General features: G+C 42.4%; 6 protein-coding genes across 9 annotated transcripts; 2 read left to right on the forward strand and 4 right to left on the reverse strand.

The window, feature by feature from the left end:
• The first annotated feature begins 22305 nt into the window (after positions 1 to 22305).
• CMSS1 (cms1 ribosomal small subunit homolog) lies at positions 22306 to 43980 on the forward strand. Of its 3 annotated transcripts, XM_068118967.2 has the most exons (11): positions 22306 to 22497; positions 30705 to 30784; positions 31597 to 31659; positions 31766 to 31831; positions 34850 to 34964; positions 35152 to 35208; positions 38508 to 38610; positions 39696 to 39756; positions 39881 to 39968; positions 43271 to 43359; positions 43630 to 43980. In XM_068118967.2, the coding sequence occupies exons 1-11, from the start codon at positions 22452 to 22454 to the stop codon at positions 43711 to 43713; spliced, it is 852 nt and encodes a 283-aa protein (XP_067975068.2). In that variant the 5' UTR covers positions 22306 to 22451; the 3' UTR covers positions 43714 to 43980. The 3 variants fall into 3 exon arrangements, with proteins under 3 accessions (XP_067975068.2, XP_078637048.1, XP_067975071.1); XM_078780922.1 differs by lacking the exon at positions 30705 to 30784 and having other exon boundaries at positions 22323 to 22497; XM_068118970.2 differs by lacking the exons at positions 31597 to 31659; positions 31766 to 31831 and having other exon boundaries at positions 22335 to 22497.
• Positions 43771 to 56527, reverse strand: LOC137429005 (glutamyl-tRNA(Gln) amidotransferase subunit C, mitochondrial-like). 2 transcript variants are annotated; one of them, XM_078780923.1, is made up of 5 exons: positions 56423 to 56527; positions 53692 to 53742; positions 53411 to 53580; positions 50820 to 50920; positions 43771 to 43893 (listed from the first exon to the last, which is right to left on the reverse strand). In XM_078780923.1, the coding sequence occupies exons 1-5, from the start codon at positions 56483 to 56485 to the stop codon at positions 43835 to 43837; spliced, it is 444 nt and encodes a 147-aa protein (XP_078637049.1). In that variant the 5' UTR covers positions 56486 to 56527; the 3' UTR covers positions 43771 to 43834. The 2 variants fall into 2 exon arrangements, with proteins under 2 accessions (XP_078637049.1, XP_078637050.1); XM_078780924.1 differs by having other exon boundaries at positions 56172 to 56464.
• A 2626-nt stretch (positions 56528 to 59153) lies between these two features.
• LOC137429007 (glutamyl-tRNA(Gln) amidotransferase subunit C, mitochondrial-like) lies at positions 59154 to 81058 on the reverse strand. Its single transcript, XM_068118976.2, has 6 exons — positions 80876 to 81058; positions 77128 to 77178; positions 76847 to 77016; positions 72623 to 72723; positions 59998 to 60162; positions 59154 to 59890 (listed from the first exon to the last, which is right to left on the reverse strand). The coding sequence occupies exons 1-6, from the start codon at positions 80936 to 80938 to the stop codon at positions 59805 to 59807; spliced, it is 636 nt and encodes a 211-aa protein (XP_067975077.2). The 5' UTR covers positions 80939 to 81058; the 3' UTR covers positions 59154 to 59804.
• Positions 81059 to 84718: 3660 nt separating this feature from the next.
• On the reverse strand, positions 84719 to 160240 carry LOC137429008 (uncharacterized). Its single transcript, XM_068118979.2, has 6 exons — positions 160196 to 160240; positions 155668 to 155811; positions 125370 to 125426; positions 99356 to 99796; positions 86064 to 86228; positions 84719 to 85456 (listed from the first exon to the last, which is right to left on the reverse strand). The coding sequence occupies exons 2-6, from the start codon at positions 155804 to 155806 to the stop codon at positions 84798 to 84800; spliced, it is 1461 nt and encodes a 486-aa protein (XP_067975080.1). The 5' UTR covers positions 155807 to 155811; positions 160196 to 160240; the 3' UTR covers positions 84719 to 84797.
• Positions 107956 to 111150, forward strand: LOC144892539 (uncharacterized). Its single transcript, XM_078779499.1, has 2 exons — positions 107956 to 108007; positions 108757 to 111150. The coding sequence occupies exon 2, from the start codon at positions 110126 to 110128 to the stop codon at positions 110912 to 110914; it is 789 nt and encodes a 262-aa protein (XP_078635625.1). The 5' UTR covers positions 107956 to 108007; positions 108757 to 110125; the 3' UTR covers positions 110915 to 111150.
• A 33104-nt stretch (positions 160241 to 193344) lies between the features above and the next one.
• On the reverse strand, positions 193345 to 219020 carry PARL (presenilin associated rhomboid like). The gene is made up of 10 exons (XM_068118980.2): positions 218470 to 219020; positions 214437 to 214581; positions 206491 to 206610; positions 204223 to 204271; positions 203792 to 203887; positions 202833 to 202982; positions 198867 to 198937; positions 198601 to 198702; positions 193870 to 193967; positions 193345 to 193723 (listed from the first exon to the last, which is right to left on the reverse strand). Exons 1-10 carry the CDS (start codon positions 219018 to 219020, stop codon positions 193615 to 193617), a joined length of 1491 nt encoding a protein of 496 aa, XP_067975081.2. The 3' UTR covers positions 193345 to 193614.
• Between the last annotated feature and the right edge of the window lie 10064 nt (positions 219021 to 229084).

Below are 229084 nucleotides of genomic sequence, written 5' to 3' on the forward strand. Positions count from 1 at the left end.
GTCTGATCACAGATTTGTCATTCTGCTTTGAATTGTCTGCTCACAGATTTGTTATTCCGTTTTGAATTGTCTGCTCACAGATTTGTTATTCCGCTCTGAATTGTCTGCTCACCGATTTGTCCTTCCGCTCTGAATTGTCTGCTCACAGATTTGTTATTCCGTTCGGAATTGTCTGCTCACAGATTTGTTCTTCCTCTCTGAATTGTCTGATCACAAATGTGTCATTCCGCTCTGAATTGTCTGCTCACAGATTTGTTATTCCACTCTGAATTGTCTGCTCACCGATTTGTTCTTCTACTCTGAATTGTCTGCTCACAGATTTGTTCTTCCACTCTGAAATGTCTGCTCACAGATTTGTCCTTCCACTCTGAATTGTCTGCTCAGATTTGTTCTTCCGTTCTGAATTGTCTGATCACAGATTTGTTCCTCCACTCTGAATTGTCTGCTCACAGATTTGTTCTTCCGTTCTGAATTGTCTGATCACAGATTTGTTCCTCCGCTCTGGCTTGTCTGCTCACAGATTTGTAATTCCGCTCTGAATTGTCTGCTCAGATTTGTCCTCCCGCTCTGAATTGTCTGCTCACCGATTTGTTCTTCCGTTCTGAATTGTCTGCTCACAGATTTGGTCTTCCATTCTGAATTGTCTGATCACAGATTTGTTCCACCGATCTGAATTGTCTGCTCACAGATTTGTTCTTCCACTCCGAATTGTCGGCTCACAGATTTGGTCTTCCATTCTGAATTGTCTGATCACAGATTTGTTCTTCCGTTCTGAATTGTCTGCTCACAGATGTGTTCCTCCGCTCTGAATTGTCTGCTCACAGATTTGTTCTTCCATTCTGAATCGTCTGCTCACAGATGTGTTCCTCCGCTCTGAATTGTCTGCTCAGATTTGTGCTTCCATTCTGAATTGTCTGCTCACAGATTTGTTGTTCCACTCTTAATTACCTGCTCAGAGATTTGTCCTTCCGCTTTGAATTATCTGCTCACAGATTTGTTATTCTGTTTTGAATTGTCTGCTCATAGATTTGTTCTTCCACTCTGAATTGTCTGCTCACAGATTTTTCCTTCCACTCTGAATTGTCTGCTCACAGATTTGTCCTTCCGCTCTTTTTTTCGTTCCGTTCTGAATTGTATGCTCACAGATTTGTTGTTCCACTCTGAATTGTCTGATCACAGATTTGTTCCTCTGCTCTGAATTGTCTGCTCACAGATTTGGTCTTCCACTCCGAATTGTCTGCTCACAGATTTGTTCGTCCGTTCTGAATTGTCTGATCACAGATTTGTCCTTCCGCTCTGAATTGTCTGCTCACAGATTTGTTATTCCACTCTGAATTGTCTGCTCACCGATTTGTTCTTCTACTCTGAATTGTCTGCTCACAGATTTGTTCTTCCACTCTGAATTGTCTGCTCACAGATTTGGCCTTCCACTCTGAAATGTCTGCTCAGATTTGTTCTTCCGTTCTGAATTGTCTGCTCACAGATTTGTTCTTCCGTTCTGAATTGTCTGATCACAGATATGTTCCTCCGCTCTGAATTGTCTGCTTACAGATTTGTTCTTCTGTTCTGAATTGTCTGCTCACAGATTTGTTCTTCCGTTCTGAATTGTCTGCTCACAGGTTTGTTCTTACACTCTGAATTGTCTGCTCACAGGTTTGTTCCTCCACTCTGAATTGACTGCTCACAGATTTGTTCCTCCATTCTGAATTGTCTGCTCACAGATTTGTTCCTCTGCTCTGAATTGTCTGCTCACAGATATGTTCTTCTGTTCTGAATTGTCTGCTCACAGATTTGTTCTTCCGTTCTGAATTGTCTGCTCACAGGTTTGTTCTTACACTCTGAATTGTCTGCTCACAGATTTGTTCTTCCACTCTGAATTGTCTGCTCACAGATTTGTTCCTCCACTCTGAATTGTCTGATCACAGCTTTATTCCTTGCGAAAATCGAAGCGTTTTTAAGTGTCCTTCTCTCCTGACAATGTGGAGAAGTTTTTGTCAAACCTCGACTCTAATTCTGCAACTGGACCAGATGGCATCAGCCCGCGGGTCCCAAAATCCTGCTCTGCCGCTCTATCTCACCCTCTCTCTGTTCTTTTCACCCTCTCTTTTGCTCAAGGTCATCTGCCAGCATCTTGGAAATCAGCAAACATTACCGCTTTACACAAAAAGGTGCAAAAACAGATCCTTGCAACTACAGACCAATCAGCCTGCTTCCAATTATCAGCAAAGTAATGGAATCCATCATTGCTTCGGATATCAAATCCTTCCTCTTCTCCAATGGCTTGATCTCTGATCATCAATTTGGATTCAGACCAGGTCATTCTACTCTGGACATGTTGCTTCTGCTGTCTCAACAATGGATGGAGGTCCTCAATGCCAAACAGGAAATCAAAGCTGTCTCACTTGACATATCACGTGCCTTCGATACGGTCTGGCACCCAGCTCTGCTCACCAAACTCTCCTCCAATGGTATCCATGGAAATCTCCACTCATGGCTTGCGGACTTCCTCTCTGGTCGTAGGCAACGTGTGGCCCTGAATGGATTTCTCTCATCTTCCCTCTTGTTCTGGCTGGAGTTCCCCAAGGTAGTGTTCTGGACCCTGTGCTATTTCTGGTCTTCATCAATGAGCTCTCCGACTCTCTGGAAAATCCTCTCTATCTCTTTGCTGATGACTCCACTATCTGCCGCTCCATTCCTCATCCCTCAGATCGGCAGTCTGCAGCCTCCTCACTCTCTGCAGACCTGGCCAAAATCACAGACTGGTCAAACAAGTGGAACATGTCTTTCAATCCTGACAAATCTCACACTCTTACAATGTCTCTCCGAAAGGACCGACTGGAAAACCCTCCCATCTACTTTCTCAACAATCCTCTCCAAGAAGTTCTGTCGCTCAAGCTTTTGGGTCTCACTATCTGCCATGATCTTTCTTGGGAAAACCACATTTCAAATCTGGCCTCCAAAGCCAGTCGCCGACTGGGCATTCTCCGTCGTGCGAAGTCCTTCCTTGGCACACCTGAGCTCCTCACCACATACAAGGCTTTCATCCGCAGCTCAATGGAATAATGTTCTTACCCCTGGGCTGATGCTCCTGCCTCACACCTAGCTCGGCTACACGATGTTGAAACCAAAGCTTTCAGAATCATTGGAATCTCCTGCGATGAAGCTAACTCCGAGGGCCTTTCACTCACTCACCGCAGGCAGGTTGGTGGTCTTTCTGTCTTCTACCGACTCCTCTCCGGCCTTGCTCCCCCAGCTCTCTCTGTGCTCTGTCCCCCCAATATTCCTTCAGGTCGCACAAGATCTGACTGCAACCCTCTTATGGTTAAACTGCCAAAATCTAGGCTCTCTGCTCACCGTCACTCTTTCATTCCCCTTTTCTCCCACCTCTGGAACAAACTCCCTCACTCTCTTCAATCCCACTCCTCCCTCCAGGTCTTTAAGGGTGTAGTACTGGTGAACAGGTGATTTTTTTTTTAGTTTTTTTTTTTTTTAGCTGAACAGTTTCCTTATAGTCTTATAAACAAGAATCATGCTATTAGAGGTCATAGAAGTAGGGGAAGGCGGGGCAAGTTGAGCCAGTTTTTGTTCTTGGAATGTTAGGACTGAACTTACTGATGATCTTGCACAAATGAGTATCTTGCCTTCTAATTTAATCCTTGGGAAACATTTTGTAGCTAGTTCTTACTTTCTATCCCCATACTGAAAGTCACTGTGACCTTTGAGAAAACGGAGGCCAAATGGCTCAACTTGCCCCGCCTGAGGGGTAAGTTGATCCAACCTCTGGGGTAAGTTGTACCACATAGGGGTAAGTTGATCATTGCCCCAAATAAAGATAACTAAAGTAGAAAACCATTGTTTTGCCAGAACAATATTTAATGTTGTAAAGTTCTACAACACTGAACGAAATGATTACCTTGTGTTCATGGTTATAGTAATCAGTTACGAACAAATTGAGTCACTCTCATAGAAAAACAAGATTGTCAACTGTGGTAAGAAAAGTCAACTCAATCCACCTGTCACAGTTTCAAGTCACAATTAAACAAAAAGTATCCCAAATAGTTGATCATTGCCCCAAATAAAGATAACTGAAGTACAAAAATTGGTCTGCCTGAAAAATATTTAATGTACTTGTTACAACACTGAACGAAATATTTACATGTACCTTGTGTTCATGGTTATAATTCAATGTGGCAGCTGGATTGAGTTGAAAACAGCTGCCACAGTTTTAAGTCACAATAAAACAAAAGTGTCCCAAATACACCCAGAAAGGCCAACAGTCAGACTGTGGCAATTAAGGCACAATATCTTGCTCATCAATGCCAGCTTCATCATTTGGATCTGGAACTAAAACTAAAACATGTCAGAAATCAAGTCAATTAAGCTGCCAAACTGACAAGTCACAATTGAACACAAGCTGTCCAGAACAACGGGCAGAACTGCCAACGCACTTAGGCTGTGGCAGCTTACGCACGATGTCTTCCAGTTCAAATCCTGCTTCATCCTTTGGGTTTGGAACAAACACTGGGTTGTCAGATCCAACTTTTCCAGCAACCTTCTGCAGGAAGACACCTTCAAACTGAAATTCCTCTCCATTCAGTACATCAACCCGAGCAATGTAATGCACAAATCTTGACTTGCCAGCACATTTGCCCGAGCTTTGCTCGGAGCGCTTGAAATGGCAGCACGGCAAGGAATGCTCCCCGGGGAGTGGAGATGGTACACCCAGTGTGGTGCAGGCTCGCAATGTATCCAATGACCGGGGTAATAATATGGTATTCTGTAAGCGCTTTGAGCCTTTGGGGAAAAGCGCATTATAAATGCTAATTATTATTATCTCCACCAACATGAGTTGGCAAGTTGAGCCAGACCCTATGGGGCAAGTTGAGCCATGGCTCAACTTGCCCCGTAGGGTCTGGCTCAACTTACCCCAGTCTGAACTTTCTGAGATGTCTCCACATACACACATATTTTATGCATCCATCGTATTAAAGTCTATGACAAGAATGGAGACACATACCTGGACTAACAATCGTCATCTGATATCCATATTATATCTATGCTGCATATGGAAGAAACGTGAACTTACCTGTTTTACACCTTTTTACTTTTATGGCTGAAAATTGGATTTTTCCCTCTGCAACACTGGTTTCTGTTTCAATTTAGAAAACAATATGGCAGAATTTGGTGTTATGCAATGGGGCATCTATAGATGGCGCCACCACAAAGTCTGACTCATTCATAACTGGCTGGGAGGTGGTGGCTCAACTTACCCCTATGCTCAACTTGCCCCGCCTTCCCCTACCCCTAATTATTGAAAAATTCAAATTTCAATTCAATTCAATATAATATTTTGCATGAAATTTGTTATAACTTGGGAAATGCATCATTCTTTTGGGCTGAAATTTGGACAGGATATTCAGAATATCACTTCCTTTAAAATGATGAAGGCTTTTGTTTATAGGAGTAGCCATTGTGGATTTATTGAAGGACATCCAAGTTTTATCTGGTAATTGGCATAATTAGCTAATTAGTGAACATTTGACATAATTTCACAAAATCCTCTCATCAGGTAGTAGAGTAACACATGTATAATACATGTACCAAGTTTTGTGTGAAAAGAATGATAGGTGACATAGAAGATAGAAGTAGAAATGTGTTCTTTGTTTTTCCTTGTTTTTTATTGACGGTCTAATTTATGCAAATTATATGCATGTAATATGACAAAGAAGCGTTGAAACTGGTCTGAGTTAAAGCCAAGATTATATCTTTCAAGAAAAACTGAAAATTAGATATTAACTTGACTTTGTTTTTGTGTAAAGGCCTCTCAAAGGTACCTATGTAGTTTTCTCAATTTTTCACCAGTACTACACCCTTAAAACAGCTGTTCACCACCATCTCTTATCTTCCCCCATCCAAACCTTCATCTTTTCTACCCCTGCTAATTCACCCCAAAAGATATCCACGATACGCGCTCGCTGCCTGCCAGGGTTTTCCCGCCATGATGCGAGTCCACTCCTGGAGCCGGACCTCGATGCCGACCATCTGCCTGGACCCTTCTCCTCCTTCCAGCCATTCCTTACTGCCATTCCCTGTCGTGTAAGTCTGTTTGTTTGTCCGGGGTTGTAATATAAGACTGTTTTAAGGCTTGCCCTGTGTCCTTTTGCTCTTCTTCTTCTGTATATTACTTTCGTTTCCTCCTCTTTGGGTTTTTGTATAGAATTAATCAACCCACTCTTTGTTCTTCTTATTTTCTGGGTTTTCTCTTATTCGATCGTTTGCGTCCTTTCTTTCGATTGAGTACCTGTGGCACGATTCAGCCAACGCTATAATCAGGTTTAGTCTCTTGTTAACGGCCCGAGTCGCAGCTCACTTCGCTCGGCGCATCCAATCACGCTGCGGCCCGGGTGGGAGTATCTCCTCGCTTACGGATTGGTGGTGGTAATTAGGTAGTAGGACGGATTGGGCTTTCAACCCTACTCACCACTGACCGGAAGTGACGTCATACCCCCAGGACCAGTCGAACGGCCAGCTTAACAGGACAAGGGGATTAACCCCCCCCCCCCCCCATTGCTAACGGGAGTGCCGTCCCCCGGATCCGTAACAATTGGTGTCAGGAGTGGGATTTGGACCCGAACCAAATTTTTAACATCTGAGAAATTTGGTCAAAATTTGGAGCGGCCATCATAAATAAATAATGATGACGTCATCGCTCACGTGGTTCGGTCGCCATATTTGTTTTAACACAAAAGCCTTTAAAACCACTGAAACACACATCCTGGCGAGGGTCTGCAATCTATGATTGCTCTTTCTTGTTAATAATAACAATAATAATACATTTATTTTATATAGCGCTTTTCAAGAAGCCCATAGACGCTTTGACAGAGTACAAAAAAACAAGTGCAAAAAGACAAAAATCAACAGGTAAATAATTAATCAAAGCAAAAGGAAGGAGAAGGAGATGAGATAGTCAGGGGTTAAATGCTGTGGGTTAAATGTTGAATGCAGTGTTGAACAGGTGGGTCTTGAGTGATGTTTTGAATGTGGTGAGTGAGGAGGAGTCTCTGATGGTGTGAGGTAGTGAGTTCCAGAGGGTGGGAGCAGTGATGGAGAAGGCCCTGTCCCCCCAGGATCTGAATTTGGTCCGCATGGAGGGGGGGGGGGGTCAGGAGGTTGGTACCAGCAGAGCGGAGGTTGCGGGTGGGAGTGTGTCTGGAGAGGAGGTCAGTCAGGTAGGATGGGGCCAGGTTATGGAGGGCTTTGTAGGTCAAGAGGAGGATTTTGCACTGGATTCTCTGGGGGATGGGGAGCCAGTGAAGCTTGTAAAGGACGGGGGTGATGTGGTCACGGGTCCGGGAATGGGTGAGTAGACGGGCAGCGGAGTTCTGAATGTATTGGAGTTTATTGATGATTATTGAGGGTGAACCAAAGAGGAGGCTGTTGCAGTATTCCAGACGGGAGGTGATGAAGGCGTGGATGAGGGTTTCTGCAGCCGTGGAGGAGAGGGATGGACGGAGACGGGCGATGTTTTTCAGGTGAAAGAAGGCTGTCTTTGTGATGTGTTTAGTGTATTTGTCGAAGGAGAGGGTTTGATCAAAGATGATGCCAAGATTCCGGATGTGAGGGGAGGTGGATACTGGGAAACCGTCGATGTTGAGGGCAAAGTTATTTGTGCATTTGGTGAACGTTTTTGGGCCAATGATGATTATTTCAGATTTATCATAGTTAAGTTTGAGGAAGTTGATTTGAAGCCAGGATTTTATTTCAGTGATGCAGTTTGTCAGGATAGAGTGGGTGGTGGTGGAAATGGACTTGGTGGAGATGAAAAGCTGGATGTCATCGGTGAAGCAGTGGAATTGGAGACCATGATGGCGGATTAAGTGACCAAGGGGGGACAGATACAGGATGAAGAGGAGGGGGCCAAGAACTGAACCTTGGGGGACACCTTGGGGGAGGAGAGCAGTGGGGGATTTGCAGTTATTGATGGAGATGAACTGGCGTCTGTCGGAGAGGTATGATTTGATCCAAGAGAGGGCAGTGCCGGTAATGTTAAAGGTGGTTTCAAGTCGGGTGAGGAGGATGGTGTGATTGATGGTGTCAAAGGCGGCACTGAGGTCGAGGAGGATGAGAATGTTGAGGTTGCCAGAGTCAGAGGTGAGGAGAAGGTCGTTGGTGATTTTAAGGAGAGCAGTTTCAGTACTGTGGTTGGAGCGGAATCCGCATTGGAATGTTTCATACAGGTTATTGGCAGAGAGGTGATGTTTAAGTTGAGTGGCTACAGCGCGTTCCAAAACTTTTGACAGAAAGGGTAGGTTGGAGATGGGTCTGAAGTTGTTTAGGGTGTCAGGGTTGAGTCCAGGTTTTTTCAGAATGGGGGTAACAGCAGCAATTTTGAGGGGTGGTGGGACGATGCCTGTAGACAGGGAGGAGTTTATTGTTGCAGTGATAAGTGGAGAGAGAGCAGGAAGGGAGGCCTTGACAAAGCTGGAGGGAATGGGGTCAAGAGTGCAGGTGGCAGTTTTCATTCCTATGAGGAGTTCAGAGAGGTCAGTAGGGGAGACCGGGGAGAACTGAGACAGGGGTTGACAGGATAAGGGGGGGCAGGTGGTTTGAGGGGGAGCAGGTGCAGTAGTGGTTAAGCTGCTGTAGATGTTGTCAATTTTGCTTTGGAAGAATGAAAGGAAGGAGATGCAGTTGTCTACTGTGAATGACTGGGTGGTGGTGTCCAGGGGGCTGAGGAGTTTGTTTATTGTAGAGAAGAGTGCTTTTGGGTTTCCAGAGCCAGAGTGGATAATTTGAGAGTAGTAGGCGGAGCTGGCGTGGGAGAGGGCATCTTTGTAGTGTTGTAGGTGGTCCTTGTAGGCTTGGGAGTGAATTGTGAGACCTGTTTTATTGCGGAGTCTTTCAAGTTGGTGAGCACGAGTTTTCATCAGGCGGAGTTCAGGGGTAAACCAGGGAGCAGAATGGGTGAAAGAAACTGTTTTGGTTTTTATAGGCACAAGCTGGTCAAGGCAGGAGGAGAGAGTGTGGTTGTAGTAGTCAGTGAGGTCAGAAGGGGTGTGGAGGTCAACGAAGGGAGAAGTGGACATTCTTTCAGAGAGGGTGGATGAGAATGAGGTAGGTAAAAGAGCGTTTAGCTTACGGAAGTTGATAGTGCGATAATGCCTTGGTGCTGGGGTGGGGATGTTGATGGTCATAGTGATGGCTAAGTGGTCAGAGAGGGTGAGGTCGGAGCCAGAGAGATGGTGCAAAATTAATCCAGTAGAGCAGACAAGGTCCAGAATGTGCCCACGGTTATGGGTAGGAAAGTTGACATGTTGAGTGAGGTTAAAGCAGGTGAGTAAATCAGTGAAGTCAGTGGTTATTGTGGAGTCAGTGGAGTCCATGTGGATATTGAAATCACCGAGGAGGAGGATTGAGGGGGAGAGGGAACAGAGCTGGGTCAGAAAGTAGGAGAAGTCAGACAGGAATGATGGGTGTGGTTTGGGAGGGCGGTAGACGACAGCCATGACTGACTGTGTGTGACCAGAGAGTTTAAAAGCCAAGTGTTCAAATGATGGAGCAGATGAGATGGAGATGAGGCTGGTCTTGATGTCCTGTCGGTGAATTACGGCAATTCCACCACCTCGGCCCTCCGAGCGTGGTTTATTGATGTAAGAATATCCATTGGGTGTCGTGAGGTTGAGTGAGAAGTAGTCCAGAGGTTGTTGCCAGGTTTCAGTGAGACAGAGAACTTGTTTTATGTTTCTGTAAAGGAAGATAGTTGGTTTTGTCCATCACAAAGCACCAAGGGACCATGTCTTATATGCAGGGTAGATAAAGGTACCAGAGACCCAGCACAGAGTTGTCCAAGCAAGATCTTGATCATTTCAATGTTAGGGCTAGTCATCCAAGACACCAACTGGAATTATACAGGTGGATAACATCATCTCTTATGCTGCAAGCGTTCCGGGTAAGTGATGAAGAAGTAAATATTCTTGCATGTTTAATTGTTCAATGCAGTGTCATATGTTGTAGTTGTTGTTGTTGTTGTTGTTGTTACCTCCACCACCAAAGGTGGATGGAGGTTATGATTTCACCCCTGTCTGTCTGTTTGTCCATTTGTCTGTCCGTTTGTCCATTTGTCTGTCCGTTTGTGAAACAAAATATCTCAAAGTTGTGGGCGGATTCGGACGAAACTTCTTGGACCGGTTTGGTGTCTGACAAGGACGATTCGATTCGATGTTGGTGAAGATCTGAAAATGGATTCGGATATGAGAATTTATTAAGTGATTCTTCACCATTGAGTGATATGGCCAACCAGGCAGAGGTTTGCTCTCCACTGAGTGCCGTTCTAGTTGCTGCTGTTGTTATTGTTGTATAGCCCCAAACAGTTCTCTTGAACAAGGCACGGAGACAGCCGATCAATCTCGCAGGAGCACATCCAGGATGGTGTACTCCTGCCTTCATGAAGTCAGAGCCACAATAGAGCAAGAGAGCGAGAGAGCGAGAGAGAGAGAGAGAGGGAAAGGGGCGGTCCATGGGCATGCTCCAGGAAGCACACATAAGGCTAAAGTGATGGTCCACACATATCAAGCAGCATGCTGCAGGAAGCACGTCCAAGGCCAAAGTGATGGTCCCCGCATATCAAGCAGCATGCTGCAGGAAGCACAAACAAGGCTAAAGTGATGCTCCCTGCATATCAAGCAGCATGCTGCAGGAAGCACACATAAGGGGTTCAAACCTTGTAACAAGGGGTTCAATCTCAACACCCTGAGGCCTAAGATCTCTGAGAAGGCGCCTTAACCATTAAACCAACACGAGGCTTCCCAGTCAATATTTGATCTATTAATGTCTCACATAATCATCACTCTGGGTTCGCTTATGGTATTTAGCATATTCATCAATTACATATCATCATCATCATCATCATTTATTTCCACATTTCAAATAATTTAACTCAAATTACAGAGAAAACAAGAAAGAGCAATCAGATTGCAAACCCTCGCCAGGATGTGTTTTCTGTGGTTTTTAAGGCTTTTGTGTTAAAACAAATAAGGCGGCCGAACCACGTGACCGATGACGTCATCTTTTTTTTCTTCACCAATTTATCCCAAGATTACGCTCAACAAATTTCATCTTTATCGGATGAAGTTTTGTACTTGTCGAATTATGACGTCATAAAGGAGGCACCTATGACATCATCATTAACAGATGTTATTCCACATGGAGAGCTCTTTACAATGAGCCAAGTCTCAATTTTTTCTATTCAGCGCTTTCGGAGATATAGAGGTGCAAAGTTTTTCGGTTTTTCCAAGATTGCGGCCGAACCATGTGACCTATGACGTCATCGTTTTTTTTTTCTCCACCAATTTATCCCTGGATTAGGCTCAAGAAATTTCATCTTGATCGGATGAAGTTTTGTACTTGTCGAATTATGATGTCATAATGGAGGCACCTATGATATCATTAACATATTTTATTCCCCATGGAGAGTTCTTTACAATGAGTGTGGTCTAATTTTTTTCTATTCAGCACTTTCAGAGATATAGAGGTGGAAACTTTTTCCGTTTTTCGAAGATAGCGGCCGAACCACGTGACCTATGACGTCATAATTATCATTAAAAATTATACAGGTGGAGTTGCACCTATTGTGGAAATTTCCTGTCAATCGGACCAACGGTTGCAGAGAAAATCATATTTATTCTGTGCGGACAAACAAACAGACAGACAAACAGACAAGCAGACAGACAAACAGACTCAAAATGCAATACCCTCTCCTCAGGCAAGGGTAACTAGAACGACACTATTCGACATCACAACATCGACCGATATGCCTCCGCCCACATTATTATTATTATTATTTTTTGTATACAAAGTCGAGAATCGTGAAAGGGCTAACACATAAAATACAAAAACATAAACAGACACATAAAACATATAATAAAGGAAACGATAGACAAGATGGGGAGAGAGAGGAGCACACAAGTACAAAAACAGTAGAGAACAGTGACGACGGTACATCTGAGGAAGGGAGAGGGCTGGGGGTGTGGCGGGGGGGGGGGGGGGGAGGGGGGGGTTGCATAGGATAAAACAAGTGGACAACTAGGAATTTCAGGAATGAAGTCGGAGATTGAAAAAGTGGATCTGGGTTGTATTAAAGGGGGTAGAAAAGTTCAAGGTTTTGGATGGGGGAAAATAAGAGATGGTGGTGAACAGCTGTTTTAAAGACCTGGAGAGAGGAGTGAGATTGAAGAGAGTGAGGGAGTTTGTTCCAGAAGCGGGAGAAAAGAGAAATGAAGGAGTGAAGGTGAGCAGAAAGTCTTGATTTTGGCAGTTTCACCAGAAGAGGGTTGTTGGTAGATCTTGTGCGACCTGCAGGAATATTTGGGGGACAGAGCACAGAGAGAGGAGGGGGGGGGGCTAGGCCGGAGAGGAGGTGGTAGAAGACAGAAAGACCACCAACCTGCGTGCGGTGAAAGAGAGAAAGGCCCTCAGAATCGCCTTCATCGGGGGAGATTCCAATGATCCTGAAGGCTTTGGCTTCTACAACGTGAAGCCGAGCTCGGTGTGAGGCAGGAGCACCAGCCCAGAGGGGAGAGCAGTATTCCATTGAGCTGCGGATGAATGCTTTGTATGTGGTGAGGAGCTCAGAAGTGCCCAGAAATGACTTCGCACGACGGAGAATGCCCAGTCGGCGACTGGCTTTGAGGGCCAGCTTGGAAATGTGGTTTTCCCAGGAAAGATCATGGCAGGTAGTGAGACCCAAAAGCTTGAGTGACAGAACTTCTTTGAGAGGAATGTTGAGAAAGTAGATGGGAGGGTTGTCCAGGCGGTCTTTTCGGAGAGACAAAGTGAGAGTGTCAGATTTGTCAGGATTGAAAGACATGTTCCACTTGTTTGACCAGTTTGTGATTTTGTCCAGGTCTGCAGAGAGAGAAGAGGCTGCTGCCTGCCGATCTGAGGGTTGAGATATGGAGCTGCAGAGAGTGGAGTCACAAGCAAAAAGATCGGGAGGATTTTCCAGAGTCGGAGAGATCATTAATGAAGACCAAAAAAACAGCACAGGGCCCAGAACACTGCCCTGAGGAACTCCAGCCTGGACAGGAAGAGGAGATGGGAGAATTCCATTCAGGGCCACACGTTGACTGCGACCAGAGAGGAAGTCCGCAAGCCATGCGTAGAGATTTCCATGGATACCATCGGAGGATAGTGTTACGTGCTCCTCCCCGACCCCCTGGTCACGGTGTACCTCCGAGCCCCGAGAGGAGTCACGGTAGAAAAATGTGTTATTCTGTGTGTCAACGATTAATGGAGAAGCCACCCCAATTGTTACTCACCAACAAATATTGTATTAAGATCACACAAGAATAACAGTACAACAACAATAGTATTCAATAGTACAATCAATATGTCCTATGATGGTACCATCAGTTTCGTAATATATATAACTCACTCTGCTCCAAGTGAGTGAACCAAGAACATTCCCCCCAATGTCTCTTATTCCCAGCTTCAAGCCACAACACACACACGCCCCAGATCGACGTCTGAATGCGGTGACAATGGTCGAAAAGAAACGAAACCGCGAGCGAAGCACAAGTCCTGTGCGAGTCAAAATGGCCGATGACCCGCTCTTGAGATGTACCGGCCCAGAGCTAATTCTCCTCGGAATGCAATGCCCAAAACCTGACACGCAGGTTGATCAATCACAGCAATGACAACTCTGTCACAGGAATTTCCTATCCCGGAAACCCGAAAGTTCGCCAGTGACTCTAGCTCACCAACGTTCGTTTCAGAACTCGGAGCAACTCGGCTTTCTTGTCCGACTCGACTCGCTCCGCCCTCTTTCTTTTCTCTTCCTCTTCGTCGCCGTCCTGTTCTTGTTTCATTTAAAACAATACCCTTTTACCCTTTTGACAATAATAATTGCTATTTCCCTCAAACAACAATACTAATAATAATACATGGAACCAGAAATGTTTCAAGTGGATGAAAACCACCACAACGGAAGTGACGAATCCGTAACAATAGTTTGGTGAGCAGAGCGGGGTGCCAGACCGTATCGAAGGCACGAGATAAGTCAAGGGAGACAGCTCTCATTTCCTGTTTGGCATTGAGGACCTCCATCCATTGTTGAGACAGCAGCAGCAGCATCTCCAGAGTAAAGTGACCTGGTCTGATCCGAGATCAAGCCATTGGAGAAGAGGACGGATTTGATAGCAGAAGCGATTGTCAATTCCATGACTTTGCTGATTATTAGGAGCAGGATGATTGGTCTGTAGTTGCAAGGATCTGTTTTTGCACCTTTTTGTGTAAAGCGGAAATGTTTGCTGATTTCCAAGCAGATGGCAGATGAGCTTGAGCAAAAGAGAGGGTGAAAGAATAGAGAGAGGGTGTGAAAGAGCGGCAGAGCAGGATTTTAGGATCCGTGGGCTGATGTCGTCTGGTCCAGTTGTAGAATCAGAGTCGAGGTTTGACAGAAACCTCTCCACCTTGTCAGGAGAGAAGGACACAGAGTCCATGAGCAGATGGGTTCGACTGGGTAAGGTGGGTACAGAGAGCGATGGGTTAGGGACACAAGATTTTGAGGCAAACACAGAGTTGCGGCATTCGGCTTTGTCACGTGCAGTGTCAACTGTGTAGCCTTTGAGGTAAGGGAGGGGATGGAGAGGGAACAAACACCAGAAACAGATTCGACCAGATGCCACCAGGATTTGGAGGAGGGAGATCGGTTTGAGAGTTCAATCTTGAGAGTGGAGAGATATTGTTTCCTGGTTCTCCTGTGGGAAGACACACACTTGTTCCGAGCTTTGTGAAAGGAACTGAGATTGCCTTCAGTTGTATTAGCCTTCCATAAGGTGAAGGCAAGTTTCAGGGCAACTACCTCACCACAAGATTCAGTGTACCATGGATGGGAGGAAGCGTATGACAACTGAAGACGAGATTGGATAAATCTGTGCATGAGAGAGAGCAGTTTACTTTGGAAGAATTCCCAGGAAGAGTTGATGTCAGAGGCGGTAGAGATGGGAGACCAGTCCAGATGATTGATGGCTGCTTGAAGACCGTGCCAGTTGGCCTGAGTGAAATGCCAGACTCGTCGACGCTGAGGACGCTCTCTGAGAATGGCCAGAGAGATGTCCACTTTAACAAGCAAATGATCAGATGAGCCGATTGGAGCAGAAGAAGAGCAGCAGACATTTGCAGGGAAGTTAGTCATAACCAAGTCTAGAAGAGAAGATGCTCTGTTGAATGAGATCCGGGTCGGGAAATTGACAGATTGTGTCAGTCCCAATGAGTCGCAGAAGTCCTTTGCTGAGATGCCATGGCTGGTGAGAGAGGAGCCCACATCCAGCCAGCTGGCATGATGACAGTTGACGTCGCCACAAATGAGGAAGAGAGAGTTGGGATGGGTGGATGGAAGTTGGACCATGTTGTCAGACAGCGAGATGTAAATGGAGTCATCACTGTTTGGTGGATGGTACAACACACATATGAACAAAAGGAGGGAGTGGAGAGGAAGCCGTAGCCAGAGGTACTCCTGGGGGTGAGGTGGAGAGAAGGCAGTGCAGGGCAAGTGAGGAAGAGAGTTTTTGATAAAGATAGCAACCCCACCACCAGGACTAGGCTCAGGTCTATCATACCGGAGGGAGGAGGGAGTAACCAGGTATTCAAGCAGCATGTAACCCCATACACATTGTCACATTGTTTTACATATTTGTATCAACTTTGATTTAAATCCATTCAGCTGGTGTCAAGCATCACATTTTTACCTGATATTATTTCTGCCCTCATCAAAATCACTAAATCAACCTCAATCCTTACCTTTGATGCCAAAATCTAATTAGTTAATCTTTACCTCATTATACAGATACCTGCACCAAGTTTGACTTGGATCCCTTCAGCCGTTCTTAAGTTATTGTGGTAACGAAATAAATGTAACTTAACATGATCTCTGATCTTTGAACTCTTCACCCCAAAATAGAATTAGTTTGTCTTTACATCATAATATATAATTATGCCAAGTTTGGTGAAAATCCCATGGCTGGTTCACAAGTTATCTCGGTAACAGAATTTTTACCTGACAGGACATCTGACATTTGACCTTTGACCTCTTGACTCCAAAATCTAATCAGTTAATCTTTACATCATTATACATACCTGTACAAAGTTTGAATTATATCACTTCAGCCGTTCTCAAGATATAGACCTATTGTATACTTTCACCTTTGACCTTTGACCTCTTGACCCAAAAATCAAATATGTCCATAATTTCATCCTTATACATACTTATACCAAATTTTGTCAGAATCCCATCACTGGTTCACAAGATATCGTGGTAACAGGATTTTAAAAATCTAATATGACCTCTGACCTTTGACCTCGTGACCCCACCATCTAATGAGTTCATCTTTCCCTCATTATACATATCTGCACCAAGATTAACTAAGATCCCTTGAGCCGTTCTCAGGTTATCGCAGTAACGAAAACCTATCATGGACAGAGGGACTGCCAGCCAGACTTGAGAATGCCTGAAGTGATCTTATTCAAACTTGGTACAGGTATGTATAATGATGTAAAGATTAACCGATTACATTTTGGAGTCAAGAGGTCAAAGGTCAAAGGCTGTTACAGGTCTATTAATAACTTGAGAATGGCTGAAGTGATCTTATTCAAACTTGGTACAGGTATGTATAATGATGTAAAGATTAACCGATTACATTTTGGAGTCAAGAGGTCAAAGGTCAAAGGCTGTTACAGGTCTATTAATAACTTGAGAATGGCTGAAGTGATCGAATTCAAACTTTTTGCAGGTATGTATAATGATGTAAAGGATAACTGATTAGAATTTGGGTCAAGAGGTCAAAGGTCAAAGTCTGTAATAGGTCTATAACTTGAGAACAGATAAAGTGATCTAATTCAAATTTGGTACAAGTATGTATAATGATGTAAAGATTAACCGATTACATTTTGGAGTCAAGAGGTCAAAGGTCAAAGGCTGTTACAGGTCTATTAATAACTTGAGAATGGCTGAAGTGATCGAATTCAAACTTTTTGCAGGTATGTATAATGATGTAAAGGATAACTGATTAGAATTTGGGTCAAGAGGTCAAAGGTCAAAGTCTGTAATAGGTCTATAACTTGAGAACAGATAAAGTGATCTAATTCAAATTTGGTACAAGTATGTATAATGATGTAAAGATTAACCGATTACATTTTGGAGTCAAGAGGTCAAAGGTCAAAGGCTGTTACAGGTCTATTAATAACTTGAGAATGGCTGAAGTGATCAAATTCAAACTTTTTGCAGGTATGTATAATGATGTAAAGGATAACTGATTAGAATTTGGGTCAAGAGGTCAAAGGTCAAAGTCTGTAATAGGTCTATAACTTGAGAACAGATAAAGTGATCTAATTCAAATTTGGTACAAGTATGTATAATGATGTAAAGATTTACTGCTTAGAATTTGGGGTCAAAGGTCAAATGCCAGAGGTCATGTTAGATTTAAAAAATCCTGTTACCACGATAACTTGTGAACCAGTGATGGGATTCTGACCAAATTTGATACAATTATGTATAATGATGGAAAGATGAATTGAATAGATTTTGGGGTCAAGAGGTCAAAGGTCAAAGTCTGTAATAGGTATATATCTTGAGAACAGCTGAAGTGATCCAATTCAAACTTGGTACAAATATGTTCAATGCTGCAAACATGAACTGATTAAATTTTGGGGTAATTTGGTCAAAGGTCAGAGGTCATGTCAGGTGAAAATGTGATAACTTGAGAACAGCTGAATGGATTTAAATCAAACTTGATACAGGTATTATAATGATGTAATGATGTGGGCGGAGGCATATCGGTCGAGGTCATGATGACGAAGAGTGTTGTTCTCGTTATTGTAAATAATTGTGTGAGTGCATTTGGTCGGTCGTCTCTGTCTAAATGATACACAAAGGAGCAAAGGTTATACTAATAAATTCCTCTATCTTGAGAATATTATTTTCGTAAAATGATATATTAGTGAGTTCCCCCATAACCTTTACTGCAAACATTTCTCATGGTTCTTTTTTTTAATAATAAGATTTTATTCACGAATAATTTGGAGGAATTTCCCCAGGCAAGTAAGTAATAAGTTAACCGAGACCAAATAAAAGTGGAATATAACAGATTTAGGAAAGGCGGAATCTTAAATCTATTGATGCTACCCATGACGGGATATTCTTACACACCTCATTTACGTGGGATCTCCAGGACAGGTGGTCATCAATGAACACTCAGTGTTCTGCAAAGTTCTGCAAACTTTGTTTGTTTATGGGAATAGGTTCGGGGAGCACAGAAAGTGAATTACTAAAGAGGATGACGTTTGTATTATCCAGATTTAATGATGGTCTATTTGTCCTTATCCAGTCCAATACATGGGCTAGCTCAAGGTTTATAGTCCTAGTTAGAAGGTTGGGATCAGGATGAGAGAAAAATAGATGAGAAACATCAGCAAACAATATAGAAGACAAAACTTCAGATGATCTGTAAAAATCAATAATATAAATTACTAGTACCCGACTGCAAAGCCGCAATGAGCCGGCGAAGCCAAAGCCTCTTGCCACTATTTTACCCATCACTATGGCATCAGTAGGTTAGGTAGTTGGTAGTAGGTAGGTGTAGTAGGTACCGTACCTAGTTCAAAATGACACCATTTGCATTCTGGATGAGATTAAAATTTATAAAATTTCCTTCTTGATTAATTTGGTGAATTCCGTCTCAACTTTGGATATTTCCGGCCGTGAAAAACTATCCCCGACGGCCGCGAGATTTCTAAAAAAATAATTATTCGTCAATTTTAGAATATTTGACGTCGTTTTCAGCGTCCGAAATGTGGTAAAAAGCTTTTTTGAAATATTTTTTCAAATGCTCGAATCTCATTGGTTCCGGTAATTGGTGACGATTTTCGTTGAAGATAACCAGGGCCCAGGGAAAGAGGTTGGTCTTAAAGTATTTTAATTACAAATTAGAGGTGCATAGGATTGTGAATCAAAAAAAGACGAGTGAAACAAACTCCTATTGAACTTTTTTCAATTTGTTATGCAAACTTCCGCATCCGGTCGATGGCGGCCTCCATTGCGTGATTTGGTTTTTGAAATATTTTTTCAAATGCTCGAATCTCATTGGTTCCGGTGTTTGGTGACGATTTTCGTTCGTTGAAGTTCGTTGATTTTCGTTCGTCGTTTCGAACGATTTTCGTTCGTTCGTTCGTTGAAGATAACCAGGCCCGTGCGGGCCGAGGTTGGTCTTAAAGTATTTTAATTACAAATTAGAGGTGCATAAGATTGTGAATCAAACAAAGACGGGTGACACAAACTCCTATTGAACTTTTTTCAATTTGTTATGCATACTTCCGCATCCCCAAGATGGCGGCCTCCATTGAGCGATTTGGTGCGTCAAAGCTTCAAAATTCTCAAGGGATCCAGCAAAATCTGGCTTTTCAACATAATACGTACGCGTTCATTCACAACACCGGCTTCGCCGGCTATTATAGCGATCCTAAAATGGAACCCTGTGCTGCTCCACACGTCACTATAGTGGGGGGCCGTGCATGGGTAATTTTTTCTTTTCATTTCAAATTGATGCAAAAGTTTCGTTTTCAGTACCAATTTGAAGGTAAAGGCCTATAGAACAATTTTGGTTCGAGTGTCAAGCACTCAGATCAAAAATGGGTCTTCTGGGGACGTGGGGGGTTCCGGACCCCCCATCGGCCTATGCGAAATATGGAAACTGTTATAACTTTTGATTGGATGATCCGATCTGAACATATGAGTTATGTATGGATTCAGGATCAGGAGTATCAACTTGTATTTCAAGCATATTGCCCATAGAAGCAATAATTTTGCCGGTATCCGCGCATATCCACAAAAAAAGACCAAGGGTCATAGGCCCGGTAAGTTGAAACATGTTTAAAAAAAATAAACTGGACAATTATAGTCGGACCCAATGATATAGTGACATTTTTATTTATCTTTTAACTGTGCTACAATATGGTGGTGAGTAATTGCTTAGACAATTGCTTGAATAACTCCTTGAACAATAGTTTTAATAAGAAAGTGGCTAACAAATCGACCATATATACATGTCAGTATTGGAACTTGTTCTGTTCCAGCTACTTCTCGCATTTGCATTTGCACAGACGTGTGCACTTCAACTTTGCCCTCATGCACTTGCACAGAGCGCAGGTACTTGTGCAAGTGCACTTCACATCCAGGTGGAATACATCCTTGGTGAGGGGCAGCGAGGTCCAAATGGGAAGCAGCTTGCCGTCCTCTTCCTTCCACCCATGATTAGTGGGGTTGTTGACGGGCATCATGGACCTTTGCGCTGTTGTCCAGATGCTCGCTTGGAAGACACTCCTTTTGAGATGTTGATCCAAAGCATCACTCGTTGGGGGAATTCTCTCCACGTCCCTAGTCTTCTGTGAGAAAACCCTCTTTCGGACGAGGTCAACGCCATTGTGCTCGTTTGACTCATTGGAGTACAACCTACAGACAAAGTTCGTTGCCACTTCTTTCAGCCTTGGCGATGTTTGGAATGGAGTGTCGACGATAGTTGCAAATTCCTCCATGAGGGATGACACTTCGTGCATCAACTTGCAGCAGTATCGCTTACCCTTAAACTTGAAGGAAGACGTGCTGCCTGATCCAGTGAATGCGTGGAAGAGGGCCATGGCTTTGCAGTTTGCACGTTGTCGTGCCCAGGTTTGTGGCGATAGTGTTCAGCGAGATCATTCTGGTTGTCTTTCCCGCTTTGAAGGAGATCCAGATTTCTGCGGCCGGATTCAGAGCCTTGATGTGATGGACATTACTCAGAAGGATTACGACAACATCTGTGTCTCCAGTATGAACCATCCCAAGTGACGATGTTTGGAGGGCATGGACGAGATGTACTAGGACACGAGTGTCAGCTTCGTCATGGTTGTATTGATCCATTGGTGGACTGTTTCCAACATGGTGGACTGTTTCCAACATGGTGGACTGTTTCCAACATGGTGGACTGTTTCCAACATGGTGGACTGTTTCCAACATGGTGGACTTGATCACCTGCAGTGATGTAGACATCCTTGTCATCTGGGAACTATCCTTCTGTTATCTTTTTTGACAGGAATGAGAACAGTTCCTTCTGGTTATCAACGTTCGCCAGAAACCTCTGCCAATTTTCTGGGATTATGGCAGTACCAGATACGCGTTGTCGGGTGCCTGTTCCTCGTTTCTCCCTTGTGCCTCCTTTGATTGTCAGTGCACGATACTGGTCCCAGACAATGTCTACTCTTGTCGATCTTTTCAAGTCGTGGCGAACTCTTGGGCAGAATACCTTGTCGAAATATGAATCAAAGATGTTTCCTTGGACAGTACCAGGAAGTGAGTGTATCAGTACTCCACCGTCAATAACAATGAAGTCGTAAACATCTGGCGCAACTAGCTCCTCGTCGACAGAAATAGCGCTACTCGTACTGGCTTCCACGATGCATACCAACAAATCTGACTTGGTACTAAGGTTGAGGGACCCTTCGGATGACAACGCAAGTGGGTATGGGGAAGATTCGTGACGAAAAAAAAGAAGAGTTTATATGAGTATATAAACTTGCAAAAATGTTATTTTCTGTCCGAACATATATGAGTAAAAAAAAAAAAAACGAAAAAAAATAATTATATGCGTGATTGACACTCGAACTAAAATTGTTCTATAGGCCCTTACCTTCAAATTGGTACTGAAAACGAAACTTTTGCATCAATTTGAAATGAATGAGTGTCCGGGCACCCCGCTACTACTTTTGGACTAGATTGGGAGTCTGAGAGCAACTTAAGTAATTTCCGAACCATTCCAACGCTTTTCCCCTAATTCCATCGTATTATAGAATTCATTGTTCGATAATAATGAATATTCTATAATACCTAATTCTGTAATATCATAATATCAGAGATTAAAGTGATTTATGCAAAATAATTTCATGGTATATTGTGTCAAAAGCCTTGGAAAAGTCCAGGAAAATGCCAACTGTGTTTGAATTCTTGTCGATGGCCTTTGCTACCTTTTCAATAAATGCTCGGAAAGCATGGGTTGTGTTACAAGTACAATGTATAACAAGGATTGGGGTGAATGACTCCAACACGAATGTGTTTGTCTTACATGACGGTATAGTTAGCATGAGAATCACAGCGTACAAATCAAATTGAGCTTTCCTTCTACCCACGTTATAATAACGGCTCACCAAATGTGTAATTTGGAGAAGGATCATAAAGGATATCCAGTTGTTTGTCATCGAGCTCTCCCATGAGGATTGTGAGTTGTGACCCCGGAAGTGTAACCCTTCAAAACGTTGTGTGAGTGAGACACGTGGGAGCGACTTTGTTTCCTCTGGCGCGGAGTCGTTTTATTAATAAACGGTCAAGGCGATCTTTCCCACATCGTGTTGGGAAGTGGAAACACCAGGCCATGGATGATCTCGGAGACACCTGGTGGGAGGAAGCTGGAGACGAGAGTGAGAGCTTCTGGATAATGGATTTAACGTCAAGGTTCACCGTTTTTAATGTACCGGTACAGTATGTACAGTATGTACAGTACCTCAAACATCAAAAAAACAAAAACAATGCCGATTGGTTGATCTGCAGTTCGATTTATTTTATTTTCATTTTTAGGTTAAAAAGAGGTGATTGTTTGTTGGTCGTTAGTTTGAAGGTTTTACGTGGGATTTGCAAGGAAATTATGAAAATGGATGAAGTTGGATTTGGTTTCATAATAAAAACAAATAAATGGAGAAGTTTTCAATTTGCGGGGGATTGGTAAATTGTTGGGAGTTTTCATTTTGCGGGGGATTGGTAAATTGTTGGGAGTTTTCACTTTGTCGAGGGATTGGTAAATTGTTGGGAGTTTTCATTTTGTGGAGGAATGGTAAATTGTTGGGAGTTTTCACTTTGTCGAGGGATTGGTAAATTGTTGGGAGTTTTCAATTTGCGGGGGATTGGTAAATTGTTGGGAGTTTTCACTTTGTCGAGGATTAGTAAATTGTTGGGAGTTTTCACTTTGTCGAGGATTAGTAAATTGTTGGGAGTTTTCACTTTGTCGAGGGATTGGTAAATTGTTGGGAGTTTTCATTTTGTCGAGGGATTGGTAAATTGTTGGGAGTTTTCACTTTGTCGAGGGATTGGTAAATTGTTGGGAGTTTTCACTTTGTCGAGGATTGGTAAATTGTTGGGAGTTTTCACTTTGTCGAGGGATTGGTAAATTGTTGGGAGTTTTCACTTTGTCAAGGGATTAGTAAATTGTTGGGAGTTTTCACTTTGTCGAGGGATTGGTAAATTGTTGGGAGTTTTCACTTTGTCGAGGGAATGGTAAATTGTTGGGAGTTTTCACTTTGTCGAGGATTAGTAAATTGTTGGGAGTTTTCACTTTGTCGAGGGATTGGTTAAATTGTTGGGAGTTTTCACTTTGTCGAGGGATTGGTAAATTGTTGGGAGTTTTCACTTTGTCGAGGGATTGGTAAATTGTTGGGAGTTTTCACTTTGTCGAGGGATTGGTAAATTGTTGGGAGTTTTCACTTTGTTGAGGATTGGTAAATTGTTGGGAGTTTTCACTTTGTCGAGGATTGGTAAATTGTTGGGAGTTTTCACTTTGTCAAGGGATTGGTAAATTGTTGGGAGTTTTCACTTTGTCGAGGGAATGGTAAATTGTTGGGAGTTTTCACTTTGTCGAGGATTAGTAAATTGTTGGGAGTTTTCACTTTGTCGAGGGATTGCTAAATTGTTGGGAGTTTTCACTTTGTCGAGGATTGGTAAATTGTTGGGAGTTTTCACTTTGTTGAGGATTGGTAAATTGTTGGGAGTTTTCAATTTGTGGAGGATTGGTAAATTGTTGGGAGTTTTCACTGTTGAGAATTGATAAATTGTTGGGAGTTTTCACTGTTGAGGATTGGTAAATTTTTGGGAGTTTTCAATTTGTGGAGGATTGGTAAATTGTTGGGAGTTTTCACTTTGTCGAGGGATTGGTAAATTGTTGGGACTTTTCATTTTGTGGAGGAATGGTAAATTGTTGGGAGTTTTCAATTTGCGGGGGATTGGTAAATTGTTGGGAGTTTTCACTTTGTCGAGGATTAGTAAATTGTTGGGAGTTTTCACTTTGTCGAGGGATTGGTAAATTGTTGGGAGTTTTCACTTTGTTGAGGATTGGTAAATTGTTGGGAGTTTTCAATTTGTGGAGGATTGGTAAATTGTTGGGAGTTTTCACTGTTGAGAATTGATAAATTGTTGGGAGTTTTCACTGTTGAGGATTGGTAAATTTTTGGGAGTTTTCAATTTGTGGAGGATTGGTAAATTGTTGGGAGTTTTCACTTTGTCGAGGGATTGGTAAATTGTTGGGACTTTTCATTTTGTGGAGGAATGGTAAATTGTTGGGAGTTTTCAATTTGCGGGGGATTGGTAAATTGTTGGGAGTTTTCACTTTGTCGAGGATTAGTAAATTGTTGGGAGTTTTCACTTTGTCGAGGGATTGGTAAATTGTTGGGAGTTTTCATTTTGTCGAGGGATTGGTAAATTGTTGGGAGTTTTCACTTTGTCGAGGGATTGGTAAATTGTTGGGAGTTTTCACTTTGTCGAGGATTGGTAAATTGTTGGGAGTTTTCACTTTGTCGAGGGATTGGTAAATTGTTGGGAGTTTTCACTTTGTCGAGGGATTAGTAAATTGTTGGGAGTTTTCACTTTGTCGAGGGATTGGTAAATTGTTGGGAGTTTTCACTTTGTCGAGGGAATGGTAAATTGTTGGGAGTTTTCACTTTGTCGAGGATTAGTAAATTGTTGGGAGTTTTCACTTTGTCGAGGGATTGGTAAATTGTTGGGAGTTTTCACTTTGTCGAGGGATTGGTAAATTGTTGGGAGTTTTCACTTTGTTGAGGGATTGCTAAATTGTTGGGAGTTTTCACTTTGTCGAGGGATTGGTAAATTGTTGGGAGTTTTCACTTTGTTGAGGATTGGTAAATTGTTGGGAGTTTTCACTTTGTCGAGGATTGGTAAATTGTTGGGAGTTTTCACTTTGTCGAGGGATTGGTAAATTGTTGGGAGTTTTCACTTTGTCGAGGGAATGGTAAATTGTTGGGACTTTTCACTTTGTCGAGGATTAGTAAATTGTTGGGAGTTTTCACTTTGTCGAGGGATTGGTAAATTGTTGGGAGTTTTCACTTTGTCGAGGGATTGCTAAATTGTTGGGAGTTTTCACTTTGTCGAGGGATTGGTAAATTGTTGGGAGTTTTCACTTTGTTGAGGATTGGTAAATTGTTGGGAGTTTTCACTTTGTCGAGGATTGGTAAATTGTTGGGAGTTTTCACTTTGTCGAGGGATTAGTAAATTGTTGGGAGTTTTCACTTTGTCGAAGGATTGGTAAATTGTTGGGAGTTTTCACTTTGTCGAAGGATTGGTAAATTGTTGGGAGTTTTCAATTTGTAGAGGAATGGTAAATTGTTGGGAGTTTTCACTTTGTCGAGGGATTAGTAAATTGTTGGGAGTTTTCACTTTGTCGAAGGATTGGTAAATTGTTGGGAGTTTTCACTTTGTCGAAGGATTGGTAAATTGTTGGGAGTTTTCAATTTGTAGAGGAATGGTAAATTGTTGGGAGTTTTCGATTTGTGGAGGAATGGTAAATTGTTGGGAGTTTTCAATTTGTGGAGGAATGGTAAATTGTTGGGACTTTTCACTTTGTCGAGGATTAGTAAATTGTTGGGAGTTTTCACTTTGTCGAGGGATTGGTAAATTGTTGGGAGTTTTCACTTTGTCGAGGGATTGCTAAATTGTTGGGAGTTTTCACTTTGTCGAGGGATTGGTAAATTGTTGGGAGTTTTCATTTTGTGGAGGAATGGTAAATTGTTGGGAGTTTTCACTTTGTCGAGGGATTGGTAAATTGTTGGGAGTTTTCAATTTGCGGGGGATTGGTAAATTGTTGGGAGTTTTCACTTTGTCGAGGATTAGTAAATTGTTGGGAGTTTTCACTTTGTCGAGGATTAGTAAATTGTTGGGAGTTTTCACTTTGTCGAGGGATTGGTAAATTGTTGGGAGTTTTCATTTTGTCGAGGGATTGGTAAATTGTTGGGAGTTTTCACTTTGTCGAGGGATTGGTAAATTGTTGGGAGTTTTCACTTTGTCGAGGATTGGTAAATTGTTGGGAGTTTTCACTTTGTCGAGGGATTGGTAAATTGTTGGGAGTTTTCACTTTGTCAAGGGATTAGTAAATTGTTGGGAGTTTTCACTTTGTCGAGGGATTGGTAAATTGTTGGGAGTTTTCACTTTGTCGAGGGAATGGTAAATTGTTGGGAGTTTTCACTTTGTCGAGGATTAGTAAATTGTTGGGAGTTTTCACTTTGTCGAGGGATTGGTTAAATTGTTGGGAGTTTTCACTTTGTCGAGGGATTGGTTAAATTGTTGGGAGTTTTCACTTTGTCGAGGGATTGGTAAATTGTTGGGAGTTTTCACTTTGTCGAGGGATTGGTAAATTGTTGGGAGTTTTCACTTTGTCGAGGGATTGGTAAATTGTTGGGAGTTTTCACTTTGTTGAGGATTGGTAAATTGTTGGGAGTTTTCACTTTGTCGAGGATTGGTAAATTGTTGGGAGTTTTCACTTTGTCAAGGGATTGGTAAATTGTTGGGAGTTTTCACTTTGTCGAGGGAATGGTAAATTGTTGGGAGTTTTCACTTTGTCGAGGATTAGTAAATTGTTGGGAGTTTTCACTTTGTCGAGGGATTGCTAAATTGTTGGGAGTTTTCACTTTGTCGAGGATTGGTAAATTGTTGGGAGTTTTCACTTTGTTGAGGATTGGTAAATTGTTGGGAGTTTTCAATTTGTGGAGGATTGGTAAATTGTTGGGAGTTTTCACTGTTGAGAATTGATAAATTGTTGGGAGTTTTCACTGTTGAGGATTGGTAAATTTTTGGGAGTTTTCAATTTGTGGAGGATTGGTAAATTGTTGGGAGTTTTCACTTTGTCGAGGGATTGGTAAATTGTTGGGACTTTTCATTTTGTGGAGGAATGGTAAATTGTTGGGAGTTTTCAATTTGCGGGGGATTGGTAAATTGTTGGGAGTTTTCACTTTGTCAAGGATTAGTAAATTGTTGGGAGTTTTCACTTTGTCGAGGGATTGGTAAATTGTTGGGAGTTTTCACTTTGTTGAGGATTGGTAAATTGTTGGGAGTTTTCAATTTGTGGAGGATTGGTAAATTGTTGGGAGTTTTCACTGTTGAGAATTGATAAATTGTTGGGAGTTTTCACTGTTGAGGATTGGTAAATTTTTGGGAGTTTTCAATTTGTGGAGGATTGGTAAATTGTTGGGAGTTTTCACTTTGTCGAGGGATTGGTAAATTGTTGGGACTTTTCATTTTGTGGAGGAATGGTAAATTGTTGGGAGTTTTCAATTTGCGGGGGATTGGTAAATTGTTGGGAGTTTTCACTTTGTCGAGGATTAGTAAATTGTTGGGAGTTTTCACTTTGTCGAGGGATTGGTAAATTGTTGGGAGTTTTCATTTTGTCGAGGGATTGGTAAATTGTTGGGAGTTTTCACTTTGTCGAGGGATTGGTAAATTGTTGGGAGTTTTCACTTTGTCGAGGATTGGTAAATTGTTGGGAGTTTTCACTTTGTCGAGGGATTGGTAAATTGTTGGGAGTTTTCACTTTGTCGAGGGATTAGTAAATTGTTGGGAGTTTTCACTTTGTCGAGGGATTGGTAAATTGTTGGGAGTTTTCACTTTGTCGAGGGAATGGTAAATTGTTGGGAGTTTTCACTTTGTCGAGGATTAGTAAATTGTTGGGAGTTTTCACTTTGTCGAGGGATTGGTAAATTGTTGGGAGTTTTCACTTTGTCGAGGGATTGGTAAATTGTTGGGAGTTTTCACTTTGTTGAGGGATTGCTAAATTGTTGGGAGTTTTCACTTTGTCGAGGGATTGGTAAATTGTTGGGAGTTTTCACTTTGTTGAGGATTGGTAAATTGTTGGGAGTTTTCACTTTGTCGAGGATTGGTAAATTGTTGGGAGTTTTCACTTTGTCGAGGGATTGGTAAATTGTTGGGAGTTTTCACTTTGTCGAGGGAATGGTAAATTGTTGGGACTTTTCACTTTGTCGAGGATTAGTAAATTGTTGGGAGTTTTCACTTTGTCGAGGGATTGGTAAATTGTTGGGAGTTTTCACTTTGTCGAGGGATTGCTAAATTGTTGGGAGTTTTCACTTTGTCGAGGGATTGGTAAATTGTTGGGAGTTTTCACTTTGTTGAGGATTGGTAAATTGTTGGGAGTTTTCACTTTGTCGAGGATTGGTAAATTGTTGGGAGTTTTCACTTTGTCGAGGGATTAGTAAATTGTTGGGAGTTTTCACTTTGTCGAAGGATTGGTAAATTGTTGGGAGTTTTCACTTTGTCGAAGGATTGGTAAATTGTTGGGAGTTTTCAATTTGTAGAGGAATGGTAAATTGTTGGGAGTTTTCACTTTGTCGAGGGATTAGTAAATTGTTGGGAGTTTTCACTTTGTCGAAGGATTGGTAAATTGTTGGGAGTTTTCACTTTGTCGAAGGATTGGTAAATTGTTGGGAGTTTTCAATTTGTAGAGGAATGGTAAATTGTTGGGAGTTTTCGATTTGTGGAGGAATGGTAAATTGTTGGGAGTTTTCAATTTGTGGAGGAATGGTAAATTGTTGGGACTTTTCACTTTGTCGAGGATTAGTAAATTGTTGGGAGTTTTCACTTTGTCGAGGGATTGGTAAATTGTTGGGAGTTTTCACTTTGTCGAGGGATTGCTAAATTGTTGGGAGTTTTCACTTTGTCGAGGGATTGGTAAATTGTTGGGAGTTTTCACTTTGTCGAGGGATTGGTAAATTGTTGGGAGTTTTCACTTTGTCGAGGGAATGGTAAATTGTTGGGACTTTTCACTTTGTCGAGGATTAGTAAATTGTTGGGAGTTTTCACTTTGTCGAGGGATTGGTAAATTGTTGGGAGTTTTCACTTTGTCGAGGGATTGCTAAATTGTTGGGAGTTTTCACTTTGTCGAGGGATTGGTAAATTGTTGGGAGTTTTCACTTTGTTGAGGATTGGTAAATTGTTGGGAGTTTTCACTTTGTCGAGGATTGGTAAATTGTTGGGAGTTTTCACTTTGTCGAGGGATTAGTAAATTGTTGGGAGTTTTCACTTTGTCGAAGGATTGGTAAATTGTTGGGAGTTTTCACTTTGTCGAAGGATTGGTAAATTGTTGGGAGTTTTCAATTTGTAGAGGAATGGTAAATTGTTGGGAGTTTTCGATTTGTGGAGGAATGGTAAATTGTTGGGAGTTTTCAATTTGTGGAGGAATGGTAAATTGTTGGGAGTTTTCGATTTGTGGAGGAATGGTAAATTGTTGGGAGTTTTCACTGTCGAGAGATTGGTAAATTGTTGGGAGTTTTCAATTTGTAGAGGAATGGTAAATTGTTGGGAGTTTTCACTTTGTCGAAGGATTGGTAAATTGTTGGGAGTTTTCACTGTCGAGGGATTGGTAAATTGTTGGGAGTTTTCAATTTGTAGAGGAATGGTAAATTGTTGGGAGTTTTCAATTTGTGGAGGAATGGTAAATTGTTGGGAGTTTTCAATTTGTGGAGGAATGGTAAATTGTTGGGAGTTTTCGATTTGTGGAGGAATGGTAAATTTTTGGGAGTTTTCAATTTGCAGAGGATTGGTAAATTGTTGGGAGTTTTCAATTTGCAGAGGATTGGTAAATTGTTGGGAGTTTTAAGTTTGTGGAGGAATGGTAAATTGTTGGGAGTTTTAAGTTTGTAGAGGAATGGTAAATTGTTGGGAGTTGGTAAATTGTTGGGAGTTTTCAGTTTGTCGAGGATTAGTAAATTGTTGGGAGTTTTAAGTTTGTGGAGGAATGGTAAATTGTTGGGAGTTTTCACTGTTGAGGATTGGTAAATTGTTTGCGGAGGATTGGTAAATTGTTGGGAGTTTTCAATTTGCGGAGGATTGGTAAATTGTTGGGAGTTTTCAATATGTGGAGGATTGGTAAATTGTTGGGAGTTTTCACTGTTGAGAATTGATAAATTGTTGGGAGTTTTCACTGTTGAGGATTGGTAAATTTTTGGGAGTTTTCAATTTGTGGAGGATTGGTAAATTGTTGGGAGTTTTCAATTTGCAGAGGATTGGTAAATTGTTGGGAGTTGGTAAATTGTTGGGAGTTTTCAGTTTGTCGAGGATTAGTAAATTGTTGGGAGTTTTAAGTTTGTCGAGGATTGGTAAATTGTTGGGAGTTTTTAATTTGTGGAGGATTGGAAATTGTTTGGAGTTTTCAGTTTGTCGAGGATTGGTAAATTGTTGGGAGTTTTCCCTTTGTCGAGGATTGGTAAATTGTTGGGAGTTTTCCCTTTGTTGAGGATTGGTAAATTGTTGGGAGTTTTCCCTTTGTCGAGGATTGGTAAATTGTTGGGAGTTTTCCCTTTGTCGAGGATTGGTAAATTGTTGGGAGTTTTCCCTTTGTCGAGGATTGGTAAATTGTTGGGAGTTTTCCCTTTGTCGAGGATTGGTAAATTGTTGGGAGTTTTCCCTTTGTCGAGGATTGGTAAATTGTTGGGAGTTTTCCCTTTGTCGAGGATTGGTAAATTGTTGGGAGTATTGTACCTACTCATGTGGTGCAAGCAGGATAGACCACTGTTGTGCATGCAAGTTATTTGTGCTGTTTTCTGTTTTTTGTTTTGCTTAGAGCCTTTGGGAGATCCCAAAACAAGAGCCAAGTTTTGTGGGACGGTCTCTAATAAGCCTTCACACACCAAGCCAAATGAGGTCTGCTCTAATGTACTGCATTGTAGTTCTCAAATTTATCTCCATTCTCATCCCCCAACCCTCTTTCTTCATATATTTAGGAGTTTTTACATTTACCAGCTATTGCATAAAGATAGGTGACAAATGAACATTGGACATACTGTTTATGGGATTTGAACCTGTGAGCTATATATATTCAGGTGAGAATGCTGTAAAATTGTATTGGTGAAATGCAGTCACAAGAGGTGTTTTTACCTACGCCACTGCCACTGAAGGTGGACGGAGATAGTTTTCACCCTTGTTCGTTTGTCAGCTGTCTGACTGTGAACAAGATCTCTCAAAGTTATGGACGGATTTGGACGAAACTTGGTGGACAGGTTGGGTGTGCGATAAAGACAAATTGATTAAATTTTGGTGAAGATCTGGATCTGGATCTGGATATGAGATTTTAAATTTTTTAAAGTGATTCTTCACCATTCAGAGATGAGGCAAAAAAACGATATTACAGCACGATATTTCAAAACATTATGGACGAATTATGACAAAACCTGAGGGACGAGTTAGTTATGTTACAAAAACAAGCCAATTATATTTTGGTTACGGTTTGGATGCAGATTTGGCCAATCAGTGGGATCCAAAACATAAACTGTTCAGCCTGGATGTTTTTGTTGTTTGATTGTCCAAATAAGTTTGTTTCTGTAAACATTGGAATTGGACGTTGCTCGTAGATTGTTCCAACAACATGGTGCCGGTTCATTTCTGGCAATGCATACGTATGTTAATGTTTTATCAATCTTCATCTAACATGGATCTTTTAATGTCGCACTGCCTAGAAGCGTGTGGAAACAAAAGGAGATGTGAAGGGCATGTCGTCCACAAAGAGAAAGATGAAGAAGGTGGAACTTGGCTTGTGCTCAATTAATTTGATTTTTACAAATGGATACTGTGGTTGAACCACAACCACATGACTGCTAATGGTTCTTGTTAACTGTGTGTACACAGAAAGACTTGGAGATGAACATAGCAAAGGAAGAGAAGTTGCCAAATAAGAAGCGGAAGATTAAACAGGTTTTTCTGTTTTATTTTTAGGTGTTTAATAGAAGAAGCTAAATAATAATTGAAAATCATTGGAAATATCCATCAATATGCCAAGAGACGTCAAAGCTTCTGCCATATTTATTTGGGAATAATGGATAATCCCTTACCCCAGGGGTGTTGTTGTTTGTTTGGGTCAGACGAAAAGGTCTCAATATTTATATGAACTGAGTTGTTATTGTATAGCCCCGGACAGTTCTCTCGAACAAGCCCGCGGCACGGAGACAGTCGATTGATCTCCCAGGAGCGACCCAGAGATCCCCCACCTCTAGGATTGTGTACCCCTGCCTTCACGAAGTCAGGGCCACGACAGAGTTAAAAATAGAGAAAAGAGACAGAGACAAGAGGGAATGGGCCGGTCCATGGGGACCGAACGGCCCTCCGGGCGTGACCATGCTGCCCTGACGAGTCATGGCAGCAGGGAAGAATGGGGAGGTTTTGGCCCCAGACTTGTGTTGGGTGGGGTTTAGTCGCTCTAAACTGAGAAGTGAAGCAAGCTGCACCTGGAATAGTTGGGCCAGTCTTTGGAACTACGTCAATCACACACAGAAGGGTAACGCTATGTGCACCTTTACTTTAACTCTGTCTGTACAAAGTAATCATGCAAGTAACAACTGGAAAATAGAACTTCATGTGAATGTGTTGATGGACATGCCTCCACCCGTGTCTGATGTAAACCCTCCATTTTACATTTGTTCTCGATTAAAGGTCATGTGAAAAACGAGAACGGCACGATAGAGCGCAAGCATTCTTCCGCCAGGCTGAACAGTTTAGTTTGGATCACACTGACGATCCGGATCTTCACCAAAATCTAAACAATTCATCGTTGTCACACACCCAACCTATCGAGCAGGTTTGTCCAAATCCGTCCATAACTTTGTGAGATATCCTGCTCAGACAGACAAACAGGGGTGAAAACATAACCCCAGTCCACCTTTGGTAGTGGATGTAATTAAAGGTCACATGAGAGAGAAACAGAGAGAAGAGAGAAAGCATCAGATTCTTCGAACTCGATTTGTGATCTGCAAAATTATTTTCATTATGCACATGACCTTTGACCTGTTGAACCCAAAAATCGAATCCGTTCATCTTTACCTCCTTGGTAGTGAAAATCTGATACGCATACTCACACCCATGGATAGACGGACAACCCCAAAACACAATGCCTCTGGTGACTTCGGCTGTGCATAAAAACACGCACGTTGTCAGAGACAGAGATATGGTTCGTAGTTGGGAATAGTCAACCATGCCAAACCTTGTTTTGAATCCAAATTGTCACAGCCATGGATGTGGTGGAGAATATCTGTTTAATGGGGCCCAAGCTTTAGCAATTCTGGTTGGCAAGTCAAATGTGAGGACTTCTCTTTTCTAATAATGAAAGGGGGTTGTCGGTGTTGAGAACAAGCTTTACAAGTTTTCCTCTTGCTACAAGAATACAATGTGCTACCTGACAACTTGTCTTGACCTCTCCCCTCTCCCTCCAACCTACACCTCCTATAGCACTAATGGCTACCAGTTAACATTAACAAACAGTTAACTTTTAGTACCCACAACAAATGAAAAAGAAGAGAACAACAACAAAAGAAAAGAAAAATGCATGATGGATTATTCATATATGTATGGTCCCCATTTCCTTTTGGAAGTTGCATGTAATATCCCCTCCATCCTCTGTTTTTGTCTTCCACAAAGTTTGCATGTGGTACAAAGAAAGAAGAATAAAGAACCATTATTTTAGCATCTTCAGATACAAAGGGTTGCCGAGATAGTTTTTCCTTGGCTATTGGGCACAATCCTGGACGGGACACCACTCCGACGCAGGATTACTGGAATTGGCTAATTCTTCCTTGTAAGCTGGTACTCATTTTACCAACCTCGGAAGGATGACCGGCTGAGTCGACTCGCCAGTGTAAATTCGATGGTTGGACAGAGGTCAAACTCAGGACCCAAAGATCAAGACCAGCCATCTTAACCGTTAATCCAACACCAGTCTTCCTGAAAAGAAGTGTATTCATAAATGTATGTTGGGAATGAATAGGACATTAAACCGAGTGAGGGGAGGAACAAAAATATTGCAGATTACGGCAAACAACGTGAGATTAGTATGTGCAGGAACCTTGCATTGAAGGGAATGACTCCATATAATGGACACATAGGAAGTTGTACATGCGGCATAAGGAGGGTTGAAGTTATGGAGGTAGGCAGAAAGACTTGATTTTTGGAGGATACCATGGAGGAGGTTGATGAATGAGGTTAATGTGGGGTTGTGGAGGGGTGAATCACCAAAAGGAGAAGGTATAAAGCTGTATTAGTGGGGTTGTAAGACAGAAATCATGCTTTATTTAAATATTTGTTTGCATATTTGGACAAAAGCACTTGTTTGGGCAAAGTCATTGGTTCTATTTTCTGCAAGACACACAATTTGGATAATTAAGGAATTTTTATTAGACCATTCCTGGCGCAGCAGGAGACGGTGTTTTGCAACCACTTTTGTGTGTTCGTCTGTTCGGGCCGTAACGGTTTTTTTTTTTTTTTACCATTCGAGCTTTTGTCATCAAATTTTCAACAAATCTTTATTATGAGAATATGGAGAAGACAAATTAATAATTTGGTCAAAATCCCATAAAAGACGTTTTTCATTGAATTGGCCTGAAATTAAGAATTTGCAGATTAGAGCATTGGATTGGTTGACCAATAAAATGGTTGAAGCCAATTTTTTGAGGTCAAGGTCACAAAATCGTCAATTTTCATCTGATTGATTTGAAATTTAAGCAGGGTTTGCATATTGGGTGAATGAAGCTTATTGCCTTTGAGGTCAAAAGGTCAAGGTCATGTAAAATCGTTTATTTTTGTATTTTTAACCTTTTTATCATGTTTAGCATGTGGAAGAAGTCCGAATACAAAGCGGACGTGGACGGGCTTTGCATTTTCAGATGCTTTCTAGTTTTATTGCTATTACAATTTATTTGCACTTTCTCCATATTCCTTTGACAGCATCACACCGTGTCCGCAATCAAAAGGGGAAAAGCAGAAGATTTTGTGAATTCTTTGAATAACCATTACAAGGGCAAACTTTCTTCTGTGGAAATGGACGAAATACACTTGCCAGGTAACCACTGTATTGTATTGAAGAAATCCACGCTTAAATAGTCTTTTGTTTCTCGGTGCTGACATTCCATTTGAACGTGAACAAACGGTTCTGCCACTGTGTCATAAAACCATCTCAATTTAAAGGTGTTTGTTTCAATCCGAAGGTATTTCATTTGTTGTACCTACTGTTTTTATCAACATTGCAGAGTCAGCCTTTGCCCCGTACAAGTCGACAACCTCTCTCCCTTGCTACCTGAGCAAAGGTACCTGATGATGTAACACGTATCCAATTTTACTTATCATGTACAACAGCCCAGTTCTTTTTTGGAGTTTCCGGTTTGGTGTAGTCAATGCATTAATGAGTGAGTTAGAGTTGCATCTGCCGGGCAATCTCTAATGATGTCCCTATTTTAAAATATATCAATACGACTACAGCTATTAATCTGCATGGCCAGCTAATGGGGGTAGTGACTACCTTGGGGGGTTGACACATTTGCATTTGTCTCCTGTGGACAGGGGAGCGGGGAATGTAGAATTACCACGTTGTTAATCTTACTATAATTCACCAAATGTCCGTCCGTCTGTTCGAAGGTACCGCAAAAACGGCTGAACCAATCGCCACGATATTTTGGGTGGATAATCCTAGGACCCCCTGGAGTAAAATAGGCTATATTGTTTTTCCAAGTTTTCCAAACAGGATGGAATAATATTTACCGATATGAACAGTGATGTGGCTTTTGTTGAAATTCTACGTACCAGGAGAGAGTAGATCGACTCCTGACGAACTCTTCCTATATAAACGTGCGGCTCCGAAGTAACACGGCAGCGTGTGCAAAGCGACGAAGAAACAGGTGTAGCGGCCGCTTCCGTGTTACAGATTCGGCGCGCACTCTTCACACATAAACGTGTGACTGAGAAAGACGTGTAGCGGCCGCTTCCGTTTTGCAGAATTCAATCTTTTTTCAAAATGGGCGCCATGTACCTTTTAGATTTTGATGATTTGCGTGTGATATGATTCAACGGATGTTTATATGAATCGTTTAAAATAAAAAAGCCTTCAATTTCTAATATTTTGCCTTTTCATTTGGGCCTCCCAATTGAAGACCCGCCAATAGGGCTGGTACCATAGCTCGTATAAATAATACATTAAAAAAATTTTTTGTTGTTGAAAGGCCATTTATTGCCATTCTAATTTGAACATCACATTTCAACATGAGCTCCTGTGTTCTGAGTACATTTTCTCAATCGTTCAGAAACATTTTCCACTGAACGTCGAAGAAACTCCCCCTGCGAATTGGCAAAAACATTGCGGATAGAACTGTATAATTTGTCCAAATTAACAGGTTTGCTGGCATCCACTTTTTCCTGAGCCCATCCCCACAAAATAATCACGAGGGTAAATCATGACATATCGATGGTCACTATCTGCGGTCTTCATGGGCCGATCCATCTGTGTGGAAAGTGGGAATCCAACCAATTACGAAGTTCAATCGAGCAGTGTGGAGCAGCACCATCTTGCATGAAAAAATTGTTTCATGTGTGTCTCCCATTGCTGAATTTGCCGAATAAAAAAGTTTTGAAGAATTCCCAAATATCTCTGTCCGTTCATTGTATTGCAGAAGACGTACGGTTCAATGAGTTGGGTTGAAGCCATTCCACACCAAACAAGACTGACTTTGGCCGTGTTCAACAATTGTTTCCAGATTATTTCCTGACCAGTAATGGCAGTTAGTCATCGCCAAAAAATATTGGCATCTTTGCACTTTTTTCAAATAATTCACCATTTCTTCCAGAAAATTGTTGAAATTAAAAAATATTTTGGTATCCACATTTGTATTTCTTTGGTCTTCAGTGGAACAAAACAAAAAAAGCTGAAAAAATTACGAAATCTTAGCTTATTCCACACAGAAATCCTAAAATGACCCGGACAATATTATTGGCACCTTTTAGAAGTTGTTAGAAATAATTAGATTTCAAGCAGGTGATTCTCCTTTACTTTGAAATTGAACTCACCTGTGGTGAGCTGCAGGTGCCTGCAATATAAAAATCATTCATTCAACCAGTTTGAATAGAGAAAAGGAGTCATTCTGCTGTTTTGTGTCACTGTGTACTGCAATGAGCATGGAGAAAAGAAAGAAAACCAGAGAATTGTCTGAGGATGTCAAACACAAGATTGTAGCCAAGCATGGACGATCTCAAGGGTACACGTCCAACCCAGAGACCTTGATGTTCCAGGGTCCACCGTACGAAATGTTATCAGGAAGTTTAAGGCCCATGGTACTGTAACCAACCTCCCTGGACGTGGCCACCAGAGAAAACTAGATCAAAGATTGCAGCAAAGAATTGTTCGAATGGTGGAGAAAGCACCTCGATCAACTGCCAAATTGATTCAAGCTGACCTTCAGACACAAGGTACGACAGTTTCAACTCGCACCATCTGTCGCCAACTCAATGAAAGGGGGTTCTATGGTAGGAGACCCAGGAGGACCCCACTGCTGAGAAAGACCGACTTGAGTTTTACCAAAACGCACCTGAACAAGCCAAAATCCTTCTGGGAGAATGTCCTGTGGACAGATGAGACCAAATTAGAGCTTTTTGGTAAAGAACATCATCTCTATGTTTACAGAAAACAAAATGAAGCCTTCAAGGAAAAGAACACCTTCCCTACATTCAAACATGGAGAACGTTCAGCCATGTTTTGGGGTTGCTGTGCTGCCTCTGGCACTGGGTGCCTTGAATGTGTGGATGACATCATGAAATCAGGAGATTACCAAGGCATTTTGGAGCGCAACGTTCAACCCAGTGTCAGAAAGCTGGGTCTCCATCGAAGGTCATGGGTCTTGCAGCAGGACAATGTCCCCAAACACATTTCAAAAAGCACCCAGGAATGGTTCAAAACAAAACGCTGAACTGTTCTGAAGTGGCCAACAATGAGTTCAGATCTAAATCCCATTGAACACCTGTGGGAAGATCTGAAAACAGCAGTTGGGAGAAGGTACCCTTCAAATCTGGGAGAACTGGAGCAGTTTGTGCAAGAAGAGTGGGCCAAACTGCCAGAAGAGAGGTGTAGGAAGCTCATTCATGGCTATAGGAAGTGCTTGACTGCAGTTATTTTGTCCAAAGACTGTGCTACCAAATATTAAGTCTGGGGTGTCGTTAATTTTGTCAATGCCATTTATTTTTATTTTCTGAATTAAAAGGATAGATTACGTTCTGAATCAAAAACAAAGGTTCTGTAATATTAACAGTGAAGTAAAGAATTGTGGAGACCAAATATTTTTGTCAATTTCAACATATTATTTGAGAAAATTGTGAGTTATTTGAAAAAGGTGCAAGGGTGCCAATATTTTTGGCCACGACTGTACACCTGTTAACAAAACAACCAACATGGATCAATGGCAACAAACTAGAAAATGAACGCTCTACATATAATACCAACAGAGAATTTCAATGTTGAAAATAGACTGAATTATGGATGATCCTGTGGAAGTGAAAAACATTGAACTCATGACAGATTTTTCCACTCATCAAAGTGCAAATTGTTTTGTGATTGCATTTGCAGTTTGTCCCAAATTGATGGACACGTGTCGAGATCATACGATAAAATCGGAACCACTCGTGTTGATCGTGTGCAGTTCAGCTCTTCGCTGCCTCGACGTAATCAGGTGCTGCGTCTGCGCGGTTGTTTTGGTATTTAGTTTTTGACCAATTTGACAGCTCTTCATCACCATCTCAGATCATCCCTAATCCAAAACCATGATCCTTTCTACCCTTGATAACCCTCACCACAAACCCATGTTTCCAAGTTTGCAGTTTTACCTTCTTTGAGAATTTGCAGCTGTCCACCTGTGTCCTCCCTTAACCCTCATTATTCACCACATCCCTTATTTCTCCACGTCTCCCTCAACCCTGCTGTTTGTACGTTTTACCCCCCTCCATTCCACCGTTCCTTTTGTTGTGTTGCATCCTGATCCTTTCGAGGTTTGAGCTCCTCTAGTTCTATGAGCCTCGACTATGTACAAAAAATTGTCTTGTCCCAAAATCTTCCTCTTTAACTGTCATTTACCTGCAAGATTGTGTGTATCACATGTATCATTTAAAATATGTAACATGTTTAGATTTTACAATTTTTCATAGATAAATGGTCAGGGTATGTCCAACAAATTATATGAACTGTCAAAAACCTTTCATACACAGGTGAAAAGAGGGATGAATGAATAAAGGTGGATAGGTAATGTAGACATAAATAAGTGAACAAGTCTAATGTCAAAAGAGCACACATGGCCCAGCATCGATGGAGAAAAGTGGGAAAGAAAACCGGTAGCGCAAGACCATTGTGAGAGCACAAAACGATAGACGACCAACCTCCCTGCAGTGTGAGAGCAGCAGGTCTTGTGCTGTGGTGTCTTACCACATGCCAGGAGCCATGGAGCTCCAGCCAATAATTGGTAGCAATATTCCACAGGCTTGCACACAAAAGCCTTGAATGTTGTGAAAAAGTAGAGTTTGATTTATCCCTGCCAGGATGTCCAGATAGTGCCAGTTTTGAAACAAGTTATCCTCACCTCAAACAAAGGTGAAGTTTAACTCAAGAAACACTGGGCTCGTTGTGGAAGTAGACTGCAGACTTTGCCAAATGGTCCTGTTCCTTGTGCGAGATTGGCAGGATGTTGCACGTTTCATGAAGCCCCGTCTGTAACATGGCCGTACCGGCAAGCGTTCACAAGTGGCCTTGTTTTGCCTTTTTAAGGAACTTGGGAGCGTTCAAGGAACGATGCAAGATCACAAAGTTATTTGCAAAGCATATAAAGGTATTTTGTGACATTAATTGGTGTTTTTTGTTACCCAAGGCAGTTTCTGCATTTGCAGTGCAAAAACAGCTGCTCTTGTTTTTCCTTCTTCCATCCAATTGATCCTTTTCAAAACATTTTCCAGATGGAAGAACAACAAAAATTTCTCTCTTCACACACAGTCCATGTTGGTGTTGGAACTCCAGCAAGAATTACTGCTCTCATGGTAAAAGGTACGTGCTTTATCAGTGCTGCATAATAATTTGATACTATACAGCACCTTCAGAAAGTATTCACACCCCTTGACTTTTTTCACTTTGTTGTGTTAAAGCCTGAATTCACAATGGATTAAATGGAGTTTTTTTAAATGGCATTATGTTTTCAACTTGTCTGTCCGTGATCGGTTTTCATTACCGCGATAACTTGAACGGCTGAAGGGATCTCAGTCAAATTTGGTACAGGTATGTATAATTAGGTAAGGATTAATCTATTAGATTTTGGGGTCACAAGGTCAAAGGTCAGAGCTCATGTTAAATAAAATTTATGTTGCCATACCGACTTGTGAACTCGTGATGGGATTTTGAGCAAATTTGGTACAAGTGTATGTATGTATGTATGTATGTACATATATCTATCTATAATTCCAGTAATCTCTGTGTGTTTGTTTGTACGTTTGTACGTTTGTTTGTTTGTCTGTGACCGCTGTTTCTCGACAACCACGGGTCCGATATACTTTAAACTTGCCAGGTATATTGCTGGGGACCCGAGGATGTGCCTTTTCAAGGTTTGAAATTAATCGGACAAGTACTTACCGAGCTATGGCGATTTAGCCGTTCGCCGTTCGCTTTGGCGTTGCGAATGGACCAAACCATTGCATGTAAATAGAGGGGGGGGTTCTGTGGTCGTTGCGAATGGACCAAACCATTCATGTAAATAGAGGGGGGGGGGTTCTGTGGTCGTTACTGCCACGTGGTTTCAAAGTTTTTTTTTGTTGTTGTTTGCACGCATGTTTTTTTGCACCCACGTACGGGCACGCCCTAGGATGTTTACACACACACACCCCTACACAATTTTTTTTTTTTTTTTTTGGCAAGGAACGGGCACCCACGTACGGGCACGTCCTAGCTTATATATAGTACGGGCATGCCCTAGTATATATAATGGAAAGATGAACTGATTGTATTATCGCATCGAGGTTAAAGGTCAGAGGTCATGTCAGATAAACATAGGGGCAATACCCCTGGTGCTCATCTGGTAGAATAAAAGGTGTAATGCACTGACTAAAGGTATTTTAAACCAATTTCAAGCATGTCGAATCATGACTTTAAATAAACAAAAAAAATACCTATTGGGGGGGGGGGGGGTGGCAACCCCATATACCTCAGACACCAATTAATCTAATGCCTTGAACAAACATTGGTACATCATGGGTGATGAAGGTTGTGGTCAAGTTCCATGGAAATTGCCTGTGTAGTTTCTGAGAAAAAAGCAAATACCTATTTTAAGGGCAAATTAATCAAACTTGGTACAAGTATTATAATTTAATAATATGGGCGGAGGCATATCGGTCGACGTCGTGACGAGGAAGACTATCGTTCTCGTTTCTCAATGATCTACACATAATACCCGATGTCAAAGTGGATTTTTTTTTTTTGGGTTTTTTAGAAATTTTTACAAAATAATTAAAAATGAAATGCTGAAATTTTCTTGAGTCCATAAGTTTTCAACCCCTTTACTACAACACTCCATATTGAGCTCAGGTGCATCCGAATTCCTTTGATCATCCTCGAGATCTCTACAACTTGGCTGGAGTCCACCTATGGCCAATTCAATTGATTGGACATGATTTGGAAAGAAACTCCTTTCTGTAAACCACAGTTGACAGTGCATGTCAGAGCAGAAACTCGACCATGACGTCCAAGCAACTGTCCATAGAATTCCGAGATGGAATTGTGAGGAGGAATAGATCTGGGGAAGGGTATAAAACAATGTGTTAAAAATTTCGAAGAGCACATTAAGAAAAGCTCCATTAAGAAATGGAAATAATATGAGAATACCCAGACTCTTCCTCGAGCTGGCCGTCCGACCAAACTGAGCAACCGGGCAAGAAGGACCTTGGCGAGGGAGGTGACCAATAACCCAATGACCACTGATAGAACTGCAGAGCTCCTTGGCTGAGATGGGAGAATCTTCCAGAAGGACAACAGTCTATGCAGCTCTTCACAATTATAGATTTTATGGGAGAGTGGCCAGATGGAAGCCACTCCTGAGGAAAAAGGCACATGACACCATGCCTGGAGTTTGCAAAAAGGGATGTGAAAGACTCAGAGCATGAGGCAAAATATTCTGTGGTCTGATGAGACGAAAATGGAACTATTTGGCCTAAATGCAAAGCACATTGTGCCATAGGGATGCTTTTCAGCGGCAGGGACTGGGAGACTTGCAAGGATAGAGGGAACAATGAATGGAGCCAAATACAGGCAAATCCTTGAGGAGAACCTGCTTCAGAGTGCAAACAACCTTGAACTGCGGTGAAGATTTACGTTCCAAAGGGACAATGACCCCAATCATACAACAGAAGCAACAATGGAGCGGCTTCAGAACAAGAATGTGAGAGTCCGTGAGTGGTTGTCAAAGCCCAGACTTGAATCCCATTGAGAATCTGTGGAAAGAATTGAAGATTGATGTTCACTGACGCTCCCTATAAAAATTGACAGAGCTTGAGCAAATCTGCAAGGAAGAATGGGAGAAACTCCCCAAATCCCGATGTGCAAAGCTGATACAGACATGCCCAAGAAGACTCGAAGCTGTAGTAATCACTGCCAAAGGCACTTCAACTAAGTATTAACTTATGGGGTTTCATGCTTATGTAAATTAGATATTTCTGTATTTAATTTTTTAATTATTTTGTAAAAACGTTGAAGAAAAAGATTCCACTTTGACATTATGGGGTATTATGTGAAGATTGATGAAAAAAATAAAAAATCTCAATCTAACCCATTTTTAATTCAGGTTGTAACACAACAAAATGTGAAAAAAGTCAAGGGGTGTGAATACTTTCTGAAGGCACTTTAGATGGATAGTACCAAACAGTTCCTAATTTGGTAGGAGTGATGGATTCTGTGTTTTTAAAACTCAGTTTGTTGTGAAGCTGCCACACACATATGGACATGCAGACAAATATGAGACAACACAGGACTGTTAGACAAGACAAACACAGCCACTGAGCTTGAGGGGGAGTGCCGCCACTTCCCGGGGCATTCTGGGTACCAGTGACGTCACAACAATGGTGTCCTTTTTCTCACCGCACTCAGCGGGGCATGTCCGAAGGAGGAAATTCCTCCTACCTATTGAGATTGTCCGTGCTCTATCCTTTTTAATGCCGAATGTCCAGAAAGTAAGCAACCCATACCATGTTTAGTTTTTGGTATGACTGGTCGGGGTTTGAATCACAGCACCGACCTCCCAGACTCGGAGCAGACGCTCTAACCATTACACCACCGAGCTTTTGATGATTTTACTGTTCTATCCATAGGATTTCTAAAAACATCCTCGCTGCAATACGTGGTGATCGACTGGAATTGGCAGGATCAGAAGCTACGGCGACTGGTGGACATCCCGGAGGTAGAGCACCTCGCACCTTTATTTATTTATTTGAAACAATGGGCCACGGACTTATTTCCTAATTTGATGACCTTTAACGAGGTCGTGCCGCATGTGCTGCAACCCTTTATTCGGGCAATTTCAAGTTTGATCAAGAACTAAACCTTAGCATTGATCTCTCATTAAATACTCATATCATTTTCTGAGAATAGGCCACTGTGCGCTGGCACAAACTGCATGCAAGATGTGATAACCAACCAGACACAAACTTTATTCTTCTCTTCCCCACAGCTGAAGGTGGAACTGTTTGAGCTCTTCCGAAGCTTCGTGATACCCCTTGTGCATACGAATTCTACTTGCATAGCACTGTTCTGATTGCTTATCATTTATACTTGTACATAGTCATTTTCTACAAAGACAAATGTTCGAGTCTGTGAACAACCTTGGATACTTTATTAATATCGTATTACATACAAGACATTGTATTTTATGAGTGTCAGCGAGAGCTTTTATATTTCGTCTCATCCAGATTCCCACATGAGAGCGGTACGTTGCCTGCAGACACGTTCAGACAAATGGGAGAGAATCTGATGTACAAAATATCGTAATTGTTATGCTCAAATAAACTAGAAAGTTCATCAATTTAATCTTCACCATGAATCTATAATAAGAAATGTGTGTGTGCATATGTTAGTGTGTCCCTCTCCTCCATAACTCCAAAACCATGAAACCAAGCGGCACGGAACTTTGCATGCGTATGAAGGGAGCACCAAGGAGTGCATGGATGAAAACTCGGTGTTTGGGTAAATTTAAACTACTCCTTTTGAAGATAAAATTAAAGGCCTAAATTTAAACATAAAGAGGCCTTATCCTTGGTTAGCCCGCTCTCCCTCGTAGGGTTCTTAATCACCATTGTTTTGGCCTGCTCAAAAATGCTTTTCCGAGGAGCAGGCTCCACAGGCCTCTGGTGTCTATTTGAAGACGTGTTTCTTTCATTAAATTAAGGTACCGTTTTGAGGAAATAAAGGTACATTTTGATTACAACCCACGAAGAGGAAATGAGATAATGCACGTTTTGGTTGTGTTGATCGCAGCAGTGGTGAAGGTACGCTCTCATAATGCAGAGGAAATAAAATAGTAAAATCTTTAATTTAAAAAAAATTTTTTTTGGGTTTTCACCCTACTTTTCAAGGTTTATAAACAAACTGATGGACATGCAATTCACACATGAAGTAAAAAAAACGGCGACGAAAATCGCCTTTATCAGCTTTAGAAAAGTTGGCATTGGAAGAAATCAAAAACCCTGCATACGTAATTAGTCAGGAGGCCATGAAGGAAATTCCTGTAAAAGAAATTTCATATATATTAACTTTTTTCAGAAGTTATGGACACATACACTTTAATAAACACCCTGCAAAAAATCCTTTATGGGAGGAGGGTGGAGAAGGGGAGAGGAGGGAGGGAAAGGGTGGAGTGGAGTCCCAAAATATAGACACGACAACTTGCAATTGGAAGCCATTTTGTTTCCATCGAGCACGACATACCGAACCTGCTTCCGTTGTGTGTTGAGCATAATGGAAATAAATCATATATATATATATATTACCAACATTACCGCTCAAACCTTAAATTACCAACATAAATCAGCCAACATTACCGCTTTACACAAAAAAGGTGCAAAAACAGATCCTTGCAACTACAGACCAATCAGCCTGCTCCCAGTTATCAGGGTTATGGAATCCATCATTGCTTTTGATATCAAATCCTCCTTCTCCAATGGCTTGATCTCTGATTATCAATTTGGATTCAGACCAGGTCATTCCACTCTGGACATGCTGCTCCTGCTTTCTCAACAATGGATGGAGGTCCTCAATGTCAAACAGGAAATCAGAGCCGTCTCCCTTGACATATCACGTGCCTTCGATACGGTCTGGCACCCCACTCTGCTCACCCAACTTTCCTCCTACGGTATCCATGGAAATCTCCACACATGGCTTGCGGACGTCCTTGCTGGTCGTAGTCAACGTGTGGCCCTGAATGGATTTCTCATCTCCCCTTCCTGTTCTGGCTGGAGTTCCCCAAGGCAGTGTGCTGGGCCCTGTGCTTTTTCTGGTCTTCATCAATGATCTCTCCGACTCTCTGGAAAATCCTCTCCATCTCTTTGCTGATGACTCCACTATCTGCCACTCCATTCCTCATCCCTCAGATCGGCAGTCTGCAGCTTCCTCACTCTCTGCAGACCTGGAAAAAATCAGACTGGTCAAACTGGAACATGTCTTTCAATCTTGACAAATCTCACACTCTTATGATGTCTCTCCAAAAAGACCGACTGGACAACCCTCCCATCTACTTTCTCAACAAACCTCTCCTAGAAGTTCTGTCACTCAAGCTTTTGGGTCTCACGATCCACCATGATCTTTCCTGGGAAAACCACATTTCCAAGCTGGCCTCCAAAGCCAATCGCCGACTGGGCATTCTCCATCGTGCGAAGTCCTTCCTCGGCACACCTGAGCTCCTCACCACATACAAGGCTTTCATCCGCAGCTCAATGGAATACTGTTCTCCCCTCTGGGCTGATGCTCCTTTCGCACCGAGCTCGGCTTCACACTGTTGAAACCAAAGCATTCAGAATCATTGGAATCTCCCACGATGAAGCTGATTCTAAGGGCCTTTCACTCACTCACCGCAGGCGGGTTGGTGGTCTTTCTGTCTTCTACCGCCTCCTCTCCGGCCTTGCTCCCACAGCTCTATCTGTGCTCTGTCCCCCAAATATTCCTGCAGGTCGCACAAGATCTGCCAGCCACCCTCTGATGGTTAAACTGCCAAAATCAAGACTCTCTATTCACCTTCACTCTTCCATTCCTCTTTTCTCCCACTTCTGGAACAAACTCCCTCACTCTCTTCAATCCCACTCCTCCCTCCAGGTGTTTAAAACAGCTGTTCACCACCATCTATCTTCCCCCATCCAAAACCTTGATCTTTTCTACCCCAGTTAATTCACCTCAGATCCACTTTTTTGAAATACCTACTTCCTTCCTGGAAGTCCTAGCAATGTCCATGTGTTTTACACCTCTGCCTCTGCCTCTGCCTCTGCCTCCCCTCCCCCCCCCCCCCCCCCCCAAAGCCCTCACCCTCCCGATGTCCCTGTTCTCTGCTGTTGTCGTTGTGTGCTTCCCTCTCTCTCCCCATCTTGTCTCCCTCTCCCTTTATTGTATGTTTTGTGTGTCCGTTTGTTTGTTTTTCTTGTGATTAATGTTAGCTCTCACATGAGCCTCGATCTTTTGTCCAAAAAAAAAATGTGCCTGTTTTCCCGGGAGGGGAAGTTGGATGGGAGTCCGGAGGGAGGTGGATGGTAGATGGGGTGGGAGGTGGAGAAGGATGAGGAATTGTCCGGCATTGCCTGTCAGCGCCGGGTACTTTTGCGAGTAAAATATAAAGGCATGTTCCGATAGTATGCAAGTAATGGACGTAATTAATAGACGTAGTCATGGTCCACTAATGCGTAATTAATCGACACTCAGTTCCAATGAAACGTAGTTATTAGATGTATGTACTTGCATTGCATTTTTTTTTTTTTTTTCTTTTTTTTGTATACTGAATCGAGGCTCGTGAAAGAGCTAACATTTACTTCACAAACAAATCAACCAGACAAACAAAATATATAAAAAGCGGGAGCGGAAAACAAGATGGGGAGAGAAGGTGAAGCACACAAACACAACATTTGAGAGCAGGGAGATGTGTGGAGTGCAGGGGGGGGGGGGGGGGTGTGGAGGGAGAAGTATAAAACACAAGGACACCAATGACTTCCAGGACAGAAGTTGGTATTTCAAAAAAGTGGAATTGGGGTGAAATTAGCGGGGGTAGAAAAGATCAAGGTTTTGGATGGGGGAAGATAAGAGATGGTGGTGAACAGCTGTTTTAAAGACCTGGAGGGTGGAGTGGGATTGAAGAGAGTGAGGGAGTTTGTTCCAGAGGCGGGAGAAAAGAGGAATGAAGGAGTGAAGGTGAGCAGAGAGTCTTGATTTTGGCAGTTTAACCATAAGAGGGTTGCAGGCTGATCTTGTGCGACCTGTAGGAATATTTGCGGGACAGAGCCCAGAGAGAGCTGGGGGGGCAAGGCCAGAGAGGAGTCGGTAGAAGATGGAAAGACCACCAACCTGCCTGCGGTGAGTGAGTGAGAGGCCCTTGGAGTTGGCTTCATCGCGGGAGATTCCAATGATTCTGAATGCTTTGGTTTCAACAGCGTGAAGACGAGCTAGGTGTGAGGCAGGAGCACCAGCCCAGAGGGGAGAGCAGTATTCCATTGAGCTGCGGATGAAAGCCTTGTATGTGGTGAGGAGCTCAGGTGTGCCAAGGAAGGACTTCGCACGACGGAGGATGCCCAGTCGGCGACTGGCTTTGGAGGCCAGATTTGAAATGTAGTTTTCCCAGGAAAGATCATGGCAGATAGTGAGACCCAAAAGCTTGAGTGACAGAACTTCTTGGAGAGGATTATTCAGAAAGTGGATGGGAGGGTTGTCCAGTCGGTCTTTTCGGAGAGACATCGTAAGAGTGTGAGATTTGTCAGGATTGAAAGACATGTTCCATTTGTTTGCCCAGTCTGTGATTTTGTCCAGGTCTGCAGAGAGTGAGGAGGCAGCAGACTGCCGATCTGAGGGATGAAGAATGGAGCGACAGAGAGTAGAGTCATCAGCAAAGAGATACAGAGGATTTTCAAGAGAGTCAGAGAGATCATTGATGAAGACCAGAAAAAGGACAGGGCCTAGAACACTGCCTTGTGGAACTCCAGCCTGAACAGGAAGAGGAGATGAGAGAAACCCATTCAGGGCCACACGTTGACTACGACTAGAGAGGAAGTCCGCCAGCCATGCGTGGAGATTTCCATGGATACCAAAAGAGGAGAGTTTGGTGAGCAGAGCGGGTTGCCAGACCGTATCGAAGGCACGTGATATGTCAAGGGAGACTGCTCTAATTTCCTGTTTGGCATTGAGGACCTCCATCCATTGTTGAGAAAGCAGAAGCAGCATGTCCAGAGTAGAGTGTCCAGGTCTGAAACCAAATTGATGATCAGAGATCAAGCCATTGGAGAAGAGGAAAGATTTCATATCTGAAGCAATGATGGATTCCATGACTTTGCTGATAATTGGGAGAAGGCTGATTGGTCTGTAGTTGCTAGGATCTGTTTTTGCACCTTTTTTGTGCAAAGCGGTGATGTTGGCAGATTTTCAAGCAGATGGAAGATGACCTTGAGCAAAAGAGAGGGTGAAGAGAACAGAGGGAGGAAGTGAAAGAGCGGAAGAACAGGATTTTAGGACCCGTGGGCTGATGCCGTCAGGTCCAGTTGCAGAATCCGAGTCGAGGGTTGACAGAAACTTTTCCACCTATATTCCATTAGTGTGTAAATAATGAAAACATAGTTAATTAATATAGTGCATAATTAATTAGTAATTAATGTAGTGCGTAATTAATTAGTAATTTATGTAGTGTAATTAATGTAGTGCGTAATGAATTCGTAATTTATGTAGTGCGTAATTAATTAATTCCGTAATTAATGTGGTGCGTAATTAATGAAACGAAGTTATTAGATGTATGTACTTGCATTGCATTAGTGCTTAATTAATGGATATCCTCACGTTCCAATAGTCCATAATTAATTATATATCAAGATTTCGATATTATCATATTTCAACATAATTAATTATCAAGATTTCGATATTATCATATTTAGACATAATTAATTATCAAGATTTCGATATTGTCATATTTCAACATAATTAATTATCAAGATTTCGATATCATATTTCGACATAATTAATTATCAAGATTTCGATATTATCATATTTCAACATAATTAATTATCAAGATTTCGATATCATATTTCGACATAATTATCAAGATTTCGATATCATATTTCAACAATTAATTATCAAGATTTCGATATCATATTTCAACATAATTAATTATCAAGATTTCGATATTATCATATTTCGACATAATTAATTATCAAGATTTCAATATCATATTTCAACATAATTAATTATCAAGATTTCGATATTATCATATTTCGACATAATTAATCAAGATTTCGATATCATATTTCGACATAATTAATTATCAAGATTTCGATATTATCATATTTCGACATAATTAATTATCAAGATTTCGATATTATCATATTTCGACATAATTAATTATCAAGATTTCGATATTATCATATTTCGACATAATTAATTATCAAGATTTCGATATCATATTTCGACAATTATCAAGATTTCGATATTATCATATTTCGACATAATTATCAAGATTTCGATATCATATTTCGACATAATTAATTATCAAGATTTCGATATCATATTTCGACATAATTAATTATCAAGATTTCGATATTATCATATTTCGACATAATTAATTATCAAGATCGATATTATCATATTTCGACATAATTATCAAGATTTCGATATCATATTTCGACATAATTAATTATCAAGATTTCGATATCATATTTCGACATAATTAATTATCAAGATTTCGATATTATCATATTTCAACATAATTAATTACCAAGATTTCGATATTATCATATTTCGACAATTAATTATCAAGATTTCGATATCATATTTCGACATAATTAATCCTCAAGATTTCGATATTATCATATTTCGACATAATTAATTATCAAGATTTCGATATCATATTTCGACATAATTAATTATCAAGATTTCGATATTATCATATTTCGACATAATTAATTATCAAGATTTCGATATCATATTTCGACAATTAATTATCAAGATTTCGATATTATCATATTTCGACATAATTAATTATCAAGATTTCGATATTATCATATTTCGACATAATTAATTATCAAGATTTCGATATCATATTTCGACATAATTAATTATCAAGATTTTGATATCACATTTCGACATAATTATCAAGATTTCGATATCATATTTCGACATAATTAATTATCAAGATTTCGATATTATCATATTTCGACATAATTAATTATCAAGATTTCGATATCATATTTCGACATAATTAATTATCAAGATTTTGATATCACATTTCGACATAATTAATTATCAAGATTTCGATATCATATTCCGACATAATTATCAAGATTTCGATATCATATTTCGACATAATTAATCATCAAGATTTCGATATTATCATATTTCGACATAATTAATTATCAAGATTTCGATATTATCATATTTCGACATAATTAATTATCAAGATTTCGATATCATATTTCGACATAGTCGCGCTGGAGGATATTTAATTATTTGGCATGGGGGCGGTGTACTTTGAATGTATCTGTACTTGTTTATGTTATGATTGGGCAATCCTGGGGAAACAAGTGGTTTCAGGAATGTGGAAAAAGTTGAAAATGTAGCGCAGGTGCACTGTCTGCACACCAAGCATACATGCAACGTTTGGAAACGGATATTCTTATCAAAATAACAACTCACCAGGAGGAGCCACAAAATATTCCTCCTTCGATTTAGAAGCATTGGCCAGTATCTTTTCAGTGCTTGCTTGTGTCACATGGTCATCGCGGAGAGGCGCGAACCTGTTGAGATTTCCCACGTCAATTGGAATAAACAAATACCTGCTTTTGAGCATCAGTGGCCGCTTGTTTGGAATGCACAGCACAATCAAGCCGGTTACCAAAACGTCGTTCAAATGCAGGACAATAATAAACAAATGCAAGCAATTCACAATTCTGATTTGGTAATCCCTGTATAAATGTTAAGGAAAGGTCTGCCAAAAATGATGTTTAACTGCACAACGTGACATTGACAATTCACCATTCTGAGATGCTGTATCCGCATCAAAATTGCCCATCAAGATCTGCACTCGACCATCTTCAGCGTTTTAAATCGCTGTAAATTAGCCACTGTAAATCTTGTATTTATGCAAATTAGCCACGTGATACAAACAATACATCGATTATGCGACCTTAAACTTGCCCATCATATTAGTGAAATATACAATATTTAGCAACCTCACAATACTTAGACTGTTGTTCACCACTACTTTCCTATTCCATCTCCAGGCGCTACATGACATCGCCAGACACCCAAGGGGGCCCGGCAATGACGTGCGCTGAAAGGGAGTACTGTTTTCACCCCAATTTCATGTTTGTCCGGGCGATACCTCAGCCATCCTTTGAGCTAGGAAGCTGAAATTTCGGCACAATGGTGAGCAAGTACTTTGGCAGAAACGGTATTTTTTGTTATTTGATTAATCAATTAAATGATTAATTATTATAGACTTATTAATCACTTATTTGTTTTCTTTCTCACCTGGGCAATATCTCAGGTACCTTTTGAGTTAGGAAGCTGATATTTGGACACGACCATGAACAAGTGATGTGGCTATAAAGGGCATTTTTGATTTATTAATTAATCAATTAAATAGTTAATTATTTAATTTTTTCCGATTAATGACGATTAATTTTCAAAAAGTTACAGCTTCAGATGAAACACTCTGGTGGTTTAAATATGCTAAAAGCCAATTGATTAAGAAATTATTTTTGGATTATTATTGATTTTAATTATGCAATTAATCAATAAATAATATCGTACACCTCTCCCTCCCAATTCAGTCTCTCTTGTATGTGCTGCACGGCGGTATCGCCAGGCGCCCCAGCAATGCCATGCACTGGAGGATGTTATTTATTTATTTGGCATGGGGTGGTGTCCTTTGAATTTTCTCCGTACGCGTTTTGATATTTGTTCAGGCATAAATTTGATATTTTGGCGGCTGTTTTGTTTTAAGCTAATTATCTCAAATGACCCAATGCTGACAGTCCAGTAAAATTATTTTTCAAATTGGTGGTCTTGGGAAGCAAATTCCACCAAAAATAACCCCCAAAAAACGTAGATGCCAAAATGAGGTTGAGCCGAGCAGCTGCCGGATTACAACAAGCCTGACAGTTAATATCGCAATATGACCAAATGGTGTTCATGGTTTGAAAGGGTGTTTTCTCGTCATGTGCATTTATATTTCACCCAATCTTTAGCAACCATTTGTGGGACGCATTAATCTCGTTTATGACAATATCCCATTTCCCAGTCCTAAAAGTGTTGACAAATTCAGCAAATGAAGGGGTTTTTTTTGTACCATAACCTTAAAACATTCATCACTGGTTGCAGTTCACATTTATGAGAAGCGTTACAATGTTGGAATCATTCAAGTCAGCAACCACATGTACATTTGAAGTTTCATGGATAAACTGATCACTTCCAACATCAACATGCCACGAGGTGACCATAAAACTCCGAAAACCTTCAAACGTAAACCCGGATTGATTTGTCTCTACCTAGACGCCTTGAGGGTGGGCAGGATGGCCTTCCCGAGAGGGAAGCACACTCGCCTCTTAGCTGTCTGGCCGGTTTTGAATCCCGATGCAGCTATAAACGCATCCCGGTGTTTTCCAGACAGGGTGATCCATTAATGTGTGTGCCGTCCCTCGGATGGACGGGTGTTAAACTGGACATCCCATCTCCAGCATTAATCAGTGCACGTTAAAGATCTCACGGTGTCCTTCGCGAAGAGGTGAACCATCGCCGGCACCTTGAATAAATTCAAAATTCGGACTCCAACTACTGCTGACAAGGCAATGGCAAACCACCTAGCATGATAGAGTATGGTACATCAGAATCAGAACTACCAGAAAACTAAATGTCCACGGTACCTTGCACAATATTTGGAGAAATATCAAGAGTACAACGTGGTGATTCACCGTGAATAAAGAAAAAAACAGGATGACACAATGACAGGCTGATCGGGGGTCAAAGGTAGGTAAGCATGGGACATTCAAAAGGTAAAACAAATGAGACACTCATAATAGTTCAAGACACCACCAACGTTTTTGATTTCTCGACACAATTATTTAATAAGACGATCTAAATGTATATCTTTATATAGGCACCCCATACTATTTTAGGGTGTATCTTGGGGACCAAATGTGAATACATTTTGTTCAAAGAACTATTTAAAAGCACCACAGCTCGAAGACAACCGGGTAAGAAAGGGTCATGACGTTTATACGTACCCCTCTTCAAACAAAGACTCCAGCGGTTCTACACCTGTTGTATCAACTGACTGAAGCAGTTCAGCAAATTTCACTGCTTGCTTCAACCGTTCTACCCCTTCCGCAGTCGCAAAAGCCACCAAAGACAGACGTTCCAAATGTTCCACCATCGCAGGTTCAATCGAAGGCTCCTGCGGAACCATAGCAAGCGGTTAGGTGATGTCAAAAGCTCCTGAATGTTTGTGCTGACCGAGTACTCAAATACGGAGAAACAAACAGGCTGGGATGGTTATGGAGTTTACCTCGCACGTGTGAGAAAGTGAATCCATACTCCATGTTGGTTTTTGTGGAACCTGAAAGTAAAAGTTGGAAACTACATATGTTGCATGCAAATTTTGTCAAAAACAAGCTGATCAACCTCTCGTACTATACAACCTTTCCCCAAACCACTCCTTTCCTTGGTTTTGTTTCACCATAGTTTGAGACGATGGATGCACCACGACACTGGATTAAGCCTCCCCCTAGAGGCCTATAGGACAGGCTATCTGTAATTGGTTTGTTTCTCCAATTAGAGCCTCAATTTGGTAACCCAGAGTTTCTTCCACCCCTTGGACGACTAAACCACCATTTAGGAATTTTAGGGTTTTTTTGTTCTTCCTGCACTCCCAATTTCATAACTGTATAAATTTCCGAACTGGATCTCGGAACCAGCTGGGACTTTTGGAATGAAATTTGGCATCAATAAATACGATTGGAAAGTACTTAGGGTTGACATTGACCTAATTTTCACGGTCATGACCTAATTATACATTTTCACCATAATTCGACTAAGGTTTGTCCAATCAGAACGAAATTGCCTTTTCGAGATAGCCCAGAGTAAGACGCATTTATGCCTCATTTACATCATACCCCTCAAGGTTAAAAGTGAAGGTCAAATAGCGCTCTCAAAAAATACCACTTTTTTTGGCATCGCTCAATTTTGCCATTGTGGAATCTCAAAGACCTCTTCGCCTTCCATACCTCTTCTATCATACTAGCATACCTGCACGAAAGTTGTGAATCTGATATTTGTTTTGCATCCTTGACATACCTTTTTCGGAGTGACCTAATTAATAAAAAACTAGAACAATGCGACTGTTGCCAATATGTCTCCGCATAGTTCCACAATGGGTAGATGCCATCACTCTGCATATGTATGGGTAGGGGATCACGTTTGTGAAGTTTTGTGTTGATCGGATAAGGTTCATTTTTCTATCCAAAATGGCTGCCAAACCACGTGATCTATGACATCATCATTTTCAAACTATATGCAACAGTGCTGTTAGATGATATTTGTAAAATTTTACATCAATAGGGTGAGCGGTTTCAGAGATACAATTATTTAATATTTTCCTTCAATCCAACATGGCTGCCAAACCAATGTGACTTGTCATAAATTTAACATTTCAATACAAATGGGTCATAGATCATGTGCATGGAATTTCAGATTTTTAGGATCAGGAATTCAATTAAAACATTTTTGGCTGGCATACCACTTTACCTATGATGTCATCATCATGCTTTTGTTCCCCAATGGGAGAACTTGACAATGGGCCAAGTTTAAAATTTTTCCATTCAGCGGTTTCCGAGAAATATTTTTTTAATTATTTGCTTTTAATCCAAGATGGCTGCCATACCACGTGACCTATGACGTCACAATTATCACGTAAACATTCTGCATGGGTGTCACCCCTTCCCTGCAAGTTTAATCTCAATCAGACATATGGTTGCTGAGAAAAACGAGGTTCAGCCCGGACAGACGGATGGACAACCCGAAAACGTAATGCCTCCAGCATTACTAGGGGGTGGGGATGTGGAATTGAGGACTGGGGCAGCAGGAGATGGGGATGTGGAATGAGGGCCGGGGCAGCAGGAAATGGGGATGTGGAATGAGGGCCGGGGCAGCAGGAAATGGGGATGTGGAATGAGGGCCGGGGCAGCAGGAAATGGGGATGTGGAATGAGGGTGAGGGTAGCAGGAGATGGGGATGTGGAATAAGGATCTGGGTAGCAGGAGATGGGGATGTGGAATGAGGGCCGGGGCAGCAGGAAATGGGGATGTGGAATGAGGGCCGGGGCAGCAGGAAATGGGGATGTGGAATGAGGGCCGGGGCAGCAGGAGATGAGGATGTGGAATAAGGATCTGGGTAGCAGGAGATGGGGATGTGGAATGAGGGTCGGGGTAGCAGATGATGAGGTGGAATGAGGGTCGGGGGAAACAGGAGATGGGGAGGTGGAATGAGGGCCGGGGCAGCAGGGGATGAGGAGGTGGAATGAGGGTCGCGGTAGCAGGAGATGGTTAACAGAAAGGAAAAGTTGAAGGTATTTTATATGAATGCCAAAATGATGAATGGAAACATGGAAGAGGTGGAAGATGAGGGGCACGACCTCGTTTCTGGAAGTGAATGGTGGATTAAGGAGCAATACAATTTGAGGGCTGGAATTAAACTGGAGGAGGGAGGGATTTATCGGCTCCTGGTGTGGGGGAAGAGCACTAAAGAGGGGATGTGTAATATCAAGTGATGAGTGTTGGCTGTGGGAGGGGAAGGGTTCATTTGCCAGAAATCGATTGGGTCCAGAAACAGGGAACAGGGAACGACAGTGAGGAGGATTTTCGAACTCTCCTCTTATTTAGTCCCAGGCTGTGTCACGTGGTCCCATCACTGTCAATTCTGCTGAAACTTTGCGCTTATTCTTTATAATAACCGAGACCTTCATTATTTCAAACATCTCAATAAAATCACCTCGTTTAGCATGTGCTGTCCAAAGTCCCGTCTCCTTCAGTCATTCCTCATCGCTTCGTCTAACTAGGCCCAGAACCAGTCATCGGATGTGGCCACAAACTGTACACACCAAATATTCTCGACGAGACCTCAATAACTTCCTGTCCTGATCCACCGACCTCCTTTGATTTACTATTTATACCCGAGAAACCCCATTAGTTTTACCGAAAGCAACTTGTTCCAAATGCAGCGTTTGCTGGTACGCCCATTACCTTGGTACTGAGGCCCCGACCCAAGGTACGCCCAAGTATCACGTGCATGTTCCGCATCAGCATGGCGTCACTCAATATCCCTCGTGCTGGCCCCGCCCTCTCAATGAGCTCACAGTCACGTGACACTCTGCTCCGCCCCACACAACAAGCACGCCACGCGGTTGACCGCACACCTCCGCCAGGTTGGACAGTTTACGTTTTGTATCCACTGATTGGTCGCATCTGGATTTGGACCTGAACCAAAATCGAATCGGCTTGTTCTGGTCACCAAACCAACTCATCCACCAAGTTTTGTTGCACTTACAGCTCGTCCACAACTTTTTATGACACAATCATTCCCAATCAAGGACAACCTTGCCACCTCCACTTTAAACATAAACTAAAACGCCACTGACGTCACGACGTCGACCGATATGTCTCCGCCCACATTATTACATCATTGTACATACCTGTGCCAAGTTTGATTTAAATCCATTCAGCTGTTCTCAAGTATCACAGTTTTACCTGACATGACCTTTGACCTCAGCACCCCAAAATCTATAATCAGTTAATCTTTACATGATTATAAATACCTGTACCAAGTTTGAATGAGATCACTTCAGCCGTTTTCAAGTTATATACCTATTACACACTTTGTCCTTTTGACCCCAAAATCTAATCAGTTAATCTTTACATCGTTATACATACCTGTACCAAGTTCGATTTAAATCCATTCAGCTGTTCTCAAGTTATCACATTTTCACCTGATATGGCCTCTGACCTTTGAGCAAATCACCCCAAAATTTAATCAGTTCATCTTTGCAGCATTATACATATTTGTCCCAACTTTGAATGAGATCACTTCAGCTGTTCTCAAGTTATGGACCTATTACAGACTGGCATTTGACCTTTGACCTCTTAACCCAAAATTATAAGCAGTAGATATTTACATCATTATACATACCCTTACCAACTTTGAATAAAAACCACCTTTAGAGGCCATTTTTCCCCGCAAAGCGGGGGTTGGCCTTTTTCGGGAACCGTGGTTGTTGTTGTTTTTCGGTCCCCTTTTTGAAGCAAAGTTTTACGGCCGGATGCCCTTCCTGACGCCAACCCTTTTTGCCGCCTTTAATGACAAACAGGGAATTACCAGTGAACTGGTACTCAATTAGCCGACCTCGGAAGGATGACAGGCTGAGTCAACCCCCCTGGTGTTAATTCAGCGATTAGACCGGGATTCGAACCCAGGATCCTAGGATCCTAAGCCGGCACCCTAGCCGCTAGCCCAACACCAGGGTAACACCTTACCAACACCTTACCAACTTTGAATGAGATCACTTTATCTGTTCTCAAGTTATAGACCTATTACAGACTTTGACATTTGACCCCAAAACCGAATCAGTTAATCTTTACATCATTATACATATCTCTACCAAGTTTGAATTAGGTCACTTCAGCCATTCTTCAGTCATAGACATATTACAGACTTTGACCTTTAACCTGTTGATCCCAAAATCTAATCAGTTCATCTTTACATCATTATACATAAGTGGACCAAATTTGGTCAGAATCCCATCACTGGTTCACAAGTTATCGCGGTAACAGTATTTTTACCGAACAGTCATGGACTGTGCATCGCTCTGACCTTTGACCTCATGACCCCAAAATCGAATCAGTTCATCTTTACCCAATTATACATACATGCACCAACTTTGACTAAGATCCCTTCAGCCGTTATAAAGTCATCGCGGTAACGAAAACCTGTCATGGACGGACGGATGGACGGAAAGCAGGACGGACAACCTGAAAACATAATGCCTCCGTCGACGGAGGCAAAAAATTATGTCAAATGGTCTTAGTTTAACTGGACATCAAATATTTTCATCAATGGATTGTTGTCCATCAAAGGACACTGACCCTCAATTTTGATAAAAATTCCTTGCACAGATCATTTTAAAATCCTTTTTGCAGGACTTTTCAGCATAACTTGGGAAGGACGAACAGCTCAGATCCATTCGCAGCAAACTGGATAAATCATCCATCATATCAAACTGCAGGTTTCACTGCACCAGATGTTTTTTTTTGGATACAAAGTCAAGGCTCATGGAAGAGTGAAAACACAGAATGGATAAGGATGCACCAGAACAAAAGGAACAGCAGAAAGAGGGGTTACCAACAGCAGGACCAAGGGACAAAATAGAGAGAGATGGATAAACAAGGGATGAGCATAGGAATGAATGGCAGGGAAGGATGCATTGGGTGGACAAGGTCGATGCAGAAGCAAACTCTCAGGAAGGAAAAAGTGGAAATTTGGAAAAGTAGAAGGGGGTAGGGAGAGGGTGGGTTTCATGGGTAAAAGAGATCATGGTCTTGGATTGGCGACGATTTGAGATAATGATGAACAGCTGTCTTGAACACCTGGAGTGAATAATGAGATTGAAGAGAATGTAGAAGTTTGTTCCACATGTGGGAAAAGGGAGAGAAACAAATGGAGTGGAGGTGAAAAGTGATCCTGGGTTTAAATAGTTTCACTGAAATGGGGTTGATGGTGGACCATGTGTGTCCTGCAGATACCTGGTGGAACACAGACCGGGCAGAGGGTGCAAGACCAGAAAGAAGGCAGAAGACAACAGAAACCTTCCTGCGATGGCAAAGTGATGGACCCATAAACTCAGTTTCAGAGGGACATTCAAATGATCTTGGAGGCCTTAATTTCCATGGGGTCAACCTGAGCAAGATATGATCCAGTTGGTTCAATAAAACACAAAAAAAAACTTTTATTCAAAACATGATGAAAACAACAGCAGAAGCACAAAAATTAAAACAACAAACTACTGCTTGGTCTTATAATGGGACTTCACGATGCGTGCTCGACCTCTTGACCGATTTCTGCCTCCTCGGCATCGCATACTCCTTCGTGAATGCGTGCCTCTCTCCTCAGACGGTGCATTGCGCCCAAAAGCCTGCCAGTCCTGCTCATACACCGCCGCTAGTTGGAGAGGGTGTTGCAACGAGTGCAGGGAAGCCGCCATCCCCTGCATGAGATCATTAGATCGAATCAGCCTGTGATCTACGACTTCATGGAAAGAGCGCCATTCCTTGAGCATGTTAGCACGGTGGCGTTCGTTTCTCTCGTGCTCCATGCGCACGTGTCGTAGCCATTCTCCGGCGATCTGTGCAAGACCCGAAAGGTTGCCCTTGCTGTCAGCGCCGCTATATTGGTGTTGGCCTTGTTGTGTCGAAGGCGTATCTTCAAATACCAAGGGAGAGGACCTCGGAGAGACCTCTTCGGCGGTACATGCTGTACTCGGCAAAAACTCTGTGGCCTCGGCAGAGGTCGAAGGGTTTGCGTTGAAGTTAATGCCGTTCACTTCCTTTCGATCTACTGGAGTCATCTGTCTGGTCATGCCAGAGAAATTGGACAAACCGTAATCCATAGCGTTACTTCCCCCTGACCGTTTGGTCGGTATGGTGGAGGTGCAAACGATCCTGGAAAGAAGAAACAAGGGTTTGTGTTAATTTCCTGGTTTGTGTTAACTTCAATTTCCTGTCAGCACCACAATTTCTCAAACACAGGTAGTGGGAAAAGTACTTACCTTGTTGTGATTTTCGTAGATTGAAGGAATGGTCACTGGAACCAAAAAATTTTAATGGTGCTGGCGGTGAAAAATCCACCAAGGGTCGTTTGTTGGAATCCCGTGTTTTGGATGGTCCCACAGGCAGTGAGGTCGCGTCCCAATGCCCTTGCTTGTTGATCATATCTGGACATCATGGGGTCGGGGAGAGATGAGAAAAGTCAGGAAGCAAGAATCTACGACTTAATCACCATTCATAATCATCATCATCATCCTGTGCAACACTATGCAGAGCGTTGGTGCCGCGAAGGCATAATCCTGCTCGGGTCGCCACTCAACTGAGGAAGTCAGGGCAAGAATTTGGAATTTGTTCATGGTGCCGGCAATAGCTCGCCTACTCTTCGTGAAGGACACTGTGGGATCTTTAATGTCTAACTAACTAATGCTGGCAGATGGGACACCCAGTTTAACGTCCATCCAACTTTGATTCATAATTAGTCAGAAGACGTTAAACTTGCTGTCTTTGAAACCCAGGATTTGACAAATTTAAAGCAACATCTGGCAGCAGGTGGTTTACATACTGCCGAACAGTGAGTGCACTGGTAATTATTTCTGCAGAGTTTTTGTTTGGAAAAATTAACTGATCATCAAAAAAAACTCATCACTTTCATTTTTTGAAATGTGCAGCTTCACAAACATGTTTCTTCAATTGTAATGGCTGATTATGTAACGGGAACTTCACTTCAATCACCTGGTTGATCAACAATAGCATGCTTGAGTGGTTCTGGATAGGGATCTTTCCCTTTAAATAATGACCCTCATAATGAAATCCTTCAGTTCTCGTGGTTAGACATTCATTTACTGCTGTCGAAAGTCACTCCAGAGGCTTCTGACAGGGAAAACAAGAAGAAAATTCAGATGCCACGCCTGACATCTGAACAACGTTTAAGGGCAATTGGGATGCTTGAGGCTGGTGTAAGCCAGCAAACAATTGCCCAACGTCTTGGTTGGTCACAGCCTGCAATTTCCAACCTGGCCAGGCGTTACGGTAAAACTGGAACTGTGAATGATGGTCCACGAAGAGGAAGACCACAGGTAACCACCCCAAACCACTGGATTGTGCTGCAGCATCTTCGTGATAGTTTCAGCCCTGCGACGCAAACAGCTGCAGTGACAAAAGGTCGCCACAACAACCGCATCAGTGTCTCTACTGTGCGGAGGCGCTTGAGAAGTCGGGGCCTGGTGGCAAGACGTGTTTGCAGAGGTCCAGTGTTGAACGCAGTGTATCGGCAGAGCAGACTAAGATGGTGTCTGCAGCAACGCTGCTGGACACAGCAACAGTGGAGTGCAGTCTTGTTCAGCGATGAGTCCAGATTTTGCCTCCATGCTGCTGATGGGTGTCAACAGGTATGGCGCAGGGGTGGGGAAAGGTAGGCATCATGCTGTATTCGCCAGATCAATCGTTGGGGAGGACCCAGTGTGATGGTATGGGCCGGTATTTCGACCCGTTTCAGGACACCTCTGGTCGTCATCAAAGGCAATCTCACTAATCAGCGTTATGTCAATGAAGTTTTGAGACATCATCTGGTGCCATTTCTCCAGGCTCATCCTGACATCGCAGTTTTCCAGCGCATAACAATGCTCGACCCCATGCTGCTCGCCTGACCACCAACTTCCTCCAGGAACAGGGTGTTGAAGTGATGCCTTGGATGCCTTATTCCCCTGACCTCAATCCCATTGAGCATTTATGGGATGAGCTTGGTCGACGTCTTGCATCGAGATCAACGGCTGTCAATCGGCAAATGCCATTCAAGGCTTGCAGGAGGAGTGGGGCAGACTTCCCAAGGACCACATCAGACGCCTGGTACAGAGCATGCGTCGGAGGTGTACAGCCTGCAGCACAGCTCAGAGAGGACACACACGATATTGAGGACTGCTGTCATTCTGTCCTTGACTGTTCGGAGTGTTGTGTCCATTCCTGTCATTTTGTTTTCAGTGTATTCAGGTGCGTGCCTTTGTGTTGCAGTGCTGTGACTTTTGTTGCACCACCCCTTGTGATGTTCATGCTTTTTGTTTTTTGTGATTGAGGCAACCTCTTGTTTATCGACGTGTTTTGTAAAGATAGCTGAACTTTACCTCTGTGTTCAAATATTTCTCATTTTTGCGATAAGTTTCTTTTGATGTTGAGTATATTTCGATGAACTGAGGATCAGGTTCATATAAAGTTCTTTTTTTGTTAAAACTATCTCCAGTCAAGCCTATTATTTGCATTTTGCGTTTTGTGATATGACTATGCACAGCATAAAAACTATTTGCCGATGGGACAAAAGTCGTGAATCAGACTGCCGAGCTCTGTCCTTTCGCATTGCGGCTACCATTTTAACGGGCCCAATTTAGTTTAAAAAACTGTTCTTTACTTTAGTTTAAAACATGCATTGTTTGCAGGTGTGGTCGGTTTTGCTGATGCTGTCGCAATAACATGAAGTGAATCAGACAAAATCATTCAGTATCTTTCTCACAAAAATAATTAATAATCGTTATTACAAGAGGATGATAATTAATTTGAAGGTTGGCCTCCACTTTGGCTTATTTACCATCTAGCGATACCATTTATGAATAAAATAGCTCCAAGTAGGCTAACGGTCAGCATCCTCTTACACGAGCTTACAGCATCCTCTTAGCTCTTACACGAGCCTCGATCTTGCATACAAAAAACAAACAAAAAAAAAAACGCTCATCTCTTGAGATTGTAGTTCAGACCACTGCTGCTTTGGGGGGGGACAACAACCCTGGTGGCCCCCCCTGAACCGAAATTGAAACATCTAAAAGTGGACGATCCTGCGGACCATTGAGTAGAAGGGCTGTATTGCGTTCCAGAGTAATTGGTTGGTAAATATGGGATATGTCGGAATCCAAAGTTTCAGGGGTATCTTTACTCTCCTCCCCCCTTTTGGGGGCCCCCATGATCCAAAATCAGAAAATTTCATCCTGGGAGATTGTGCAGCCTTGTATTCATTCATGTGTCAAGTTTCAGAGCAATCAGCCGGGTGACAAAGGAGGAGTCGCAAAAATCGCAAAAAGTTAACAGACGGACATCGCAACTCATTTTATAAGTTAATCTCTTCGAGAATCGACATGAGATGACCTAAAAATTGCAAATTACGAGCCTCAGTGCAAAATGTATTCGTCATACAACAAGCATTCTGAGTATTGCGCTGCAATACATGTCCCCTACCAAAGTTCAAAGTGCCATAACTTTGTCAAAAATTATCGAATATGCAAATTTATGCACGGTTGATGCTGGTTTTCAAACTTGATCTGAGTTATGCTGAGACACGTGTGTACAAAATTTTGTTGAAATCAGCCAATGTTTGGTGGAGTTATCGCACGAAACCAGTGTGACAGACGAACCTCATTAAATATGCAAATTTATGCACAGTTGAATGTGGGCGCGGATGATGTGAGACCGGGTTATCCTGACCGGGTTTTCCTGAACGGGTTATCCTGACCAGGTTATCCGCGGACCTTGGAAGCTAGGTTACTTCTGACGCATACTGTGTATACTGCTAAGAGGGCAGAGTGTCAGATACATATTTAAGATCTCGCGAGATCACGGCGAGGTCACGTCTTTTCGAAGCTGCTCCATGCGCTCACGCTTTCGAAGCTTTTTTTTTTTTTTTTTTTTGTATACAAGATCGAGGCTCGTGAAAGAGCTAACATTAATCACACAAAAAGACAAACCGACACACAAAACACAAAAAACAAGGGGAGCGGCAGACAAGATGGGGAGAGGGGGAAGGACACAAAAGAGAGGGGGAAGAGGGGGAAGGACACAAACACAACATTTGAGAGCAGGGACATCGGGAGGACTTGGGGGGAGGTGGGAGAGGATTAAAACATATGAACACTGCAAGGACTCTGGGGTGAATTACCGGGGGTAGAAAAGATCAAGGTTTTCGATGGGGGACGATAAGAGATGGTGGTGAACAGCTGTTTTAAAGACCTGGAGGGAGGAGTGGGATTGAAGGGAGTGGGGGAGTTTGTTCCAGAGGTGGGAGAAAAGGGGAATGAAAGAGTGAAGGTGAGCAGAGAGCCTAGACTTTGGCAGTTTAACCATAAGAGGGTTGCAGGCAGATCTTGTGCGACCTGAAGGAATATTGGGAGGACAGAGCACAGAGAGAGCTGGGGGAGCAAGGCCGGAGAGGAGTCGGTAGAAGACAGAAAGACCACCAACCTGCCTGCGGTGACCGCCAACCCTTTTTTTTTTTTTTGATATAAAGGTCAAAGCTGCATAAAATCATCAATTTTCATTTTGTATTTATAAAAAATGTTTTTCATTATTTTGAGCGTACAGTAGAATAAGAAGACTACGGAATACAAACGGACGTGGACGGGCTTTGCATTTTCACATGCTTTCTGGCTTTTAAAATTATATTTACAGCCATTAGATCAGAAGGAGATCTCGCGAGATCACGGCGAGGTCACGTCTTTTCGAAGCTGCTCCATGCGCTCACGCTTTCGAAGCTAAGTGATATTTCTCAATTGTGTTTTTGTCGAGACTGTATCTATCTTTCGGTGTATGTACCTATAGCGTATCTTTTGGAAAATTTTCGGTGCTAATTTTTCGTACATGTATACACAATCGTCGGTTAATGGTATCGAGTATTCTGCGGCCTAGTACTCGTAGGCTTAGACTACCGTACCGTCTCCGACCTTGTGGTTTGTTTTTCTCTCAGCGATTCGTCGAATGCGCTGAAATTTTCGTTCTCTGTTTCGTACCAGTCGTTCACCCCGTACCTCCTTGTTTAATATCTGTACTCACAAAAAACAAAAAAAAAAACCCCAAAAAAAATATTTCCTTCCCAGGTCTTATTCGTTTATTTGTTGTCCTTTTTGTTCGTTCGTTCTTCGTTCGCGATCACGCGGTTAGAAATGTATAATCTCTCCCCTGAACAACTATTTTCTCTCATATATTATAACACCCTTTTCTTCTTTTCCTACAAAAGGATGCTTTCGTCTTGCTCACCAAATCTATTCATTCCAAAAAATATATATAATACCATCTCTTACAGTTCCTCCTTTCTACATTCCATGAACTATCCAGAACTCCATCCCTCCTCCAGTGTCCTCAAACGTATTTTTGACTCGAAGGTCTCAAACTCATTTTGCAAAAAATGTTCGTTTCCCATGAATCGTACACTTTTCAAAATCCAATCTCACCCCTCCCCTCCAAATCCTCCCCATCACCCATCCATTTCAAATCTCCCCCCTTGCCCCTTCCCTCCCCTCCCTCCTAAACTCCTCCCACACCCCTCCCCTCCGAGACTCTCCCTCGCTCCTCCCCTCCTAGACTCCCCTCTCACCCCTCCTCCTCAAAGCATCCTCCCTGCTTCTTCCTCCTTCCAACTTTCACCTTCATCTCCCCAAACCTTCTGCCTTGCTCTTCCCCCTCCTCAAATAACACCTCACTGTGCCTCACCCAATCTCCATCAAACCTTTTGTCCGCCCCATTCTTCCCTTTCTCCAAGCTATTCTGAAATCTCTGACACACCTTCAACAGCTCTCCCTACCTCTTCCTCCTCTTCCACATCTTACCCTACCCCTCCCCCCCCCTGTTCTGGACCCGATGCTCCCCCTTCCTCTTCATTAACGGTATGGACCTCAAACATCCGGGGCCTTCGCTCAAACTTGACTGACCTCTCCATACAGGTTGCTTCTGACAAACCAGATGTGATCTGCTTAACAGAGACTTTCCTCCTTCATGATGTCTCTGATGCCCTGGTATCTCTCCCAGGTTACTCCCTCCTCCGGTATGATAGACCTGAGCCTCGTCCTGGAGGTGGGGTTGCTATCTTTATAAAAAACTCTTCCTCACTCGCCCTCCACTGCCCTCTCTCCACCTCACCCCCAGGAATACCTTTGGCTACGGCTTCCCCTTCGCTCCCACCTTTTGTTCATATGTGTGTTGTACCGTCCACCAATCAGCGATGACTCCATCTACATCTCACTGTCTGATAATATGGACCAACTTCTATCTACCCATCCCAACTCTCTCTTCCTCATATGTGGTGATTTCAATTGTCACCATGCCAGTTGGCTGGGTGTGGGTACCTCTCTCACCAGCCATGGCTCTTCAGCAAAGGACTTCTGCGACTCACTGGGACTGACACAATCTGTCAATTTCCCGACCCGGATCTCAGTCAACGGAGCATCTTCTCTTCTGGATTTGGTTATGACAAACTTCCCTGAAAATGTCTGCTGCTCTTCTTCTGCTCCAATCGGCTCATCTGATCATGTGCTTGTCAAAGTGGACATCTCTCTGACCATTCTCAGAGAGCCTCCTCAGCGTCGACGAGTCTGGCATTTCACTCAGGCCAACTGGCACGGTCTTCAAGCAGCCATCAATCATCTGGACTGGTCTCCCATCTCTACCGCCTCTGACATCAACTCATCCTGGGAATTCTTTCAAAGTAAATTGCTCTCTCTCATGCACAGATTTATAACATCTCGTCTTCAGTTGTCATACCCTTCCTCCCGTCCATGGTACACGGAATCTTGTGGTGAGGCTGTTGCCCTGAAACAACTTGCTTTCGTCTCCTGGAAAGCAAATCCAACGGAAGGAAATCTCATTTCCTTTCACAAAGCCCGAAACAAGTGTGTGTCCACCCTCAGGAGAGCCAGGAAACAATATCTCACCATTCTCAAGACCGAACTCTCTTATCTGTCTCCCTCTTCCAAATCCTGGTGGCGTCTGGTCAAATCTGTTTCTGGTGTTTGTTCCCCCTCCATCCCCTCCCTCACCTCAAACGGCTTAACGGCTGACTCCGCACGTGAAAAAGCTGAATGCCTCAACTCTGTGTTTGCCTCTAAATCTTGTGTCCCAAACCCATCCCTCTCTGTACCCACCGTACCCAGTCGTACCCAGTTGCTCCTGGACTCTGTCCTTTCCTCCTGACAAGGTGGAAAAGTTTCTGTCAACCCTCGACTCTGATTCTGCAACTGGACCTGACGGCATCAGCCCACGGGTCCTAAAATCATGTTCTTCTGCTCTTTCACTCCCTCTTTCTGTTCTCTTCACCCTCTCTTTTGCTCAAGGTCATCTGCCATCTGCTTGGAAATCAGCCAACATCACCGCTTTGCACAAAAAAGGTGCAAAAACAGATCCCAGCAACTACAGACCAATCAGCCTTCTCCCAATTATCAGCAAAGTCATGGAATCCATCATTGCTTCAGATATTAAATCTTTCCTCTTCTCCAATGGCTTGATCTCTGATCATCAATTTGGTTTCAGACCTGGTCACTCTACTCTGGACATGCTGCTTCTGCTTTCTCAACAATGGATGGAGGTCCTCAACGCCAAACAGGAAATTAGAGCTGTCTCCCTTGACATTTCACGTGCCTTCGATACGGTCTGGCACCCTGCTCTGCTCTCCAAACTCTCCTCCTTTGGTATCCATGGAAATCTCCACGCATGGCTGGCGGACTTCCTCTCTGGTCAGAGTCAACGTGTGGCCCTGAATGGGTTTCTCTCATCTCCTCTTCCTGTTCAGGCTGGAGTTCCCCAAGGTAGTGTTCTGGGCCCTGTGCTTTTTCTGGTCTTCATCAATGATCTCTCTGACTCTCTTGAAAATCCTCTCTATCTCTTTGCTGACGACTCTACTCTCTGTCGCTCCATTCCTCATCCCTCAGATCGGCAGTCTGCAGCCTCCTCACTCTCTGCAGACCTGGACAAAATCACAGACTGGTCAAACAAGTGGAACATGTCTTTCAATCCTGACAAATCTCACACTCTTACAATGTCTCTCCGAAAGGACCGACTGGACAACCCTCCCATCTACTTTCTCAACAATCCTCTCCAAGAAGTTCTGTCGCTCAAGCTTTTGGGTCTCACTATCTGCCATGATCTTTCTTGGGAAAACCACATTTCCAAGCTGGCCTCCAAAGCCAGTCGCCGACTGGGCATCCTCCGTCGTGCGAAGTCCTTCCTTGGCACACCTGAGCTCCTCACCACATACAAGGCTTTCATCCGCAGCTCAATGGAATACTGTTCCCCCCTCTGGGCTGGTGCTCCTGCCTCACACCTTGCTCGGCTTCACGCTGTTGAGGCCAAAGCTTTCAGAATCATTGGAATCTCCTGCGATGTAGTCAACGCCGAGGGCCTTTCACTCACTCACCGCAGGCAGGTTGGTGGTCTTTCTGTCTTCTACCGACTCCTCTCCGGCCTTGCTCCCCCAGCTCTCTCTGTGCTCTGTCCCCCCAATATTCCTTCAGGTCGCACAAGATCTGCCTGCAACCCTCTTATGGTTAAACTGCCAAAGTCTAGGCTCTCTGCTCACCTTCACTCTTTCATTCCCCTTTTCTCCCGCCTCTGGAACAAACTCCCCCACTCCCTTCAATCCCACTCCCCCCTCCAGGTCTTTAAAACAGCTGTTCACCACCATCTCTTATCGTCCCCCATCGAAAACCTTGATCTTTTCTACCCCCGGTAATTCACCCCAGAGTCCTTGCAGTGTTCATATGTTTTAATCCTCTCCCACCTCCCCCCCAAGTCCTCCCGATGTCCCTGCTCTCAAATGTTGTGTTTGTGTCCTTCCCCCTCTTCCCCCTCTCTTTTGTGTCCTTCCCCCTCTCTCCCCATCTTGTCTGCCGCTCCCCTTGTTTTTTGTGTTTTGTGTGTCGGTTTGTCTTTTTGTGTGATTAATGTTAGCTCTTTCACGAGCCTCGATCTTGTATACAAAAAAAAAAAAAGAAAAAAAAAAAGAAGTATTCACACAGATTATACGCACAGAAGCATATGGTAAAGTGACACTCCAACCTCCCTAGATGTATTGTTGATTTATTGGTAAACTATGTGAATTCAATGTATTCTTGCCTCATATGAAGAATTGTGTCAATGGAAACAAAATTCAGTGAAAACGTTTTTGACTTGATGCTTATTCTAGGAAAGCATTTTAAAGAACAGTCCACGATTACAGCATATTGTACACAAGGAATATTAACAGCTTTGACTTACCGCACTCCAAATTATAGTCCGGAAAACTCTTGGGGAAATTACCAAGGGTTATTTACCTACAGGTTCTGAATCGTTCCCAATCACTAATTACCTCAGGACGGGCTCACCTGCGATTCGCACTCGGGACTTCGATTTATACAACTCGCAGACAGGTCAGCAGAAGCACGAGAAAATAAGTTGTTTTTCAAGATCAATGATCGATGTGTGTGTATATATATATATATATATATATATATATATATATATATATATATATATATATATATATATATATATATATATATATATATGTTGCTCGGCTTGGCTCCGCCCCTCCTGAAAGAGCGCGCTGTGTCGCACTTTTGACGTTCTCGAGACGAGGCTGAGGGCGCATGTTACGGCTTGAGGAGAACTCTAGAATAAACAAAGTGCCATAACTTTGTCAAAAATGATCGAATATGCAAATTTATGCACGGTTGATGCTGGTTTTCAAACTTGATCTGAGGTATGCTGAGACACGTGTGTCACGCCTCGCCTCGTTGATAAGCCCGCAAGGTCGCTCCGTGCAGCAGCCTGCACGTGTTGCACTGTGTGAATTATATAATTACCAACTCAAGGTTTGAGGTACTGCCGATTCAAGAGATATCCATTTCCCCCCCCCCCCCCCCCCCCGTTTAATTAACGATATCTGCCAAACCACGTGCCCTATCGCAAATTCCAAAAGGACATTTTAGTAGACTGACATGCCGAACAGATCTGTGAAGTTTCCCCTTGATTGGATCAAAAATGAGGGAGGAGGTCGGTTTTAAAGGTTCATGCTTAAAAACGTCATAACTCTGAAACCATGTGACACATGACGTCATGCTCCCTGACTTTTTTGTTCGTCATGGGTATGCGATTCTGCCTGCAAAGTTTGGCCTCGATCTTTTCAGCCGTTGCAGAGAAAAAGGGGTTTTCATATTTTCACGAAAAACAATATGGCGGCCGAACCACGTGACCGTTGACGTCATAATTACTATTAAAATATTCTACAGACCGAGTCCCTCCTACGGTGAAAATTTGATCTCAATCGGTCCAATTATGGCAGAGAAACTGGTTTTTAAAGGAAATTAAAACTTAAAATGGCACTGAGTTAAGGATCATCAGAATTATCAGAATTCCCAAAGTTCAAAGTGCCATAACTTTGTCAACAATGATCGAAACGTTGTGAAGTTCGAACTTGACCTGTAACTTATCATGAGGAAACCATGTGCCAAGCTTGAAATCATTAGCATTAAGCGTTTAGAAAAAAAGTCCGGAAAACTGTTCTTTGCGTGACGGACTGACAGACTGACGGACGGACGGACGGCGTGCAAACCTATAGTCCCCTCCGGTGTACACCGGTAGGGGACTAATAACCAGTGATGCACTTAATGCTGATCTAATCCTCCTTTATTCTCGATTATTGGATTTTAAGCGATGCAAGTTATAATTTTTTTAAGTACACGGACAAAATTTCAATCACTTGTTAAATTTAACATTTCTAGTGCATGAGCTCCGGGTATACATAAGATTTGCATTTCTGCTATTAATACTAACAGCAATGGGCCCGCCTGATTGGAAGAGGAAGCAGGCCTCGGATTAGGTGTTTACTATAGCGCCTCTAAAATACACAAACTACAACGGCACATACCAACGGCGTACAGCGCATACCTCAGCCAGGCTGAACAGTATTAATTGTATCCGATTGATAGGCCAGATTCGTATCTTCACCAAAATCGAACCAATTCTTCCTCGTCAGACACCTGAACCGTCCACCAAGTTTCGTCCAAATCCGTTTATATCTTATTGAGATATTGTGCTATATATCGTTTTTGGCAATGTCAATGGTGAAGAATAACTTTAATAATTCTCAGATCCGGATGCAAGTCTTCAACAAAAATCTAATCAATTCGTCCTTGTCGCACGCTCAACCTCCACCAAATTTCGTCCGAATCCATACGTAACTTTGAAATATCCTGCTCATTAACTGGCACACAGACAAATGGGGGTGAAAACACAACTTCCTCCATCGACCATCGGTGGCAGAGGCAACAACAGCTTCTCTCTCAGGGATAGCGTGGAATAATTGGCTTACTTTGCGATTTTCCTGCCCTTTTTAACCGCTAACCATTCACAACGTTTGAATCATTGGAATCTCCTGCGATGAAGCTGATTGCAAGGGACTTTCACTCACTCACCGCAGGCAGGTTGGCCGTCTTTCTGTCTTCCACCGACTCCTTTCCGGCCTAGCTCCCCTCAGCTCTATCTGTGTTCTGTCCCCCAAATATTCCTGCAGGTTGCACAAGGTCTGCCAGCAACCCTCTTATGGTGAAATTGCCAAAACCAATACTCTCTGCTCACCTTCACTCTTTCATTCCTCTTTACTCCCGCCTCTGGAACAAACTCTCTCACTCTCTTCAATGCCACTCCTCCCTCCAGGTGTTTAAAACAGCTGTTCACCACCATCTCTTATCTTCCCCCATCCAAAACCTTGATCTTTTCTAACCCAGTTAATTCACTCCAGATCCACTTTTTTGAAATACCTACTTCCTTCCTGGAAGTCCTAGCAATGTCCATGTGTTTTACACCTCTGCTTCCTCCCCCCCCCACCCCCCAAGCCCTCACCCTCCCAATGTCCCTGTTCTCTGCTGTTGTCCTTGTGTGCTTCCCTCTCTCTCCCCATCTTGTCTCCCTCTCCCTTTATTGTATGTTTTGTGTGTCCGTTTGTTTGTTTTTCTTCTGATTAATGTTAGCTCTCACACGAGCCTCGATCTTTTGTCCAAAAAAAAAAATGTGCCTGCTTTCTCGGGAGGGGAAAGGGTTGGATGGGAGTCCGGAGGGAGGTGGATGGTAGATGGGGTGGGAGGTGGAGAGGGATGAGGAATTGTCCGGCATTGCCCGTCAGCGCCGGGTACTTTTGCGAGTAAAATATAAAGGTATGTTCCGATAGTATGCAAGTAATGGACGTAATTAATAGACATAGTCATGGTCCACTAATGCGTAATTAATCGACACTCAGTTCCAATGAAACGTAGTTATTAGATGTATGTACTTGCATTGCATTAGTGCGTAAATAATGAAAACGTAGTTCATTAATTAGTGCGTAACTAATTAGTAATTAATGTAGTGCGTAATTAATTAATTATTAATTAATTCCGTAATTAATGTAGTGCTTAATTAATGAAACGTAGTTATTAGATGTATGTACTTGCATTGCATTAGTGCGTAATTAATGGATATCCTCACGTTCCAATAGTCCATAATTAATTATCAAGATTACGATATCATCATATTTCAACATAATTAATTATTAAGATTTCGATATTATCATATTTCAACATAATGAATTATGAAGATTTCGATATCATATTTAGACGTAATTAATTATCTAGATTTCGATATCATATTTCGACATAATGCCGCGCTAGAGGATATTTAATTATTTGGCATGGGGGCGGTGTACTTTGAATGTATCTGTACTTGTTTATGTTATGATTGGGCAATCCTGGGGAAACAAGTGGTTTCAGGAATGTGGGAAAAGTTGAAAATGTAGCGCAGGTGCACTGTCTGCACACCAAGCATACATGCAACGTTTGGAAATGGATATTCTCATCAAAATAACAAACAACTCACCAGGAGGAGCCACAAAATATTCCTCCTTCGATTTAGAAGCATTGGCCAGTATCTTTTCAGTGCTTGCTTGTGTCACATGGTCATCACGGAGAGGCGCGAACCTGTTGAGATTTTGCACGTCAATTGGAATAAACAAATACCTGCTTTTGAGCATCAGTGGCTGCTTGTTTGAAATTGTGGAAGTGTAAATTTATGAAGCAAGTAATTTCTATGAGCCACAACCTGCTTTCCTAGTCTGCAAGTTTTTTTGTAGTTTCCATGCAGAATTTGGGATCTCCTACAGTAGGCGAATTATCTCCGACACTCTGACCAAGTGACACTCTGACCAAGTTCGTTTGCTCGAGAAAAGTAAAACTCTTAGTATAGGCAATGATAGATCGCATATTGTCATGGCAAAATCATTTATGACTGAGGGTAATATGTAATACAGATGGGATGTTTTTGGAAATAATGTAATGTTAGATCGAGTCTGTCTTATGGAGGCATATAAGCAAATTGGAGAAAAGATATTGTTTTCTTGGTAAATAATTAAATTATATAACTGACGCAACAATGTCTGACCAGCTGCCTGGAATAATTGGCATCTACTGAATTGCTTGACAAATCCCATTGTGATTCTAAACTAGTGAATAAAACTACCATTGTTTTAATAAATTAGATGTAAATATTTGTAAGGTGTGTACCCTCCCACTTTTGCCTACGTGACTTCTGGGGGATGGCAATTCACGTATCAATCATCAATTTTAATGTTACAACTAGGCTTTGAGAAAAATTGTGTATGGAACTATAAAAAAAATTGCATGCAGTATTGAGTTTTAAAATAAAACTAAACTGAACAATGGTTCGGAGATAATATACCTGTAATTCATACAATTGCATGTAGGTTTACTCCGTCTGGGTAACTATAAGAAATCCATGTCGGCCGGCTCTCTCTGGCTCTCTGATATGGGTTCATACCTCTTACTTATGCGGAAAAGATGAGTTTGCAGATTGGAAAAGGATGTGATTGTCATAGCGACTGAGTGACCTTTTTGATTAAATAAGGACTTTCTTATTGTATGCGTTTGTATATTTTCTAAATATTAAATCATAAATGTCCCTGCAATGGCATTATAAAACGTTGCTGCAGTTATAATAACGTTAACGCAACGTTATGATTGATAGGGTCTTGGTGCCGAAGAGTCTGGACCAGACATATTCTTCTCATTAAAGAATTTGAAAATGCAGATCTGCTCTCAGCGGGGAGCACTCCCATCTCAGGATTTCACTTGACCAATCACATTGTATCCCCCATCCTTGCTCCCTCCCACCCAAACTTTGCCCAACCAATCCTATTGGTCTCCTCCCCTCTCTTCACTCCTCCCCCCTCCACTTGCTCCTCCCACTTGAAATTGTATAAGAATCAGAACAGATGTCCAGTTAGCAGGATTAGCACCGGAATTGTAAGATGTTGTAATGCTGTACTTAGGATGTTTACTTGGCTGGTCGATTCTGTATGTTTACACTGTATGTTAACTGTATTCTATGCATGCTGGTGTTTGGTATGACATTTCTTTGTGCATCTCTACTGTACCAGGATTTCACTTGGGACCTTCTATGATGTTGACTGTATACTGTGCATGCTACTGTATCCTTATGATGTTTTCTTTGTGCATCCCTACTGTACCAGGATTTCAATTGGGACCTTCTGTGAATCTTGCAATGTAATTTGTGAATTGTGATATGGTTTGATAAATGTTATTGTTTCTTGCTGTGTATTTCCTTGTAGACAGAAAGTGTTGTCCTCCTCGGGAATTAAAATTTGTGACTCTTCTGACATTGAATTTTTGGTTCATCTATTACATACTACTGGAGGAAAATATCCCTGACAATGCACAGCACAATCAAGCCGGTTACCAAAACGTCGTTCAAATGCAGGACAATAATAAACAAATGCAAGCAATTCACAATTCTGATTTGGTAATCCCTGTATAAATGTGAAGGAAAGGTCTGCCAAAAATGATGATTAACTGCACAACGTGACATTGACAATTCACCATTCTGAGATGCTGTATCCGTATCAAAATTGTCCATCAAGATCTGCACTCGACCATCTTCAGCGTTTTAAATCGCTGTAAATTAACCACTGTAAATCTTGTATTTATGCAAATTAGCCACGTGATACAAACAATACATCGATTATGCGACCTCAAACTTGTCCATCGTGACAGCCTGATATTAGTGAAATATACAATATAGAGCAACCTCACAATACTTAGACTGTTGTTCACCACTACTTTCCTATGCCATCTCCAGGCGCTACATGACGTCATCGCCAGACACCCAAGGGGGCCCGGCAATGACGTGCGCTGAAAGGGAGTACTGTTTTCACCCCAATTTCATGTTTGTCCGGGCGATACCTCAGCCATCCTTTGAGCGAAAGCTGAAATTGGGAAAACTAAATAGCCTATTTTACTCCTTGAGATCCCAGGATTACCAACCCGAAATATCGTTTCGGTCGGTTCAGCAGTTTTTACGGCACCTTCGAACAGACGGACGGACATTTGGTGAATTATAGTGAGATTGATTTATCAATTAAATAGTTAATTATTTAATTTTTTCGATGAATGACTTATTTATTTAATTTTCAAAAAATTACAGCTTCAGATGAAACACTCACTGGTGGCTTAAGTATGCTATAAGCCAATTGATTAAGAAATTATTTTAGGATTATTATTGATTTTAATTATGCAATTAATCAATAAATAATCGTACACCTCTCCCTCCCAATTCAGTCTCTCTTGTATGTGCTGCACGGCGGTATCGCCAGGCGCCCCAGCAATGCCACGCACTGGAGGACGTTATTTATTTATTTGGCATGGGGTGGTGTACTTTGAATGTATCTGTACTTGTTTGGATATTTGTTCAGGAATAAATTTGATATTTTGGCGGCTGTTTTGTTTTAAGCTAATTATCTCAAATGACCCAATGCTGACAGTCCAGTAAAATTATTTTTCAAATTGGTTGTCTTGGGAAGCAAATTCCACCAAAAATAACCCCCAAAAAACGTAGATGCCAAAATGAGGTTGAGCCGAGCAGCTGCCGGATTACAACAAGCCTGACAGTTGTCGCAATATGACCAAATGGTGTTCATGGTTTGAAAGGGTGTTTTCTCGTCATGTGCATTTATATTTCACCCAATCTTTAGCAACCATTTGTGGGACGCATTAATCTCGTTTATGACAATATCCCATTTCCCAGTCCTAAAAGTGTTGACAAATTCAGCAAATGAAGGGGTTTTTTTTGTACCATAACCTTAAAACATTCATCACTGGTTGCAGTTCACATTTATGAGAAGCGTTACAATGTTGGAATCATTCAAGTCAGCAACCACATGTACATTTGAAGTTTCATGGATAAACTGATCACTTCCAACATCAACATGCCACGAGGTGACCATAAAACTCCGAAAACCTTCAAGCGTAAACCCGGATTGATTTGTCTCTACCTAGACGCCTTGAGGGTGGGCAGGATGGCCTTCCCGAGAGGGAAGCACACTCGCTTCTTAGCTGTCTGGCCCGTTTTGAATCCCGATGCAGCTATAAACAGGCATCCCGGTGTTTTCCAGACAGGGTGATCCATTAATGTGTGTGCCGTCCCTCGGATGGACGGGTGTTAAATTGGACATCCCATCTCCAGCATTAATCAGTGCACGTTAAAGATCTCACGGTGTCCTTCGCGAAGAGGTGAACCATCGCCGGCACCTTGAATAAATTCAAAATTCGTACTCCAACTACTGCTGACAAGGCAATGGCAAACCACCTAGCATGATAGAGTATGGTACATTAGAATCAGAACTACCAGAAAACTAAATTTCCACGGTACCTTGCACAATATTTGGAGAAATATCAAGAGTACAACGTGGTGATTCACCGTGAATAAAGAAAAAAACAGGATGACACAATGACAGGCTGATCGGGGGTCAAAGGTAGGTAAGCATGGGACATTCAAAAGGTAAAACAAATGAGACACTCATAATAGTTCAAGACACCACCAACGTTTTTGATTTCTCGACACAATTATTTAATAAGACGATCTAAATGTATATCTTTATATAGGCACCCCATACTATTTTAGGGTGTATCTTGGGGACCAAATGTGAATACATTTTGTTCAAAGAACTATTTAAAAGCACCACAGCTCGAAGACAACCGGGTAAGAAAGGGTCATGACGTTTATACGTACCCCTCTTCAAACAAAGACTCCAGCGGTTCTACACCTGTTGTATCAACTGACTGAAGCAGTTCAGAAAATTTCACTGCTTGCTTCAACCGTTCTACCCCTTCCGCAGTCGCAAAAGCCACCAAAGACAGACGTTCCAAATGTTCCACCATCGCAGGTTCAATCGAAGACTCCTGCGGAACCATAGCAAGCGGTTAGGTGATGTCAAAAGCTCCTGAATGTTTGTGCTGACCGAGTACTCAAATACGGAGAAACAAACAGGCTGGGATGGTTATGGAGTTTACCTCGCACGTGTGAGAAAGTGAATCCATACTCCATGTTGGTTTTTGTGGAACCTGAAAGTAAAAGTTGGAAACTACATATGTTGCATGCAAATTTTGTCAAAAACAAGCTGATCAACCTCTCATACTATACAACCTTTCCCCAAACCACTCCTTTCCTTGGTTTTGTTTCACCATAGTTTGAGACGATGGATGCACCACGACACTGGATTAAGCCTCTCCCTAGAGGCCTATAGGACAGGCTATCTGTAATTGGTTTGTTTCTCCAATTAGAGCCTCAATTTGGTAACCCAGAGTTTCTTCCACCCCTTGGACGACTAAACCACCATTTAGGAATTTTAGGGTTTTTTTGTTCTTCCTGCACTCCCAATTTCATAACTGTATAAATTTCCGAACTGGATCTCGGAACCAGCTGGGACTTTTGGAATGAAATTTGGCATCAATAAATACGATTGGAAAGTACTTAGGGTTGACATTGACCTAATTTTCACGGTCATGACCTAATTATACATTTTCACCATAATTCGACTAAGGTTTGTCCAATCAGAACGAAATTGCCTTTTCGAGATAGCCCAGAGTAAGACGCATTTATGCCTCATTTACATCATACCCCTCAAGGTTAAAAGTGAAGGTCAAATAGCGCTCTGAAAAAATACCACTTTTTTTGGCATCGCTCAATTTTGCCATTGTGGAATCTCAAAGACCTCTTCGCCTTCCATACCTCTTCTATCATACTAGCATACCTGCACGAAAGTTGTGAATCTGATATTTGTTTTGCATCCTTGACATACCTTTTTCGGAGTGACCCAATTAATAAAAAACTAGAACAATGCGACTGTTGCCAATATGTCTCCGCATAGTTCCACAATGGGTAGATGCCATCACTCTGCATATGTATGGGTAGGGGATCACGTTTGTGAAGTTTTGTGTTGATCGGATAAGGTTCATTTTTCTATCCAAAATGGCTGCCAAACCACGTTATCTATGACATCATCATTTTCAAACTATATGCAACAGTGCTGTTAGATGATATTTGTAAAATTTTACATCAATAGGGTGAGCGGTTTCAGAGATACAATTATTTAATATTTTCCTTCAATCCAACATGGCTGCCAAACCAATGTGACTTGTGTCATAAATTTAACATTTCAATACAAATGGGTCATAGATCATGTGCATGGAATTTCAGATTTTTAGGATCAGGAATTCAATTAAAACATTTTTGGCTGGCATACCACTTTACCTATGATGTCATCATCATGCTTTTGTTCCCCAATGGGAGAACTTGACAATGGGCCAAGTTTAAAATTTTTCCATTCAGCGGTTTCCGAGAAATATTTTTTTAATTATTTGCTTTTAATCCAAGATGGCTGCCATACCACATGACCTATGACGTCACAATTATCACGTAAACATTCTGCATGGGTGTCACCCCTTCCCTGCAAGTTTCGTCTCAATCAGACATATGGTTGCTGAGAAAAACGAGGTTCAGCCCGGACAGACGGATGGACAACCCGAAAACGTAATGCCTCCAGCATTACTAGGGGGTGGGGATGTGGAATTGAGGACTGGGGCAGCAGGAGATGGGGATGTGGAATGAGGGCCGGGCAGCAGGAAATGGGGATGTGGAATGAGGGCCGGGGCAGCAGGAAATGGGGATGTGGAATGAGGGTGAGGGTAGCAGGAGATGAGGATGTGGAATGAGGGTGAGGGTAGCAGGAGATGATGAGGTGAAATGAGGGTCGGGGGAAACAGGAGATGGGGATGTGGAATGAGGGCCGGGGCAGCAGGAAATGGGGATGTGGAATGAGGACCGGGGCAGCAGGAAATGGGGATGTGGAATGAGGGTTGGGGTAGCAGGAGATGATGAGGTGAAATGAGGGTCGGGGGAAACAGGAGATGGGGATGTGGAATGAGGGCCGGGGCAGCAGGAAATGGGGATGTGGAATGAGGACCGGGGCAGCAGGAAATGGGGATGTGGAATGAGGGTGAGGGTAGCAGGAGATGAGGATGTGGAATAAGGATTGGGGTAGTAGGAGATGGGGATGTGGAATGAGGGTCAGGGTAGCAGGAGATGAGGATGTGGAATGAGGGTTGGGGTAGCAGGAGATGGGGATGTGGAATGAGGATTGGGGTAGCAGGAGATGGGGATGTGGAATGAGGGTCGGGGAAACAGGAGATGGGGATGTGGAATGAGGGCCGGGGCAGCAGGAAATGGGGATGTGGGATGAGGGCCAGGGCAGCAGGAAATGGGGATGTGGAATGAGGGTTGGGGTAGCATGAGATGAGAATTTGGAATGAGGGCCGGGGTAGCAGGAGATGGGGATGTGGAATGAGGATTGGGGTAGCAGGAGATGGGGATGTGGAATGAGGGTCAGGGTAGCAGGAGATGAGGATGTGGAATGAGGGTTGGGGTAGCAGGAGATGGGGATGTGGAATGAGGATTTGGGTAGCAGGAGATGGGGATGTGGAATGAGGGTCAGGGCAGTAGGAGATGGAGATGTGGAATGAGGGCCGGGGTAGCAGATGGGGATGTGGAATGAGGGTTGGGGTAGCAGGAGATGATGAGGTGGAATGAGGGTCGGGGTAGGAGATGGGGATGTGGAATGAGGATTGGGGTAGCAGGAGATGGGGATGTGGAATGAGGCTTGGGGTAGCAGGAGATGGGGATGTGGAATGAGGGTCAGGGTAGCAGATGAGGATGTGGAATGAGTGTCGAGGTAGCAGGAGATGAGGATGTGGAATAAGGATCTGGGTAGCAGGAGATGGGGATGTGGAATGAGGGTCGGGGTAGCAGGAGATGATGAGGTGGAATGAGGGTCTGGGTAGCAGGAGATGATGAGGTGGAATGAGGGTCGGGGTGGCAGGAGATGATGAGGTGGAATGAGGGTCGGGGTAGCAGGAGATGAGGTGGAATGAGGGTCGGGGTAGCAGGAGATGGGGCTGTGGAATGAGGGTCAGGATAGCAGGAGATGGAGGTGGAACGTGGGTCGGGGTAGCAGGAGATGAGGAGGTGGAATGAGGGTCGGGGTAGCAGGAGATGGTTAACAGAAAGGAAAAGTTGAAGGTATTTTATATGAATGCCAAAATGATGAATGGAAACATGGAAGAGGTGGAAGATGAGGGGCACGACCTCGTTTCTGGAAGTGAATGGTGGATTAAGGAGCAATACAATTTGAGGGCTGGAATTAAACTGGAGGAGGGAGGGATTTATCGGCTCCTGGTGTGGGGGAAGAGCACTAAAGAGGGGATGTGTAATATCAAGTGATGAGTGTTGGCTGTGGGAGGGGAAGGGTTCATTTGCCAGAAATCGATTGGGTCCAGAAACAGGGAACAGGGAACGACAGTGAGGAGGATTTTCGAACTCTCCTCTTATTTAGTCTCAGGCTGTGTCACGTGGTCCCATCACTGCCAATTCTGCTGAAACTTTGCGCTTATTCTTTATAATAACCGAGACCTTCATTATTTCAAACATCTCAATAAAATCACCTCGTTTAGCATGTGCTGTCCAAAGTCCCGTCTCCTTCAGTCATTCCTCATCGCTTCGTCTAACTAGGCCCAGAACCAGTCATCGGATGTGGCCACAAACTGTACACACCAAATATTCTCGACGAGACCTCAATAACTTCCTGTCCTGTTCCACCGACCTCCTTTGATTTACTATTTATACCCGAGAAACCCCATTAGTTTTACCGAAAGCAACTTGTTCCAAATGCAGCGTTTGCAAATCGTAAAGTAACATCACCATTACCTTGGTACTGAGGCCCCGACCCAAGGTACGCCCAAGTATCACGTGCATGTTCCGCATCAGCATGGCGTCACTCTGTATCCCTCGTGCTGGCCCCGCCCTCTCAATGAGCTCACAGTCACGTGACACTCTGCTCCGCCCCACACAACAAGCACGCCACGCGGTTGACCGCACACCTCCGCCAGGTTGGACAGTTTACGTTTTGTATCCACTGATTGGTCGCATCTGGATTTGGACCTGAACCAAAATCGAATCGGCTTGTTCTGGTCACCAAACCAACTCATCCACCAAGTTTTGTTGCACTTACAGCTCGTCCACAACTTTTTATGACACAATCATTCCCAATCAAGGACAACCTTGCCACCTCCACTTTAAACATAAACTAAAACGCCACTGACGTCACGACGTCGACCGATATGTCTCCGCCCACATTATTACATCATTGTACATACCTGTACCAAGTTTGAATTCGATCACTTCAGCCGTTCTCAAGTTATAGACCTTCAAGTGGGGTCACCCGTGGGAATCCCACGGGCATGGACGTGTGTGACATTTGGACATATTGAGTTTGATGCTGCACAGTCAGTTTTACAAAATGGTTACTGGCAATTTATCAGATCCACAAATGATGTAATCTACACAATTTATTTACTTCTCATAACATGTGAATGCATGTGCGTGCACATGGGAAATACAGTTTGACATCACATGTAAAATGTGACGAGCTCAAATCCTCTCCCTCCCCCCCCCCCCCCCCCCTCATCAGGGAGTGGATCACGCACACACATGGGGGAGTGGGTCACACACACACAGAAGCTGGTCACACACACGGAGCGGTTGGGGGAGGGGGACACACACAGGGAGTGGGAGAGGATCACGACGTTCATTGGTGTCTCGTTCTGTTCCCTCATTATTTTATTCATTTTTAAAATGGCTGTTACAAATAACCCTCATGCAACTCATTGAGACACCACCGACATAAAGAAGCAGGAATGACCACCCACATTACGTAACCTTTAGCTAAAGACAGCTCAGATGCACACGGCGCATATGGAGAATATTTTGACGTCGAGAGCAACTCTCACCAAGAACCTGACAAAAAAAAAAACGCAATGAAAAAACGTGAAATGGTTTCTTTATTAATCCGGAATGTGTACATGATCGATTCAGGCTAGAAAACTCGTGCAAAAACCCCCAAAAAAATTATTAAAGATTTCTCGATTTTATTTCCTCGAGTAATAAAAATCTTCTTTGGGTGGTGTATATCGCTTCAAATTAAACAGACCGCCTGGTGAGTGAGTCGTTATCAAAATGTTGTAATTGTTGTTGTAATTAATATATCTCGGCAATTATGTGCGTGCATTTTCTCAATTATTGCTGAAATCGAGACTAAAACCATCGATAAAAATGAAATCAGATCGTGAATTGCAGTCAAGATAAAGGCTTATGTTATAGGCCTTTGAAAATGCATTTTGTTCTATAAACGGAAACTTTCATGGGATTTTATTCCTGTTTTTTTTCAACCGAGTCGAAAACCATGTTAACGACTATGCAAAATGAAATGACATATCGAATTAGAGTTGAAATAAAACTGTGAGAGAGAGCAAGACACCAAGGGCCTACAAAACAGGCCTCAAAGCTATACGAGTTAATATAATGGCGGATATTTGTTTTTGAAGCCTCGCCCAGAATGGGTGGAGTTACTCTCTCAATGGAGTAAGCCACACCGCCGGAAAGACAGACAGACAATCACCTACGGCTAATATAATATAGATAACAGACTTTGACCCGAAAATATAATCAGTTAATCTTTACATGATTATAAATACCTGCAGCAAGTTTGAATGAGATCACTTCAGCCGTTTTCAAGTTATATACCTATTACACACTTTGTCCTTTTGACCCCAAAATCTAATCAGTTAATCTTTACATCGTTATACATACCTGTACCAAGTTCGATTTAAATCCATTCAGCTGTTCTCAAGTTATCACATTTTCACCTGATATGGCCTCTGACCTTTGAGCAAATCACCCAAAAATTTAATCAGTTCATCTTTGCAGCATTATACATATTTGTCCCAAGTTTGAATTAGATCACTTCAGCTGTTCTCAAGTTATGGACCTATTACAGACTGGCATTTGACCTTTGACCTCTTAACCCCAAATTATAAGCAGTAGATATTTACATCATTATACATACCCTTACCAACTTTGAATGAGATCACTTTATCTGTTCTCAAGTTATAGACCTATTACAGACTTTGACATTTGACCCCAAAATCGAATCAGTTAATCTTTACATTATTATACATATCTCTACCAAGTTTGAATTAGATCACTTCAGCCATTATCAAGTTATAGACCTATTACAGACTTTGACCCCAAAACCGAATCAGTTAATCTTTACATTATTATACATATCTCTACCAAGTTTGAATTAGATCACTTCAGACATTATCAAGTTATAGACCTATTACAGACTTTGACCCCAAAACCGAATCAGTTAATCTTTACATCATTATACATACCTGCACCAAGTTTGAATTAGGTCACTTCAGCCATTCTTCAGTCATAGACATATTACAGACTTTGACCTTTAACCTGTTGATCCCAAAATCTAATCAGTTCATCTTTACATCATTGTACATAAGTGGACCAAATTTGGTCAGAATCCCATCACTGGTTCACAAGTTATCGCGGTAACAGTATTTTTACCGAAGTCATGGACTGTGCATCGCTCTGACCTTTGACCTCATGACCCCAAAATCGAATCAGTTCATCTTTACCCAATTATACATACATGCACCAACTTTGACTAAGATCCCTTCAGCCGTTATAAAGTCATCGCGGTAACGAAAACCTGTCATGGACGGACGGATGGACGGAAAGCAGGACGGACAACCTGAAAACATAATGCCTCCGTCGACGGAGGCAAAAAATTATGTCAAATGGTCTTAGTTTAACTGGACATCAAATATTTTCATCAATGGATTGTTGTCCATCAAAGGACACTGACCCTCAATTTTGATAAAAATTCCTTGCACAGATCATTTTAAAATCCTTTTTGCAGGACTTTTCAGCATAACTTGGGAAGGACGAACAGCTCAGATCCATTCGCAGCAAACTGGATAAATCATCCATCATATCAAACTGCAGGTTTCACTGCACCAGATGTTTTTTTTGGATACAAAGTCAAGGCTCATGGAAGAGTGAAAACACAGAATGGATAAGGATGCACCAGAACAAAAGGAACAGCAGAAAGAGGGGTTACCAACAGCAGGACCAAGGGACAAAATAGAGAGAGATGGATAAACAAGGGATGAGCATAGGAATGAATGGCAGGGAAGGATGCATTGGGTGGACAAGGTCGATGCAGAAGCAAACTCTCAGGAAGGAAAAAGTGTAAATTTGGAAAAGTAGAAGGGGGTAGGGAGAGGGTGGGTTTCACGGGTAAAAGAGATCATGGTCTTGGATTGGCGACGATTTGAGATAATGATGAACAGCTGTCTTGAACACCTGGAGTGAATAATGAGATTGAAGAGAATGTAGAAGTTTGTTCCACATGTGGGAAAAGGGAGAGAAACAAATGGAGTGGAGGTGAAAAGTGATCCTGGGTTAAATAGTTTCACTGAAATGGGGTTGATGGTGGACCATGTGTGTCCTGCAACCTGGTGGAACACAGACCGGGCAGAGGGTGCAAGACCAGAAAGAAGGCAGAAGACAACAGAAACCTGCCTGCGATGGCAAAGTGATGGACCCATAAACTCAGTTTCAGAGGGACATTCAAATGATCTTGGAGGCCTTAATTTCCATGGGGTCAACCTGAGCAAGATATGATCCAGTTGGTTCAATAAAACACAAAAAAAAACTTTTATTCAAAACATGATGAAAACAACAGCAGAAGCACAAAAATTAAAACAACAAACTACTGCTTGGTCTTATAATGGGACTTCACGATGCGTGCTCGACCTCTTGCCCGATTTCTGCCTCCTCGGCATCGCATACTCCTTCGTGAATGCGTGCCTCTCTCCTCAGACGGTGCATTGCGCCCAAAAGCCTGCCAGTCCTGCTCATACTCCGCCGCTAGTTGGAGAGGGCGTTGCAACGAGTGCAGGGAAGCCGCCATCCCCTGCATGAGATCATTAGATCGAATCAGCCTGTGATCTACGACTTCACGGAAAGAGCGCCATTCCTTGAGCATGTTAGCACGGTGGCGTTCGTTTCTCTCATGCTCCATGCGCACGTGTCGTAGCCATTCTCCAGCGATCTGTGCAAGACCCGAAAGGTTGCCCTTGCTGTCAGCGCCGCTATATTGGTGTTGGCCTTGTTGTGTCGAAGGCATATCTTCAAATACCAAGGGAGAGGACCTCGGAGAGACCTCTTCGGCGGCACATGCTGAACTCGGCAAAAATTCTGTGGCCTCGGCAGAGGTCGAAGGGTTTGCGTTGAAGTTAATGCCGTTCACTTCCTTTCGATCTACTGGAGTCATCTGTCTGGTCACGCCAGAGAAACTGGACAAACCGTAATCCATGGCGTTACTTCCCCCCTGACTGTTTGGTCGGTATGGTAGAGGTGCAAACGATCCTGGAAAGAAGAAACAAGGGTTGGGTTTGTGTTAATTTCCTGGTTTGTGTTCAGGGGGCATTATACCATTGAAGGCAAAAAAAAACCATTTTTTTACAAATATACAAATGCATCAATTAAAATGTTTGTTTCCTAGTATTGTATATATGTACCAAGTTTGAACGTAAATGGACTTGTCATAGAGAAGATATAAGCTCCCCATTACACTGAACACAGTAAAAACAACACTGAATCAGAGTAATGCACTTTTTGATAAAATGTCTTGATTGAAAATATGCAAAACTATATATGTACATGTTGCTTGATATATGAACATTACATTGGTATACATTACATAGCATTATATTATGCATGGTTACCATGGTAACCAGATGCATACAAATGATGAATTACCACTTTACAGCTTATATCTTCTCTATGACAAGTCCATTTACGTTCAAACTTGGTACATATATACAATACTAGGAAACAAACATTTTAATTGATGCATTTGTATATTTGTAAAAAAATGGTTTTTTTTTGCCTTCAATGGTATAATGCCCCCTTAATTTCAATTTCCTGTCACAACCACCATTTCTCAAACACAGGTAGTGGGAAAAGTACTTACCTTGTTGTGATTTTCGTAGATTGAAGGAATGGTCACTAGAACAAAAATATTTTAATGGTGCTGGCGGTGAAAAATCCACCAAGGGTCGTTTGTTGGAATCCCGTGTTTTGGATGGTTCCACAGGCAGTGAGGTCGCGTCCCAATGCCCTTGCTTGTTGATCATATCTGGACATCATGGGGTCGGGGAGAGATGAGAAAAGTCAGGAAGCAAGAATCTACGACTTAAGCACCATTCATAATCATCATCATCATCCTGTGCAACACCATGCAGAGCGTTGGTGCCGCTAAGGCATAATCCTGCTCGGGTCGCCACTCAACTGAGGAAGTCAGGGCAAGAATTTGGAATTTGTTCATGGTGCCGGCGATAGCTCGCCTACTCTTCGTGATGGACACTGTGTGATCTTTAATGTCTAACTAACTAATGCTGGCAGATGGGACACCCAGTTTAACGTCCATCCACCTTTGATTCATAATTAGTCAGAAGACGTTAAACTTGCTGTCGTTGAAACCCAGGATTTGACAAATTTAAAGCAACATCTGGCAGCAGGTGGTTTACATACTGCTGAACAGCGAGTGCACTGGTAATTATTTCTGCAGTTTTTGTTTGGCAAAATTAACTGATCATCAAAAAAAACTCATCACTTTCATTTTTTGAAATGTGCAGCTTCACAAACACGTTTATTCAATTGTAATGGCTGATTATGTAACGGGAACTTCACTTCAATCACCTGGTTGATCAACACAAGCATGCTTGAGTGGTTCTGCATAGGGATCTTTCCCTTTAAATAATGACCCTCATAATGAAATCCTTCAGTTCTCATGGTTAGACATTCGTTTGCTGCTGTCTATAGTCACTCTAGAGTCTTGAGGCTGTCTGACAGGGAAAACAAGAAGAAAATTCAGATGCCACGCCTGACATCTGATCAACGTTTCAGGGCAATTGGGATGCTTGAGGCTGATGTAAATCAGCAAACAATTGCCCAACGTCTTGGTTGGTCACAGCCTGCAATTTCCCACCTGGCCAGGCGTTATGGTGAAACTGGAACTGTGAATGATGGTCCACGAAGAGGAAGACCACGGGTAACCACCCCAAACCACTGGATTGTGCTGCAGCATCTTCGTGATAGTTTCCGCCCTGCGACGCAAACAGCTGCAGTGACAAAACGTCGCCACAACAATCGCATCAGTGTCTCTACTGTGCGGACGCGCTAGAGAAGTCGGGGCCTGGTGGCAAGACGTCCTTGCAGAGGTCCAGTGTTGAACGCAGTGCATCGGCAGAACAGACTAAGATGGTGTCAACAGCAACGACGATGGACACAGCAACAGTGAAGTGCAGTCTTGTTCAGCAATGAGTCCAGATTTTGCCTCCATGCTGCTGATGGGTGTCAACGGGTATGGCGCAGGGGTGGGGAAAGGTATGCATCATGCTGTATTCGCCAGATCAATCGTTGGGGAGGACCCAGTGTGATGGTATGGGCCGGTATTTCGACCCGTTTCAGGACACCTCTGGTCGTCATCAAAGGCAATCTCACTAATCAGCGTTATGTCAATGAAGTTTTGAGACATCATCTGGTGCCATTTCTCCAGGCTCATCCTGACATCGCAGTTTTCCAGCGCAGGACAACGCTCGACCCCATGCTGCTCGCCTGACCACCAACTTCCTCCAGGAACAGGGTGTTGAAGTGATGCCTTAGATGCCTTATTCCCCTGACTTCAATCCCATTGAGCATTTATGGGATGAGCTTGGTCGACGTCTTGCATCGAGATCAACGGCTGTCAATCGGCAAATGCGCATTCAAGGCTTGCAGGAGGAGTGGGACAGACTTCCCAAGGACCGCATCAGACGCCTGGTACAGAGCATACGTCGGAGGTGTCCAGCCTGCATCACAGCTCAGAGAGGACACACACGATATTGAGGACTGCTGTCATTCTGTCCTTGACTGTTAGGAGTGTTGTGTCCATTCCTGTGTCATTTTGTTTTCACTGTATTCAGGTGCGTGCCTTTGTATTGCAGTGCTGTGACTTTTGTTGCACCACCCCTTGTGATGTTCATGCTTTTTGTTTTTTGTGTTTGAGGCAACCTCTCGTTTATCGACGTGTTTTGTAAAGATAGCTGAACTTTACCTCTGTGTTCAAATATTTTTCATTTTTGTGATAAGTTTCTTTTGATGTTGAGTATATTTCGATGAACTGAGGATGAGGTTCGTATAAAGTTCTTTTTTTGTTAAAACTATCTCCAGTCAAGCCTATTATTTGCATTTCGCGTTTTGTGATATGACTATGCACAGCATCCTTGCCAGTGCATAAAAACTATTTGCCGATGGGACAAAAGTCGTGAATCAGACTGCCGAGCTCTGTCCTTTCGCATTGCGGCTACCATTTTAACAGGCCCAATTTTCGTTTAAAAAACTGTTCTTTACTTTAGTTCAAAACATGCATTGTTTGCAGGTGTGGTCGGTTTTGCTGATGCTGTAGCAATAACATGAAGTGAATCAGACAAAATCATTCAGAATCTTTCTCACAAAAATAATTAATAATCGTTATTACAATAGGATAATTAATTTGAAGGTTGGCCTCCACTTTGGCTTATTTACCATCTCGCGATACCATTTATGAATAAAATAGCTCCAAGTAGGCTAACGGTCAGCATCCTCTTCCACGAGCTTACAGCATCCTCTCAGCTCTTTCGTGAGCCTCGATCTTTCATACAAAAAAACAAACAAAAAAAAAACGCTCATCTCTTGAGGTTGTAGTTCAGACCACTGCTGCTTTGGGGGGGGGGGTAGCCCTGGGAGCCCCCCCTGAACCGAAATCGAAACATCGAAAAGTGGGCGATCCTGCGGACCATTGAGTAGAAGGGCTGTATTGCGTTTCAGAGTAATTGGTTGGTAAATAAGGGATATGTCGGAATCCAAAGTTTCAGGGGTATCTTTACTCTCCTCCCCCCTTTTGGGAGCCCCCATGATCCAAAATCAGAAAATTTAATCCTGGGAGATTGTGCAGCCTTGTATTCATTCATGTGTCAAGTTTCAGAGCAATCAGCCGGGTGACAAGGGAGGAGTCGCAAAAATCGCAAAAAGTTAACAGACGGACATCGCGACTCATTTTATAAGTTAATCTCTTCGAGAATCGACATGAGATGACCTATAAATTGCAAAGTACGAGCCTCAGTGCAAAATGTATTCGTCATACAATAACCAGTGATGCACTTAATGCTGATCTAATCCTCCTTTATTCTCGATTATTGGATTTTAAGCGATGCAAGTTATAATTTTTTAAAGTACACGGACAAAATTTCAATCACTTGTTAAATTTAACATTTCTAGTGCATGAGCTCCGGGTATACATAAGATTTGCATTTCTGCTATTAATACTAACAGCAATGAGCCCGCCTGATTGGAAGAGGAAGCAGGCCTCGGATTAGGTGTTTACTATAGCGCCTCGAAAATACACAAACTACAACGGCACTCGGTACAGCGCATACCTTAGCCAGGCTGAACAGTATTAATTGTATCCGATTGATAGGCCGGATTCGTGTCTTCACCAAAATCGAACCAATTCTTCGTCAGACACCCGAACCGTCCCCCAAGTTTCATCCAAATCCGTTTATAGCTTATTGAGATATTGTGCTCTATATCGTTTTTGGCAGTCAATGGTGAAGAATAACTTTAATAATTCTCGGATCCAGATTCAAGTCTTCAACAAAAATCTAATCAATTCGTCCTTGTCGCACGCTCAACCTCCACCAAATTTCGTCCGAATCCATACGTAACTTTGAAATATCCTGCTCATCAACTGGCACACAGACAAATGGGGGTGAAAACACAACTTCCTCCATCGACCATCGGTGGCAGAGGCAACAACAGCTTCTCTCTCAGGGATAGCGTGGAATAATTGGCTTACTTTGCGATTTTCCTGCCCTTTTTAACCGCTAACCATTCACAACGTTTGAATCATTGGAATCTCCTGCGATGAAGCTGATTGCAAGGGACTTTCACTCACTCACCGCAGGCAGGTTTGGTGGTCTTTCTGTCTTCTACCGACTCCTTTCCGGCCTTGCTCCCCCAGCTCTATCTGTGTTCTGTCCCCCAAATATTCCTGCAGGTCGCACAAGATCTGCCAGCAACCCTCTTATGGTGAAATTGCCAAAACCAATACTCTCTGCTCACCTTCACTCTTTCATTCCTCTTTACTCCCGCCTCTGGAACAAACTCCCTCACTCTCTTCAATGCCACTCCTCCCTCCAGGTGTTTAAAACAGCTGTTCACCACCATCTCTTATCTTCCCCCATCCAAAACCTTGATCCCTTTTACCCCCGTTAATTCACCCCAGATCCACTTTTTTGAAATACCAACTTCTTTCCTGGAAGTCCTTGCAGTGTCCATGTGTTTTATACTTCTCCCTCCCCCACCCCCCTTCCCATGCCTCCTCCCTCCAAGCCCTCTCCCTCCCACAGATCTCCCGATGTCCCTGCTCTCAAATGTTGTGTTTCTGTGCTTCCCCCTCTCTCCCCATCTTGTCTACCGCTCCCCTTATATGTTTTATGTGTCCATTTGTTTTTTTTTTGTGTTTAATGTTAGCTCTTTCACGAGCCTCGATCTTGAATCCCCCCCCCTACCCCCCCCCCCCCCCCCCCAAAAAAAAGAAGAAAAAAAAGTCTGGTTGAGGGAAACGTAAAAGAAACCGTTTTATAGAAATCACTGGGGATGATCGAACTTGTACGAGCTGGTATTTTTAGTATAACGCATTTTGTACCGTGAGGGACATCATGTGCAATCCAGGCTGGGGAAACATCGAAAAGAAATCTAAGACATGAGACTTTCGATCACAATGTACAACGAAGCGAACCAGCCAGAAATGAAGGATCTTTTATGAAATACGAGCTGAAGTACCCAGCGTTACGAGGGGAAAATTAATGCAATATAGTAGGGTTCCCACGATAGGGTCCCGTGACCGTTTTGTCCGACCCATGGTTTGAAGGCTGATTTTACATAATTTGAGGTTGCTTAATAAAATGAGCTAGGGGTGAACCTCGCAAAAATGTGGGCTAACTCAGTTAGACGTCAAAATTGAAGATGATCAAAAAATTAAATTTAAAAAAACCACACGACTTCCGGTAAATTAAATTACGACATATCTGAGCTTCTACATTGACCGAGTTCACGATCCTTGTGGTAGTTATCAACATCTTCACATTCCGCAGAACTCTTCCCAGTTCTTGGTCCTCACAGCATGGATGTTCATCATCAGAATCTCTACCATGCACAACATTGCTTTGTTGGTTCCAAATCGATCAAGGCCACACCACCGCTGGGCTAAAGACTTCAAATTGTTGCATATCCGAAGAAGTTTTCATGTTTAGCATTCTCTATATGGCTGCAGTCGTCCTGGAATATACTTTATAACATTGATGTTTATGAAAACATATTCCAATATAATTATTCCATAACAAATGAAATGCAATGTTGATCAGATATCATAAATTTAGACTCATCATTTACTATAATATATGAGACTGAGAAATAATAATATGCCATTTTAGGATTTTTCTGCAAGTTACCTGGTGGCCATCTTTGATTTTGCCTCCAAAAAGTGTCATTATATATTTTTATGACTAACCAAATACAGATCACGACTTGCAATGTTATTAAATTAAATCCTTGACCTCAAAAACATGTATTTAGTCAAAAGATTGTGAAAATCTGATATGTAGAAGCAAAGCTATGGCGTTTTTTAATTGACCGGAAGTCACCTGGTGGCCATCTTCAATTTTGACATCTAACCGAGTTAGCCCACATTTTTGCGAGGTTCATCCTAGCTCATTTTATTCAGCACCCTCAAATTATGTAAAATCAACCTTCAAACCTTGGGTCGGGCAAAACGGTCACGGGACCCTATTGGAGGAACTCTACTAATATATATTGAAATATTTACTGCATGATAAATTGAAGAATGTTGGCCTTATGCTTTTGTATGAATTACCAATCTTGGGTGTTGCACTTTCTTTGCATGATGCGCTTGGACTTTCCCTTCTTTTAACTTATTTTTATTCATTGTAGTGAGTATCCAAAAACATACTGACTCGAGGCCTGAACACCGAAATGTTAAAAGCTCAATACCCGATCGAGGCCAAAAGGCCAATTATCTGGTTTTATCCAATTCTTTATCCAAACATAGCCCTCGACCTTCTTCTGGACGATAGAGGAAGCCATGCAAAGTTTGGTTGCACTGGTTCCTACGGGATCCGAATGCATAATGAACAAACAAAAAGTTTCTTTATATTGTTGCGGTTCTGCGAACCAGCTCCCTCCGAAGCAGCGGCACCCAAACATAGTCCCGAGTTAGTTATTACCTCCGCCACCAAAGGTGGATGGAGTTTATGTTTTCACCCCTGTCTGTTTGTGAACAAAATATCTCAAAACGTTGTGGACGGATTCGGACGAAATTTGGCAGAGATGTAGCGTATTTCACAAGGACGAAATGATTCGATTTTGGTGAAGATCCGGATTCGGATGCGGCTACTGGAATTTTTAAGTGATTCTTCACCATTGGGAGATCGGGACAAAAACGATACATAGCAGGATATCTCAAAAAGTAGCGGACGGATTTGGACGAAACTTGGTGGACCGGTTGGGTGTCTGACGAGGACAAATGGATTCGATTTTGGTGAAGATCTGAATATGGATTCAGATATGGGAATTATTCAATTTTTTCAAGTGATTCTTCACCATTGGGAGATAGGGCCAAAAATGATACATAGCAGGATATCTCAAAAGGTTATGGATGGATTTGGACGAAACTTGTTAGACAGGTTGTGTGTGAGACAAGGAAGAATCAATTCGATTTTGGTGAAGATCTGATTATGGATTCGGATATGAGAATCATTGAATTTTTAAGTGATTCTTCACCATTGAGTGATATGACCAACCAGGCGGAGGCATGCTTTCTACTGAGTTCCATTTTAGTTTTTTCTTTAGTAACCACTCAGATAGTCATCCCGTCTGTGGAGTGGGTTTCACGAGTCAATATGCATTGCGTGGGATTAGCGAGGGACTTCCCCCCCCCCCCCCCTTCTTCTTTATTTCGCTGTAACACAAAGCGCAGTCGCTAAACTAACTAAGAAGTGCAGCTCATTTGCATATTCGCGCCAAAACAGGATTACATCACGCACAAATTTCCAACAGTCCCCACCACTATAAGCAACAGCATCAACCACCAGAAACCACTGTTAACCTCCCAGCCATCTCCACATCACCATACATACCACAACTACCTTCCTTCAAAATAAGAAACAGCAACCCACCTCACACTTTTATTAAGCACCACGCTCAAAACCACCCCCGCTGGACCCCGATTGCTTAACCACCATCCTACAGATTCAGACCTTCACCACACAACCACTGTAAATGCCCACAACCTTGCCTTTACCTTCAAAACTGTCAACAACAGCCGCACGGTGCGATGGCGGTAGTCGGCTTGACACCATTCGTACCTCCCTCCTCAAAACCACACTAAAAGGAAAAACAAAAGTGCACTAATCTCTCCATTACTTTTGATGGATAGCCCTAACTCTCCGCTTGCCTGCCACAGCATTTGGGTTTCCAGTGCACATTCCACATCATTACGGTGCGAGTCGTCCTTTTCAACAAATCTCTTCCCTTCGTTGGCGTGCTCACTAAGCATTGTGCATTGTGCATTGTGTGATGGCTTTGTAGTCCATCGCGGGACCCACAGCATCTACCACAAACATCGCAGGTATAGACTGATCCTTGCGGAGATGGACATTGGCAGGTTTTCCTTTCTTGCCTCCGCCGTCTCTCGATAGCAAGTCTCCCACATTCGACGTGGTCCAGGCCTTTGCGGCAAATGTTACACCGAGCTGATCTGTTTGTAGCCTGATGTTCCCAGGTGACAATTGGGATGGCACAAGACTTGTGTAGACTCAAGGACGTCTTTATAGCGCTTTCTTTGTCCACCTCGTCACTGTTTACCAAATTTAAGTTGTCCATAGAAAAGCACTGTTGCTCTTCCATGCATGTAAGGTACTTCGTCATCAATCATTGCATTCTGAGAGAGAGGACACCTCCAAGGCAGCAAAACCTATCTACATCTATAATTTTGAGTGGCACGTCATCGATGGTAATGGATGGGACAGTATATGCACATTCTGGTCTCGGCAGAAGCATAGCCTCAGTCTTCTTGAGGCTAATCATAAGGCCATAGCGACGAGCAGATGGCGCAAAGTAGTTGACAATAAATTCGAGATTATGGCTGAAGAGTGCACGGTCATCGGCGAAAAATAGATCACGGTCTAGGATTGAGGTAAGATACAACAACGATCTAGGATTGAGGTGTTAAGTATTCTGAAAGGCAATTGAGGACACCCTGAAAGTGTTCAGTGTAGCGCTCCAAATCTTGTTTGGATCTGTAATCAGGTTCTGGCCCTCTGACCGAAGGACTGCGGCGATACCACGAGAAAATTTGGACAAAACCAGCATAGAACTTCTCTCTTCATAGAACCTTCAACATCACCTCTCTGCCAATAACCTGTATGAAACATTCCAATCCGGATTCCGCTCCAACCACAGTACTGAAACTGCTCTCCTCAAAATCACCAACGACCTTCTCCTCTCCTCTGACGCCGGCAACCTCAACATTCTCATCCTCCTTGACCTCAGCGCCGCCTTTGACACCATCAATCACACCATCCTCCTCACCCAACTTGAAACCACCTTTAACATTACCGGCACTGCCCTCTCTTGGATCAAATCATACCTCTCTGACAGATGCCAGTTCATCTCCATCAATAACTGCAAATCCCCCACTGCTCCCCTCCCCTAAGGTGTCCCCCAAGGTTCAGTTCTTGGCCCCCTCCTCTTCATCCTGTACCTGTCCCCCCTTGGTCACTTAATCCGCCGTCATGGTCTCCAATTCCACTGCTTCGCCGATGACATCCAGCTTTTCATCTCCACCAAGTCCATCTCCACCGCCACCCACTCTATCCTGACAAACTGCATCACTGAAATAAAATCCTGGCTTCAAATCAACTTCCTCAAACTAAACTATGATAAATCTGAAATAATCATCATTGGCCCAAAAACGCTCACCAAATCCACCCATAACTTTGCCCTCAACATCGACGGTTTCCCAGTATCCACCTCCCCTCACATCCGGAATCTTGGCATCATCTTTGACCAAACCCTCTCCTTCGACAAATACACTAAACACATCACAAAGACAGCCTTCTTTCACCTGAAAAACATCGCCCGTCTCCGTCCATCCCTCTCCTCCACGGCTGCAGAAACCCTCATCCACGCCTTCATCACCTCCCGTCTGGACTACTGCAACAGCCTCCTCTATGGTTCACCCTCAATAATCACCAATAAACTCCAATACATTCAGAACTCCGCTGCCCGTCTACTCACCCATTCCCGGACCCGTGACCACATCACCCCCGTCCTTTGCAAGCTTCACTGGCTCCCCATCCCCCAGAGAATCCAGTACAAAATCCTCCTCTTGACCTACAAAGCCCTCCATAACCTGGCCCCATCCTACCTGGCTGACCTCCTCTCCAGACACACTCCCACCCACAACCTCCGCTCTGCTGGTACCAACCTCCTGACCCCCCCCCCCCCCCCATCCGGACCAAATTCAGATCCTGGGGGGACAGAGCCTTCTCCATCGCTGGGCCCACCCTCTGGAACTCACTACCTCACACCATCAGAGACTCCTCCTCACTCACCACATTCAAAACATCACTCAAGACCCACCTGTTCAACACTGCATTCAACTTTAACCCACAGCATTTAACCCCTGACTATCTCTTCTCCTTCTCCTTCCTTTTGCTTTGATTATTTACCTATTGATTTTTGTCTTTTTGGACTTGTTTTTTGTACTCTGTCAAAGCGTCTTTGGGCTTCTTGAAAAGTGCTATATAAAATAAATGTATTATTATTATTATTATTATTATAGAAGCACCTGAAATTTTGTATCAGCTGCCTCCTGAATTTATTCCGCTCTTGCTGCCCACCAACTGTCTTTCATGGAACATAGTGAGCTTCTTTGATTCTTTGCAAAGCAAACATTTGGACTTCCAGTTTCCTGTCCTTGAGCTTGGTTTTTGTTTTTGGACTCTGCCGATTTTCCTCAAAGGTAAGTACTCCCAGTAGTTTTGTCGAGTTTTTGTTGTTGTTTTTGCCCCTGTTTACTGTATGCTTCTAGCTCGGTTTTTGTTTTAAAACTTGTGCCATCTGTTATAGCGTTTCTCTCCCCCACCCGCCCCCCCACCCCCAACCCTCTCCCTTCCACAGAACTCTGCTGTTGGTGCTTCCCTCTCCTCCCGCTCTCATTATGTTACGGTTTATGTGTTTTCTGTTTGTCTTTGAATTTTATGTGTTGCTCTGACACGAGCCTCGACTTTGCATAAAAAAAATTTAAAAAAAAAAAAATAGTCTTGATCATGCAAGTCTCTTAAGTTGCAGGTAAAATGAGTGTTTGCTCGCTGAGCCTCTGTCATCAATCCAGCAAAGATGAGCCGCATGTAATAAACGATTACTCTTCAAAATACGGTATTATTACGCAAGTTAAGTAAACTGTTGATTTGGGAGGCATTCTCATCGAATCAGTCTTTGTGACTACGATTCAGGAAACCGAGCAAGTCAGAAGCTGCCCTGAAGGTGATGTCTTGTAAAATGGCCCATCCCACTTCAGTATTGGCACGAGGTAGGATCCAATTGTTCCAAGGTGGCATTGAGATGAGGTTGAAGCTGTGATTGCACGGCACTGCATTTAAGCTGTTGAGTGTTGAGCTTTGTAGCAGCCTTGAGACGTTGCCTTCCCACGCGAGGCATGATCTTGAGTGACATTTTACTCCTGACAAGCCTGTGGTCGGACAAAAATTCAAACCCTCTCATGACATGTGTGTGCTTGACATCATGCCAGTCACGTTTGCTGACGATGGCAAAAATCAAGCCAATGATTGGTACTTTCATTGTGCAAAATGGTCCAAGGTACCAATATGAACCAAGGATCGGTACCTTCACTGTGTAAAATGCACCAAGGTAAAATGAACCTTCACTCTCTGCAGACCTGGACAAAAATCACAAACTGGTCAAAGAAGTGGAACATGTCTTTCACTCCTGACAAATCTCACACACTCACTATGTCTCTCCAAAAAGACCATCTGGACAACCCTCCCATCCACTTTCTCAACAATTCTCTCAAAGAAGTTCTGTCACTCAAGCTTTTGGATCTCACTGTCTGCCCTGATCTTTCCTGGGAAAACCACATTTCCAAGCTGGCTTCCACAGCCAGTCGACAACTAGGCATCCTCCATCGTGCGAAGTCCTTTCTGGGCACTTCTGAGCTCCTCACCACATACAAAGCTTTCATGCGCAGCTCAATTGAATACTGCTCGCCCCTCTGGGCTAGTGCTCCTGCCTCGCACCTAGATCAGCTTCACACGGTTGAAACCAACGCATTCAGAATCATTGGAATCTCCCGCGATGAAGCCGATTCCGAGGGCCTTTCTCTCGCTCACTGCAGGCAGGTTGGTGGTCTTCCAGTCTTCCACCGACTCCTCTCCGGCTTGGCTCCACCAGCGCTGTCTGTGCTCTGTCCCCCAAATATTCCTGCAGGATGCACAAGAACTGCCAGCAACCATCTTCTGGTGAAACTGCCATAATCCAAACTCTCTGCTCACCTTCACTCTTTTATTCCTCTTTTTTTCCCACCTCTGGAACAAACTCCCACACTCTCTTCAATCCCTCTCCTCCCTCCAGGTATTTAAAACAGCTGCTCATCACCATATCTTATCGTCCCCAAACCAAAACCTTGGTCTTTTCCACCCCTGTTAAAACACCTCAAATCCACCTCTTTCAATCCCCAACTACTTTCCTGAAATTCCTAGTGGTGTTCATTTGCTTTATAATGTGTACCCCACATCCTTCCCAGCCCTCTCCCTTCCACAGATCGACCGACATCCCTGTTCTCTACTGTTATGCTTGTGTGCTTCCCTCTCCCCCCCCCCCCCCCCCCTCTTGTCTCTCGCTCCCTTGATTGTATGTTTTGTGTGTCCGTGCATGTTTTCATGTTTAATGTGTTAGCTCTTACACGAGCCTAGATTCTGTATACAAAAAAAAGAAAGAATAAAAAAGATTTTAAAAAGGTACCAAAATTAACTGTGGACGTGCTGCAATAACTTTGCTGTTAAGAAATGTATTTTTTTGACCTCTTTCAATCAAGGCAAGAATAAAAAGCGTCCTTATTTTCTTTTTATATTGTGGTATTTTACCATGGGCTTTCAGCAGGTGTTCCAAAAATTAAAATGATTTATTTAAAAGAAGTACGACATGGGGAGTCGAGACAACAAAACTTGGAAGAACACAACACACAAGACAATGGATAAAGAGAAGGAAAGACACAAACTTAATGTAAAAATTAACTAACACCCCTATGGCGCCAATCATACAAACACCCATACTGTAAAATGGGGACAGGCGAGGACTCGGGCAAATGAACGGGCAATGAACTAGTATCTTTGCGCCACTCAGGGATGATGAGTCAACGATGGCCGCTGGCGGCGAATGGAGACTCTGTTGGCATCCCTCGCACCAAAGAGCAGAGTGCCGGGCAGAGTTCAATGTTTGCAGGATCTAGCTGGGCCAAGCAGCGAGAAGACAGAAGATATCTGCTCCGCATGCGCACACGGCATTTATATCCTTGGGCCTGTCTTCGAGCATGTGGCTAGCCATGCAATTGGCTGTCCTGCTGTCCGAGGGTGGCAGCTTCACAAAAGCAACCCGCCTCCATCCAGGACTCTCTTCAGCTCACTATAACCACGAGGTGTGTAGTCCTCCGTAAATAGGTCAGCAGGGGGTATTCCCTAAGCCAATCCCGTAAGCACTTTAAGTGCCAATTTCCACTCACCTCAAGTCTTCCACCTGGCTTCACCTGTAGACAGAAGGTTTTACACATGACATCCTCAGTTATCCTACGCTGCTTTATGGTGCACGCTCACTGCCTGCTCAGTGCACATATTACATAAAACTTACCTCTTAAGTTTCCTCAGTACAGGTGTAAATCTAACAGACTCAAGTACACGGTCCATACTATTCTTAACACAATCTATTTTTGGATTCTACCCCATCTTCTCTTCCCCCCAACGTAACGATTTTTTTTTTAACAGGGGGGAAGGGGAGGGGAAACCACGGGTTAGGTTTGGAACGCAACTCATAATGTTTACTTTCTCAGCCAATAACATCAACATGAAACCTTTCATTGACAAAACTCACCCGACGTAGCTTTTCGATCCTTCACTCTCCCTTCATTTGAGCTTTGGGCTAGAGATGAAGCCACAAGCTTCTCAATCCTCGAAACAGTGACATTTTCACCCAAGCAGACTCCAGTGGCCTCCATTGCAGCCTTGTTATTGATCACTCTCTTCTTTATAACCTTCTGGAGTTCTTGCCACTTGTGTTTCAGGTCCTCAATAGATCGCGTAGAAATACCTAGACTGTTTACACTCTTCTGGATAAGTTCCCAAGCCTCTAAACTCCTGGTTGAACTCTTCTTAGATGCCTCTGCACCAAAAAGTAGCTGGTAATGTTGAGTGACACCACAGATTAACGAATCCGTCTCAGTGTGGTGAAAATCGATTTTGCACTTCATAGCGGGGACTGGTGGCAAGGCAGAGACTGGCTCAATAAAAGATGGGCCTGGATCCACAGAAGACCCTGTCAAAGAGGTGAACAGGGAAACGAATGGAAAACTCCATAAGCAGTCGATCAAGCTCTTGTATTAGCAGCAGCAGTACCATTATTAAGTAGATTTTTAAAAAAAAACCAATAATAAAAATGTATTATGCCATGGGGTGACTTTGGACCCAAGACGTTTTCAATTTATTATGTACTGTGGAAAAAACAATCAAACATTGCATTTACTTTTGGAACTTGTTTTGGACCATGCGGCTGGTAGCACTGGGTTACATGTTACCAGTGGCAGTCCCAAAAGACTGACCTGACCAATAAAAAGATTTTAACCCAATATGCAAACCCTGCTCAAATTTCTAGCCAATCGGATGAGAATTGACGAGTTTATGCGACCTTCACCTTTGACCTGTTGATATAAATAACAATCGGCTTCTAGATTAGATTGGTGAACAAATTCAGCGAAACAATATTTATGCAAATTCTTAAAATTTTAGGTCAACCGGATGAAAATTGTCGATTTTATGTGACATTGACCCTGGAGCTTTTGACCAAATTATTAATTTATCTTCTCCATATTCTCATAATAAAGCTATATTGACAATTTGACAAAAACACAAATGGTAAAAAAAAAGTTACGGCCCAGACAGATACAGATACTGCCAGGCACGGGCACACACACGCGCGCGCGCGCACGCACGCACGCACACACACACACACACACACACACACACACACACACACACACACACACACACACACACACACACACACACACACACACACACACACACACACACACACACACACACACACACACACACACACACACACACACACACACCAATGTCTCTCGTTGCGTAGGGGATGGGCTAACAACAGTGTTCATAGAATACCTTATAGTTGGGGATCCAGAGCCAGGAATTTGCTTTTTTCCCAAAAACCAAAATATGAATTTGCTTTTTTCTCTGAAACTACACAAACTATTTCAATGAAACCTGACCACAACCTTAATCACCCGTGATGTACCGAAGTTTGTTCATGGCACAAAGAAAATTACGTTTTAAGGTGTCTATGGGGGTCAAAGTGGGTCCAGGTTTGACCCCCCCAAAATAGATATTTACTTTCTTCTCTGAAACTACACACACAATTTCAATGAAACTTGACTACAACCTTCATCACCTGTGATGTACCAAAATTTGTTCGCTGTATTAAACAAAAAAGAATTCGGGCTGTGAGGGGTCTACTGGGGGTTAGCACCCATGATGTACCAATGTTTGTTCAAGGCATGAAAAAAATTGGAGGGAGTGGAATCGGGGGTTGCCCCCCAAAATAGCCATTTTTTTGTTTAAAGTCTTATGATTATGTTAGTATGATTCTGCATGCTGTCCTGTCTTCTAGCAACCATTCAAATTGGTTTAAAATACCTTCAGTCAGTGTGGTATACTGTTTATTCTACCAGGTGAGTGTCAGGGGTATTGCCCCTATGTTTTTTCGTTAGATTGGTGCATTTAGATGAATAATCACGGGGGCTGCTCTGCCATATCTCTTGCAAAACATCCGAAACTTTTATTTTAAGAAGCGTACCCGAAATTGACAACTTCCGCGACTTGCGTCTGGGAACGTATCGACTATTGCACACATTTTTATTCCATAGAAATCTCTGTATACAATATATTTAGCCAAATTAAATGAAAGCTAAATATCTACTGTACCTGTTGACAAGTGGTTTGTTACTATATATTGAGACCTTGAGAAATAAGAGCTCTATTATGACAATGACCCGATTGTTACACCGAGACTCCAAAAATGAGTCACAGAAAACACTAATTTTGTAGAGGCTGCCAAAAATATTTTGGTGGCAGCATTATAATTACTAGGGCATGCCCGTACTATATATATATATCTAAAATTATATCCCCCCCCCCTCTATTTACATGAAATGGTTTGGTCCATTCACAAAGCCAAAGCGAACGGCTTGCGAGTACGGTGACAATCCCCCCCTCTATTTACATGAAATGGTTTGGTCCATTCGCAAAGCCAAAGCGAACGGCTTGCGAGTACGGTGACAAACCCCCCCCCCCCCCCTCTATTTACATGAAATGGTTTGGTCCATTCGCAAAGCCAAAGCGAACGGCTTGCGGAGTTTGGTAAATAAATCGCCATAGCTCGGTAACTACTTGTCCGATTAATATGAAACCTTGAAAAGGCACATCCTCAGGTCCCCAGCAATATACCTGGCAAGTTTCAAGTATATCGGACCCGTGGTTGTCGAGAAACAGCGGTCACAGACACACAGACATACACACACACATACACACAGAGATTACTGGAATTATAGATAGATATCTAAAATTATATCCCCCCCCTCTATTTACATGAAATGGTTTGGTCCATTCGCAAAGCCAAAGCGAACGGCTTGCGAGTACAGTGACAATCCCCCCCCCTCTATTTACATGAAATGGTTTGGTCCATTCGCAAAGCCAAAGCGAACGGCTTGCGAGTACGGTGACAATCCCCCCCCTCTATTTACATGAAATGGTTTGGTCCAAAGCGAACGGCTTGCGGAGTTTGGTAAAGAAATCGCCATAGCTCGGTAACTACTTCTCCGATTAATATGAAACCTTGAAAAGGCACATCCTCAGGTCCCCAGCAATATACCTGGCAAGTTTCAAGTATATCGGACCCGTGGTTGTCGAGAAACAGCGGTCACAGACAAACAAACACACAGACACACAGACACACACACACACACAGAGATTACTGGAATTATAGATAGATTACCTATTTTGATGTGGAACAGATGTTTATGAGCTACAGTTTGATACCAAATTTATGTCCATATATTGTAGACAAATGTAGTTATAGTGTTGGCAACATGACAACCCAAACAGCCAAAATTCAACTGGTAATTTGCATGATTAAACAGACGTGAAAAAACTCTCTAAAGTACAATTTCATGCTACATTTTGGACCCAAATAAGTAGCTATATATTTTAAAACTTACTCTACTCATCATCATCACTTTCAGAATCATTATACAGGCAACCCCCACTTAACGTCGTATCGCATTACATCGTTTCATTATTAAGTCGCAGATTAATTAACGCACGTTTTCGTTTAACATCGTGCTATTATTCGTTATAACGGAGTCCATCCATACATATTACAGTACTGCATCGTAAAGTGTCGGGAACTTACTTTTCCACGCATGCATCGTAAAGTGTCGGGAAATCTACTTTGACATGCATCGTAAAGTGTCGGGAACAGTAGCTACTGTACTTTGCTACGCAGCGTTCTTATGTTGTGAAGTTGGCATCTACGAACTTTATTACGCTAAATAACTAGTGTGATGGGTCCAGAGCATGCAGCAAGTGAGTGTCGGGCTAAGAAAAGCAGAAAAAGAAAAAAGCATTAGCATTAGCCGTTCATTGTAAATCCAATAAGAAGGCATGGATTACAGGAGCATTGTTTACTGAATAGCTAAATATCCATGCAGTCACTGAATGGAAGGATTATTGTGCAAAGGAAAACATTGTTTTCAAGATTTTGTTAGTGATCGACAACGCACCTACCATCCAATCAACCTTGATGACATGTGTGATAATGTCAAAGTTGTCTTCCATCCTCCGAACACAACGGCACTTTTGAAACCGATGGATCAAGGTGCGATTGCAGCTTTTAAAGCTCATTACTGTGGAAGTCTTTCAGGACTTCAGTATGATTGACTATCTGAATATGTCCATCTAAGTGAGTTTTCACTTACATCCAAATTGCTTGGGTCTAAAACTCTGACAATAGCAAGATATTATAATTATTAATGTGCTAATGCTAATAATAATGAAGATGAGCTTTGGGAAAATTATATAATCGTTAGAAATATGAAATGAAGCGGTGCTGGAGCTTAGAGCAGAGAGAAGCTCGTGTGGTGACCTTTTTTGACCTGCTCTAAGCAGTTTGCTGGCGAAAGTGCAAACTCTGTCCTCTTATCTTAGACTCGCACATTATTTAAGCTACAAACTGTGAAATGTCTGGACAGCGGCATCTACTTGTCTGGGATACAATGAACTATGATGACCTTTTAAGACTTATCTGCTCTTTCTGAAAAAAGCTCAAAGAACCCACACAACCATATCGTCGACAGAACTCTCGGAGTGAAGAGAGAACCTGTGTGGACGTCCACAGTGTGTTGTTGTTAATGAAGTGTATGTGACTGTAATCTGTTTTCGCAAGTATTAAATAAATTGCCCTCAATAACGTGGTATTCTCTGTCTCAGTCATCTTATTGAGTAGAGAAAATAGCTACAACATTACCTATGCCACACATTTAACCAACTGATTAGCGAAACTGTTGGAGAGAAGCCGAGCATTGTGAATATTGCCTTGGCTACGACATCCTGAAGTGCATCGATAACATCGGTGAGTCCTGGGCTGAAGTTACCGAGTCTTGTATGAATGGCATATGGTCAAAGTTGTGGCCTGAATACGTGAATAACTTTAAAGGATTTGATGCTGTCCCTACAGTGAAGAAGGATATCCTAAGCTGGAGATATAAGCTCCCACACCACTGGAGAAGTGTGGGAGAAGGGAGACAGACATGGGCGGCTGTGCACATGCGGGCATGCTTTGCCACGAGACATACATGCAAGCAACATGTGTAGTTGATGTTGTGTACCTATTGTTTATGTTTTGGAGGTGGAGGTTGGTCTGGCATCATTTGTTGATTGGATATGCAGTGGCGGTGCTGTGTTGGGGGAGCTCGTGCGGTGCATGGGGGGGGGGGGGGGGGGAGGGGTGCCCGCGGCTCGGGCCGTTTGTGGCTTGGTGGAATCTGGGGTGTCATAAGCTGGCTAACGAAGTAGATGGGTTGCTGACCTTGGAGGAGCTGCAACTAGGTGTTGGGTCGAGACTCGATTACATACAGATCTGTGAAATGGATGTTTTAGTGGTCTGAGAGCTTAATTGTTGAAAAGGTTGTGCATATAGCCCGGGTTTGAATCCCGAGTCCCAACCATCAGTGAGTGTATTAATGGAGATGCATATTTGAATGTTCCAATTATTGCGCAGAGGGATGTCAATGTCTGAGAGATATTTAGGGATCGCATGGCTGGAGAAGATAGTACAATAGAGTTTCTTCTTCTTCAAACAAGGGTGTATTGAAACTGCTGTTTGTAATATTTGCTTAACATTAATTTTGTACCAAAATATGTTTGTCCTTTTTAAGAATGTTCCAGTTTGTTGTTTTTGACAACTCATTAAGGAATGAAGCAACAACCTCTTTCGAAGAATGTAAATACCATTAAATTCTTAACATCTGCAAGAACCCATCCAGGAATTGTTAGCAACTATAGTGCTCCTCTTGGAGGTTGCAGTAATGGAGTGCCGCGTGCACTAAGTGGGGGAAATGCGCCAGGGGTTTATCACCTGGGGTAATAAGGTTGGATCTGAAACGCATAGATCAAACAAGTTGGATGTATTGTTGTTGCACATATGGGACCACACAGAATAGTGAGTGGATCATGAATGCAATTGTGCTACTGCAGCGTAGGTGCTGCAGCTAAAGAGGTCGCGATGTCAAATTTAGAAGGGTCAAGTTTGCGTCATTCGAGTACAGACAGGTGCTTTTTGTGTCCTACGTTGAATGAAATGAATGAATGATCGTTTTAAGGCCATTTTCCCCGCTAGAGCGGGGTTTAGCCTTGGGGGCCCCATGACAATCATGGTTCCCTGTTTGAGGCAATGTTTTTATGGCCGGATGCCCTTCCTGACACCAACCCTTAGTCGCCTCTTACGATGCGCAGGGATACGGTGTACCTATTCTAAACCGGGGTACACACCGGGATCATTCATCCCAGCAAGCTGGTACTCAATTTGCCGACCTTGGAAGGATGACAGGCTGAGTCAACCCTCCTGGTGTTAATTTAGCGATGGACCAGGATTCGAACCCAGGATCCTAAGATCCCAATCCGGCACCCGAACCGCTAAGCCAACACCAGGCTAAGCCAACACCGACGTTGTACGATTAAAATTCTGTTCGTATTTGGTGAATTCTGTTAACTAGCTCCGCTCCGCGCTATTGAGCGTGCCTCACCACATGTCGTTTCAGAGGGATAGGCATCTTTGAGCATCGTGGTGTGTTTTGGATCTTCGGGGTATAAAGGGTCGTCAAAGGTCTGAGGGCTCTCAGCAGTCTATACGTAATTAAGAGGGTGTTAATTTTATTTGAAGAAGAAGAAGAAGACGTTTTGGTCCCATATAAACATACATAACAACATAACATATCCATATACGTTTGCTCTGTTATAATAAGATAGATGAACGATCAAAGACTATTGATCCATCGGTCGCATTGACGAGTCTGGTTTGGGCTGGTTCAGCGAGCGGTCGAGGTAAGGACATGCACTGGTTAACTACACGTCCGGATATGAGGACCGTCGCATCAAGGTTGGCCGTAGGTCGGGTTATGTTGTGAATTAATCTCACGCGCAATGTGAAGATTGTAGTGAGCATTAGATAATACAGTATGATTGGCAGACAAGGACTGTATCGATGGGAGAACCATGCGTAATACAGTGTACGTTACAAATGTGCTGTTAACGTAGCGATCGCTGGAGTTGGTCATGCTGAATGCGAGTCAAATAAAGTTACGATCGGCTTTCGGGGTTTCACTTTGAATGCAAATAGGAACGTGGCATGTCGGAGAACTAAACAGCTGCCGGTACTTTAATTAATACAGGAAACGGCGGAGTGTTTAGAAAGACGTGAAGGGCGAGGGGGTGTAAACGTCGAGTCGCCCTCGGAGCTGTCGTACGCCGGCGAGCGTATGTAATATGTAGGTGGGCTGCAGGAACGTACGCACCAAAGTACTTGGTGAGATATCGCTTTGAAGCACGGCATCTTCCGTTTCAGACTACATGGGACAGAGCTGGCATAGAGTTTCGAGGGGACGAGTATGACGTCATCGTATGAAGTTAAATAAATTTATGTAGATTAGGTTTGAGTCCCGCGACAAACGGGATGTGGACACCTGTGGATCATGAGGGGCACGTTTGCGGTGTGAGTCCTGCAGCGCGAACGTGCGTGGCGACCTGAGACAGGTTTGTGGGAGATCGAAGCAGTGCACTCTGTGCCGACCGGCACAGGTAAGCGCGAGTGCACCGGTGAGTGCGAAGGAGAGAGTGGACAGCGAGGAGGTTGAAGGAACGAGACTGGGAGAGCCGTTTTGTAGAGACGGGCAGTGCTGTCAAGCGTCGGATCATCGCTGTTCCGGTGCTCTCTCTCTCTACTTGCTGAGTTGAGCTGAGCAGTGCCTTTTGCGGGTTTGCACAGAAATTTGCAATTTATACCATGGGCGCCGTCTATAGTTCACCTACTCTTTGCCAGGGACACCGTGGGCTCTTTGATGGACACCAATGAAAACGAGTGCTGGAAGATGGGATGCTCGTTTCATGTCCATCGGAGAGACGGCTCACACATTGTTAAATCACCCTGCCTGTGAAACATCGGATGACAGTTTATAATGGGGTCAGGATTCAAACCCAAGCTAGACCCCTGTCTGTCTGTTTGTTTGTCTGTCTGTGAGCAGGACATCTCAAAAAGTGGTGGACAGATTCAGACGAAAGCTGGTTGACAGGTTGGGTTTGTCTTATGAATGACAAGATGCGGACATTTCGTGGATGTGGACAAACAAATGTGGTGTAGACTTCGGATGTGGACAAAGGATTGATGACAAGGATGAATTAATTTGAATTGTGGTGAGGATGCCGATCCAGATATAAAATTTAGTTAAATTCTGTAGTCTACTATCAGTGGAGTATAAAATGTGGACTGTTCGGCCTGGCAGAGGTCTTTATATTCTAGGTCTGGAGGCCTGGCGGATTGGATGAACGTGGGGTCTTGAATATTTGATGAGTTGTGGTCGAGTAGCTAAGTGGTGCGCCGTCGGTTGAAGCATGGCATTATTGCACTGTTTGAAAATGGCAGGCTTTGGTGGGCCTGTATGGAAAGCATGTACACTACATATGCAGGCAGCAGGATGGATCGAATTCTGAGGCTGTTCCATTTTGAGGCTATTGTATTAAAATGCTGGAATGTTTTGTGCGAGCATTTTTATTCGCAGGCTCATGGAGGTACAAGTACGGTACTCGGGGAAAATGAGCCCACTTCAGCTGTCAAGTGTGAAGGTGAAAGAAGCTCTGCCAGAACCAGCATCATGACCGTGCCACCCTTTCAAGCCAGGTGAGCGAGTGCTAATCAAGAACTTCAAGAGAAAACACAGCCTCCAACCAAGGTGGACCGGACCACACCACATGCTGTTGGTCACACACACTGTCGTAAGGTGTGAAGATAAAACCTCCTGGGTACACACATTTCACTGTCGAAGGTGGATATCCCCAAAGGCCCAAACCCAGGAGGACACTCAAGGAACACTAGCACTCATAGTCCAGCGGAATTGTGAAAAAGCATGTTGTAGCATCATTATGAAGTTTCTTTGTTGATTCATTATCTCTGAGCTATCCTGAATCAGAATCAGGCGGGTGCCAGAGTGGCACCCTTGAGGAATGTTTTTTTAGAGGCAAAAAACAAAATGGCCACCACTGATTTCCGATGAATTTTGTTTTGTGCAATATCTTCACTTCTAATGAACTTAGAAACACAATTTTGGTAACTATTATTATGTTTTCAAGGTCAAAGATTCCGATAATGATATAATTAAAGTTGTATATATAACACATGTATCATACTTTGAAGATGGCATCCACCGATAACGATAAAATTCAGATAAAGTCATCGATTTTGCCTTTTTATATGTTTTTGTATTATGAGTTTTGGGTCCCAAGGTCCCCCAGAACTCTACCAGCCTCAACCTTAGATGCCTGATCAATTTCTTTCCTTTTTGTTTCAGGTTGCTGTCATTAACTTTGTAAATAATCATTTCAATAGTGATTGCATATACATAAAGTATCTATTCTTTCTTTTCTTTTTAGGTGATGTGACAACAGTGGACCATGGCTTCTTCTGAAGAGAGTACATCCTGTTTCTTTAACTGCTCTAATGCTTCTAAGACATTACTAACTGCTGGTAGAACTAGAATAGAAAAAATCATTAAAAGTAGTATACGTAGAGGCGATTTGCTTCATGAAAAACTAACCGATTCTCAGTCTATTCTGTGTCACAAAAGCTGTGTATCCACATATACATCCGAACAGCATATAAAGAGGCATGAAAAATTAGACAAGTGTTACGGATTCGGCACTTATTATTATTGTTGTTATTATTATTATTGTTGGTTCTAAGTATTATGGTTATTGTTGTTTAAGGGAAATGGTTATTGTGGTTAAAAGGTTAAAAGCGCTCATGGAAAAAAGACAGGAAGCCGGAAGACGACGACAGAGAGGAGGAAGAAGAAGGCGTGAGGAAGAAGTAAAAAGGCGTGTCTTGAAGCTCCGTACCAAGCGTGGTCGAGCGAACGTCGCGAGTGAACTTCGAGTCCGTGAAAGGAATTTCGTGCGATTGGTGTTATCGCGGGAGTATTGAAAAACCTGCGTAGTCAGGTATAGGCATTGAGGTTCCGGAGAATCCTCGCCTAGAGGCTTCGGCTCGAGTAAGAGCCGTCCGCCATTTTGACCCTCACGCGTCGTTCACTGAAAAAGGTTTTGGCCGCGTCAGCTTGTCTCACCCTCCGGTGGTCTGCCGGGGATGGGTGTGCACCAAAGCGGCGGGTGAAGATTACACTGCGGTTCGCGGATTGAATGGTGAATGTGCACGTCTGGATAGAGTCTTTGGGATTTCCCTTTCCACCGCCAGTTTGCTGTTGGTTTGGACCACATGACGGTCCACGCCTTGCCGACACCTCCTTACTCGCCTCTTCGCCTCTTCGCCGGGATCCCCTCTGAGTTATAGAGACATTGAGGAGTGTTCTGTTCAGTTCACTGGGAGCGCAGTGAGTTTGAGTTAGGTTACTTGAGAAGATGGTACCATCTTAAGATATTGATTGTATGGTTGATTGCTATCGTTGTTGTATTGTTCTTCCTGTGTGCTTTTTAATATATTCTTTGTTTGTGGATAACCATTGGTGTTGTTTCAATATTGATTTTGACACGGAATAACATATTTTTCTGTCGTGGCTCTTCTCGGGGTTCGGAGGTATACCGAGACCAGGTGGTCGGGGAGGAACACGTAACACAAGCAAGAAGCTCCTCCACCAAAGAAAACACGACGTTCTCATACATGTGAATTTGATTTCAAAAAGCACTGTATCTTCTGTGGCAATCAATGTGAACAGCTTGATCCTCGAAAATCCACAGCGATGGAGAAAAGTGATAAAATGTAGAAGTCGATCGAGGAAAGAATCAGATGCCATTTAAGCTAAGGATTCTGACTGTTTGTGACCAACGCAATGACATACAAGCTGATGATGTACGCCTCCGAGTCCAGAGGGAATTCTCTGACTTGCATGCTGCTGATGCCCAATATCATCTTGATTGCAATAATTCCTTCATGTCACCAAGAGCTATACAAACTGCCACTAAAAAGAAAAGCACCTCTACAGATGTTGACACAGCCTTCTTGCACGTCGTCGAGGAAATGGAAAAAGATAAGTGTAAACTTTGGAATTCTGTGGAGCTTCAAGACATATACAATTCATTTGGTGGTGATAAGCAGTCATGGCGTCATCTTGTCAAATGTGTAACAGCACATTTTGGATCAGAACTCATGAAGTTGTCAGGAAATGGGTACGCTAGTCTACGAGTCTTCAAGGGACATGCACCAAACATCTTGAGAGCAGTGGAGGACACAGACGAAGGAACTCCAGATGTGAAACACACTGTGAAGTGTATCATTCAGGAAACCAAAAATTTGAAGAAGTCTGACAATACATACTCAACCCGTATTTCGAATGAGATTGCAGCAGAAGTGGTAAGCCCAACCCTAGCAAATCTCTTAGCAGCATTATCACCAAAATTAGTTGACAGCAACCAAGCCCTTCTCATTGGAAACATTGTTACAAGTTGTGTCACCAATGAGGCAACAAGTCTTCAGATCGCTCTTGGAGTGTTGCTCAGAGAAAAACAGCTGATCGATGAATGCCACGCCTTTGGCATTTGTGCTTCATATGACGAAATACTCCACTTCAAGGCATAAGCTGCACATGCTTCATCAAACAAAGAAGAGCTGAGAGGATTGTTTAACAGCAAAAGTGGCTTAATCCAAACAGTAGCAGACAATTATGATGCTAATGTGTCTTCCCCGAATGGACTTCGTTCCACTCATGCTCTTGCCCTCCTTTTGACCCAAATGACTGAAAATGATTGCAGTTGCAGTGGTGAATCATACTGCTGTAATGAACAGACAAGGGCAGTAGCTGCTTATCAGGATTAAGATGATGAGGATTGAACATTGTGTAAAACATTAATAAGGATGCATGTTGCTCCAAACAAAGTTATTATTTGTCAGTCTGAAAATAAAAGTAAATTTCAAAATCATATACTTGTTTTGTCCATTTTTTTTTTTTGTTTGTTTGTTTTTTTTTTTTTTTTTTGTATACAAAATCGAGGCTCGTGAAAGAGCGAACATTAATCACACAGAAAGACAAACCGACACATAAAACATATAACATCGGGAGCGGTAGACAATATGGGGAGAGAGGGGGAAAGACACAAACACAACATTTGAGAGCAGGGACCGAGAGACATGACATCGAGAGATCTGAGAGAGGGCGAGGGCTTTGGGGGGGGGGGGGGCATGGGACGGGGGCGGTGGGAGAGGTATAAAACATATGGACACTGCCAGGACTTCCAGGAAAGAAGTTGGAATTTCAAACAAGGTGGATCTGGGGTGAATTAGCGGGGGTAGAAAAGATCAAGGTTTTGGATGGGGGAAGATAAGAGATGGTGGTGAACAGCTGTTTTAAAGACCTGGAGGGAGGAGTGGGATTGAAGGGAGTGAGGGAGTTTGTTCCAGAGGCGGGAGAAAAGAGGAATGAAAGAGTGAAGGTGAGCGGCGAGCCGAGATTTCGGCAGTTTAACCATCAGAGGGTTGCAGGCAGATCTTGTGCGACCTGTAGGAATATTTGGGGGACAGAGCACAGAGAGAGCTGGGGGTGCAAGGCCGGAGAGGAGTCGGTAGAAGACAGAAAGACCACCTACCTGCCTGCGGTGAGTGAGTGAAAGGCCCTCAGAGATAGCTTCATCGCGGGAGATTCCAATAATTCTGAAAGCTTTGGTTTCAACAGCGTGAAGCCGAGCTAGGTGTGAGGCAGGAGCACCGGCCCATAGGGGAGAACAGTATTCCATTGAGCTGCGGATGAAAGCCTTGTATGTGGTGAGGAGCTCAGGTGTGCCGAGGAAGGACTTCACACGACGGAGGATGCCCAGTCGGCGACTGGCTTTGGAGGCCAGCTTGGAAATGTGGTTTTCCCAAGAAAGATCATGGCAGATAGTGAGACCCAAAATCTTGAGCGACAGAACTTCTTGGAGAGGATTGTTGAGAAAGGAGATGGGAGGGTTGTCCAGTCGATCTTTTCGGAGAGACATAGTAAGAGTGTGAGATTTGTCAGGATTGAAAGACATGTTCCACTTGTTTGACCAGTCTGTGATTTTGTCCAGGTCTTCAGAGAGTGAGGAGGCAGCAGACTGCCGATCTGAGGGAAGAGGAATGGTCATTGTCAACTGTCCACATGTATCCAAATATATTTGTGTAAAAAGCACATTTAATGGCATTGGCATTTAATGGCATTTAATATGGAATATTTTTTTTGTGGGGGTGAACTTACTCTTCAAGATGACTTAGAACCAAAAGTTCATTGGAATTATGTTGAAATTATTCTAGATTTTGTTAATGTGACCTTTAAAAGAAACAAAAACCACATTTGACATTTCGAAGCAAATAAATTGATCCTTGAAAGTGATGTAAACTGATATCGAACTCAATTCACGGACAGTACTGTGTTAAACTTCTGTACGTTTTCCAGAAGTATCTCTATTTTGCACATTAGCCAAATTTTTTATCAACAAAAACAAAAGCTAAATTATGACTGGGATTACGGACAGTAAAATTACAGTTCAGTACTTCGTGTAACCCCCACGAGCATTCAGCAGAGCACGTACACGTCAAGGCATGCTGTTCACGAGATTTGCCAAGGTTTGGACAGGAATCGCTTGCCATGCAGTGACAATAGTCTGCTGCAATTCACGCACAGAGGTAGGCTGCTGGTCCAAGTTGTCGATTCGACATGTTAATTCTGCCCACAAGTTCTCGATCGGATTCATATCCGGGGACATGGCAGGCCACTCCATATGCTCTACACCACGGTCAGCAAGAAAGTGTTGGATCATGCGAGCATGATGAGGCCGTGCATTGTCATCTTGGAAGACAAAGTTTCCTCGAAAGGCTGCACGAGCAAATGGAAGCAATGTTTCTTCCAGAATGGCCCTGTACTTGAACTGGTTCAGGTTTCCATTCAGAACAACCAGGTCAGTTTTGCCCCCTGCATGAAAAGCAGCCCAAACGGTCACCCCACCACCTCCAGCTTGGACTCTTGGCACTATACAATCTTCGTTGTGGGCTTCATGCACTTGTCTGCGCACTCAGACGCGGCCATCTTGACGATAGACCAGAAATCTAGACTCGTCACTGAAGGTCACATGATTCCAGTGTCCTGGCTGCCATTGACGGTGTTCTCTGGCCCACTGCAATCGGCGCTGGCTGTGTTGTCTGGTCAGACGTGGCTTTCTCAGGGGATGCCTGGCACGATAGCCTGCTTGAACCAGTCGTTGGTTGACTAGCCTTCTGGATACAGCCACATTTGTCAGTTGCTGCCACTCAGCCCTAAGCCGATTAGCTGACTTGGTACGGCCATTGCAGACTAACCGGTGCAGCTGGCGATCATCTCTCCTTGTGGTTCTGCGTGGACGTCCTGGCCTCGGTATTGGAATAGGGACACCCCTCTGAGCATTTCGTTTCAGGATCTTTGACACCTGACCTCGAGTGATGCCATACTGCCGAGCAATAGCACGCTGTTTCATGCCAGAATTTCGTAAAGCCACCACTCCATGACAAACAGCATTGTCAAGTTGACGGCCCATCTCCAGAGGAAGCGGCAATAACTTTTGTAGACGTGCAGCAGTTGTTTTCCACTAATACAGAACGCAACAACCCTTATATACCCGATTGTGAAGCCAATCGTCAAATGTACCTGTCCTTACATTTTGTCACGCCACCTGTGATATAATCCTGTTGTTGATTTCTTGCTGCGAAAGACAATCAGTGACATGGTTCTTTCAACAAAGACATCACCGAAGGGTAAAATAAACTCACCAGATTGATATACCGAGTTCAGAAAGTAAACCCAAGTCAAGAAAAAAAAATATTCCCTATTAAATGCCAAGTCTGTATGTGTGAATCTCCTATTAAACGGCTTATATTTTAGTACGGTGTATTTAGTGTCTCATCAGACATCGGACTTCAACATTACAAACAATGAAGTGATTCAGCTTGAAATGCAGAGAGCAAAAGAGAAGGATTTACCCGAAGAAGATGAACCTCCTCGCCAATTAACGACGAAGCAGATGTCGGAAGCCTTCAAACTTATTGAAAGTGGCATTGAAATCTCCAGTGACGACGATCCTTAAAAGGAGCGTGTCTCAAAAGTGGCCAGAGCAATTGAAGACGATAGAATTATAACCAGGCTAAGTCACATTTTAGTCATTTCGAGAAAAACGTGAAAAATATTTTGAAAAACGTGAAGAACGGGGGAAAAAAAAAAAAGTGACTTCACCTGGTTATAATTCTATGGTCTTCAATTGGTGATGCAATTAAGTGCTATAAAGAGATGTATCAAGAGAAAAAGAGAAAATCAGTGCAACAGAGTCTGGATGTATTTTTTCGAAGACAGGTTCCCCAAGAAAAAGATCTGAAGGAATCATCCAAGGGAGAGGTGGACGATTCTGCCTCTTCATCATCTCAGTGACTCCACCACCTCAAACAAGCTTCATTTTAATCATTGGTGAGTACAGTACATAGTTAACTTATTGTAGTAAACTTATTAAAACTTCAAATGCCTTATGTCTGGTGAAAAAACAAAAAGTATTGGGAACCTAACCCCAATTATTTACATTAATTCTTATGGGGGAAATTAGGTTCGCTGAAAGTCGTTTCAGTTAAAGTCGCACTTTTCAAGAATGTAACTACAATGTTAAGTGAGGACTGCCTGTTCCTCACAAATGAACTCAAATTTGGTGATCGGCAATGCAAAAATCACTGGCTAGCACTTGCGAATTTGACGTTGCTAATCAACAAATTTTCGTTCATTCACGAGTCATAATCATGCTGGGTCCATATATGACAGGTAATCATCCTCTCAGAGTGAGAACATTCCAGGCACCCACCCAAAGGGACCACCTCAGGTGGACAACACCTCAGCACCACACCGACACACACCACCCTAACCCAACCCAAGAAGGTTACCCCGTGCTTTTCCTCCTATCATCCTAGAATGGGGTTCATAACGGCTTTGGCCACAATCCCGTCATCTGGCGAGCTTCCCTGTGAAGGCCAGCTGCACTAGGAGGTAAGGAGTGGGTTTTTAGTTTTACAAGCGTGGATCAGCTCACTATGCTCGCCTCAATACGCACGCTATAGAGGCACGGGCTTCTTTTAGCTAATGACAATGACCTGACTGAATTTGAGTAGCTGTGTTGTCATAATTTACACCAATCATAATACAAACATTTTTTTGCACAAATTTATTTGTAATATTGGTGGATATTATTTATTTGTAATTTATTTGTAATCTAAAAAGGTCCAAGTGGTCTAAAGTTCTAAATGGGCAAGAGTCTAAAATGGTCGAATGGATCGAAGAGTCTATTGGCAGAATCGCAAAAAGTGGTCTAGAAATGAGTTTAGGGAGTACCACATGTTAGAAGCTGCCAACAGGTATTTTTTGGAAAGACAACATCCTGAATTTCATGAAAATGCTCATTGGCAGTTTTGAAAATGTTCTATCGGGAAGATATCTGGTTGCCATGGTAACCACCTCAAATTACTCGAAGACCATTAATTATTCCTAATTATTTTGAGCACCAAATGACAGATTCAAATGCTCAAATATATGTTTTCTGATAGCATATACCAGCTGGTTTCAGGGAAAAAAATTGTGGGCAAGGTCAAAGGTCATGACATTTCGTTTTTTTTTAAATGAACAAAAATAACATCAAAAATTGTTTTGATCTGGAGAAGTTTGTATAGCTTCACCAAATTTTGTGCTATACATTCACTTTCATTTTCAGAATGAACCTTAGGTCTCTACTGATCAAATGCTGATCAGCAAAAAACAATTGAATGTTTCCATGGCAACCATTAGAACAAAGTAAGGAGGTAAGAGAGTCCTCACATATGCACGTATGGCGATGTAAAATACATACATGAACATGTACAGTTCGGACTATGCTCTTCATTTTTGCGATGAGCGTTGGACTTCGCATTGCATATGATGCATCTAATGATTGGAAACTTTACTTGGTATCATTATTCAGACTGCATTGTGTAAATGGTTGCTCTGGAAACCGCGTTAATAAATTAATGTAAATTGTCAACACGATTCAGTTTTAACAGAAATTTCAGTCAATGGAAGAAGTTTAATAGCTTCAGCAAATTGTGTGCAATGGATTAAATTTTACTTTGGGAATAGGCCTTAAAGTCTACTGATCATTAACTGATCAACATAAATAATGGTTTCCATGGCAACTATTATAACTAAGAAATGAGGCCAGATTCACTGAAAAAAAAGCACATTTAAAACAAATAAAATGCATACATGTACAGCAAAGTAGAAGGTTGGATGAGGTGGCTCAGGTATGATATGGAAGGGAAAGGAAGTGGGGAGGAGCTTTGAGGAGGAGGGGAGGGGGGAGAATTGGAGAAAGATGGTAGGGGGGGGGAGATTAGAAGAGGAAGGGTGGGGGTTGGGGGGGGGCTTGAAGGGAAGGGGTGAGTTTTGAAGAGGAGGGTGAGGAGGAAGATTTGAAGTGGAGGGGGAGGGGTGATTAGAAGGGGAGGGCCGAGGAGCTGTTTAGGTGGGGAGGAGCGAGGGGGAGTTTAAGAGGGGAGGGGCGAGGAGGTAGTTTAAGAGGGGAGGAGCGAGGGGGGAGTTTAGGAAGAGAGGAGCGAGGGGGGAGAATTGAAAGGGAGGGGTGAGGGGAAGTTTTGGAGTGAAGAGGTGAGGGGGGAGTTCAGGAGGGGAGGGGTGCGGAGAGAGTTTAGAAAGTGGACGATTTATGACAAACGAACATTTATTACAAACTGGGTTTATTGTGATTTTCAAGTCAGAGATCCATTTGAAAACGATATAGGAGGGGTGGAATGAAGGTGAGTTTAGAGAATGTCGAATGGAAGGACTGCAAGAGATTGATTTTTTTTTGAAATGAAATGAATGGAAGATTAAATTTAAATTTAAATTTAAATTTAAATAGGAAGAAAAACAGCATGTTGAAATAAACCACTGAATAAAACACTGAAGGGGAAAGTTTAAACATATTTAAATAATATTTTTTTTAAACCGTGAAAAAACAATCTGGGAAAAATCCCTGAAGTGAGAGCGTGGATCTGAGAAAGAAGGAGAAAGGGTTGAATGAGTCTGGTGGAAACCAGAATTGGAAAGGTATCAGCTGGAGATGGAAGAAAGCAGTGGAATAAAAGGAGATAAAGGGGGCGGGGCGAGAGGCACGTGGTCGTGGGCTGGGCCCACAAGGAGAGAAGGAAATAATGCATTTTTGTTTTGTATTTAAAACGTGAGACAAAGGGTAAGTTGTTCGGGGGAGGTAGGGGGAGAAAAGAAAATCGAAGAAAAAAAACAATACAGCGAAGGAAAGAAGTTATATTCACAAAATACCAACGGGGGGATGACGGGGGGGTCGGGAAGCCTAGAGGGACCAGGCCATTTTTTTTATTGTGACTTGCACTTGCAAATTATAATTGTGCTTGCACTTGCTTTCTTTTTGACCCTTGTAAATTGCTGGGTAAATGGGTTCCTTTATTCTTGCTTGAAAATACTCAGGTGAATTTTTTTGGTGCACAGTGGTTTCCAACCTGCCTGTATCGTCTCTTTTCCTAATGACTCGGCTATGGTGCAATAGTGATAGCAGGGACGTTTTTCCCCAACCAAATGGCTCCACAACATTAGCCGGTCCGTACTCGGCAGTTCACTCAAATACCCCTGATCAGATAAGATAAGTAGAGTACGAACTGAGGGCACAATCTCCGGTTAGGTTAGCCATGTGAAATAAAATGAAGTGAAAATAAAATAAAGTGAAAATAAAATAAAGTGAAAATAAAATAAAAAGGTTTTAAGGGCTGCAGAAAAAAAAAAAGCGAAAAACTTTCCTCTGAAGTTTACCGCCATTGATGCACCGTATTTTACACTACCTTATTTAAAACGTTAAATTAGTTATCTGTGCCTCTTGTTTGTGTCCATGATGAAGTCCCTAAATGGAATGATTTTTATTTTGTTTGACTGCCAGACAGGCAGATAGAGTAAGAAGATTACCTTACTCCTCTCTGCACATGTGCACTAGGGATGAGATTCCATGCAATTTGCTGAACCCTGGGCCAAAGTATTGCTAAACTGCAAGTTTGTGTTCTGATTCATGTTCTAGTGTTCAAAATATAAAATTCAATCAAATTAAGTAGTTCCTCGATCATAGACCGAAGCCTGGCGTTGGCTTAGCGGTTAGGGTGCCGGCTTGGGATCCGAGGATCCTGGGTTTGAATCCCTGTCGATCGCTGAATTAACGCCAGGGGGGGTTGACTCAGCCTGTCATCCTTCCGAGGTCGGCAAATTGAGTACCAGCTTGCTGGGATGAATGATCACGGTGTGTACCCCGGTTTAGAATAGGTACACCGTATCCCTGCGCATCGTAAGAGCGTGACCAAGGGTTGGCGTCAGGAAGGGCATCCAGCCATAAAAACATTGCCTCAAACAGGGAACCATGATTGTCATGGGGCCCGCAAGGCTAACCCCCGCTCTAGCGGGGAAAAATGGCCTTAAAACGATCATTCATTCATTTCATTCTCGATCATAGACCGAAGTGACCTGTAGACCAACACACAAAGTGAAGCGATTGCTTACCCCCACATTATGCTTCGCACATGTGGGTTAACTATGCATTTACATGCATAAAAAGCATAAACATAACATGGAGTCACATGTGAACCCATTTCTGACAATGAAACGGAATGTATTTCCATCATCTGAAAGTTGAATGAAAATGCATTTCAATCAGCTTTCTTCAAATAAAAACCTCATTGTTTCGGTGATTCACTTGTTATCATAAGTTTTTGCTTGTAGAGCAAGCCACAGAAAATACAATGCCAGGTAGTTCCACAGAAGGTCCATATATTGACAAAGGTAGGACATACCACCTGGCTACTCACATCAACAAAAGTAGCACAACCCAAAGTGGCTTCAAAATAATAAATAAAGCCACAATGAGATTTCAGCATTTTGCTCGTATAATCCCAACTACCAAAAGCAGATCGTTGTTTGCACATACATACCAATTCAGATTAAAACCAGAACAATGCGACTGTGATGCCAATATGGCTCCACATAATCCCACAACGGGATGATGCCATATGTATGGGTAGCGGATCACGTTTGTGATGTTTTGTGTTGATCAGATAAGGTTCGTTTTTCTATCCAAGATGGCTGCCAAACCACGTGACCTATGACATCATCATTTTCAAACTATAGGCAACAGTGCTGTTCGATGATATTTGTAAAATTTCGCATCGATAGGGCGAGCGGTTTCACAGATATAATTATTTAATATTTTCCTTCAATCCAAAATGGCTGCCAAACCATGCGACCTGTGATGTTATAAGTTTAATATTTCAATGCAAATGGGTCATAGATCATGTGCATGCAATTTCAGATTTTTAGGATAAGGAATTTGATTAAAACATTTTTGGCTGGTACACCACCACCTCACCCATGATGTCATCATTATCATGCTTTTGTTCCCCATTGTGAGTATTTGACAATGTGCCAATTTTCAAATTTTTCCATTCAGCAGTTTCCGAGAAATAATTATTTAATTATTTGCTTTTAATCCAAGATGGCTGCCATACAACGTGACATATGACATCACAATTATCATAAAAAACATTCTGCATGGGTGTCACTTCTACCCTGAAAGTTTCGTCTCAATCGAATATATGGTTGCTGAGAAAAACAAGGTTTAGCCCGTATGAATGGACAGACGGACGTACAGGCGGAAGGACAACCCAAAAACATAATGCCTCCGGTGTTAGGATGAGCACTCTTGAGATAATGAAGATGACTTTAGGAAAAAAAAGGCAGCGTGTGCAAAGCAATGAGAAACAGGTGTCGCGGCCGCTTCCGTGTTACAGATTGGGCGCGCACTCTTCACACATAAACGTGCGACTGAGAAAGACGTGTAGCGGCCGCTTCCGTTTTGCAGATTCGTCGCGTGCTCTTCCGCATCTCAACGGTTCTGTTGTCATCATCGTCGTTCATGGCAAAATACAACTGAATGCAAGTTCAGAGTGCAAGTGCACGAAAAAAAACGAAATACAGTTTACCTCAAGAGATATGTTTTTAACACGCACTAAAGCAATATGACGTCAATGACTGCCATGAAAATCCGCGGCGAAGTATTTTACGGTATTACAACTGAGCCCCTCTTTACATACTTAGGGCCAAATAAAAAAACACCAGTTGATCGTCCATATTTAAAACAATAAAATAAAATAAAATAAAGGAGGATGAGGCCCTTTTCATTCAATCTTTTTTTCAAAATGGGCACCATGTACTGTTTAGATTTTGATGATTTGCGTGTGATATGATGGAATGGATGTTTATATAAATCGTTTAAAATAAAAAAGCCTTCAATTTCCGATATTTTGCCTTTTCATTTGGACCCCCCAATTGAAGCCCCGCCCGTAGGGCGGGTACCGTTGCTCGTAGAAGGGAATGCGGCGAATGTTTCTTGCCATAGCACGTTGCAGAACATTATAGATTTGTAGGAATTGGCATGATAGAAAGGATACTTCACCACGTCAACCAGATCGGCACCCTCACTGCTGCTCGCTTCGAAAATTATAGCCTCAATCCGAGACACTTTATGGTGACAGTATCCTCCAAGCTCCATTTTGGTAACTAGTGGGCCCCTTTGGACCAGATTTTCATAGATCTTCACGGCCTTGTATCATACCTGCCTGCTGTACTGCTTGAGCATTAGCTTGCCTTTCACCAAGCCCAGATGTGCTTGGGCCAGGGCAGAGGGGAAAGGGGAAAGGAGGGAAGGTGGGATGGAGGGGAGGAAGGCAATGATACATTCGTTATTATAGTCAAATGATGAGGAGTAATTCATTGGTGAAACACCAGCGCAGTCATCTTCAGAGCCTTCCAATCACCCCTTTTAGGATGAGCACTCGTGAAATAATGAAGATGACTTTAGGAAAAAATCTTCACCTATTGCAGAATCTCTGTCTGGAACAATAATCTGAAACTACACTATACTCAAAACGATACTCTGAGGTTTCTGGATTTCAGACCAGACTTTGGTGGATTAAACTGGTTTTATGAGCGCCCAACCGTCCCTCTTCCCTCAGAGCATATTTCTGGTATAAAAAAACCACCTTTAGAGGCCATTTTTCCCCGCAAGCGGGGGTTGGCCTTTTTCGGGGACCGTGGTTGTTGTTGTTGTTTTTCGGTCCCCTTTTTGAAGCAATGTTTTACGGCCGGATGCCCTTCCTGACGCCAACCCTTTTTGCCGCCTTTAACGACAAGCAGGGAATTACCAGTGAACTGGTACTCAATTTGCCGACCTCGGAAGGATGACAGGCTGAGTCAACCCCCCTGGCGTTAATTCAGCGATTGACCTTAAATTCAGCGAATTTCTGGTATGTGGGCAGTAATTATATTTGTCCAAAGGCCTTTGAGGGTCTGCATAGCTGGATGACATAGCTCTCTCTAAGGGCCGTTTTGGATGCAATGTCCATAATGATCTCCCTCTTTCCTTTTGGAATGCCTAAAAGGGCAAGGCATTTGCTGAAAGATGTATTGTAAAATCCTCTACTACCTATTTCTCCTGGAAAGTCGTTTACAGACCATCCTCGATGTTCACAATCAGCTACCAGGTCTTCATATTTGCCTTTCTTTCTGGCATATGTATTGGACAGGTTCTCCTCCATCGGGACTGTCGATTCAATAATGATGTAATTCTTCGTTACTGCCGAATAGATGGTGATATCAGGCCGTTTGGCAGTTTCCATAATTTATGGAGGGAACACTATTGGCTTATGGTCTTCATCCAATCATTAGCCTTCTGTAGGATGTCCTGTGTTTCTCCCTGTGGAAGTGGCAGGGTTGGGTTCCTGGAAGGATGTACCATCAGCTGTACGGAATGCAATGGTGGAAATGGAGTTTGGCTTCAATACAATAATGGTCTTCGAATTTGCATCTTTGATACAAGGGCTGATGCAATCGCTCTTAGGGTTTGGTCATGGTGCCAGTTGTATCTTCCATTTTGGAGTGAGTAACTGCACCCATGAAAGATGTGGAGCAGTGTGCAATGATGATGATGGCACAGTTGACAGTCCAAGGTTGGTTTTGCCCCACAATCTTAGGTTGGCTGGGGAAGGGAGTTGGCCGTGGATAGCGTTGATGTGGAATGACAGTAGTTCCGGTGTCCATACATAGAGGAGTTTTCCCATGATATATCGGTATGCATGGCAGAATCCCATCTCAACCACTGTCCTTGTTTAGCACATCCATACAGGTAGACCAACATGTCTTCCTCCTCGATATCCTTTACCAAGTAGCAAGGCATTTCCTGTGTTCTCTTCTGGTCATGTCTTATCAGCTTTTGATTTTTCCTGTAGCCGAAGCCTGCTCAGTCAGTTTGACCTCTGCACATCTCATTCAGGATAAGGTGTCGCTCCTTCCATTCTAACTCTTTCACACCATTCCACCTAGCCTTGTTTTTCTTTGTTTCCAAGTACTCTCTGTACAGTGTTTGGTTCTTTCCATCCCTGGAGTGTTTGTTAAAGTGGTACTTGGTGACCTACATACATTTAACAGAGGTGGGAAGGTACAGTTGTAGACCGTACCTTTTTCTGGTTCTGTCCAGGGCACTGTTGGAAGTATATCTGCTTACCACTGCCCATCTTTTCAGGTACTTGGTGCAGGTTGCCTCTTGACTCTCAATGTAAGATATTGGGAAGTTATAGATGATGAACTCCCAGGTCATTTTAGGCACAATTGCATTGTTCTATATCCATATCTTCATGATTCCAGACAGATTGCTTTTCTCGGTTGTTTGTAGCATTGCTACCAGCTTCATCTTGAACATTTCTCTGATGTTATCATCTTTCATTATTATTGTTGTTATAATATTATTTGTATTAATTAATATAGGTTTGTTACAATGTTATCATTGTTTGTGTTATTTATTTTGTAATTAGATTGCCATGCCAATGAAGGACCTATTAACTGCTCCATACATCTTAACATGGCGAGCATTTAGAAACATGGGAATTCTTCCGGATTATTACTTCCGCCGCCAAAAGCGGCTGGAATGACAGCAGTTCCGGTTATGTTTTCACCCCTGTCTGTCCGTTTGTCTGTCCGTTTGTGAACAAGACATCTCAAAAGGTTGTGATGCGAAATTTGCCAGAGAGGTAGCGTATGTGATAAGGATGAAATTATTCGGTTTTGGTGAAGATCCGAAATCGGCGACTAGAATTTTTAAAGTGATTCTTCACCATTGGGACATAGGGCCAAAAACGATGTATAGCAGGATATCTCAAAATATTGTGGACGGATTTGGACGGAACTTGGTGGAGAGGTTGTGCATGTGATAAGGACGATTCAGTTCGATTTTGGTGAAGATCTGAATATGGATTCAGATGTGAGAATTATTTTAAATTTTAAGCGATTCTTCACCATTGAGAGATCGGGTGAAAAGTGATATAAAACATGATATTTTAAAAAGTTATGGATGGATTTGGACAAAACTAGGTGGACAGGTTGTGTGTGTGTGACAAGGAAGAATAAATTCAATTTTGGTGAAGATCCGGATCCAGATCCAGCTAGTACAATTTATTTTTTTTGTAACTGGAATGCCATGCCATGGAAGGACCTATTAAACCTTCACATGGCACGCATTTAGAAACATGGGAATAGTTCCGGATTATTTGAACTTAATTAGCCTAATAATTCACCAAATGTCTGTCCGTCTGTCTTTTTGTCTCTGTTCCCAGGTACCGCAAAAACGGCTGAACCGATCGCAACGAAATTTTGGGTGGGCAATCCTGGGACCCCCTGGAGTAAAATAGGCTAGATAGTTTTCCCAATTTTCCCAAACACGATGGAATAATATTTACCGATATGAACAGTGATGTGGCTTTTATTGAAATTCTACAAATACTGTTTAGATTTTGATGATTTGCGTGTGATATGATTTAACGGATGTTTATATAAATCGTTTAAAATAAAAAGAGCCTTCAATTTCTGATATTTTGCCTTTTCATTTGGGCCTCCCAATTGAAGCCCCGCCCTGTACCATTGCTAGTTAGCCTAATCAATGAAGGAGGTCATGATGATCATTTTGGTGAATCACATTCCACATCAGAAAGCTCCACCAGCATTCCACAAAAACCTGACTGACACTGACTGTCAGAGGGACTGACGCTCTGACTGTCTGACTGACTGACTGTCACACACACACACACACACACACACACACACACACACACACACACACACACACACACACACACACACACACACACACACACACACACACACACACACACACACACACACACACACACACACACACACACACACACACACACACAATTTATAGTAGAGAACAATGAACGTCCACATCAAGCAAGCATAATCACTGCTCGTCTTGAACACATATCAAACAAAGAATTGGCCAGGCAGATCTCCTTAACTGAATACTAATATACATGTGAGGGGCAAGAAACAAAATAATGAAAGTGCTTCACACAGTGCGAAACAGGTTGTATGAGTGATCTATTACTTATCACACACACGCTCTGGCAGCAAATTGTTGAAAGGCTTATTTAAAACTTGTCAATCTTCACAAAACTTTGGGGCAGAATTAGCAATACAAGTCGTCATCAGCTTAATAAACCATTTTGTGACCCTTGTATTTTGTTGTTTTGCACTGTTTTCCACAGGATTAACTATATATTAAGCATGATCATCATTCAGACATCTTGATCCCAAGTAAAATTTGAGTAAATTGATGTACATGGGAAAATTACATGCCCAGACCAGGAATCGAACGAACCCAGGTCCTCTGGTGAACTGTACCAGTTCAGAGCACTGGTACGGTTCACCAGAGGACCTGGGTTCGATTCCTGGTCTGGGCATGTAATTTTCCCACATATATCAATTTAATTATTTATGATCCTGTTCATTGATAAAAAAAAGTTGAGTGGTGTTACATTGTACTTTGGATTCTTCTTTTGTGGATTAAACTTTTACGAGTCACCATTTAATAGTCACCATGACAAATAAAAGTACTGTGTTATTACTAACCTTGGGTACCAGACAACCCCCAATCTTCAGATTCTACTTTCACAATCTTCAAAGTGCCTGTCAGTAAATACACACACAAACATAAAAAAAAACACACACATGCTCCTCGCACAGACGTACAAACAAAAGTGTGGGAGAAATTATAAGCAGAACAATTATTCTTAAGCTATCTAACTATAGTCGGGCTATCGCCGACATCCTCTTTTAATTTATGTCTCACCTAATCATTTCTCAGGATGGGGAAAAATGTAACTGACAGAGGCAATGTCAAACCACCTCTGGCTTAATTTCTTACAAACCAAGGCAATGATAAACCATTTGGTGTAATCTTTTGTTATATAATTATATTTATTTATGAACAGAGTCATCTAGTTGGATATATTGCACTTTAAAATTTTGAACCAAATCTTCCCAATGGTGAATTCATCTGTACAATGTTACATACCACGATTCATCTGTATCCACATACGACAATGTTACATACATGACGAATTATGATTTAGGAAATCTTGTAAACATATCTTTTAAACATGCGTATATATATACATATTGAATGAATGATTTAATCGAGTTAGTTTGAAGGACATTGGTGTAGAAGCTTTTTCTGAATGTCACCGAGATGTCTGGCCTGTTTTCCATCACCATTGTAATCTGCATGGGTCTAACGTGCATTATGACAATACCCTGACTTGCAAATGTTTGCTAGCCCTCTGTTTCATTTCAACTCCTCCGATGGTCAAATGGACTCGGTGGGAGAAATTGGGCAGAACATTGTTAAATCTTCAGCAGTAATTGTCTCATTCATATACATATCTCTTCCACAATAGAGGATGGAATGTAACTAGAAAAGATCGTTTGTAAATTCCAAACTGAGGGGGTTGGGCTTACATGTTCTCTTTGCCCCACCCGTGGAATCGTGGCTGGATAAAAGGCTGTGTTCGAAGACCAGAAATCAGAGCGGACTATGATCGATGCTCGACATGGCATCATGATCCTTCTCTCCTATATGCACACAGCTAGAAAAATCTTGGTACCAAACTCTGTAAATAAATATTTTGAACCTTTGTGAAGTAGTCTAATTTGACTAACATCTTTGAGTTTTCCCTCAAACAGTTTGGTGTCAGAAGTGGGATTGCAACACCCTGAAGGAGCAGGAGATTTTGGTGGTTGGCAGCTGTGGTGGCAAACACAGGTGGCCACAACAAATTGAGGTGAAGGGTGCCTTTTTGAAAAACTCTGTTAGGCATCTGTCCCCACTGCAGCTGGTAAGTTAAACATAAGAGTTGAGATAAACATAAGAGTTAAGATATACATGTGTTAAGATATTTAAAAGACAAGTATAAGTGTTAAAATGCCTCTCATAACAGGCATCAAGATGCATGTTAAGTGTTAAGATGCCACTTTGCCTCTTATCTCTTGTCCTGCAGGTGATGCAATCGGCAGTAAAGGTATTGAATCGTTTATTAAATATTTATTTAAAAGGGCAAAACCTGGATGGGTGAAAGGGGCTCGATGGCCTGTTGATCTGATAGACCATTGCTCCAATGATCTATTTAGCCACCTCACAGGGAAGCGCTGGTAACACCATGGTCAGGATGGCTGGGATCAAGGCCAGAGGCCATGCCCAGGGTGGCCCAAAATAGCAGGCTTGAAAGAACAGCTTGGACACCCTAGAGTTGCTGAGCCAGGGGTAAGGTATCCCAGGGGGACAAGGAACTAAGAGTTCCACTGATTGGTTATGCGTCCAAACTAATCACTTCCAAATAAAGTTTTAATGAGGATCCTCTGAAACTTGAGTAGGGTGGTGTGCTTGTAAAACATAACGAGTGAGTTAGAGAGGGTGGAGGTCAAAAAGGTAGATGGCCTCCTCATATTTTTACCTGCAGCCCTAAGCTGTCCCAAGGGGTGTGCGTCATATAGTCGATATCCTGGGTGGGCTACTCCCAGTGGAGATCCTAGATGGATGTGTGTGCTTGGTAGACACAGGGTCCAAGAGGTAACAGAGATAATGTTTAATGTCGGTTTGTGATTCGTGGTTTGGATGATCTATGATCGGTGTACAATCATGTGTGAATGAATGTTTTGCTCGGGTTTTAATTGATGTTCAGTCATTTTAGACGTTGTGTAATTTGGACTCGCTTCGTGTAGTGGTTGGTGTTGTGAAATACTTGGATTATTCGATACGTATATTCAAAAGAAGAAGAAAGTACCCAGCTAACAACAACGTTAGGTCAACGTTGGCATTTGGCCAAATTGGTCGCGAGTGAATTATTGACGTTGTTTATTGGTTGTTTAATGATTATGCCCACCTCCGCATCCCTCGAGGATGATATGGGCCCTGTTGTCCGAGGGGGTGTCGGAAGTGACTAATCAGGTCGAGGTGGATTAGAAATGACCACAGCCGAATGCAAAGGTCGGAGTAAGTTTCTATAATTTGTGCTAAAATTAAAATTGTCCTGCATGGCATTTTTTATTTAAAACATTCTTCAAAATAAACGATCTCTACTTATTTTAATTCAGATGGGATAAAAATCTGGATTTGTATCGGAGAATTATTCTGATTTTTCATCGTTGGATGGTCGGGCTAAGACTCACATGTAGCACAATATCTAAAAAGTTGTGGATGTATTTTGATGAAGTGCAGTGGACAGGTTGGGTGTGTAATCAAGATGAATCGATTCAATTTTGGTGAAAGTCTGGGTGTGGGATGTGGATTCGAGAATAATTTCGTTTTGAAGCGATTCTTCACCATTGAACGATCGGGTGACATGATGGGTTGGGCGGTTGTGGTTGTATTATTGTGAGAAGAAACTTGGATAAGTTGGTTATTTTCCTTTCAGCTCGATGTAAATCCAGCCAGTCAGTCTAATTCGGAACGTGGGCTATTTAGTCTGGCCGAGGTGTGTGCCCTGAGGGACCTGTGTTTTGTGTGCGATGCCTCACGTGGTTCAGGTCATACGTGCTTGCTTTCAGTGGCCGTCCTGGTGAGTGGGAATGTCGTAGTGGCGAGCCCTGTGGACAGGTGTCTGCATGTGCGGACGGCGATGGATTTGCTCCGAGGTTGACTCGAGTGTTCATGGGCGCATGGAGTATGTGCACGCTCGGTGGGTTGGACTCACGGAGCGGGCTACGTGCCAATCACAGTAATCTGTTGGGCCACATGTTTCTTGTGGCAACAACACCTGGTCGTACGCGCTGACGTCACGTGTTGACTAAGAAGCAAGCTGAGATTTTTTTGCTTTTACGAAAGCTCGCAGTGTAACAGCTTCAGCACACTGTCGCGCGAGAGAGAATTTTTTACATGTTTAGCAAACCGGATCAAGAGCGGTGAACTCATAGCTATGTGTTGCATATAAATACATAGTGAAGATGAGTGTGCACATGCGCAGAAACATGAGTGGTATGCATGTGCAAAGAAGAAAAAGACACAAACCAAAGCGATGCGATGCTTTGAAGCACCGGGTGGTACGATCTGCCGATCTGCGGCCCAAAGTAATAACAACGGTGTGCTTCGCTGCGTGTCTTTTGGAACGCCGCCATTGTATTCACGCATGCGCACACAGAGGTGCAATCGTAATGTTAAGGGGATGCGTTTCCTCACTGTCGTTTCTATAGCAACGACATGGATGATGACATTGTAAACAATGCTTTGCAGGAAGTCGCGTATACTCGCGATATAAAATCACTTCGTATATTCCACATTGAATGGGAGAAGAGAGTATAGTAAGGGTTCTTCTTCTTCACACAATGATGTTGAAACTGTTGGGCACGAATAAATTAAGTTTGGATATTGAGTAACAGGAAATTCAGTCGGGTTAGGTAATAAAATTAACGTGATATAGATTTTGGAGATCTCTGTGCAGGAGATATGGTCATCGGGTCATATGACAGATGATGTCAAAGTTAGAATTTTACAGGTGGAGGTGCACATATGGTGAAACTTTCTTCTTAATTGGACGAACAGTTGCAGAGAAAAGCATACTTATTCTGTGTAAACAAACAGACAGACAAACAGCAAATTTGAAACAGTCATGCAAAGGTGGCCACTGAGGCAAGTTTTTCCAAATTGATGTGGGTAGATTTCTAGTGACCTATATGCACACACAATTGGTTTGGAAAGGGAGGTGCAGGAGGCATCACAGGTGGACTGACTATAGGTGACTACAGATTACTACAGATTACAGGTAAGCACACTGCTATGTGTAGTACCCGATCATGGAAATCTTGTTACATGGTGTTGACGTATGTGACAAGGACGAAATGATTAGATTTTGGTGAAGATCCGAATTTGGCTAGTAGAATTTTTAAGATGATTCTTCACCATTGGGAGATAGGGCCAAAAACAATACATAGCAGGATATCTCAAAAAGTTGTGGACAGATTTGGACGAAACTTGGTGGACACGTTGGTTGTCTGACAAGGAAAAATCGATTCAATTTTGGTGAAGATCCGGATTCGGATCTGGCTGGTAGAATTTTATAAGTGATTGTTCACCATTGGGAGATAGGGCCAAAACAATAAAATAAAATAAAAACCACCTTAAGAGGCCATTTTTCCCCGCAAGGCGGGGGTTGGCCTTTTTCACTTTCACAAAGGGCCAAAACAACACAGCAGGATATCTCAAAAAGGTGTGGACAGATGATTTTGCTTGAATGTCATTCTGTATTGTGATTTTCTGGTCTACTCTCGTTTGTTATGTAATGATATTTCTTTATGAATGGTCATCAAGTTAGATATACGTATTGCACTTTAACATTTTGAACTGTCTTTCCAATGGTGAATTCTTCTGTGCAATGTTACATACCACGATTCATCTGTACGAAGTTACATACATGATGAATTATGATTTAGGAAATCTTGTCAACATATGATATTTTAAACATGTGTATATATATTGAATGAATGATTTAATCGAGTTAGTTTGAAGGACATTGGTGTAGAAGCTTTTTCTGAATGTCGCCAAGATGTCTGGCCTGTTTTCCATCCCCATTGTAATCTGCATGGTCTAACGTGCATTATGACAATACCCTGAGGACAATACCCTGACTTGCAAATGTTTTCTCGCCCTCCGTTTCATTTGCATTAAGACAATATCCTGACTTGCAAATGTTTGCTCGCCCTCTGTTTCAGTGCAACTCCTCCGAAAGTCAAATTGACTCAGTGAGTGAAATTGAGCAGAGCATTGTTAAATCTTCAGAAGTAATTGACTCAGTCATCTACATATCTCTGACAATAGAGGATGGAATGTAACTTGAAAAGACTGTTTGTAAATTTCAAACTGAGGGGGGTGGGCTTAAGTGTTCTCTTTCAACCCACCCGTGGAATCATGGCTGGATAAAAGGCTGTGCTCGAAGACCAGAAAATCAGAGCGGACTATGATGGATGCTCGACATGGCATCATGATTCATCTCTCCTATGTGCACATAGACACAAAAATCTTGGGACCAAACTCTGTAAATAAATGTGATGAAAAAGGTTGTATTGGTTCAAGCACTATCCACTGGAAAGAAATGACCTTGAGGGAGCTTATAAATCTTGAGGGATGCCGTTCGAGCAAAGCCAAGAGATGCGGTGTGCCATAATTGTCGCCGGAAAGGCCATTATGCCAAAGTCTGCCGTTCGAGCAAAGCCAAGCAGGTGACTCTGGTGGGGGTATTCATGTCAAGAACCGAACCGCTCACCACGACTGCTCCGCGCGGGCTCGCCAAAGCTGTAAATCCGGTGGAGATTAACAGTCAGGATGCTGATGCATTTATTGACACGGGAAGCAGTGACAGTTTCGTCAGCCGAGCTCTGGTTCTAAGTCACGGATGGCCTATCATGCCGACACGGTGGCCTACCCGGGTCTATATGGCGTCCGCGTCCCTGTGTCAGAACACCAAAGGAATCTGTGCTCTGATGTCCTGTTGGGTCATGATTTTCTGAATCGATATGGTAGACTGGAAATGCAATTTGAGGGAGCAAGTGCCAAGACCTTTACGGTATGCAGTTTTACAGAAATGGTGATCAACCCTCCGCCGTTGTTTCTGAGTTTAACTCCCGACTGCCATCCGGTCATGGTAAAGTCCAGAAGATATTCACGGGCGGACGCTCAATTTATTCGCAAACGAGACGAAGCGATTGTTACGAGAGGGGATTATCGAGACCAGTAATTCGCCGTGGAGAGCTCAAGTACTCGTGGTCGTGAGTCCTAACCACCAAAAACTTGTAGAAATTGACTACTCGCCAGCGATTAATCGATTTACTCAGACGCACACCCCCCTCTCAAAGATGGACGATATGGTCTGAGAGGTGGCTCCCTTCAGGGTGTTCAGTACCTTAGATCTTCGCAGCTCGGAGCAGGGTTTTATCGCTCCGCCCCGGCCTTACTCGAATGTTCCAAGCCCCACCTCTCGTCGCCGTGGCTAGCCACTCCCCTCGAGCCCTGATTGGTGTCTCGTGCTTACCGGCCACTCCCTCTGCAGCGCCTCCCTTCGGCCTTGCCAGACTTGTTGAAGGCCCACCACATGGCATTTCCAGCCCAAAAGACCGCCCTACTCACGGGCCTGCTCAATGCAAAACTAACACAGGAAAGGACTACGCTTACATTCACGAAGAAATAACTGAACTATCGCGAGGCTTCATGTTGTGGTGCATCTACCTACGAGGGGGATTATCCTTTATTCCAAAACCACAACAATATATATTGTGATAAATCATTTAATCTAAGTCATTGGCATCTGTGGGGCTTGGATAATTGATTAATTTATAAGTATTTTTCATATTCATATTTTTTGTTGTATTATATTTTTGTCGTTCAGCCTGTGCCTTTGTATAATAATTTGATAAATCAATATCCAACTCTTGGGATACTCCAAAGATAGAACCATCTTTTCCAACATGTCATTTATATTAGATTAAAAATGACATCATAAAAATTTTCATTATTGTTGCATTTAAATAATACATGAAAACATAATTGACCACAACATTTAGAATTAATGTCTTGGACTTGAAATGTTTGATAAACTGCATTCTGTAAAAATGTTATTACTTCAAGAGGTGGTGGAAGACCTTAATTATCAAAATAATTTTTTTCCTGGCTATTATAAATACAACCCAATGAGAACCATTCCCATTATTATCTTCTGAATTCATAATAATATTCTTTGTATTTTTTGACAACTTTGTTAATTCATCTCTCATACAAATAACCACATTATCAGTTTTTTTATTTTTTACAATATTTAGGAAGTTCTATATTTGATGTTTTATTCTTTCCAAATTGTTTAAACCATTTATCCATTCATTTATGAGAAAGATATAATCCATTACCCCTTTGAGTTAGTTTTCACCTACCTGTGCGATAGAAGAAAGCATATCTCCAACTAACAATCTCGCTTTATCAGGTAGGCTTTCAAGCTTTTCAGCAAAATCGACAATTACATCACTTCCACTAATTTGTTTCTCCAACTCCTTGTTATGTCTTTCCAATTCTTTTTGAGCCTGTTATTTGAGGCTTCCTTTCATTAGCAGTTTTTACCGCTGCTGAAATACCACTTGTCAATGCTCCCGCCGCACTTAAACCAGCAAATAAAGGAATTAGAAATGGAAGAAATACTCTACTCTTTAACATAGGTTTTGTCATTTTAATTTTAAGTGAGCCAGTATCATTTAGTGTTTTCACCTGCTCTCTTAGGAGCAAAACATCAATTCTTACTGCTTCTTTTCTTTGATTTGTATTAACATAAATAATAATACAAGGCTTTTGATTTTGAATACAAGATACGTTTTTCCAGATTGATTTGATTAATATATACCCCAGTTGTTTCTTTACTACTCATTTATTTATTAGAAAAATCTATGTTATATTAAGCATAACACCATTATCTGTATTAATCTGCAATTCTGTTTCCTTCCAAAAGCAAACGATATGTATTAACTTCTTCACGCTCCCCTCTTTCAATGCATAGGGAAGTATCCACTCTATTTGACTTCATAGTTTCCTTTTGAGAACTCAAGTCAATTGCATAGATTGTATCAAGTTCTTGAAACAGAACCATATCCAAAATGGGTTCTTGATAACCGTTGCTTTCACACACCTTTTGGTAAGACTTGTAGGCTTCCGCATAATCATTTTTTCCCCAATCAATTTCCAATCTATCTCGCGGGTAAAATGTACCATCCAGAGAAACCCGAAGTTGTTTCACCTTGACATTATCACTCAGCGCATTATTCTTATCAGTACCTTCATCGCCATCTGGTTTCTTTAAAATGAGCCATAGGTATCTTGGCTTTCCTTCGAGAACACCCAAATTCCAAGTGTAAGTAGTTTGATTCAGTTTAATGGTTGGCATCTTCTTGTAAGGTATGATATATTTAGTGGTTTCTTCGAGTTAAATCTTCTATTCAACATCTCTTCTGTTTTAAGATTAGGAGTATATTTGCTGATATACCAACACATTTCATCAATGACAAATTTATTATAATCACCGAAAGCATTTTCAGCCCCAAAAAGCAATCTATTTTCATTATCATTTCTTTGCAGTTGAAATGTAATTTTACGTCCACATAAAATTTTATCATAATCACAAAATCCGAAGGTACCCTTAAGGGGAACTGCTGCAGTAAAATTATTTTCTGTTTTTGTGTAATCGTTATACATTGACTTTCTTTAACTATAACCAGGGTCTGTGTTTGTTCCTGTTGACATATCAGGAATATAACCTTCAGCAGCTCCCTTACCCATTCTATCATGAAACGAATATAGTGTAAATTTCATCATTTCAGATGTAGCAGAGACAAAATCAACCGCTTCAACCTCTTGTATTCCAATATACAAACGGACACTGTCAAACATTTTCCAGAAGAAATCATTTACAAATGCAGCATTAGTGTTATTCGCAGCCTTAGTGAACTTAAATTAACATAGCAAGAAACTATCAGCTAGATTCAAGTTGGTTTGTTGATTTTTTTAATTTAAAAACTTTTTGTTCTGTTTGAATTCCAGTCTGTTCCTGTTGTAGCATTTACCTTGAAATAGTCTTCCTTTTTAGTAGAGTTTGAGATGATAATCATATCATCGAAATCATAGATACTATCAATTGCTTCCATACTTGTATTTATTTCGTAAAAAAAGTTGTTAAAACTATTGAAACCCTGACCCAAGTATTTGAATGATTTTTTGTCCTTCTTGTGGAGATAGTTGAGTTTTGCCTTTCTTAATTTCTTTGATTGCTTGTAATTTATGAGACTCCTTTTGAGCGTCTTTTACACTCTTTATGGCACCCGCTACATTTCCCACGGTAGAAGCAGTTGAACCAATTGAACCAATTAGGTCTTTATCTTTAAGAATTGTAGAACCAATACCCATTGGAGTTTCAATTATCCCATCTCCTTTATTTCTAAATTGATGTCCTACACCACACATTGTCTCTTTGGTTTATAGTATCCTCTACCAAGAAACATACCTTCACCCTTATAGTATGGTGAAAGGAACATCCCATCCTCTGTAATTATTTTATATTTTCCCAACTCGTGTTTCCTCACAATAAACATTTATTTATTGGAAAATTTCACGTCGGTGAATCCTCATAGAAATAATTTCTTCATTAAAGGAAATCTTATGATTATCTTGGTTGGTTATCCTAAAATTCACTCTATAAATGTTTTTTCCTGACACGGGTAGATAAACCAGATTTATTTATTTTTGGTTCCATATTGAATTTATAACCAATCGGGGTAACTTCTCATTCTTCCTTCTTTTACCAGAAACATAAACTCCATAATCAAGCGAGTTTAGTAAATCAATATATACGTTATCATTTTCATTTTCTGCATTCAACGGTTTATTAAAATACCTCGATTCACCCCTCGTAGTGAGCTTGTATTCCATCTCTTGTTGGAAGAAACATTAATCTCGGGGTTAATTTAACAGGGGGTTGAACAGAACTCAAGAACCTCAATTCATCATTGTATATCAATACCTTTTCTTTCACAAGATAAAATATTGCCGATTCTTCTGTTGGTATAAGTCTTGCCTTGGTTTTTGTATCCGTTGAATATTCATAGTTTTGAAGAGCCTTCTCAACATAATCAGGAGGTTGATTTGTCTTTTCTAGTTGTTGGAATAATTCTTCATCATATTCTAATTCTCCTATATCCCCTAATTCTTCCTCTGTCATTTGACTAAAATCTTCAAGCATTTGAAGTTTTTTTTCAGAGTATATTCTATCGCGGGAATTGGAGAGGGTTGAGAAGTTTTTTAAAGTTGTTAAAAAAAATTCTCTTGTTTTCTTTCAAATGCTTCTTCATCCATTAGTTTCTGTCTCCGTTTCTTCTTTATCTCTTCCTGTTGCTTTACAACTTTTGAAACCAACTCTTGATGTTCCTTAAACCTTCTTACTCTTTCTTGTACATTCATTTCTAACATGTATTGTTATGTCTGGGGGTAGAGCAAAATGTAGAGCAGAGTAGATCTGAGTAGGTAACATGCTTCGAGATGTCGCGATAAGGAACACTTCCTGTAATAAGTCCATGTTTAGGCGTTTTGTCTGTTAAGGTGTATAATTGTGAATCTACCAGGAGATTCGAGTGTTAAGTAGTTAGGGATTTAAGATAACGCCCCTGTGAGTCCAACCTGGTCATCAAACCTCTGTCCATTATGGCACTGCAGAACACATAAACATTAGTTAGGACCTTTAGTACAACACTAAATGACGCCTTTTCCCCCTGACATGACTGAGGAAGAAATCAGGCTGGAACACCGCCACAATTGGCCACCACCATTTACACCTCTGAGAGGCCGATCCGCCTCGCATAGCAGGTGCTATGACCGAGGAGCAGGAGTGGGGAGAGTTGGAGTGACGCAGAGGGCGTGACCTGGACAAGCCGGCGAGTCGTGGGAGGCTCCGATTGGCAGAGCAGTGCGCCAATGTGACGTCATCGGCCGGAGATATTACCGAGGGTCGGACGCCATTTTAGTGGGGAGATAAGACGAGAGTTGAGATGAGAGCAGAGCCCCGACCTGAGTGGAGAGTTCACTTCAGTTGAGCCGGAGGAGTTGAGTTGAGTGGAGTCCGGAGTGAGAGTTGATACGAGTGCAGTTCGTACGAGCAGTTGCCGAGCGCCAGAGTCAGCAGTTCGTGTGCACAGGCAGTTCGGAACGGAGCAGTTGGAAGTTGGGTGACGAGCACCATTACCAAGTTCAGGCAGTTCAGATCAGAGATCCTGAAGACGAATTCAGAGCGCGAGGGGAGCTTGCGCCTTTGCGTTGCTGTGGTGCTCGGAGGCGGTCGGAGAAGGCCTGGTGGCGGCCGAGCAGGGCCGTGTTACAAGAAGAAGACGACATAGACAGATAAGCCTGAGCTCCGCGTACATTTTGCACCAAAAGACGTGTTTCTTTCGTAATTCATAATCCCCCGTTTTGTATTTGAGGTCTGGAGTGCGGGATCCCGATTTAGAATAGTTCATTACCGGCGCGTATTTTCCTGTCCTTGCTTTTTATTTGAATAAATCGTTGTATTATTTTCCTTTCCCATTCAAACCTGTGCCGCTTTTTATTTCCTCTCACAGGACCGGAGCTACGCCGGCGTGCTGCAGTTAAGTGCTTTCACCGCAGCCTCCATTTCCCTTCTTCCTCCCGCGCGGCCATAGCCGAATCCGTGTTTGGATAGTTGCCTCCGAATAAGACCGTTTAGGCGATCTGCAACTCTGATGTTAATTGGAGTTGCACGACAGTATTTATTGAAAAATATCATTTACTGAATTGTAAAGGTCAATGGGGAAATTTTCCTTTTCTTTATCATTGAAGTAGATGTGTTCAAATAAATCATTTTCTTCAAATATTTTATCAAATCCTTTATTATCATTAATACGAGTTGTAATTTCTTCTTCACTAATACTAGTATCTCTGCTTTTCATACATTGGCGTTGAGTTTCTTCATCAACATCAAAACCAAATGATAAAATCTTAACTTCATTACCACTCAGTGTTTCATAATTTGTTTCATTCCTTCTGGATTAGTTTCTAAAATCCCAAGACCATCAGATTTTAGTTTCTTTAACTCACTCTTACAATGTGAATATGTTGTCGTGCCAAGAGAGACCTCCTCAAATATTTGACCTTCGTTCCTCAATCGCATATGTTGCTCCATTGAAATGTACTAATAATCTTCACCTTCTACTTCTGGTCGCATTGCTTTGGTTGTTGTGGATACAATATGAATCATAGGGTGTTAAAAAAAAACAAAAAAAACTTACAATCTTTTCATTTTTACTATTCAAGAGCATAGCTTTATGAAAGTTTTTTGCTGAAGCAGATTTACCCACAAGCTTAATAATAAAGTTGTCATTGATGTATGTAATTATTTATAAAATAAAAAATATATCAGTTAGTATCTCATCTTGTTTCACAACAATATATTTATATTTTCCAGTTGTGTGTTTCATATAATCCTCAAATTCCTTTTTACTACATAATGTAGAACAATTGTCTCTCCAAAAATTATTTACATCTGTTGAATTTAACTTGAATAAAATAAAAGTATTGGCATTGTTTCTTATTGAGCGACGAGGGAGTTGAAAGTATAATTGACTGAGATAAATACAATTACAAGAAGAATGTCTCCCTCTTGTGTAGTAGCTATCCATAACCGTTTGGTTTCTCTCATTAACGCAATCATCAAAGATGATGAGGTTCTTTTTTGATTTATCTATATCTTGGAGTGAAGGTATATCATTCTTATTATCACTGAGAATACAAGTTTGGGTTATGTTTTGATTTCTTTTTTGTATCACAAAATAGTTGAATTATATCTTCAATGTTATAATCATTTAGTTTGTTTTGAAGTTTAAATAAACCTATTATATCTTCTTTTTGAAGAGCTGCATTAAAACCTTGTGATAGTAGTTGATACTCGGATTGAAAACTTGACTTTGTGAAAATTATTAAATTATTATAATCTTAAAAAGTTGGGAGTAAGGAGCATCATTAAAAGCAAACAGGTGTTTCCACATCTGCTTGAACCAACTGTTAGACATCTTAATGAATTTGGAAGATTTTTATGGTCGTTAAATTTTATCTTGTTTTCCCAAACGGGTAAAAAATCATTCATTTATATATATTTGGAAAACAAGTCATTTAATTTTTTACATGCTTTTTTAGAAAGTCCATGTGTTATCCTGAGTTCAGGTTTAATTTCAAGATTTAGCAGGCGAGGGCAACGGAAATACTTTACATTCCACTAGCGGTCTGATTTTCTCTGAGTACCGTGGGAGCCATTTTGAGTAATGGGCAAATAAACCGAGTGCTCGGCGAAGCGCAGCCTGATCAGGGGGAGGGGCCATCTCAAGCAAAGGTTGCAGCCGAGTTGCATCGGGTCAAATCTCCCCGTCTGTCACCGTGTACCCTAACAATTCGATAGTCCTGGCTGAGTATCTACACTTAGCTTTGTGGAGAATCAAATTGTACTTTCGCACCATGGCCAAGAATCTTTGCAAATTTGCGTCATGGTCGGCTTCATCCCGGCCACAGATCGTTGCATTGTCAACGTACACAAACACATCCTTTAATTGCTCTTTTGCTACGATATCATCGAGCGCACATTGGAAGCGGGAACCCTGTTCGTGACTCCAAAAGGAATTCTTCGAAATTGGTACAACCGCTGCCCTGATTCAAAGGCGGTATAAGGTCGATCAGCTTCTCTAATCAGTATCTGAGTGATGATACGCGCTGCGAAGATCTAAGGTACTGAACACCCTGAAGGGAGCCACGTCTCGGACCATATCGTCCATCTTTAAGAGGGGGTGTGCGTCTAACTGAGTAAATCGATTAATCGTTTGTGAGTAGTCGATTTCCATAAGTTTTTGGTGGTTAGGACTCGCGACCACGAGTACTTGAGCTCTCCACGGCGAATTACTGGTCTCGATAATCCCCTCTCGTAACAATCGATTGGTCTCGCTTGCGATAAATTGAGCAGCCGCCCGTGAATAACTTATGGAATTTACCATGACCGGATGGCAGTCGGGAGTTAAACTCAGAAACAACGGCGAAGGGTTGATCACCATTTCTGTAAAACTGCATACCGTGAAGATCTTGGCACTCGCTCCCTCAAATTGCATTTCCAGTCTCCCATGTCGATTCAGAAAATCATGACCCAACAGGACATCAGAGCACAGATTCCTTTGGTTTTCTGACACAGGGACGCGGACACCATATAGACCCGGGTAGGCCACCGTGTCGGCATGATGGGCCATCCGTGACTTAAAACCAGAGCTTGGCTGACGAAACTGTCACTGCTTCCCATGTCAATAAATGCATCAGCAACCTGACCGTTAATCTCCACCGGATTTACAGCTTTGGCGAGCCCGCGCGGAGCAGTCGTGGTGAGCGGTTCGGTTCTCGACATGAATACCCCCACCAGAGTCACCCGCTTGGCTTTGCTCGAACGGCAGACTTTGGCATAATGGCCTTTCCAGCCACAATTAGGGCACACCGCATCTCTTGGCTTTGCTCGAACGGCATCCCTCAAGATGTATAAGCTCCCTCAAGGTCATTTCTTTCCAGCGGATAGTGCTTGAAACAATACAACCTTTTTCATCACATCTATTTACAGAGCTTGGTTCCAAGATTTTTGTATCTATGTGCACATAGGAGAGATGAATCATGATGCCATGTCGAGCATCCATCATAGTCCGCTCTGATTTTCTGGTCTTCGAGCACAGCCTTTTATCCAGCCATGATTCCACGGGTGGGGGAAAGAGAACACTTAAGCCCACCCCCCTCAGTTTGAAATTTAAAAACAGTCTTTTCAAGTTACATTCCATCCTCTATTGTGGAAGAGATATGTAGATGACCGAGTCAATTACTTCTGAAGATTTAACAATGCTCTGCTCAATTTCGCTCACTGAGTCAATTTGACTTTCGGAGGAGTTGCAATGAAACAGAGGGCGAGCAAACATTTCCAAGTCAGGATATTGTCTTAATGCAAATGAAACGGAGGGCGAGAAAACATTTGCAAGTCAGGATATTGTCTTAATGCAAATGAAACAGAGGGCGAGCAAACATTTGCAAGTCAGGATATTGTCTTAATGCAAATGAAACAGAGGGCGAGAAAACATTTGCAAGTCAGGGTATTGTCCTCAGGGTATTGTCATAATGCACGTTAGACCATGCAGATTACAATGGGGATGGAAAACAGGCAAGACATCTTGGCGACATTCAGAAAAAGCTTCTACACCAATGTCCTTCAAACTAACTCGATTAAATCATTCATTCAATATATATACATGTTTAAAATATCATATGTTGACAAGATTTCTTAAATCATAATTCGTCATGTATGTAACTTCGTACAGATGAATCGGGCTATGTAACATTGTCCAGATGAATTCACCATTGGGAAGACTTAGTTCAAAATGTTAAAGTACAATATATCTAACTTGATGACCATTCATAAAGAAATATCATTATATAACAAACGAGAGTAGACCAGAAAATCACAATACAGAATGACATTTAAGCAAAATCATCCGTCCACACCTTTTTGAGATATCCTGCTATGTATCGTTTTTGGCCCTATCTCCCAATGGTGAAGAATCATCTTTAAAATTCTACTAGCCAAATTCGGATCTTCACCAAAATCTAATCATTTCGTTCTTGTCACATACGTCGACACCATGTAACAAGATTTCCATGATCGGGTACTACACATACCAGTGTGCTTACCTGTAATCTGTAGTAATCTGTAGTAATCTGTAGTCACCTATATTCAGTCCACCTGTGATGCCTCTGGCACCTCCCTTTCCAAACCAATTGTGTGTGCCTATAGGTCACTAGAAATCTACCCACATCAATTTGGAAAAACTTGCCTCGGTGGCCACCTTTGCATAACTGTTTCAAATAATTTGCTGTTTGTCTGTCTGTTTGTTTGCACAGAATAAGTATGCTTTTCTCTGCAACTGTTTGTCCAATTAACAAGAAAGTTTCACCATATGTGCACCTACACCTGTAAAACTATAACTTTGACATCATCTGTCAAATGACCCGATGACCATATCTCCTGCACAGAGATCTCCAAAATCTATATCACGTTAATTTTATAACCTAACCCGACTGAATTTCCTGTTACTCAATATCCAAACTTAATTTATTCGTGCCCAACAGTTTCAACACCATTGTGTGAAGAAGAAGAACCTTTACTTTACCCTCTTCTCCCATTCAATGTGGAATATATGAAGTGATTTTATATCACGAGTGTACGCCACTTCCTGCAAAGCATCCTTTACAATAATGTCATCATCCATGTCGTTGCTATAGAAACTACAGTGAGGAAGCGCATCCCCTTAACATTACGATTGCACGTCTATGTGCGCATGCGTGAATACAATGGCGGCGTTCGAACAGACACGCAGCGAAGCACACCGTTATTACTTTGGGCCGCAGATCGTACCACCCGGCGCTTCAAAGCCGCGCACAGCGGAGAAAGCCGCATCACTTTGGTTTGTGTCTTCTTCTTCTTCTTCACACATGCATACCACTCATGTTCCTGCGCATGTGCACACTCATCTTCACTATGTATTTTTATGCAACACATGGCTATGAGTTCACCGCTCTTGATCCGGTTTGCTAAACATGTAAAAAATTCTCTCTCGCGCTAGTGTGCTGAAGCTGTTACACTGCGAGCTTTTGTAAAAGCAAAAAATCTCAGCTTGCTTCTTCATCAACACAAGACGTCAGCGCGTACGACCAGGTGTTGTTGCCACAAGAAACATGTGGCCCAACAGATTACTGTGATTGGCACGCAGCCCGCTCTGTGAGTCCAACCTACCGAGCGCGCACATAGTCCATGCGCCCAATGAACACTCGAGTCAACTTCGGAGCTAATCCATCGCTGTCGCCACACGCAGACACCTATCCACAGCACTCGCCACGACGACATTCCCACTCACCAGGACGGCCACCAAAAGCAAGCACGTATGACCTGAACCACATGAGGCATCGCACACAAAACACAGGTCCCTCAGGACACACATCTCGGCCAGACTAAATAGCCCACGTTCCGAATTAGACTGACTGGTTGGATTTACATCGAGCTGAAATGAAAATAAACAACTTATCCAAGTTTCTTCTCACAATAATACAACCACAACCGCCCGACCCATCATGTCACCCGATCGTTCAATGGTGAAGAATCGCTTTATTTCCTTTTTTTTTTGTATACAGAATCGAGGCTCGTGAAAGAGCTAACATTTATCACACAAACAAATCAAACAGACAAACAAAATATATAAAAAGAGGGAGCGGTAGACAATATGGGGATCGAAGGGGAAGCACACAAACACAACATTTGAGAGCAGGGACATCGGGAGATGTGTGGGAGGGAGAGGGCGTGGGGGGAGGAGGCGTGGGAAGGGGGGGGGTGGGAGAAGTATAAAACACAAGGACACCAAGGACTTCGAGGAGAGAAGTTGCTATTTCAAAAAAAGTGGTTTGGGGTGAAATTAGCGGGGGTAGAAAAGATCAAGGTTTTGGATGGGGGAAGATAAGAGATGGTGGTGAACAGCTGTTTTAAAGACCTGGAGGGAGGAGTGGGATTGAAGAGAGTGAGGGAGTTTGTTCCAGAGGCGGGAGAAAAGAGGAATGAAGGAATGAAGGTGAGCAGAGACTCTTGATTTTGGCAGTTTAACCATAAGAGGGTTGCAGGCAGATCTTGTGTGACCTGTAGGAATATTTGGGGGACAGAACCCAGAGAGAGCTAGGGGGAGCAAGGCCGGAGAGGAGTCGGTAGAAGACGGAAAGACCACCAACCTGCCTGCGGTGAGTGAGTGAAAGGCCCTCGGAGTTAGCTTCATCGCGGGAGATTCCATTGATTCTGAACGCTTTGATTTCAACAGCGTGAAGACGAGCCAGGTGTGAGGCAGGACCACCAACCCAGAGGGGAGAGTAGTATTCCATTGAGCTGCAGATGAAAGCCTTGTATGTGGTGAGGAGCTCAGGTGTGCCAAGGAAGGACTTCGCACGACGGAGGATGCCCAGTCGGCGACTGGCTTTTGAGGCCAGATTTGAAATGTGGTTTTCCCAGGAAAGATCTTGGCAGATAGTGAGACCCAAAAGCTTGAGTGACAGAACTTCTTGGAAAGGATTATTCAGAAAGTGGATGGGAGGGTTGTCCAGTCGGTCTTTTCGGAGAGACATCGGAAGAGTGTGAGATTTGTCAGGATTGAAAGACATGTTCCACTTGTTTACCCAGTCTGTGATTTCATCCAGGTCTGCAGAGAGTGAGGAGGCTGCAAAACGAAATTATTCTCGAATCCACATCCCACACCCAGACTTTCACCAAAATTGAATCGATTCATCTTTATTACACACCCAACCTGTCCACTGCACTTCATCAAAATCCATCCACAACTTTTTAGATATTGTGCTGCATGTGAGTCTTAGCCCGACCATCCAAGGATGAAAAATCAGAATAATTCTCCAGAACAAGAGAGAACAAAATCAGAAATTGTGTTATTCCTCTTATTTTGACCGTTCTCGTCCCTTCCATTAATTGGCCTCGCATGGTACGAATAGAACCGCTCGAATCGGGTTCCATAAAAGTAATGGCACGAGTCACGTGATACGCATACCGCTCGGGCGTACTCGATTAAGCGTGGCCCGTGCGAGGTTCGGTCCCTGCTTTTGTGGCAGCGTGGGTTAAAGGTACGTGCGGCGTCGACCCGATACCCTTTTTCACGTTTGCTGCAGAAGTGGCAATTCAGCCTTGTGGACACAAAGACCCAAGGGGAAAAAGGGGTTTAATCCCACCTTTATAACGTGGAACGGGCTTCGGGAGATCCGCAACAATATCTTTAAATAAAATGGCTATATATTCAAAAGATGTAGAAATGTTGAATACATTCCCAGGTCATACACAATTCACAGTTCCAATTAAAATTAACTTTTATAAAGAAAGACGTATAGTTTTTTTATGAGAATATAACATTGGGGGTATGATATGTCTGATTTCGGGGAACAACTGGTCTTTTTCAATAAACCTACAAGACCCACAAAAATTAAATCAATCATGTAAAGAAGAATATTATCCACTTGGTGAGGATAATGAGATATGTGGAACCACTGTTAGTTATAAACAAATAAAGGAATTTAATAAAGCTAAAAAAAACAACAGTTTCGCCATAGTTTATTTAATGAAAACACAAAGAACAGGATTTTTTTTTATAGTAAGCCGGGGAATACAAACCGATTCAACAACAGGAAGATGGGGAGGTATCACCTGTCATCATATTAATCTCTCATACATTTCTGATACATAAATGACAGCAAGAAGACTTCAAGAAAATTATCATTTCTGTATCCAAGCATACCTACAAGAAAAGGGGTTTTTTTTTTTTTGTTTTTTTTTTGTATACAAGATCGAGGCTCGTGAAAGAGCCAACATTAATCACACAAAAAGACAAACCGACACACAAAACACAAAAAACAAGGGGAGCGGCAGACAAGATGGGGAGAGAGGGGGAAGGACACAAAAGAGAGGGGGAAGAGGGGGAAGGACACAAACACAACATTTTTTTTGTATTGGTATTCGGTATTTCAATAAATATGTGCTAAAACATAAGAATGGGAATTTTTCAATAAAAGTTTTATACTGATGTATATAAAAGTTTTATACAATAAAAGTTTTTTCAATAAAAAATAAAATCCAGTTTTATACTGATGTTAATAAACCTACAAATGTAGATTTAATTAAAATGTTAAATAATGAGAAGGTTTTAAAGTTTAAAAAATACAACGCTCTTTTAGAAATTCAGAATAAATTTTATTGGCTTCCTGTTGTAAAAAAAAATATTTTGGATACAGGAATATCAAGAAATCCAGATGAATACAGTCACGTGAAAAAGTAAGTACACCCCATGCAAAGTTTTGACTTTTTCAACATATTTCACCATACAACTATTCGATCTTCATTTCAACAATATTGATAAACAAGTGAATCCTCTTGGATTGCGCTGAGGTTCGGGCATGGAATTTCGAGCCTCGATCATGGTTCGAGCCTCGATCTTGTATACAAAAATAATAATAATAATAATAAGAACCTTGGGCCGAATCTCGCGCTTCACCAGTGCGCGTGCGCGAATTTACGTCACGTCGGCAGCGAGAAGGGGTTCCCCAACACGAACCAATCAGGAACTGCCACGTCACACTTATATGATCTCAGAATTCCTGTGACAGGAATTCGCGTTACACTGGCTGGAAGTCATTCGCTAGAGGCGCTTCCTCAGCGCTAATAAAGGTGATATAATATAACAAATATCATGAAACATTTACATTTTGCAGTCCATTGTATAATTTAAATAAACATAAATGCAAATTTTGCATGTGGAAAATTTAAGTACACCCCATGAAATGTTTTTTTATCTTTTTAACATGTGGACATATCATATTTGATCTTAATTTAAACAGTATCTATAGATAAAGGTGATCTAATTGAACAAAAAACAATGAAAAATTGACTTTGCAATAATTTGTTCAACAAAAAATTTACAGAGATGCCATTTCCTTCTGTGGAAAAAGTAAGTACACCCTTGGCTCTAATAGGTGGTATTGCCCCCTTTGGCAGAAACAACCCCAAGTAGGCGTTTCTTGTAACTGTCTACCAGTCTCTGACATCGACTGGGAGAAATTTTTGCCCACTCCTCCATGCAGAATTATTTCAGCTGTGCGATGTTTGAGGGGTTTCTTGCATGCACAGCTCGTTTCAAATCCCCCCACAACATCTCGATGGGATTTTGATCCGGGCTTTGACTTGGCCATTCCAGAACCCTCCATTTCTTTCTTTTCAGCCATTCCTTGGTGGATTTACTGGTATGTTTAGGGTCATTGTCATGTTGCAAGGTCCACCTTCGGTTGAGCTTCAACTTTCTGACAGATGGCCTCACATTATACTCAAGCACCCTCTGGTACAATGAAGAATTCATAGTGGATTATATGATGGTGAGCTGCCCAGGCCCTGATGCAGCAAAGCTGCCCCAAACCATAATATTTCCACCACCATGCTTTACAGTTCGTATCAGGTTCTTGTGGTCAAATGCTGTCTTTGGTTTCACCAAACATGTCTTCTGGTCTGTGGCCAAATAGCTGTACCCTTGACATCTGTCCAGGGCACATTGCTGCAGAAGTGCTGGTCTTTGCCTCGGTGTTCATTGGCAAACTTTAGTCTTGCCCTGATGTTCTTTCTGCACAGCAAAGGTTTCCTCCTGGCACACCTCCCATATAGATCAAATTTGTGCAGCCTCTTTCTAATGGTAGACTCGTGCACTTTGACATCAACAGAGGCAAGAGCTACCTGTAGGTTCCGTGATGACATTCTGGGGTTCTTAGAGACTTCTTTCAGCATCTTGCGGTCTGCTCTCAGGCTGAACTTGCTGGGGCGGCCTGGCCTGAACAAGTTGGCAGTTGTTTGGAATCTTCTCCACTTGTAGATGATCTTCCGGACAGTCGAATGAATGATTTCAAATTGTTTGGAGATCTTTTTAAATCCCTTCCCAGACTGGTAGGCATCTATAACCTTCTTTCTGAAGGCCTCAGAGAGCTCTTTTGATCGAGTCATGGTGACGCCGCACACTTCAACAACAAAGAGCAAACCAAACTAATTGTCTGAGGTTTAAATAAGACAGGTTCCTCCAAGATCCTCTCTAACGATGTTCTAATCATTTGCACCTGAGCTGGTGCACCTGATTCTAATTTTAGGTATTTGAAGTAGTGATAAATGTAGGGGTGTACTTACTTTTTCCACATGCAAAATTTGCATTGATGTTCATATAAATTATACAATGACTACAAAATGTAAATGTTTCATGATATTTGTTATATTATATCACCTTTATCTGTCAATATTGTTGAAATGAAGATCAAATATGAAGAATGAAGATCACTTAACTGTGATAAATCTGAAATAATCATCATTGGCCCAAAAACGCTCACCAAGTCCACCCATAACTTTGCCCTCAACATCGACGGTTTCCCAGTATCCACCTCCCCTCACATCCGGAATCTTGGCATCATCATCTTTGGCATCATCCCTGCTCTCAAATGTTGTGTTTGTGTCCTTCCCCCTCTCTCCCCATCTTGTCTGCCGCTCCCCTTGTTTTTTTGTGTTTTGTGTGTCGGTTTGTCTTTTTTGTGATTATTGTTAGCTCTTTCACGAGCCTCGATCTTGTATACAAAAAAAAAAAAAAAAAAAAAAAAAAAAAACCCTCTCCTTCGACAAATACACTAAACAGATCACAAAGACAGCCTTCTTTCACCTGAAAAACATCGCCCGTCTCCGTCCATCCCTCTCCTCCGTGGCTGCAGAAACCCTCATCCACGCCTTCATCACTTCCCGTCTGGACTACTGCAATAGCCTCCTTTATGGTTCACCCTCAACAATCACCAATAAACTCCAATACATTCAGAACTCCGCTGCCCGTCTACTCACCCATTCCCGGACCCGTGACCACATCACCCCCGTCCTTTACAAGCTTCACTGGCTCCCCATCTCCCAGAGAATCCAGTACAAAATCCTCCTCTTGACCTACAAAGCCCTCCATAACCTGGCCCCATCCTACCTGGCTGACCTCCTCTCCAGACACACTCCCACCCGCAACCTCCGCTCTGCTGGTACCAACCTCCTGACCCCCCCCCCCCCCCCCCCCATCCGGACCAAATTTAGATCCTGGGGGGACAGGGCCTTCTCCATCGCTGCTCCCACCCTCTGGAACTCGCTACCTCACACCATCAGAGACTCCTCCTCACTCACCACATTCAAAACATCACTCAAGACCCACCTGTTCAACACTGCATTCAACATTTAACCCACAGCATCTAATCCCTGACTATCTCCTCTCTTTCTCCCTCCTTTGTGCTTTGAATATTTCCCTGTTGATTCTTCTTTTTTGCAATTGTCTTTATGTTTTGCTATGCATTATGTTTTGCACTCTGTCAAAGCGTCTTTGGGCTTCCTGAAAAGCGCTATATAAAATAAATGCATTATTATTATTATTATTAAATAGCTGTATGTTGAAATATGTTGAAAAAGTCAAAACTTTACATGGGGTGTACTTACTTTTTCACGTGACTGTATAAGTTTGATATTCTATGGGGAGATGGTTCAAGGGTAGTAAGGGATGAGGAATGAGTTGAAGAAGAAAATGAGGCAAGGGTGAAGGAAGAGAGGGGGGAAAGGAAGAGGGAGGAAGAGGGAGGAAAGGGAGAAAAGAGAGAGGGAGGAGAGGGAGGAAAAATATAAAAATATGGAAACCAGTAAATAAATAAAATATTGGAGGTATTACAAAAAATAAATCAAAGTCAACGCACCGAGGAGGAAAATAAAGAAATTAAAAGTCGAATGAAAATATTAGCTTCAATAATGCTCGATTTTAACTTCAATTACAGGGAGGAGATTTAAACAAGAAAGTGGGGATAAGGAAGCAGAAGGAAAATATTATATAGTTGATGATGTTGGTGTTATTGACTTTCGTTAAAGTTTTACATTTTTCCCGAAATAAATGGAGGAGAGAGTGAAGGCATTCCTAAGGATTGTTTATATTTTAAAAATCAATATAGAAATGTATATGTTGGAAACCAAAAAGGTTTTCACACTCTGTATGAATTTTTCTCATAAATAAATGAGTTATTGTGTTAAGTGTAAAAAGAAAACCAATACTAAAAATATATCGTATATTAAAGGTAAAAATAATAGTTTATCAAAAGGCGACATGTTTAGTGTGCGGCTCTAAAAAGTGTCAATTCATTTCTCAGCATAAAAGTGGGGGAGACATACAAAAGTTTTTGTCGGGTAGTAAATTTACAACAACTGGAATTCCAGGGGAATTACATCTACCGGGGTATTCTTTCTGTGGCCCTGGAACAAACTTGGATAAAAGATTAGATGAGGCTAACAATCCTAAACATTGGTCTAAACCTAAAAATAGGGTTCACGAAGTGTGTATGAGGCACAATATCGATTATGGGAATACCACTCCATTCGATGAAAAACACGAAGCCGACAGAGAAATGTTGTATAATTTATCTCTGATACGAAATCCAACGTTGAGAGGAAAACTTGATAGGTTTATCATGAAAAAATTGATAAGTGCTAAATTGAAACTTGGGCTTGGTAATCAAAAAAACTATTAAGCTCTAACGATGTCATCAAGACTGAGGAGCTTTTGGCTAATGAATTACATCGACCAGTTATCACAAAATTTAAAAGGAAGGTTTCTTCCAAAGGGGGTTGATTACATCTGGTCCGCTGATTTAATTGAACTAAATAATGATAAAGGATATAAGTATACTTTAACCGTTATCGATTTGAAGAGAAGATTTGCATGGGTTGTTCCTTTGAAAAACAAAAGGGGTAATACTCTTAGGTTAGCTTTCAGTGGAATATTTTGTAAAAGCAAAAGAAAACCAAAGAAGTTATGGAATGATGACGGAACAGAGTTCTAAAACAAAACATTTAAGAAATTTCTTAAAGATAATTGTATTACATTATACAGCACCTTTAATGAAGGAAAGGCAGTTGTTATTGAGCGTTTTAATCACACTTTGAAAGAGAGGGTCTATAAAAAATTCACAAAACTCAGTTCTCAACAATGGGTATCTATAATTCAGAACATTGTAGATAATTACAATAATACAGTTCATTCATCAACAAAATCAAAACCATCAGAAACATTTACAAAATTAGAATATGACAAGAAGATTAATCTGAGAAAGCCAAAGTTAAAAGTTGGTGATATTGTAAGAATATATAGATGGAAAAGCCATTTTGAGAAAGGTTATACAAAGAGATGGACTAATGAACTCTTTAAAATTGTTGATGTAATGAATACAATTCCTTGGACTTACAAATTGTATGATGTAAAAGAAGAAGAGATTTTGGGTTCATTTTATTCACAGGTATTACAAAAGACACAGGTAAGCAGATAATACCCTTGAAAGCAATAGGTTGACACTTCACAATCCACTACTATACAGGGATGGGAGAATTAATGTTGTTGTTTGGGGGTTATGAATGTAGAAATATACCTTATTCCTGGACGAAAATCCTCCTCAATCCTGAGTAGCACTTCTATGAGACCGCTCTCAAGAAACTCTTCATAATTATTTAGTAGTCTAAAAGTTGTTCTTAAAAATAAGTTCCTCTTTTCACCTTGTATTGAGCACCCAAGTCTAATAGTTAGTGGTGTTGATTTCTTAAAGGAAATATTTTGAGCTGTTTTAAAGTATCTGTCACATTGTTCCACAATCCCTGTAATTATGTTGTTATGTTATTATGTTATTATTATGTTATTATGTTATGTTATTATGTTATGTGTTATTATGTGTTATTATGTTATGTTATGTAACCCTGGTGTTGGGCTAGCGGCTAGGGTGCCGGCTTAGGATCCAAGGATCCTGGGTTCGAATCCCGGTCGATTGCTGAATTAACGCCAGGGGGGTTGACTCAGCCTGTCATCCTTCCGAGGTCGGCTAATTGAGTACCAGTTCACTGGTAATTCCCTGTTTGTCGTTAAAGGCAGCAAAAAGGGTTGGCGTCAGGAAGGGCATCCGGCCGTAAAACATTGCTTCAAAAAGGGGACCGAAAAAACAACAACAACCACGGTTCCCGAAAAAGGCCAACCCCTGCTTTGCGGGGAAAAATGGCCTCTAAAGGTGGTTTTGTCACATTGTTCCACAGCCTCCTGAATAGATTTAGGTTTATTAACAAACTTTTTTTAACTTCATAATTGTTGGGAGTTTCTCTGTATTATAACAGTGCTCCATTTATAAGGTAAAATTTATAGATGCTTCTTTGCTTAAAATAAAATTTTCTTGGTGATTTAGCCATTTCATCTCTGCTCAACAAAGATACTTGTACCAAGAACCAAGTTCCAACATATTGTTGGTTAATATACTTGATGGTGATGAGTCTTGAAAGAAAATTAAGTTATTCCCTAAAATAGAACATAAACAATTATTTGTTGGCTCTCTACATGAGTTCAAAGAAAATATGGGGTCTATTGAGGATTTAACCTTTGTTAATGGTTGAGATGGGAAAGGGAGAAATAGATGGATGTTTTTGGGTTTTTCGGTGGGTGGTCCATAAATTCCAATGCACTTTCCCCATTCACTTACATGTAATATTAGGTATGTTTTAGAGCCCCCATTCACCCCCTACTTACCATAATATACTGGACAGAACTTCCAAACACGCATACTGTACATACATACAAACATACATCCGTTTTTAGTAAAATATAGTCGTACTGTTAAACCCTGACATTCTCAGGGGATACGTTCCTGGAAAATGCCACGAATGTCAGGGCAATGTTTCAATGGCCAAAAAAAGAACACGAATGCACATAATTACAGTTTCATTAATGATGCTTACAAATAAAAATACTGTAAAACATTCCAAAAAGTCAACTCATTCTTTTGCCACAGGCATCATGTTATTTGATCAAAAACTAACCGTTTGTTTTACTTCAATCTCACGTTTTTTCCATCACGTGTCTTGATCATGGAAATAATCCCAGTTTCAACCGCTCGGAGTCCAAGCTTGAAGGAAGACACGGCACTCCGCATTATCTTACTAAGATAGACGTCGAGTTTAAATTGCATCACTTTAAACATCCCGACATCACAGTCTTTGTGTTAGAATTTCATTTTATTTTAGATCCAAAATAAAAGTTCATTTTTACTTACCGTACCATAGAGCAGCCTCGCTGATCAGCCATATCCACAAAGAGTAAATCTTCCACCGATCAGCGAGCCTGGTTGATGGTACGGTAAGTAAAAATGAACTTTTATTTTGGATCTAAAATAAAATGAAATTCTAACACAAGCACTGTGACGTCAGGACGTTTACAATTATGCAATTTTAACTCAACGTCCATCTTTGTAAGAATACAGAATAACGCATCTTCCACTTGTTTTGTGTGCATGGCTGGAGGTGGTTTATGCATGGCTCGTGGAAGATGATTTTATAACTGTGTTCGGCCAAGACTGGTGGGGGATGGTTGATTAGAACTGCTTTGTGATTATTTGGGGCTGGTGGTAGATGGATGGTTGGTTAGAGCTGCTTTGTGATCATTTGGGGCTGGTGGTAGATAGATGGTTGGTTAGAGCTGCTTTGTGTTTATGCTTGGCTTGTGGTAGATACATGCTTGGTGAGAGGTGCTTTGTGTTTATTTGGGGCTGGTGGTAGATACATGGTTGGTTCGAGCTGCTTTGCGTTTATGCTTGGCTGGCAGGAAGATGGTTTTAGAACTGTGTCATGCGAGCGCCTGGTGGGAATTGTTTTTTGTGCCTGCAAAAAACCACGAATACGCGAAGCACAGGGTCGCGAATGACAAATTCGTGAATGTTGGTGCGTCACAAGACAAAATAAGTTACGTAAGTAAAAGCATTTTAAAACTGTTCACACATTTGTGTTTTCTGGATTAAACAGTAGTGTGATTTCATTTCCTGCAGCTACTGACTTGCTCAAATCTGCACTTCGCAATCATGGCGACTCTGCCAAACTCCCCTCAACACGAGATCTCTCTTCTTTTCCTTTTTGTTTAAATGCCCTTGCTGGTTGAGCCCAATTGTTGCCCAACTAACCCACTGTCAATTTAACCTTGCTCTTCTGTGAGCCTCACTCTTGTGGAGAAAAAAAAATGGAGCTTATACATACAACATATATAGAGGACAAGGAAAAGAGCAAACATGAATGTAGTTTTAAAAGGACACAATTTGACAATAGACAAATGAACACAGTACACTACGTCATACATCAGATTTTAACATGGGATGAGCCAAGTCCTTAAATGGGAAAACCAAACAGATGACCCCTGGTGCAAATGGCTGGCCAAACCATCCTGGGTGCAATACATATTATGATAGCTTGTTTATGTAAAATACAAATGTGAAGTAATATTTTGTAAATACTTTAAATCCCAGTAATTAAATATTTGAGCCATACCCATTGGCCTTGAAGCCATACCCTTTTTAACTTTTGGACAATAACTCGATACACAACAACAGGGGTTGAGCATAGCCATGTGTATCGAGCTATATGGTAGTTGTGGGTCTGTTAGCCTATCCAAGCCCTTTTATGCAAGCCAAGGGACGTATTCATCCTGCAATGTACCAAGATAAGCAAGGGGGGAGTGGAGAAAGGGCACGAGGTGGGGAAGCAGTGATTGGGTGGGTGGGGAAGCAGTGATTTTAGGGGAAGAGAGAGGAGGGTGGATGCTCACTGTGGTTCAACTAGACTAGCGAGCTTACTTTCAATTACAAATAAAGTCATCATTGCTGCTGTTGGCAAGTCTTTCCTGCTTCCCTGACCATCAGGTTGGATTCTGTCCCATCACTCGACTCTGGACATGCTGTTCCTCCTCTAACAACCATGGTTGGAGGCCCTAAATCTCAATCAAAAGGTCAGGACCATCTCTTCGGATATTCGCAAAGAAAACCCCCTTGGGGAGGGGGGGGGAATTAATTTGTGACAACCTTCATTGTGTGACCCTTAATCCTCCTGTTAGGTTTCGTTGAGATTGGATAAGTAACGACCGAATGTATCGCGGTCAAAAATCTTCAGACAGACACCGAATTGCGTATTTTAGTATCACTAGTACACCCGCTCACGATGCGAGCGACAGGGGGAGTCATGTTCTCATACTTTTTATTATTGCCAATTATTATAACTATTACTTGCGTTAGATCAGGTCATTGAAAGGATCAAACCATGCATGATATTATAACATGTTAGATCAGGTCATTGAAAGGATGAGAACATGCATGATATTATAACATGTTAGATCAGAACGTGCATGACATTACAACATGTTAGACAAGGTCATTGAAAGAATCAGAACGTGCATGACATTATAACATGTTAGACAAGGTCATTGAAAGAATGAGAACATGCATGATATTATAACATGTTAGATCAGAACGTGCATGACATTATAACATGTTAGATCAGAATGTGCAGGACATTATAACATGTTCGATAAGGTCATTGAAAATACATCATTAATATTATGCTATTATCATAAGTGTTATTATTACTGTTATAGTGAGAAGCAGCTTTGGAAAAACGCCTTGGAATAACTCCACGCTAGCGGCAGGAAGGGTCGTGTTATTAATCCTTGTGTGGTATATAGACTACAGTAGATCTATGATCAGGTGTGACGATCGACGTGCCAAGTATACATTGATGCCCAGATTCCTCCAGAATTTCCTCCAGATGTCCAGAATGTATTTAGTGTTATAAACAACATTAGCGACTGTTTAAAAATGTAATCCTCTGCGTTTGTGGTTTATAATATTTTTACTTCTGGTAGAGGCAGTTCGCCCATTGCTCACACGAAAACGCCATGATAAGCTATTTATAAATGCCAACACGACGATTGTTCAAGGAGGAAACACCGCTTGGGGAGGTGGGATATTATTATTAATAATTTTGTTTTGTAATAACATTAATACTATGCTTTTGACATGAGAAACATCATTGGAAAACGCCACGATAAAGCTACCTTAACACAGATATACACCTCAACATGCTACATCATTGGCGGGGTAATCCCCCTTCATGGAGAAAGCCCGCTTAGGGATGGGGGCAAATTAATGCGCTACAACCTTCATTGTGTAACCCTTAGTCCTCCTGTCAAGTTTGGTTGAGATTGGATAAGTAATGACTGAATGTATTGCTGTAAAAAAAAAACGTCAACAGACACAAAGACAGACAGACAGAGACAGAGAGCCACAGAGACACAGAGAGACAGAGACCAAATGGCGTATTTTAGTATGATGATAATGATATCAGTAGTGGTGGGTGTGGTTTTGACAGAACAATAAGTGCGAGTGGTCTATCAGAGCCCATTTCAATTAGATTGAAGTGCTTTTGGGAGCCTTTTCAACACTTCCCGTTGGAGATCAAATCAACCAATATGTATGTTCGCTTTGAAAAATGTTTTCTGCATTTCCCACAAGGTCATTTTCCATGACAGTTACTTAAAGTTATTAAATGGACAAACTTGTGCAGTTTAATCCTTTTTAATTACGAGCATGAGCAAAATAATGAAACAAGGTCCAAATGGTAGTTTTGTTTCTTCCTCAGCCAGTTTTTTAAAAGTATCAAATTTGGAGCAAATCTTCCGACAGCACAGCTGGAACCCTTTCAACTTTTCAGGTTCTGCAATCATTTTCTCAAAAATATAAATTTGAGTGGCGAGTTTTAATAGAAAAAATCAAATGAAATACATATTACATCAAAATTACATCGTGAAACTTAGTTCTCACCAGAACCAGTTGTAGAAACACCGTGATCGACGCTAGTAAATCGCACAGCCTTTTCCCGAATCTCACTGCCCGTGCTGGCACCACAAGCTTCTGCAACACTTGAATGTAGATGGGATTGTTCTTGCAACTTCACATCCATCTTATCTGCAAAACAGCCTGGCCTTAGATGCCGTTTGAGAAAGGACGTTCCCGCAAAGCGTCCCCATCAATCAAAAAGAGGAAGTGATGTTATCCTGGTTTTTACATGTAGTACATTTATGGGGGGTTCTGAATATCCGAGTGAATTGAGCTGAATGAATGAAGTGAAAATGAGTGAGTGATTTAGATCAATTTTGCCCTTTCGAGTAATTGTTAATCATGCATTGTGTCATTTGATAATCATGAAAATTTAGTAATTTTATTGGGATAATAAACAAATTGTGAAAATGGACAATGTCAAAGGAAAGAATTTTTATACTTTTTAATTAATCCTTTAGAAATTGCAAACAAAATGACAAAAGCATCTTCGAAACTGACCTTCCAACTGGTTGTTTTTTTTTGAGTCCAGAAAACTGTCCATTTTTGTTGATTTCTGGGGGTTTTGTCTCAGAAAACAGTTTTAACTGTTTTTGTGAGTTTTGTGGACAATGTGCCCCTAAATGGGAAATAGGCCAATAAATCACGAGTGGTTCAGAAACCCCATAATCATACGAACTAGCGATACCCGTGGAGAAATCCACTTTTAAAATGTAAAAGATAAATGGAAAAGTGAGTGCACAAAAAAGTACAAACTACAAAAAGCAAGACCGAAAGTCTAATAGTACATGGTGTTATGTAGAATTATTATATGTAAGTGCAAAATTTGCTACATTAGTGGAACCAATGTTTTTTTGCATCTATATACCCTTGGCAACAAGAACTGAGTTGGTTCCATTTTTTTCAATGGCGTCTTCGTCCCTAACCCCAAGCCAAGTAGAAGTCCACGCTATGAAAACTTTCAACTTGGTCAGTATCAAGATAAAGTTGTTAATGCAACACAGCAAGACTTTGCATGGCTACTTTCACGGTATTCACAGAGGCACCATGAAGAGACATCAGACGGTATACCAGTTTGGTCAGCATACAATTCTCGTGTGTGCACTCCAGAAGAGAACAAGACACCCAACCTTGATCAAGATCACACAATGCCTATCATTAAGGCACCAGCTCATGAGTGGACAACACTGGTGACAGTTCTTGAGAAGCTTTCGTACCTCAATAGTGTTGTGTGTCCAGAAAACACTGGAACGATCTTAGTTACATTTGACATGGATCTTTACAAGAGGGCCCTAAAGTTAGAATATCTTCATGACCAATATGCTGGGAAATGGATGGTATGCCCTGGTGGTTTCCACACTGTCTTGTGTGCACTAAGGTGCCTTGGGAGGACTGTTGAGCACAGCGGGCTTGATGAAGCTTAGAGCAAGGATCTGTACAGCACTGTGACAGTAAATCAGATACTCAATGGGAATCACCACAATCGTGCTGTTCAAGCTCATGAGATCACATTAGAGGTATTCTTTGATCTCTGGCTTTCAGAATTTCTGAAAGAGATGCCTGCAGTTGTAGAAGCTCTATCTGCCTGTATGGATAACTTGATAGAAGCAAACAAGAAAGAGGTAGGCATTCAGGAAGCCCATCACCAACTTCTAATGGCGATTGAACATCTAAACTTGGAAAAGCAGCTGAGTGATTTTGACAGGAGCCACAGTAAATTCCCAATGTATCAATGGGCACGAATGTACATGAGGCAAGTGTTGGCGCTGATTAACTTCACACGTTCACTGAAGCAGCCAGATTTCTTCCTGTACTTGGCGTCTCTAGAAAATTTGTTCATATACTTCTTCAGCTACAACCCACTAGATTATGCTCAAAACAAGTTGTTAGCCAAAGATATTTCTCAAAAAACGTATGTTAACTGGATATAAGTGTTCTGGTGGATTTTCTGTACAAGGAATGACAAAAATGCCAGAAAAAATGGTTAATCAAAGTGTTTTATGTAAAAAGATACATACAAAATTGAAAAAAATGACGGCCATTTTGAAAGTCAAAATGGCCGCCAAAGACGGCATTGAAAAAAATGGAACCAACTCAGGTCTTGTTGCCTAGGGTATAAGGATTCCAAAAAACATTGGTTCCACTAGTGTAGCAAATTTTGCACTACAATGACACAACACCATGTACTATAACAGCGGCGTAGCCGGGCTTGTAAAATATTATAAACCACAAACACGTATTATTAGTTTTTTAAACACTCGCGAATGCTGTTTATAACATTAAACAAAGAAATTTGGAGGAATCCCGACATCCGTGAGGTAAGTTTTACATACAGAACTGAGGGAAGATCTACTGTAATCTATATACCCCACAAGGGCTGGGTTAATAACATGCTATCAAAAAACCTCACTTCCACGGTTGTTAGCATCGTACACCACTTGTAATTTCAATTTTCCAATTTTGGGTCAGCGGACACTCAAACGGTGTCATATCAGGTCTAACGGCACTCAAGCGTTTCCTTGCAAATAAAAAAGGGTTGGCAAGAAGTGGAAACAAACATTCTTTCGGCAGCCAGGGATATTCCGTACACCGGAGCAACGTTTATCTGATGGACAATCATAAAAAAAGTGAAGCAGCTGACAAAAGTACTTCTTTCATATGCAACATAAAGCTACGGGGTAGCATCATTGGCTAAGAGCGTGGCTGTGCCTCTGATGCAGTGCCCCATGTAGGCAAGGGCAGGAATTTGGAATTTGTTCATGGTGCCGGCGATAGCTCAACACTCTTCGTGAAGAACACCGTGGGATCATTAGCATCCACCAACTCATGCCGGGAGATGAGACGCCAATTTAACGTCCATCCAAGGTGAATTTTAACGTCCAATTACAAGGCCAGCCCAATCCAATAAGAGTATTGGTTGTTGCCTCCAATCAAGGAAATCGTCACTCCATATTATTTGTGATTATTTTGTTAATTTCCATGATTTCCCAGCGTCGATCTACAATCTATTAATTTGTCTGCTCCATCTTGCTGAAATGGTTCAGGACCTACACTGCCTGAAGTTACATTGACTCTGTGTGTCAAGCAGTCCTGCCTTTTCCATTCCCCTCGTTAACTTGCCCGTTGTTCAGGCACGCTGACAATTGTACACACGCGTACGCACACAATCTTCGCGCAAGCCGCTCAAACACTTACAATATGTCCTGCTGTATCTTTTTGCAAGGACCGCATGGCAAACCGTCCGATCTACTTTCTTAACAATCCTCTTGAGGACGCTCAGTCACTCAAACCCCTGCGTCTCACTATCAGCCATGATCTTTCTTGGACAAACCACATTTCAAGGTTTGCGGCCTCCAAAGCCTGTCGCCGATTGGGCATCCTCCATCACACCAGGTCCTTCCTTGGCACACCTGAGCTCCTATTCACCTACAAGGCCTTCATCCCTATCTTCGTGGAGTACTGCTCTCCCCTCTGGGCTGGCTCCCCTGCCTTACATCTTGCCCAGCTTGAAGCCATGGAAACCAAGGTCTTTAAGATCATTGAAATGTCTCAGCTGAAGCTGAATGTATGGGTCTATCACTTCGCCATCATCGACAGGTCGGTGGTCTCTCTGTCTTTTACCGCCAATCATAGTCGTAGGACAAAAATAATAGGATAAAAACCACCAATCATAGCATTATGCAACAACAACAATGACGAATACCAACAAAACAGACGAATTAAACGTACGTATTTGAATAATTTTAAACATCTAACAAGTTAAGTATAAAATACCCGGATATTCAATTAGTCTTGTTTTTTCGCTCGATTTTGCTTTCAGCTTTTCCTTTGACGCTACGAAGCAAATTCCTGTGGTATTTGTTGCCTTGATTAGACGCCTGGGTGATTGGACGCCGTAAAAATGATTAGACGCTCGGTGAAAATGGCCTTAAAACGCCTGTTGGTTTGTTTGTTGTTGTTGTTGTTGTTGCGTGTTTAGACGCACATCGTTCGAATCGCGTGTTTATCGACACACCGCCCAGCTGTGCATGTTGACTTGTATTTAAACGAGCGGTCAGGCTTCTTCTTCTTCTGCTTTACAGGACACGATTATTCCCAGGTTCGGGTGGGGTTGGCCGGAGGAAGCTTGGCTCAAGTCCTTCACGAACCGGCTAGACAGAGATACACGACTTTTAATTACCTCAAAATAATGGCGGAAATTACAATCGCAATATTAGAAAAACGCGCAATGAAAGGAGCACGCCGCCAGCCACGGTGCTCTGCGTTACAATTACATCAGCTTTGACTTGCTATTACAAATCGATGGGAATCGAACGTGAGATCCTCTTCAGGGCAAGGTCACAGTATTACACAATGGAAGCACTGGCGAATCATATCCGACAAGAGCGAAAGGAAAATTCTACATTCGTGGTAAAACAAACACACAGGTTCAAGCGGAACACAACAATAATGCATCCTCTAAAAGTCCATCCGCCTCCTCGGCCGTAATAGCTTACAATTCACACAAGCTCACCTTCCCGCCAGGCACCGATAATGGACACCAAAGCCGAGGCCACGTGATGACAATAGAACGGAAGTACAATAAGGATGAAAACAAAATACAATAATAGTATATAATTAACGTTTAAATTAATTTTGTTGTGAGAAAAATGTTTAAAATACCCATCGAAACTTTGACCAAAACGCACGACAAATATTTAGACTCAGGAAACACGTCACGTTCACACACCAATAACACTGCCTAGGCACTCGTGCACCGGTCGAGCACGTCCGTTTAATTTAAATAACAAAGAGAACGGCACTCGGTAGAACACATGCCTCCACCAGGCAAAAGAGTTCACGTTGTGTATCGTATTGATAGGTCGGATCTGGATTCGGAAGTGAACCAAAATCGAATAGACATCTTATTCGTCCTTCACACACACCCAACCTCAACCTGCGTCCACCAAAGGTGTTACAGATGTTAGCTTGTGTTGATAACACCGCCTAGTGTATGACTGTGGCATGACAATACTGTGCACATGTACTTCCGGAGTGGCCTCCGGCTCCGGGCCGGGAGTGCCGGACACGGAACATGGATTGCTCGAAATACTAGTACTAATGGCTCCGTGTCCTTTTATTCGAGCGTCTGAAACATGGTGACAGAAGTGGCTTGATGCAAGTTACCCCATAACGGCCTCCCTCAAGCACCACCGCGTGTACAAAAGTGAGTGAATACCTGTGATCTCCCGCCACAACGTGCTGTGCTGAAACGCCTCGGGCATAGGCCTTGATCAACATGGCTGCCAACATTCCACCCCCGGACACGATGAAAATGAGTGGTGACTGGAGCAGTAATTGGGACAATTTCAGAGCTGAATTTGAGGATTATCTACTCGCAACCGGTCTGAATGAGAAGCCAAGGGAAGTGCAAGCAACAACTGAGAAGGGTGATGGGCAGCGAATGTCGTCATGTTTATAAGCACAACTTGAATCTCACAGCCGAGCAGGACAAAGACGTGTCGGCCATACTAATTGCGTTGGAGACGTACTTCAAGCCGGCAAGAAACGTGATTTTTGAACGATACGTGTTCGGCAGCTGTAAGCAAGAAGAGGGAGAATCGATTGACAATTTTGTTACGCGTCTCAGAGAGAAAGCGGCATCTTGTGAATATGGCTTATTGAAGGACGAGCTGATTAGAGACAAAATCGTTCTCGGCATCGCTAATGAGAGTACACGCCGTCGCCTCCTGAGGGAACGGGATTTAACCCTAAACACAGCCATCGAGACATGCCGGGCAGCGGAGCTCACGGACATGCAGATGAAAACAATGGAGCAGGAAAGGCCGCTGATCGAGTGTCAATGTTACAGCGAGGCAACAGTAGAGCAGGACCGGCTCTCCAAAAGCAACAAGGCAAAACGACCACCCTCCCGGCATGTCGACAGACGACCGTGCCACACGTAAATACTGTGGCAATGCACACAGACGAGGATGAGAACACTGTCCAGCCTATGGTAAGGCATGCAGGTTATGTCGCACGGCTAATCACTTTGCCAAAGTATGCTTTAAGAGCACGAGAAGGCCTGCAGCAGGGCAGCTGCACAAGGTGGAAAATACTGAATCTGAAGAGGAAGATGATAACAGTGGCAATTTCATTTACACAAGCGAGTGCATCGGTGCTTTGAGGTCGAGAGGGAAAAAATGGTTCATCACACTACAACTGCATACCAAGTTACAGCAATGCCAGCTTGACTCTGGGGCAACGTGCAACGTAATGAGCCGTAAAGACAAGATGAATCTCGCACCGAAGGCGCGACTCTTACCAAGTAACACGAGACTGAAGTTGTATTCTGGCGAGTTGTTGAAGTCACTGGGACTTTTCAAAACAAAGTGTTTAATACGTGGACGAACACACAAGCTTGAGTTTGAAATTGTGGAGGTCAGTCATAAACCCCTGTTGTCAGGCTCCACATGTGAGCGCTTGGGACTGATGCACTTCACTGTCCCTGCTGAACTGCACAAAATGGAGCACCACCTGACTGGGCCTTTGACCAAACAACAGCTCATAAGCATGTACAATGATGTTTTCAATGGGCCAATAGAGTCAGTTCCAGGAGAAATACATTTTGAACTGGACGCCCAAATCCATCCAGTCCAGTGCTCCCCACGCAATGTACCCGTGGCCATGACGTCCGCCGTGAAGGCACAGCTGGACAGACATGAGGCAGATGGGCACATTACCACTGTGACCGATCCGACAGACTGGATAAGTAACATGGTCATAGTAAAAAAGCCTGAGAAGCTGAGAATTTGCATAGATCCAAAGTTTTTGAACCAAGCACTGCGAAGATCTCACTACCTCATGCCAACTCTTGAAGATGTCTTATACAAATTACCAAAGGCACGGGTATCCACACTCGTAGATGCACGTGATGCCTTTTTACAATGCAAGCTAGACGAGAAGAGCAGTTACATGACAACATTTTGGACTCCCTGGGGCAGGAAACGGGGGCTCAAACTGCCTTTTGGAGTCTCCGTAGCACCAGAGGTGTACCAACGCAAGCAGCATGAGCTATTGGCTGGGCTAGATGGAGTAGAGCCCATTGCAGATGACATCCTCATTGTTGGCTGCGGGGATACAGATGACGAGGCAGATAGTGACCACGATGCAAAGTTACTGGTGCTGATGGACCGCTGCAGGCACGTTAAACTAAGACTTGGCCTGAAGAAGCTGCAGTTCAAGGTAGCAAAGGTCCGTTTCCATGGACATGTACTGTCTTCAAATGGCCTGACGGCTGATCCCGAAAAGGTGAGAGCCATTCTGGAAATGTCACACCCAACAGATGGGAAGGCGGTCTAGCGTTTCATTGGCTTTGTAACCTACCTTGACAAATTCATGCCACACCTTTCTGAGGTTTGTGAGCCGTTGAGACTGCTGGACAAGGATGCGATATGGCATTGGCTACCGAAACACGATGCTGCAGTGCAGGAAATAAAGCGCCTGGTCACCACGATGCCTGTATTAAGGTACTATGACATCTCAAAGCCAGTCACCATACAGTGACTCAAGCCAAAATGGATTGGGGTGCTGTCTCATGCAAGAGGGACAACCGGTTGCATTTGCATCAAGGGCACTAACGCTGACGGAACAAAACTACCGTATTTTCCGGTGTATCAACCGCGGTTTTTTACCGATGGGAAAACCCTAAAAAAGGGGGTGCGGTTGATACACAGTAACAGAAAAATTTGTGCATTGAAAAACTGTCATATCAACGGGACGTAATCTTTATATTACTTTGGGGTTGCGGGGATACAATGATGAATGATCGTCAATTACATTACTAAGGTAGGTTCAACGCGGATTACTGCTGCCAGTCAAAATACAAGAAAGTTTGGAGTTTGTAATATTTGATTTTTCTATGCGTGTTTGTGAAAATGTGCACTTTCACTAGTCCTCTTTGAATGACAGGTCACATAGTGAATAGTGTGCTAAATAAAGACAGGATTAAGTCACAAAACAAAAGCGTCAACATGGTAAACAGGATGTTTTGCATGGGACATTATGACGTACCTATTGTCTAACCAACGCCGCGGTAAGGCCACATAAAAATTAAAAGTTTTTGAGCGTCCTTTTTTCTCAAAAGTTCGGGTAGGGAGGGAGGTTTTTATTTTTATTTTTTATATTTTTTTCCTACTTTCCATTGAGTTTTGTTGACATGGAAAAATATGAAATAAAGACTCCTTTCTCCTCAAAATGATTTTATTTCTCCATTCATCGGGTTCCATCCTGTGATCCGTGGCCGTGTCTGCAGCCAACACAAATTTGAGAAATGAGCCAAGAGTCTTTGTCACATCAGAAACTTTGCAAGCTGGTGAAACTTTTGTCATGTCAGTTTTACTGGGGCCGGCGAATACTTTGACAAAAGTGCCGCGTGTATCGTCAGGCAATGGCTCCCTATCCCCATCATACTTGCCGTCTGAGAACTCTGCATAGAAGTCCGAGATTGTAACATCCAACTCGATATTGCACGCAAACCAGTCCTTCACCGTCTTGGAAGAGCCCTCACGGGCTACTGATGCGATCACAATAGGCATTTCAAGCCGATTCTAGCACGAATCAATACAGATTTCAGCGGGAAAAATCTCACACAATAGCCGCCATGAATGGCCGGCAAAAAGGCTTCAGGAAGGCGGCAAAAAGGGTTGGCGTCAGGAAGGGCATCCGGCCGTAAAACATTGCTTCAAAAAAGGGGACCGAAAAACGACAACAACCACGGTTCCCGAAAAAGGCCAACCCCCGCAAAAATGGCCTCTAAAGGTGGTTATAATGGCCAATGTAAAATGGGTGAAGTTGCCCGAGGCACTTGTGACGCTCTGCGCAGCATGCACTGCGCATGCGGTGCAGAACGGCGCCAAATTTGAATGTGAAAAGATCGTTTTTTAATGATTTTTTTTCAAAATAAAAAAAGTTTCGGGTCGGGTGTGTTTCGTGTGTGCACTCAAGATGACATCATCTGGGAGGATGAAGTGGCAGTGACCGACGATGGAGAAGAGGATAACGACGACGATGATCTTGCCTACCCAGACTCGGATGATGATCTTCGTAATGTCTTCACTGAAGAAACAGATGACGAGGACTTCTTCGGATTTTAGAGCCTAAACCCAATGGCCCTTTTCCGACGATGGAGAAGAGGATAACGACGACGAGGATCTCGCCTACCCCGACTCGGATTGGACTGAATAAACGGATGACGAGGACTTCTTCGGATTTTAGAGACTACCAGTAAACCCAACGGCCCTTTTCAGGGCCCCACATTGGCAAGAGCCAAAACCCAACGGCCCTTTTCAGGGCCCCACATTGCCAAGAAAGAATAATTATAATGTTTTTTTAATTCTCTTTCAACTCATTTCATGTATTTTCACTCTTTCTCTGTCTTCAGTTTCTCTTTCCTTTCATCATATTTCACTTTCCATTTTATTTATTTATTCTCCTCTCTTTTTTAAATTTTCCTTTTTTTTTTTCTTTTTTTTTTTGAAGTCGAAAATCGGGGGTGCGGTTGATACACCGGAAAATACGGTTTTTTTTTTTTGGGTTTTTTTTTTTTTTTGCACAAATATGCACAAATCGAAAAAGAATGCCTGAGCATAGTGTTTGCCTGTCAACGCTTCCATCACTATCTGTATGGCCGGGAAGTGATCACGGCAGAGACTGATCACAAGCCGCTCATTGCCATTTTCAGCAAGCCTCTCCTAAGCGCACCTAAGCGGCTCCAGAGCATGCTGTTCACACTCCAGAACTACAGCCTCAGGGTTGTGTACAAGCTTGGGCCTAAAATGTATATCAGTGACATGCTCAGCAGGGCAACAGCAGTGGTCAGTACTTCCAATGTGGAACATGAGCGACACACAGTTTGTAGCATGCAGCAGGAGCAGTATGATGTGGAGCAGATCAATCAGGCAGACTACCTGTACGTCACTGATCGACGCCTGCTTCAGATCAGACAGCACACAGACAGAGACGAATACCTGCAAGCATTAAAAGCTGTTGTCTTGGCCGGGTGGCCTGACCAGAGAGAGGAGACATCTCTTGCTGTTAGAGATTATTGGCTATGCAGAGATGAAATCAGTGTGCAGAATGGCGTGCTGTTCAAAGGTCAGAGAGTTATCATACCGAAGTCTTTGCGCCCAGAGATGCTGGCACGAATCCACTCCAGCCACATTGGAGGGGAAGCACGCAATACTCTCTTCTGGCCAAACATGCAAGCAGAGATCAAAGTCTTTGTCAGTAAATGTTCCGTGTGCAATGAATATGCACATGAGCAGCAAAAGGAGACGATGATGTCGCACGAGTTGCCCACACGGCCCTGGCAGATCATCAGCATGGACTTATTCAAGTACATTGGGAAAGACTTCCTCCTGATGGTCGATCACTATTCTGACGTCTGGGAAATTGAGCTGCTCCCAGACCTGTCTGCTGAGCCAACAATCCGGCGATGCAAGGCACAATTCGCATGTCACGGTCAACCGGACCGTGTGATCTCTGACAATGGGCTTCAATTTGCAGGCGAGCAATTCAGACGCTTTACCATCGAATGGGAATTCGAGCATCTCACATCCTCTCTACGACACCCAAAAGCCAATGGCAAAGCCGAGTCTGCCGTCAAAATCGTAAAGAACCTGTGCAAGAAAGCTACATGTGAGGGCAATGACCCCTGGAAGGCCATACTCCAGTGGAGGAACACACCGACGGAGGGCATGGATAGCAGCCCAGCGCAGCGCTTGATGTCAAGAAGGCTGAAAACACCTTTACCTGTGACCAACAAGTTGCTCGAGCCTTGTGTTGTGCCAGGTGTTTTGGAGAAACTGCGTCAAAAAAAGCAGATATCCAAGCTCAGCTATGACAGGTCAGCCAGAGACTTACCTGAACTAAATGTTGGTGAGTACATCCGTATGAAACCACTGCCTGGAGACCGAACTGGTCGCTGGAAAATAGGAACCTGTGTGCAACAGGTTGCCCCACGCTCCTATCTCGTGGATCTGGAGGGTGCCCTGTATCACCGCAATCGCGTGGACCTGAGAGTAGCTGAGTCAGCACCACCTCCCTGTTATGGACAGCCCTCGGATGGGCTAGCGGAGGAAAGGCACAACCGGAGCATCACAAGACTGGATGTGCAAAGTGAAGACAAAACTGCCATTGAGCCTGAGGGCTGCAATGCTAAGAAGAATTTGGTGAGAGTGAGCACACCAGCAGGGAGGACCTGCAGCACACCCTCAACACTGGCCATGGTCAAAGAGCCTCTCTCACACAGGAGCCCTGTTTTCTCCCGCAGTGGAAGACTGTCAAAACCCCCAAACACTCGATCTGTGAACGGTTACAAGTAACAGCAAGGACATTTAGTTATTGATTTGATGTCATTGATTGGTTGAAATGTTCAGCTCCTGGCATAATCCTATGTTATAACTTTGCCAGAATATTGTTATGTTGTGTGTTACCAGTTTACATCTCTTTTCGACATTTCGGTAGAATAAATTGCATCACATGATATTAGCAATGTTGAAAAGGGAGATGTTACAGGTGTTAGCTTGTGTTGATAATACCGCCTAGTGTATGACTGTGGCATGACAATACTGTGCACGTACTTCCGGAGTGACCTCCGGGCCAGGAGTGCCGGATGCGGAACATGGCTTGCTGAAACTACTAACGGCTCTGTGTCCTTTTATACGAGTGTCTGAAACAAAAGGTTCTTCCAAAATCGTCCCTAACTTTTTGATATACCTTCAGAATGAAACAGAAAAACCAAATACTGCATGGGAGTCATCAGAAGGAACCAAAAAAAAGTAAAGAGCAAAGATGGAGTCATCAGGAGGAATCTGGATAGGATTCGGGTTTCAGCCACTACTCTGCTACCCTCAAACCCATCCAAGCGCCGCCAAGTGAACCTTCCAGAAAAAAACAAATTCTGCAAGAATTCACTTCTCCGAAGACAAAAAGTTCCAGAAAGAAAGAAATAAAGAAGAAGCAAAAATTAGTATAAACTAGAACTGCCACTTTATAACTGCTGGCAGGGATGACCGGTTTTCTCTGCCTTCCCGCTTTCATACAATCCCACTTTTGATAAAAGCCCGCTTTCATACAACCCCGCTTTTGATACAACCCCGCTTTTGATACAACCCCGCTTTTGATACAAGCCCGCTTTCATACAACCCCACTTTTGATACAAGCCCACTTTTGATACAAGCCCGCTTTCATACAACCCCGCATTTGATACAACCCCACTTTTGATACAAGCCCACTTTTGATACAAGCCCGCTTTCATACAACCCCGCTTTTGATACAACACCGCTTTCATACAACCCCACTTTTGATACAAGCCCGCTTTCATACAACCCCGCTTTTGATACAACCCCACTTTTGATACAAGCCCACTTTTGATACAAGCCCGCTTTCATACAACCCCACTTTTGATACAACACCGCTTTCATACAACCCCACTTTTGATACAAGCCCGCTTTCATACAACCCCGCTTTTGATACAACCCCGCTTTGATACAACCCCGCTTTTGATACAACCCCGCTTTTGATGCAACCCCGCTTTTGATGCAACCCCGCTTTTGATGCAACCCCGCTTTTGATGCAACCCCACTTTTGATGCAACCCCGCTTTCATACAACCCCGCTTTTGATGCAACCCCGCTTTCATACAACCCCACTTTTGATACAACCCCGCTTTCATACAACCCCACCTTTGATACAACCCCGCTTTTGAAACAACCCCGCTTTTGATACAACCCCACTTTTGATACAAGCCCGCTTTTGATGCAACCCCTGCTTTCATACAACCCCGCTTTTGATGCAACCCCGCTTTTGATACAACCCCGCTTTTGATACAACCCCACTTTTGATACAACCCCGCTTTTGAAACAACCCCGCTTTCATACAACCCTGCTTGGATGTAACCCTGCTTTGATGCAACCCTGCTTTGATGCAACCCAGATTAAATTAGACACGCTTTGATACAGCCCCACTTTGATACAACCCCGCTTTGATAAAACCCCGCTTTGATACAACCCCACTTTTGATACAACCCCGCTTTGATACAACCCCTTCCTTCTTTTAAACTTTGTGATTATAAGTTTATGTAATTCGTCAGCCAAAAGCTCTTCAGTCTTGATGACATCATTAGAACTCATTTTTGTTTTTTTGATAACCAAGCCCAAGTCTCAATTTAGCACTTGTCAATTTTTTCACGATAAACCTATCAACGTTCTCTCTCAATGTTGGATTTTGTATCAAAGACAAATTATACAACATTTCTCTGTCGGCTCTGTGTTTTTCATCCAAAATAGTGTTATTCCCATAAGCAATATCGTGCTTCATACGTACTTCATGAACCCTATTTAGAGGTTTAGACCAAGGTTTAGGATTGTTAGCCTCATCTAATCTTTTATCCAAGTTTGTTCCTGGACCACAGAAACAATATCCAGGAAGGTGTAATTCCCCTGGAATTCCAGTTGTTGCAAATTCACTCCCTGACAAAAACTTTTGTGTCTCCCCCACTTTTATGCTTCAAAATGAATTGACACATTTTAGAGCCGCACACCAAACATGTCCCCTTTTGATAAACTCTATTATTTTTACCTTTAACATACGATATATTTTTAGTATTAGTTTTCTTTTTACACTTAACACAATAACTCATTTATTTATGAGAAAAATTTATTTATGAAAAAAAACCCCTTTTGGTTTCCAACAAACACATTTCTATCTTGATTTTTAAAACATAAAGAATCCTTAGGAATGCCTTCACTGTCTCCTCCATTTATTTAGGGGAAAAAAAATATCTGTGTAAAACTTTAACCAAAGTCAATAACAACAACATCATCAATGACATAATCTTTTTCTTCTTCTTTATCCCCACTTTCTCATTGAAACCTCCTCCCCAAAATTGTAGTTATTCATGAAAATAATATTTTCATTGGACTTTTATTTTCTTTATTTTCCTCAGTACGTTGAGTTTGATTTATTTTCTGTAATACCTCCAATCTTTTATTAATCTTACTGATTTCCATATTTTTATATTTTTCCTCCCTCTCTCTTTTCTCCCTTTCCTCCCTCTCTCTTCTTTCTCTCTCTTCCCTCTCTTCTTCAACTCCTTCCTCATCCCTCGCTACCCTTAAACCATCTCCCCATATAATATTGTTGCGAATATGGAATTTGGCCTCCATATCCGCTTGTAAATATTCCCCTATTTTCCCCAATACTCCCCAACTATCCCCAATCCCCCATTCCCTAGTCCCATTGTCTGTAAACAACAATCAGTAGAGCCGACCTTCCCCTTTTTCCCCCATTAAATGTCGTGCCCAGGTCCACCGCACCACACGTAGACAACTTTCGGACATCTTGCTAGTTATTCTTAGTCTATGTCAGTTAAGGACTCGTTTCCATTAATTATGACTCTTCGTTGCACCAGAATGTGATTATATGGCACCAGTAGTGAGTTTAGGACCTTTCCCGTACCTCCTCCCATCTTCTTCCCCGTCTACAACAACAGAGGGGCGCTGCGCGGGGGGGAGTGTGCGTCCTCCCACCGGCTCGGTTCGCCGCCATCGACAATGCGCTCCAGACGATGCGCTCCAGACCATGCGCTCCACGGGGTTACCACGAAGGGGCTCCTTGTCAGCTCCTCGTCAGGGGCGGAGCCGGTAACCCCCCCGCACGCACCCAATGAGAAGCAACGTGCCGATTCCACGAGGCGGAGCTGACGAGCTGAGGGCGTGTCACTCCCCGCCGGATATACGCGGCCACGTAGCGGACGTGACGTCAGAATGTCAGATGCGCCTGAACTACGGAGAGCAGAGGAAGCCACCGCCACCCCCAGCGCGACGATACCTCCCCGCATCTTTGGACCGGACCGAACCGGGTCGATTCTGCCCTGAGCCCAGGTGCACCTGGAGCCATCGATACCCGCTTTCCTGCTATCAATCCCCGTGTGAGTCAGCCTTGTCCCGTTTGCCTGTCGTCTGTTGGGGTTAATATAAGGTTGTGTCTAAGTGCCCACCTTTCTGTGCTGTACCTCTCGTCCCTGTAATCTGACCTTCCGCACGAATATAATCTCCTCCGGAGGTCTTGAGAACCGTATCCCTGGTGTCGTCATTTTAATCCCAGCCGTGTGTCTGTTCCTTCATTGACCTAGCATCGCGCGACTAGTCAACGTTCGGGTATAATATCGAGTATAATCTTGTGCAGACGTGGTCATCCCAAAACCGCTCGGTGAATAACATCCAAGCCACGTCTGTAACAATATTATACATATGTTCATCTGGATTTTGAGATATTCTTGTATCTGTAACTATTTTTCTCATAATAGGATGCCAATAAGATTTGTTGATGATTTCTAAAAGAGTTTTATATTTCATAACTTTTAGAAGTTGATTTTTATTTAATATTTAAATCAAATCTTCATTTGAGGGTTTATCAATATCACGATAAGGCCAGTCCTTAATTACAAAATTCCAATGTCTATGTTCCAATTAATAAGGAATGTAACATCTAAGACCCTTTTCTTGTAAGTATCCTTGAACACAAAAATTATAATTATTTTGTAGTCTTCTCCCTGCCATTTATGTATAAAAAAATTAATGTTTCTGAAATATAGGAGAGATTAATATGATGACAAGTAATACCACCCCATTTTCCTGTTGTTAAATCGGTTTGTATTCCTTGGCTTTGTATATTTATCCGATTTCCTTCCTTCTTTGTCATATAAACTATCGCTTTGCTATCATATAATTATCTATTCTTGAAATCGTGTATTTGTTGTTTGCTAATTGTACTTCCACATAAATCCTTATCCTCACCAAGCGGATAATATTCTTCTTTACAAGACTGATTAAAATCATGTAGGTCTTTTTTGAAAAGGACCAATTATACCCTAAATCATACATATTATACCCCCATTTATTGATTCTCATGTTAACTACATGTCCTTCTTTATAAAGTTCAATTGTAAGTAGATAGTTAAATTTAATGAGGAAAGGTGTATGGTTTGTAGCACCAGGTGTTGCGGTTGTAAATTCTACTTGTTTGACAAAACGTGCTGTTTTATTTAAAGATATATATTGTGATAAATCATTTAATCTAAGTCATTGGCATCTGTGGGGCTTGGATAATTGATTAATTTATAAGTATTTTTCATATTCATATTTTTTGTTGTATTATATTTTTGTCGTTCAGCCTGTGCCTTTGTATAATAATTTAATAAATCAATATCCTGAGGGGATTCTCCAAAGATAGAACCATCTTTTCCAACATGTCATTTATATTAGGTTAAAAATGACATCATCAAAATTTTCATTATTGTTGCGTTTAAATAATACATATAAACATAATTGACCACAACATTTAGAATTAATGTCTTGGACTTGAAATGTTTGATGAACTGCATTCTGTAAAAATGTTATTACTTCAAGAGGTGGTGGAAGACCTTAATTATCAAAATAATTTTTTCCCTGGCTATTATAAATACAACCCAATGAGAACCATTCCCATTATTATCTTCTAAAGTCATTAATAATACTCTTTGTATTTTTAGACAACTTTGTAAATTCATCTCTCATACAAATAACATTATCAATTTTTAGTTTTTTACAATATTTTGCAAGTTCTATATTGATGTTTTATTCTTTCCAAATTGTTTAAACCATTTATCCATTTATTTATGAGAAAGATACAATCCATGACCCCTTTCAGTTCGTTTTCCACCTACCTGTGCGATAGAAGAAAGCATATCTCCAACTAACAATCTCGCTTTATCAGGTAGGCTTTCAAGCTTTTCAGCAAAATCTACAATTATACCACTTCCACTAATTTCTTTCTCCAACTCCTTATTATGTCTTTCCAATTCTTTTTGAGCCTGTTATTTGAGGCTTCCTTTCATTAGCAGTTTTTACCGCTGCTGAAATACCACCCGTCAAAGCTCCCGCCGCACTTAAACCGGCAAATAAAGGAATTAGAAATGGAAGAAATCCTCCTCTTGTCTTCTTTATTGAATATTTCTTCAATATAGGTTTTGATATTTTAAATGTAAGTCAACCAGCATCATTCAACATTTTCACCTGCTCTCTTGTGAGCAAAACATCAATTCTTATGTCTCCTTTTCTCTGAATTGTTTTGACATTAATCATACAAGGTTTTTGATTTTGAATACAAGATAATTGTTTATCAAGATTGATTTGATTCATATACACTCCAGTTGGTTCTTTCCTCCTCATTTATTTATTATAAAAATCTATGTGATATTAAGCATAACACCATAATCTATATAATAATAGCGTAAGGACTCGACTTTGTTATCCCTTTTACGCCGCACCCAGTGACCCGATGCCCACGGCACTAATGGATTTACGATCTATGAACCGCGCTCTTTATTTATCACGTACAGCCATACTCGAAAAATCTCAATTAGCCGACGTTGGGGCCCAAAAGCATCCGATTAACTACCGATACGACGCCATCTTACGACGCCATCGTATTGGCGTCTGCTGGGCGAAGGCGAAGCATGCCGTCCGCTGATTGGACAGGTGAAAGCAAGCCGTCCACTGAGTGGACAATCCAGAGCATGCATTTGTGCCGGTGTCGGCGATCGTTGTTCATATATGCACTCTTCCTTCTCATCTTTCTTCCTAACTCTTACTCGGACAAGCAAATCCCCTATGCCATCCATAATGGTACACTCTATCCATACACCACATCCTCCCTTCCGTGGATGTTCCACGGGTTTCGGCTAGTCTGTATTAATCTGCAATTCTGTTTCCTTCCAAAAGCAAACAATATGTATCAACTTCTTCACTCTCCCCTCTTTCAATGTATAGGGAATTATCCACTCTATTTGACTTTATAGTTTCCTTTTGAGAACTCAAGTCAATTGCGTAGATTGTATCAATTTCTTGAAACGCAACCATGTCCAAAATGGGATCTTTATTACCGTTGCTTTCACACACCTTTTGGTAAGACTTGTAGGCTTCCTCATAAGCATGTTTTCCCAATCAATTTCCAATCTATCTCGTGGGTAAAATGTACCATCCAGAGAAACCCGAAGTTGTTTCACCTTAGCATTATCACTCAGCGCATTATTCTTATCAGTACTATCATCTCCATCTGGTTTCTTAAAAATGAGCCAAAGGTATCGTCGCTTACCTTCCACAACACCCAAATTCCACGTGTAGGTAGTTTGGTTCAGTTTAATGTGTTGGCATCTTCTTTTAAAGTATGATACATTTAGCGGTTCCTTTGAGTTAAGTCTTTTATTCAACATCTCTTCCGTTTTAAGATTAGGAGTATATTCACGAGATATACCAACACAATTCATTAATAACAAATTTATTCTGTGCAGCAAAAGCATTGCCAACACCAAAAAGCAATCTATTTACATTATCATTCATTTGCAGTTGAAATCTAATTTTAAGTCCATACAGAACTTTATCATAATCACAAAATCCAAATATACCCTTAAGGGGAACTGCTACCGTAAACTATTGTCTGTTTTTGTAACGTCATTCTACATTCCCTTTCTTTGACTATATACAGTCGTGTGAAAAAGTAAGTACACCCCATGTAAAATTTTGACTTTTTCCACATATTTCAACATACAGCTATTTTATCTTCATTTCAACAATATTGACAGATAAAGGTGATATAGTATAACAAATATCATGAAACATTTACATTTTGTAGTCCATTGTATAATTTAAATAAACATAAATGCAAATTTTGTGTGTGGAAAAAGTAAGTACACCCCTACATTTATCACTACTTCAAATACCTAAGATTAGAATCAGGTGCACCAGCTCAGGTGCAAATGATTAGAACATCATTGGAGAGGATCTTGGAGGAACCTGTCTTAATTAAACCTCAGACATTTAGTTTTGTTTGCTCTTTGTTGTTGAAGTGTGCGGCGTCACCATGCCTAGATCAAAATACCTCTCTGAGGCCTTCAGAAAGAAGGTTATAGATGCCTACGAGTCTGGGAAGGGATTTAAAAAGATCTCCAAACAATTTGAAATCAATCATTCAACTGTCTAGAAGATCATCTACAAGTGTAGAAGATGCCAAACAACTGCCAACTTGTTCAGGCCAGGCCGCCCCAGCAAGTTCAGCCCGAGAGCAGACCGCAAGATGCTGAAAGAAGTCTCTAAGAACCCCAGAATGTCATCACGGGACCCACAGGTATCTCTTGCCACTGTTGATGTCAAAGTGCACGAGTCTACCATTAGAAAGAGGCTGCACAAATTTGATCTACATGGGATGTGTGCCAGGAGGAAACCTTTGCTGTCCAGAAAGAACATCAGGGCAAGACTAAAGTTTGCCAATGAACACCGAGGCAAAGACCAGCACTTCTGGAACAATGTGCCCTGGACAGATGAGTCAAAGGTAGAGCTATTTGGTCACAGTACCAGAAGACATGTTTGGCGAAAACCAACGACAGCATTTGACCACAAGAACCTGATACCAACTGTTAAACATGGTGGTGGAAATATTATGGTTTGGGGCAGCTTTGCTGCATCAGGGCCTGGGCAGCTCACCATCATATAATCCAATATGAATTCTTCATTGTACCAGAGGGTGCTTGAGGATAATGTGAGGCCATCTGTCGAAAAGTTGAAGCTCAACCGAAGGTGGACCTTGCAACATGACAATGACCCTAAACATACCAGAAAATCCACCAAGGAATGGCTGAAAAGAAAGAAATGGAGGATTCTGGAATGGCTAAGTCAAAGCCCGGATCTAAATCCGATCGAGATGTTGTGGGGGGATTTGAAACAAGCTGTGCATGCAAGAAACCCTTCAAACATCGCACAGTTGAAAGAATTCTGCATGGAGGAGTGAAAAATTTCTCCCAGTCGATGTCAGAGACTGGTAGACAGTTATAAGAAATGCCTACTTGAGGTTGTTTCTGCCAAAGGGGGCAATACCACCTATTAGAGCCAAGGGTGTACTTACTTTTTCCACATGCGAAATTTGCATTTAGGTTTATTTAAATTATACAATGGACTACAAAATGTAAATGTTTCATGATATTTGCTATATTATATCACCTTTATCTATCAATATTGTTGCGGTTTTGAGAACCCACACTTGTAAATATGACATCACTTGTAAATATGACATTAAAGGTTAAAGGTAGCACCCCTAGTTAGTCCACAAGCAACACGTAGGCCACCATAGGACTTCAGTTATCTCATTAGTATGTGTTTTAGATAAGGCCGTGTTTCCAATAGTTGAATCTGCGTTGTGTCGATCAAATAAGAGTGGGCCCATTCCGTCCATTTTTGCCAACCTCTCTCTCCAGGCGACGCCATTACGCGCCTCTGCCAGCAGCGTTCGCTGCCTTAGCGCTCGCTCAAGCGCCGGCATAAGCCATGCGGTTAGGCCCCAGAAAGGGGGCGGAACGCCGAGAAGAAGGTGTGGCCACGTCATCCAGTCATCAAAGGCGTGGCCGGTAAGCCCTCACCAGCCAACCAGGGCTGAAGGAACATCACCGACGGGCGTGGCTTTTTGGCTCGCGGAGTGATCGCTGGTCCAGTTATATAAGCGTGAACGCAAAGCCCTTTCACAGGACTTACTGGGATACGGCAGCGCTGATTGAGGAGGACTCGCGTGCACACGGCAGTGATCAAAGAACTTACTTATTGGGAAAGGCGCTTTATGAACTTATTTATAGGGAAAGCGCGCTGATCACAGGACTTATCGGGAGAGCGCACCTTTGTGAGACCTATGAGATATACGGCGCGATTGATTGATTGAACAGGACTGAGAAGAAGAAGGGCGCGCTTGTTTAAGAGGACATTGGGGAGAGAGAGGGCGTTTGGCACGAGCGTGCATTTATTACGTACGCCGCCGGACACCAGCTTCCCCACGCTATATAACTGTCCGGTCGCGTTCAACCATACGCGGAGCTGCCTGCCGGGTTTCGCCCACTGGCCCGGAGTCTGGACCCCATCGCCGGACCCTCTACCTGTTCCATCTACAATCCAACTACAATCCCCGTGTGAGTGTGTACGTTTGTCTGGGGTATTAAGAGTAAGACTGTTTTTAAGACTGCCCTGTGTTCTGCTCCTTCCCCTTCCTATCCTGTACATTATTTTGTTTCCTCTTCTTCTTTCTTGTATATAATTAATAAACCCATCTTTGTTCTTCCTACCTTCTGGTTTCCTCTTGTCTGATCATATTCGTCCTTTCTATCTTTGGGTAAACGTGGCACGATTGGAACCGCTTAGAATCGGGTTTAGTCCCTGTTGACGGCCCGAATCGCGGCTCGCTATCCGCTCGGCGTTTCCACCAATAGCTGTGGTTCGGGCAGGAGTTATTTCCCTGCTTTACGGTCGGGTCAGTAATTAGGTATTTGGGACTAAATTGACCAATCACCCAACCTAATACCGACCGGAAGGAGCGTATAACCCCCAGGACCCGGGTCGGCCAGATAACAAGACAATGGGATTAACCCTCACCCCCCCCCCCACCCCCACCCCCTTGATCAGGAGAGCGCCGACGGCCGAGATCCGTAACAATATTGTTGAAATGAAGATCAAATAGCTGTATGTTGAAATATGCTGAAAAAGTCAAAACTTTACATGGGGTGTACTTACTTTTTCACGTGACTGTATAACCAGGGTCTGCGTTTGTTCCCGTTGACATATCAGGAATAAAACCTTCAACAGCTCCCTTACCCATTCTATCACGAAATGAATATAGTGTAAGTTTCATCATTTCAGATGTAGCAGAGACATAATCAACCGCTTCAACCTCTTATGTTCCAATATACAAACGGATACTATCAAACATTTTCCAGAAGAAATCATTCACAAATGCAGCATTAGTGTTATTCGCAGCCTTCGTGAATTTAAATTTACACAACAAGAAACTATCAGCTAGATTCAAGTAAGTTTGTTGATTATTTATTTCAAAACTTTTTGTTCCGTTTGTATTCCAGTCTGTTCCTGTTATAGCATTTACCTTAAAATCGTCTTCCTTTTTAGTAGAGTTTGAGATGATAATCATATCATCCAAATCATAGATACTATCAATTGCTTCCATACTTGTATTTATTTAGTAAAAAAAAAAAGTTGTTAAAACTTTTGAAACCCTGACCCCCAAGTATTTGAATGATTTTTTGTCGTTATTGTGGAGATAGTTGAGTTTTGCTTTTCTTAATTTCTTTGATTGCTTGTAATTTATGAGACACCTTTTGAGTATCTTTTATACTCTTTATAGCACCCGCTACATTTCCCACGGTAGAAGCGGTTGAGCCAATTAGGTCTTTATGTTGAAGAATACCTGAACCAATACCCATTGGAGTTTCAATTATCGCATCTCCTTTATTTCTTAAATTGATGTCCTACGCCTTGTTGTCTCTTAGGTTTATGGTATCCTCTACCAAGAAACATACCTTCACCCTCATGGTATGGTGAAAGGAACATCCCATCCTCATCTTTTGTAATTAATTTATATTTTCCCAACTCGTGTTTCCTCACAATAACCATCGTATTTATTTATTGGAAAACTTCACGGAGGTGAATTGTGATAGATATAATTTTTCTATTGAAGGAAATCATAATGTTATTGTTATGAATTTGGGTAGAGGAATATCTCGAGCCAGATAGATCTGTATAGATAGGTAACTCGACTGCCGTGATAGGGAATCTATATGTAATAAGTTCTGTGTAGCCGGATGTCGGTATAAGTCGTATCTGTGTCCCCGTCACAAGGGGGCGGGCTTGCTAATTAGTATAGGGTTTATGGATAAAGTTCCCTCGTTCGTCGTTCCCTCTCACCAATCCAGTGTCCATTATGGCAACGCACTCATTTAGACACTTAGATAGGCCCATTAGTGCACCACAGTAAATAAATTCCCCTCCACCACAATGACTTTGGAAGAAAACAGGCAGGAAGCCAGATCCGGGCACCGCCGATGGGGCCGCCGCCAGCCACACCACCAGCTGGCCCAGCAACGAACACCGTGGCAAGGCTGGGAGCCATGCCCAGGAGGACTGTTGATTGGCCAGGGGGAGGGGCGAGCAACACAACAGGGCGCCAATTGGCAGAGCAGGGGAGGAAGAGTGATTGGTCAATAGGAGCGACAGAGAACTGCCCCGTGATTGGAGGGAAAAGGAGGCCTTGTGGTTGGCCACGATAGCATGACATGAGGGGCGGAAAGCACTCAGCCAATGAGAGGACACCAGCGCAGTGAGAAGATTCTGGAAGACGAGCGTCACCACGCTGGTTGGAGAGGAAAAGAACTGATGTCACAGGGCGAGTAATAAAACTGCTGGCTCGCCGGCATTTTCTTCTCTTCCCTTTCCCTCTCTGTGCTTTCCTGGGTTCTTCTTACTCTCTTGTTCTCTCTGCGCTGGACTCCTGGAGATCTCTTGGCTTCTCTTCCCTGAGTCTTCATGGTGCTTTTGGTTCGTCGTGGTGCTTGGAGTGGTGCTCGGAGCTTGGAGCGGTGCTCGGAGCTTGGAGCAAGGCATGCCACTGAGCGGGTTGCTCAGGGCCTAGCAGAGAGAGTGGGCGAGGCGGGCGGAGGCTTCTTCGCGCCAGCATCGGGGCCGGACGGAGCCGCGTTGGACGACGGACACACTACAGACAGATAAGCTCGCACCCACAGACGCACATAACGAACATTTATTTTGGTGATTCCTCCTTTGTCTTGTATTTGAAATCTGTGTGTGGGGACGTCCCAACCTAGCATTTAGTTTTATCGCCACGTGTTCCTGTCCCGCTATTTATTGTAAATAAACCCTTGTATTATTTTCTTTGCCATTCCAAAATCCTGTGTTCGTTTGAGTTAATCCCCTGCAGGATCGAGAGCTGCCGTCGGATCTACAGGTACGCGCTTGCCGCTTCACCCTCTTCATTCTTCCTCCCGTGCTCTTATAGCCGAATCCGTATTTGATCGTCGCCTCAAGTAAAGCTGTTCGGTCGTCCGCGGTCCTACAGTGTTAACCGAGGGATTCGCGCGACATTATGTTTATGGGGGGTAGGCAATGAAATACGTTCGACCAGGTAGGATTGTATAGGGTAGTGTGCTCCGGCTGTTGTGAAGAAGAAGAAACACCCATGTAACTGAGTAGGGAATCCGTTAGACCGGATGTCACGTGAGGTTGTATAATTGTCTCCATGAGAGGGGTGGAGCTATGTTAATTAGCTAAGGGGTTAAGGGTAAATCCTCTGTGTGTAAATTGCCTCTGTGGTTTTTCCCTTATGCCTTATGACACACACCACACCCAAAATAAAACTAAATAAAAGCCACCAGGATTCAGACATTGAATGCTGCCACTGGCGCCGCCAGCCGAGTCATCGCAACACCAAGCAGGCAGGGCCGTGGGGGCCAGCCCCGAGGGGTGATGATTTGTCAGGGCGATGGACTGCTGCGATGGCACTCGCTCATTGGAGCGTGCGGGTGATGTCAGATGGAAGGTTCCAGGACCAGGAACGAAAAGGCAGAGCATCGCCTTCTCTCTCTCTCTCGGTCCGGGGTTTGATGACGAGCAGTCGCATTTTTATCCTCTTTTGTGTCCCGAGTTTAATAGCGAACAGTCGCATTTTCTTTCTCTTGGTGCTGGCTGAGTGGTGGGCGGTGGCAGTTCATACACTCTCTCCCTCGTGCTGGCTTCGTGGCGAGCGGACATTGTTACCTCTGGCTCTTGCTGCGCCGAAATAAACATGTTTTTTGGTCCCATTGCAGAGTTCTTTAGAATGAGCCATGATGCAATTTCTTCCAGTGAGCCGTTTCAGAGATATAGAGGGGCAAAGTTGAAGGTGTTTTCCAAGATGGTGTCCATACCACGTGGCATATGATGTCATAATTAGCAGTAAAACAATTATACATGTCTAGCCAATCACTTGGTGAAAACTTCGGGTCAATCGGACCAACAGTTGCTGAGAACATTGATTTTAAAGTTTTCGGACCGTGAAACGAGGGTCGGAAGCATAAGAAAAAGAAAAATTCTCGGAATAACTAGAACTGCCATTTTATAACTGTTGGCAGTGATAACCGGGTTCCTCCGCCTTCCCGCTTTCATACAACCCCGCTTTCATTGGACACGCTTTGATGCAACCCCGCTTTGATGCAACCCTGCTTTGATGCAACCCCACTTTGATGCAACCCCGCTTTGATACAACCCCGTTTGGATACAACCCCGCTTTGATGCAACCCCGATTTCATTGGACACGCTGTGCTACAACCCTGCTTTGATACAACCCCGCTTTGATGCAACCCCGCTTTGATGCAACCACACTTTGATACAACCCCGCTTTGATGCAACCACACTTTGATGCAACCCCGCTTTGATGCAACCACACTTTGATGCAACCCCGCTTTGATACAACCCCGCTTTGATGCAACCACACTTTGAGGCAACCCCGCTTTGATGCAACCCGCTTTCATTGGACACGCTTTGATACAACCCTGCGTTGATACAACCCCGCTTTGATGCAACCCCACTTTGATGCAACCCCGCTTTGATGCAACCCGCTTTCATTGGACACGCTTTGATGCAACCCGCTTTCATTGGACACGCTTTGATACAACCCCGCTTTCATTGGACACGCTTTGATGCAACCCGCTTTCATTGGACACGCTTTGGTACAACCCCGCTTTCATTGGACACGCTTTGATACAACCCCACTTTCACCCTAAGCAGCAGGCGCTATCCTACCCCACAAACGCAAAACCAGCCAATTTTATTAAAAGTTAACGGATTTTGCCAGAGTCCAGTCTAAAGCTATATAAGCGACTACACAAAATACCCATGGATATGAGAATAGAGCTGAGATGAGGTGTGATGACATTTGGTACACAGCTTACCATAGCCTACCTGTTGTAGTAATCAGCACACTCGGGTCAGCAGGCCTGCCACAACCTCATTATACATTCCAACAACCAACAATAGCATGCAGCGATATATATCATATATATATAGCATTGGTGGACATTGTCTGCACACATCTTTCATATCTGCCAACCTTTTTTGAAAGAAAAGCGGTAGGCTGGCGTCACACGCGTCCGTAGGGGGGTCCGGGGGCATCCCCCCCCCCCCCCCGGGAAATTTTCCAAAAAATGAAGCAAAATGGTGCAATCTCCTGCATTTTGAGACCACAGTTAGCTGAAATATATCAACATATTTTTAGAGTGAAAAAGAGAAAACTTAACATGGTTGATCTACTCACCAATCTTTATTTTTCTAAGACATCATGATCATCAGTCACGTTTCCATAAATTACTCACTGTCCAAGCTCTACATGTATGTGCCCATACATGTACACAAGAGTTTACATAAACTCACTGATACATCTTTATGACTAAAATGACTGGCCACTCTGATTTCATAACATATTTACAGTTTCACACATATTTACAGTTTTCAGGTTTCAGGTTTGAACAGTTAAGATGCACATTTAGTAAGGGAAACATATGAAAATCTGTTAACTAAATTGTTACCAAAAAATTTCTTCACCAATATGTTTGTAAAGGTGTGTAATAACATGTGTTAAAATGTTGAAGGTCAACTCCCGTGGGAAACCCAGAAAAAAAGCTGTTGAATTCGGGTACCGAAAAATTATTTTCGAGAATTTTTATTTTTTTTAATCGGCCCTTAAGTAACTTATGAGGAGTCAAATAAGGGTTTTTCATGATTCTGAGTTGATTGTTAACATTTATATTTCACCACAGACACTCCTTTGTGGAAAAATAATTTCTAAATATATCTCATTTTCTACTTTGCAGGACATGGAGTCTAGCAATATGGATGAAGACGTTACTCCACCTGTGCTCAATTGCTTCATCTGTGCACGCTCGGATACACCAGCTGAAAGGCTCATACAGGCAACTCCAAAGGGATACTCAACTTTATTGAAACAAGCAGAAACTGTCGAAAATGTTACTGTTGTGGAACGTATGAAGGAGGCTCAAAAGGAAGGAAAACTGAGGTACCACCAGAAGTGTAAAAATGATCTGTACAACAACTTTGTTGCAACCACCAAGAAGTCAGCTCAAGCATCAAAGGCAGAGAAAGAGTCATCAAAGTTGAAGAGAAGACGCACTACTTGTGAGTTCAGTTCATCAACTGGCTGCAGTTCTAGAAGATCACAGTCAGTTGACCTCCTGTATAAGGATGTATGCATTCTTTGCAACCAACCAGCCCAGCTCTACAAAAATAATCCAGCACAAGCTAGAAAGAAATACAGAGTGCCAGATAATTTGACTGCAGATACACTGAAGGCAAGCTTGCTGAAGACAGCACGGAGTCGCGGGGATGACTGGGGCACTGAAGTCACTGGACGCCTGGAAGGGATCAACAACTTGGTAGCAGAAGAAACACTGTACCATTTGCGATGCAAACTTATGTTTGCGAGAGGTGACAGTTTGTCCAAGACTGATGAGGAAGGAAAAAGGAAGAGAGGACAGAGGAGTATTGATGAGGAGCGAGAGGCAGTTTTTATTGAATTCTGCGAATGGTTAGACTCAGAATTAGAGCATGGGGTAATGAACATGGACCAAGTCCATGAAAAGCTGCAGGAGTTTGATCAGTCACCAGAGAAGAGCCTTTCTTATTCAAAACATTGGCTAAAGATAAAACTTCTAGAGAAATACGAAGACACCTTGTATTTCACAACACAGGAAAGAAGGGCAGATGTACTCTGTCTCAAAGATGGCACCGACAATATTCTGCGAGAGCATCATGCTAATCTTGACCATGGAGATGAGAAGACTCAGATCATAAAGACTTGATTGATTTAAGTTTTTTTTTATTTAATTTTTATTTTATTTAATTTTAATTTATTTAATTTTAACCCCTCATTTAATTTCAAGTTCATATCCAATGATATTGCCTTGATTGATTTAGGTCCAAAGTCATACCCCACCACACACAGTATGACTGACATCGATAGTCAGCTGACACTTGTTCCTGCAAGCCTTCAGATGTTCTTGAGACCGATTGTCAAGACAGACGAAAGAGTTGCCGTTTGGGGGCAGAATTTTATTAAGGCCTGTCGACCTCGGTCTGGAGTATTGCCACACCAAATGGGGCTTGCCATACAACTTGATCATAGATTTGGGTCAAAATGGATGCTCAACAAGTTCCACCGGCTGGGATACACTGAGTCTTACACGGAGACACAAAACTACAAATACTGCTTCCTTAATAGTAGGAGTGGAGATGATGTTCCAGATACTTCTGGCACTCTTGACACCATTGTGGAGGAAACCGATGAACAGATCAATGATGAGGTTGCGGTTGATGCTGCGCTTGAGGATCAATCAGTGATGACAGCCAAAGTGCCAGCCAGTGAAAGTGAATTGTCAAGTAATGATCAGGTGGTCTTTATGGAGGTTGGGGAAACAAACAATGCAGTCACTCAGTTTGTTGGAGACAATATAGATTTAAACATTGTCTCTATTCACGGAAACACTCCCTTTCACTCAATGGGTTGGATCGAAGTCACCTCTCCGGCACCACCTTTGTCAGATCCACAGACAACAGCAGCTTTCCCCCGGGTGAAGTTGAAGGCACTCGACAAAGCTAAGATCCTGAGAGGAACTGAAGTAAAGATTATTCCATTTACGAACAGGAAACAGATAGGAACGAACGCGATCATGTTTCTCCCCCTTGCTGAGCTTTCCTCCTCCCTGACTCATGATCAGCCACTCCTCACTCCAGGTGACACACTCTGGGCAGCGGGGTGGGTGATCAAAGCCAACGATCCTGAGTTCCCACACTCCAACTGGAATGGCTGGATGAAGAGAATCCATGCTAATGATGCAAAGCAGAGCACACAGATCGAGTTCCTCCCAGTTATTGAAGGAGACCCTAATGACCTCAACACCATCTTCACCACTCTGAAAGAGTGCATACGGCGCGCTGGGGTCGCTATAGTGACCTTTGATCTTCCGATTTGGCTGAAGGCTGTGAATATAATAAAGCAGGCAAATCTACCCGTCATTCCAAGGTTGGGTGGTTTTCACCTGCTGAAGTCTTATCTTGGATCAATGGGTAACATCATGGAAGATTCTGGACTACTAGATGTGATCCAGTTGATCTATCCTGGAAGTACGACAGCCAACCACATCATCGATGGAGGATGTTTTGACAAGGCAATCCGTGTTCACCTCCTCATCGATGCAGCCATCTATCAACACATCATGAAACTTGCCTTCACTGAGGAGGAGCGTGGTGACATGAAGACCTTCATGGAGAAGGTGGCTGATGGGAAGATGGGAGCCAGACACTCAGACCCAGTAGTGCCAGTGTTTGAGCAAAGGTTTGAAGAAACCTTCAAACGACTCGCAAAAGGAGGAAGAACACCTGCACTCTGGGTGGAGTGCCACCACATGGTCGATGTGATCAAGGTCTTTATCAGAACCGAGCGACTTGCAGACCACAATGGGCATCTGTCCTGCATTGTTACCAAGATGCTTCACATCTTTGCCGCTGCAGGCCATCATCAGTATGCCAAGGGCGCACGGCTGTACTGTCAACTCATGAAGGAACTAGAAACTTTGCCTGCTTACAAAGACACCTTAGAACGTCTCACTGCCCACGGGAACCACGTTGTCCGTTACTCAAGTCATGAGTGGTCCGGCACATGGTGTGACATTTGCATTGAGCAGACATTAATGAAGGCAGCCAAGTCACAAGGTGGACTGAGCAGAGGAAGAATGAGAAACAGTTTTTCTGGCCACAAATGCTGGGTGCTCACCCTCAGTCACCTGTCTGATGTCAACCGGCGGATGGAGGAGGACGTCAGTAAACATGTTCCAGTCCACAGAGACCTTGCCAAGACACAGATGAAGCGAGATGCAGAGGCAGTTGAACTTGTCCTAAAATGGTTTGAGGAGATCAAGCCATTCGACAACGATAGAGACAAGGAGTTGCTCGTGTCTTTCTCAACAGGATTCACAAGCACTGGAGATGACGCAGTCAATGCTGAGAGAGCAGCTGAAGTTGGGATGGAGATGCAGATCAAGCTGGATGGACAGTCAGTGACGTCGACTATGGATGTCAAGTCAAAGATAAAAGCCCTGTCATCACTAAGAAAATTGGGGTCACGTGCATCTCGGCCTGTGGAGTCTGTAATGGCATTACATGCAGAAACTGCAGTCATGATGTTGTTGAGTCTGAAGAAGACATAGACAATGACTGTTGAAACTTCTGACATTGTGAATGAGAAATAACTCTTGAGTATTATATATGTATGTGAAATAAAAGCTACTTTGTGTGTAAATGTAAAAGTGAAAATATAAATGTTAACAATCAACTCAGAATCATGAAAAACCCTTATTTGACCCCTCATAAGTTACTTAAGGGCCGATTAAAAAAAATAAAAATTCTCGAAAATAATTTTTCGGTACCCGAATTCAACAGCTTTTTTTCTGGGTTTCCCACGGGAGTTGAACTTCAACATTTTAACACATGTTATTACACACCTTTACAAACATATTGGTGAAGAAATTTTTTGGTAACAATTTAGTTAACAGATTTGTGAAATATCTCATAAAATGCCCTTACTAATTTAGCTATTCAGAGCCTGGTAGGTGGCAGATTTGGCCTTCTTAAGAAGGTCGGCATCTGGCTTCCACGAGAAGCAGCTGACTCAATCCGGCTTGAAGATGTTAATCTTCCCTGCCAGCAAACCACACAGAGTGTTTCTGACGCCATGGCTGTCCTCGTACACGCTTGACTTGGCGTGACCTTCCTTGCCGCGTCCCAACGTGCTCCTCTGATCAGTTGTCATTTTCTTGACCATGCTGAAAAGGGACTCACAGTAGGACAGCCATGTCAGGCACGAGTTTTGTAGAATGTAGAAGCAGCCGCGTGTAATACGATCTTGGCAGTGAGAAACGAACGCAAAACTGAAAAAACACAACTATTAATTTTTTTCCAATAACAATTTCCAAATGCGGTGTGTCTGACTAATAAAATCGGTATGCGTTGGGAGCTATAGAAAATCGGTAGGCTACTGCGCGAATCGATAGGGTTGGTAGGTGCGATCTTTATTCACAGAACATTGCATGCATGGTTTGAGTACCATCAGGGAATTCCAGTGGCTGTTTGACCGATTTTGACCAATTAAAAGTTATCAGCGGCTGCACAACCCCCAACATTCCATGAAAAGTGAAAATAGAATTCATATCCGAGTTAAGACAAGCACGTACAGCCAGCCTGCACGAATCACGCCAAGTGAAAAATTAAATAATTACCCACTCGCCACCTGATGTAACTCGATCAAATTTTATCTGATTTTCACCGGGTTTGTGGTAGCCGGGTGTTAACACACTCTCGCGACTACCAAATCCGAAAACCGAATTAAAATCCGAGTTAAAACAAGCCCGTACAGCCAGCCTGCACGAAGCACGCCCAGTGAAAATGAAAACAAAGACCCACTCGCGCCTGCAGTAACCCGGTAAATATTTATCCGATTTGCACTGAGTTTGTGGTGGTCAGGTGTTAACACCCCAGATCCACTACCAATTTCGAAAAGCGAATTCAAATCCGAGCTAAAACGAATCCGTATGGCCAGCCAGCGCGAACTGCGCCAAGTGAAAATTAAGGCTCGGCCCTCGGCAAAGGCGCGATTTCTTTATTCGACGATAACTTAAAAACTACAACTCCCACAAACTCCCAACTTACCTTATTCTTCTCCTCGTGTTCCTATCTCTCGAAATCACCGAGGGTATGTAAAGCTACGACTCAGGAAACCAATCAGTTACATGGCCTGAGAAAAAAAAAGTGTTGCATTTCTTCTTCTTTAACAATAACGACTTCTAGCTTCCAGACCGTACAACCAATCATGTTGAAATTTTAAACACTTATTCCCCTTGATGAGAGCTACATCACATTGAAGTTTCAAATCGATCAATGCAGCGGTTCAAGACATAGATGTTTTAAAGATTTTTGTTCAATTATATATCACGGCCAAACCATGTGACTTATCAAAACGTCCCAAGTAAAGTTTTAACTTCCCCACATGAGAAATATTTGTGTAAAGTTTCCACTCGATATGCTGGCTCCAGTGCCATGGGCCTCAAACTTCCTGATGACATTGCGTACGGTGGACACAGGAACATCAAGGTCTCTGGAGATGGACTTGCAGCCCTGAGATTGTCCATGCTTGACTACAATCTTGTGTCTGACCTCTTCAGACAATTATCTGGTTTACTTTCTTTTCTCCATGTTCATTGTGGTACACAATGACACAAAACAGCAGAATGTCTCCTTTTCTCTATTCAAACTGGTTGATTGAGTGATTTTTATATTGCACGCACGTGCAACTCATCACAGGTGAGTTCAATTCCAAAGTAAAAGAGAATCACCTGCTTGAAATCTAATTATTTCTAACAACTTCTGAAAGGTACCAATAATATTGGCCGGGCCATTTTTGGATTTCTATGTGGATTCTGTGCTCAGATTTCGTAATTTTTTCAGCTTTTTTTGTTTTGTTGCACTGCAAACCAAAGAAATACAAATGTGGATACCAAAATATTTTTTTAATTTCAACAATTTTCTGGAAGAAATGGTGCATTATTTGAAAAAAGTGCAAGGGTGCCAATATTTTTGGCCACGACTGTACAAATGAGACAGACCGACATATGACAAAAATTGAGAAACACGTCACGCAGCACACGATACTTGCGAAATCCCTAAAACAAATTTGACCTCAAAGATAATTGGGAGTTGACAATTTGACAATTCAATCTGACAAGTTGCCAATTCAATGACCAAATATGCAAATCCTCTTCAAACTACCAAGTCACTTGGATTAAAATTGACAATTTTAGAAATATGGCCTAGATGTCGACCTTTTGACCTATTTTGACGTCAAATATAATTGGTGGTGGAATTCAGTGACGTGATATGCAAATGTTCTTCAAAACTCAAGTCAATGAAGTGAAAATTATGGATTTTGGAAATTTGACAAAGTTGTTGACCTTTAGCCTTTGTTGACCTTTGGATCTCAAAATCAATAGGCTTCTTCCTTATGACAAACTCTACCATCTGGTGAAGTTTCGTGAAGATCGGTTTAAAATTGTGACCTGTAGACAATTGACATATAAACAGACGGACAGACAAACAGACAGACAGAACTAGCATGGCACTCGGTAGAGCGCATACCTCCGCCAGGCTGACCAGTTTATGTACAGGGTGTCCGAAAAGTCTGGAATCGTAGGGGAAATCTTTTTTTTTTTTTTTTTTTAAGATTAATATTGACCCATGGCTTCAAATTTAGAGGACCGAATTGAGATTATCCTTCTCTATGGCCGGGAAGGGTTGTCCCAAAGAAGAGTGGCTGAAGAGTTCAATACAAGACATCCGGAAAGAAGACCAATTACCCAAAGCGTGGCATGCAAGCTTGCCCACAAATTTAAAGAAACGGGATCTGTGACGGACAAGCTTCGGTCTGGCCGACCTAACACAGCTGAGGAAATTTTGGAAAGTGTTACTGCTGCTAAATTTCACGCAACCCAAAGAGGTCTATCCGACGAACGAGGGAAGCATGTTGAGCATATTCTTTGAAAATATGTTTTCCCTATGATTTGAGCCTTTTTGGACACCATATCCACTGATATGCCGGATCTGGATTCGGACCTGAACCCAAATTTAATCGCCTTGTTCTTGTCACCTAACCAACTCATCCCCCAAGTTTAGGCATAACATGTCCACAACTTTTTCAAATATCATGTTATGTATCGTTTTTCGCCCGATCTCTCAATGGTGAAGGATCACTTAAAAATTAAATTCTCGTATCCGAATCCATATTCAGATCTTCACCAAAATCGAATCGATTCGTCCTTGTCACACACCCAACCTGTCCACCAAGTTTCGTCCAAATCCGTCCATAACTTTTTGAGATATTGTGCTATGTATTGGTTTTAGCCCTATCTCACAATGGTGAGGGAATCACTTAAAAAATTATACGAGCCGGATCCGAATCCGGATCTTCACCAAAATCTAATCATTTCGTCCTTGTGACATATGCGACATCTCTGCCAAATTTCGTCCGAATCCATCCACAACCTTTTGAGATATATTGTTCACAGACAGACAAACAAATGAAAAATCGGACAGAGACTGAGGACTTGCCGGAATGTACTTTATTTTATCGGCCATTTTGGATCAAGTTTTTCGGTTTTTCCAAGATGGCGGCCGAACCACGTGACCGATGACGTCATCATTATTATTTTTCTCCACCAGTTTTTTCTCTACATGGCGCTCAAGAAATTGCATCTTGATTGGATGAAGTTTTGTACTTGTCGAATTATCGAATTATGACGTCATAATGGAAGCCTTGGGCCGAGAGAGTTAAAAATTGGGCACAGTCTGTTCCAGGGTAAGACAAATATGTGTGTAAAGTATGGCGATGCTATGTGCAACGATGTAGACATAGTACTGAGCACTGTGGAAGTGTAAAATTTATCTACGAATCGAGTGATTTATATGAGCATCACATATACCTGTCACATATACCTACAACCTGTCAAAATCGTGTGTTTAGAACCTACTTATCTTGTGTACAAGTTTTTTAATGGTACATATAAGTTTATACTTTTTCATATACTACACAATATATCCATATGTTCTATATAATATGTATATTCATTATAATGATCTTTTGACTTATGAGGGAAAAGATGAGTTTGCAGTTTGACAAAGAATGTATAGTCAATGAATGACCTTCAAATGTCCTTGAAGTCTTCAAGGATAATTAAAAGAATGATGGCTCTGCAAGGTCTGACAAAAGACAATGGGAAACAGATGTGCCTCATTAAGAATATTTGATATGCTGACCTAATCTCTAACACACTCGGCAGAAAGTCTGCCCATCCCAACATTCACTCGACCGATCAAATTGCATTTCCCCATTTCTCGATCCCTTCCCCCCCCGCCCCCCCATATTTCATTCAACCAATCCCCACTGCCCTAAACCCTCCCACCCATACCTTGCTCAACCAATCCTACCACTCTCCTCCCCTTTTCTTCATGCGACCAATCCCATCTTCGCTCCTCCTTTCACTTGCTCCTCCCAATTAATTTCTTTGTTTCCAGCCAGTATAAAAGACATGCTGACAAATTCAGCTGCTAGGATTTCACTTGGTCTGTAAATATTGTATGTTGTACTTAGGATTTCACTTGGTCTGTAAATATTGTATGTTGTACTTAGGATTTCACTTGGTCTGTAAATATTGTATGTTGTACTTTGGATTTCACTTGGTCTGTAAATATTGTATGTTGTACTTAGGATTTCACTTGGTCTGTAAATATTGTATGTTGTACTTCGGATTTCACTTGGTCTGTAAATATTGTATGTTGTACTTAGGATTTCACTTGGTCTGTAAATATTGTATGTTGTACTTTGGATTTCACTTGGTCTGTAAATATTGTATGTTGTACTTCGGATTTCACTTGGTCTGTAAATATTGTATGTTGTACTTAGGATTTCACTTGGTCTGTAAATATTGTATGTTGTACTTCGGATTTCACTTGGTCTGTAAATATTGTATGTTGTACTTTGGATTTCACTTGGTCTGTAAATATTGTATGTTGTACTTAGGATTTCACTTGGTCTGTAAATATTGTATGTTGTACTTCGGATTTCACTTGGTCTGTAAATATTGTATGTTGTACTTAGGATTTCACTTGGTCTGTAAATATTGTATGTTGTACTTAGGATTTCACTTGGTCTGTAAATATTGTATGTTGTACTTCGGATTTCACTTGGTCTGTAAATATTGTATGTTGTACTTTGGATTTCACTTGGTCTGTAAATATTGTATGTTGTACTTAGGATTTCACTTGGTCTGTAAATATTGTATGTTGTACTTAGGATTTCACTTGGTCTGTAAATATTGTATGTTGTACTTCGGATTTCACTTGGTCTGTAAATATTGTGTGTTGTACTTAGGATTTCACTTGGTCTGTAAATATTGTATGTTGTACTTTGGATTTCACTTGGTCTGTAAATATTGTATGTTGTACTTAGGATTTCACTTGGTCTGTAAATATTGTATGTTGTACTTAGGATTTCACTTGGTCTGTAAATATTGTATGTTGTACTTAGGATTTCACTTGGTCTGTAAATATTGTATGTTGTACTTAGGATTTCACTTGGTCTGTAAATATTGTATGTTGTACTTAGGATTTCACTTGGTCTGTAAATATTGTGTGTTGTACTTAGGATTTCACTTGGTCTGTGAATATTGTATGTTGTACTTAGGATTTCACTTGGTCTGTAAATATTGTATGTTGTACTTAGGATTTCACTTGGTCTGTAAATATTGTATGTTGTATTTAGGATTTCACTTGGTCTGTAAATATTGTATGTTGTACTTAGGATTTCACTTGGTCTGTAAATATTGTATGTTGTATTTAGGATTTCACTTGGTCTGTAAATATTGTATGTTGTACTTAGGATTTCACTTGGTCTGTAAATATTGTATGTTGTACTTAGGATTTCACTTGGTCTGTAAATATTGTATGTTGTATTTAAGATTTCACTTGGTCTGTAAATATTGTATGTTGTACTTAGGATTTCACTTGGGTCTGTAAATATTGTATGTTGTACTTAGGATTTCACTTGGTCTGTAAATATTGTATGTTGTACTTAGGATTTCACTTGGTCTGTAAATATTGTATGTTGTACTTAGGATTTCACTTGGTTTGTCGATACTGTATGACGTATGTCGATATTGTATACTGTGCATGCTACTGTGTATTTGGTGTATCCTTATGATGTTTTCTTTGATGTACATCTCTACTGTACCAGGATTTTCACTTCGGACTTTGACTTAGGATTTTGTTGTGTATCTTGCAATGTGCTCTTCGTGATTTGCAGTATGTTCTTCTTGGTTAAGAAAGAGTTTATTGTTTCTTAATGTGTATCTTCTTGTAAACAAAAAGTGATATCCTCCTCAGGAATAAAAATTTGTCAATCCTTCTTCTGACAAAGGTTTGGACATTGAATTCTTGATTCATCAATTACATTTTAAAAACCACCGTTTAGAGGCCATTTTTCCCCGCAATGCGGGGGTTGGCCTTTTCGGGGACCGTGGTTGTTGTTGTTTTTTGGTCCCCTTTTTGAAGCAATGTTTTACGGCCGGATGCCCTTCCTGCCGCAACCCTGTTTGTCGCCTTTTTACGATAAACAGGGAATTACCAGTGTACTGGTACTCAATTTGCCGACCTCGGAAGGATGACAGGCTGAGTCAACCCCCCTGGCGTTAATTCAGCGATCGACCGGGATTTGAACCCAGGATCCTTGGATCCTAAGCTGGCACCCTAGCCGCTAGCCCAACACCAGGGACTCAATTACATACTGTCCAAAATTCCACAATAGCACAAACAGACAAACAGACAGACAAACAGACAGACAAACCAACCAATCAACATACTTGCCGGAATCTTTTCCGGCAAGTAACAAAAAGACAGACAGGGGTGAAAACGTAACCTCCATCCACCTTCGGTGGTGGAGGTAATAACACACGGGGCCAACCAATATACTGTACAGTACTTTAAAATTATTCGATTTCGCAAGTATAATAGAGAGAGGGGTGAAAACGTAACCTCCGTTCACCTTCTGTGGTGGAGGTAATGAAAATTGGCAGTACAAAAATTATTGGGTAAACAAGTTAAGGGGTTCCATATCAATACTTTATTATGTCAGGCAGTTGCAGGCCTACAAAAAAAAAATGTAGTGGCAACTAATTTTTGTAAATTGGATCTTAAAATAGTAGTCGAAAATGAGTAGCCAATATAATAGGAAAAATGTTTCAAAAGAACACATCACAAAACAGCAAGAATCTTACGCTAAGGTTCTTGTCCCATCCACAGGAATGGGAAAATCGTGCGATTAGTCCTGTCAGATGAGAGGTCTCACTGCACCAATGGCTGATTCCTCCTCAGGGCTCACGGCCGCCTTTCCTCCGGCCTGTTCGTAACTCGTGCCATCTCGTGACAAAAGCTTCTCTGTTCCTCCAGATGAGGCTGTAACCCCAATTTGCATACCAACTGCGTATGAAGGAGAAAATACAAAAAAGGGGGGATTAAGACAAGAAAAGAGAAAAGCGAAGGATGTAATATTTAGAAAGACATATCGATGTGCCGGTGTCCACAAAACAAGGATAGCTGCGTAAAGAGGTGTGCACACTACGTACATGCCCCACAATACACCACCAAGATGTGCTGCATGGTCAAAGGTTCTCCAACCCAAAAGCAGGCCTGCAGTATCAAATGCCATCACTCCTGCAAGAGCCTGCAATATGGAAACAGGAAGGACTTTGTATCTGCCAACATTGAGAAGAACAGCGCATTCCTGGATGTATGAACACTCTAAACTGCCCCAAACGGCACATCACCGAACACTTATCAATTTAACAGAGCATACAAAGTTACAAATCTCTGAAGATTATACTATTTTGGCCAATATCACATTTTATAAATGAAAATTATTTAAAAAAAATTGTTTTTGTGACAAATAATCAATAAATATAATAGATATAACCTTTAACGTTACAGAGGTGTGGTTTATTCAGTTGTCTCCAACGTGTACATACCCGCACACACCGTTTTAAATAAATATTGTTGTGTGTGTGTGTGTGTGTGTGTGTGTGTGTGTGTGTGTGTGTGTGTGTGTGTGTGTGTGTGTGTGTGTGTCAGGGCGGGGGACGCTTAGTTAGAACTGTTCATATAGTATGGTCTGTGTGCTCAAGCAGGATAGATCCTACCAAGGTAAACCGGGACCCATTAGGTTAATTACCTCTGCCACCGAAGGTGGGTGCAGGTTATATTTTCACCCCTGTATGTCTGTGAACAGGATAATCTCAAAACGTTGTGGACAAATTCTGACAGAAACTCGGTGGAAAGGATGGGTGTGTGACAAGGAAGAATTGATTAAATTTCTGTGAAGATTCGAATCCAGATCCGGATCAGATAATTTTTAATTGTTTCAGTGAATTTCCACCATCGAGTGCTACGGCCAAAAACGATATATAATATGGCAAAACTAAGTGGATGCCTTGGTTAGGAACAAGAACAAGCCAATTCGATTTTGGTTCAGGTCCGGATACAGATACGGTCTATCGGGATACAAAACATAAACTGTTCAGCTTGGCGGAGGTATGTGCTCTACCAAGAACTGTTTTTGCTTCCAACGTGTTTCCGAGTGCTGTTCCCTTGTACGGCACAGCAGGAGATTGTGGATGCAGCATGAGGGTCACAAGCATGAGTGTCTGTATGGTAAACTTCAGAGGGGGGGGCAAATTAAAACTAGAGTTCAATAAGGAAACACAAAAGACATTTTTTATCCAACAGATACATCAATGTATATCTCATTACTTCGACATGCATTTCAAAATGGAATGATTTTTACCTCATCATCTCACATCTGTATCAATAAAAGGTCAGGTAGTCACCAATCAAAACTACTAAAAGTTTATGCCATTGCCTAGTGTTTTAATGGCAACAGGAAGCAGGAAAAGGCCTCTTATGACGTCACGTCACATAAATACATTGATCAATCCTCCGCACACAGGTAAATCTGCCTTAAATGAGGCATATCATATCTTTAGCATTAAGTATAAATGTAAACTTTAACTTTAAAAACTAGAATAAATGCAGAGTTTTGGTGGTGTAATTCCACCATCTTTCGCAGCACCTGAACGTATATCTTCAAGATACATTTTTACATCAAATGCAATCTGAAAAATGCTTATATTTTTTTAAAGAGGAGAGATAAAGAGGCGACTTCACTCCTGCAATTGACTTTTGTTTATGGATTTGAGCTCAAAGTCGTTCAACAGCTCCAAAAATGCAACAAACGTCATCATACACACATGAATCTCCTATTGAAGTTCCCAAAGACAAATTGCAAAAAAATCGATAATTAGCAACAACTTCTCACTGAAGCATTAATTGGAGCCTAATAAAAGTGCGTAAGAAGAAACTTGCACAATATTTTTCTGATATTTTACATAAAATCGCATTTTAAAGTGGAGTGTGCGACACACAAAGTCGGTCGAAATGACCTGCTATTTTTATTTTACGTCCTACAGCGTACAGGGAAATGGGGGGAGGAGAGGGTTAAAAGGGGAAGATGCCCCCATTTGCCCTCCTATGTAGACGCCCATGACCACAAGCCAAGGCTGCAGCACACCTCAAAAAATCTGGAGCGGGGTGCCAGACCATATCGAAGGCATGTGATATGTCAAGGGAGACATCTCTGATTTCCTGTTTGGCATTGAAGACCTCCATTTTGGCATTGAGGTCTTCACCCCTGTTTCATCATTATACAAAAAAGGTGCAAAAACAGATCCTTGCAACTACAGACCAATCAGCCTGCTCCAAATTATCAGCAAAGTCATGGAGTCCATCATTGCTTCTGATATCAAATTCTTTCTCTTCTCCAATTGCTTGATCTCTGATCATCAATTTCGTTACAGACCAGGTCACTCTACTCTGGGCATGCTGCTTCTGCTGTCTCAACAATGGATGGAGGTCCTCAATGCTCACCAAACGCTCCTCCTATGGTATTCATGGAAATCTCCACGCATGACTTGCGGACTTCCTTTCTGGTCGTAGTCAATGTGTGGCCCTGAATGGGTTTCTCTCTTCTCCCCTTCCTGTTCAGGCTGGAGTTCCCCAAGGTAGTGTTCTGGGCCCTGTGCTTTTTCTGGTCTTCATCAATGATCTCTCCGACTCTCTGGAAAATCCTCTCTATCTCTTTGCTGATCACTCCACTCTTTGCCGCTCCATACCTCATCCCTCAGATCGGCAGTCTGCAGCCTCCTCACTCTCTGCAGACCTGGACAAAATCACAGACTGGTCAAACAAGTGGAACATGTCTTTCAATCCTGACAAATCTCACACTCTCACTATGCCTCTCCGAAAAGACCGTCTGGGAAAACCCTCCCACCCACTTTCTCAACAATCCTCTCAAAGAAGTTCTGTCACTCAAGCTTTTGGCTCTCGCAAGCTGCCCTGATCTTTCCTGGGAAAACCACATTTCCAAGCTGGCCTCCACAGCCAGTCGACAACTCGGCATCCTCCATCGTGCAAAGTCCTTTCTGGGCACTTCTGAGCTCCTCACCACATACAAGGCTTTCATCCGCAGCTCAATGGAATACTGCTATCCCCTCTGGGCTGGTGCTCCTGACTCACACCCAACTCGGCTTCACGCTGTTGAAACCAAAGCTTTCAGAATCATTGGAATCTCCCGCGATGAAGCTGATTCTGAGGGCCTTTCACTCACTCACCGCAGGCAGGTTGGTGGTCTTTCTGTCTTCTACCGACTCCTCTCCGGCCTTGCTCCCCCAGCTCTATCTGTGCTCTGTCACCCAAATATTCCGACAGGTTGCACAAGATCCCTCTTCGGGTAAAACTGCCAAAATCAAGACTCTCTATTCACCTTCACTCTTTCATTCCTCTTTTTTCCCGCCTCTGGAACAAACTCCCTCACACTCTTCAATCCAATTCCTTACTCCAGGTCTTTAAAACAGCTGTTCACCACCATCTCTTATCTTCCCCCATCCAAAACCTTGGTTTTTTGTACCCCCGTTAATTCACCCCAGATCCACCTTTTTGAAATTCCGACTTCTTTCCTGGAAGACCTAGCAACGTCCATGTGTTTCATACCTATCCCACCCCCCCCCCCCCCTTCCCGTGCCTCCTCCCCCCCAAGCCCTCTCCCTCCCACAGATCTTTCGATGTCCCTGTTCTCTACTGTTGTGCTTGTGTGCTCCCCTATCTCTCCCCATCTTATCTCCCGCTCCCTTTATTATGTTTTATGTGTCGGTTTTTTTTTTTGTGATTAATGTTAGCTCTTACACGAGCCTCGATCGTGTATCCAAAAAAAAAAAATCTCGTTCCATTTCCCGTGTGCGGGAAATCATTTCAGTAATTAATTGGTCCCTGGAGGAGATACAAATTGGATAAAGTTCATCCCAATGTTGATATTTAAATAATAGTGATAAGGAGCCAAGAGATGTTTATATAATAATAGGTAAACATCTAGAGATGTTTACCTTTCTTGATTTACCCATCCATGTGAACCTTTCTTGAGAGAGGGATTAATGTATACATATACTGTACCAGCTTACATCACGCAGACAGGCAGGCAACAGCATCTTCCCTCTCTTCAGACCTTGACAAAATAACTGGCGGATCTAACGCTTGGAATGTGTCTTTCAATCCTGACAAATCCCACACTCTCACTTTCTCTCTCTGAAAGGACTGTATGGTAACCCTCCCTTCCCCCATTTACCTTCGAAAACAATCCTCGAGGAAGTTCAGCCACTCAAACTCCTGGGTCTCACTATCAGCCATAATATTTGTTGGGAAAAACACATTTCAAAGTTGGCCTCCAAAGCCAGCCACCGACTGGGCATCCTCCATGGTACAAAGTCCTTCCTTGGCACATCTGAACTCCTATCCACCTACATGGCCTTCATCCATATCTTCTTGGAATACTGCTCTCCCCGCTGGGCTGACTCCCCTGCCTTACATCTTGCTCACCTTAACACCATGGAAACCAAGGCCTTCAAGGTCTTTCTGTCATCTACTATCGATTCAAACAACTCTCCTGTTTACGTATTTTTCCACATTCTCTAACCATAAATCAATTTGCGTGTTTCATTTGCAAACATATTACACATGTCATGTCAGGTTGCATGATCATGAGCACAAACAAAAACACGAGCGACTCGATGGATGGAGACGGTGAAAATGTTAACAATCATCAGATGCAGTGAACCTCACTTTTTAACATTAGAGTTTTACTTCCTTTTGAAGAAGAGTGAAGTTATTCCTGTTGAATGCAACTCAGGCTAAAAGTAATCAGATAACCATGTACAAGTCATTGAAGCAAACGGTTGCCATGTTTGCATACGTACATACGAGGCTGGGAAAGAGAACGTTGGTAGGAATATGAGTGCAAGCCGAGAGTCAGGGTATTGCCAACAGACGAGGCCCACCAACGCCATTATCGCACCCGACTGGGAAAGCAACAAGGCAAACGTGCAAATGAGCAAAAAATGTCATCATGGGGAGCTGGTGTAGCTCCAAGCTGTTGTACAAACTGTTCGCGTACACAAACTATTTCAAGAGATTTTACGAAAAGAAACCTGTGGCTGTACAACGCAAATGATGAGACTCTCACCGCCCCAAGTGAGGGCCCAGCTGTTGCTTTGGCAACTTTAGCCGCGTAACTTGCCAATGAGGAAACAAGTCCTAAGGAAAAGGCACAAAATGAATGTCTCTCGTGTTCGAATATTAGAAATAAAATGCTTGTAAAACAGTTCCACCTATTTCCTTACATAATTCTATCAATTTGTTGTTCAATATTATCTTCATTCACATGCCCACCTTTCACTGAAAACACACAATCACCAATGCCCCTACCCAAGGGCAGCGAATGCTGTAGAAAAGTGAGGTGGGACATATGAGTGCGTATGTGCAAGACATACGAGTAGCAAAAAAACAATCGAAGTAAGCGCGAAATGAATATGAACAAAAAATCTAAATAAGTGAGCAAGTGGTGAAAACAGCAGCTGTACGTTGCAAACGACGCTCCAACCTGCTACCGCTTTTCCAAGACGGAGTAAAGTAAAGTCTAAAGCAACATAATGGACTGAAAATAGTGTCTGAAAATGTAAAATTGAGTCGAAAACGATCGAGATGGGAGGCCTCCCGACCGTTTTAGTCTTCAGACTATGGTCCCGTATGCTTTTTATGTCAATAAAACCGAATTTTTCATTATAATTATTATTATTATTATTATTACAATACAGTTTCTCATCAGGTGCTACATCGTAAACATTTACAAGGATAATTTACTTCAACTCCCCCCCCCCCCCAACCTACCCCCCCCACCCCCCCACTCAGAAACCCCGGGAGGGGGGGGGGGGGTGGGCGAACCAAGTAACTAAAACATTTGTCTTATGAGTTGTAACAGACCTTTAATCCCCCTGGCAGGATTAAGGTAAGTCCTTTTTATGAGATTGGATGACTAACGACCAAATGCATTGACCACCAACAGATACCAAATTGCATAATTTAATATGATGACGATGATGATGGCACCAGACAATCCCTCAAGTGTTGCCAATTAGCTCTAAGTGCCGCTATACATATGCTATGGAGCGCTATGTAATGTGAAGCAGTTGCGGTCGAATATAATTAATTATGTTCAGACTGTACGACATTTAGGTTAAAAAGGTAAACATTGTAAATTAAGGTAAACATTGTTCCAAAAAAGTATCGAATCTATTAATATTCCACTTCCTAAGTAATTAATTGCTCATTCAAACTTTTCATAAAATATATTAAATCAATTGCAAGGAAAACTGCTTCGTAATCCTTTGTGAGTATACACAATTTTTGATTTCCGACCAGAAAAGTGAGCGTGCGGAGGGGACATTAGTTGTACTGTTATATATATATATACGACGTTTTTGGTTTTGTTGAATGAATCTGCTGCTAGTGTGAACCAAATATTTTGTGGATGGAAAATGCAGGAAGCAACGACATATAGTTGACCATGTGTGAAAATTGGATCATGCAGGTACACTCCAACTCTTCAAAATTTGATGTTGAGCCTTATTTATTTTATTGTAATGCCAAATGAGAGCTGCATTGGGAACTGAGGTCGTTGTCAAACAAATGGAAAGGATTTCTCAGTGGGCTGTATTGCAATGCTGGGAATTAGCACTGTTTTGTGTGATTCTGTAATTGTTGCTTGCAGCCCTCGTTCGTTCATGATGAAGGGTGACCCTTCTGTATTTTCACATTATTCAGCTTTGACAACTCGGGATAACACCAAAATTACATACAACAAGCGTTACGCCTAGGTCCCCCGTCGGTGAAGTGACGTGAGTTGACAAAGTGGAAGACGCAAGGCGGCCATCTTGGATTTTGACGTGGCGACCCAATTTTCAATAGCGTTCTTCCTTATGCCGAGATACACCCACACACCAGATTAGAAGTTGGTACTTCGCTTATTTTTCAAGATATTCCGCTCACAAGGTTCAGACATACATGGCGGTGGCCATCTTGGATTTTGACGTGGCGACCCAATTTTCAATAGCGTTCTTCCTTATGCCGAGATACACCCACACACCAGATTAGAAGTTGGTACTTCGCTTATTTTTCAAGATATTCCGCTCACAAGGTTCAGACATACATGGCGGCGGCCATCTTGGATTTTGACGTGGCGACCTAATTTTCAATAGGGTTCTTCCATATGCTTAGTTGCACCCACACACCAAATTAGAATTCGGTCCTTCGCTTACGCACGCACGTCCGCATGCACGGACACACGCACGCACGGATGGACGGACGCACACACGGACAGAGGGGAAAACCATAGTCCCCCTTTCGCTCCGCGGTGGACGGGGGACAAAAACCTTCATTTATCATATAAGTTGCTCATCCATTTATTTTGGCGGTGTATTTACCAGGACTGCAGCCTCGATCACTACCGAAAATAAAAATAACCCGGCTTATGAACATGAAGCTAAAACATGGCTACCACTATATAATACATTGTGGTTATACAGCTCGGATAATTCAAATTGTGAATATAAGACTTACAAAGACGTCTTCGGCTTACCAGAAAACCATGGCGGACGTACGATTTTCTTCCTGACAATTATTGTGGGTCGAGTCAAGCCAGCTCTCCAGCCAATGGGTTTGAAGGCTTCATACGCATGCAGCTTCATTATCTTTATAACATATTGGATGTATGTATGTATGTATGTATGTATGTATGTATTGTTACGGATCCGTCACTTCCGCCTTTGTTGTTAATATACTTGTAGGATTTTTAGTTTCAGGTAATGTTGTTGTTAAGATTTTTGTGTGAAATGAAGATGGCTTTAGTAAAAGGTGAAAATAAATGTTTGTGAAGGAAAAAGGAAGAGGAGAGGGATGGGGATCGGCAGAGAGGAGTAGAGAGACAGCTGTGAGTCGCGTTGAGGCTGCAAGCAGACTTTTTTTATATTGGTCGGGAATGAGTTGAGGCATCCCGTGAAATGGATTGTCCGCGACATCGTCATATATTGCAAGTGCAATTAAACCTGCGTCTCAGATTTCATCACCAAGTGTGAGTCAATGTTGGAGGGAGCAAGCGCCTCAATTACAGGCCGATATGCCATTTTGTTCTAGGAGAGGCTGTCAGCTTGGTGCATCTTGTTTTGTCATTGGGATTCGCATATCAACATCATCGTGTTGATTGCCATTGGTTTACATATCGGCTCAATTCCCATATCAACCTCTCACCTCGTAACTCCTCATCCACAGTCGCGCCAATACCTGCCTGTTGTTTTGCCGTTCTGCACGACCTCCACCTTCAACCAGCGTGGGGATCCGTGCACGGACTTTGGGGAATGTTACATTCCACTCACGTTTGGCGAATCGTGAGTTCATTGCTTTGAGAGCATTGGGGAATCATGGTACCATCATGTGTATTGTTCATTTGATGCAAGTGATATTTTCATTATACTTTCTTTAATAGTGTTATTATTTTGTATGTGAGAGTTCTTAATACAATTACTTGTTTTGTTCTACAATTGCATTGGTGTGGTTTTACTATGGTTTAATAGAACACTCAAAATAACAAATCTTTCTGCCGTGTTCCCGCTCCAGACTCTGAGGTGCACCGTAACCGGGGTTTGGGGAGTTAATACGTAACAGTATGTATGTATGTATGTATGTATGTATGTATGTATGTATGTATGTATGCATGTATGTGTGTATGCATGTGTGTATGTATGTGTGTATGTTTATGTATGTATGTATGTATGTATGCATGTATGTATGTATGCTTATGTATGTATGTATGTTTATGTATGCATGTATGTTTATGTATGTATGTATGTATGTGTCCAAAACTCCAGGAATTGCATTTTTCATAAATTAAAAGTACTGATACTGTACATGGCCCTTTTTGAGAAACTTAAGCTAGAATTCAATTGTAAAGATGTATGTGCACACAAAGCAATTAAATCACCATTGCAGACAAAGACTTCAGCTCGTAATAACAATAAAAACTTCCCACAATACTCCAGGTAACTTCTAATTTGTCATCCACCTTAAAATCACTAATACCGTTATTTCTCGTTCTCACCAGCAGACAAAAGAAAAGCCAGATAATGCTCTGATCCAAGCAAGCTCTCTCCAGTTCCAGAAAATGACCACAGTGCCAACATGTTGAAGGCCAGATGCGCTCCAGCACGATGACTGAAAACCGACAGCAGCATCGGCATGCACAGTGGGGCTAGTGAGGGTAAAATAAAAGACAAGAGACGAAGAAAAATGTCATAAACATTCTAAAAATCATGGTGATAATTACATATACTCTGACGATTCTCGCCAGGAAATGGCAAACAGCCTTCCTCTCTGCCCCCAACCAACATACGTGTGCCGGAGGTACAGTGTGAGTACTGGAATCATTGCTTGTGAATTAATTAATAACAATAACAAGAATAACAGAATCCCACCACAACTATCGTGGATGCCTCTTTGCGGTGGTTGTACCCCCTCCCCCCCCCCACCCCCCCCCCCCCCAACACAAGTCGGAGGCCAAATCTTCCACATTCTTCCCTGCTCCTGGGATTCGTCAGGAAGGCACAGTCACGGTCAGAGTGCCGATCGGTCCCCATGGACCAACCCATTGTATCTCTCTGCTCTGTCTCTCTCTCTCTCTGTCTCTTTGTCTCTCTATCTCTCTCTGTCTACATAAATCATTCCCTGTTTGATTAATTGCTTGGCATCTGATTGGTGTTTTTGGAAGGATGAAAGTGACTGGTTGAGAAGAGTGATGGAAATGAATGTAGAAGGAAGTAGAGGACGGGGAAGACCGAGAAAGACTTGGCTAAAGATGGTGGGAGAAGAAATGCGGGCAAGGGGGTTAACAAGGAGAGATGCAGAAAATCGGGCAAAATGGAGAAGATTGTCATGGGGACCGCAAGGCTAACCCCCGCTCTAGCAGGGAAAATGGCCTTTAAATGCATGTTGTTGTTGTTGTTGTATCTGATTGGTGTTTTTCATGCTTTCGAAACCACAAAAACATGTAGTATTGCTCACCTTTAGCTGGTGAGGATGTGAATAATGCCAACATGGTTCGTTGCAACGATGGGACGCGCCACAGCAAAAACACCATGAAGTTCACCGCAACGATTCCTAAAAATGATACAAAGTCAATCAAGGGATTCTTCCTTCAACATAGGACTACAGTCAAGTACCAGGCCTTTGGGAAAAGAGACAATGAGGTCTACTCGATTCATCTGTGGTTACAGACCGAACGACCATTGTGGTGACCTTTTGATTATCTAGTTATATGATACCCATATCTGGTCCATGTCATCTGGTTACCAATGACCAGCAATCATACAACAAGTACCCATTCGATACAACACACGTCCCATCTTGTCCTACGCAGAGCACATTTCATGCTCTACGACACCGTCCTGTACATAACGGCATTTTCAGTCGGCCATTGAACAAACGCCTCCTACCTGCTGTTATCTTCTTTCCGTCTGACAGAGAGTTCCACCAATGAAAGATCTGTACAACAAGAAGAGGCACAAGCAGCAGTTAGTAGAACAACCTCCACAATTAACAAATGACAATCATAACGTGTCTTTGTAAACACGTGATCTATAAACAAACTGTGGGACATAATGAATGTAAAGTAAGAGAAATACAACAACAAAAAACCATTACGTTGAGGATGGGGATGAGCATTTCGGATAAATGTGAAACAATGACGCGATGATTTCGCATTCACCGTGCGAAAATGTCTGACGGTTGGACCACTTGTCTGCTCGGACAGCGAATAGTATCTCATGTCCGTCTCGACTACCATGTGATTACCTTTTGGTGATGCTCCATTGTTTTACAATACACAGACCCCATTCATGATAATTATATTTTAAGCTCACAGCTCCACTGACATGTATACTACCACTTCCATTTTCAGACCATTCAGGGGGTAAGGCCCGTCAATCAATTTAAACCCACTCAAAGGAAAATTAATCCATGCTCACTTTTCAACTAAAGATCATTTGTTTATTACCTTGAGACATTCCTGATGAGGGAGAGTGATTTATTTCACAGTAACAGAGTAACAGATGATGCTTTGATGAAGAATTTCATTTCGCCGTCACCTGCCGCCCCACCTCGCCCTCCCCCCACATTTTTACACAATTGCTGACATGACGTCTGTTGCTAATGAGTAAGAGGTGTATGAGGTGGCAGCACCTCAATAAACTCCAGGAGCAGATTGGACCCTGTCCACAGACTTAAAACAATTTTTTTTTACCCAGTGTCCGACGAGAATGTGCAACTTGGAGCCTGGTGTTGCCTTAATGGTTAGGGTGCTGGCTTGGGATCCTAGGATCCTGAGTTTGAATTCTGGTTGGTCGTTGAATTAACGCCAGGGGATTTGACTCAGCCTGTCATCCTTCTGAGGCCGGCAAATTGGGTACCAGCTCACTGGTAATTGGGGCACTGCATCGGCGGCACAAACGCGCTTCCAGAAAAATTATGCAACCAGCAGCCACAGGCTGCATACAAAACAACATGCTACTTGGGGCAAAGTGGGCCACTTCAGGTAACGCTCTCATCTGACCAAGGTGCTGCAGTAAGTGAAACAAATGGGAACCTTCAGGTGATAAACCCATTGTAAAAATAGAGGGCTATGATCAGAGAGGGCTATGATCAGAGATCGCTAATGGTTCCCATTCGAGCCAACTTGTAATATTAACCAATTGGTAGCACTTCAAAAACTGCCGGAAACAAACTTTCTTTTGTTTGTTTGGTTTTTGTTTTTTTCCCCAAAGAGTGGGACACAAAGACAAAACACACCTCCGGAAACCATAACTAGCAAGATGTCCGAGTGGTACACACATTCACCTCCAACCTGTCTAACCTGGTGTTTGCCGACTCAGCTATAAACTGTCATCCCGGTGTTTCACAGGCAGGGTGATTCATCAATGTGTGTAACGTCCCTCGGATGGACGTTAACCTGGTATCCCATCTGCCAGAATTCATTGGTAGATGTTAAAATCCCATGGTGACCTTCGCAAAGAGGAGGCGAGCTCTCGCTAACACCATGAACAAATTACAAATTGCTACCCTAATCTGAGTCGAACGTCAGGTCTGGCCCGCCAGTCTGAAAGAGACTTGGGCCAACCTTCCAAAAGACAACCCGACAAGAATATGGGAATAATTGTGCCCGTAGAAGAAGAAGAAGAAGAAGAAGAAACACCCGCTTCCTAAAGGAGAAGTCTGGGGAGATGAGGTTATTCGGGGAGGTGAGGCAAATGTATTTTGTACCGTAGCTAGTAATCCCGCATGTCTCCAGCAGGGGCCACTAAACAATTTGCCAGGAATACATGCGCAAATCGTAAGTCGTCTTCCCCCCCAAAAACGTTTATTAAACTAGAAGGCTGCAATTGGAGATCGCTGATGCTTCCCGGTATAGACAACTTGTAATATTAGCCAATTGGTAGCACTTGAAATTGAAGACCATAGAATTATAACCAGGCTAAATCACATTTCAGTCATTTCGAGAAAAACGTGAAAAACGGGGAAAAAAAATAAAATGTGACTTAGCCTGGTTATAATTCGATGGTCTTCAATTCTGCCTCATAATGAAAACAAAAGGGTTTTTTAAATTTTCTTCCAGAAAGCAGTACATCATGGACACCAAGACTAAACACTTTCAATTGATCCCTGTGGAAACCATAATAATTAGACTCCCACTCTCTTGGTGAGGGTACCTGTCTGCGGAGTTCTCCACGTTTCTCTGGCTGCCAAGATGGCAGGGGAGTAGATGAAATGCGTGAACGCATACGCTCATACTGCCAAATGGCTGCACCTCCAAAGATGACACCAGAACCCTTGATAAAATAAAACAAGAAAAAACACACAAATGTATCGTGACTAATAATCGACCACACAATCTATCACGATGATAAAACATTCCTATACTAATGTAAATGTATAATCCACTGCAGACAAAAAAAAAAAAAAAAAACCTTTAGAGGCCATTTTTCCCCGCAAGGTGGGGGTTGGCCTTTTTCGGGCACCATGGTTGTTGTTGTTTTTGTTGGTCCCCTTTTTGAAGCAATGTTTTACGGCCGGATGCCCTTCCTGCCGCCAACCCTGTTTGTCGCCTTTTACGACACACAGGGAATTACCAGTGAACTGGTACTCAATTAGCCGACCTCGGAAGGATGACAGGCTGAGTCAACCCCCCTGGCGTTAATTCAGCGATCGACCGGGATTCGAACCCAGGATCCAAGGATCCTAAGCTGGCACCCTAGCCGCTAAGCCAACACCAACAGCGCAACACCTGTATTCCTGTTGCTAAGCCAACACCAACACCTAAGCCACTGCAGACAATGACCAATAAATACATTTATATAGCTAGAACAGCACTCGGTAAAGCGCACACCTCTGCCAGATTGAACAGTTTACGCTTTGTATCCATCCCACCGATGGGTCGCCTCCGCTGACCTGAACAAAAATGGAATTGCAGTGCTATCCTTAAAAATTTTACGTTTCTTTTCTGAATCTTTCGACCTAATCTTTTTCTTTTTTCTGAATCAACTTAATCTTTTTCTTTTTCTGAATCTTCTGACCTAATCTTTTTTTTCTTTTTCTGAATCATTCAACTTCATCTTTTTCTGAATCTTTCAACTTCTTCTTTTTCTTTTTCTGAATCTTTCAAATTAATCTTTTTCTGAATCTTTCAACTTAATGTCTTTCTTTTTCCGAATCTTTTGACCCATTCTTTTTCTTTTTCTGAATCTTTTGACCGAATCTTTTTCTTTTTCTGAATATTTCAACTTAATCTTTTTCTGAAACTTTTGACCTTATCTTTTTCTTTTTCCGAATCTTTCAACTAAATCTTTGGGTTTTTTTTCCTGAATCTTTCAACTTCATCTTATTCTTTTTCTGAATCTTTCAACTTAATATTTTTCTGAATCTTTCAACTAAATCTTTGGGTTTTTTCTGAATCTTTCAACTTCATCTTTTTCTTTTTCTGAATCTTTCAACTTAATCCTTTTATTTTTCTGAATCTTTTTCTTTTTTCTGAATCTTTCAACTTAATCTTTTTCTTTTTCTGAATCTTCCGACCTAATCTTTTTCTTTTTCTGAATCTTTCAACTTGATCCTTTTCTGAATCTTTCAACTTAATCTTTTTCTTTTTCTGAATCTTCCGACCTAATCTTTTTCTTTTTCTGAATCTTTCAACTTGATCCTTTTCTGAATCTTTCAACTTCAACTTTTTCTTTTTCTGAATCTTTCAACCTAATCTTTTTTTTTTCTGAATCTTTTAACTTAATCTTTTTCTGAATCTTTCAACTTAATATTTTTCTGATTCTTTCAACTTAGTCTTTCTTTTTCCGAATCTTTCAACTAAATATTAATTTTTTTCTGAATCTTTCAATTTCATCTTTTTCTTTTTCTGAATCTTTCAACTTCATCTTTTTCTTTGTCTGAATCTTTCAACTTAATCCTTTTCTTTTTCTGAATCTTTTTCATTTTTTCTGAATCTTTCAACTTAATCTTTTCTTTTTTTTCTGAATCTTTCAACTGTCTTTTTCTTTTTCTGAATCTTTCAACCAAAATCTTTTTCTTTTTCTGAATCTTTCAACTTCATCCTTTTCTGAATCTTTAAACTTCATCTTTTTCTGAATCTTTCAACTTCATCCTTTTCTGAATCTTTCAACTTCATCTTTTTCTTTTTCTGAATCTTTCAACCTAATCTTTTTCTTTTTCTGAATCTTTCAACTTCATCTTTTTCTGAATCTTTCAGCTTAATATTTTTCTGAATCTTTCAACTTAATGTTTTTCTTTTTCTGAATCTTTTGACCCATTCTTTTTATTTTTCTGAATATTTCAACTTAAATTTTTTCTTTTTTTCTGAATCTGTCAACTTAATCTTTTTCTTTTTCTGAATCTTTCGACCTAATCTTTTTTTCTTTTGCTGAATCTTTCAACTTCTTCTTTTTCTGAATCTTTTGACCTTATCTTTTTTTCTTTTTCTGAAATTTTCAACCGCTCTTGCAGGGAAAATGGCCTTAAAATGCCTGTTGTTGTTGTTGAATCTTTCAACTTCTTCTTTTTCTGAACCTTTCAACTTCATCTTTTCGGAATCTTTCAACTTAATATTTTTCTTGTTTTTCTGAATCTTTCAACTTAATCGTTTTCTTTTTCTGAATCTTTCAACTTAATCTTTTTTTGAACCTTTCAACTTAATCTTTTTCTTTTTCTGAATTTTTCGACAATCTTTCAACTTAATCTTTTTCTCATTCTTTTGACCTAATCTTTTTCTTTTTCCAAATCATTCGGCCTAATCTTTTTCTTTTTCCAAATCTTTCCACCTAATCCTTTTCTTTTTCCGAATCTTTCGGCCTAATCTTTTTCTTTTTCCAAATCTTTCCACCTAATCCTTTTCTTTTTCCGAATCTTTCGGCCTAATCTTTTCCGAATCTTTCCACCTAATATTTTTACGTCGTCATTCATCCATTCTTGATATGGCTTCTTTGGACTTCCTCTTGGTCTTTATCAAGTAGCCTCAAAATGTACTATCTCCTTAACAGGTTGATCTTCTGTCCTGGCTACATGACCAAACAATCTCAGCTTTCTCTTTCTCAATTGGTTCTCTCGACTGCAAGTTTTCCCCATATTTCTATCATCAAGCTTTTGGGAGACCTCAAGCTTTTGGGTCTCACTATCTGCCATGATCTTTCTTGGGAAAACCACATTTCCAAGCTGGCCTCCAAAGCCAGTCGCCGACTGGGCATCCTCCGTCGTGCGAAGTCGTTCCTAGGCACACCTGAGCTCCTCACCACATACAAGGCTTTCATCCGCAGCTCAATGGAATACTGTTCTCCCCTATGGGCTGGTGCTCCTGCCTCACACCTGGCTCGGCTTCACGCTGTTGAATCCAAAGCTTTCAGAATCATTGGAATCTCCCGCGATGAAGCTATCTCTGAGGGCCTTTCACTCACTCACCGCAGGCAGGTAGGTGGTCTTTCTGTCTTCTACCGACTCCTCTCCGGCCTTGCTCCCCTAGCTCTCTCTGTGCTCTGTCCCCCAAATATTCCTACAGGTCGCACAAGATCTGCCAGCCACCCTCTGATGGTTAAACTGCCGAAATCTCGGCTCTCTGCTCACCTTCACTCTTTCATTCCTCGTTTCTCCCGCCTCTGGAACAAACTCCCACACTCTCTTCAATCACACTCCTCCCTCCAGGTCTTTAAAACAGCTGTTCACCACCATCTCTTATCTTCCCCCATCCAAAACTTTGATCTTTTCTACCCCCACTAATTCACCCCAGATCCACCTTGTTTGAAATTCCAACTTCTTTCCTGGAAGTCCTGGCAGTGTCCATATGTTTTATACCTCTCCCACCCCCCCCCCCCCCCGCTTCCCATGCCTCCCCCCCAAAGCCCTCTCCCTCCCACAGTTCTCTCGATGTCTCCATGTCTCTCGGTCCCTGCTCTCAAATGTTGTGTTTGTGTCCTTCCCCCTCTCTCCCCATCTTGTCTACCGCTCCCGATGTTATTTGTTTTATGTGTCTGTTTGTCTTTCTGTGTGATTAATGTTCGCTCTTTCACGAGCCTCGATCTTGTATACAAAACAAAACAAAAAAAAAAAAAAAAAAAAAATGTCTTAATCTCCCCATCATTGTGTTGACATAGCCTGGTGTTGGCTAGGCGGTTAGGGTGGCGGCTTGGGATCCTAGGATCCTGGGTTCGAATCCCGGTCGATCGCTGAATTAACGCCAGGGGGATTGACTCAGCCTGTCATCCTTCCGAGGTCGGCAAATTGAGTACCAGCTTGCTGGGATGAATGATCACGGTGAGTACCCAGATTTAGAATAGGTACACCGTATCCCTGCGCATCGTAAGAGGCGACCAAGGGTTGGCGTCAGGAAGGGCATCCGGCCATAAAAACATTGCCTCAAACAGGGAACCATGATTGTCATGGGGCCCACAAGGCTAACCCCCGCTCTGGCGGGGAAAATGGCCTTAAAACGATCATTCATTCATTCATTCATTGTGTTGACATTGCCGTTCAAACTTCCACAATTATCTCTCCATTTCGCTGGGTACTTTGGACAGAGTAATGGAAATATTTATGCAGCATATCTCAAGACATCTTTTCTCCAATCATGTTGGCTTCTGCATAGGTCATTCCACCCTATACGCACTGCTTCCTCTATGTTAACAGTGGATGGGTGCCCACTGTATCAAGCAAGACTATTGCACTGGACATCTCCTGAGCATTTAATCCAGTCTGGAACCCTGCTCTGCTGTCCAATAGGTCGGCGAATGGTATCCTGCTGCAAGTGCCCTCCTAGATTGGATATCAGACTTCCTGCACAGAGTCGCTAACTTTATATAGTGTTTTCTCCAATGCTCTATCTCTCGAGAGCAGTGTCCTTCTTTTCACCATCTTGGTTCTCCACCCAACCCTTGCCTATCCAGGTCACAGACATTCCACCAGAAAACCTAACTTGTTGCCGTCCCAAATTAAAGCTTTTGGCTTACCTCCATTCTTTTGTCACACTCTTCCGTTCCATGTGGAACCATCCGCACAAGCCTGTTTTTTCATGCTCTTACCTCCAAGCCTTAAGATCTGCTGCTCAATACAACCTCACGCTCTCTCCCATTTCTATCTCTGAGCTTTTCTACATCCATCGAGACCCAGTCATCCTTGCACATGCAACTAATTTCCTCGTGCCGTGGTCTATCCATGTTCTCAACCACCTGTTTCCCCTTCCACCTTCCTTTCCCCTTCCCCTTCCACCTTCCACATGTAGGGATCACTTCCTACATGTTGACCATCTGCACCGTCACCCATCTCCTCAACAGTTCTTCAAAATTTACGTACAAGCTGGATTAATACAACACACTGCAGATAAATAAAAATGAAACTAACACATACAGATGGAGGTCAAAACAGCAGATGTTTGCTCCGCTGCAATACAAACAAACAACAACAACAGGCATTTTAAGGCCATTTTCCCTGCAAGAGCGGGGGTTAGCCTTGCGGTCCCCATGACAATCTTCTCCATTTTGCCCTATTTTCTGCATCTCCCCTTGTTAACCCCCTTGTCCGCATTTCTTCTTCGACCATCTTCAGCCAAGTCTTTCTCGGTCTTCCCCATCCTCTACTTCCCTCTACATTCATTTCCATCACTCTTCTCAACCAGTCACTTTCATCCTTCCCCAACACATGACCCAACCATCTCAACCTGTTTCTCTTCACAGCATCAATCACAGGCTCTATTCCCATCATCTTTCGCAATTCATCATTTGTCTTCCTCTCTCTCAACGACACTCCACACATCCACCGAACCATTCGCAATTCCACCCTTTCCAGCCTTCGTTGCTGCTCTACGTTCATGACCCATGTCTCGCTCCCATAAATCATAACACTTCTCACACATGCAGCACACACCTTTCCCTTCAGCTTCAACGACACTCCCCTCCTCATCAGCACGCCACTCAGTTCCCGAAACTTCTTCCATGCACATCTCACTCTAGCAACCGTTGCCGAGTCTGATCCACCTTCTCCATTCAGCATGTCTCCTAGGTAACAAAATGTTTTCACACCTTCCAGCTTCACGCCGTCTCCAAGTTCCAACTCAACATTTCCTTCATCTGCAGCTCCCTCTGTGCACACCTTATACTTGAATGAAGCTGCCACACTGCTTAATGACCCTCTCAAACCACTACATTTTTGATGAATCCACTCAGCGCACATTGTACATTGAATGGAATTCACTCCGACACCCTCCCTGCACACAGCACACGGCCACTTCCCAGTTCCTTCCACCTCACCACATGCTTTACCACTTGCCTTCACCTTCGTTTTTGCGATATTCACCTTCAGACCTTTTGTCTCCATACATTCCTTCCACTTGTTCATCTTTTCCTTCAGTCCATCCATACTTTCTGCAATCAACACCAGATCACCTGCATACAACAACTCCCACGGTAAACCCTCCTTTACGTTCCGAGCCAGCACCTCCATCACAGCTACAAATAGTAGTGGACTTAGTACCGACCCCTGATGCACTCCCACCTTCACCTCAAACTCACCACTGTTCCCGTCCTTCGTCCTTACAGCTGTGCACGCTCTTTTGTACATTGCCAGTACTACTCTGATCAACGATTCCTCCACTCCTGACTTCCTCAATGCCCATGTCAATACTTAACGTGGAACCCTATTGAATGCTTTCTCCAGATCAACAAACCCAAGAAACAACTTCTTCCTCTTCTCCATGTACTTCTCCTGCAACTGCCTCACAATAAAAAGCGCGTCTGTCGTTCCTCTTCCTGGCATCAATCCAAACTGCATTTCGTCAATCTTCACTTTCTTCCTTATCCTCCTCTCCAACACCCTTTCCAGTACCTTCATTCCATGCTCCAATAACTTTATCGCTCGATACAAGCCACACTCCAGAGGGTCACCTTTCCCCTTGTATAGAGGGACGAGGGTACTCAGTTCCCAATGCACTGGAATGCGGCCTTCTTTCACCACCAGATTACAGATCTCTGTCATTCTCTTCACACCCCAACTTCCTGCTGCCTTCAACATATCTCCCACAACTCCCATCGGCCCTCCCGCTTTTCTACTCTTCATTGCTTTTATCGCTTCCTCAACTTCCTTCTCGGTTATCTTCTCTGCCGGTTCTAAAACTGGGTTACTCTCTATGTTGCCATCCCATTCATTCTCTGCATTCAACAGCATTTCCATATATCTATTTCATCTTCCTTTAATTCCATCTGGGTCCACAACGATTTCTCCCACTTCATCCTTCAAGCAACTCACCCCCATCACATCACACCTCTCTTTCGCTATCTACTTTTCAATCCTGAATACCACTCTCTGACAGTCTTCCGAATCCAAGCGTTCTCCGAACATTTTCCTACATGCCTCCTGCGCCTTTGCTACCTCTTTCTTTGCATCCTTCTTGGCTGCCTTATAACTTTCATGCTCTGCCTTTTCTGCCCCCATACCCTTCGCCTTCTGCCACTCCTTGAACTTCTTCCTCTTCTCGTCAATCCTCTTTCCAACTTCATCATCCCACCACCATGTTTCCGAGTGCCTCGGTGGTCCTTTTGTCCATCCACATACCTCACCAACGGCTCCCAACAGACTATCTTTCATTGACATCCAACCACTTTCAAGCTGAACCACATCATCCTCTACCCTACTCAGCCTCTCTTTTAATTCCTCCCTTACTGTCACCTCTTTCAACCTCCACACCTTCATTCTCGGTTGGTACTTCACCCGCCGAGCTCTCCTTGCACCTTTCATCCTTACGTCGCAGACAACGAAGTGGTGCTGTGAAACAGCCTCCTCCCCCGGGATCACCTCTGTGTCCCGTAGGTGCCCCCTATCTCGCCTACGCACCAGCCGGTAGTCAACGGTTGTCGTCGACCCACCTGACGTATATGTAACATTGTAACAAGCTTATTATCCTCTTCCTGGAACTGAGTATTACAAGTCAACAAATCAGCTCCATCAGCAAACTCCAAAATCCTTTCACCTTCTCCATTTCTCACACCATATCCGTATGGTGAACTCCCTCAAACTCCCCATGAACTCCCTCAAAACCGTCCATACTCCTTCCCACATGTCCATTTAGGTCTCCTCCAACCACAACAAGCAATACAAACTAGGCAAGGATATTCACCCCAATTGTGAAAAGAAGTGGTCGGGTCAGAGAACGCACTGATGGAGGTTTGTTTACTCCTGGCTCATCGCGCCGAAACCTTTGTTCAGACTTTGGCACAAACTCCTCACGCTGTTTGAACCACCGACACTGGAAAGAACGAGTGCTGGAGGGACAATGACCAGGGGAAGGGCAGGGGGTGGAATTATTACATCGGCTGATGCTTCTTTGTAAAACAAACAAAAGTGCATCAGAACCTGTTGAGGTATACATTAAAAGGCAATATTAAACAAAATCAAGATTTCATGGTTTGTCTCTTGGCCAGAGTGCCCACCTTGGCCCACCTTAAAAAAAATAAAACCAAGAACGATGAAGGGGAGAACACGAGCTCTCCCAATTGGTCAGAATCATTGGAATCTCCCGCGATGAAGCTAACTCCAAGGGCCTTTCACTCACTCACCGCAGGCAGGTTGGTGGTCTTTCCGTCTTCTACTGACTCCTCTCTGGCCTTGCCCCCCCTGCTCTCTCTGGGCTCTGTCCCCCAAATATTCCTACAGGTCGCACAAGATCTGCCTGCAACCCTCTTATGGTCAAACTGCCAAAATCAAGACTCTCTGCTCACCTTCACTCCTTCATTCCTCTTTTCTCCCGCCTCTGGAACAAACTCCCTCACTCTCTTCAATCCCACTCCACCCTCCAGGTCTTTAAAACAGCTGTTCACCACCATCTCTTATCTTCCCCCATCCAAAACCTTGATCTTTTTTACCCCCGTTAATTCACCCCAGATCCACTTTTTTGAAATACCAACTTCTATCCTGGAAGTCCTTGGTGTCCTTGTGTTTTATACTTCTCCCTCCCCCACCCCCCTTCCCATGCCTCCTCCCCCCAAGCCCTCTCCCTCCCACACATCTCCCTGCCCTCAAATGTTATGTTTGTGTGCTTCCCCTTCTCTCCCCATCTTGTCTTCCACTCCCTCTTTTTATATATATTGTTTGTCTGGTTGATTTGTTTGTGAAATAAATGTTAGCTCTTTCACGAGCCTCGATTCAGTATACAAAAAATAATAATAATAATAATTTTTTTAAAATACCATGACCAATCGACAAGTGAATATTGACGACATAGCTACAGCCACACAAGCTCTATTTATTATAGTAGATATATTTTCTTGGGATTAAATTCTACTTTTGCCAACTTTTGCATTCCACAAGCTAGGTGGAACTTCTCAGGTTGTCCAATTTCACTGAAACAGCTGCAAGAACCAACTACCATTTTATTTATCTTAAAAATGTGGACATGTTGCGGTGAATGTAAACTGAAATTGAATATCGGACGTTCGGTGAGCCACTATTGGTGAACATGTGGAATTCGACTGACACGTCAAGAAAAACTGATGATTTCATGTCATTAGATGGTTGATGTTAAAGATCCCACGGTGTCCTTCATGAAGAGTAGGCGAGCTATCACCAGCGCAATGCACAAATTACAAATTGCTGCTCAAATCTTAGTCAACATCAGGCCTGGCCAGTCAGTTTGAGAAAGACTTCTGCTAAGCTTCCCCTGGTCAATCAGTCATGATCACAAACCCAGAGAGGCCTCTATAAATGCAAAATATGTCAAGGTCAAATGCTGTCACCAAGTAAATGAAAAGCAGAGCTACCGACTAGTTTTGCCCTTATTGGGGGTTGTCAGGGCAACACATCACTGTTACATCCACTTATTGACTTTAAAGCCTTTTGGCTTATATACTGGTTTATGATACACGTCTAACCGTGATTGGCAAGGTCGCCAAATCGTATCTGGAGCCGAGAAGTGCCATCTGCCACATAGGCATATCGTGGTTCGTCCCACCAATCACAACAAGAGCGAAGTTAATGGCGCACCATCGCAAATCCCCACACTTCACACCTAAAGTTGAAAGATGGCAAAAAGTTCCACCAGGAATGACCCAATGTCAAATTTTGAGTTAAATTATTTTTCCTGTTTTGAACCCTGTAACCCAAAATAAGCCCCCACCCCCTGGGGCATGAAACGGGGGTTAAATCCAAAAAAATCGTTAAATATTTCACGCATCTCCCAATGTTGATTACATATACAAAGTTTCATCACCTCCACCACCAAAGGCACTCAGTGGTTATGTTTTCATCCTTGTCTGTCTGTTAACAGGATATCTCAAAAAGTTGTGGACGGATTTGGACGAAACTTGGTGGACAGGTTTGGCGTGTGAAAACAACGCATCGATTCAATTTTGGTGAAGATCTGAATCTGGATCTGGATCAGAGAATTTTTTTAAATTTCTCAAGTGCTTCTCCACCATTGAGTGATGGGGCTAAAAACGACACATATAATATCGCACAAAGTTATGGACGGATTCGGACGAAACTTGGTGGAGAGGTTGGGCGTGTGACAAGGAAGAATTGATTCAATTTCAGTGAAGACCGAAGCCGAGAATTTTTTTAATTTCTCATGTGATTCTTGACCATTGAGTAATAGGGCCAAAAACGATACATATCATGATATTTCAAAACGTTGTGGATGAGTTATGACAAAACTAGATGGGTGAGTTGGTCAGGTGACAAGAACAAGCCAATTAGATTTTGGTTCAGGTCCAAGTCCAGACAAAACGTAAGCTGCGCAGCCTGGTGGAGGTACGCAATCTACCAACGCATTCTCCTTTAAAATGTTCCTGCAACTGTATTTTTCAGTATTTGACCTTTTGACCCTGGTCCAGGCAGCAGGGCCAAAACGACACTGCTCTTGCACCTTCTTTCCATGTGGTGATCATAACTTCCAAATGTTGTGAGTTTCTGCCGAACCGTTTATGACATAGCATGACAGATGGATGGACAGAGCCGATTACAATATCCCCCCGTTTTTTTTTTTGTTTGTTTTGTTTTTTCAAAAAACATGGGGACAAACAGGAGGAATCACCGTTGTTTCAAACAGTCGTGCGCGCAAAGATGTCAGGTCATGGCGTCGTCGTGACAGTATCTTCCCGGTCAGAGAACTTCGCAGAACTACCGACTGCTTAAATGTTAAGCCTTAAAACAACGGTGATGCTTCGTGGTTGTGAATGTGTCCAGGTGGCAGATGGCACTGGTTGGTCCCAGATACGATTTGGTGTTTTCACCAATCACATAAAGGCACAAGGGTTGCTGTTATTTCGTGTGAAGCCTGTGACTGCTGGTTGCATCATTTTTGGAAGCGCCGATGCAGTTCCCCTATTAAGCTGGTGCTCATATTGCCGACCCCGGAAGGATGACAGGATGGGTCAATCCTCCTGGTGTTATTCAACGACACGACAGGGGCTCGAACTCCAAACCCTAAGTTCTTCAGCGAGCCACCTTAACCGTTAAGCCAACACCTTGCCAGGCACAAAGGTAATACACAAGGACACATTTGAGGCTCTCAACACAATGAGCACGTCATGAGCACGTCACTCAAATAGTAGATAAAATCGATCTGGCCGCGTTTTCCATGTATGTACTGTACTCAATTCCTTCGATATAAAGACGCCTACCGATGAGGGACATCTACTTATTACGTACGGGTGGAGGGATGTATCCCAATGACAAAAGTGGGGAAAGGATTGTGGGAGTGAAGGAGAGTAGTGGTGTGGGGAGAGAATGGGGTAAAAAGGTTGAGATGTAAGAGCAAGTGGAGACATGGGAAGGGACATTTTGTAGTGTGTGTGGCGATGCGACGGGAAGGGGATTAAAATTCCAACATATTTTAGTACGTAATTAATAGATATCCCGTTCCGGCATGGCCGGCCATTAAGATAACATATCGGAGTGTTAATTGTGAAATGATGGCTCCGTCATTGGAAACATGGAGGGAAACCTTCTGCCTTTTGGTACAACAAGACGTGGGCCCAACATGAAGGGTTCGTGGATTAACAAAACTCCAGCTGCTCGTTCCCTCGCTCTTCCATCACGGGGTACAGAACGGAATAGGACGAGTTCATAAAAAGTACAAACATCCACTCGCTTGTGGTTGTAGAATGTAGGGAGGCAGTAATAGGGACAGACACCGAATAATGTGAAGCAAACACCTTGCGCGGACGCGAAGAAAGCAGGAGGGAAACGCTCCCCGCATCACAAGAAACATCGAACACACTTCCGTGTAAAATCTTCGCGATCCCTCCTCATTGGCTATCTCGCGAAGGCCCTCCTCATTGGCTGTCCCGCAAAGTCTTTCCTCATTGGCTGTCTCGCGAGATGCCTCCTCATTGGCTGTCCCACGAAGTTCCTCCTCATTGGCTGGCCCGCAAAGTCCTTCCTCATTGGCTGTCTCGCGAGATGCCTCCTCATTGGCTGTCCCACGAAGTTTCTCCTCATTGGCTGTCAAACGAAGTTCCTCCTCATTGGCTGTCTCGCAAGATCCCTCCTCAATGGCTGTCCCACGAAGTTGTTCCTCATTGGCTGTATCGCAAGATCCCTCCTCATTGGCTGTCCCACGAAGTTGTTCCTCATTGGCTGTATCGCAAGATCCCTCCTCATTGGCTGTCCCACGAAGTTGCTCCTCATTGGCTGTCTCGCGAGCCCCCTCCTCATTGGCTGCCTCGCGCGCCCAACCAATGACAAGACTCACTGGAGTATTCATTCATTTGTGCAGTATATATACTAACGATCCACTGGGTGGAACATTTATAGTATAACAACATTCTGCTTTGTGTTTCGTGGAATTGCTCAATGGAAAACAGTATACTGCTTCACAATTGGTCAAAGCCCAAAATAGGTTTCGTATTACCGTCAACTCTGTGCATCGTACTGCGTACGACTGGATGGATTATGGTCATTGACGTTGCATGAACCGTTGTGTCGCCATTACGTAGCCATGTTGCTAGGCCCAGTGAATGATTCAACGCGGCCCGTGTTCCGTTATATTTATCTGTTCACATCGACTTTGACTTGAAACTCAAAATTAACCTTTTTTTATATACTTTGTTTGCTTGTTTGTTTGATAAATGTTAGCTCTTTCACGAGCCTCGACTCTGTATACAAAAAAAAAGAAAAAACCTTCAATCTTCAAGAGTCACGAGTCACTTCAAGAGTTCTTATTCCAAAGACTTTATTGCCCCGCGTTCGCGAAGCACAAAGCCCGGTAAAGCCATTGGACGAGTCACTCAGGTACTTGCTGCATACGTACGTACATCTGCATTTAAATATATATATATTAATTTTTAAATTATTTTTCATTCATTTTTAATAAAAATTTTATTTCATTAATTTTAATTTTTAATAAAAGTACGTATTACTTTTTTTATTGAATTATTAAAACAGTGAGATACCCGCGCTACGCACGGGTGGGAGGCCGGAAGCAAACAGGCAATGCAGATACGGCGAATGCTAAAGCATGAAACAGTGGTCCGCCACAAAACCAATTAATTCCACATTCCTGTAGCACCATCAGTCGCACGTCAGACATGGACAGCAAGTTTGTGAAGGACTTCCCTGAAAAACGTACCTGTTCGCAAACAAACAGGTACGTTCACGTATACAAACATCGATCGTGGGTCCGTGGCGAATCTGCATATGGCGATCTGCGAAGTTCACGTTTAGAAGGTAGAAACCATCACGGCATGTCGTCATTTACTTGAACTCGATATCTCTTTTTTCATTCCAAACAACATAACTCCAATCACAAATTAATCACAAAATAAACTTTGAACAACATTGTTAATGTTTCCTTCATTGTAAAAACTACCAAGTCAACAGTTAAAAGGATTTTGAGCCGATAGGTGTTACGGCCTTGGCAAGATCGATGGAGACAGCGATCTGTTAGCTTATACACCACCCAAATAGCTATGTGGAATTCTCTCATGTGGAGATTAAACCCACGTCGTTTGAACTTTGGCCGAGGTAATTATTTACTTTTAATGATGTTTATATACGAATCAAAAAGAAGATAATTGGTTTTGGGTCGTTCTTTCCACATATCTCGTGGGATTGTGAGTTGGAGAGACGGTCCTGATGGCGGGGAGGGGATTGGCATTCTCTCAAGCAGGGATTCAACCCATGTCCTTACAAAAGGTCTTTGTCCGAGGTCACCGAGTCCAATCGGTGCAGCCGTGCAGCGATCGGTGCAGCCGTTTGTGCGGCACCCGGAAAAATAACGTTATGCGGGAGTCCAAAACTGAAAATGCTGGAGACCAAAGCTGAAATTGGAAAAACAATATAGCCTATTTTACTCCAGGAGATCCCAGGATTACCCACCCAAAATATCATTGCGATCGTTACAGCCGTTTTTGCGGTACCTTCGAACGGACGGACAGACAGACAGACGGACGGACATTTGGTGAATTATAGTAAGATTAATTTGCTCGGGAACCGTTGGTCCGATTGACATGAAAAGATGTAGAATTTTTCGTGATAATTATGACGTCGTGGGTCACGTGGTAAGGGCGCCGTCTTGGAAAACGAAAAAAAATTGGACCTCGATATCTCAAAAAACGCTCCATAGAAAAAAAATTAAACGTGGCTCATTGTAAAGAACACCGCATGGGGAATACGAGTGGCTAACAATGACGTCATTGGTGCCTTTATTTCGACAAGTACCTTACAACGCATCAGTTTAAATTTTATTGAGCATGATGTACGTGATTTATGATGTCATTGCTCACGTGATCTGGCAGCCATATTGGATCAAAAAAAACAGAAGAGTTGACTGCGCGAGTAAGGATTCTATGAATAACTGAGTTTTTACAGTTTTCAGTTAGTTGAGATTTCTTATTTATAATTTCTCCAAATCATTACGTCACTTGACTTGTTTGTCACACAAGGGACGAATTGCGTGAAGCTCAGGCACAAAGGCAAACATCATTTATCTTCATCGATTAATTTCGCGAAAATCACGAATGATCCTCATAATTTACTTGTCAAATGTCTTTGCACATCTTTTTTTCGAACGAATGGTAACTTTATGGCAACACGGATGGGAATTTTGCAGCCAGAGCAGTAAAATGAGAGGTTCAAATTAATCAAAGTTAAGGTAAAAACAGCACGTGAGTCGAAATATATCTGCAACGAATGGGCCTACAAAGATGGCGACTGCGCTTGGTGGCGACAAATTCACACCACACATAATCTTTCCAGTCTTACGTAATATACAGAGCGTTGGGGCATTTCCAAGAATGAACCATTTTTGGTAAAACAGGGATGATTGTTTATTAACCTCGCCAGAGGAGAGAGTATTGCATTCGAGCCCGTTTGTTGCTTGCCGGAAAAGATTCCGGCAAGTATGTTGATCTGTTTGTTTGTCTGTCTGTTTGCAGCACTACGTCTACACCGTTGCACGTATAATCGCCAAACTTTGACACATATTGGTCTTGCCCGGGAATAGACTGCCCAATTGATGACGTAATCGGTCACGTGGTTCGGCCGCCATCTTGGAAAAACCGAAAAACTTTGCACCTCCATATCCCCGAAAGTGCTGAATAGAAAAAATTGAAACATGGCTCATTGTAAAGACCTCTCCATGAGGAATAAAATATGTTAATGATGACGTCGTCAGTCACGTGGTTCGGCCGCCATCTTGCAAAAACCGAAAAACTTTGCACCTCCATATCTCCAAAAGTGCTGAATAGAAAAAATTGAGACATGGCTCATTGTAAAGAACTCTCCATTGGGAATAAAATATGTTAATGATGACGTCATCGGTCACGTGGTTCAGCCGCCATATTTGTCCTAAATGGCAGATAAAAAAGTAAATTCCGGCAAGTCCTCGGTCTCTGACCAATTTTTCATCTGCCTGGCTGTCTGTTTGTCTGTGCGCAGTACTACGTCTACATTGTTTCACGTAGAATCGCCAAACTTTACACACATATTTGTCTTGCCCTGGAATAGACTGTGCCCAATTTTTAACTCTCTCGGCCTAAGGCCTCCATTATGACATCATAATTCGATGATTCAACGACAAAACTTCATCCAATCAAGATAGAATTTCTTGAGCGACATGACGGCATAAACTGGTGGAGAAAAAATAATGATGACGTCATCGGTCACGTGGTTCGGCCGCCATCTTGGAAAAAAGGAAAAACTTTGCACCTCCATATCTCCGAAAGTGCTGAACATAAAAAAATTGAGACATGGCTCATTGGAAAGAACTCTCCATGGGGAATAAAATATGTTAATGATGTTGTCATAGGTGCCTCCATTATGACGTCATAATTCGACAAGTACAAAACTTAATCCGATCAAGATGAAATTTCTTGAGCATAATCTAGGAATAAATTAGTTTAGAAAACAAATAATGATGACGTCATCGGTCACGTGGTTCGGCCGCCATATTTGTCCAAAATGGCCGATAAAAAGTACATTCCGGCAAGTCCTCGGTCTCTGACCGATTTTTCATCTGTTTGTATGTTTGTTTTTGTCCGCACAGAATAAATATGATTTTCTCTGCAACCGTTTGTCTGATTGACAGGAAATTTTCCTCATAGGTGCAACTCCACGTGTATAATTTTATAATGCTAATTATGATGTCATAGGTCACGTGGTTCGGCCGCCATCTTGGAAAAATCGAAAAACTTTGCACCTCTATATCTCGGAAAGCTTTGAATCGAAAAAATTGAGACATGGCTCATTGTAAAGAACTCTCCATGGGGAATAAAATATGTTATTGGTGATGTCATAAATGCCTCCATTATGACGTCATAATTCTACAAGTACAAAGCTTCATCCTATCAAGATGAAATTTATTGAGCGCCATGTCGGCATAGTGGTGGAGAAAAAATAATGACGACGTCATCGGTCACGTGTTTCGGCCGCCATATTTGTTTTAACACAAAAGCCTTAAAAACCACTGAAAATACATCCTGGTGAGGGTTTGCAATCTCTGATTGCTCTTTTTCTTGTTTAAACTTGTATTTTATTAACCTTATTTGAAATTGCAATTTACCAAAAATGCTTTGGTCATTAATTTCATTATTTTTGTGCTTTATTCCTGTTTTTATCACTGATCTCTATACTAACTAACTGTATTTGTAACTGTAACTGTTCTATACTAACTAACTGTAATTATACTTACTGTATTTGTGTACTAACAAACTCCCTCACTCTCGTCAATCCCACTCCTCCCTCCAGGTCTTAAAAACAGCTGTTCACCACCATCTCTTATCTTCCGCCATCCAAAACCTTGATCTCTTCTACCCCCGTTAATTCACCCCAGATCCACTTTTTTTTTTTTGAAATACCGACTTCATTCCTGGAAGTTCTAGCCTCCCACAGATCTCCCGATATCCCTGCTCTCCATCTTGTTCTCCCGCTCCCTTTATCATATCTTTTATGTTTGATGTGTCAGTTTGTCTTCTTGTGATCAATGTTAGGTCTTACACAAACCTCGATCTTGTATACAAATTTTTTTTTTTTAAATCCCAATGTACAGGAGAATGGCCATTTCATCAAGGCACATAACATGTCTGCTTTTGCTGCTCTTGCTTCATGTATCTAAAGTTGAAGCACTGAAAAGGTCTCCTGTTTGAAGCCTGGTTCCCCCATTGATCACACTGTACCATTTCCTTATCACTGTCGGATATAGAAGTGCAAAGTCAAGTCTTACGAATATAGTTCAAATCATCAATGCACATTTTTGAGCAGCAATGAGTGAATTTAGCTTATTGTTGCCGATACGTGCCCATATAATATGACAACAAGAAAGATGTCGTGCACGATACTTGGGAAATCCAAATAAAAAATAGTTGCCATGGAAATAGTCAGGTTCATTATGTTCAGATTTATAATTTCGTTCTTTTTTTGTGGAGATTAGCAAACCTATACATTTTTGGAAAGCTTATAGCACCAGGAATCCGAAAAACCATGTTTCCATTTGCGCAAATTTTTCTTTGGCGGCCATATTGGATTTTCAAAATGGCCACCATCGGAAACCTATTTTTCGCGATATCTCAACATCCGAACCACCTAGAGTGCTGATTCCAACACCTATACCCACATTTTTGGGGATGAGGAATCACATGAAGCTATCTAAAATAATCTACACCTACCCTGGGATACCAGGTGGCAGCCTACAGTGGATTTTCAAGATGGCCACTTTCAGGAAACATGTTTTTTTCTGAATATGTATACCACATTGAGTGATGTTTCGCCTCAGTACAGTCATAGTCATAAATGGGATCATTTCAACATGTTCAGTTCATGTACATGGAAAGTCATTATATCAGACCTAATAGTTCATTTAAAATAAACCTCATGAAGCTCACAATTACTTACCTGTTGTCGTTTTATATATTTGCAGGTCTTGAGAGAAGATGAGTGAAGTTACGACTCAGCCCACACAGTGGCAGCACTGCATAATTTGTCAAACCGCTTCAGCAAAATATGGAACGCTTGTCCAGCAGCCCAAACCGGACTCGTTTGAACACTTGCTACAAACCCTTAATGATAGAGCAGCCTACCATGATGGAAAATATGTTAAAATTCACAGTCGCTTAAAGGATGAAACAAGTGAAAGTCTGCAATTCAATAATGCAGTTTGGCATCGTATCTGTTATTCAAATGCAACCAACAAAGAGAAGGTACAACGTGCCAAAGACCGCCATCAATATCACATTTCAGCCGGCTCCTACACAGAGAAAAAACGTGGACAAAAGCGAAAAAGCACAGAACTGGACGAACCATCAACTTCCACCACCAGTCCGTTTACACGTTCTGCAACAGCTCCATTCATTAAGGAACATTGCTTTTTCTGCCAGGAAGATAACGAGCAAAAATTGTACACATTGAGAACAGAAAACGGTGGGAAAGCATTACACGATGCTGTGGAGCTGTCTGGAAATCTCACCCTGCAAACTAGGTTAAACACATCCATCTCACCCACTGATGCACATGCAATCGATGTTCAATACCACAAGTCATGTTGGACAACAAATGTATTCCGTGTTACGTACCAAGGATAACAAGGGAACAACAGAGAGAGGTCATCCGTTTCAAACATCATGTTTGATCGAGTTGATTAGCCTTGTCGACTGTCAAACTCAGAATAAACAATACTTATCCATGGCACATATTGAAACAACATACATCAACTTGCTTGGTGGCACAGATGCATTGGCGCACCACTTCCCTGCATATAGTAGACACTGGCTCAAGGAGAGAATTCTTCTAGAACTACCACACGTAACGTCTGTTAGGCAAAAGGACAGGAGAAAACCTTCTGTTGTTTACTCCCCAGATGCATGCGAATCCGATATGGTTCAGTCTGCCATGATAGAAAGTGAAGTAGACGATCTGAATATTATCTATAAAGCAGCAAAGGCATTGCGCAGAATTATCAAGAACTTCCACCAACAGGAAAACTCATCCGATGCTATACAGGTCACTAGCAGCACAGATGATGTTCCAGCAGCACTCCACGCAATGATCAGATGGGTTATGGTGGGGCCAACAGAAACACTAGAAACTGAAAAACGAACCACTCACGTTAACAGAGAAGTACTCACTGTTAGTCAGATGCTATTGGGTGGATTCAAATCTGACAAGCAAGTGAACTATAGGCCCAAAACTGATTCTGCGACCTTCCGATCAACCAAATCACAAGAAACTCCACCGTCTCTAGGATTAGCCTTGGCAGTTCACCATGACACAAGAAACAAGAAACTCCTGGAAAGTCTCTGCTCTCAAGGTTACTGTGTCTCGTACAGTCGTGTTATGCACCTCGAAACAGCCCTAGCAAATGCCATTGTGGAAAACACCCTGAAGTTCCAAGGACTTTATGTTCCTCCATTTTTGAAGAAGGGAACTTTTGTGTTTTTTGCAGCTGATAACACAGACTTTGCTGAAGACAGCGTGGATGGCAAAGGGACAACCCATGGAACAATCATTGCTGTTTATCAAAAACGTGACACTCAAGGAGAAACATTGGCGCCACAACTGAGCATAGCTGACACTACCAGTTTGTCAGTGACCCCGTACCAGGTTCCTATGCTTCATTGTGACAAGCCGGTGCCGAAAACCATAAAGAGAACAGACACATTCCACATCAGCAAGGATGGTATATCACCAGCGTATCACCTTACACATCTAGGATGGTTGGTTGCTTCTATGATCACCAGAATGCAGAAATCAAACAGCACATATATACCTGGTTGGGCAGGATACCACTCATTGCTGTCGGGTAGTCACAGTTTGACACAAGTCGGAGTCTTACCCCTTCTACCTGAAGTAGCACACGAGTGGTCGACTCTTCTGACCGTCATCTCTCAGACAACTCAGCTAAAGAACTTAGTTGTTGGTACAAGCCACCCTACAGTCATTTCTTGGGATATGGCCCTCTATGAAAAGGTGATAAGGCTGCTGGATGCAAGGCCAGACCTGAAAGGTACCGTTGTACCTCGGCTTGGCGAGCTGCATGTGGTCATGGCTGCTTTGAGAGCCCTGGGTACTTCCATTGAGAACTCAGGTATTGATGACGCGTGGATAGAGGCCGACCTCTACGGACCTTCAACAACAAGGCAGATCCTGAGATGTTCGCATTACAAACGCACTCTCCGTGCTCATATTTATTCATATATAGCACTTTATGAAATGGCGCTGGACCTGTTCTTCAAAGATTATCCACAGTTGAAAGCCGTTTGCTCAGATATGTCAGAAGAAATAGACGAGGCATGTTCAGAAAAGGACAAGTTCACCAAAGCCACAAGTGTGAAAGAAGCCAACACAAAACTGTTGAATGTCATCACTACAGCTGATGTTGTGAACATATTCAAGACTTGGGAAACAGAACAATCCAAAAAAGCCATGTTCAAGTCCTTGATGAATTACCTGCATCGAGTGGAGACAATTCTGTTCTTTGTGGAAGCTTCTCGGGACGCAGATCTCAAACTCCACCTCGAATCTGGTGAGGCACTCAGCAAGCTATTTTTCTCCATGGATCGTATCAAATACAAACGTCTTTGGCCGCGATACATAGCAGATATGTATGACCTGAGGAAGACGCATCCGGCCACATACAGGGAACTCGAGAATGGAAATATCTCAGTAACGAAATCTAGCATCCCCTTTGTATCAATCGGTGCAGACCACGCTTGTGAACAGGAAAACAGAGCAATGAAGGTTCATTCTGGACTTCCAGGCATCTCCAATAATGCCAATGCAAGGCAGAGATTCTTTATGGCCTCTCCAGAATTGTCACGGCTGACCAGAGAATTCAAAGATCAGTTCGACACCAAAACAGACAAAGTGACAGAACACCACGAACTTAGTCCGAGGGCAGTGAATCTGAACAATACAGCGGTTGAAAAGATCAAGGCTGCTATCATGAGTCATGGCAATCCATTTACCACAGAAGGAAATAGCATATACAACTTGATCACACATGCCTATGTCCCAGAGGAGCACACGTCACAAATCCTGAATATCGACAACATTGGTCAACACTTGTACGAAGAGTATGTTGACGAAAGAATCAACGGAACAGTCAGCTTATTTGCACCCGTGAAAAAAGAAAACAACACGATGTACTTGTCTGGTGTGAAGAAGACCAAGATCATGCTCAGGGACAAGTCAGTCGACTTGAAGGAAACAAAAGACTTGTATGGAAGGCTGATGATATTGACAAAATCAAGCCGTGATGTTGACCAGAAAGACGCAATAGGCAACTACGAATTCACCCTTACACCTCGCGCCTTGTTCGCACCAAACGGTGACCTGCTTCCTTGCCTTGACAAGTCAAAGTTAATCCATCTCCTTGTGAAACATGGAGACTTAGCTCCGGGTGACTTAGCTCCAACCTCAAGTCCTCAAGCTCAAGTCCATAACTCTGCAGCTATGAAAATAGCAGTAGTCGACGCCATGGTTCTTGTACAGAAATTGTCGACAAAACCAGCTGCAACAGTAACCGTTGAAGATCTCAGTGTCAGCTTTAATACCAGATTGATGTCACTGACAAGACATTTTGACGAAGTTATCCTCGTGTTTGATACTTACAAGGCCGATTCGTTGAAGCAAAGCACAAGACAAAAAAGACGAGGGGGGCACAATCCAGTCCAGTACCAAGTGAAGGACAATACCAAGATCCAACACATCACCATGAAGCGGTTCTTGTCACACGCTCAGACAAAGTCAGATTTGGCAGAATATCTGGCTGAGAAAACGTTGGAGTACAACAGAGATGCCTCCAAGCTGATAATTATATGTGCAGCAGGAAAGGCCAAGAGTAACAAAGGCGTGCATTTTGAAGACAATAATCATGAGGAGGCAGACACTCTGATGATTCACCAAGCAGTGCTGGCAACTCGCCGCAATCCCAACGCAGAACAGCTTACCTTCTTCTCTCCTGATACGGATGTCCTGGTCTTGGTCATAGCTAACTATGATGTTCTGCTCAAAAACACTGCTGTCTCCCTTGTGTCGGGCCTTGTGCAAGTACAACCAATCTGGAACAATCTTGGCGTCGAAAAGGCCAAGGCATTGCCAGCATTCCACACATTCACAGGAGCAGACAATACTGGACGGTTTTCGCGAATAGGCAAAACAACATGGTTTGAAGCTTTCGTCAGAGCCGATAGTGACGTGATACAGGCCATGAGAATGCTCGGTGATGCTGCAGATGTGACCGCAGATCAGATGTCCAACTTGGCAAGATTTGTATGTGCAGTGTACGTACCAAAGGGAATATGTATCAACAGCATTCCGGAGTTGCGCTGGTACCTC

Source organism: Myxine glutinosa, chromosome 6 (genome assembly GCF_964187855.1).
Source record: "Myxine glutinosa chromosome 6, kmMyxGlut1.1, whole genome shotgun sequence".
Taxonomy (NCBI): Eukaryota; Metazoa; Chordata; class Myxini; order Myxiniformes; family Myxinidae; genus Myxine; species Myxine glutinosa.

Coding starts and splice junctions, on each gene's coding strand:
- LOC144892539 (XM_078779499.1), top strand. CDS start 110,126: ATGCCATTTAAGCTAAGGATTCTGACTGTTTGTGACCAACGCAATGAC.
- LOC137429008 (XM_068118979.2), bottom strand. CDS start 155,806: ATGGATGTGAAGTTGCAAGAACAATCCCATCTACATTCAAGTGTTGCA. Junction 125,427..155,667: donor TGTTTCTACAACTGGTTCTG/GTGAGAACTAAG, acceptor ATTTACTGACAG/GCACTTTGAAGATTGTGAAA. Junction 99,797..125,369: donor GGGGTTGTCTGGTACCCAAG/GTTAGTAATAAC, acceptor CCTCTTTGACAG/GGTCTTCTGTGGATCCAGGC.
- CMSS1 (XM_068118967.2), top strand. CDS start 22,452: ATGGATGATCTCGGAGACACCTGGTGGGAGGAAGCTGGAGACGAGA. Junction 30,785..31,596: donor CACACACCAAGCCAAATGAG/GTCTGCTCTAAT, acceptor CGCACTGCCTAG/AAGCGTGTGGAAACAAAAGG. Junction 43,360..43,629: donor GACTGGTGGACATCCCGGAG/GTAGAGCACCTC, acceptor TCTTCCCCACAG/CTGAAGGTGGAACTGTTTGA.
- PARL (XM_068118980.2), bottom strand. CDS start 219,020: ATGAATACTCCAGTGAGTCTTGTCATTGGTTGGGCGCGCGAGGCAGCC. Junction 193,968..198,600: donor TCTCTTTCCCAGCCTCGTAT/GTACGTATGCAA, acceptor TCCATATTGCAG/GCTCTTGCAGGAGTGATGGC. Junction 193,724..193,869: donor GGTGGTGTATTGTGGGGCAT/GTACGTAGTGTG, acceptor CTTCATACGCAG/TTGGTATGCAAATTGGGGTT.
- LOC137429007 (XM_068118976.2), bottom strand. CDS start 80,938: ATGCTGATGCGGAACATGCACGTGATACTTGGGCGTACCTTGGGTCGG. Junction 72,724..76,846: donor GAGTCTTTGTTTGAAGAGGG/GTACGTATAAAC, acceptor AAATCTCAACAG/GTTCGCGCCTCTCCGTGATG. Junction 59,891..59,997: donor TCTACGAAAATCACAACAAG/GTAAGTACTTTT, acceptor TCTTCTTTCCAG/GATCGTTTGCACCTCCACCA.
- LOC137429005 (XM_078780923.1), bottom strand. CDS start 56,485: ATGCTGATGCGGAACATGCACGTGATACTTGGGCGTACCTTGGGTCGG. Junction 53,581..53,691: donor CACTTTCTCACACGTGCGAG/GTAAACTCCATA, acceptor ATGGTTCCGCAG/GAGCCTTCGATTGAACCTGC. Junction 50,921..53,410: donor GAGTCTTTGTTTGAAGAGGG/GTACGTATAAAC, acceptor AAATCTCAACAG/GTTCGCGCCTCTCCGCGATG.